This window comes from Callithrix jacchus, chromosome 17 (genome assembly GCF_049354715.1).
Source record: "Callithrix jacchus isolate 240 chromosome 17, calJac240_pri, whole genome shotgun sequence".
NCBI classification, from domain to species: domain Eukaryota; kingdom Metazoa; phylum Chordata; class Mammalia; order Primates; family Cebidae; genus Callithrix; species Callithrix jacchus.
In genome coordinates, this window is record NC_133518.1 from 9,668,045 (window position 1) to 9,956,402 (window position 288,358).

At 40.9% G+C, this 288,358-nt stretch overlaps 2 protein-coding genes, 1 long non-coding RNA gene and 1 pseudogene across 52 annotated transcripts; 3 read left to right on the top strand and 1 right to left on the bottom strand.

Annotated features, from left to right (window-relative positions):
* Positions 1-29,465: 29,465 nt before the first annotated feature.
* On the top strand, positions 29,466-33,018 carry LOC144579870 (uncharacterized). The gene is made up of 2 exons (XM_078353826.1): positions 29,466-29,612; positions 32,464-33,018. The coding sequence occupies exons 1-2, from the start codon at positions 29,501-29,503 to the stop codon at positions 32,694-32,696; spliced, it is 345 nt and encodes a 114-aa protein (XP_078209952.1). The 5' UTR covers positions 29,466-29,500; the 3' UTR covers positions 32,697-33,018.
* A 56-nt stretch (positions 33,019-33,074) lies between these two features.
* Positions 33,075-225,637, top strand: TBL1XR1 (TBL1X/Y related 1). 50 transcript variants are annotated; one of them, XM_078353784.1, is made up of 21 exons: positions 33,455-33,559; positions 39,068-39,185; positions 55,956-56,039; positions 60,358-60,414; positions 61,047-61,151; positions 66,211-66,234; positions 136,137-136,211; positions 176,733-176,835; positions 187,375-187,520; positions 190,140-190,362; positions 191,238-191,370; positions 191,688-191,829; positions 194,556-194,619; positions 194,708-194,805; positions 195,909-195,969; positions 208,242-208,363; positions 208,529-208,603; positions 212,430-212,557; positions 213,595-213,760; positions 219,896-219,997; positions 220,862-225,637. In XM_078353784.1, the coding sequence occupies exons 8-21, from the start codon at positions 176,778-176,780 to the stop codon at positions 220,886-220,888; spliced, it is 1,545 nt and encodes a 514-aa protein (XP_078209910.1). In that variant the 5' UTR covers positions 33,455-33,559; positions 39,068-39,185; positions 55,956-56,039; positions 60,358-60,414; positions 61,047-61,151; positions 66,211-66,234; positions 136,137-136,211; positions 176,733-176,777; the 3' UTR covers positions 220,889-225,637. The 50 variants fall into 50 exon arrangements, with proteins under 50 accessions (XP_035133988.1, XP_078209910.1, XP_078209911.1 ...); XM_078353785.1 differs by having other exon boundaries at positions 61,089-61,151; XM_078353813.1 differs by lacking the exon at positions 136,137-136,211.
* LOC118149022 (U6 spliceosomal RNA) lies at positions 106,834-106,934 on the top strand (annotated as a pseudogene).
* A 24,838-nt stretch (positions 225,638-250,475) lies between the features above and the next one.
* LOC144579871 (uncharacterized) lies at positions 250,476-254,453 on the bottom strand. The gene is made up of 2 exons (XR_013528380.1): positions 254,202-254,453; positions 250,476-251,858 (listed from the first exon to the last, which is right to left on the bottom strand). It is a non-coding gene; the product is annotated as an uncharacterized LOC144579871 (long non-coding RNA).
* Positions 254,454-288,358: the final 33,905 nt, after the last annotated feature.

Genomic DNA, 288,358 nt, shown 5'->3' on the forward strand with positions numbered 1-288,358 from the left:
CCCAGGCTGGAGTGCAATGGCACATTCTCGGCTCACCGCAACCTCCGCCTCCTGGGTTCAAGCGATTCTCCTGTCTCAGCCTCCCAAGTAGCTGGGATTACAGGCATGTTCCACCACATCTGGCTAATTTTTGTATTTTTAGTAGAGATGGGATTTCACCACGTTGGCCAGGATGCTCTCGATGTCTTGACCTCGTGATCCACCAGCCTTGGCCTCCCAAAGTGCTAGGATTACAGGCGTGAGCCACCGTGCCCAGTCAGGTGCTTTTTATAATACCTGCTTCTTACTGCCTTAGAACTATTTTGCTTGTTTTCTAATGGTGAGGACACCCTATTGAAGCATGAGGCAAACTACTAGGCTGGGAATGTGATGTGGTGACATTGGCTTTATGTTTCTGGAGTCTAGTTCTGTCTACTCCTCACACACCTGGGTATATTCTAGTCCTGTGGTTGCAATAGTGGTGAGATAACCAGTATTTGTTTAGGGCTTATTGCTTGTCAAGCCCCGTGCTAAATATTTTACATGCATTAACTCCTGTACTTTTAATTGTATTGATTAGGAAATGAAGCACTGAGAGATTAATTGACTTGACTAAATCTACTCAGCCGGTAAGAGGCAAGGCTGAGATTCAAATGTAGGGCATCTGACTCCAAAGCCACACCCTTAGCCATTCCCTGCACAGCCCTCTCTGTGAGATCACTGCCAGTCTGCTCACAGAGCTGGTCTCTGTATTCACATCTCATTCATAGAGCCTCTGGGTTTATGCACAATTAACAACCCTAAATAATGAATAAATGATACTGGTATTTCTCAGATCAATTGCAAGATACTTTGTTAATGACTTGTTTCAAATGATAAAGGATCGAGGTTTGTAAACGGTCAACTGAAAAATAAAATAGCAGAATCAAGGTTGACTGGGAAATAGTCATACTTTACTCGTTGGCCTTCTTATGTGGTAAAAAAAAAAAACAAGCAAAATATCTTAGTGGCTTAGAACAAAAGACTTTGTTTCTTTTTATTTTTTTGAGACAGAGAGTCTCACTCTGTCGCCAGGTGCCAGGCTGGAGTGCAATGCTGCAATCTTGGCTCACTGCACTTTCCACCTCCTGGGTTCAAGCAATTCTCCTGCCTCAGCCGCCTGAGTAGCTGGGACTACAGGCATGTGCTACCGTGCCCAGCTAATTTTTGTATTTTTTAGTAGGGACAGGGTTTCACCATGTTTGCCAGGATGGTCTCGATCCCTTGACCTCGTGATCCACCCGCCTCGGCCTCCCAAAGTGCTGGGACTACAGGCGTGAAGAGTTTATTTCTCACTTACACCAAGTCCTCTGAGCAAGTCAGCAGGTCAGCTTGTCCTCACAGTGTCTCGGTACACAGGTGCCGCTGTCCCAACACAAGAGCTCAGGAAAGAAGCTGCACGATCAGGTGGGGCTCTACTCCTCAGCCTTAAATGACATGTCAGTGATGCATCGTTTCCACTCAGAAGTTACTGGCCAGAATGAATCACAGATCACTAAGCATGGAATCTGAGACAGGCAGTCTTCCATGTGCCCTAGGAGGAGAGGAGAACCAGATGTGGGTAAGCCCTATGGCGGCTTCTGTAGAGAGAAAGCAGCCGGGTGTGGTGCTCATGCCTATAATCCCAGAACTCTGGGAGGCCAAGGCAGGTGAATCACAAGGCTAGGAGTTCAAGACCAGCCTGGCCAATATAGTGAAACCCCATCTCTACTAAAAATATAAAAATGGCCGGGCGTGGTGGCATACACCTGTAGTCCCAGCTACTTGGGAGGCTGAGGCAGGAGAACTGCTTGAACCTGGGAGGCGTAGGTTGCAGTGAGCCGAGATCAGGCCACTGCACTCCAGCCTGGGCAACAGACCAAGATTCTGTCTCAAAAAAAAAAAAGGCCAGGTGCGATGGCTCACGCCTATAATCCCAGCACTTTGGGAGGCTGAGGCAGGTGGATCACGAGGTCAAAAGATCGAGACCATCCTGGTCAACATGGTGAAACCCCGTCTCTACTAAAAATACAAAAATTAGCTGGGCATGGTGGCGCGTGCCTGTAGTCCCAGCTACTCAGGAGGCTGAGGCAGGAGAATCGCTTGAACCCAGGAGTTGGAGGTTGCGGTGAACCGAGATCGTGCCATTGCACTCCAGCCTGGGTGATAGAGCAAGATTCTGTCTCAGAAAAAGAATTATTCCTTCCCTTAGAGTGTTGGTAGGAAGGTAGATGGCCGTGCCTGTTTCTGAGAGCTGTTTGGCAATAGTTTTGTTTTCTTTTGTTTTTGTCGCCCTTCCCCGCAATAGTTCTTAAACATGCATATTCTCTTCAGCCCAGCGATTCACCTCTAGCTTTGCATCTTACGGAAGTTTGTATGTACACAAAAATGAATAGGCAGGAAATTCACTGGAGCATTATTCACAGTAGGAAAAAATGAAAACAATGTAAATCCTCAACAACAGTGGAGTGTGAAGTAAATTATAGTGCGTTTATGCCAGAGACTCACACAAAGCAGTAAAAAAGAATGAGAGGAATGTAATTAGAAACTTCAGGAAAAACAAAAACTCCGCAAGAAAAGGTATGGATGCTAATATTTTTAAATATGTCATGATTTTGAGCAATCGGTAGACTGCAACAGGGAGAATTCATTGTATTCATTCTTTGAATATTACCAGTGTTGTCGTATTGGAACAATAGAACAGGAAATACATCACATTGTTTATCTCTGCAATGAATAATATTTACATAGTCATGATCATTTAAGTGCTATTTACTTATTTATTTATTTTATTATTTTTTTTTTTTTAGACAGAGTCTCACTCTGTCGCCTGGTGCCAGGCTGGAGTGCAGTGGCACAATCTTGGCTCACTGCAACCTCCGCCTCCTGGGTTCAAGCAATTCTCCTGCCTCAGCCTCCTGAGTAGCTGGGACTACAGGCATGTGCCACCATGCCCAGCTAATTTTTGTATTTTTAGTAGAGACACGGTTTCACCATGTTGACCAGGATGATCTCGATCTCTTGACCTTGTGATCCACCTGCCTTGGCCTCCCAAAGTGCTGGGATTATAGACATGAGCCACCACACCCGGCCACTTGTGTTTTCTTGGTGTAAAAGAGTGATGTGGGCCGGGTGCGGTGGCTCATGCCTGTAATCCCAGCACTTTGGGAGGCAGAGGTGGGTGGATCTCTTGAGATCAGGTGTTCAAGATCATCCTGGTCAACATGGTGAAAACCTGTGTCTACTAAAAATATAAAATAGCCTGGCATGATGGCACACACGTGTAATACCAGCTACTCGGGAGGCTGAGGCAGGAGAATCTCTTGAACCCAGCAGGCAGAGGTTGCAGTGAGCTGAGATTGTGCCACCCACTGCACTCCAGCCTGGCCAACAGACTGAGACTCTATCTCAAAAAAAAAAAAAAAAAAAAAAGAGTGATGTCAAGAGCACTCTATGCTTTATTCCTGGGTCGAAGATATGTATAGTGCCTATAGTGCCTCTCTAATCATAGCAACCACGTAAGATTAAAGGCAGTAGTACAAAGGAAGAGTCAAGGAAGATGTTACCTAAAAATTGTGAATATAGATTGCTGGCAGTAGGAGGAAGAAGAGCAACGGCAAAACAACTCTATTTTTTAAAGCCCTTTAAGAAATTGGTTTTCTGGCTGGGTGCCGTGGCTCATGCCTGTAATCCTAGCACTTTGGGAGGCTGAGGGAGGTGGATTGCCTGAGCTCAGGAGTTCAAGACCAGCCTGAGCAACATGGTGAACCCCTATCTCTACTAAAACACAAAAAATTAACCAGGCATGGCAGCGTGCACCTGTAACTCCAGCTACTTGGGAGACTGAGACAGGAGGATCTCTTGAACCTGGGAGGCGGAGGTTACAGCGAGCCGAGATTGCGCCACTGCACTCTAGCCTGGGCAACAGAGCAAGGCTCCATCTCAAAAATGAAATAAAATGAAATGAAATAAAATTGGTTTTTCCTTTACTTTCACATGAAAGCACTTCTAGCTGAATAAAGGAAAACTGGAGTAAGCCCAGTCCTAAGACAAGAAAAAATCACTCATCTTTAGAAATATACATGCCTGAACTGGGTGCAGAGGCCCACACCTATAATCCCAGCACACTGGGAGGCCGAGGCATGTGGATCATGAGGTCAAGAGTTCGAGACCAGCCTGGCCAAGATGGTGAAACCCCATCTGTACTAAAAATACAAAAATTATCTAGGCGTGGTGACGTGGGAGGCTGAGGCAGAATTGAGGTTGCAGTGAGCTGAGATCACACCACTGCACTCCAGCCTAGGCAACAAGAGTGAAACTCCGTCTAAGAAAAAAAAAAAAAAAAGAAAGAAATATGGATGCCTGAAAGAATTTTTCCAGTTTCTAGAAATGGGAGGAATTTTTCCATTTCTCGTGGATGAGAGCAAGAGTGCAATGGCAGTGAACCCTAGAATCTGAGTCAGAGGGACAGCTCCAGAAAGGAGACAGACCAGATAAAGTTGACACTTTAGACCTGTGCTACCCTAATAATAGGATATTTGCCTAGAATAAGGCCAAAGTAATTTGCCTTAACAGAATGTTTTAAATGATTTCATATTCCATCAACAAAATGGAAAATTGGCCAGGCAAGATATAGTAGTAAAAGGGGCGTCAGGCAGGGCGTGGTGGCCCCCACCTGTAATCCCAGCACTTTGGGAGGCCATGATGGGCAGATTGCTGGAGCCCGGGGCTTTGAGAACAGCCTGGGCAACATGGTGAAATCCAATCTCTATAAAAAAGTGCAAAAATTGGCCGGGCGTGGTGGCTCACGCCTGTTATCCCAGCACTTTGGGAGGCCGAGGTGGGCAGATCACGAGGTCAAGAGATCAAGACCATCCTGATCAACATGGTGAAACCCCGTCTCTACTAAAAATACAGAAAATTAGCTGAGCATGGTGGCGCGTGCCTGTAATCCCAGCTACTCAGGAGGCTGAAGCAGGCGAATTGCCTGAACCCAGGAGGCGGAGGTTGCGGTGAGCCGAGATTGCACCATTGCACTCCAACCTGGGTAACAAGAGCGAAACTCCGTCTCAAAAAAAAAAAAAAGTGCAAAAATTGGCCAGGTGCGGTGGCTCACGCCTGTTATCCCAGCACTTTGGGAGGCCGAGGCAGGCGGATACGAGGTTAAGAGATCGAAACCATCCTGGGCAACATGGTGAAACCCCATCTCTACTAAAAATAAAAAAACTAGCTGGGCGTGTTGTTTCGCAACTATAGTCCCAGCTACTCCGGAGGCTAAGGCAGGAGAATTGCTTGAACCTGGGAGGCGGAGGTTGCGGTGAGCCAAGATCACGCCATTGCACTCCAGACTGGCGCCAGGCGACGGACCAAGACTCTGTCTCAAAAAAAAAGCAAAAACCTCCCAGAGTGGTGGTGTGAGTCTGTAGTTCCAGCTACTTGGGGCTGAGGTGGGAAGATCACCTGAACCCAAAAGGTCGAGGCTGCAGTGAGCCATGATTGCACCACTGCACTCCAGCCTGGGTGACAGAGTGAGACTTGCTCTCAGACAAAATGAAATAAAATAAATAAATAAATGGCCGTCAGGGCGTCTGTTGGAGGTTTCCTGGTGGTAAAAAGCAAAGCCTCTGATAAATTAGTAACTTCCTTTTCTGATAATTTTATCTTTTACAGAGTAGAAGAAACAACCGGGATAACTGCTACTTTGAATTTAATTCTCACGGGAAAAAGAGAAATTCGTTGTAAAATGGATATGGGGTCTGAGAAGAAAGTGTCCAGGTCACCTTAGATTTTGTGATAGCCAGTGATGTCAAATGTGCTTTTAGACAGCAGGAAATTCTATTTTAAGAAGCTGAAGGGGCCGGGAGTGGTGGCTCATTCCAGCACTTTGGGAGGCCGAGGCAGGCAGGTCACCTGAGGTCAGGAGTTCGAGACCAGCCTGGCCAACATGGTGAAACTCCATCTCTACTAAAAATACAAAAATTAGCCAGGTGTGGCCGGCACCTGTAATCCCAGCTACTCAGGAGGCTGGGGCAGGAGAATCTCTTGAACCCAGGAGATGGAGGTTGTGGTGAGCCGAGATTGTGCCACTGCACTCCAGCCAGGGCAACAGAGCAAGACTCTTGTCTCAGAAAGAAAGAAAAAAAAAAAGTTGAAGGGAAAAATAAGTCAGATGCAAAGGTCTAAAATTCTACAGGAAAGATTATTTTAAAAGCCTTAAAAAGTGACATTTTCTGGCTCACGCCTGTAATCCCAGAACTTTGGGAGGCTGTGGCGGGCCAGTATCACCTGAGGTCGGGGGTTCCAGACTAGCCTGACCAACATGGAGAATCCCCGTCTCTACTAAAAACACAAAAATTAGTTGGGCGTAGTGGTGCATGCCTGTGATCCCAGCTACTCAGAAGCCTGAGGCAGGAGAATTGCTTGAACCTTGGAGGTGGAGGTTGTGGTGAACTGAGATCACGCCATTGCACTCCAGCCTGGACAAGAAGAGCGAAACTCTGTCTCAAAAAAAAAAAAAAAAGAAAGAAAAACTGACATTTTCAACTCAACAAATATTTATTGATCACTACGACCAGGGGCTGTAATTCTCAGAGAATTTACAGTCTGTGGAGGGAGGAAAATGAATTAAGCTCCCAGGTACCCAGTCACCATTTATTGAACATCTACTGTGAAAAACAATGATTCATAATTTATATAATATTTATAATATTTACAAATACTCTGCAAGGAAGATCCTACCTTCAGTTAACAAACAAAGAGATTAAATGTTTAGACTGGTTAAGTAAATTGCTCAAAGACAACTTGTGAGGAAATCAGAGCCCCAGCCCCATTCCTCTTGCATTATTCAATCCCCTTGATCTCAGGGTCCTGGTAAGGCTCAAAGGGAACTTTGCTCTCTTCTGCTTCTCTCATGTATACTCAAGAGCACCAATAGTTTATTTGTATGTATTTATCCCTTAAAATGGGCAACTATTAACAGCTGACTGCAAAGGAATAAAATTGGTTTCATCCTTGAAATTGAGAATATCTGCTAAACTTTGTAGGAGAATCAATTAATTGAAAGGCTTACCCTTATCAATCCTTCTATATTTAAAATCTCCTGAACTGTCAGGAACTTTGGAAAATCATCACTTGAAATTCAACTGTTTAATGACAGCATGGGTAAAAAAATTGTACCTTACCATCATCCTAAGAGAAGTTACATATTTTTAAAAGTAGATCAACTCGGCCAGGCATGGTGGCTCAGGCCTGTAATCCCAGCACTTTGGGAGACTGAGGCAGGTGGATCACCTGAGGTCAGGAGTTCAAGACCAGCCTGGCCAATACGGTGAAACCCCGTCTCTACTAAAAATACAAGAATTAGCCGGGCGTGGTGGCATGTGCCTGTGGTCCCAGCTACTCGGTAGGCTGAGGCAGAAGAATCTCTTGAACCCGGGAGGTGGATGCTGCAGTGAGCTGAGATAGCGCCACTGCACTCCAGCCTGGAGACAGAGCAAGACTCCACCTCAAAAAAAAAAAAAAAAAATTAGCCAGGTGTGGCGGTAGGCACCTGTAATCCCAGCTACCTGGGATGCTGAGGCAGAAGAATTGCTTAAAGCCGGGAGGCAAAGGTTGCCGTGAGCCGAGATTGCACCATTGCACTCCAGCCTGGGAGACAAGACTGAGACTTTTTCTCAAAAAAAAAAAAAAAAAAAAAAAATCAACTCTTTAATATTGAAAATAACTTAGTTGTACGATGTATTTAGAAGCTTAAAATGCTTTTTTGTTTTTGTTTTGTTTTTGAGACAGGGTCTCCCTGTTGTCCAGGCTGGAGTACAGTGGGTCAATCCTCCCACATAAGTAGCTGGAACTACAGGCGCATGTCACCATGCCTAATTTTAAAAATTTTTTTGTAGCGACAGGGGTCTCCCTAAGTTACCCAAGCTGGTGTCAAACTCCTGGGCTCAAGCAGTCCTCCAGCTTTGGCCTCCCAAAATGCTGAAGTTACAGACATGAGTCACTGTGCCTGGCCTAGTAGTTTAATTAATTAATTTTTGAGACCGTGTTTCACTCTTAGTGCCAGGCTAGAGTGCACAATCTCAGCCCACTGCAACCTCTGCCTCCTGGGTTCAAACCATTCTCCTGCCTCAGCCTCCCAAGTAGTTGGGATTACAGGTGTGCGCCACCACACCCAGCTAATTTTGTATTTGTAGTAGAGATGAAGTTTCACCACGTTGGCCAGTCTGGCCTCAAATTCCTGACCTCAGGTGATCCATCCATCTTGGCCTCCCTAAATACTGGGATTACAGGTGTGAGCCATCGTGCCTGGCCTAGTACATTGTTTTTTTTGAGATAGAGTCTTGCTCTCTCACCCAGGCTGAAGTGCAGTGCTGCTATCTCGACTCACTGAAACCTCCATTTCCCAGGTTTGAGCAATCCTCCCTCCTCAGCCTCCAAAGTAGCTGGGATTTCAGGCATGCACCACCACACCCACCTAATTTTTCTATTTTTAGGGTTTCACCATTTTGGCCAGGCTGGTCTTGAACTGCAGGTGATCCACCTGCCTCAGCCTCCCAAGTGCTGGGATTATAGGCGTAAACTGCCACCGACAGCTTCTGTACATTCTTTTTTTTTTTTTTTTTTGAGACAAAGTTTCGCTCTTGTTGACTAGGCTGGAGTGCAATGGCACCATCTAGGCTCACTGAAACCTCTACCTCCCAGATTCAAGCAATTCTCCTGCCTCAGCCTCCTGAGTAGCTGAAATTGCAGGCATGCGCCACCACACCCAGCTAATTTTGTATTTTTAGTAGTGAAGGGGTTTCTCCATGTTGGTCAGGCTGGTCTTGAACTCCTGACCTCAGGTGATCTACCCGCCTTGGCCTCCCAAAGTGCTGGGATTACAGGCGTGAGCCATCGTGCCTGGCCCTTCTGTGCATTCTTGGAGGCACATATCTAAGACTACAGAGAGCAGAGCCATAGCATCTGTGTTTTGCTAAAGGGATTCAGATGGAGTGTAATAAAGTACTAGCTATGTTTGCACACTTACCCACAGAGCATTTACACAATCCTCTTGTCCCTCAAAGAATATAACCATATTTGTCTATCAAAAATCTGGCTTCGGCTGTGTGTGGTGGCTTACACCTGTAATCCCAGCACTTTAAGAGGCTGAGGTGGGCAAATCACCTGAGGTAAGGAGTTCGAGACCAGCCTGACCAACATGGAGAAATCCCGTCTCTACTAAAAATACAAAGTTAGCCAGGTGTGATGGCCTGTGCCTGTAATCCCAGCTACCTGAGAGGCTGAGGCAGGAAAATGGCTTTAACCCGGGAGGTGGAGGTGGCGGTGAGCCAAGATTGTGCCACTGCACTCCAGCTTGGGCAACAAGAGCAAAACTCCATGTCAAAAAAAAAAAAAAAACAATCTGGCCCTAAATAGACCCTTGGCCAATAATATTTTATGGTTCCGATGGGAAAAATATTTAATAATTTACGGCCGGGTGCAGTGGCTCATACCTGTAATCCAAGCACTTTGGGAGCCAGAGGCGGACAGATCACGAGGTCAAGCAATCGAGACCATCCCGGCCAACATGGTGAAACTCCGTCTCTACTAAAAATACAAAAAATTAGCTGGGCATGGTGGCGCGTGCCTGTAATCCCAGCTACTCAGGAGGCTGAGGCGGAAGAATTGCTTCAACCCAGGAGGTGGAGGGTGCGGTGAGCCGAGATTTCGCCACTGCACTCCAGCCTGGTGACACATCAAGAATCCCTCTCAAAAAAAATAAGGCCAGGTGTGGTGGCTCACGCCTGTAATCTCAGCATTTTGGGAGGCTGAGGTGGGCGGATCACCTGAGGTCAGGAGTTCAAGACCAGCCTGGCCAACATGGTGAACTCTTCACACCGTCGTATAATCCCCTTTGACCCTCATTACTGCCTGAACTAGAATCCCAGGGTGTAAAAAAGGGAAGGATCCTCTGAGGTGAAGCCCATAAGCCTCTTGCCTTCTGCATGACAGAACACGGGCTGCTTCGTGCTTTCTGCCCCACTTCATTCTTCTGATATCTGTTCATATTTTCCATCATGCACAACCTCCTGAGCAAGAAAATACGAGCAAGAAACCCTTGTTCACTGAAAATCTTGCTCTGCATAGCCCCAAACCCACACTAAGGAGTATAAGAGAAGACTATATGCTTTGAGAACTTAAAGCACTGTTGACACTCATTGTATGATTTGTACACTACACAAACCTTTTGTTTCATTAGTAAAAAATACTTCCTTGAGAGTAGGGGCTGTGTTTTTAAAATCATCTTTTAATATATATGGAAGGCAGTACAGTATCATGAATGCCCAGGAGTTTAATAAATTATTTGTTGGTGATGAGCAGGTCTATTCCCTGGCCTACCAGGAATATCCCATATAATCATCCCAGACAGATGAGAATCCATCCTTGCTTTTAAAGATCTCCAGGGAGTGAGAATCTAAACCTTCTTCCATAACTCATTTCAGTGTCTAATAAGCCTTAGTGTCTGCTGGAAGATTCTTCCCAAGAAGGGGGCATTTAGGAATAATACATAGTAAATGCTGAAGGCACTGGAGCCAGTCACTTGAGTTACTACTAGGAACTACCCTGGGAGGAGGGAGAAGTGTGGGAGCCTAGGTGGGTGCTCGTGGGGAAGGCAGCCAGATGAGGAAGAAAAAGGGCAAAGAGTAGGTTCCTTTCCTGCTCAGAGGAAGCTGCGTCATACACACTTGTTAGTAGAGCTGTCCAGGGTTAATGGGATTTGAGAGGGGTAGCAGTCAGGAAGCTGCAGAGTTGGGGAGAGCTCTTTTTTTTTTTTTTCTCTTGGTTCTATGAGAAAAAATGTTTAGAGGCCAGGAGTGGTGGCTCACGCCTGTAATCCAAGCACTTTGGAGGCCAAGACGGGTGGATCACCTGAGGTCGAGAGTTCAAGACCAGCCTGACCAACATGGTGAAGCCCCGTCTTTATAAAAAAAAGAAAAAAAAAGAGAAAAAGTGTTTAGAACGATCTCTCTCTCTCTCTTTTTTTTTTTTTTTTTTTTTGAGACCGAGCTTCGCTCTTGTTACTCAGGCTGGAGTGTAGTGGAGCAATCTCAGCTCACCACTACGTCCGCCTCCCAGGTTCAAGTAATTCTCCTGCCGCAGCCTCCCAAGTAGCTGGGACTACAGGCACGCACCACCATGCCCAGCTAATTTTTGTATTTTTAGTAGAGACGAGGTTTCACCATGTTAACCAAGATGGTCTTGATCTCTTGACCTCGTGATCAACCCACCTTGGCCTCCCAAAGTGCTGGGATTGAAGGTGTGAACCACCGCGCCCAGCCTTGGGGAGAGCTCTGTAATGGGGAAAGGCAAGTCTGCCATTGGCTCTCCAGCTTTTTATACCCCTCCCTGAAGCATTCTCCCTATGAGGATAAAATTGCTGTTACTATTACCCATGGTTATTCCCTGGACACCGGGGTTAGTTTCTGTTAATAGGAATTCACAGGCAGGGCACTGTGGCTCACACCTGCAATCTCAGCACTTTGGGCGGCTGAGGCAGGTGGATCACTTGAGATCAGGAGTTCAAGCTCAGCCTGGCCAACACAGTAAAACCTCGTCTCTACTAAAAATACAAAAAATTAGCCAGGCATGGTGGCAGGTGCCTGTAAACCCCTCTCCTCAGGAGGATGAGGCAGGAAAATCTCGTGAACCTGGGAGGCAAAGGTTGCAGTGAGCCGAGATCATACCATTGCACTCCGGCCTGGGCAAGAGCAAAAGTCTGTCTCAGGCCAGGTGAGGTGCCTCACATCTGTAATCCCAGCACTTTGGGGGGCCAAGGTGGGAGGATCACCTGAGGTCAGGAGTTCAAGACCAGCCTGGCCAACATGGAGAAACCCCATCTCTACTAAGAGTACAAAATTAGCCAGGTGTAGGGGCTCATTTGTAATCCCAGCTACTCGGGAGGCTGAGGCAGGAGAATTGCTTGACCCTGGGAGATGGAGGTTGTGGTGAGCCAAGATCATGCCATTGCACTCCAGCCTGGGCAACAAGAGCGAAACTCCATCTCAAAAAACAAACAAAACCTCTATCTCAGAAAAAAAAAAAAAAAAAAAAAAAGGGAATCTGCATACCCTAGATGTGTAAAAAGCAATCTGAATACTTCCTCTGCAAAGGTGCATGTGTAGGAGTGTACACACACGAGTATGTACATGTGCGTGAAGAAACTTGGCTGGTGTGTGCTATCACACCCAGGGAATTTTTGTTAGCTAGAGTGACAGGAGGTGAATGAGGGAAGTGTTAGTAGGAAACCTGCAACCTCTCTGACAAAGCAGACTCAGGCAAGGGATTGTGATTAGGGCTGAAAATCAGACCCCATGCTCAAACAGAGAACTGCAAATTCAGTGAAAGCCTAGAAGAGGAAGGGGGAAGGCAAGGTGCCCGGAGAGTAAGTGGGGAAGTACAGCCCTACAGAGAAAGTAGGGCTGTGCAGATACATGCACTGGAAGAGGTGACAAGGAATTCTGCCTCCAAGAAAATAGGTTGGCAGGATCCAGTTCACAAGCAGGCTTCAGCCCTCTAGGTAGGATATGGGTCTGACCACCCTCTGTCCACGTCCTTCCTGGACTGCAGGGAGACCAGCAGGAATGCTGGGATAAGGGGTTCAAGGCAGAAGGAGGGGAGGGAGGTGGCCCGGCCTCTCTGCTGGGGGCTTAGGATGAAATGTAACGGGATGGAGTAAGTACACTGGATAGATTTGAGGATATATTCAGATTGGGAGCAATCAAAACAAGTTTCAAATTCTGTTAAGCCCTGATAATTTGGAGGAAAAAACATGCCTGTAGCCGGGTGTGGTGGGGGGCACCTGTAGTCCCAGCTACTTGGGAGGCTGAGGCAGGAGAATTGCTTGAACCCAGGAGGTGGAAGTTGCAGTGAGCTGATTTCACGCCGCTGCACTCCAGCCTGGGCAACAGAGTGAGACTGTGTCTCAAAAAAAACAAACCAAAAAAAAAAAAAACGAATAAAAAAATTCTCAAAATTGTGTATCACAATAGAATTTTTTCTTGCAGCTTTATTGAAATAAAATTCTCATATCATAAAAAAAAAAAAAAAAAAAAAAAAAAAAAAACATGCCCGCTTGCAACAAGCTGGAAGCTTCGAGGTAGCTGAGAGCGGGGAGGATGGGGTACACCGAGAGCGGGGAGGATGGGGTACACCGAGAGCCGGGAGGATGGGGTACACCGAGAGCGGGGAGGATGGGGTACACAAGGCCAGCAGAAGGGACTGGGACTTCAAAGGCGACCAAGAAATCAGCCACTTAGGAGAACGAGGACACTTTGGGGGGAGAATGTCCTGGCTCATCAAGCCTTAGTGTATCTTTCTCAAGGTCCCTACAAACAGAGAAGGCATTTGCCTGGAGAACAGTGGGAAGCAGAGGATTTCAACAACCAGGATGAGAAGCCCTAGCGATGTGGAGAACTTGGAGAGAAAGTGTAGGCGGAGGGAGTGAGTCATAAACAGCATTTGTGAACCTTCTAAAGACTGTCGACCCCTTGGCCTAGAACAAAGGCTGCATACTGTTTCAACCCTTATTTCATATCAGCCCCCACAAGCCATTTTCTATAGCTCTGCAGGAGCCCGATGTTATTTTGCCCAAATTGTAAATGCTGTATTTTATGAATGCTGAATCACAGGACTATGGCTGAAGAAAAGCACCTCCATATAAAAGAAATGAACCCCAACCTGTACCCTACATTTTTATTTTTCTCCCTTGTGTGTGTATGCGTGTGTGTGTGTGTGTGTATTAGGATATAGTCCAGATATCAGCATTTTCTTTAAAACACAAGGCTTTTGTTTGTTTGTTTGACACGGAGTTTCACTCTGTCGCCCGGGCTGGAGTGCAGTGGCACAATCTCAGCTCACTGCAACCTCTGTCTCCCGGTTCAGGCAATTCTCCTGCCTCAGCCTCCGGAGTAGCTGGGATTACAGGCACCCGCTACCACACCCAGCTAATTTTTGTATTTTTAGCAGAGACGGGGTTTCACCATGTTGGTCAGGTTGGTCTCAAACTCCTGACCTCAGGTGATCCACCTGCCTCAGCCTCCCAAAGTGCTGGGATTACAGGCATGAGCCGCCATGCCCGACAAAACACAAGTTTTGAGAAGCCTTTTTTTTTTCTTTTTTTTTTTTGAGACAGAGTTTTGCTCTTGTTGCCCAGGCTGGAGTGCAGTGGCGCGATCTTGGCTCACCGCAACCTCCACATCCCAGGTTCAAGCAATTCTCCTGCCTCAGCCTCTCAAGTAGCTGGGATTATAGGAATGCGCCACCATGCCCTGCTAATTTTGTAATTTTAGTAGAAACGGGGTTTCACCATGTTGGTCAGGCTGGTCTTGAACTCCTGATCTCAGGTGATCTGCCTGCCTCAGCCTCGCAAAGTGCTGGGATTACAGGCATGAGCCACCATGCCTGGCCTTGTGGTCAAAAACTTCAATTCAAATCCAAAGCTTGCCAGAGCCCTAAACACTATTCCTACTTTTCTTGGCATTTTCAAATTTCTCTGGCATATTTCTGTGAAAAATAATAAAATACAATGTGTTAAACTTCTTGGTTATAGTGGGCCTTCTGTTAACATTTGCTTATGTGCCTCATTTAGATCGACTGAAGTTCATTTGAGGAGTTTATCAAATGCAAGTCCGACCCGTCTCTGCCAATACAGTACTGGACTTTCCCTAACACTTCACTAGGTCAAATATTTCCTCTCTAAATCCAGGATATGGGTATATATATTTTTGAGTCAAGACTATTCACTTTCAAAAACAATGTTGTGACCAGGTGCGGTGGCTCACACCTGTAATTCCAGCACTTTGGGAGGCCAAGACAGGAGGATTGCTTGAGCTTAGGAGTTTGAGACCAGCCTTGGCAACATGGAGAAACTCCGCCTCTACAAAAAAAAAAAAAAAAATTAGCCAGGCTGGGTGGCATGCACCTGTAGTCCCAGCTATTTGGGAGGCTGAGATGGGAGGATCACTGGAGCCTGAGGAGGCTGAGGCTGCAGTGAGCCATGATTGTGCTTCCACACTCCAGCCTGTGTTACACAGTGAGACTCTGTCTCATAAAGAAAAAAGACAAAAAAAGAAAGAAAAGAGCGGCGGGGTGTGGTGGCTCACACCTGTAATCCAAGCACTTTGGAGGCCAAGGCGGGCAGATCACCTGAGGTCGGGAGTTCAAGACCAGCCTGACCAACATGGTGAAACCCCGTCTTTAAAAAAAAAAGAAAGAAAAGAGCACAATGTTTTACCACATGTTCATATTCACCATGTTTACCCTTATTTCATGTTAGCCCCCATAAGTGATTTTCTGGGCAACTGAGTCTCGCTCTGTTCCGAGTCTGGAGTGCAGTAGCAATCTTGGCTCACTGCAATCTTTGCCTCCCGGCTCAAGTGATTCTTCTGACTCAGCCTCCTGAGTAGCTGGGACTACAGGTGCATGCCACCACGTCAGGCTAATTTTTTGTATTTTTAGTAGACGAGGTTTCACCGTGTTAGCCAGGATGGTCTCAACCACCTGATCTTGTGACCCACCACCCCTGGCCGGCATTGGAGGTTTCTAAAAGTTGTTTTGTGCAAATGTTTTGGAGAAAAGCCAGCAAATAGGTAGGCGAGTAGTCAGGAGGTTATTGGAGAGGACAGATGATGTTACTAGGCCTAATTTGTAAATATGCATATTTTAATCAATTCATAGGATTTAAAAAGATGTGATAGGGCATGGTGGCTCACACCTGCAATCCCAGCACTTTGGGAGGCTGAAGCAGGTGGATCATGACGTCAGGAGTTCAAGACCAGCCTGGCTAACATGGTGAAACCCTGTCTCTACTAAAAATGCAAAATTAGCTGGGCATGGTGGCACATGCCTGTAATTCCAGCTACTCAGAAGGTTGAGGCAGAATTGCTTGAACTGGAGAGGTGGAGATTGCAGTGCGCCAAGATCGTGCCACTGCACTCCAGCCTGGGCAACAGAATCTGTCTCAAAAAAAAAAAAAAAAAAAAAAAAAATCCCAGGAGGCTGAGGCAGGTGAATCAGGAGATCTGGAGTTCAAGACCAGACTGGCCAACATGGTGAAACCCCCGTCTCTACTAAAAAATACAAAAATTAGCTGGGCACGGTGGCTCGTGCCTGTAATCTCAGCTACTTGGGAGGCTGAGGTAGGAGAACTGCTTGAACTGGGACCTGGGAGGCAGAGATTGTAGTGAGCCAAGATCGCACCACTGCACTCCAGGCTGGGCTACAGAGTAAGACTCCATCTCAAAAAAAAAAAAAAAAAAAAAAGATCTCGGCCGGGCGCAGTGGCTCACGCCTGTAATCCCAGCACTTTGGGAGGCCAAGGCAGGCGGGTCACCTAAGGTCAGGAGTTCAAGACCAGCCTGACCAACATGGTGAAACCCTGTCTCTAAAAAAAAAAAAAAAAAAAACAAAACAAAAAACAGGATGAAATTCATGTCAAAGCTTCCAGGTATTTATTTACCTATACTATTTAAAGTAGAAAATTATTTATAATTCACAACCTCCACAGAACATATTCCTAAATTTATTGTGGGACAATTCCCTTACTACCGTTGAGTCACATGCCTTGTTCGACAGAGGAGCTCATATCAGGGATATCTCCCTGAGTTTCCCCAGGAAAGGGCTAGTGCATAAGCTCAGTGGGTGCTTCCCCAGGAGAGGCAGGCTCTAGGCAATTGCAAAACAGGTGAAATAATTTCCAAGCCCTCCCTGCCTGGCCAGTGGCCCACTTCAGGCCTCTAGGCCATGGGGACTAAAGCTTCCCCACTTACTGCTTCTCTCAGCCCCTCTCCTATCTTATTTTTTCTTCCTAAAGGTGATGTTTCTGTTGAAAACCCTTTTGTCCTTTGTTTTACAACAGTAACCTTCCCCTGTATTCCTTACAAGTAGCCTCTCTGACACATTAACTCACATTAAATGTACTGTAGAGTTCTTTTTTTTTTGAAACAGAGTTTCGCTCCTGTTGCCCAGGCTGGAGTGCAATGGCGTCATCTCGGCTCACTGCAACCTCCGCCTCCTGGGTTCAAGTGATTCTCCTGCCTCAGTCTCCCAAGTAGCTGGAATTACAGGCACCTGCCACCACGAACAGCTAATTTTTGTATTTTTAGTAGAGATGGGGTTTCACCATGTTGTTCAGGCTGGTCTTGAAATCCTGACCTAAGGCGATCCAGCCCCCTCTGCCTCCCAAAGTGCTGGGATCACAGGCATGAGGCACCAAGCCCAGCCTAAATGTATTGTAAAGTTCTAATAAGTATTTGGAAGTCATGGCTTTCTGTCAATTTTTAGGCAAAGAAGTGGTTTTTTTTTTTTTTTTTTTGCGACGGAGTTTCGCTCTTGTTACCCAGGCTGGAGTGCAATGGTGCGATCTCGGCTCACCGCAACCTCCGCCTCCTGGGTTCAGGCAATTCTCCTGCCTCAGCCTCCTGAGTAGCTGGGATTACAGGCACGCGCCACCATGCCCAGCTAATTTTTTGTATTTTTAGTAGAGACGGGGTTTCACCATGTTGACCAGGATGGTCTCGATCTCTTGACGTCGTGATCCACCCGCCTCGGCCTCCCAAAGTGCTGGGATTACAGGCTTGAGCCACCACGCCCGGCCCGACTAAGAAGTGTTTTATAAATTCCCTCCCCTTCTCTCACCTCCCTGCCTTAAAGCCATTTCTTTTTGTTCCCCTCCCTCCCCCAAGCCATTTCTTGTTGTTTTTTATAAATAGCTTTTGGACCCCTGAGGTCACTCATGCCTGTAATCCTAGCACTTTGGGAGGTTGAGGAGGATGGATCATGAGGTCAGGAGTTGGAGACCAGCCTGGCCAAAATGGTAAAAGCCTGCCTCTACTAAAAATACAAAAATTAGCCAAGTGTGGTGGCATGTGCCTTTAGTCCCAGCTACTTGGGAGGCTGAGGCAGGAGAATCGCTTGAACCCGGGAGGTGGAGGTTGCAGTGAGCCAAGGTTGCACCACTGCACTCCAGTCTGGGCAACAGAGCAAGACTTCTTCTCCAAAAGAAAAAGAGCTTTTATGCTTAGTAGCTCAAATTTAAGGTGGGAAAAGACTTTGGCCAGGCTGGTCTTGAACCTTGAACTCCTGACTGCCTGCCTTGACTTCCCAAAGTACCGGGATTGTGGACATGAGCCACCATGCCTGAACTGACATCTGTGTATTTTTAATGCAAAGCCAGGCTCTGTAAAGACGGCATTTTATCTGAGAAGCAACTTTACCAACAGGTAAAATTCTTCTTACTGAGGGCAAGCTCTTCCTGAAGACATTGAGATATTCCATTTTTGGCTTCTGAGAGAGGAAGGTTGCTACTCCATTTTCCCTGGAACAGTCATGCCGGGTTTCATTGCTCTGCAATATTGTCTTGGGCATCAGCTCCCAAATGGAATGTGGAATGAAACATAATTCTTGCAGAATAGCTCATGCATGCAGCTGTGCATGGCATAAAAATCCCCAGAGCAAACATTCAGGTCGCCAGCGTTCGTCCTAAAGTACCTCAGTGGAACATACCTCAAATTTCATGAAGCATCACCACAGTCAGAACTTTATGTCCCTTTCCTCATCTGACTGCCTCTCTCATTCCTTGGGAGGCCCTCCTTCCAGGGAGGGCAGGATCAAACTCAGGTAAAATGAGGAGGTTTATAGATTATTCCTTTAGGGCAGGAACCAGCAAGTCTAACCCACATACCAAATCCAGCTGAAGCCGGAGCTCTGATTAGTTTACACGTTTTTAAATGGTTGGGGGAGGGGGAAGAGGGAGACAACAGAGAACCTGACTGACAGAGCTTCACGTGGTTACCATCCGGCCCTTTAGTCAAAGTGTGCTGGCACCTCCTTCATTCAGATCCCTCATGCCTCCCTTTCCCAAGGAGTCCCAGCCAAGCCCTCAGGTCCTGCTTTATGCCACAATTAGAGTGAATCCTCCTATTCAAAGGCAAACCCATTGACCTGACAGCTTTTTCCCAGCTAGACAGAGGGGCCCCTGTTCTGCTTCTTCTCCTTTTCCCCTACTCTCCCCTGACTATTGGGCCAAGGAACACAGCTGCCCCTCCCCAGGCACCCAGGCAGTGGATAACCCAGTTATCAGGGCCTGGGGGAAGGGGTTCCTATCAGCCAGGGGCTCCTGGAGACGGATCCTGGGCAAGAGCGTTGGAGAGGTCTGCTTCTTGGGACCCTTTTGGGTTATGACACCTGTGGTCCTAAGAGAAGATTTATGAGAACGCTGGGATCTGCCTGGCACAGTGGCTTGTGCCTGTAATCCCAGCACTTTGGGAGGCCAAGGTGGGTGGATCACCTCAGGTTGGGAGTTCGAGGCCAGCCTGACTAACATGGAAAAACCCCGTCTCTACTAAAAATACAAAATTAGCTGGGTGTGGTGGTGCATGCCTGTAATCCCAGCTACTCTGGAGGCTGAGGCAGGAGAATCGCTTGAATCTGGGTGGCTGAGGTTGCAGTGAGCTGAGATCATACCACTGTACTCCAGCCTGGGCAGCAAGAGCGAAACTGCCTCTCAAGATAAACAAAACAAAAAAACCTCTGGGCTCAGCTTGGTGACCCATAATGCTCTCTGGATGCCAGCCCTTAAACAATTTTCTTTCTCCCTTGCCAGGCTTGGATCCATTTGTGGTATAGAGTGGTAGTTAAAAGCATGACCTCATCCACATAGATAAAAATCAACCTCTAAAATTTATTAGCTAAGGAAGGGACCTTGGTTGTTTAATCCGTGTGTGGTTGGGTTTCCTCACCTGTGGAGAGGAGATAATAATAGTCCCTACTTCCTGGCCGCGTTCAGTGGGTCACGCCTGTAATCCCAGCACTTTGGGAGGCTGAGGAAGGCAGATCAACTGAGGTCGGGAGTTTGAGACCAACCTGATCGACATGGCCGCCCCCACTAAAAATGCAAAATTAGCCAGGCGTGGTGGTGCATGCCTGTAATCCCAGCTATTCGGGAGGCTGAGGCAGGAGAATTGCTTGAACCCAGGAGGTGGAGGCTGTAGTGAGGCAAGATTGTGCCATTTTCCAGGCTGGGCAACAAAAGCGAAACTCAGTCTCAATAAAAAAACAAAAAAGTAATAGTCCCTACTTCAGGCTGTGATGAGAGGTTTAAATGAGTTAATCTGCATGAAATTGTTTTGAACACAGCCTGACACATAGTAAGTGTTTCTATCAGCCAGGGGCTTCCGCAAGGATACACTGAAGACAGTGCTAGCTGTCGCTACTGTTTGAGGTTCTGAGGTTAAGCTGTGTCCTGCCTGGTCTGGACCCAGCTCTCCAGGTCTTTAGGCTCATTCTATAGCTCAAGGGGAGGTCAGCTCTTACACTGAGTCAAGGCCACCCAATAGGGTAGACAAAAGTGAAACAGGTGGCATGTTATGAAAGGCTTCCACTTCCTTTACTCTGTGCCTTTTACTGCAGAAAATAATGACTAAAAACATCTTGCTTTTGTACAAAGGTTATGATCTGCTTTCACAAACACTGAATTTGACACACACAAGAGTCCCGGTACAGAGACGTCACATGGCTGGCAACTGCAAATATTGACTGAGTGGGGGAAATGAACCGGGAGGCTGCAAATGAGCTTTATGATCGGGTGCGGTGTACCCTCTGCTCTCTGCTCTGATTGGTTGCTAGGTCTGCAGAACTGGTCAGTAAGTATTTTGACTATCCACTCTGGAAATGCGTTGTTAATGTGGTCCCTACTTTATCAATAAGGAAAATGTGTTTCTTGGCCATTTAATGCCTAAGAACACACAGCAGTGGAGGTTGAGCTGTGTCTAGAACCCAGTTCTTCTGGCCCATAATCTATTCTTGTGGCTGTTACACCTATTGCTAACTCTGCATAAAATCAAGTTTGTTATGTTCAATTGCAAAAATGAACTCAAGACCGGCACGTCCTGTCTTCCTAGTCTGTTGCTCAATGAAGACTCACAAAATATTAGCAGGTTATGTATAAAGGGGAGGGTCTTTGTTTTGTGTTGCTGTAACAAAACACTGGAAACTGGATAATTTATAAAGAAAAGAGATTAATTTTGCTTGCAGTTTTGCAGGCTGGGAAATGCAAGGAGCATGGTGCCAGCATCTGCCATGGAGGGCTTTCCTGCTGCATGATAACGTGGAGAAAGGTGAAAGGGGAGTGGACACGGGGGAAGAAGTAAAACCCGAAGGCATCTTTCTTTATAAAAACCTGTTCTTGGCCAGGCGCAGTGGCTCACGCCTATAATCCCAGCACTTTGGGAGGCGGAGGCAGGTGGATCACCAGGTCAAGAGATCGAGACCATCCTGGTCAACTAGGTGAAACCCCGTCTCTACTAAAAATACAAAAATTAGCTGGGCATGGTGGTGCGTGCCTGTAATCCCAGCTACTCGGGAGGCTGAGGCAGGAGCATTGCCTGAACCCAGGAGTCGGAGGTTGCGGTGAGCCGAGATCATGCCATTGCACTCCAGCCTGGGTAACAAGAGCGAAACTCTGTCTCAAAAAAAAACAAAAAACAAAAAACAAAACCTGTTTTTGTGAGAACTAATCCATTCCCCCAAGAACTAAACCAGTCTGAAGAGAGCAAAAACTTACTCACTGCACAGAGAACAGCAGCCATTCATGAGGAATCCACCCGCAAGAGCCAAGCACCTCCTACCAGACACCGCCTCCCAATGCAGCCCATTGTGGATCAAATTTATAAACACGAGCTCTGGTGAGGACAAACCGTGTTCAGACCATAGCAAAGAGAAAGCTCTATGCCTCATGAGGAGTTCTCTGCGGTCTTTGCAGGGTCCCCCTTTCTTCAGAGAACAAGTGATTTACAAGATTATAGGAAGGACGTGAGTGAGCCCAAGTGCTCAGTGACTTTCCCTCTTTTTGGAGGAGACCCGCCTCAGGACACATAGTTTCTCTTGCCCTCTGCCCCTAGATAAGCAGTTTCCCTTGGAGGGAAGGGATGCCTATGGCTAGGTAGGATACGTTTGGTGAAAGAGAACTATGAGAAAGTCGGGCTAGGCATGGTGGCCCATACCTGTCATTCCAGCACTTTGAGGGGCTGAGGTGGGCAGATGGCTTGAGCATAGGAGTTCAAGACCAGCCTGGGCAACATGACAAGACCCCGTGTCTACAAAAAAATTAAAAATTAGCTGGGTGTGGTGGTGCACGCCTGTAGTCCCAGCTACTTGGGAGGCTGAGGTGGGAGAATGGCTGAGCCCAGAGGGCAGAGGTTGCAGTGACCCAAGATCATGGCACTGATCCCAAACAGCCGAGTGCGGTGGCTCACGCCTGTAATCCCAGCACTTTGAGGTGGGTGGATCACAAGATCAGGAGTTTGAGACCAGCCTGACCAACATGGTGAAACCCTGTCTCTACTAAAAATACAAAAATTAGCTGGATGTGGTGGCATGCACCTGTAATCCCAGCTACTCAGGAGGCTGAGGCAGGAGAATTGCTTGAACCTGGGAGGCAGAGGTTGCAGTGAGCCGAGACTGTGCCACTGCACTCTAGCCTGGGCATCAAGAGGGAAACTCAGTCTCAAAAAAATAAAATAAAATAAGATAAAAATAAATAGAAAACACCTAAGTGAGAACTGTAATTAATTTAAATTTGTAATTTTAAGTGAAAATATATGAGAATTTTATTAAATCTGTAAACATTTTTGTAATGTTCATGAAAACTTGATTTGTAATATTTTATAGTTTATCATATTTATGAGCATTACTTAAATACATGTGATTCTTTTTTTTCTTTTTTTGTGATGGCATTTTGCTCTTGTTGACCAGGCTGGAGTGCAATGGCGTGATCTCAGCTCACTGCAACCTCTGCCTCCTGGGTTCAAGTGATTCTCCTGCCTCAGCCTCCTCAGTAGCTAGGATTACAGGTATGTGCCACCATATCCGGCTAGTTTTGTATTTTTAGTAGAGGTGGATTTCACTCTGTTGGTCAGGCTGGTCTTGAACTTCTGACCTCAGATGATCCTTACCCAGCCTTGTGATTCTTTGTTGAGCAACTGAAGTATTTTAAAAAGACTGAATACATTAAATGAATTAATGTAGTTTAATAATTGAAGAAAATGTAATTAACCAAATTGTAAACATTCTCTTAAAAAAGAGAGTTGGATTTGTAGCCTGAATTTCAAAGCTCAAAGGAAAACTAGGTTTTCAAATTTGTAATAAATGAAATGGAATTACTATATGTTGTCTTCTTTGCCCAGAAAACCTGTCTTCAAGAATACACTATACCAGCCAGGCACAGTGGCTCACGCCTACAATCCCAGCACTTTGGGAGGCCAGGTAGGCAGATCACCTGAGGTCAGGAGTTCAAGACCAGCCTGGCCAACATGGTAAAACCCCATCTCTACTAAAAGGACAAAAATTAGCCGGGCGTGGTGGTGGGCGCCTATAATCCCAGATACTTAGGAGGCTGAGGCAGGAGAATAGCTTGAACATGGGAGGTGGAGGTTGCAGTGAGCCAGGATTGCGCCACTGCACTCCAGCCTGAGCAACCAGAAAGATACTCCATCTCGAGGAAAAAAAAAATACCTTATACCAGTTGGATGCAGGGGCTCATGCCTGTAAATCCCAGCACTTTGGGAGGCCAAGGTGGGTGGATCACCTGAGGTCAGGAGTTTGAGATCAGCCTAGCCAACATTATGAAACCATGTCTCTACCAAAAATACAAAAAAAATTAGCCAGGCATGGTGGTGTGTGCCTGTCGTCCCAGCTACTTAGGAGGCTGAGGCAGGAGAATCACTTGAATCTGGAAGGTCGAGGTTGCAGTGAGCCAAGATTGTGCACTCCAGCCTCAGTGACAAAAGTGAAATTCTGTCTCAAAAAAAAAAAAAAAAAGAATATCCTATCCTCAAATTGCCATGAGGCCGCAGGGGAGGTGATGATGAGAGGTAGGGAGTGAGACAAAGTCTTCTTTTTGTAATTAGTACATACACTAATAGTATCAAAGCATGCAACAGAGGAATCCAACTGATGGATTGTAACTATGTTGCAATCAATGTTCAATAAACATTTTTCTAGATCTAGCCTAAGACACGTGGGTCATATAAATGTGATTAAGATGTGGTTCTTCAGCCGGGCACAGTGGCTCAAGCCTGTAATCCCAGCACTTTGGGAGGCCGAGGTGGGTGGATCACGAGGTCAACAGATTGAGACCATCCTGGTCAACATGGTGAAACCCCGTCTCTACTAAAAATACAAAAATTAGCTGGGCATGGGGGCGCGTGCCTGTAATCCCAGCTACTCAGGAGGCTGAGGCGGGAGAATTGCCTGAACCCAGGAGGTGGAGGCTGTGGTGAGCCGAGATCGCACCATTGCACTCCAGCCTGGGTGACAAGAGGGAAACTCCGTCTCAAAAAAAAAAGATGTGGTTCTTTTCCTCAAGCAGTTTCTCCTTTTTTCCACTTTGCATTGCTCTGTTCACCTCATTCATTGAAGTACTTTAGAGCAAACATTTGAATTTTCCTGACTTGATCTACTTATTTTTATTTTATTTTATTTTTTATTTTTTTTAAAGACGAGGTTTCACCATGTTGGTCAGGCTGGTCTTGAACTCCTTACTGCAGGTGATCAGCCCACCTTGGCCTCCAAAGTGCTTGGATTAAAGGCGTGAGCCACCATGCCCGGCCAATCTACTTAGTTTTATTCATTGGAAAAGCGGATATTGCACTTGGCTTCGAGTTCAAATCCTTGTTTTGCCATTTGCTGCATGACCTTAGACAAACTGCATGGTCTTATTACTTCAGTTTCTTAATCAATCAAAGAGAGCTATTATTATTATTTTGAGATGGAGTCTCCCTCTGTTGCAGAGGCTGGAGAACAGTAGCACCATCTTGGCTCACTGCAACCTCCATCTCCTGGGTTCAAGCGATTCTCCTGCCTCAGCCTCCTGAGTATCTGGGATTATAGGCACACACCACCACACCAGGCTAATTTTCTTGTATTTTTAGTAGAGACAAAGTTTTACCAAGTTGGCCAGGCTGGTTTCGAACTCCTGACCTCAAGTGATCTGCCCACCTCAGCCTCCCAAAGTGCTGGGATTACAGGCCTGAGTCACCATGCCTGGCTGAGATAATAATATTCTTTTTTTTTTTGAGATGGAGTTTCGCTCTTGTTACCCAGGCTGGAGTACAATGGCATGATCTCAGCTCACCGCAACCTCCGCCTCCTGGGTTCGGGCAATTCTCCTGCCTCAGCCTCCTGAGTAGCTGGGATTACAGGCACGCGCCACCATGCCCAGCTAATTTTTTGTATTTTTAGTAGAGATGGGGTTTCACCATGTTTACCAAGATGGTCTTGATCTCTTGACCTTGTGATCCACCTGCCTCGGCCTCCCAAAGTGCTGGGATTATAGGCGTGAGCCACCGTACCCATTATGAACTACATGTTTGTGTTTCTCCAGAATTCATATATGGAAACACTAGCCCCAAATGGTACGGTATTAGGAGGTGGGGCCTTCAGAAGGTAATTAGGTCACAGGGCTGAGCCTACATGATGGGATTAGTGACCTTGTAAGAAGAGACAGCAGAGAGAGCTTGCTTCTTGTCTTTCTGTTTGACCTCACTTACACACAGCAAGAAGACGGTCATCAGCTCCCAGGAAGATGCCCTCACCATAACTTGATCATGCCGGCAGTTGGCTATCAGACCTCCCAGTTTCCAGAACTGTGAGAAATAAGTGTCGTTTAAGCCACTGAGTCTATGGTGTTTTCATTTTGGCACTCCAAATTGACTGAGGCAGTACCTTTAAAGGTTGTTGAGAAAATTAGAGACAATACATATTAATATACCTTGAAAAGGGTTGACAGCATGCTTAATAAATAGCAGTAATTAACATTACCTATGGTTTTCATCAGTGACCTCATGGTTAGAAAGTCACCTTAACCTGGCCGGACATGGTGGCTCATGCCTGTAATCCAAGCACTTTGGAGGCCAAGGCGGGCGGATCACCTGAGGTTGGGAGTTCACGACCAGTCTGACCAACATGATGAAACCCCGTCTTTATTTAAAAAAAAAAAAAAAAAGAAAGAAAAAAGAAAGTCACCTTAACCTGACCCATGATTTAATATGTTTAGGGTTTTTACTACATCAAGAGCAGAGGAGCAGGCCGGGCGTGGTGGCTCATGCCTGTAATCCCAGCATTTTGGGATTACCTCTTGATCACGAGGTCAAGAGATTGAGACCATCCTAGCCAAAATGGTGAAACCCTGTCTCTACTAAAAATAAAAAATTAGCTGGGCATGGTGGCGTGTGCCTGTGGTCCCAGCTAGTTGGGAGGCTGGGGCAGGAGAATTGCTTGAACCCGGGAGGCCGAGGTTGCAGTGAGCCAAGATCACACCAGTGCACTCCAGCCTGGCGCTTGGTGACCGAGCAAGACTCTGTCTCAAAAGGAAAAAAAAAAAAAAAGCACAGAGGAGCACTGGAAAGACAACATCCAAGGTAGGAGACAATTGAGGTGACAGAGAAGTCAATGGTTTTTTACCTATACTCACTCTCTAGGTGACTTCACCTGGAGCCATGATTTCAAATATCATTGCTTTACTAATGAGTCTCAAATGTACAGCTCCAGTTCCAGTAACAACTCCACATCAGATTTGTGTATCTAGTTGCCTATTCAACAGTATTATGAGGATGTATCATAGGCACACCAAATGCTAAAACAAAACTCTTGACAGTCCCCTCGCAGACTAGGTTCTCTCCCAGCTTTTCCCATCTCAGTAATTGGCAACTCCATTCTTCTACTCATTTGATTTAAAATCTTGGAATAATTTTTTTTCTTTTGAGACAGAGTTTCGCTCGTCACCCAGGCTGGAGTGCAATGGTGCAATCTCGGCTCATGGCGACCTCTGCCTCCCGGTTAAAGCGATTCTCCTGGGCCGGGCACGGTGGCTCATGCCTGTAATCCCAGCACTTTGGGAGGCCGAGGCAGGTGGATCACAAGGTCAAGAGATTGAGACCATCCTGGTCAACAAGGTGAAACTCTGTCTCTACTAAAAATATAAAAAATTAGCTGGGCATGGTGGTGCGCACCTGTAGTCCCAGCTACTCGGGAGGCTGAGGCAGGAGAATTGCTTGAACCCAGGAGGTGGAGGTTGCAGTGAGCCGAGATCGTGCCATTGCACTGCAGTCTGGGTAACAACAGCGAAACTCCGTCTCAAACAAACAAACAAACAAACAAACAAATAAAGCGATTCTCCTGCCTCAGTCTCCAGAATAGTTGGGATTACAAATGTGTGCCACAACATCTCGCTAATTTTTTAATATTATTAGTAAAGATGGGATTTCACCACGTTGGTCAGGCTGGTCTTGAATTCCTGACCTCAGGTGATCCACCCGCCTCAGCTTCCCAAAGTGCTGGGATATCAGCTGGCTTACACCTAAGCCTTTTAAAGTGTTGGGATTACTGGTATGAGCCACCACACTCAGCCTCAGTTGGTCCTTTAAAATGGGGGTGTGGTTCAAGTCACTTCTTTGCTCGAAGTCTTCTAATGGCTTTCCATGACATGAAAAGTTCCTTCCCCTCTGGTCCCTGTCCCCCTCTTCTGCCACTCCTTTGCTTACTTCAAGCCAATTAGCTGCCATCATTTTTTATTCCTAGAATATAGCACAACATGCTACATTGTTCTTTTGTAGGTAATATTCCTTCTGTCCAGAACATTCCTTTTTCTGATAGTGGCATACTCCCCCTGCCACTTTCTTTAGTTTTTTGCTCACATGTTACCTTAACTGAGCAGCCTTCTCTAAACTCCATATCTAAAATAACATAAACTGGCTAGGTGGTGGGTCATGCCTATAATCCTGGCACTTTGGGAGGTGAGGTGGGAGGGCTGGTGAGCCCAGGAGTTTAAGGTTACAATGAGCTATGATCATACCATTGCATTGGAGTCTGGGTGCCAGAATAAGACCCTACCTCTAAAACACAAGAAAATAAAATAACATATATACCCATTACCCCACTTTATTTCATTTAAGCTTGATTTTCTTCTTCTTTCTTTTTTTAAATATATATATATACTTTTTTTATTGTACCTTAGGTTCTGGGGTACATGTGCAGATCATGCAGGATAGTTGCATAGGTACACATATGGCAATGTGCTGCCTCCAACCCCCCATCACCTATACCTGGCATTTCTTGCCATGTTATCCTTGCCCACACTCCCCACTGCCCCCCCCCGCCATCCCTCCCCTGGCCTCCACAACAGACCCCAGTGTGTGATGCTCCCCAACCTGTGTCCACGTGTTCTCACTGTTCAACACCGGCCTGTGAGTGAGAACATGTGGTGTTTGATTTTCTGTTCTTGTGTCAGTTCGCTGAGAATGATGGTTTCCAGATTCTTTACATGTCCCTACCAAGGACATGAACTCATCATTTTTTATGGCTGCGTAGTATTCCATGGGGTATATGTGCCACATTTTCTTTGTCCGGTTTATCATTGATGGGCGTAAGCTTGGTTTTCTTTTACGTGCCTTTCTAGCAGCTAGTTGTGGTCATAAGACCAAGCACTGGCCAGTGGAATATTAGAGGAAATGATAAATGCAACTGCCAGGATGTGCCCTGAAAGGAAACGCATGGCCCTTGCCAATGGCTGGAATTTGGAAATAATGGCAGGAGCAAGAAAGACCAACTTAGACCACTGGATGGAAGATATATGCTCAGATAGAACAATCTGGGTCTTTGACATCTCACTCCAGAATGCCAGTCACATGGCAAACAAGATGCACTTTTATCTTGTTTAAGCCAATTTTTATTTTCATTTTTTTTTTTTTTATTATATATTTTTCAGACGGGGTTTCACCATGTTGGTCAGGCTGGTGGTCTTGAACTCCCGACCTCAGGTGATTCGCCCACCTTGGCCTCCAAAGTGCCTGGATTACAGGTGTGAGCCACCACGCCCAGCCGTTTAAGCTTTCTCTATTGCTTTGTTTGTTTTTTTACAGTGGTCAAACAGTAGCCTAATATAGACATAGTTTTTGAAAGTCTGTCTGTACTCCCAACTCTCATCCAATGTGGGACTGGAATGTAAGCCCCGTGAAGAGTAGGGGCTGTTTTTTGGTTCACTGAAACAGTGCCTGACACACTAAACATTCAGTAAACATTGAATGAATGAATAGCAAAACCATCAACACAGTACTAGGCCTGGAGTGCTCCCCTGAGGAAGAATGTGGCTGGTCAGTATAAGTAGGCGATTGGTACAGCAACATGCTGCGTGTGTGGCTGGTTTTCTGTTTTGACTGAATCACAATCGCAGAATATGACCTGCTATTTTCATTATCTGAGAGGCATAAACACTTGTAACATAGTTGTATATTTCTTTTGTAAGTTAAATGAAGACTCTCAGGTAAAGTTTATTGTGGTAATGAAATTGGGTCATAGAAGCATGGAAAACTGTGACGAGGTTCACACCCATGAGGAAAGGTCACAAGCAACACACTGTGCATTGAAGGAGAAAAGCAGCTTTTGTACTGAGATCTCGAGATGTGTAGCTGGCATGTGCCTCATCTCGGAAGAACCACAAAGAATCGCACAAGTCAGTCAAAATGAAACGGAAACATCTGAGGGTATCATCAAGACGCCTGGGGTAAAAGCCACTGAGTTCCAGGGTAAGTAAACACTGTAAAATGAGTTATAGCACTAGGAGAATATTTTTGGTATCAAATGTCTTTTTTATGCAATTAAGTTTGTTTTGAATACTTTATGTAGATGAACTAATATAAACAATTTAAAACATCATGATGATTTAAAAATATATACAGTAATGAGACCCTGTAGTCCTGGAATTAAACCAGTTTAACTTTAAAATAGTCCATGTCTTGAGTGAGGAAAGTTGCAAAGATGTAGGCTATCATGCCATACCACACTCCTCTGGGATAATATTACTGAACTATTTGTTTAGTCATTTTACAATACATAGATACATATGTAACTTCTGATAACAGTACTGGTATGAGGCTTCTCTTTATTGAGTAATTAGCTAGAAAGTCCAAGATAACTTTTTTTTTTGAGACCAAGTCTCACTCTGTTGCCCAGGCTGGAGTGCAGTGGAGCGATCTTGGCTTACTGCAACCTCTGCCTCCTGGGTTCGAGTGATTCTCCTGCCTCAGCCTCCCCGGTAGCTGGGACTACAGGTGCATGCTCCCATGCCTGGCTAATTTTTTCTATTTTTAGTAGAGACAGGGTTTCACCATGTTAGCAAGGATGGTCTCCTGACCTCATGATCTGCCTGCCTTGGCCTCCCAATGTGCTAGGATTACAGGTGTGAGCCACCACACCCATGGCCAAGAAATTCTTCATGCATTCCTTTGCTTTACAATTTCTTAGTAACAATCTTTCCTTTCTAGAAACATATTGACATTTAATTCAAAGTGTAATAGCACTTTTAGATTAGGACAAAGTACCGGAAATTAGTAAAATAGTTCTTTCTTTGTCCTTTCCTTGCCCAGTGAGTCTAATCATTGCTTGTATTTTGGTGCAGCCCTGATCTTTTATGCTGTATATGTTGGGACAGCTACAGGGTGAGACGACAATACATGTCACCTTTGAGTGATGCTTTATTTCTCTGATTATTTGATGTTGAAGCCACACTGTTGTTTCAGATAGTTTCCAGAATATAGAAATCAAAGCGATCAAAATATGATCTTACTTCAAACCCCCTTTGCTGGAGGAATCAAGGCCTTTCCACATTTGGGTGCCTCCCCCTACCTTTGTTTAAAAGTACTCCAGGTCTCTCTTCAATTAGTATGATCCAACAGTGGTGAGCAAAGCACACTTTATTGGAATGAATTTATGGTGCAAGTCCCCAACCTCAATGATCTTCAGGATATTCAAAGGCAGTAATTTACGCACAGAAACATCTTGTCAACTACAGGGATATAAACAAATGCATACATTTTTATTATCATTGTAATGAGGCTCAACTAACACTGAACAACTTTAGGAGGCAGATTGGTGTAGGGTGTAAGAACTTGAGGCTGGAAGGCCTGATCAGAGGGTGTCTCCCCCCTTGTGGAGTAAGGGATAGAGGTCATTTAGGGGAAAGAGAAAGGGTGGGGTGGACAGCTTTGAATATGACTCTTTAAAAACTGGTATGCTTGAGAAATCCTCATTCACTGAAAGTGTGTTTATGGTCACTGCAGTATGGAGAAGACCTGCTTGTGGTGGTACAATATGAAACTTCAAAAACAATCCAAGTAATCCAATAGATATGTTTCACTGGGTGGTTCAACTTAGAGACAGTGTGCTTATTGAAGACAGGATATGATTAGTGATATTCATGTCATTAATCAACAAAAAAAAACAAAAGGAAGCTACAATACTCATCAATTCTGAAATAAAGTCTTTTCAAAGGTGTTAGTTCTGAGGTAAACAAGCCTCAGCTTCAGAATCCAACTGAATTGCAAAACTTGCTTTGCGCTGTTTCCCGGTACACTCTGCACAGTGTTTTGGAAACCTGCAGTTATCTAAATTCCCATCGGGTGACATTGTTTAATCCAACATTCCCTCTTTCATACATGAAAATACCTCTAAGGACACACCACTGATACGCTTTGAACTCCCTTTCTGGTGGTTGGAAGGGAGTTTCCAATCCCACTCCCTTTCCTCTGATGGTTTTCCTGCTCCCTGCCCCACTGTGTCATTCAAGAAGGGCCTCTGGCAGCTCCGCCAAGCAAGGGCTCATGGGGAAAAGAGACATTGACCTTGGCTAAGTAAGCACCTGTCTAATCACTGAACTTATTAGGCCACCGGGAGTCCAGACTGGTGCAAGTTACTTCAATTAATACGTGTGTGTGTGTATACACAGAACTTTAGGCTTCTGATATTGACATGAAAAGATGGTTGCTTTAAAATGATCAGGACACCTATTTAAAATATTGTGATGAAAGTATAAAAACCGTACCCTTCACCTTTAAGAAAGCTGCAAACATTATTTTGCTTTGAAGGCAGTAATAACCGAAATAGCAAAAAGGTTTCAAGTCGTATCTTAACTAAAAGGGTGGCTGCTTCTCCAGTGCTGAGCTTATACAAAGCTGTAAGAAGCACCCCACCCCAGCTTTCTGAAAGTCTTAGAAAGATTACCACCCATTTGCCTCAAAACCTGTGAGGTGCTGCCCTTCTTTAAAAACGACCCTCCCTCAATCATACTGCCACATTGTCACTCATCTAAGTTATACCTTATAAACCGCCTTCCTGTGCTTCACACATGCAAAAAGTACACAGAGTGGATAAACTTCTACTGTGGATGCCGCCGTGGAGGTATATATTTAGTAAACATTTAGTTACATTATTTTATTTTGTGAAATAAGAACTGATCGACCAAACCTTTCAAACAGACCCACCAGATGATAAATACCACCATATGCTTGCTTCGCAGTACATTTGGGCATAAACACTTCAATTTCAGCTTTGTGTTTAGTATCAAAAACCTTTTCTTGTGTGCGTGTGTTTTCTCTCCAGATCCCGTGCTCTGGATCACATTTCGAAAGTCGCTTATTACAGATAAAGCACCTTTCCAGGTACGCTTCGGAAAACCATATGTATTTACGCACACAAAGGTATGCACAGAGATTTTCACAACAAACGTCCTTATGATGCCGCGCCGCGCTCCCGCACATGCTGCCGCGTGTGCGCCCAGCCCCCAGCGCTGCCGGGCCGCCCCCCGGACACGCGGGAGTCCGCGGCCTCCTTAGGAAACTTCGCCGGCGTTTCCACCCCGGCCCCGGCGCGGGCCTCCCCACCCCCACCCGCCCGGGGCCCAGCGGCCCACACCCGAGCACGCCCAGGCCGGCCCGCGGCGGTGGGGTGGGGTGGGGTGGGGGCGGGGCGGGCGGCCGGGTCCCGAGGCGCCTCCGAGCGCCCGCGGGGTTCGCCCGATTTTTAAAAGAATGCGCCGCACACGCCCAGCCCCCAGCGCCGCCGGAGCGGGCAGGGAGGGAGGAGAGCGTCGCCGCCGGAGCCCCCCCCGCCGCGCCGCCGCCTCCCCGCGTCCGCGGCGCCCCTCCCCCGCCGGCCCCTCCCCCGCGCGCCCGCCCGCTCGCCCGCCCGCCCGGCGCAGGCCGCTCGGGTTTGTTTTGCTGCGCGGCCGCCGCCGCCGCCGCCGCCGCCGCCGCGGGCCTCGCGAGCTCATTTGTGCCTGGCTGGTCCCCATTCCTCTCTCCCCAGTGTTGAGTGTCTGAGCCGTTGGCTGCTCCGAACCGTTTGGCTCTTTCCCTTAGTAACAGCTTTTACCTTCTGCCTCAATTCCTCTCCCCGCTCGCGCCCTTCCCCCGCGCGCCGCCTCCCCCCGCCGCCGGCCGCGTGCGCCCCCGCCCCTCCCCCCGCGGCGGGAGCACCTCCGCTCGCCACCTGGGGACCCGCGCCGCGCTCCCCGCCCCCGCCCGCCCGGCGCCCATCCCCCGCGCCCTCCGCTCGCTGGGGTTATAATTGCCTCTCACCCCCCGGAGGGGTTATTTTGGGGGTGGTTGGAGGCGGTGGCGGCGGCGGCGAGGAGGGGAATTTCCTTGTGCCTCCATTCCTGGGAGGGGGGAGCGGCGTTGGAGGCCACCGTTTCCAGGTAAGCGCTGGGGGCCGGACCCCGGAGTGGGGGAGGCCGCGGGCCTGGGCTGGGGGCGCGGGCCGGAGGCGGCCGGGGGCGCTGGGCCGCGGGGGGGATGGGCGCGAGTGGAACATGCATTTTTCAACTTGGCCCTTGGGGGAACTGGGCTTGCGTGGGGGAGGGGAAGGCAGGGAGGGCACTTGGGGCGCCCCCATCCCCCCGTTTTCCTCAGGTTTCTTTGAAATGCTCACGTGCTTGCCCACCCCTGCCCTTTCCTGGTCTCGGGGGATCCTCACCCTAATTATGTTGTCCCCGAAAATGTGCACCTCGGCCTTCTCCCCCGTTCCACCCTTCGTGCATCTACACCCCCTTTTTGTGCGTGTGTGTATGAGGGGGGAGGCTTTCAGGAAAGGATTTGCAGCAAATTGAATCAAGGAGCCATCATGAGGCCGACTCCTTTATAGCCTATTTTTAGCAGAGGAGAAGGAGCTTTTCGGTGCATGCTATTTTGTGAAACCTCGGGCAGCGATGGAAATGCCCCCTCCCCGGGCGCGTCCCCGGCCCGGGAGCGGCGACCCCGGCCGGCGTGCGAGGGGCTGCGGGCGGCTGTTGGGGCCGCGCGTCCGGGGCGGGGGCGCCGGCCGGGGGAGGGGCGCGCGGCCGCCGGGCCTTGCTCCGGGACGTGTTTATTTGTAACTTAGTGCTTTTTATCCTCTCAAGGAGGTATTTGGTGGAGGCTCTTTGAAGTTGGGTTCAGGAGTGTAGAATTAGCAAAGTTATTGCCAGCTTCCTGGTAAGTTTGGGTGGCACAGAGTCACGCTATTTTCTGACAGTGTAAAGGCCACGTTGTGAGGGTGGTTTCTCTGTAACTTCCTCTTTGCAACCGATTTAATTTTTTGAGCAGAAGCAGACTTTTATTTACGTGGAATATTAATCTTAAATGGCAGCTCGAGGGAAGCCATGCATGTGTTAACGTGTTCAGTATTTTTGGAAGTTCTTAAATTGCTGAAACAGGCATCACTTCGCAGTGGCAACCGGGATTAAATTTAGGCTGTGAAAACGGTGTGTTTCATATAAAATTTGGGTTGTGGCTTTTAAAAATGCTCTCTTTGTTAGGTTATCTAAGTGTCTCTAAGATAATTTGATGATTACAAATGAGAAATGTTGGGAGCTAGTTGAAAATTAGGGTGTTCTCAGCGTCTGTAGTTTACTTAAAATCTTGGCCTGTGCAGGCACCGGGGGTGAGGAGTTTTCGTACCTATGTGATTTACAGTTGACTTAGGAAAGTTTGCTATTCACTTTCTTGTTTCGCAAACAGGAACCTTATGCTGATCTAAACAAGCTTGTTAATAAAATGTGGTGGGTGAAAATGACAGGTTATTTTTAGTCTGAATTTTAAGACTGAATGGTTTTTCCATTCCGCACCTCATATAATTAAGTGATCTTCTACCCCCTCCTTTTTTCCTTAAAGGCTCCTTCGCCAGTTTGGGTAGTAATAAGGCCCTCGTGGTGTTTTCATCCACTTACCTGCAACAACTTTGAATAAACGATTCCGATTACACATTGAAGATAAAATGACTGTTTGGGTTTTCCGGTGTGATTCATTTTCATTTTTATTAAAATAAGACCTATGCTACATGGATGTATTTTAGTAATCCTGGCTTCCTGGGATTGTATGTTCTCACAGTTTTAATAAGTTTATAGTCGGGGGAAGTAGGGCAGCTTTGTCTCCCCAAAACATGGTGTATGTTGGGTGGTATCATGGGAATTGATGGCAAGCTTCCCAAATTGTTGCTGAGAGTTCTAGAAATAGTTAGCATTTACCTGTGGGGGAGGGGCTGCAGGAAGAAACTCTGCCTGAGAGCAGTTAGGCCTGATGTGTGATTGGGCTTCTTGCTCGTAAATCCAGGTTTTCTTGTTCGTTTGGAATATGATGTTCTTTTCACCCCTTTCCTGCACTGAGATGTATGTAATCACAATCATTAAAGTCGTAATAACTCCTATTTTTTTTTTTTTTTTGCCGTTTGAGTTGTTAGAATCAGACCTCAGGACAAAATACTAAACTGTATGGGGCATGAGAACACGCCTGGGAAAAGTTTTTCTTACTGTTAAGGAACTTAAAGTGACATGTTAATGGCATAAAAATGGTTGCAAAGCTTACCAAATCAGTTTATAAGATATATATATATTTTTAACATATACCAGCTGTGGTTACTAATGTGGGTGACATTGGTGATAAATGGAGTGGTCCCTTGCAGAGATATTTTTGCGTTAGTTGCTTCAAAGAAGTGTTAAGCATTTTAAAACGTATGTCCAGTAAAAATTGATACTGCGTTCTCAACACCTAATTAAAGGTTTCGCATGATTACCGTGACACCAGCTTCCCGTGTATTAGGAGCCTTTCAAGCCAACATGTAGAAAGGGCCGAAGATAATATAAACATAGGGACTACTGATAAAAGGAAATATGATTAGTAGACCTTTTGAACCTCAACCTGTTGATTAAATCCGTCAGTTCATATATGGCAGCGCAGTATGTATACAACCTTGTCAGATGAGCAGCTGACAAAGGAATCTTCCTTCTACAATTTGTAGCAAGTACTATTATAAAGAATTTCTGACTTGACACATTTTGATGAAGTTGGTTGAAATAATTTGTTGGGTTTGTTGAATTTTGGTGTCATTTATATAAAAAGAACAGAAGAATGTGAATGGTAGGAAGTCAGAGGAGAGATGGCAGAAACATTGGCACTCACTAGAACGTGTGTTTTTCTAGTACATGTGAATTGGACTCATTTCACAAATAGCATTTACAGTATAAGTCACTGAAATGCAAAAAAGGAAAGCAGTGAACATGAGACATTTATACTCTGTGCTCAGACATTCTGGTAGAAGAGAAGGGCCAGGACCCTAAAGCTGTGGAGTAAAGAATTGCTGAGTATCCTTCAGTTTAAGCACCCTCTCCTGCTCTGCCACCAACAGAAACTTAAAGAGAAAAGGCTCAGTGAGAGATCTGATCCTGGAAAGATTTGGCTATTTACCCCTGTGAGATTGGATTCTGTAAAGAGTACAGTTAATTGCCTTGTTACCAGAGAGCCAGAGAGGGAGGGACTAGGTGCTCATAGCTATGCTCTAGGAGGTGTGAGGTGCTTTCTCTGCCATTTATTCCCCAGGCTAATCCTGTGAGGTAGTGTTGGGCTCTTTTTGTAGATGAAACAGAGGTGCAAAAGAAGTTAATTCACTTGTTCAGGGCCACAAAATGATTAAATGAGCACTGGGATTCAAACCTGGGTCTGTCTTAGATGGCTGCATCTGTGGAATTTTCCCAGCTGTTTTGTTAGTCTTGATCTGTGTGGCTTTTCCAAAAACTTGTGTTTTTAATCAAGTTGATGAGGTACAGTTGAGCATCTCCACTAACTGGGTCAAGTGATTGAATGGGTAAAAGAAATTCACAGGACTCAGATCATTGTGCTGAACTCCCTAGCACCATTTACTAAGATGCGGTCTTGCCTGTAATCTCAGCACTCTGGGAGGCTGAGCTGGGCGGATCAGGAGGTCAAGATGTGGAGACCATCCTGGCCAACATAGTGAAACCCGGTCTCTACTAAAAAGACAAAAATTAGGTGGGCCCGGTGGTGTGCGCCCGTGGGCCCGGTGGTGTGCGCCCGTAGGCCCAGCTACTTGGGAGGCTGAGGCAGGAGAATCGCTTGAAGCTGGGAGGCGGAGGTTGCAGTCAGTTGAAACCTAGCCACCACTTCACTCCAGCCTCGGGACAGAGTGAGAATCCATCTGTCTCAAAAAAAAAAAAAAAAAAAAAAAAAAAAAACTATCTTCTTGGGAGCTGCTGTATTTCCTACTTTTAAGATTGGCAGTGGTGAAATAGCCTTTCTAAATACTGCCAATGGAAATTAAGTTCCATATTTAATAAGCAATAGCAAATAATAGTATGTCTAACTATCCTCCCAGTGCATGTTCTTAAAAACTTATGTAAGAAAAATCATTAATGTCCATTAAAGTCTTTGTGTTATAGTATAGTGGGTACAGTGAGTTCAGACTCAGGTGGTATCCCTTGCTAGTTATGATGTTGGGGTAGTAGTTCCTAGTGTTTTATTTTTATTTTTTTTAAATTTCGAGATGGGGTTTCACTCTTGCCCAGGCTGGAGTGCAGTGGCATGATTGCAGCTTACTGCAACCTCCGCCTTCCGACTGAAGCAGTTCTCCTGCCTCAGCCTCCCAGGTAGCTGGGATTACAGGCATGCACCACCATGTCTGACTAATTTTGTATTTTCAGTGGAGATGGGGTTTCTTTCTTTCTTTCTTTCTTTTTTTTTTTTTTTTTTTACAACCATACCAAGGAGGAGACATCTAATGAAGTTGATGATCTATATATAGTTGAGGGTTTCTGTATGTTGGTCAGGCTGGTTTCAAACTCCCTACCTCAGGTGATCCACCCGCCTTGGCTTCCCAAAGTGATGGGGTTACAGGCATGAGCCACTGTGCCCAGCCTATTTTTTAAAATTATATTTTAATTTTTTTGAGATGGAGTCTTGCTCACTTGCCCAGGCTGGAGTGGAGTGGCGGGATCTCATTGGAACCTCTGCCTCCTGGGTTCAAGCAGTTCTCCTGCCTCAGCCTCCTGAGTAGCTGGGATTGCAGGCACCCGCTACCACACCCAGCTAATTTACGTATTTTCAGTAGAGATGGAGTTTCACCATGTTGGCCAGGCTGGTTTTGAACTGTTGACTTCAGGTAATCTGGCTGCCTCGGCTTCCTGTTGGGATTACAGGCGTGAGCCACCAAGCTTGGCCTGCAGCGTGTTTTAGTTTCTTCCCCCGTGTAAGGGGGACAGTCAGCTTCATAGAGTGGAGGAGATTGAGTTAGTGTGTGAGGTCCTTAGAACAATGGTTGACATTCTAAGAACAATGGTTGACGTTCTAAGCATCATGTAAGTTGCCCCTGATTGGTTTGATTTTTGAAGTTCATTTCGTTGTATTATATTTAATTTGCTTGTAATTTATTTTAGTTGGGGCATAACGTCATAGAAAGCGTTTGGTAGCTCCATTTCCTGAGTTCCTGGGCAACCTGTTTGAAGTAAATTTAGCTTAGTTTTTTACTTTTAAAGTTGGGGTTTAAAGCTTACATACATTATGATTAGAATTTTAACAATACTGAGTTACGTGATTGGTAGAGGTACGGTGGAGGGTATTTTGCATGCCTTTGTTGCTGTTCTGTGAGCTGGGTTCTTAAACTTACGACGCGCACCATTTGAAACATTTTTTAACTCTTTAAATAAAAAGAGAACTCTTTCAAGGCTGGGTCCGGCAGAATTCAGGGTCTGCCTTTTAGGCTGTAGTGATTACTTTGGGTAGGTGGTTTTATTTTCTTTTTCTCTCTATCCCTGGCCTTTTATACCTGTGTGTTCTTTTCAGTATTATCAGCTGCTGTTAAGATAGTTAGTTGTCCTTGGAAGTTCTGTTCCTCTGTGAGCCTTATTTTCACTTCCCATTTTTTTTTTTTTCCGAGATAGAGTCTTACTCTGTTGCCCAAGGGGGAGTGAAGTGGAACGATCTCAGCTCACTGAAACCTCTGCCTCCCAGGTTCAAGCTATTCTCCTGCCTCAACCTCCCGAATAGCTGGGACTACAGGTGCGTGCCACCACACCTGGCTAATTTTTGCATTTTTAGTAGAGACAGGGTTTCATCTTGACTAGGCTGGTCTTGAACACCTCACCTCAGATAATCCACCTGCCTTGGCTTCCCAAAGTGATGGGATGACAGGCGTGAGCCACCCTGCTTGGCCCACTTCCCATTTTTAAATTTTTATTAATTTTATCTTTATTTTTGAGAGAGGGTCTCTGTTGCCCATGCTGTAGTGCAGTGGCTTGATGTCTGCTCACTGCAACCTCTGCCTCCCAGGTTCAGGCGATTCTCTGCCTCAGCCTCTGGCAAGTAGCTAGGATTACAGACGCCTGGCTAATTTTTTCATTTTTATTTTTGAGACTAAGTTTCACTCTTGTTCCCCAGGCTAGAGTGCAATGGTGCGATCTTGGCTCACCGCAACCTCCGCCTCCTGGGTTCAGGCAATTCTCCTGCCTCAGTCTCCCGAGTAGCTGGGACTACAGGCATGTGCCACTATGCCCAGCTAATTTTTGTATTTTTAGTAGAGACGGGGTTTCAGCTTGTTGACCAGGATGGTCTCGATCTCTTGATCTCGTGATCCACCCGCCTCAGCCTCCCAAAATGCTGGGATTACAGGTGTGAGCCACTGTGCCCGGCCTAATTTTTATTTACACACACACACACACACACACACACACACAATTATTTTTTCCAGTGGAGACAGGGCTTCACCATGTTGGTCAGGCCGGTCTTGAACTCCTGACCTCAGCTGATCCACGCGCCTTGGCCTCCCAAAGTGTTGGGATTACAGGCGTGAGCCACCGTGCCCGGCCCACTTCCCATTTTTAACCGTACTTTAGCAGTAGTGTTCACTTCCCTAATAGTCCGAGTTCTATATGTCGGGGCTGTACAGGTGCTCTGACAAGTACCTGTGGCAGTCTGAGTGCTGATGCCCTGAATTGAGCAGTGAGAAAATTGAGGTTCAGGTCGTAGGGGACAGAGCAGGAATTTAGGCCAAGTTTGTGTGAATTCTGGGCCAGTGTTGTTACCTAGCAGTCTGTCTTCTCAGTGAATGAATGAATGGTTGTAGGTCTGGGTTATTAAGTTTTTATTTGGTTGCCCTGAGCAACCTTTCTTATTCATTTTATCTTCTGTAACTACTGACAGTGTAATTTATTTAAAGTACTGGTTTCATCTTGTCAGTTCCCCTGCTGGAGAACCCATAATGGATTCTCTTTGCCAACTGGATTGAATTTATATGCTTCGGTCTGGCTTTTAAGAAGGTTCTATTCTACCTATTCAGCTTTATTTCCCACTCTTCCCCAACTGGGATTCTTGTCTGCCTCTCAGATACTGTGTTTTTTTTTTTTTTTTGCCATACTCACTACTTTGCTTTTGTGCATGCGGTTCTTCCCTTTGTCCTTTTTATAGCCTAGTTTCAGTCCTCCTCCTCTCCCGAGTCCTTTTCTGGCCATCCTGACTCAGGATATTCTGAGACCCCGTTGCGTTGAATGAAGATCACAAATCCCATAACTGTTTATTGTTTTGTTTTCCCAGCTGCAATGTTACATTTCTTTTTTTCCCTATTATTTATTTATTTTTAATATAAAGGTGGGGTTTCACCATGTTGGTCAGTCTGGTCATGAACTCCTGACCTCAGGTGATCTGCTGCCTTGTCCTCCAAAGTGTGCTTGGATTACAGGCGTGAGCCACTGCGCCCGGCCAATGTTACATTTCTTGAAGGGGTGGACCTTTTTCCTTCTAGCATTTGGCAGAGTTCTTAATACCATTTCCATGTTAAAATGAATTGTTTCTACAAGGGCCTGTGTTAAAATGGGAGCAGTGACAGCCCTGTGGCACTGTTGTCAATGTGGCAGAATCTTTTTGAGTTAAGATCTTCAAGATTTAGGTGCACCATAGTCACATTTAACTGTTCATTTGAATTTGAATGCTGCCAGAGTAGACACGGAAGAAAAGCTGGTCGATTCTTAGAGTCAGATGAAAATGGATAGTTTTGCCCTTTTAATTCTAGAATAGTAGTCACAGTACTGGGGGGAAACCTAGTCTAGTTAGGAATGGTGTCACACTAAGTTGATATTATCTGGTTATATATGTGTCAGGTATGATGATGCTTAAGATTTTGGACTTTATTTTCTTTTTTTTTTTCCCTTAATTTTTTTTTAATTGAGATGGGGTTTCACCATATTGGTCAGGCTGGTCTCGAACTCCTGACCTCCTGATCCACCTGCCTTGGCCTCCCAAAGTGCTGGGATTACAGGCGTGAGCCACCATGCTCTTCTTGGACTTGATTTTCTTAATCTGCTAGGTTTTCTGCTCATTATTTCCTCAGTAGTGTACCTGAGTTAAGATAGTGTTTTTAGCTCTCACTGTTTTACAGCATTGTGACCACACTGGAGTTTGATTTGAACCATTACGATTAATGTATTAACATTTAGCATAGGGTATATCTATTATACAATGTAAATGGGTTTAATCTACCAGAAGAATGTCATCTTAACCATCTCCCTCCAGTAAGTTTTTATGGTAAGACTGCTGTATTGGTTCTAGCCAGCCAGGGTAATTGACTATAAAGGCAACTAATATGGTGTTATATCCTTTTGAAATTTTTAATTTTTTTTTTCTTTTTTGAGATGGAGTCTCGCTCTGTCACCCAGGCTGGAGTACAGTGGCGCCATGTCGACTCATGGCAACCTCCGCCTCCTGGGTTCAAGTGATTCTCCTGCCTCAGCCTCTTTAGTAGCTGACATTACAGGTGCCTGTCACTACACCTGGCTAATTTTTGTATTTTTAGTAAAGGTGGGGTTTCTTTATGTTGGCCAGGCTGGTTTAGAACCTCTGACCTCTGGTGATCCACCCACCTTGGCCTCCCAAAGTGCTGTGATAACATTTGTGAGCCACTGCATCTGGCCAGTAATCCTTCCCACCTCCCCCCCCCGCCCCCGCCATGGTATTTCAGGAGTTTCTTATAGGAAATTGTACTCTGGACTCTCAAGGCTTTTTTTTTTTTTTTTTTTGAGATGGAGTTTTGCTCTTGTAGCCCAGGCTGGAGTGCAGTGGCACGATCTCAGCTCACTACAGCTTGCACTTACGGGGTTCATTTGATTCTCCTGCCTCAGCCTCCTGAGTAGCTGGGATTACAGGCATGTGCCACCATGCCCGGTAATTTTGTATTATTAGTAGAGACGGGGTTTCTCCATGTCGTTCAGGCTGGTCTTGAATTCCTGACCTCAGGTGATCCACCTGCCCCCTCAGCCTCCTAAAGTGTTGGAATTACAGGTGTGAGCCACTGTGCCCGCCCCCCCTTTTTTTAAATAGATGTTTAAAATTTTTTGGCGAGGCATGGTGGCTCACACCGGTAATCCAAGCACTTTGGAGGCCAAGGCGGGCGGATCACCTGAGGTCGGGAGTTCAAGACCAGCCTGACCAACATGGTGAAACCCCGTCTTTAAAAAAAAAAAAAAAAATTTAATTACCTTAAAATGGTGGATTTTTTTAAAAACCTTCTAACAAACTAGATATCAGTCTATTTGATATCTTCAGTATTTTGTCTGAGTTGAGATGTATAAATAAGTGCCTTTCCCCCCACTACCTGTTTCTCTTTTCATTGTGTCTTTTTAGCACGGTGAAGAGCAGGACATTTTAAAGAGACAATCAGTGACTCAGTTTTTGAGTGAATGCTTAACGTTTTTTGTTCTTAAGTTTGCATCTGCCTGAATGGGGTAGCATTTTAACCTGCGTCTAATGTTAACCAAACAAGTATTTTTTAAACCAATTCTTTGTAAAGCCATGGTTGCATGAGTAATCACTTAGTTTCTATAAATGTCTGTTAAGCTGATCACATGAACGGTTATCTGAAGTTTTTTTATTTGTTCAAATACTTGAATTGAGTATATGAGATATTTCAATTTCTTTATTAAGATTCTAGGATTCTTTTTTTTTTTTTAGACGGAGTCTCTCTCTGTTGCCCAGGTTGGAGTGCAGCAGCATGATCTAGGCTCACTGCAACCTCTGCCTCCCAGGTTCAAGCAATTTTCTGCCTCAGTCTTCCAAGTAGCTGAGAATACAGGCACCTGCCACCACGCCTGGCTAATTTCTGTATTTTTAGTAGAGATGGGGTTTCACCGTCCTGGCCAGGCTGAGTCTTGAACTCCTGACCTTGAGATCCACCTGCCTTGGCCTCCCAAAGTGCTGAGATTATAGGCACGAGCCACCGAGCCCAGTGGATTCTTTGTTTTTGTTTTGAGATGGAGTCTCACTCTGTTGCCCAGGCTGGAGTGCATTGGCGTGATCTTGGCTCACTACAACCTCTGCCACCCACGTTCAAGGGATTCTCCTTGCCTTCCGAGTAGCTGGGATTATAGGTATCTGCCACCATGCCTGGGTAATTTTTGTAGTTTTACTAGAGATGGGGTTTCACCATCTTGCCCAGGCTGGTCTTGAACTTCTGACCTTGTGATCCACCCACCCGGCCTCATAAAGTGCTGTGTGCAGGGGTGAGCCACTGCACCTGGTCTTTTTTAAATTTGGAGATGGAGTTTCACTCTGTCACCCAGGCTGGAGTGTAATAGTGTGATCTTGGCTCACTGCAACCTCTGCCTCCTGGTTCAAGCGATTCTCCCTGCCTCAGCCTCCCAAGCAGCTGGGATTACAGCTGCCTGCTACCACATCTGGCTAATTTTTGTACTTTTATTAGAGATTTTTGCCATGTTGTCCAGTAGTAGAGATGGGGTTTCACTGTGTTGCCAGGCTGGTCTTGAACTACAGACTTCAAGGGATCTGACTGCCTCAGCTTCCCAAAATGCTGGGATTATAGGCATGAGCCACGTCGCCTGGCCAGGATTCTGTCATTTAACTGTCACTTTTGAGAGGGATCTACATGGAAAATTTTCTTAGGAATATTTAAGTACTAAAAATCTACAGTCTTAATTAGAATAATAGTTTGGAAAGTATGTGACATGAGCATAAGAAAACACCCTGCCAGATGTGGTTAGTAATAACATGTTTTGGTGGTTACCTTCAGCTGTGAATAGAACACAATTTACAAGTTAGGGAGAGGTATTCTATTCTTTTTCTTAAATTTGAACAGACTAATTGGGAAGAGTATATACTAATCATGTTACATTTCTATTTAGTGGCTATCATATGTCATTAACTCACAATATAAGGCAATTGAGACATCTACTTTGGGTTTCTGAAATAAGGTAATGAGAATAGATAATGAATTTTTTTTAAATTTAATTTTCTTTTTTTTTTTTGAGACGGAGTTTCGCTTGTTACCCAGGCTGGAGTGCAATGGCGCGATCTTGGCTCACCGCCACCTCTGCCTCCTGGGTTCAAGCAATTCTCTTGCCTCAGCCTCCTGAGTAGCTGGGACTACAGGCACACGCCACCATGCCCAGCTAATTTTTGTATTTTTAGTAGGGACGGGATTTCACCATGTTGTCCAGGATGGTCTCGATCTCTTGACCTTGTGATCCACCTGCCTCGGCCTCCCAAAGTGCTGGGATTATAGGCGTGAGCCACCGCGCCCGGCCAAATTTTTTTTTTTTTTAATTAAGGCAGAGTGTCACCACGTTGGCCAGGCTGGCCTCGAACTCCTGGCCTCAAGTGATCCTCCTGCCTCGGCCTCCCAAAGTGCAGGGATTACAGGCGTGAGCCACTGAGCCTGGCTATGAATGAATTTATCTTTTTTTTCTTTATCTGCAATTATCTTTTTATGAGGTAGAACTTACCAAAAGTGTAAGGATTTTAGATACTATTTGTAGCTGTTAGCTATGTTCTTTGGCACTCATTTATATGAAAATGTAATATGATATATGCTTCACAATTTTCTCCTAGTAAAATGATGGGTTTTCTTTAAATTACCCTTCTCTGTCATCTTTAGTAAGTGATATGCATTTGTAAAATCATAGACTGGGGTTAGTAGTGCAGTCTGTTACTGTATTGTGTTCCTGTACAAAAAAACCCCAGATGTATCATTGGAATGCATCTTTGACTTCAGACTTCCTTGTGTCCTGCTAGCAGAGGTTACCAGTTTTGATACTGGTGAGAGATGTCTTTGTGTGGCATGTTCCTTTATTTATTTGTTTGAGGCAGGGCCTTGCTCTGTCACTCAGGCTGAAGTGCAGTGGTGTGATCCTGGCTCACTTCAGCCTCAACCTCCTGGGCTCAAGCCGTCTTCCCACCTCAGCCTCCTGAGTAGCTAGGACTACAGATGAGTTACATGCCCAGCCAATTTTTTAATTTTTAATTTTTTGTAGAGACAGGATCTCAATATGTTGCCCAGGCTGGTCTCAAACTCCTGGGCTAAAGCAGTACTCCCACCTCCCAAAATGTTGGGATTATTAGTGTGAGCTGCTATGCCCAGCCAATGATTCTTTTATATATTTGTTTAGATTTGGTGTTTGTGACTTTCTTGTTAATACTTAAAAGACCTTCTCAAAGATACATATAAGTGAAAATACAAAGGGTCAGAAAATACTGTATGGTTGGCTGCTGTTTTGTTTGTTTGTTTTGAGACAAGAGCCTCGCTTTGTCACCCAGGTTGGAGTGCAATGGCGTGATCTTGGCTCACTGCAACCTCCACCTCCTAGGTCTAAATGATACTCCTGCCTCAGCCTCCCAAGTAGTTAGGATTACAGGCTTGTGCCACATGCCTGCTAAGTTTTTTGTACTTTTAGTAGAAATGGGGTTTCACCATGTTGGCCAGGCTGGTCTTGAACTCCTGACCAGAAGTGATCTACACTCTTGGCCTTCCAGAGTGCTGGGATTACTGGCGTGAGCTACCTGCCCCTGACTGGTTGGCTGCTATTTTAACTTAAGGGGTGGAAGACTGGAGAGGAGGACACATACAATACAGTGTGTATGAGTATGTGTGTATTTATATGTGCTGCTTGTGTGTGCTTACAGTCACTCTACAAAGCTGGAGCAGAGACTGTTAACTGGCGTTGGGGTGGGCAGATTATGTAGTCAGATGTGGGAGAGACTTATTTTCACATGTACCCTTTTTGAACTGTTTGAATATGTTCGCATTACCGTTTTGAAAAATAATGATTGAAAAATTGAGGCATCTGGTTAAGCTTTTAAAATCTTTATTACTTTGAATTTGGATAGGATGGTCAAAAAATGGGGGAGACATTGTTATCTTCTCCCATGCTTTTCAGTCGGTTCTTAGAGCTGGAACTATATGTTTCTGTAAACACTTTCATTTTTCAGAGTTGGTAGCAGAATTAGAGTAGTTGTATGATTGACAGGTGTTGTTGCTGTTTCATGACTGGGTTATTAGACTGGTGTTGAACTGTTGATTGATTGATTTATTGACAGTCTTGCTCTGTCTTGTCCAGGCTGGGGTGCAGTGGCACGATATCGGCTCACTGCAGCTTCCGTCTCCCAGGTTCGAGTGATTTTCTTGTCTCAGCCTCCTGAGTACTGGAACTACAGAGTTGTACCACCACACATGGCTAATTTTTGTTTTTTTTTTTGAGACGGAGTTTCGCTCTTGTTACCCAGGCTGGAGTGCAATGGCGTGATCTCAGCTCACCGCAACCTCTGCCTCCTGGGTTCAATCAATTCTCCTGCCTCAGCCTCCCGAGTAGCTGGGACTACAGGTGTGCGCCACCATGCCCAGCTAATTTTGTGTATTTTTAGTAGAGACGGAGTTTCACCTTGTTGACCAGGATGGTCTCGATTTCTTGACCTCGTGATCCACCCGCCTCGGCCTCCCAAAGTGCTGGGATTATAGGCGTGAGCCACTGCGCCCGGCCTTGTTTTTTTTTTTTTTTTTTTTTTTTTTTAAAAGACAGGGTTTCACCATATTCGTCAGGCTGGTCTTGAACTCCCGACCTCAGGTGATCTGCCCGTGTTGGCCTCCAAAGTGCTTGGATTACAGGCGTGAGCCACCACGCCCGGCTAATTTTGTATTTTTAGTAGAGACAGGGTTTCACTATGTTGGCCAAGCTGGTCTCGAACTCCTGACCTAAGGTGATCCACTGGCCTCAGCCTCCCAAAATGCTGAGATTACAGGCGTGAGCCACTACGCCTGCCTATCCCGGCTTGATGCTTAGAAAATAAATTGGTGCAAATTTTAGGAGGTTTTGGTTGTCCAGAAGTACATCCATTTTGTATTATTTTAAAGGTATTGCTTTGCCAAGGGTCTGGACATTAGGTGAATATTGGGGTTCTTTTTTTTTGAGATGGAATTTTGCTCCTATTGTCCAGGCTGTAGTGCAGTGGTATAATCTCAGCTCACTGCAGCTTCCACCTCCCGGGTTCAAGCGATTCTCCTCCCTCAGCCTCCAGAGTAGCTGCGCCCAGCTAATTTTGTATTTTCAGAAGAGATAGGGTTTCTTCATGTTGGTCAAGCTGGTCTCAAACTCCTAACCTCAGGTGATCCACCTGCCTCAGCCTCCCAGAGTGCTGGGATTACAGGCATGAGCCACCGTGCCCGGCCCATAGTAGTTGATTTAATAATTATGATAGTCTTTGGCACAATGGGATTTGTGGAACTATGGCTTCTGATTCTGCACAGATCCTCTCATGACTTAATAACTTATATGTATGTGTTATTGATGCCAAGGTGACAGATCCATTGGATTTTAATGCTATTTTTGGTTACAGTTGGTGTCATTTGGTTTTCATTGGTTAGTTAACCGTAAAGGGGTTTGTCTTCTAGTTGTGCTCATTTTCAGCTTTAACTGGAGCAACCTCAAGAGAAAGGGAGCACCTGTTTTTGTGCACATAATTTGCTGCACTGTGACTTGACACTAGCCTCCCTTTGTGGGCAGTGGCCCTCTTCTTAGCAGTTAACAGGAGACTAGGTAGGAGAGCCTGTGTCTCATTTCTGGCAGTGAACTCTCAGGATGTTACTGTGATGAAGAGCTGGAGCCAGACATATTGGATGGTTTGAATCCTGTCCCTTGTACTTACTAATTATGTGACTTTGGAGACTTAAGTAGCCATCCTAGTTGGTGTCCACATCTGAAAAATGGTAATAAAGGATCTTTTTTTTTTTTGAGAGGGAGTCTCCCTCTAACCCAGGCTGGAGTGCAGTGGCACCATCTTGGCTCACTGCAACCTCTGCCTCCTGGGTTCAAGTGAGAGTAAAGCATAATTAATACTAATTTCTTTTTCTTTTTCTTGAGACAGTCTTGCTCTGTTGCTCAGGCTGGATGGAGTGTAGTGGCACGATCTCAGCTCACTGCAACTTCTGCCTCCCGGGTTCAAGCAATTCCCTGCCTTAGCCTCCCAAGTAGCTGTGATTACAGGTGTGAGCCACTGCGCTGTGCCAGTTAGTGCTTTTTTCATAAAGCATTTGTGAGGATTGAAATGGGAAGGCATTAAAGCAAGTAGCATAGGGCCTGGCAAATAGGAAATAATAAATGCCAGCTACTACTTGGTTGCCTTTGTTAGCTGCAGTGGCAACATCTGTACAGAGAGGCAACATACCCCTCCTGACAGCTTATTTTGTAAACCTGCCGTGGCTTACTGTGGCAACAGCAAAGATGAGTTGGTTAGACTTTTCAGTTGGGGAGGCTAGCACTGCATTTGGTGACTTCTGTTACTCTAGGATGAGAATGCATGCTGTGGAGCTTTGTTATGTGTCTGCTAAGTATTTTTTTTTTTTTTTTTTTGAGATTGAGTTTTGCTCTTGTTCCCCAGGCTGGAGGGCAGTGGCGCGATCTTACCTCAACCTCTGCCTCCCTGATTCAAGTGCTGGGATTACCAGTGTGAGCCACCACACCTGGCTAATTTTTGTATTTTTAGTAGAGATGGAGTTTCACCATATTGGCCAGGCTGGTCTCGAACTCCTGACCTCAGGTGATCTGCTCACCTCGGACTCCCAAAGTGCTGGGAGTACAGGCATGAGCCATCACGCCTGGCCTGTACTTTTTCTTTATTTTTTAATTCGGTTCCAATGCAAGATAATTTTCTTAAAAATAGTTTTTGGCAGGGTGTGGTGGCTCATGCCTGTAATCCCCAGCACTTTGGGAGGCTGAGGCGGGTGAGTCACCTGAGGTCAGGAGTTTGAGACCAGCCTGACCAACATGGTGAAACCCCGCCTCTACTAAAAATACAAAAAATCAGCAGGGTGTGGTGGCAGGCACCTGTAATCTCAACTACTCGTGAGGCCAAGGCACAAGAATGGCTTGAACCCAAGAGGCAGAGGTTGCTGTAAGCCAAGATAGTGCCCTGCACTCCAGCCTGGGCGAAAGAGCAAAACTCTGTCTCAAAAAAATTTTTTATTTTAGCTCTCTCGAGTGGAATCCCTACTTTTTCTTGAGGCAACACTGCTCCTGTTGTCGGTGGCTACTGCTCAGATCAGTCACCTCAAATAAACGTGTTAAATTTTACACAAACATTAACATGGATTCTCACTAAAAATCCATATGTCACAACGCAGGATATGTATACGTGCAGAAATAACTGAAAAATTTTGAGGAACTTGTTTTAATACACATGCATTTTCTATACTCTTTAATTTTCGTTTAAAAGCATGCTTTTAATGGACATTATTTCTTACTAATTTTATTAAGTTAATTTAGAAATACTCGTTCAAAGGAGTATAGAAATGTACTTTTCTACTTTTATGGATTTAGAATTAGTACTCAGAATGAGAAACATTGACATTCTAAATGACGGAGCATGGATTGGTGGCTAATGTCTTCAGGTAGTATTCTGAAACTGTATGAGGATTCTGAGGTTCTGGTGCCTCAGTTTTGTAGGCATACATAAGAAGTAAGACGCAGGTCGGGCTCAGTGGCTCATGCCTGTAATTCCAGCAATTTGGGAAGCCGAGGTGGGCAGATCACAAGATCAAGAGATCGAGACCATCCAGGCCAACATGGTGAAACCCTGTCTCTACTAAAATTGCAGTGGCTCACTGCAATATCTGCCTCCCCCGGCTCAAGCGATTCTCCTGTCTCAGCCTTCCAAGTAGCTGGGGTTACAGGTGCCCGCCACTGTGCCCAGCTAATTTTTGTAGTTTTAGTAGAGATGTGGTTTCACCATGTTGGCCAGGCTGGTCTTGAACTCCTGACCTCAGATGATCCGCCCATGTGGGCCTCCCAAAGTGCTGGGATTGTAGGTGTGAGCCACCACACCTGGCCTAGCTCTAGCTTTTAAGAACCCCGGATGCTTCTCATAAAGGACTGTAATTCCAAACAGAAGAATGACCATTATATAAAGTTTCTTACATCCCATATGAGAAGAAATTTATATAGTTGTTTTATATTGTTTTAAACAAAAATTTACATGCTGGCCAGGCATGGTGGCTCAAGCCTGTAATCCCAGCACTTTGGGAGGCCGAGGCGGGTGGATTACCAGGTCAAGAGATCGAGACCATCCTGGTCAACATGGTGAAACCCCGTCTCTACTAAAAATACAAAAAATTAGCTGGGCATGCTGGGCATGGTGGCGCGTGCCTGTAATCCCAGCTACTCAGGAGGCTGAGGCAGGAGAATCGCTTGAACCCAGGAGGCGAAGCTGGCGGTGAGCCGAGATTGCGCCATTGCATTCCAGCCTGGGTAACGAGAGAAACCACGTCTTAAAAAAAAAAAAAAAAAATTTACATGCCATAACATGCTGCCTGCATGAAGTTATACTATTTGACTGAAGATTAACTTTCTTTCTGTGACAATCTTAAATTAACATCCTGGCCTCTGATGACCACTAGTCATCTGTTTCTAGCCCAGGTCACCCATCTTGATCCTCGGCATCCGAGGTAGTGCCTGGCAATCTTCAGCCTCTCTCTTCTTAAGTTGAATCCCACGAGGCTCTGACTGAGGTATAGGTTTGCTAGTACAGTAGACCCTTGTTGCTTTTGTGAGTGATTCACGTATACAAAACTGTAAAGGAGGTACATCCAGTTTCACACATTAGTTGTCCTTTGGATTTACTGTGTTCCCGCTGTAAGAATGTTTCCTTTTTTGGACAGGGTCTTAACTCTGTTACCTGGGCTGGAGTGCATGGACACATGGTCGTGGCTTGCTGCATCCCCAACCTCCCTGGGCTCAGGTGATCCTTTCACCCCAGCCTCCTGAGTATCTGGGACTACAGGTACACGCCACGTTGCTGATTTTTGTGTTTTTTGGTAGAGATGGGGTCCCACTATGTTGCCCAAGCTGGTCTTGAACTCCTGGGCTCAAGTGATCCTCCTGCTTTTGGCTTCCCAAAGTGCTGGGATGACAGGCATGAGCCACCGGGACTGGCTGTGCTGTAAGAATTTTGAGGGTCTGCTTGATAACCTAGCATTTGGTCTTTGTTTTTTTGTCAGCTGCAGAATCCTTTTGGCTGGATAACAGTGTAGCACTTGCTAGGAGAAACAAGGAAAATACTCGAAACGTGGGTAAAAGATTCAGAGACCTCGGCCTGACCATAGCAGTTAAACCTGAATTGGGGTGTTGTTTGGACTTGCCCACTTCTTCTTGATATTTACGTACTCTGCAGTCTCTTTTCTCTTGGTCATGGTTTTTTTTCTCTTAACGTGAACCCTTTAACTACTGGCGTGTGATTCTTGCCTGGCTTTTTTTTCTGATTCGTGGTCTTGCATGCCCGTCCATACATCTACTGCTGCCCTTCTGTTTGACTGTGGTTTTTCCCAGAGGTCAAAGGATGTGTACACTCTATGCCCTTTGTCTCTTTAAACCAGTCATTGTTGCACAATGGATTCTGTGGCCCCGATTGGTTCTTTCTGACCTCCTCCTCTGCAGATCTGCTATCACAGTCGAGCATGGGGACGTCTTGTATTTTCCTGTCTTTTCTACTGTCGAATGTAGGCTGGCAGGGGCGTTCTCTTTTTTTTTTTTTAAAGACCGAGTCTTGCTCTGTCGCCCAGGCTGGAGTGTGCTGTCGTGATCTTGGCTCACTGTAACCTCCACCTCCCAGGTCCAGGCAGTTCTCCTGCCCAGGTCTCCCACGTAGCTGGGATTACAGGCCTGTGCCACCGTGCCTGGCTAATTTTTGTATTACTAGTAGAGATGGAGTTTCACCATGTTGGCCACGCTGGTCTCAAACTCTTGACCTCAGGTGATCCACCCGCCTCGGACTCTAGAGTGCTGGGATTACACCTGAGCCGGGTCAGATTTTCATTTAATGACAATGAGTTGGAACAAGACAGAGTTGGAAAATAGAAGAGGTTCAGGATTGGAAGAAGTAGGAGTAGGTGATGGTGGTATCGAGTTGTCAGAGTGAGCCTGGGGTAACATCCTCCACTTCTAGCTAACTGATGAAAATATCCAGGATAGTGGGTCTTTAAATATATCCAGGTGTGTAATCCCTGCACTTTGGGAGGCTGAGGTGGATGGATCACCTCAGGTCAGGAGTTCAAGACCAGCCTGAGCAACATAGTGAAACCTTGTCTGTACTAAAAATACAAAAAATTAGCTGGGCGTGGTAGGCGTCTGTAAACACAGCTACTCGGGAGGCTGAGGCAGGAGAATCACTTGAACCCAGAGGTGGAGGTTGCAGTGAGCTGAGATAGCATCATTGCACTCCAGCCAAGAGCAAGACTCCATCTCAAAAAAAAAAAACAAAAAACAAAAAACCCAGAAAATACCAGTGTGATCTGAGATCTTGGATATTTTAGAGACATTTAGTTGGGACAGGGTCTTGGTAGATTTGTGTTACCATTTAGAGCCTTCCAAAGTAGAAGATGACCCTTTGTCTTTGAGCTACTTTCTAGAAACCAGAATTTATTGTCAGAGAATATAGGATTTTCGGTTTTTTAAACTTTGAACTTAAAATGATTGTAGCAATATTGAGCGATATTCTAAAAAATACTTTAAAAGTTTTAAAAATTCATCAGCAGATTTTAAAAAAGCTCCAAGGATAGTAACATTTAAATGATTAACATTTTCATTTTCCTCTGAATGTTGTTCAGAGAGACCAAGTACTACTAAATGCGGAGGAACGAGTATATTTGACGGGCTTTTCCCTTTCTTACCTTTGTTTACTTGTCTGCAGATTAAAGTAGGTACTTTCAACTTTTGTATCTCTGGGCTCTGTTTCTTGTAGTGGGTATGTTTTCTTTCTCTCGCTCTCTCTTTTTTTTTTTTTTTTTGGTGACAGAGTAGTGCTCTGTCTCCAGGCTGGAGTGCAGTGGTGCTCACTCTGCCTCCTGGGTTCCCCTGCCTCAGCCTCCCAGGTAGCTGGGACTACAGCTGCTGGTAGTAGGTTGTGCCACCACCACACCTGGCTGATTTCTTGTATTTTATCAGAGATGGTGTTTCACCATGTTGGCCAGGATGGTCTCGAACTCCTGACCTCGTGATCCACCTGCCTCGGCCTCCCAAAGTGCTGGGATGACAGGCGGGAGCCTGTAGTGGGTATGTGTTCTAGTTTGTTGCATCTCTGTTTGGTTTGTTCCCTTTTTTGTGTGTCAGATATGCTGGTGAATCTGGCTACCTTGTTTTGCCTCATTGGCCTTCTTTGTGTTTTCTTCCAGATGACTCGTGTATTTTGTTAGTAGGTACATTGGCTGGTTGGCTCCTTTGTTCTGACAAATCAACATAGAAGTGACTTTTCACAAGCGAAAACTGGTAATGACAGGAACCATAACAGCATACTAATGGTCTTTTGGTAAATATGGTGAATGCATGTGGTAGAATTTAAAGGTCTTGGTTTGAAGCCCTCCCAAGAGTATTTGCAAGTTTGAGGTTAGGTTGTGGGAGGTGGTGGGAATCTTTGGATACATTTTACTTGCCTCTTTTGAGCTTTGGTTCCCATATTTGCAAAATGCCATGACTTATTTCTTAAGAATTTAATTAGAATAAAAGAGATACTATAAGCTAAAAGAATACTTGGTTGTGCTCCAGTGTGTGTCTGTATCTGGAATAGGCTCATGTAATTGGTAAATAGGGGAATTTATGTCTTTATAACAAGGAAACTGCTCTGGTTCATACCTGATTTTCCCCAGCCTGTTTATTTTTTGTGTCCGGTAACAATAGTCGAGCTCAAAGTATACTAAGAGCTGAAGGAAACAAGCCATGGTGATCACTTGTGAATTCTTCCTTCTGGCTTAGTTTGGACACGTTCCAGTCCTTGAAACAAGTGCAGCGATGAGATCTTGGCTCACTGCAATCTCTGCTTCCCGGGTTCAAGCAGTTCTCCTGCCTCAGCCTCCCGAGTAGCTGAGATTACAGGCATGTGCCACCACACCAGCTAATTTTGTATTTTTAGTAGAGATGGGTTTCTCCGTGTTGGTCAGCTGGTTTCTAACTCCCAACCTCAGGTGATCTGCCTGCCTCCTTGGCCTCCCAAAGTGCTGAGATTATCAGTGTGAGCCACCACGCCTGGCTGGATTACTCTTTAAAGCAATCTAACTTTTGTATTGTTGAATGCATTTTATGAGAAGAGAACTATAGGTTAGTTGACAAACTGAAGATTTATGTTAATGCAGGGCTCGGTGGCTCACGCCTATAATCCCAGCACTTTCGGAGGTCGAGGCGGGTGGATCACGAGCTCAAGAGATTGAGACCATCCTGGTCAACAAGGTGAAACCCCGTCTCTACTAAAAATACAAAAATTAGCTGGGCATGGTGGTGCACGCCTGTAGTCCCAGCTACTCGGGAGGCTGAGGCAGAAGAATTGCTTGAACCCAGAAGGCGGAGGTTGCGGTGAGCCAAGATCATGCCATTGCACTCCAGTCTGAGTAACAACAGCGAAACTCCGTCTCAAAAAAAAAAAAAAAAAAAAAAAAAAATTTGTTGTTTTTGCCGAAACTGGGTTTTGGTGAAACTGCCATTCTAATGTTCTTATTCCTTAAGCCTAAACTTAAATGGTTATATGTGCTTCCTTCAACTGAAAGTTGTATCTTTATTAGGAACTTATTATTAACCTTTTTTATTTGCATTTTTATCCAGATTGCTTTTGTTAATATTTTGGTTACAAAGTACCATAGGGATGGTCTTCCTTAACTTTTTCTTTTCTCATAAAAGTTTTACTTTTAGCGTGTGACTGAATAAAGTGAAGTTTTCCAGGAATGCATAATTGTTTTATAGAAAACACAGAAGAGGCCAGGCGTGGTGGCTCACACCTGTAATCCCAGCACTTTGGGAGGCTGAGACGGGTCGATAACCTGAGGTCAGGAGTTCGAGACCAGCCTGGCCAACATGGTGAAAACCCGTTTCTACTAAAAATACAAAAAATTAGCTGGGCTCCCTTGTAATCCCAGCTACTTGGGAGGCTGAGACAGGAGAATCGCTTAAACCCAGGAGGCAGAGGTTTCAGTGAGCTGAGATGGTGCCATTACACTCCAGCTTGGGCAACAAGAGTGAAACTGTGTCTCAAAAAAAAAATACACAGAAGACACATTTATACTTAATCTATCTAGTACTACGTTGGATGCCCAGTAAATGTCGTTTCCTTCTTTTCCTGTTCCTTAAGAAGTTTTGATCACACTCAGCATAAAGTTCAAACATCTTGGCCTGTGAGGGTCTCTCCTCCCCGACTTCTGCCCTGTGATCTGGCCACTGGCCACCTCACTAACCTTATCTTGTTTCACCTTGTTCACTGTGCCCAGCTGTTCAGCTCCACACCCACTGAACAAGCTTATTCCTGTTTCAGCGTCTTAATTGCTTTGTTCTTTGCCTCATACTCTGTCCTGAGATTGTTATCTAGCTGATTCTTTTATGCCATTCATTCTCAGTTCCATTGCCAACACCTCAGAGAGGTTACACTGAAATTACTGCCCACCCCCAGCAATTTTCAGCCATAAGACCCCTATTCTCCACATTGCAATTTTCTCTCTGATCTTTGATCTTTTTTTTAACTTCCTTCCAGAGTTTAAACTCCATGAGAACAGGGATGGGCGGCTCTGTCTTATGTGTCATTCTGTCTGCAGCTACCTAGAACAGGACCTGGCAGGTTCGTAATAAATATTTGAGTGGATTGTTGTCTTAGGTATGTTTTCATGATTAGCTGTTAGTCTTAAACTGGTTCATCCTTATAATTAGAATACTGGAAATAATTTATTAAAAGTTCAGCATTTAGGGGGGAGGGTCAGAAGAGGTTTTACTGAAGGTTTAAATTTGGAAGCTTGGGGACATATGTGAGTGCCATCTGCTTTTCTTGGAGGACTATTAAAGATGGCAGCTGAGTCAAATAATAGCAAGAACAGGTAAATAGGTAATTGATGGACGAATCTGAAAATGTGCTTTGTACTGATAATTATAAATGTTAGACTTTGAGAAGTTAATGTTTTCTTTTTGCTTAATTTTGAGATGGAGTTTCGTTCTTGTCGCTCAGGCTGGAGTACAGTGGCGCCATTTGTGCTCACTGCAACCTCCGCCATCTGGGTTCAAGCGATTCTCTTGCCTTAGCCTTCTAAATAGTTGGAATTATAGGCTTGCATCACCGTGCCCAGTTAATTTTTGTATTTTTAGTAGAGACAGGGTTTCACTATGTTGGTCAGGCTGGTCTCAAACTCCTGACCCAGTGATGCTCCCACCTTGGCCTCCCAAAGTGCTGGGATTACAGGTGTGAGCCACCTCTCCTGGCCATGTTTTGTTTTTCTTAAAGATACATATTTAATCAATCAGGGTATATACTCTAATTTATGTCTAAATCTAGGTTCAGGTTTAAGAGAATTTTGTAGTTTTTAATTATATTTACCTGTGATCGTGTTTTTTTTTTTTTTTTTGAGGTGGAGTCTCACTCTGTCGCCCAAGCTGGAGTGCAATGGTGTGATCTCGGCTCACAGCAACCTCCACCTGCTGGGTTCAAGTGGGTCTCCTGTCTCAGCCTCCCAAGTAGCTGGGATTACAGGCGCGTGCCACCACACCTAACTAATTTTTTGTATTTTTAGTAGAAATGGCATTTTACCATGTTGTTGAGGCTGGTCTCGAACTCCTGACCTTAGGTGATTTGCCCACCTCGGTCTCCCAAAGTGCTGGGATTACAGGTGTGAGCCACTGCACCCTGCAGGATTTTTTTTTTTTTTTTTGAGACAGAGTCTCGCTCTTGTTACCCAGACTGGAGTGCAATGGTGTGATCTCGGCTCACCGCAACCTCCGCCCCCTGGGTTCAGGCAATTCTCCTGCCTCAGCCTCCTGAGTAGCTGGGATTACAGGCACGCGCCACCATGCCCAGCTAATTTTTAGTAGAGACGGGGTTTCACTATGTTGACCAGGATGGTCTCGATCTGTTTACCTCGTGATCCACCCGCCTCGGCCTCCCAAAGTGCTGGGATTACAGGCTTGAGCCACCGTGCCCGGCCTTTTTTTTTTTTTTTTTTTTTTTTTTAAGACAGAGTCTTGCTCTGTTACCCAGGCTGGAGTGCAGTGCGAGGATATCGGTTCACTGCAACCTCTGTTCCACCTCCTGGATTCAAGCAGTTCTCTGCCTCAGCCTCTCGAGTAGCTGGGATTGCAGGCACCCAGCACCACACCCAGCGAGACAGGGTTTCATTTCACCATCTTGGTCAGGCTGGTCTTGAACTCTTCGACCTCAGGATCCAACTGCCTCGGCCTCCCAAAGTATTGGGATTGCAGGCATAAGCCACGGTGCCCGGCCCAGTATTATGTTTTAACCTTGGATGTGTAGTGTGTGAAGGGTGAGGTGGGGGTTTGGTAGGGAAGGGCCTTAGCTCTGGACGGGGAGAAGTTAAGCCGCTAGTGTCGTAGGTGTGAATGATGCCACATAATTCTGGGAGTGTTGGAAACTAGATTATGTTTCGGAATTCTGCAGAAAAGCAATTAGAGATTTGGGAGAGAATGGTATCGAAAAGAGCTGAGCATCCAGGTCTCCTTCCTGGCTTGCTGCTGCTCATCTTTTTCTGGGGAACAGGAGTATAAAGATTGGGAGTTTGTTGGGATGGGGAATTAATTTGCTATCTGAATAGCTAGTGGACAGAAGCTAAAGCACATGGGTGTGGAATGGGAAGTTGCTATTGAGAATGAGGAATCCTTTATTTTTCATCATGACCTTAACTAAGGGGTAAATAAGTTAGATGCTTATTTGAGAACAGTCACGTGAAAAATAGATTGCTATGGTATAAGTGGATCATGAAGTTGCTAGTGGATGTAATTTTTGAATTTTAGGTTAGTCACTTCTTAAATATATTTTCACAACATTACTAAAGATTTTACGTTAACATTAAAGTCATTAGAATCTCTGATAACATTGGCACATTAGTCTGGATTAAGTAATGTATAATTGATTATAATTAAAAATACTAACTATTTTGAAATAATTTTAGAGTTACAGAAAGTAACTATTTTGGAATAATTTTAGACTTACAGCAAAGATAGTACAAAGTTCCAGTGTACCCTCACCCTGTTTCCTCAGTGTTAGTCTTACCTAACCAGGTGTTATTTATCAAACCTAAGAAATAAACATTGATGCAGTACTACACTATGGGTTTTATTTTGTATTTCCCTGGTTTTTCCCGTGAATGTCTTCTTTTCTGTTCAGTGTTGAGTCCATGTTCTCACGGTGCATTTCGTTGTCTCCCTAGTCTCCTGACCTTGACGGTTCCTCCTCAGTCTTTCCTCTTTTTCATGACCTTGACAATTTGGAAGAGTACTGGTTTGTCTGATACTTGGAACGATTAGACTGAGGTTGTAGGTAGAATACTGTAGAGTTGATGCGCCTGTCTTACCACATCATGTCAAACAGGAGGTACTTACTGGTATATCCTAATTTTGGTGATGTTAATCTCATCTCTTGGTTAAGGTAACGTATGCCAAGTTCCTTCGCCCTGAAATGACTGTTTTTCACTTCTCAAACTGCTCATTAGAAGTGAGTCTACTAAAAATCTAGCCCTCATGCAAGGCAAAGGGACATTACGTTCCTCGTACCAGACGGAGAAGCATGGAAAAATTTGTGGACATGTTGGAAAATCATGGTAATTAAGAAATATGTTGAACACTGTGGTAATTAAGGAATATTTTGGGGAGATACTTTGAGGCTGTGGAGATAGCCTTTTTTTCCTTGAAAGTTTTGTCCAGTAATTTTAGCATTCATCCGTGGATCTTGTTTGGAGCAACACTTACTGTGGCTCTTCTCTTCTCACCTCCCCTCCTCCTCTCTCCTCTCCTCTCTTTTCTCTTCTCCTTGAGACGAGGGGTCTTGCCTTGTCACTCAGGCTGGAGTGCAGTGGTACGATCATGGCTCACTAACCTTCCAACTCCTGGGTTCATGTGATCCTCCTGCCTTGGCCTCCCAAAATGCTGGGATTAGAGGCATGAGCCGCTGCACCTGGCCAATTACTGTGGTTTTCTAAAGGTGTGGTTTTTCTTGTTCCCTCATTCCTCTCTACATGCATTAATTGGATTTATTTTTCTTTACAGGAGATTAGTTCCTTTTCTCCTGTTTATTATTCACTCATTTCATGACTTAACATCAGTGTGGACTTGTGGATATTTTTGTTGTTTGGGTTATAATTTCATGTTCTCACTACTTGCTTTGTTCCTCCAGTTGCTCTGCCTTTGGCTACTGGCACCTCTTCCAGGCTGACCTCCTGGGCCCTTTCAGCATGCTCTGTCCTTTGATGGTTAAGCAGTTTCTTACTTTCTGACATAACAGTTTGCTGCAGACTGAACCTTGTATTTTTCTTCCCTAGCCCTAGAGTTGGCCATTTCTCCAAAAAGCCCTGGATTTGTTTCATTGGAATCATAATAAACATTTACTCTAATTCAGGAAGTAATGTCTTCATATAGGTTTTATAAGGTGTCAATATTTGCTTGTATGTGATTGTATAATAGTTTTTTCTTAAGGCTTTTGGACCACAGTTCTTCACTCAGCAGACTTCAAAAAGGTGTTGTTACATGCTGGCATTGTTAGAACTAGGGCTTAAGGGACAGGTAAGACAGGATCATTGGCTGGGCATGGGGGCTCATGCCTGCAATTGCAGCACTTTGGGAGGCCAAGGTGGGTGGATCACTTGAGCTCATGAGTTTGAGACCAGGCTGGGCAACATGGCAAAACCCCATTTCTACAAAAAATGCAAAAATTAGCTGGGCATGGAACTACTTCGGGTGCAGAGGTGGGAAGATTGCTTCAGCTGCAGAAGTGGGAGACAGCAGTGAGCTGGGATCACAACACTACTCCAGCCCTGAGTGACACAGTGAGACTGTGTCTCAAAAAAAAAAAACAAAAACAGAAACTAAAAACGATTGATCTTAAGGACTTTAGAATGTAGATGTGAGAAAGATTTTTTTTCCCTGCCCCCATTTGATTTCAGTGAGTGCCTATTACATGCCAGGCCCTGTGCTGTATGTCAACAGGAAATAAGAACTCGGTAAGCATAGCACAGGCTTCATTGATAGATACGGGGTTGAGTGGAGGGGTGGGGGAAGAAGGTCATTCCAAGAAGAGGAATGTTAGCACCAGGGACAGTAATCTATGAATTAGGTGTAGAGGTAAGTATGTGTGTATGTGGGATGGTTGGTGTGGGAGTTGGAGGTAGTGGTGGCAGGATTCCAGGTCATGAGGCTTGTGGATAAGCCAAGCTTTGGAAAGTTGAGGGACCTAGTGAAGGAATTTGAGTGGGACTGCAGTGTAATCAGATAATCCTGGCAGTACCTTGGAGAATGCATTGGGATTCAGGAGGCTATTGTCTTGATAGAGGTGAGAAGTGAAAGTCTTAACTAGGGACAGTGGAACAGTGGTTCTCAGACTTGTGTGCATCAGAATCACTTGGAGGGCTGTTTAAAACAGACTGCTCAACCCTGCCCCCTAATTTCTGACTCAGCAGGTCTTAGGTTAGGACCTGAGAATGTGCATTTTTAGCAGTTTCCCAGGTGGTGCTGCTACTGCTGGTAGAAGGAGTATTTAGGAGCCACTGGGTGTGATAAAGGGAGTCAGCTGGGTGGAAGGATTTAAGGAAGCAGTCATTGTGGATCTCTTCAAGTGATTTTTTTTTGTTGGCAGTGCTCATGCACGTTTGGTCTTTGTCCCTGTTACATCCTTTAGAGCTGCTGACTTTTTGACCAGTGAAGAAAGCGTGAGGATTAGTTTTGGGAAGCATTTATACAGGTATGTGTGCAATTTGTCCTGTGTATTACCTTTGGAAAAGTTGTACTACTCTGTTACTGGAGATCTTTGTCATTTCTCTATTGAACTCCAATTATAACAGTAGTTTTATAGTGCCATTGCCCTAGTATACATGTAGTGCATAGTTTTCAAGATGTTCTAATGTGTAGCATTATTTTGAATAGTTTCTTATTCTGTGTATCTGCCATGATCATGCTTTTCTTTTCTTTCCTGTTTTTTTTGAGATGGATTTTTGCTGTTATTGCTCAGGCTGGAGTGCAGTGGTGTGATCTCAGCTCACCACAACCTCCGCCTCTCAGGTTCAAGTGATTCTCCTGCTTCAGCCTCCTGAGTAGCTGGGATTACAGGCATGGGAAACCATGCCCGACCAACTTTTGTATTTTTAGTAGGGATGGGGTTTCTTCATGTTGGTCAGGCTGGTCTTGAACTCTGAACCTGAGGTGATCCACCACCTCAGCCTCCCAAAGTGCTGGGATTACCCGCGTGAGCCACCGTGCCTGGCCGATCGTGCTTTTCTTAGCTTTGACTCTTTAGTGTCTCCTGGAACTCTTGAGATAGTAACTGAAATGTAAATTGATTGTTTTTATACCGTGAAACTTAACATAATGAAATAGTGCTTCCTAAAAAGCAGAAATGATGGTAAAATTCAAAGGTTTATCTACTTTTGTGGCTGCAAAGTGATTATATTAGGCTAATGATTACGAAAGGTGTAAATTCTAGATTTCAAGTCTAAAGAAATTGGTATCGGTGGAATTTGGTCTCCTGACATTGGAACATATTGAAGTGATAAATCTCCACTTTATTGATTAATGAACGACATTAAGAAAATAACATGTAATTACTATTCTACCTTAACAACTGAAATGGAGTTTTCATTTTTGTAAGTATGTAGTCAAGCTTTAGGGATTTAAGAATTTTAAATAATAAGAAAAGAAAAGCTAATCAGTTAGTTTAAGATGATTGACTGACTAGTGAGTAATTTGATTGGTAAGGCAAAGACAGGCAAACCAACATTTGTTCCCGCTCTTCAAATCTGTATTTTTCTATTACGGAAAACAATAAAATGGCTAAAGATTTCAATGAAGTGGATACTTTAAATAGTTGTAAAACAAATAATGCAGCTTTTAGGTTTAATAAGTAAATGTAATTCAGAAGTGACTGGCTTTTTATTTTAATACTTAATTTTTCTTGTCCTTTTTTTTTTTTTTTGAGATGGAGTTTTGCTCTTGTTACCTAGGCTGGAGTGCAGGGGTACAATCTTGGGTCACTGCAACCTCTGCCTCCCAGGTTCAAGTGATTCTTTTGCCTCAGCCTCCTGAGTAGCTGGGATTACAGGTGTGTGCCACCACACCTGGCTAAGTTTGTTGTTGTTTTTTTTTAGTAGAGGTGGGGTTTCTCTATGTTGGTCAGGCTGGTCTAGAAATCCCAACCTCAGGTGATCCACCCACCTTAGCCTCCTGAAGTGCTGGGATTACAGGCATGAGCCACTGTGCCTGGCTATTTTTTAAAGTATATTTTTATTGTAGCAGCAAATGTACACAACTTTGTAGAGAGAAAAAGTTCAGTATGTTCATGTCTGTCCTTTTTTTTTAAAATTGAGACAGAGTCACACAGCTGAGGCTGGAGTACAGTGGCACAGTCTCGGCTCGCTGCAATCTTTGCCTCCCAGATTCAAGCGATTCTCCTGCCCAGAATTACAGGTGTGGGCCACCGCGCCAGGCCTGGAAGCAGGCACTTCTAACATGGCAGCAGGCAAGAGAGTGTGAAGGAAGAGGAGGAAGAGTCCCATATAAAACCATCAGATTCATGAGAACAGCAGGGGGGAAGCTGCCCCCATGATCCTGTCACCTCCCACGAGGTCTCTCACTCAACACCTGGGGATTACTGTTCGAGATGAACTTTGGGTGGGAACACAAAGCCAAGCCATAACATGATATGATGTGGAACATCTTCTTACATGCATATTTACATATGTATGTCTTCTTTGAATAAGGTTTCTGTTAAATACCCTTAGTGTATTTTAAAAATAGGGTTGTATGTTTTCTTCCTTCCTTTCTTTTTTTTTTTTTTTTTTTTTGAGACGGAGTTTCGCTCTTGTTACCCAGGCTGGAGTGCAATGGCGTGATCTCGGCTCACTGCAACCTCTGCCTCCTGGGTTTAGGCAATTCTCCTGCCTCAGCCTCCTGAGTAGCTGGGATTACAGGCACGCGCCACCATGCCCAGCTAATTTTTTGTATTTTTAGTAGAGACGGGGTTTCACCATGTTGACCAGGATGGTCTCGATCTCTTGACCTGGTGATCCACCCGCCTCGGCCTCCCAAAGTGCTGGGATTTCAGGCTTGAGCCACCGCGCCCGGCCTGTACGTTTTCTTATTGGTGAGTTTTAAGAGTTCTTTATATTTTTTCTTTATTATATTTTATTTATCTCATTATTGTTGTTGTTATTTTTAGAGATGAGAGTTTCTCCATGTTGCCCGAGCTAGTCTGAAACTCCGAAGCTTAGGCAGTCCACCTACCTTGGCCTCCCAGAGTGCTGGGATTAAAGGTGTGAGCCACTGTGTCTTGCCTATGAGTCATTTTTTTTATATAGGGTCTGGCTCTGTTACCTAGGCTGGAGTACAGTTAGGTGATTTTGGCTCCCTGCACCCTCTGCCTTCCAGGCTCAAACAGTCCTCCCGCCTTAGCCTTCTGGTAGCTGGGTCTGCAGGGGCATACCACCATGCCGAGCTGATTTTTTGTAGAGATAGGTTTTCGCCATGTTACCCAGGCTGGTCTTGTATTCCTGGCCTCAAGTGATCCTCCTACTCGGCCTCCCAAAGTGGTGGGATTACAGGTGTGAGCCACTGAACCTGGCTGTATGATCCATTTTGAGTTACTTTTTGTGAAGAGTGTGAGGTCTGGGTCTGGATTGGATTTTGGCCTGTGGATGCTTACTTGTTCCAGCACTGTTTGTTGAATAGACTTTGCTCCATCGTGTTCCTTTTGTTACTTTGTCAGAGATCAGTTTTCTGTCTAGAGATGTATTCTGGGCTATTTTGTTCCCTTGATCTATTCTTTCTCTAATATGTTGTCTCGATAACTGTAACTTTTTGGGAAGTCTTAAGGTCAAGTAGGGCAAGTCCTTTCAGTTTGTTCTCTTCTTAAAAAAAAACTTGATATGAACTTAAGACTTAGTTTGTTGCTATCCACAAAATTTGCTGGGATTTTGATTGAGGCTGCGTTGAATTTGCAGATCAAGTTGGGAAGACAATACATATTGAACAGTATTGAGTCTTCACTGTCCAAGGAAATGGAATATTTCTCTCTTTGTTTAGTTCTTTATTTCATCAGACTTTGATAAGTTTTCTTCATATAGCTCTTATCCATGCTTTGTTAGATTTGTGCCTAAGTGTAATATAAATGGTTTGTGTTTTTCACTTCAAATTGGAAAGCGATTGACTTTTGTATGTTAACCTTGTATCCTGCAAGCTTACTGTAATTGCTTATTACTTCCTGGAGTTTTTTTTTTTTTTTATCAAAAAAAAAAAAAAAAAAAAAAAAACTGAGGCGGATGGATTGCCTGAGCTCAGGAGTTTGAGACCAGCCTGGGCAACATGGTGAAACTCTGTCTCTACTAAAATACAAAAAGTTAGCCAGACATGGCGGTGTGTACCTGTAATCCCAGCTACTTGGGAAGCTAAGACAGGAAAATCACTTGAAACCTGGGAGGCGGAGGTTCCAGTGAGCGGAGATCACACCACTGCACTCTGGCCTCAGCAACAAGAGCAAAACTCTGTCTTTAAAAAAATAGGCTGGGTGCAGTGGCTCATGCCTATAATCCCAGCACTTTGGGAGGCTGAGGCGGGTGGATCACAAGGTCAAGAGATCGAGACCATCCTGGTCAACAATAGGAAACCCCGTCTCTACTAAAAACACAAAAATTAGCTGGGCATGGTGCCTGTAGTCCCAGCTACTCGGGAGGCTGAGGCAGGAGAATTGCTTGAACCCAGGAGGTGGAGGTTGTGGTGAGCCAAGATCGTGCCATTGCACTCCAGCCTGGGTAACAACAGCGAAATTCCATCTCAAAAAAATATATATATATATATAAATAAATAAAATAATAATAATAATAATATAAGCTGGGCGTGGTGGCTCACGCCTGTAATGTCAGCACTTTGGGAGGCCGAGGTGGCCGGTTATGATGTCAGGAGATCGAGACCATCTAAAAATTCGCCAGACGTGCTGGTGCATGCCTGTAGTCCCAGCTACTTGGAAGGCTGGGGCAGGAGGATCGCTTGAACCCAGGTGGTGGAGGTTGCAATGAGCCGAGATCGCACCACTGCACTCCAGCCTGGCAACAGAGTGAAACTCTCTACCCCACCACAAAAAAAAAATCTTCAACAAACATGAAAATATATTTTACAATATTTTAAAGTAAGTATATATTTTTTCCTACAATGCTGTAGAGTATTTAAAATTTATAGGGATACCAGAGTCTTCTAGTTCATAATGTCTGTTTAGCCCAGCTCCAGAAGATGTGAAAAATGTCACTGAAATTTTGATAGGGATTTCATCGACTGCTGATCACTTTGGGGAGTATGAACATTTTAACAGTATTCTTTCAGTTCACGAACATGAGATATCTTTCCATTTATTTGTATCTTTTTCAATTTTTTTCTTCAAAAGTTAAAAGTAAAAATAGGGAGTGATGTGTAAATTAAGCCATTCAGGTTTTAACAATTTAGGGGCCATTTGAAGGTCCTTGGAGGAAAGAATACTTCGATAGCAAACATTGTGGTGGTTTTAAACCGAAACAGTTTTTATTTTTTTATTTTTTCCGAAACAGTTTTTAATGTCAAGTCAGCCCTAACCAAGCCACAATAATCTATTTTCCTCAGCCCTGGAACAAGAATTTTGAAATGTTATGTTGTTCTACGGTATGTTGCTGAGTGTATGCATGTGTAAGATTGCTGTTAAGGAGGGCATATAATCTGCTCGGCCTTCTTTATTGTTGATTTGTTGCTAAGAATTCTCTGGTTGAAGAAAATTATTTCCTTTTCAGGAATGTATTGGGGATATGTGTGAGGTGAGTAAAGATAAATATTTTTGTGCTTTGGCAAAAAGTGTTGGGTTTTTTACTGTTTAATTGTAATAACAAACAATGGATACATTTTGCATATTTCTGCAAGTATGTATAGAAAGTGATACACAGGAATTGAAGCTGGTAACTGCTTCAGAGAAGATTTGTTGACTAGGTGATATATTCACATTGTTCAAAACTCATAACTATTTTCTCCCCTACCCCTGACCACCAAGTTATTTTCCTGGAGCCAGCCACGGTCATTAGTTTTCTTTGTACCCTTACAGATACTTCATATACATAAAAGTAACGAAGTGTATACTTTACACCCTCTCTCGTATTGTTTTAAACACAAATAATAGGTACTAGTCACTTTGATGTATTTTGCTCTTTTTACCTTCTGTATTTCACATCTCACATCTATACAAAGAGCTTTCTTTCTTTTTTTCTTTTAAATGGCTACAAGGCATTTTACTGTATGGGTACTCCATAGTTTAACTGGTCTCTTCACTGATGGATATTCAGATTCACTCAGTCTGTTGAGTGAATAACCTTGGTACATGTATCATTCCCTGTGCATAAAAGGATATCTGTATGATAAATGATTGGAATTGCTAGGTCAAAGGATATGTGCATTGTAAGTAATGAGGGTAGTGACTGCCAGACTGACCTCACAGAGGCTGTAACCAGTTTCCATTCCTGCTCTCAGTGTGTCTCTGCCCACATTCTTGCCAACATAGTGTTACCAAATATTTTGCTCTTTGCTAATCTCCTAGTGAAGATATTACTTTAGTGTCTTTCTAATTTCTTTTTTTTGTTATTTTTTTCCCAATTTTTTTTTTTATTTTGAATAAGATTGAGCATATTTTTATATATATTTGAGTTATTTCTTAGCAGACTGTTTTGGGCTCTTCCATTTTTTAATTGTACTGTAATTTACGTAAGGTAGAGTACATACTTTGAGATGTATAACTCTATAAACTTTCTTTTAGTTGAGGTATAATTTACTTTTCAATAAAATGAGCAGATGTTAAGTGTACTGTTTTGATGAGTTTTAACTGCCTTGTCTGACCATGTAACCTATCCCACTCGAGATTTAGAACATTTCCATCACTCAGGAAATTTCCTCAGGCCCCATTTGAATTCAGTTTTCTATTCTCTCCATCTTAGGCAATAGATTTTCTCATTTCTGTTACCATAAATTAGTTGTGCCTATGATATTTTTAAGTTAAAACATGTTATGCACCCATGTAACTATGAACAAGATGGAGATATGGAACACGCCATGCCTTCCTGCAGGCGCCCTTGTCCTTTCTCCCGGTCAATGTCGTGCCCACCAAAGGTCGCCACCATGTTCACCTTAGTTCACCTAGAGACCAGTCCTGTAAATCTGTGCTTCATCATTTATTGTATCAAGCAGCAGTTTCTTTCTCATTGATACATATACATGAATGTAATACTGTTACTATCTATTTTACTCTTTGAACAGATGTGTATTTTTCAACATTGTGCTATTCTGAATTAAACTGCTGTGAATATTCTAAAGTATTTAACATCTTTTTGGTGTGTTAGAAGTGGAATTGATAATAGGATATAGATAGATGTTTCACTTTAGAAATTGCCATAATCATTCCTCAAAAGGGTTGTACCAGTCTGCACTTTCACTAGCAATGTTTGTGATTTCTAGTCGCTCTATATCTTTGCCAACAATTAGTATTTGATTTGTTCCTTTTTAGTTTCAGCTATTTGGATGGGAATGTGTGGTATCTCATTGCGGTTATAATTTGAATTTTCTATGACAAATGATGTTGAGAATCTTTGCATGTGCTTATTGTTGATACATGATTCTTAACTGAGTGATGGGTCTTAGAATAATTTTTTTTTTTTGAGACAGCCTCACTCTGTTGCCAGGCTGGAGTGCACCGGCATGATCTAGACTCACTGCAGCCTCTGCCTCCCAGGTTCAAGCAAATCCTGCTGCCTTGGCCTCCCCAGTAGCTGGGATTACAGGCACCCACCATTGTGCTCGGCTAATTTTTGTATTATTATTATTGTTTTTTTTTTTGTGAGATGAGGTTTTACCATGTTGGCCAGCCTGGTCTTGACCTCAGGTGATCCGCTTGCCTTGGCCTCCCAAAGTGCTGGGATTACAGGCGAGAGCCACTGTTTCCAACCTAAAATTGTCTATGATTCTGGTAGTATACTTTTTGAAAGGCCTTCTCCGTTTTGCAGTTACAATATTTTAATATAACGTGCCATCAAACATAGGAGGTTTTGTTATTTTGTGTACCTGCATAAAACAGGAAAAATCTTGATTAAGATACTAGGCTGAGTGCGGTGGCTCACGCCTCTAATCCCAGCATTTGGAAGGTGGGGGCGGGCAGATCACTTGAGGCTGGGAGTTCAAGACTAGCCTGGCCAACATGGTGAAATCCCATCTCTACTAGTAATACAAAAATTAGCCGGGTGTGGTGGCGCATGCCTGCAGTCCCAGCTGCTCGGGAGGCTGAGGCATGAGAATCGCTGGAACCCAGAAGGTGGAGGTTGCAGTGAACCGAGATCACACTAGTGCACTCCAGCCTGGGTGACAGGGTGAGACTCCATTTCAAAAACAAACTTAGAATATTTATCTTATGCTTTTAGACATACTTTTTTTGGCTTATATTCTACTCTTCTACCATCTATGAGAGGGAAAATATAAATGAAATAAATTGGTGAAAGTATCCTCCCACATTTTTCACTTTTAGAACTCCCCTGAATTACTTTGCCTTAAGAGTGTGTTTCTTCTTTGACTTCTGTATCGTGAAGAGTGTTGGGGGCGGAGGGTGTGCTTTCTTCAAAGAGTTCAGAAAAAAACTAAGAGCCATTGGTGCTGTGCTCTTGAGCCAATTTTGTGAATTGTAGAACCAGCCTGTATTTTTTACTGTAGTTTTAGGAATTTTGGTAGACTGTCCTGATTCTCTAGCTCCTGTACCTCTTCCCGTTATTAGTTAATTGGTGTTCAGAGGTTAAAAGATGAGCCCACTACTGATTGTTTCAGAGTTTTCCTCCGACGTTTCTAACCTCTGTTCTGCAAATGTTGATGCTGGTTGCATATTTACAAGCAATTCCAAATATGACGTGATACTTGGCCAACACTAATTTTAAGATGAATTCTGATTTCAGATTGTGTGTCTTACAGTTAGTACAGTGTGAAGGTCAGAGTAATGATCCGTTTGAAGAATAACTGCCCTTGCTTAAGGAAATCATAGTATTTGTCCTACTTAGTAACTGTAGTTTGTGTGTTTGAAGGTGTATAGGGGTGTATGTGTGTGACATTCATGTGTCACTTCATGAGTACTTTCTGAGAAGTTGTCATTGCTTGAACATTATAGAATGTGTTTCACAAACTCAGATGCTGTAGTCCACTACACACCTGTGCTATATAGAATAGTCTATTGCTCTGCAAATCTGTATACAGCATGTTACTGTTATGAATACTGTAGGCAATTGTAACACAATGGCAAGTAATTGTGTATCTAAACATAGAAGAGGTACAGTAAAAATATGGTATAATCGGGACTATTGAATATGTGGTCTGTTGACTGAACTGTTGTTATGTGGTGCATGTGTATGATGTGCACACATTCGTTACTCTGTTTGCGTGTGTATAAAACTTTGCTCAGAGAAGGAAAAAAACCCTACCAAGTATGTAGCTTAATTATTTACTGCCTTCTAAACATTCATGTGCTCATCAATGCTGCTTTGGGGAATCAGTCTGCTGCTGATGGTCATTTTATAATTACTGCCTTTTTTTTTTTTTTCTTGGACGTGGAGTCTTGCTCCCATCACACAGGCTGGAGTGCAGTGGCACAGTATTGGCTCACCAATCTCCACATCCTGGGTTCAAGCAATTCTCCTTTCTCAGCCTCCCGAGTAGCTAGGATTACAGGCATGCGCCACCAAGCCCAGCTAATTTTTGTGTTTTTAGTAGAGACAGGGTTTTACCATGTTGGCCAGGCTGGTCTTGAACTCTTGACCTCAGGTGATCCACCTGCCTCAGTCTCTCAAAGTGCTAGGATTCCAGGTGTGAGCCGTCACGCCTGGCCAATTATTGCCTTTTATGCAGGGTTTGACATTCTTAGTGCTGAGTTCAGAATCTTTTACTTGCATGTTATTCATTGAAAAATGGAATTAACCTAACTGGCAGAAGGTAAATAACAATGTGAGATGTGTGTGGGAAATAATCTGCTGACTGCTAGTCAGGGTTTTGGGGAAAAGAGAACCTAAGGGGCATGTAGACTAGCTAAAAGAAACACATGGAGAAGTAAGGAATCAAGGACTGGCACAGGGGTTGTCTAAGATAATAGGCAAAACAGTCAGAAAAACAGGAAAACAAATTAGACTATAACAAATGGAAATTTACAGTGTTCAGCATTTACCAGATTTCCAAAACAAATACAACAAACCTAGGTGTGTTTGTGTACATTAACTGGCTTTGCTTTAGCGCTTACATATATATTAATTAACTGGCTTTGTTTTAGCATTTATATATATATTAATTGCACTTTATGTTCTGGAGTACATGTGCAGAACATGCAGGATTGTTGCATAGGTACATACATGGCAGTGTGGTTTGCTGCTTCCATCCATCCTTTTATTTATTTTTATTTTTTTGAGACAGAGTCTCACTCTGTCGAATGCAGTGGTGCAATCTCAGCTCACTGCAACTTCCGCCTCCTGGTTTCAAGCTATTCTCCTGCCTCAGCCTCTGGAGTAGCTGGGATTACAGGCATGTGCTGCCACACCCAGCTAATTTTTGTATTTTTAGTAGAGACGGGGTTTCACCATGTTGGTCAGGCTGGTATTGAACTCCTGACCTCATGATCCACCCGCTTCAGCCTCCCAAAGTGCTGGGATTACAGGCGTGAGCCACCGTGCCCGGCTCTAGTCTTGCTATTAACTGCTACTTTATATTAAGTTAAATTAAACTATGATGAGGTTGAATGCATTAATGTGGTGATATCAGCGACCTTGATCTACTAATAAAGCTTTAAAAAGTTTTGAACAAATAGACATCCTAAATTTTACTGCAAAAAACAAAAGGTAGCATCCTAATGAAGAAGCAAAACTATTGTCTTGAAACTCAGGGGCCAGCATTGCTTCGCTTGGAAGCTGTGGCCATCATCTTTGGTAAGCCCTGTGCAGCAGGTGGCAGCAGGGACATGACTTGCTTAGAGAGGACTTTCTTTTTCTTGTAGAAGCTAGTACTTCATAAAACTTAGCACTGATTATAATCATTTACTTGGATGACTTTTTTGTCTGTTCCCACCTGATCGTTGCCGACTGACATATCTTTAGTGCTTGAAAGCGGTGCTATAAATTTAGCGCTTATTTGAAGAAAGAAGAGAGAATGGAGATAAAAACTCATGCTGCTGAAAATGTGATGAGAATTTTTCGTCTTGGTTTTTCAAGTAGTTACTTTGATCAAGCTTGTCATTTATATGTGTATAAATTATATATATTGACTTTTGTATAGTATTTCTTTTAAATAAATCATAGATTTCTCACAACATCATTGCATGTGCTTGATTTTAAAATAGAGGGCCCTTATTTTATAAAATATGTACTCCAGTTGTGCTATACATGGTAATTTACTTAACACTTTTAAGGTAATCTTTTTTTAGCGTTAGGGAATTGATATAATTTCAAGTAGCTACTTCATTCGTTATTGGAATTGAGCTATTTACTTTCCTCAGCAGCAGGAAAATCAGCCTCAGCCTTTTCAACCTATGGTAGAAACTGATTTCTTTTTTTTTTTTTCTTCCCCTGCATTGAGAAAATCCACCCGAGTGCCACATAAGTAAAAACCATCTTTGCCACTACAGGAATTAAAAATAAAAAAAATTCTTGTTCTTCTAACATTTTAGGAGAATTAAAACTTTAAATAGGTATCTCTGCATTGAGGCTTTTTGTGTGCTAATGATTTTAGAGATCGTGTTGTATTGTAGAGATCATGCTTAGTTTTTGCGGTGGGGAAGTATGTCCATTTAGTGGGCTTAGTAGTTTAATGTGCTCTCCCTAGGATGGATGTTTCTGGTCTTGATATTTATCTTTTGTAGAAGAATGATATCTCTTTAGTATTACTTGAGGTGTGGGGGAGGGTAGGTTGATTTCTTGGGTTTGTATAACCTCAGGGCTGTTAGTAGTTGTCCAATTTTCTTAAATCTAGTGGTGTTCAGCCAGAGTCCCTGAAGCACCACAGATGATTTTCTCACCATATCTATATGCAGGGCTGTCAGCGTCTTAGCTCCTCCTAGTTATTGCTTCTGAATTGTCTCCTGGGAGCAACACCATAGCAACGGGATTTTCAGGGTCTAATATATAATATGAAACCTAGGAATATACCATAGGGATGAATGGCTCCTCTGTCAGTTGTAGCCTTCTTTTAAATTCCTATCTATATAGGCTGGGCGCAGTGGCTCATGTCTGTAATCCCAGCACTTTGGGAGGCAGATCACGAGGTCAGGAGTTGAAGACCAGCCTGGCCAACTCGGTGAAACCCCGCCTCTACTAAAAATACAAAAATTAGCTGGGCATGATGGTGCGCCCCTGTAATCCCAGCCACTCGGGAGGCTGAGGCAGGAGAATGGCTTGAACCCAGGAGGCTGAGGTTGCAGTGAGTCGAGATCGTGCCACAGCACTCTAGCCTGGGTGACAGAGCAAGACTCTGTCTCAAAATAAATAAATAATAATCTCATATTTACAGTGGAATTTGCAGCAGATTATGTATTTAAGAAGTGTTATAAAAAGTGCTCAGTTCTTCGGTGTTAAATGCTTTTTATTTTTCTATCATATAGATTGTTTTGTTGTAAACTGCCATGGTGAGACCTTAAGATACATGAAATAGGTAGGTTGGAAAACTGTGAGCAAATCTAGTAGCCTCGCGGGTGGAGGGGAAACAAGTGAAATAAAATACTTGCAAGGATAGTATTTATGATCTTTAAACTTCTTTGAGCTATACTTTACATATAACATGCATTTGAAGTATATTTGAATAATATACAAATGTACATACCTGTGCAATTGAAGACAAATATATATTTTTTTCTTTAACATTTTTTCTTAACATCTCCAGATTCTTTTTTTTTTTTTTTTTTGGGAGACAGAGTCTCTCTGTAGCCCAGGCTGGAGTGCAGTGGCATGATCTCAGCTCACTGCAACCTCTGCCTCCCGGGTCCCAGTTCAAGCGGTTCTCCTGCCTCAGCCTCCTGAGTAGCTGGGATTACAGGCACACGCCATCATGCCCAGCTAATTTTTGTATTTTTAGTAGAGACGGGGTTTTACCATGTTGACCAGGCTGGTCTTGAACTCCTGACCTCTTGATCCTCCCGCATTGGCCTCCCAAAGTGCAGGGATTACAGGCGTGAACCACCGTGGTGGGCCAGATGTTTTAAACTGGAAAAGTTCTCTTGTTCCCAATTGCAGCCAGTCCCCTTTTCCACCCCCATCCCAGGAAACCACTGATTTGCTTTGTAACATAACGCTACAGATTAGTTTTGCTTTTTCAGAAATTTCATATGACATTTCATTCCATTTTGTGGTAGGGAAAATAAAGATCCCTTTAAGACATCCATACTCTTAATTCCTGGAACCTGTGGATATTTAGCCTTCCATGGCAAAAGGGATTTCACACATGTGGTTAAGTTAAGCGCCTTGATGCAGACAGTAATGGTAGGGTAACCCTCATTTAAACAAACAAGGTCACCTCTAACCAAGAGTGCTCTGAATTGAATAAATATACTACTTCCTTGTATTAAGTTCAGAATTTTATAGTACCATATACTGAATCATGCCAGCAAAGTCTAATCTAATCATACAGATCCTTAAAATCTGTGGTGAGAGGGAGGATAGGACCAATCACTGCTGAAGAATGGTCACAGAAACACATTTGGTGGCTTGGAAGATGGAGGAAGAGGCCCTGAGCCAATGGAATCCTGGCTCCTCTAGAGTCTAGAAAGGTCAAAAGAGATGAGGCTCTTTCAGGAGCCTCCAGAGAGGAATGTTTTCTTTTTTTGTTTCTTGATATAGGGTCTCACGCTGTCACTCAGGCTGGAGTACAGTGGCACAGTCACAGCTCACTCCAGCTTTGACCTTATGGTTCAAGCAGTTCTCTTGCCTTAGCCTCCCAAGTGTTGGGATTACAGGTGTGAGGCACTGTGCCTCGCCCAGAGGGGCACACTTACACTGTTTACACCTTCAGTTCAGGCGAGTGAGGCCTGTGTCAGTCTTATAACGTACAGAACTAAAAATTAATAAATTAAAAATCTTCTTTGAGCCTTTGTTTATTTTAGGAGTATGTTTCTCTAATTTCAATTATTTGGTGACTTTGTATGGGACTTTTCTTTAGGGCCAGAGAAAATATTCTGTGATTTAAATCTTTTAGATTTGTATCTGTTTTATACTCTGCCTGTGATCTCTTTTGTTAATGTTTTATTTGCACTTAAAGATTTTGTATTGTTTTCATTCTGTGGTTTCTGTAAATATGAGTCCAATTTGTCAAGTGTTGTTCTATCTTCTGTGTTGTTAATTTTTAATTTTATTATTTACAGAGATAAGGGTGTTAATCTCTTAACTTTTAAAAAGTTATGTCAGCTGGGCAAGGTGGCTTATGCCTGTAGTCCCAGTTTCTTGGGAGGCTGAGGCAGGAGGATCGCTTGAACTGGGGAGGCAGAGGTTGCGGTGAGCTGAAATCGAGCCACTGCCTTCCAGCCTGGGCGGTAGAGTAAAACTCTGTCTTAAAACAAAAAAACAAAAAACAAAAAAGATAAGAAATGCAACCTGAGATAAACATAAATTTCAGGCTAAACAATAAAATTCCAGGAATCTGCTTAGTGCGGTGGCTCATGCCTGTAATCCCAGCACTCTGGGAGGCTGAGGCGGGTGGATCACCTGAGATCAGGAGACCAGCCTGGCCAATATAGTGAAACCCCGTCTCTACTAAAAATCCAAAAAAATAGCTAGGTGTGGTGGTGGGCGCCTGTAATCCCAGCACCTGGCCAGAAACTTTGATTTTAAGAAACTCTGTCTCCTAAAAAAGAGTTCTGTCAATTTTCAGATCACAGATTGCCAATTAAGGTGTTAGGTACACACATTTAGAATTTTTATGTTATCTTGATGGATTAACCACTTTATCATTAAGAAATGTTCCTTAGTCCTTGTCCTAGAGTACCTTGTTTGATATTAATGTATTAATAACCAGAATACACTTTTCTTATGCCTAATTTTATTATGATATCTATATTTTTCCCTCTTTTATTTTTCATCTGTTTTCATAATTAACATAGGATTCTTTTATTTATTTATTTTTTTAAAGATGGGATTTCACTCTGATGGCCAGACTGGTCTTGAACTCCTGAACTCAGGTGATCCACCCACCTCAGCCTCCCGGAGTGCTAGGACTACAGGCGTGAGCCACTGCGCCTGGCCATAGGATTCTTTTAAACAGGATATAGTTGGATTTTTGTTTTTAAATCCAGGCTGATAATGGGATTTAGGTAATTTGCACTTAACATAATTATTAATGTGGTTGAATTTACACCGTATTATTTCTGTTTGTCTTATCTGTTCTCTTTTTTCGTTTTCTTTATTTAGTAGTTTTTAGCACTCCATAGTATTTCCACTGTTGGCTTATTGGCCATACCTCTTCGGTTATTTTCGTGTCTATACTGCAGCTCACTTACTGCATGCTTTCTACAGTCTGTGTTCACGTAAAATCATACCTTTTCACATATAGTGTTGGAATTTTTATAAAAGTATACATCTATTTCTCCCTTTTTTGTACCATTTTGCTGTACATTTTAGTCATGTATATGCTATAAACACTGGCTATTATTTGTGCTTTAATCAGATAATTACCATTTAGAGGAATTTTTGAAATGAAAAGCCTTTGCTAGGTGCATGCGTATTTGCTAGTTCTGGCACTCCACATGCCTTTGGGAAGATCGCACTTTTCCACTGCTGTTTCTTTCTGCTGAAGAACTTCAACACTTCTCTTCAGGTCTTTTGGTGAGGAATTCTGTCAACTATAGTTTGTCTGGTAGAGTCTTTGTTTTCCCCTTCGTTTTTGAAGGATATATTCACTGGGTATAGAATCATGTGTTATCTTTTTACTTGAGCACTTTATTTTTTTGAGACACAGTTTCACCCTGTCTCCCAGGCTAGCGTGCAGTGGTGCGATTTTGGCTCTCTGCAACCTTCGCCTCCTGGGTTCAAGTGATTCTTGTGCTTCAGCCTTCCCAGTATCTGGGATTACAGGTGTATGCCACCACACCCAGCTAATTTTTGTGTTTTTAGTAGAGATGGGGGTCTCACCATGTTGGCCAGGCTGGTCTCAAACTCCTGACCTTGTGGTCTGCCCACCTCTGCCTCCCAAAGTGCTGGGATTACAGGCGTGAGCCACCGCTCTCAGCCTCATTGTCCTTTTTATATGGATTTCAGATTTAAGATAGAAAATGTGTTACTTGTTAGGAACAGGAACTGTTATGCAGTCTTGCTAATTTTTTTTCCTCGGTGTGACTGAGAGTCTTTGAATTAAAGATTTATTTACTTGTTATTTTTCTTAATTGTTTTCATTTGCTGTGAGAAAGCTGGACTTACTCGTGTGTGGTAAAAATATACAAAACATAAATTTTACCATTTTAGCTTTTTCAGTGTACAGTTCAGTGGTATTCAGTACATTCACAGTATTGTGCAGTCTTCACCATTATCTATTTCTAGAATGTTTTTGTTATCTCAAACAGAAAAATGTATACCCTATGCCCTTTAAACAGTAACTCCTCATTCCCTTTCTCCTCAACCTCTGAGATCCTTGATTCCACTCTGTCTCTAAGATTTGCCTACTCTAGTTACCTCATATAAGTGGAATCTGAGTATTCATCATTTTTTGTCTGGCTCATTTTACTTAGCATATTTTCAGAGTTCATAGTATGTGGAGTATGCATCAGAATTTAACTTTTTCTTTTTCTTTTTTTTTTGAAGACAGAGTCTCTCTCAGCTGCCCAGGCTGGAGTGCACTGGTGTGATCTTGGCTCACCGCAACCACTGTCTCCCCGGTTCAAGTGATTCTCCTGTCTCAGCCTCCTGAGTAGCTGGGATTATAGGCACCTGACATTATGCCTGGCTAAGTTTTGTATTTCAGTAGAGACAGAGTTTCACCATGTTGGCCAGGCTGGTCTTGAACTCCTGACCTCAGGTGATCCGCCCTCCTTGGCCTCCCAGAGTGCCAGGATTACAGATGTGAGCCACCGGGCTGGACCAGAATTACACTTTTTGTGGCAGTATAATATTCCGTTGTATTGTTTATCTCTTCATTTGTTAATGAACACACTTGGGTTATTTTTACTTTTTGGCTGTTTTAAATAATGCTTTTGTGAACATTGGTGAAGAAACACCTCAATCCTTCCTTTAATTCTTTTGAGTATATGCTCGGGATTGTTGGATCAAATGGTAACTGTTTTCTCTTTTGAGAAACAGCCATATTGTTTTCCAGTGTGGCTGTAGATTTTACATTCCCTGAGCATGAGGGTTCCAGTTTGTCTGTATCCTCACCAACACTTGTTATTTTTGATTTTTAATGTTTTACTTCAGAATTTGAGTTGTGGTAAAATACACATACATTTTACTGTCTTGGCCACTTTTTAGTGGACAGTTCAGTTTGGTTGCATAGTTGGGCAGCCAATTTCCAGAATGCCTTTTCTTTCAAAAACTGCAGTTCTGCACCCGTTCAACAAACCCTCCTTGCTGCTGGGAACAGCCTTACCTTGTTTATGAACGTGACTATTCTAGATGCCTTATGAAAGTAATATCATGACGGTATGTGTCTTTGGGGGACTGGCTTTCAAAGGTTCATCTGTGTTGTAGCATGTGTCGGCATTTCCTTCATTTTTTCCTTTTTTTTCTTCCAGATGGAGTCTTACTCTGTCACCCAGGCTTAAGTGCAGTGGCACCATCTCGGCTCACTGCAACCTCTGCCTTCCTGGTTCAAGCAGTTCTCCTGCCTCAGCGTGCGCCACCACGCCCAGCTAACTTTTGTATTTTTAGTAGAGATGGAGCTTCACCATGTTGGTCAGGCAGGTCTCAAACTCCTGACCTCATGATCTGCACGCCTTGGCTTCCCAGTGTTCTGGGATTATGAACATGAGCCACCGTGCCCAGCCCTCTTTCCTTTTTTTTTTTTTTTAAAAGACAGGTCTAGCTCTGTTGCCCAGGCTGGGGGCACAAGCATAGCTCACTGCAGCCTCAGGCTCCTGGGCTTTGGCCTTCCTCCTGCTCAGCCACCCAGGTTGCTGGGACTACAGCTACCTGGCTAATTTTTATTTTATTTTTTTATAGAGATGGAGTCTTGCCATGTTGCCCAGGTTGGTCTCGAACTCTTGGCTTCCAGTGATCTCCTGTATCGGTCTCCCAAAGAATTGGAATTACAGGAGTGAACCACAGTGCCTGGCCGTTTTTAAGGCTGAATAATATTCTATTGTATGTATAGACTGCATATTGTTTATACATTCATCCATCGATGGACATTTGGGTTACATCCCCCTTAAAGCTATTGTGAATAATGGTGCTGTGAACATGGGTATACAAATATCGTTGAGACCCTGATTTCAGTTCTTTTGGGTGTATATTTAGAAGTGGTATTTGTAGATCATATGGTAACTTTAATTTTATTTTTTTGAGGGACCGTCATACTATTTTTCATAGTACTGCACCACTTTACGTTTTCACCAGCAGTGTACCAAGGTTCCAGTTTTCCGAATCACCACCAAAGCCTGTTTTCTATGCTTTTTGTTTTTTAAATCATAACCATCCTAGTGGATGGTTCCAAGTGGGCAGATCATGAAGTCAGGAGTTTGAGATCAGTCTGGCCAACATGGTGAGACCCCATCTCTACTAAAATACAAAAATTGTCCGGTCATGGTGGCGCATGCTCCTGTAGTCCCGGCTACCTGGGGGACTGAGGCAGGAGAATCTCTTGAACCTGCGAGGCAGAGGTTGCAGTGAGCCAAGATCGCACCGTTGTACTATAGCCTGGGCGACAGAGCGAGACTCAAAACAACAAAAACAAAAAAACCATCCTGATGGGTGTGGACTGATGCTTGATTATGGTTTTGATTTGTATTTTCCTAATGATTAGTGATACTGTGCACTTTTTCTTTCTTTTTTTTTTTTTGGGAGGGAGTTTGCTCTTGTTGCCCAGGCTGGAGTGCAATGGTGCGATCTTGGCTCACTGCAACCTCTGCCTTCCAGGTTCAAGTGAATCTCCTGTCTCAGCCTCCCAAGTAGCTGGGATTACAGGCATGCATCACCACGCCTGGTTAATTTTATATTTCTGGTAAAAACAGGGTTTCTCCATGTTGGTCAGGTTGGTCTTGAACTCCCGACCTCAAGTGATCTGCCTACCTCAGTCTCCCAAAGTGCTAGGATTTACAGGTGTGAGCCACCATGCCTGGCCCTCTTGGTGGTTTCTTTTTTTTTGCTTTGTTCTCTTGGTGGTTTTAACTTGTCTTTCCCTAATGTGTAATGATGTTGAGCATTTCTTCATGTGTTTGTGCTTATTGGTGATTTATATGTCTTTGGAAAGGTTTAAGATTGTAACGTGTTTTTTTTTTGTGCTAGTGACATTTCCTGCTTTCATTTATTTTTGCTCTTATTTGTAGTGTGCATTAGTTTTAATTATTCTTACGCGCCTCTAAATTATTTTTGAAACAAGGGTTGATAGAACACTACATAAGATGAATTCTTAGTGAAGAATTACTCTGTACTCTGTTAAATCTTGGTCTTGCCATTAATTAAATATGGGGCATGGGATAGGTCAGTTGACTTATTATTCCTTGAATCTGTAAAAGGTAATGATACATGTTTTGGTTATAAACCAGTCTTGAAGCAGTGTGGTTCTGTTGCTTAGTACCAGCTTAATAGAAGTGTGAGCCAGAATTGCAAAGATCTAAGCAGGCTTCTAGGAAAACTGTGTGAAAAATGGAAAAAGAGCAACGGGAGATAGAAGCAATAACAAGGTAATTAGGGACAATCACATCCTGAGATGGCTCTAAGAATGATGTTTACGGAGATCTATATAGAAAATAAAGGAAGAATTTACTGAAATACGTAGAAGCCAGGGCCAGCATTACTTGAGGAGTGAGGAAATAAAGATGACAAGCACTCTGCAAAAGCTGAGAAAAAGGGTGGGGCAGCTGGGCGAGGTGGCCCACGCCTGTAATCCCAGCACTTTGGGAGGCCGAGGCTGGTGGATCACGAGCCCAGGAGTTCGAGACCAGCCTGGTCAACATGGGGGAAACCCTTTCTCTACTAAAAATACAAAAATTAGCTGGGTGTGGTGGTGGGTACCTGTAATCACAGCTACTTGGGAGGCTGAGGCAGGAGAATTGCTTGAACCCAGGAGATGGAGGATACAGTGAGCTGATATTGTGCCATTGCACTCCAGGCTGGGTGACGAGTGATTCTGTCTCAAAAAATAAAAAAGTGGGGGTAGGGTGGGGCGGGGCTTAAATTAGTTAATTGTGTGGCTCTCTCTGGAAACATGGGATCTGGGAGTGAAAAGTAAAATGCAAAATCTAAAGTGAATGTAGCAACTTAAAAGCTTCTGTGGACTCAAAAAGAGGGGTGACAGCTGGGAGCATCTTTGGAAGAAGTTTTCAGCATAGCCAAGCCAACTCAGTAAACTTTTAATTTGCTATAATCATCTTTTATTTATCAAATTCATCCACACTGTTACCCTTTTGAGTCAACTTGGAACACATTGTATTTTAGTAGCAGTATTTAGGACAAAGGAGTACAGTTTCTAATGGAAAAATTCTTTTTGTCCTTGGGTGATGAAACTATTACTCTGAGATTTCATAGTGGCTGAGACAGAGTCTATACCTTAGGCCTTCTGGGGTACAGCTGGTTTCATGTTCAGCCTGTTTGCCATTTTACCGTGTAAACCAGTGGTCCCCAACGTTTTTGGCCCTAGGGACCAGTTTTGTGGAAGACCGTTTTTCCACGGACAGGGTGTGGGGCGGTGGTTTCATCAGGCATTAGTTAGATTCTCACAAGGAGCACACAGTCTCACAAGTGCGAAGTTCTCCTGTGAGAATCTAAAGCTGCAGCTGATGTGACAGGCGGTGGAGCTCAGGTGGTGATGCTGGCCCCACTGCCGTGGACGGCACCCACAGCTGGGGGCTGGGGACCTCGGGAGTAAACCATCACCAACTAACAAAATCAGATGCAACTGTTTTTAATGCTATTTAGTACTGTTTTTGATACACACTGGTGACGTTAAGCTATGCTGAGACACAAATACATGAAAATAGTTTCGTAAGTAGAGTTGGTTTCAATGTGAAAAGCGTGCGGCTTTGAAAGTCTAGATTTGGCTTTCTTCCTCGCTTTGCTTTTATATACCACTGTGCCCCTTCACAAGTGACTCAACTTTCTCTTCACCGCAACGGTGCTATCTGTAAAATAAAGGAATTGAGCAGGATGTTTAAAGTGTCTTCTGATTCTGTGATTCTATGGGTTTTTGTTTGTTTTATTGTTACTAGCTTTTCTGAGGTACCTCAGAAACAAGCATATTACATATAATTAGACTTTACTTGCAAGAAAGTGTTTTACGTTGTGAACAACTCACCTTCCAATGTAGTGAGATCCGATCTCAGATTCTCACATGTTGTTCCAGTTTGCGTCTTAATTTTTTTAACGAAGGTAAAGTAGAAAACTTTATGACTGTTTCTCTTTATTAATACCTCACTGTATTACCTTCCCAGCTTGCTTTAACTGGGAGTATGTCAGCGTCCTTAGATAATTACTTTCTGTTAGAGTCTTCTCTGCTGCGTGGCACCTAAACAGGCCTACATGGGACGTATTTTTCCGCACAGAAGGTAAATTTGGGAGTTGAGGGTAGTCAGGTAGAGCTTGTGAATACTGCCAAGAAATGGGAAGAAAAATCCTGCGACATTAAACTGTATGACATGGAGAAACAGTACCTGAATCTAGTACTGCAAAGAGACATGATTTTTTGTTTTGTTTCCTTAGGTAACTCAATCTGTAGTTGCTGAAACAGGAGGAAAGTATTGGACACTGGTCACTTTCCAGTTTTAGTGACCTACTAACTTCTGGTCTCTGGATTTCGGCATGCATGAAGGTGTCCCTCCTGCTCTGAGCATTTTACAGCAGCTGCCCATTCCTGTCATTTGGCTTATTTTGCTTAGTTTTAAGGAATTGAGAACTCTATGCTCTGCTAAAATATCAGCGTCTTTGACACCACACTGTTTGCTCCTCTGTTGTATTCTTGAATACCACCATTCTATATATCTCTTTAGGAACTCAAGGCCAGTTAGTTAATTAAAAAAAAAAATCTTCCTTACTACTGGGCTTTGCAGTTTCTGGGGAAGACAGGTAATTAGGGTGTATTTGGCTTTTGTTTGATGACATCTTGATTGTTCTGAAAACAACCCTTTTTGACGCTAAATTTTAGTTTGATACTCTTGTTTGGAATCAGATAAGAGAAAAAAACTGACTTCGTGGTTGAATTATTGAGTAAATAGTACGCTACATATGTCATGTTCTCAAAGTAGACAGTCTGGGATGTCAAAAATACATAAATACAGATTTATTTAAATTCACATTTCCTTAGTGATTAGAATAATTTTAGAGCAGAGGTCAGCACACTGTAAAAGCTTAAGGGTTAGATAGTAAATACCTGAGGCAGCTGCTGAAGTCTGCTCTTGTGAAGCAGTCATGGATAGTATATAAATGAATAGGCACAGCTGTGTTCCACTAAAATGTTATTTATGATACATTGAAGTTTGTATGATTTTCACAGCCCTGTTGTGCCCCCCCAACTATTTAAAAATGTAAAAATTATAATTAGCTTGTGGGCCGTATGAAAGCAGATGGGATTTGGCCCACGGGCTGTCATTTGTCAATTCCTGTTTCAGAGCAGTGGTGAATTTTGTTTCAGTTGCCTTGTATTGTTTAAGTCATTAATTGTGGAATTAGTATAATATAAAATTAGTAAAAAAAAAGCTTTGAAATCTAAGTAGACTGTTAGTAAGTTAGCCATTTTAAACCCCAGTTTTCTTACACATAAAATGAGAATAAGTATTATGAAATACGTTCTTCATTATAAACAACAGAACTTATGCTGGCGATGGTAGTCGGAGTAGGGAATATTAAATATGATGAAAGTCATTGGGGAGTCCTAGAGATACAGATTTAAGTCCAAGCTTCTGGGAACGTTGCCCAAAAGCATACTGCAGAACTAGATTTGAGAAAGCAGGGATACCGAGCGCTAAATACTAAGCACTCAGTTTGATTGCAGATGCTACTGCTTATGCCTCTGGTGGTGTTCCATTGACATGCACTCTGCATTGCCATCACTGGGAAATGGCTAGCATTGGCTGTTGCCATTATTAAAACGCAAATGTGTCTGCCACCTTGGGACTGAGCAAGAAATGGAAGCTTACTCTAAATCAAAGTAGAGGTTTGTTTTTGAGCTAAAAGAATATGCCATTTCTTTGGCCATAAGGGGAGCCGGGAATTTTAAATTCTAATTTCTACTTTAGATAGGAGATTTCAGAATGTGGAAATATCAACAAATTAAAAAATCTTTTCAAATTTTTGATAGACGTCCATAGCAGTAAATACCTGTCCCCTTTCAGCATAAATGCCTCCTTTTGTGCTTAAACTCCCAACACCCTTAACTAGCTGTCATCTAAAAAGTCTACAGTTTATCAAAGGTTTGTGTTCTAAATTGGTGTGTTGGTTATTTAGATCCTAAAACTTAATCTTCATTCAGAATAAAAAAAAGTTATAAATAATGGACTTGTTTCCATGGGAGCCAGAATAAGATTGTTGACAAAAGCTAAGTGTCTGTTTCACAGAGATAAGTTTCTTAACGGTGGAAAGATTCTGAGTGTTATCATCTTGCTACCAGGTAGCTCCGTGTCCCCTGTGAAATACGGTACTGGTTGGTGTGGAGGTGAGAGTTAATTATTGCTTATGGCAGATCATATTTTTCAAAAACAGTTGCTTCCTTTCTTTACTGGCTTCTACCTACAGGACCTCTTACCTGTGGAGAAGTACTTCCTTGTTCCTGTGGACATCAGGCTTGGCCATGGAACTTGCTCTGGTCACTGGAAGATGAGTAGGAGTGATTATTGGTCTTGTCTAAGCAGAAGCCTAGGAGCCATTGCATGAATGACTTTTGCTTATGTTCCTCTGCCCCTAGGAAATAGGTCCAGATAAAGGCTATTTCCCTTGCCAGATTCCAGAATGAAGATGCCTGTAGCCAACAACAAAAATGAGAAATATGTTTTGTGCTTTATGTTGAACCCAAGACCCTTTAAGAGTTAAACGTAATTTAATAATCATAAATACTTTCTTTCACTGTGCTGATATTTGCACTGTGGCTCAAAAGTGATGTTTTGGAAAACTTACTGGTTAGGAAAAATCGGTGTAGTTTGTTCAAACTGTATTCTGCACCACCATCACCACATATTTATAGTAAAGTTTTACTTGACAAAACCCCATCTCCACCAAAAATGCAAAAAATAAGCTGGGCATGGTGGTGCGTGCCTGTAGTCCCAGAACTTTGAGAGGCTGAGGCTGGAGAATTGCTTGAGCACAGGAGTTTGAGACTAGCCTGGGCAACATAGGGAGGCCTCATCTCTATTAAATAATAAAGAAAACAAAAAAACCCGAAACTATTAGCTGGGCATGATGGCATGTGCCGGTAGTCCCAGCTACTTAGGAGGCTGAGGTGGGGGGATCTCTTGAGCACAGAAAGTTGAGGCTGCGTTGAACCAAAATCATGCCATTGCTGTCTAGCCTGGGTGATAGAGTAAGACTACATCTCTTGGGAACAAAAAAGTCTTAAGAACGTTCTTGATGAAGCAGTCAAGAGTGTTAATCTAAAAAAATCATGATCCGAGTCCGAATCTTTTTACTGGTGCTTGTGATGAAATGGAAAATGTTCATAAAATGCTTATGAATGCAAAAGTAGGATGGTTTCAAAGGGAAAACACTTGGGTAATTTGAGCTATGGGCAGAACCCGCCTTTTTAAATTTTCACTTGAAACAGCGACTCACTGTGGTTATTCTGACATGGGCATTTGAGAGACATTTTCTCAAACAAAGTGAGCCTTTAAGGAAAACAACTGACAGTATTTCTTGCCAGTGATAAAATCTGAGATTTCACGTGGAAGTTCGGGTTTTGGAAAAGTATTAGATACTGTGAGGTTGACAGCTTCCTTTTATATAGGCTTTTCCTCACGATCCTTGGTATCAGTAGTAGTGAATATATATATATTTTGTGGGACGGAGTCTCGCTCCCAGGCTGGAGTGCAGTGGTGCAATGTTGGCTCACGACAACCTCCACCTCCTGGGTTCAGCCGATTCTCCTGCCTCAGCCTCCAGAGTAGCTGGGACTAGGGCAGGTGCGTGCCACCATGCCGGGCTAAGTTTTGTATTTTTAGTAGAGATGGGGTTTCACTATGTTGACTATGCTGGACTCAAACTCCTGACCTCGTGATCTGCCTGCCTTGGCCTCCCAAAGTGCTGGGATTACAGGCATGAGCCACCTGTGCCTGACCAGAGGTGAATATAATTTTTAAATTTTTGGTGCTGCATGATGATTATGTTTGGGATATTTGTCCAATTCAGTGGAACAGTATTTTCTAATTGACACATGCCCTTCAAAATCATGCATAGGTAAAAGATCTTTTCAACATTGTAAAACTGATAGATTTTAATGTAACAATATGAAAAGTTCATTGATAGGGTTAAAGATTTCACGTTGCAGTAAACTTTTAAGAAACTATCACTTGTTGAGTTTTTTCCTTTTTTAAATTTATTTTTATTTTTTGAGATGGAGTCTCGCTCTGTCACCAGGCTAGAGTGCGTTCCCGGCTCACTGCAACCTCTGCTTCCTGGGTTTAAGCGATTCTCCTGCCTCAGCCTCCTGAGCAGCTGGGACTACAGGCATGTACCACCATGTCCAGCTTATTTTTTGCATTTTTGGTGGAGATGGGGTTTTGTCAGGCTGGTCTCAAACTCTTGGCCTCAAGTGATCTACCCACTTTGGCCTCCGAAAGTGCTGGGATTACAGGTGTGAGTTGCTTTCCTGGCTCACAGCCTAACTTTTCTTAAGAGCTACTCCAGATAGGACAGTGTGGTTGAAGGAATCAGTTTCTGGATGGTACCAGCATGTAGTGCAGAGTCATCTGTAATCCAGGCTCATATTTGTTTTTCTCTCAATTAGCAAATAGAGGACCCCCTGTGTAGTTATAGGCCTGGTTTGAGGAAGAAATAGCATTGCATCAGGAATAGGTACACTGAGAATGTGAGCTCTCTGCTCATGCTTCACAACCAGCCTGATTACTGTCTTGTATATAACATTAATGCACGATGACGGGGTGTGTATTAGTCCATTCTCACATTGTCATAAAGACATACCTAAAACTGGGTAATTTAGAAAGAAAAGAGACTTAAGTGGCTCATGGTTCTGCAGACTTTACAGGCTTCTGTTTCAGGGGAGGCCTCAGGAAACTTAAACAATCATAGCAGAAAGTGAAGGGAAAGCAGGCAGGGTCTTGACATGGTCTTCAGGTGAGAGTGAGCGAAATGGGAAACAGACGAGATCTTGTGAGAACTCATTCACTGTGGGAAAGTCTGTCCCCACGATCTAGTCACCTCCCTCCAGGCCCCTCCTCCAACATTGAGGATTGCAGTGGGGACACAGCCAAACCATATTCAGGTTGCTTCTATCACTTTAACTTGGTGGATCAGATGATGATAATTCCTGATGTGCTGCTCAGCTTTCATAATCACCTGTGGCTAGATCTTTATTCTCTACCAGTGCTTCAAAAAGTACAATAACTTTTTTCAGAAGACAATCTTGGTTTAACAAAGGCCTGGCTTTACCCTAGGAGTCTCTGCTGTGATTGTTCTGGAGAGATTTGCCAGTGGCTTCTTACAGCCCTGACCTTTTGACACTTGAAGCGTGATTCCAGTTTTAGAGTCATTACGGTCAAGTGACAGAGCTAGTTGTACTGTACTTTAACCTGGATTGGCTGGAGAATTTTCTCTTCCTCTGGGCTCTACTTTATAAGATAATAGATCACTCAGTGAATAGAACAGAGCCGCACACACAGATTGGTATATGTTCTTCCCAATTTCCAAAAAGTCCCAGCAAGCTTTTTGCTTCTTTCTTAGTTGTAGGACATAAAGGTATATGTCTTTCACTTTGTCTTTTTTTTTTTTTTTGAGATTGTCTCACTTTGTCTCCCAGGTTGGAGTACACTGGCACAGCCACGGCTCATTGCAGCTTCGACGTCTGGGGCTCTAGCAGTCCTCCCCCTTAGCCTCCTGAGTAGCTGGGATTACAGACATGTGCCACCATGCCTAGCTAGTTTTTGTGTTTTATAGAGACATGGTTTTACCATGTTGCTCAGGCTGGTCCTGAACTCCTGGGGTGAAGCAGTTCTCCTGGTTAGGCCTCCAAAAATGCTGGGATTACAGGCGAGGGCCACTGCGCTAGACATTGTCTTTCACTTTGGAGCAGGTATCCTGACGTGCCACAAGTTACTTGCCCCCAGAACCTCATTTGTGGCCTCAGAATGCTGTGTTTACCCTGGGTACTTCTGTTCTTTGGCACACATGTCTTAGTAAGGCATCTAGAGTACTGCTTCCTCTTCCTCTCACTAGGCCCTTTTGGCCTGACGTTATCAGTGTAGCGAGTGGTGTGGTGAAATGATGAAGATCATATGAGGGCTGGGCATGGTGGCTCACACCTGTAATTCTAGCACTTTGGGAGGTGGAAGCTGGAGGACCATCTGAGGTCAGGAGTTTGAGACCAGCCTGGCGAATATGGTGAAACCCCATCTCTACAAAAATAGGAAAAAGTAGATGGGTGTGGTTGTGGACACCTGTATTTCTAGCTACTCGGGAGCCTGAGGCAGGAGAATCACTTGAACTTGGGAGGCGGAGGTTGTAGTGAAATGAGATCATGCCACTACTCCAGCCTGGGCAACAAGAGCAAAACTCTATCTCAAAAAAAAAAAAAAAAAAAAAAAAAAAAAAAAAAAAGCATACGAAGGCCAGAAAACTGACTTGACCTGAGGCAATATAGTGAATATGTACTGCTGTAGAAGCTAAATGAAAGCAAATTGCTTCTGAAATTCTGTTTGTAGAGATAGAGAAACCTTTGCCAGAATGATTGATAGCTGCATACCAGCTACTGAACTAAACAGATCACATTTGAATACCAGCTGTGCCTTGTAGTCATTAAGATTAAAACACAGCCATCCTCTAAAAATATTTGTTTTCTGTATTAGCCAGACAGTTCTATTAAGTAGGTATCTGCTAGGAATTGCAATCGTTGCGTCTTTCAGTTCTCTGACAATTCTTCCAGGAATGCAAATTATCTTTGTTTGGAGGTAGAGCTCCTGGGGGTCTCCATTAGATTTTTCCTGATTAAAAAAACTACCCTACAACTCCACCTGTCATGGAATCAATATGGGAATTTTGTCAGTTGGAAAACTAAGACTACCCTTTGCAACTATATGTTCAACACCTGGAGAAGATAATAAATTGGGAGGGTTGATCTACTCTCTGATAAATGGACTTTTGGCCAAGACTTTGTTATTTGACAACTGTAATCCCTCTGACAAATGTGTCACATTGGTGCCATCTAGGTCTTTAGAAATTTAAGAGTTAGGTTTTATAGTCCCAGAAAGGTCTGGGTGTTTTACACTTATCAAGTGCATTGTTATCTTAATAAGTGGCTGTTGATCTTTGTGGAAAGCCAACAGGGAAATCACAGTACTTGCGATATAATTATAGAGCTTTGTCTAAAGCGTACCTTGCCTTGCTGCCTTCATTCTGGAGTTTCTGTGAACTTTGAGAGGCTGTTATCTTGGTGGCTCTTGTCAGGTCTCTGTATTCCATACATACTTGTTTACCCAGATTAGGAGTCCACCAACTTTTTCTGTAGGGGGCCAGATACACAGTCACTGAAAAAAAAAAAAAAGCAATGCAATGCCGCCATTGTAGTGATGAAGCAGCCGTAGATAGTACGTAAATGAGCTCTTCTGTTCCATTAAAACTTTATTTACTAAGACACAGTGGGTCAGATTTGCCTCAGGTTGTAGTTTTCATACCTCTGATGTATAGACCACATAGGATTATCATGGAACGTCTTTGTGTTACGGTTTTAGGGACTTTCCAAGGTTCCTGCAGACAAATCAGCTTGATAACCACCAGGTTCCTCTTCTTAGGCTTGCCTGGTTCCACTTGAAGTTATAATAAACAGTCAACAAAATCAGACTGTGCATTTGAGTTTTGGCTGTAGAGCTTTAGAGCAGGGGTTGGCCAAGTGCAGTCTTCAGGCTGTATGTGGCCAACCTGTTTTTTTTGTGATCCACAAGTTAAAAATATTTTCCACGATTTAAAATAATTGAATAAAAAAGGTCAAAAGAATGATACTATTTTGTGACAAATTAAAATTACATGAAATTCAAATTTTCATATATAAAGTTTTATTGGAATATAGCCACATTGATTATGTATAGGTATGGCTGCTTTCACTTCACAACTGCACAGTTAAATAGTTGCATCTGAGACCTTTGGCCTTGGAAAAATTGCTGATTGGCCGTTTACAGAAAAATGTTTTCTAACTTTTGGTTTAGAGAATGGAGAACAATTTTTTAATGTTGTAACTGCCTCCTTCTTTGTCAGTGCCATGAGTCAAAAATTTATGCTGTGAATATGTCACTTTCTTTCTTTTTTTCTGGGACGAGTTTCGCTCTTGTTGCCCAGGCTGGAGTGCAGTGGCATGCTCTTGGCTCATTGCAACCTGCGCCTCCCAACTCATTGCAGTTCTGCCTCAGCCTGTTGAGTAGCTGGGATTATAGGCATGCACCACCGCGCCCAGGTAATTTTATATTTTTAGTAGAGACGGGGTTTCTCCAGGTTGGTCAGGCTGATCTTAAACTTCCAACCTCAGGTGATCTACCTGCCTTTGCCTCCCAGAGTGCTGGGATTACAGGTGGGAGCCACCACACCTGGCCTGAATATGTCACTTTTTAACTTCAATGCTGTTAGAAGCAGTCATCCCCACTCCACTGTCCTTGTATATCTGTGGCATGCCCTTCATAGTTTTCTACCAGAGTCTCACTTGGTCCCCAAAGCCTTGTTTTCATTAGTCACTTAATTGCAGATGACCACAGTTGATAATTTTGTTATAGCCTGAATGAACTATCAGAGAATCCATCTTATGTAATTAACTGTACCCTCACTGAATTGAAATCTAACCAATTGGATAACATTCTCAGATTCCCATTACCTTGATAGTTGTAATAATTTAATGAGATAAATAATATTATCCAGTATTTTGCTGAATTTTCACTGTGTGTAGGCGCTGAGCCAAGTGCTTTTCACACATAACAAAAAGCTTAATTGCAAAGGTTACGCGATAATTATTTTTAAATTTAGGAATAAATATCCCCTACCCCATCATCATCTCATGTACTGTAAAAAACTTACGGTCTTCACAAGTTTCAAAATCACATTAAAATAGTTGACTTAAATTAATATTTTTTAACCTGTAATTCTTCCTTTTTTTTGACTTGTTTATTTTCATTATTCACTGTAGTTATGTTCTTTAAAGTTACCTTAAACACCCAATTAGCAAATATTCAGCCATTGCTCCTAGGGGAAAATACAGGGTTAGGTTCCTGTAAGTCTCAGTCATAACATTTTTGTCAGCTGATCTATAGTAACTTGGTGTGTTTCTGTTTAAAGATACCTTGTTAATATATATTGTTGATTCTTAATCTCACATTTAGAGCCAACAGCACTAAAACTCATGAACAAAGCTATTTGCCACACAAATTTTTCTCCACAGCCATCTTTCACTTAGCAACACTAGGTAGCCCTAAGCATAGTGATAAAGTGTTATTTTAAATAGTGAAATGACCAACAAAAAGCACAAACATACAAAATGTGGCACTTAATAGACCACACAGAGGACGTGTGTTTATGATACTACGGCTGAAACAAGGCAGAATGCTGTCTTTTGTCTTCAGGTGGGTAAGCACGCAGTGGGCACCTCAGATATTTTCACCGTTTTGCGCATGTCCGCCTGTGACTGCGAAAGTGCTACAGTATGAATTTTGGTGCAAGCAGGCAGATTCACAAATGTGAAACCCATTGGTGAGGATTGACTGTATTTCTCTTGATGCCACTAATTTATCATTGGGAATTTATTATTTTTAAATTTTTATTTCAGTTGCCTTTTTTTTGTGGGGGGGCTTGCACTGTCGCCCAGGCTGGAGTGCAGTGGCATGATCTCAGCTCACTGCAGCCTACGCCTCCTGGGTTTGCTTGAAGCCATCAAGCAATTCTTCTGCCTCAGTCTCCTGAGTAGCTGGGATTACAGGCCTGCACCACATGCCTGGCTACTTTTTGTATTTTTAGTAGAGATGGAGTTTCACTATGTTGGTTAGGCTGGTCTCGAACTCCTAACCTCATGATTCTCCTGCCTTGGCCTCCCAAAGTGCTGGTATTACAGGTGTGAGCCACTGTGCCTAGCCTTCATTTGCTTCTAAAACTTATTAATTTTAATTATAAATAGACATAAAGGTTTCCTATATTAACTATTAAAAAATGTATAGTTCAGTTAACCAGTTATAGCCACATTGATTAATTTATGTATAGGTATGGCTGCTTTGATTTCACAACTACACAGTTGAGTAGTTGCAACCGAGACCTTTGGCCTTGGAAAAATTGCTGTCTGGCCCTTTATAGCAGATAGTTGGAAAAAATGTATAGTTCAGTACTGTTAATTAAACTTACATGGTTGGGCAACTGGGAGTAGGAGACAGGACCTGACTCCAGAGGTGGAGCTTGGACTCTGCACCATGGTGAAGACTAGCTGAAGCTGGGAAGAGGCAAAAGCACCTCTCCATAAGTGTCATGTCAGTTTATCATTGCCATGGCAACACTTGGACGTTTCTGCCCCTTTCCATGGCAACGACATAGAAATTGCCACACCACTTCTAGAAATTTCAGTAGAACCTGTTCCTTAATTTGCATGTTATTAAAAGTAGGTATAAATGTGACTGCAGAACTGCCCCTTAGCTGGTACTCTGGTCACACTGCTTATGGGGTAGCCCTGCTCTGCATGGAGCACTACCTCTGCTGCTGCTTCCATGAAAGTTGTAGCACCACCGCTTCGCCACTGTATGCTTTCCTAGGCGAAGCCAAGAACCCTCCTGTGCTAAGCCCCAGTTTTGCCCCTTGTCTACCTGGCATCATAATCAGTCTGCAGTATTATTCATCCTGCAAAACTGAAACTATGCCCATTAAGCAACTTCTTCTCATTCCTCTCCCCTCTGGCCGCTGGCAACCACTGTTCTTATTTTCTGTCTTTATTAATATGCAAGTGGACTTTTTATGAACTACCTTAATGCGTGTAGCATAATCCTCACAGCTCATCTGTGTTATAGCATGTGTCAGAATTTCCTTGCCTTTTAAGGCTAGTATTTCATTGTATATGTAGACCATGTTTTGTTTTCTGTGATGGACACTTTGGTTGCTTTTGACTTTTGGCTACTGTGAATAGTGCTGCTGTGAACATGGCTGTACAAATACCTCTTTTAGGATCCCCACTAAGTTTATCTTTTATATGCCATACATACACATTGTAAAAATGCGTGAACCAACCAAATGGAGCAGATGTACACTGTAAAGTGATATGTTGAAAGTTCTTAGTTTGAGCTCATTCTATTCACCAAATACAGCTGTTGTTAAGACTTTGATATGTAACCTTTCAAATGTGTTTTTATGCACTTTGAGGTGTAGTAAAAAAATGTGAAAAATATTTAATATGATTTATATGAGATTATATGCATGCTATTCTGTTGATAACCTAATATGTTGTGAACATTGTTTGTGTAAATACAGATATATTTTGTTCTTAATTTCTACGTGGTAGTCTGACTTACTATGTACCATAACTTTTCAGAAATCAAAATCAGTTTTTAAATTACTTAAAAGTAATGCATGCATACTGCAGAATCTCCGAATAGGATAGAATGGTATGAAGAAAACTAAGGTTATCTTTTTCCCCATCCCCAGGCTTTCTAAAGGCAGCCACTGTTAATAGTTGTTTATGTCTTGCTTGCTTTAGTTATTTTAAATGATAAGTTATACTAAAGACTATAGGAACTATGGGCCACATTTCATTTGAAAGCTTTGAGAAAATTAGTGCATTCATTCTTCCTTATATTTTCTTTTAACAATTAGAAAATATGTTATAAAAATAACAAGATATTTTACAAGTTAAGGATTAGAGCAGGGGTGCCCAGTGGTTTGACTTCCTGGGCCACAGTGGAAGAGAACAGTTGTCTTGGGCCACATGTAATACACACTAACCATAGCTGATGAGCTAGAAAAAAAAAAAAAAAAGACACCTCAGTGTTTTAAAAAAGTTTATGTGGGTTGGGCAAGCTTAGATTAGAGTTTGCAACTATGTAGTTTTGAACTTCCTTTTTTCCTATAGGATGATTTTTAAAATTGAAAAACACAGTTATTAATTGTTCCAACCATTCACTTATATTTATGAGGAAGGGAATGATACGGTCATTTAACTCTGCCTGTTAAAGGAGAATCTCCCACTGTCAGGGACAAGTATAGAATACTTTGTTTTGTCACTTGTTAACTTCCGGTTCACACTGAGCTGCCGCTGTGTCTTCAGTGTCGTATTGTGTTTACTTGGATTCCTTTTTTGCTTTGCGGCTATACCTTTTCAGTTTTTTCATATAAGTAAAATTTCAGTTCTCGAATGTCTGAACGTGTCTTTATTTTGACTTGGTGGCAAGTCGGACTTGACAGCAATGCTTTCAACTTTTTCACGTCATAAACTGGTAGAAAATGGTCGTATTTGTGTGCTGTAGCAAAGGCCTCTGGCTGCTCACCTGGTAACCCGTTGGTAGCACACATGTTGAGGAAGTTTGGGTTTAGGAATATAGTTTCAAGGTTTGTTACATATTGTTATGTTTTTTTGAGATGCAGCCTCTCTTGCCCAGGCTGGAGTGCAGTGGCGTGATCTCGGCTCACTGCAACCTCTGCCTCCCAGAGTTGGGAGTACAAGTGCACGCAAGCACACCTAGCTGATTTTTGTACTGTTTCTTTTAGTAGAGACAGGTTTCAATATGTGGGCCAGGCTGGTCTTGAACTTCTGACCTCAGGTGATCTGCCTGACTTGGCCTTCCAAAGTGCTAGGATTACAGGCATTAGCCATTGTACCCGGCCAATGCTTTAATAATTTTTAATAGCCATTGCTATTTTTTTTTTAATGTGGCCTATTTTTTAAAAAAAATTTTCAGTGTTTTTTTGAGTCCTTGTGAGGATATTAATCAGAATTAAAATATGTTTGTCTGTTCCCTGATTTCTGTATGTTCCCCTTGTACCTTTTATATCATTAGGTTTCAGCTTTTGGCAAATTTTTGGTGTATCTTGGTTAGTCTTGTTAGTTAAAGTATGTTTTTGTTGCAGTATGTGGAAATAGTGGAAATAGTTCTTTTCCTGTGAGGCTTCTCTCTTGAATAGTAGTTCTGGTGACAGGTTATGTGAAATGGGGTCAGGTGTGGACCAGCACTGTTCCTTCTAGGGGGTGTGGGTGAGGAGTCAGCAGGTACAGTTGGTACCCTGCTCGCTTGGGTTACTCTGGTATCTTCAGTAGTTGCAAGGAGCTGTGCTTTGGTATATTTCACTCAGACAGTGAGAGATCCCCTCCTCTTTCTCTCCTTGTTCTCCCTTTTATTTCTGTCTCAGCATTAGAAGTCTGGTGTTCCCTTCATCTTTCTGCTGTACTGCTCTCTCAGACCTGGCTACTCTCACAGAAAGCCTTACCTGGCAACGATGCCCACTTTTTTTTTTTTCTCCCTCCCAGACAGGGTCTTGCCCTGCCACCCAGGCTGGAGTGCAGTGATGTTATCATGGCTTCCTGCAGCCTCCACCTCCCAGGCTCAAGTGAGTCTCCAAGTAGCTGGGATCACAGGAGTATGCAACCATGCCAGCTGACCTTTTTTACTCTTTATAGATGCTGTATACCATGTTGCCCGGGCTGGCCTCACACTCGTGGGCTCAGTCGTCCCATCTCGGCTTCCCAAAGTGCCGGAATTAAGGCGTTTGCCACTGCACCTGGTCAGTGCCCTCTTTTTATGGAGATTTCTCCTCTTTTATGGCAGCAAGAGCTGCCACCATCAGCGACTCTGTTCGCAGGATCAGAGGCTGGGATAGTCTATCCAGAATGTGGGTAATGCAGTGCTCTGATGAAGCACCCATAATTGTTTCCTCTCCTTGTAATTGTGGTTAGTGTATAACTTGAAACTTCTCTAGTGTGGCCTTGAAAAGACTTTCGTGTCTTGTATGTAGGTTTTTTCTCTGTCAGTCTCTTCTACTTTCAACCTGTCCAAAAGTTCTTTAGAATTTATCATCATCCAGTGACATCTACTTGTTTTGCAACAGTGCTGTTTCATTTTGTCTTTGAGACAGGGTCTTGCTCTGTCATGCAGGCTGGAGTATAGTGGCACGCTTTGCTCATGGCTCACTGCAGGCCCAACTTCACAGGCTCAATTGATCCTTCCACCTCAGCCTCCCTAGTAGCCAGGACTAAGGGTACTACACGCTGTCATTAATGGTTAAGTTTTGTATTTTTTTTTGTAGAGACAAGGTTTTGCCATATTGCCCAGGCTGGTCTCGAACTCTTGGACTCAAGTGCTCTACCTGCCTCGGCCTCCCAAGGTGCTGGGATGACAGGCCTGAGCCAAGGACTCTGGCCTGTTACTTCATTTTAGTTTAAATCTTTTCCCTTTATTTTTCATGGGGCCTTGGGAAGGAGGAGCAATATATATATTTGTCTGCCTCAGACTATAATTCACTAATTTATGACTGTCAATGTCCCCAAACATGTCTCTTTTAAAAAAAAGTTTGATTTTATTTATTTTTAATTAATTAATGTATTTGCTTGGAGATGGAGTCTTGAGTTCTGTCACCCAGTGGAGTGCAGTGGAATGATCACAGCTCAGGCAGCCTCAACATCATGGGCTTAATCAATTGATGTTTCTGCCTCAGCCTCCCAAGTAACTGGACCACAGGCCCATGCCACCATGCCCTGCTAATTTCTGTGTTTTTTTTATAGAGATGAGGTTTTGTGATACTGTTCAGGCTGGTTTCAAATTCCTGGGCTCAAGCAATCGACCCGTCTTGACCTCCCAAAGTGCTGGGATTACAGGCATGAGCCACCATGCCATGCCCGGCCATGTCTTTCTCTTAATGTACATTACTTCTTTAGTATATAGTGCCTTGGAAGAATTAATCATTTTTCCCCCATAGCATTTTAATGTATGCCATAATGCTGACAGCTGTTTTCTGGGCTTATGGCCTGTTACAGAAGTAAACATGCATAGGTATAGTGCCTGCTGTCACCTGCTGAGTGCTCTTTTTGTGTATAAGGTTATACATGTGGGTGAGGTTATCATTTTAAGAGACAGTATATATTGGAGGATATTTATCCAGTCACTTATGAAAATGATCAGAAAACTGATAAAATGGAGTAATTGTCTTTAGTGAAGCATAGTACAGCAGGGAAGCATTTTTGAAGACGGTTTAGTAAAAGTCCTGGGGGAAGAGAGTGAAAGAACCAGCTAGTTCATTTCTCTTTGTCACAGAAGTGCACTATAGTTTCAGGGCGCACTTCACCAGCAGGGGAGAAGTATGTTACTTAATGCCCCAAGTACCTTTTCATGCAACATCTTTTAAACCCTGCTTATCTGTTTTTGATAATGTATGTAGGACACTATGATAGATTTTACTACTCAGATGTTTCTAAACATCAGGATTTTGATTAAAAATTGGGAAGATGGCCGAGCGTGGTGGCTCATCCCTGTAATTCCAGCAGTTTGGAGGCTGAGGTGGGTAGATAACTTCCGGTCAGGAGTTTGAGATCAGCCTGGCCAACATGGCGAAACCCTGTCTCTGTTAAAAATACAGAAATTAGCTAGGTGTAGTGGTGGTGCATGCCTGTAATCTCAGCTACTTGGGAGGCTGAGGCAAGAGAATCTCTTGAATCCGGGAGCCAGAGGTTGCATTGAGCTGAGATCTGCACCTTTGTACTCTAGCCTGGGTGACAAGAGCAAAACTTCGTCTCCCAGGGAGGAAAAATATATGTCTCCCTTGTACATTTGTGTATTTAAAACCGAATTAGTTTAATGAAACAATGTGATGCCCTTCATGTGATGCCCTCATATTGCATTCATTAAAAAAGATATGACAGACTGGGCGCGGTGGCTCACACCTATAATCCCAGCACTTTGGGAGGCTGAGGTGGGTGGATCACCTGAGGTCAGGAGTTTGAGACCAGCCTGACCAACATGAAGAAACTCCGTCTCTACTAAAAATACAAAGCCAGGCATGTGGCACGTGCCTGTAATCCCAGCTACTCGGGAGGCTGAGGCGGGAGAATCGCTTGAAGCTGGAGGTGGTGGTTGTGGTGAGCCGAGATCACACCATTGCACTCCAGCCTGGGCAACAGGAGCAAAACTCCATCTCAAAAAAAAAAAAAAAAAGGATATGACTCACTCACATTTTATGATACACAAATTGGTTTGTGACCTGCAGTTTGAAAACTCCTGATTTCAGATCTTGATCTGTTGGAATAAAGGGAAGATGGAGAGATTTGGATTCAAGTAGATCTTAGTTCTTTTAACTTAACAGTTTTAGGTAATTTCCTTTTTTTAAAGGAATAAAAAGCACTCTGGGGGTTAACCCCAGAAGGCTAGTTCCAGTCCTCTGAGATTCGTCTCCAGAGTGCTTTTTATTTACTTTTTTAAAGAAACAACCTTCCACTAGAATGTAAATGCCAGTAGAGCAGGAATCTTGTCTTTATTGGAAGGTGTCAGTGATTTCATTACAGTTGCTTATTTTTGTGACTGTAATCTAGAAATATTATCTTCTTAGCTTGATTGTGATCACTAGAAATATATACAAAGTGAGGCCGGGTGCGGTGGCTCACGCCTGTAATCCCATCACTTTGGGAGGCCGAGCTGGGTGGATTACCTGAGGTCAGGAGTTCGAGACCAGCTTTGCCAACATGGTGAAGCCCCATCTCTACTAATAATACAAAAATTATCCTGGTGTGGTGGTGCGCCTGTAATCCCAGCTACTTGGTAGGCTGAGGTGGGAGAATTGCTTGAACCTGGGAGGCAGAGGCTGCAGTGAGCTGAGATTGCGACACTGCACTCCTGCACGAGCGGCAGAGGGCGACTCTGTCTCAAAAACAAACAAAAATATATACACACACATACATACATACACACACACACACACAGTGTCTTACAGTGCCAGGAGTGATACAGATATTTAATAATAGAAAGCCTTTTATCATTTTTACTGTATACTGCTTACTGTATTAAGTAGGCTCTGAGATTCAGATTGTATTCTTACTTTTAGGGAGGCAAGATGTTATTGCTATAGAGACATATAGACAGAACTGCCATACAGGCTAAGGTGGATGTTAGTGTAGTATGTAAGAGGTATTGTAACCTAGAGGAGGAAGTCGGGGTAGGGAAATTACAGAGGTATTCCTTATTTAAAAATTTTAAGGAACAGTCTCTTAAATTACCATCAGCTAAATGGGGTAATTCTTTAAGGAAGCATAAGGGGGAAAGACAGGAATTATCTTAAAGCTGCAAAGCCAAGTGTTTCAGGAAATTGTAGTACTGTTTTGCCTATAACTGATTGTTTTCACTTTCTGGCTTCATGGATAATTGGCATGTGTTCTAGAATGTAGCAGATTCTTAAGGACTGAATTATCACATATTCCTCTTAGTAGCAGCAGCACTAGGCTTCCAAGTCTAGTATTCTGCCATCATCCCGTTTTCTCTTTCTCTCTGCTCCCAATAGACCAGCCTTTTCTCTGATTGATGGTTCCTGTTTATCGCTGTGTGACTTGTGCTGACCTCTTTCACACTCTTGGTTCCTTGACTCCAGGTTTTTGTTTGCAGGCAACAGAAAGTCTAGTTACCTGAAGCAAAAAAAAGGGAAAGATGGGGAAGTTCATTGAATTAACAAAAAACAGAAGAATAGAGTCTAGGTTGTAGACATCACAGTGGGCTGACTTGGCAGTGGTTAAGAATCAGTCTGAATTATTTTCCTGTATAATTTCTCTTTCTTTACATTCACATTTCTAGGAAACTGATTTGCTTAGCTAGAGTTATGTTTCAGCCCCTTGCCTGGGGAAGAAAAGGGCACTGTGATTGGAAACCCCAAGTCTGTGCAGAAGAAGCTATGTAGTTTCTCTAAAGCAAAAGTGGAAGACTAAAAAAACACATCGAATATATCGTGTTAACATGGAGTGTTACTTCTTTTTATTTTTCACTCTGTCACCCAGGCTGGAGTGCAGTGGACAATCTTGGCTTACTGCAACCCCTGTCTCCTAGGTCCAAGCAATCCTTCCGCCTCACCATTCCTAGTAGCTGAGATTACAGGCATGTGTCACCGAAGTCAGCTAATTTTTTTGTATTTTTAGTAGAGACGTGGTTTCACCATTTTGGCCAGGATGGCCTCGAACTCCTGACCTCAAATGATCGCCTGCCTTGGCCTCCCAAAATGCTGGAATTTACAGGTGTGAGCCACCGTGCCTGGCTATTGTTTATTTTTTTTATATTTTGAGACAGAGTTTCGCTCTTGTTTCCCAGGCTAGAGTGCAATTGTGTGATCTTGGCTCACTACAACCTCTGCCTTCTGGGTTCGAGTGATTCTCCTGTCTCAGCCTCTGAAGGAGCTGGCATTACAGGTGTGTTCCATCATGCCTGGCTAATTTTTTGTATTTTTAGTAGAGACAGGGTTTTGCCATGCTGGCCAGGCTGGTCTCAAACTCCTGACAGGTGAGATTCGCCTGCCTTTGTCTCTCAAAGTGCTGGGATTGCAAGTGTGAGCCACCATGCCTGGCGATTGATTTATTTTAAGTAGTGAAATTATATGCTTGTATTTATCTTGGAGAATTCACTCTGAAGGTAGTGTAAGTACTGAGGTGAGGGTGAAGGGCTGTGTGAGCAGATAGAGGCAGCAAGAACAGTAAGAAAGCTATTGGGTTGAAATCCATGTTTATAAGGCTGTCTGGGATCTGCTCCTGCCTACCCCTGATTTACTTTCCTACCATTTGTTCGTTGCTTGCCACTTTGTAGCCACACTTAACTTTTGTTGGAGTCAAACTTGTTCTTGCCTTAGAGCCTATCTGTGGTGCTCTCTGCTTAGAATTCTCTTAACCCCTGCTTGTCACTTTTTTGGATTCCTGTCATTTGTACCTTAGTTCATGTTCCCCATCTCCTTTCCTGGCCATGTTCTCTAATCCCATTTTGCCTCTATAGCTTTTCACTATTGTATCATTCAGTTTTATTTTTTTAACCACAGTTACTACAGTCTGTTACTCCCGCCCCCCAACAGTGGCAGTTAGGCAAGGTTTGATTGCGAAAGAAAGCTCACATGATCCAGAGTAACAGTGCTCATCAATCTGTGGTTCATTGCTGAAAAAGGATACCTAATGCAACTGCTTTCAACTTAGGTTGCATCACAAGCAGAGGCTGCCTCCTATCAATGAACCTGAAGAGGCTGAGTGTGAGTTCAATTGTCCCCTGCTTCTGTAGGGCCATATGGATAGCTTTCCTGGATTGGGATCACTGATGTGTGCAGAGAACGCCTTGGAACCAGGGATCCTTCAGTGGGATCTCAGTGGGGCTTATATTCCTGCTGGCCACATAGGCATATTTTTGCTGCATAACTACCATCAGTGGCAGAAACCTCTAGGGGCTCACCAAAACCAGGTACAAACCATCAATCTCACTTTAACAATGAACAACAACGACAAGCTGGTACCAGCAGGCCATAGCTCATGGGATTCATGATTTCAGAACAACACTATTAATCCGTATGTTTTGTGCTTTGACCAGGTATCAGTGCCATGGCATATACGCAGGACGATTCCAGCCTTCTGGGATTAACTCTGAGTGCCCCTTCCTTCCTTCCTTCCTCTCCCTCCCTCCCTCCCTCCCTCCCTCCCTCCCTCCTCCCCCCCTCCCCTCCTTCTTTCCCTCCCTCCCTCCTTCTCCTTCCTTCCCTCCCTCCTTCCTTCCCTCCCTCCCTCCCTCCTTCCCCTCTTTTCTTTTCTCCCCCCTCTCTCCCCCCCCTTTTCCTTCCTTCCTTTCTTTCTTTCCACTGTAATGTAAATGCCAGTTGAGCAAGAATCTTGTCTTTGTGGGGAGATGTGATGATTTTGTTGATGTGTTTAAGAGTTGACAAAGGATATTCAGTGCTAGGCGTGGTGGCTCATGCCTGTAATCCAGCTCTTTGGGAGACCAAGGGGGATGGATCACTTGAGAACAGGAATTCGAGACCAGCCTGGCTGACACGGTGAAACCCAGTCTCTACTCAAAATACAAACATTAGCCGGGCATGGTGGTGCATGCCTGTAATTCCAACTACTCAGGAGTCTGAGGTAGGATAATCGCTTGATTGCAGTGAGCCGAGATTGCATTACTACACTCCAGCTTGGGCAGTGGAGTGAGACTTTGTCTCAAAAAAAAAAAAAAAAAAAAAGATATTCAGAATAAATAAGTGTTTTTTCCATGTAAGATTTTTTTCTTCTCTCAACTTTTAGGTGTGGGAATAGGTGTCTTTCGAAGACCAGGCACTTTATGCAGTGTTGAGCTCAGGAGGCAGTGAGTGTTAAGGAATGGGTGTAAAAGTGAGTGTGATTGTTTCCATCTTGCTATTTCTTTATTTTTCCTGGACTTTCTCTTAAGGGTCTTTATGATTAGGCAAATACCTTTTGACTTTGTGTGTGTGTGTGTTGCTATGTGTCTGTGAACGAAGAGTTAGGCATTCAATATATTCTATTTGAAGTGTCTCCTGCAAAAATAATTCTAGTATTATATCGGGCAGGTTAGTAATAAATAGCTACCTTTTGTTTTGGACTGCCTTTTAGTCACCAATATTGTGCATTTTTGTGTATATATTATCTCTAATTTTTTTTTTTTTTTTTTTTAAACAGAGCCTTGTTCTGTCACCCAGGCTAGAGTGCAGTGGCCCGATCTTGGCTCACCACAAAGTTCGCTTCCCGGATTCAAGTGATTCTCTTGCCTCAGCCTCCTGAGTAGCTGGGATTACAGGCACACGCCACCACGCCCAGCTCATTTTGGTATTTTTAGTAGAACGGGGTTTCGCCATGTTGGCCAGGTTGGTCTCGAACTCCTGACCTCAGGTGATCTGCCTGCCTTAGCCTCCCTAAGTACTGGGATTACACGTGTGAGGACTGTCTCCGGCAGGATATGTGCATTTTAAAATTTCATTGGCAGGTTGTCTCCATGGAGGTTGTAGTTATTGATACTCCTCCCACCAGTGTGTATTATAACACTATGGAGTGTTGCAAAGCTTTTTATCTTTGCTAGACTGGTAGATAAAGAATGGTATCTTGTATGTATATATATTTTTTAAGAGAGATGCTTTATATTATGATATGCAAAATACATTAAAAGTTACTGAATATAGCGTGGTGAATTTCACAAATTGGACGAACCCGTGTAACCTCTGTACCAGTCATTGCTCTATCCTGGGCCTCTGGAAAGGTAACCATTATCCTGACTTACATTATCTGTTCATTATTCTTGTATTTCATATAAACATACAGTATGTGATCTTATTTATGACTTTTTCATTTCTCAGCATTATAAGAGATTTATTTTGCTGAGATTCATCCAGATAGTATCAGAAGTTCTCAGTGAGATCTATATTTGCATTTCTCTTGAAAGGAGGTTTAGCGCTTTCTAAATTTTTTTAAGCTTTAAAAGTTTTATTTTCTGTAAGCTGTTTACAACCTGTATTCTTGAGTGGGGAATCATTTTCCTCTAGATCTGCTTATATGTAAAGGAAGTGGACTGTCTAGGATATGAGTTTTAATTGTTTTCTGCATCTAGTCATGCCTTTTGATTTCGCATGTGATGGTTCTTGCTGTAAAGGATTTTTTAACAATTGTGGCCATTCACATTTTTTCTCAATTGCTTGTTTTCTCCAGTGGCCCTAATGTCTTTTGAGCATCCCATAGCTTTTGTTAAATTACACATCAATGTCCTCAAAGACTAAAGTGCAGAAACCACCTCTAAAAATGACAGTGCTGAAAATGAAATTTGAATCACATGTACGTTGAATTATAGAAGAAATAGCTGACTGGGAGAAGGTTGTGATATCTTCATATGCAGCTGGAGAAACCCAGTGAAGGTGTGTTTATGGACCTAAGTGAGGAAAGTGGTTGCAATGAAAGAGAGGCTGACCTCATAGGAGGTGACACTGGCAAAATTCACAATAAAGGAACTCTCTCCAAGATATCCATGCCGTTGTAAATGCAAAGGATAAAATGTTAGAAACTGGTACCAGCTTTAGAGTTGTGTGAAAATGCCCCAAGAAGGTTCCCTAAGCAATAGAAAAGATATGTGCTCTGTGTCGTAAGTGGCCCAGTAGGGTGGCTCATGCCTGTAATTCCAGCACTTTTGGGAGGCAGAGCTGGGCAGGTTGCTTGGGCTCAGGAGTTCTCAACCAGCCTGAGCAACGTAGCAAAATACCATCTCTACTAAAAATACAGAAATTAACCAGGTGTGGTGGCTTGTGTCTACCGTCTTAGGTACTTGTGGGGGCAGAGGTGAGAGGATCGCTTGAGCTTGGAAGATCCAGGCTCCTTTGAGTTGTGTTTGTGCCACTGCACCCCAGTCTGGGTGACAGAGCAAGACCCTGTCTCCAAAAAGAAGAAAAGATGTTTGTTCTTTGTCATAAGTTCTATGAGAAGAAAAGTTGCTCTTCAAAGATATGAGACCATTTCACATTGGTTCCAATGTTTTTAATTGCAGTGTTCTAAAAGAATGTTAGCGTCTGTGTGTGTGTGTGTGTGTGTGTGTGAATGAATATATATATATGTATGTATGAATGACTTTTTTTTTCTTTTTTTCCTGAGACAGAGTTTTGCTCTGTCCCAGGCTGAAGTGCAGTGGTGTGATCTTGCTTAACTGCAACCTCCGCCTCCTGGGTTCAGGTGATTTTCCTGTCTCAGCCTCCCAAGTAGCCAGGACTACAGGCATGTACCACCCTGCCCAGCTATTTTTTTTTTTTTTTTTTTTTTGAGATGGAGTCTCACTCTGTTGCCCAGGCTGAGTTGCAGTGGTGCGATCTCTGCTCACTGCAACCTTCGACTCGTCGGTTCAAGCAGTTCTCCTAACTCAGTCTCCTGGGTAGCTGGAGTTACAGGCGTGTGCCGCCACACCCAGCTAATTTTTGCATTTTTAGTAGAGACAGGTTTCACCACGCTGGCCAGGCTGGTCTCAAATTCCTGACCTCAAGTGATTTGCCTGCCTCAGCCTCCCAAAGTGCTGGGATTATAGGCGTGAGCCACAGCACCTGGCCCATTTTATATTTTTATTATACGTTGATAACTGATAGTAAATGTTTTTAATATCTAGACCAAAAATGTAAAAGTAATGCAACAATTCACAGTGATTAAGATCACTTTGTTCAGTTTCAAATCCTGTAATGAGAACTGCGTGTATATGTTAAAAACAAAAAAACCTCCCAAACTCCTTCGGGTGACTTGATTAGTGTCTCAGAGATTTCTTTGTTGTCTCTTCTGACCTTCAGGTCCCTCATAGGTTAAATACATCTGCATATTTGGTACGTTTTTCTTGGGAGTTTCTGGAGCTGCTGCAGATCTCAGTTCTTGGCTACATTGTCAGGTACTGATACCAATAGTCTAATGAACTGTGTTAAGAATAGTATACAAGATAGCAAGTTGCAGCAATGATTGGAATGAAAAATATTGTTTGAGCACCTGCTATATACCAGGTACTGGTTTTAGGTTTTGGAGATAAATAACATTAGGTGCCCTGTGTTTTTTTTTTTTCCTTCACAGTCTGTAAAGGGCAGACAGATGAAAGGGTAATAGTAGGAGTTATAAAGAATATCACAGAAGAATTTTAAATAAGAGTTACCGATAATTTAAAACACCTGAAGGATGTTGCAGAAGTCTGTGCTGTTTCTACGATGTTGGAGACATCGTAAAAAGAAGTGACTCAAAGCACTTGGTGGGAACAAGATGCACCAGTCAGGTGGCGGCATGTTGAGATATACACCACACACAAAGGTTTTTCTTAATGTAGATAATACATTATGGAAAATATACTTGGGCAGCAGGTTCCACACTGATTCTAATCTATGACAGACTACTTTTTTTTTTTGAGATGGAATCTTGTTCTGTTGCCCAGCAGGCTGGAGTGCAGTGGTGTGATCTCGGCTCACTGCAACCTCCGCCTTCCGCGTTCAAGCGATTCTCCTGCCTCAGCCTTCTGAGTAGCTGGGACTTTAGGCGTGCGCCACCACGCCAGCTAATTGTTGTATTTTTAGTAGAAATGGGGTTTTACCATATTAACCAGGCTGGTCCTGAACTCCTGACCTTGTGATCCGCCCACATCGGCCTCCCAAAGCCAAAGTGCTGGGATTACAGGCGTGAGCCACTGCATCCAGCCTGGACGATTACTCTTTAAAACAATGTAACTTTTGTATTGTTGAATGCATTTCATGAGAGGAGAACTGTAGGTTAGTTCACCAACTGAAGAGTTACATTGTTTTTGCTGAACTGCCATTCTAATGTTCTTATTCCTTAAGCCTAACCTTATATGGCTGTATATTATAATTGAATATCATGTACAGTGATTTGAAAAGGATTTGATTTGGACTTCATTTCTCTGTAACAGCTTGATTTGTGCCCCCCCCCCTTTTTTTTGCTGAAAAACGGGGGTGAAATCAAGGCTATATTGATTTTAATTATTTACTAAACACATACTTATTGGATATTTATGGAGAGCCAGTGTCAAGAATTCTGAGGAATATGAAAATGCCTTCAGTAGGCAACCATGGAACTTAGTTTAGTTGGTAAGAAAGTCTTCAATATGATTAGCTAAACAAGTCCTGCAAGTTGGCAGTCATCTTTTTATGGTGCAAATGATTACTTCGGTTCAATGAGTATGCAGTTGTTTCTAGCTGGAGGAATCAGAAGGCTCATGGATGCAGGACGTGAAGGGCGTCTTATGGGCATATTAGTAGAAGATGCACTAACTGGAGCAAACAACCCTGGGAAGGTCCTGATGATTTAAAGCTTCTTTGATGTATCTGCTGAATGATACTTGACAAATCATTTGATCGTTAATATTACCCCCTTTTTTTATTGTCTTGAAAAGAATATTATGTTAGATGATTCAGGATAGTATGGTAGTTCTCAAAGCATGGTCCTTGGCAGCATCAGCATCTCCTCCTAACTTGTTGAAAGTGCAGATTCTTGGCCAAATCCCATACCTAGCCCCCATACGTAGCCGTTGAGTCAGAAAGTGGGGTGGGACCCAGCAGCCTGTGTTTTAACAGGTCTTGTTTCGAGAGAGGCATTTCTACTTAACTACCTTTTAAACAATGCAGTAGCTAATGCTCACTTTGGCAGCACAGTATGTTAAAATTGGAGTGATAGGTTAGCATGACCCCTGCGCAAGGATGACACACAATTTTATGAAGTGTTTCATATTTTTTCTTACGCATGAATGCCTGTATCAAAATGTCTCATGTACTTCATAAATATATACACCTACTACGTAACCCCAAAAATTAAAAGCAAAATTAAAAGAAATGTGGCGTCTATCAGCTTTATTGGCTAATACTGATTAGTAGCCCATTCCATAATTTGATTAAAAGTCATTCCTTCTGCAGCTTACTATTTGAGGTATAAAATCTTTGTCAGTTTGGAGGGTAATTTTTTTTTTTTTTGAGATGGAGTCTTGCTCTGTCGCCTAGGCTGGAGTGCGGTGGTGTGATCTTGGCTCACTGCAACCTTTAAGCGATTCTTCTGCCTCAGCCTCCAGAGTAGCTGGGATTACAGGCACTCGCCGCCACACCCAACTAACTTTTTTGTATTTTTAGTAGAGATGGGGTTTCACCATGTTAGCCAGGAAGGTCTTGATCTCCTGACCTCATGATCTGTCCACCTCGGCCTTCCAAAGTGCTGGGATTATAGGTGTGAGCCACCGTGCATGACTGGAAGGTAATTTTTTACTTGAAAATTTGAAAACCTGGGAATTGAATTAGTGAGCTATTTTAATTGTCTTGTTAGTGAATCATGACAGTAACACACACAAACACACACACGCACACACACACACACGCACGAAGGAAACATGTCCTGATCTGTTTTTTCATTCCTGTGAAATAAAAGATACTTGTCAGTTTTATACTAAATGTTTTTAAAAATCCTGTTAATTCATTCTTTCTAATGAAGTGCAAATAACCGAGGAGCTGCTGGACTGTTTTCCAGAGGACTGCATCGTTTTGCATTTCTACCAGCAGTGAATGAGGTTTCAGTTTCTCCTCTCTCTCATATCCTTGTCAGCCCTTATTGCTACTCTTGTTGATTGCCATCCTAGTGGGTATGAAGTAGTATCTCATTATGATTTTGTTCTGCATTTCTCTGATCGCTGATGATGTTGAGCATATTTTCATATTCTTCTTGGCCATTTGTATATTACTCTTTGGAGTATCTGTTCCGATTTCAAAATTGGCTTTTTACTGAGTTGTATGTAGTATTTCTTCATATATTCTAGATGCAAATTATATGATTCAAATCTGTGATTCACAAAAATTTTGTTCTGTTCTGTGGGTTATCTCTTCACTTTCTTGATGGTGTCTTTTGAAATGAAAAAGTTTTTACATTTTTATGACCTCAGGTTTTTTTTGTTGTTGTTGCTTGTCTTTTGGTGGTGTATCTATAAACCATTGCCTAATCCAAGATTATAAGGATTTACCTGTATGTTTTCTTCTAAGTGTTTCAGAGTTTTAGCTCTTAGTTCTCTAACCCAGTTTGTGATAATTTTTTATGTGGTGTGAATTAAGGTTCCAAGTTTATTTCTTTTGCATTTAGGTGTTTAGTTTTTGAAGCACCATTTGTCAGCCTTAGTTACAGTGACAGATTTTTATGAATTTTTATCTAGACTTTCTAGATTTTACTAGCAGTTGAGATTTTGAGTTTTACTACTCCCATTGCATTGTCAGTTAAAAGAATAAATTTAAGTTTTGAAGAAAAAGGTGCTGTGAATAAAGTACTGTGTTTCATTTTAGGAGTCTTTAAGGACAAACTGGAATAGAATAGGTTTTTTGAAATTGATAGGTCACAAATTTGTAAAATAAAAATGAGAGACTGGGAGAAAGGCCTTCCAGTAGCTACACATTTTCATTTGAAGCAGAGTAGTTTATTTAGCCCCACAGCATGTAAGAAATAGAGTTAGATGTATTTGAATCACCGAGAAGAATGAATTTTCAGATAATTATTAATAGAACTATGTAATAACTTGGTAAAGTAGGGCCCATTATTGGAGGGGCTGAAGTGAGAATTAAAGTACAGAAATGATTTCCGCATTGAGAACAAAGGTTGTTTACAGAGTTCTGGGATTTCTAGTTACTCGGTCACGTGACGTGCTAGGGTTTCCATTTCCTTTCACATTTGTGAAGGTTTTCGGCTCGAGAGCTAACCTTCCTCAGACTTCGTCAAGTTATTGGAAGGAGAGTGAGGGAAAACAGGAGGTTATTGTCTTGAAGGATTAAATGGTAGAAATACTCCTGTTTTTGATTAGCTGATGTTATTATGCATTACCCTGAAAACTGGTCTCATCACTTGATCTAGTTTTTTTTGGCTTCTTTAGTTCTTTGTTCTCCAAGTAACACAGTGAACAGTGGGAATGAGAGACTGTAGCAACAGTGACTGTTGAGATGAGAACTAAACATTAAAATATCCATCTAACATCAAATTTGTGTGTGGTTGGGGTTTGTAGATTGTGGATTGAAGACAGATGCATGAATTGCAGGAAAATGTAAATTGTGATAGTATAAGTGGAATTTCATTGTCATCCTTTCATGAAAATAAAGGTAAATTTACTGATTCAGGGAATTATGTTCGTATTTTGTAAATGATCCACCTGAAGAGTATATTGTTCGTGTACTCAGCGGAAGAGTAGATTGTTCAGATGTACTCAGGAGAAAATGTACTAGTGCATATTTGTACTTTTGTGATGGATATGTTTGAATCACATGTTTCAAGGTTGTGGAAAATCTGATTATATAATCTGAGGCAAATGAATAAATTCAGTCACCTGGTTTTCAGACAGAAAAATTGGAGAATCTTTTAGCTATAAGGCTCTCTCAGACTTCAAAGTAAAATATTACTCAAAGTAGAATTGGAAGCATGAAAAAATTAGGTACCTTTTTTCTTTGAAGTGAGATTTTTGGAATAATCTTTTAAATAGGAAAACCTTTTTGAGCTTAGCCTGTTCCATGTTTTAAACATTTATCTTGTTTTCCCAGTTGTAGGGGTTTTCTCTGTCTTAAAGATTTGAGCATAGTCTGAACCTCCTTGGTTTGGAAAAAATTGGCTTCAAACAAAAGCTTGTTATCAGTGATACTGGTGTAAGTATGCCCAGTGAGTAATGTAAATCAATGAGTATGAAGATGTTCTGTAACTTTTTAAGGCTTGAATTTTAAATTTTTGTTAATGTATGTATTTTATGATTGAGAAGGTAAAAATACTGTTTAGTGTGATATGAGTTCTCCTTGAAGTTACCGTACATTAAAAAAATTATACTAATCAAGCTTTTCTTTTTCCTTTGGTCTGTTTTTGAATGGACCACTTATATTCCTGCTGTTCACAGGTTTATCTCCAGGATTCTTAGGGGAGTTAGTAAAAGACTTCGATTTTCCCTCCTCTCAATTAAAAGATACAAGACACATATGTGCAACACAAGACAATGTGCGGAATATATTGCTCATGATATTTGTTTTTCTGTGGCTCACTTCTTTTACCCATAATGTTTAATAGAACTGTTGTTCATTACTTGAATTTAGAGAGGGATTCATTGTGCTAAAAAGTATCTCCACATTCGACTATAATAAGCTACATTATTAAAACACCGTTGGAGTTGGAAGATAAAGATACCATTGATGCTAATTGTTTGGTATTTGTGGATGAGCCTGGAACGACTAATATTTAATCACGAGTCCTTTCTGCACTTACCCTTTCTGCAGTTACCTGATTGTCTGTGCTTTGATTTGCAGCAATGTATCCACTGTTTAAAGAACCTGTTGCTCTTTGCAACTGCCGTGTTTAGCCCTATCTGCTAGAAGCCACTGATCCAAGAACTCTGCTTTTTCTCACTCGACTTTAATAGCGTTATGAAAGCTAGCCCAGTAAAATTGAATTTCCAGTGATGTGGCTTCAGCGTTGGTGGACTTGTAGTATTTTAGGTCAGATATCTTTCTTCTTCAAGTATATAAGAGCTCAACTTAGTATATATAGAGTAAAATTTGACATCTGTGTTAGGGGCAAGACTCATGATACTGTTAAGGGATTTGGGTTATTACTTTGTAATTTTCAGGGTACATGCTCAACTTCTTGATGTTCTTCTCTTAGTTCTATTACATCACCTCTTCTACGACCCCAGCCAGGCATGACATTCTCACATGAATTCCTAGATGCTTTGACACAGGCTTACAGTGTTTATATCTGTCTTGAATTGTAGTTGTGTCTTACGTAACTTGTATTAGAGGAGGAGGGAATATTTTAATGGTTATATACTCTATAGTACCTAACAGAATGCATTCCATTTAGTAAAGACAGTCTTATGAAATAAGTAAATGGTCAGAAGCAGCATTTTGGTGAATTGATCAATATTGTACAAATGTACCTTAAGTATACTTTGAATTAATAGAATAAAACATAGCTTATTAATACTTTAGATTTCAGCACTTCACGCTTTCACCTTCATATCAGTTACTTGGAATGCTGGGATTTTTTGCAACCTGTTTAGCGGTAGGATTGGGATGAGGGTTGTTCTTGTGATTCTTTCAATCCCATTCTGTCTAGGACTTCTAGTTTTTACTAATTAATGGCTGTTGGAAGTTTCATAGATTTTTTTTTTTTTTTTTAACATCTTTAGCTAAGAACATTGTACATCACTTGTAGTATCTAAAAGTGTGTCAGATGTGAACGTTGCCTTAATGGAAACAGGCTTGCCTTCTCTAACCTTCACAAGGAACAGCCTCGATGGGATTGTGAAAGTTTCATTTCCCATGGGCCAGAAAGAGGCGGAGTTCACAGCCAGTGATGAAAGGTGGTACATAATCCTTTTAGACTACAAAATTTATGTTAATTACCAGATAAGACTCTTTCCCTCAGGGAGTTTAGTATTTAAAGAGAAAGTTAATGCATGTAATTTGTAATCTGCATGAATTTAGTCTGGCTAAAAAAATTTCACATTGCTTGGAAGGGAGGTAAATGTTTGAAAGAAAGATGTGTGAAGTCACATTGGGACTTATTTCTAGAGGAGATTGAGTATGGATAGGCTGTGGAAGGGAAGAAAAAGATTGACATGCAGCAAGATTTCTCAATGAAGGACTTTATTTTTAAACGTTTATTTAGAAAAATTTGAAAATAATTAAAGAATAATGAAATAAATTATTGTGTCCTGTCACTTAGCTTCAGCCGTTTTCTGCCTGCGTTGAATTCAGTTGTCATGTTTCTTGAGACTTATCTGGCATAGCTCCTCAGCCATTCTTTGTCTTTTATGACATTGATAGTTCCAAAGAACTTTCCCAGGTTTATGTTTGTTTCCTGAGGACAAGGTTTAGATTATGTTAACTGTGATTTTAAAGGAATGGAAAGGATGGAATTCTATGACAAGCCGTAGGTTATAATGTAAATAATTCTGGACCAAGAATCAGGAGTCCTGAGTTCAGCTCTTAGAAAGGAATTGCGGTTTGCAGTATTTAAAGAATGTAGACTTCGGAATAGTGACCCAGCTTTAAATCTCAGCTCTTTTGAGTAGCTGTTGTGAATAATTGTATAAACTTGAGCAAATGGATTAACATTTTAGGGCTATTTGTAAAATATGACCGGTAAATTCCTCCCTTCCCAAGTTGTTGGGAGTAAATGACAACATCAAGTACAAAGATGCTACACTATGTGACAGTGATTAAAATACCGTAAATTGAGCTGGTCCGAGGTAGTGAGTTACCTCAATTGATTAGTCAGGAACAGATCGAACTTATTCTACTCTGTTCCCCCCTTTTCACTATTGCACTTGATTAGTCTAAATACAGTAAATTTGGAAAAGAGGAAATTCAGTGAGTTAAAGCTGCCAAAAGGAAGTGTGAATGGAAAAGATTGCATGTGACCTTTGATTTTTAAGGATGGATTGACTTTGGATGAAATATCTAGGTGTGGAGAATCTTAAGTGTAAGGAGATGCGGCCAGATTAGTGTGGGAAGTAATGTTAGAATGAGGAAGGTAGAAGAATCTTGGGAGTCTGAAGGTCTGGGTTGTAGTCCAGCCTTTGCCATTAGCTAGTTGTATATTTGGGGTAAGTTATTTAACCTGCCTAGACCTTGTTTTCTAACACTGTAAAATGACTGGTTGTTACCAGCATTCTTCAGGGAAGAGAAACATCGTGGTAAGACGGAGTAGTAAGGGAAAGCTTTCGTCAGGAAGGAGATCATCAGGCTCTTGAAAGGTAGGCAGACTCTAGAGGGAAGAGGGAAAGCCGTTAGAACAAGAGTGCTGAATTAAACAAGGCACAACTGAAGTGAACCTGTTGTATCACGGGAAGGCGTGCACATTGCAAAGTAATGAGAAATGAAGGTTATCAATTCTGTGCTCCGGAAATAGGCTCTTTATAGTTGTGTATGCCGTTTAGAATTGATGCATTTGGAAAATGACCCTCTTATTTAAATAAAGGTTGGTGAGACACCTGCTGGAGTGTAACCAGTTTGACCTTATGCAGTATTCTGGGATGAGTGAGTCCCCAAGGGCTTTCTGTTAGTGAAAGGAGGGTATCACAATTGTCTTCTGGCTGAAATTTGAAGTAACTAATACCAAGGCTTAGGGAAGGAAAGGGCAACAGTTGCATTACAATAAAATGACTGTGTAGAAAAGGGGTGAGGTTGAACAATAGACCACTAATTCAGTACACAGGGCCAGTGATTCCTTGGACTGTTTCTTTGTGTCATGTGGTTGATTCTGGAGCTTCTGGAGACCTGGCCATACAAGCATGGCAGATGATCACGGAGGAACATTAAATGGTCACAGAAGTATGATGTAAAACGATCTGCAGAGCTGCTAATTGGTGCTATTGCCTAGATCTGGACGAGCAGTGTATCACAATGTAGTGAATGCTCATTGTTTATTCCACACATTTCACAATTTCTGTCATGGGGCAGTTAAGAAAAGGTGTATGAATAATCATTTTATGTAGGTTCTCTCCCTCAGGATTAAAACCTCCTTTCCCCTGACCGTTCATGTCTATTTACTTAATCCAAACAAGTCAAGGGAAGCCCTGATTATATAGGAATCCAGCCATTGATTGGAAAAATAAAGGAGATGGGACCATGCTTTTTGACAAGCTATTGAAAAGGTTCCAGGATCAAATTGGGTAGGATGTAAATATTCTTCACCTGTGGAATAGCTGTAGTTTCTTTTAAAACCTGATTATCAGCCAGGTTCTGTGTCTCACACCTGTAATCCTAGCACTTTGGGAGGCCGAGGTGGGTGGATCACCTGAGGTCAGGAGTTCGAGACCCAACCTGGCCAACATGGTGAAACCCTTTCTACTAAAAATACAAACATTAGCTGTGTGTGTAGCACTTGCCTGTAATCCCAGCTGCTTGGGAGGCTGAGGCAGGAGAATAGCTTGAACCTGGGAGGCAGAGGTTACAGTGAGCCGAGATCATGCCACAGCATTCCAGCCTGGGGTACAAGAGTGAAACTCTGTCTCAAAAAAAAAAAAAAAAAAAAAAAACCTGATTATTCAGATTTTTCTTAGTTTTTATGAGCTTATGCTTTCTGTAAGTTCCGTTTTCTCGAGATCTATGGAGTTGCTGTCTGCTTTGCAGGCCATGTTCCTGAATGGTTACAGTGCTAAATCGTAAGTATCTTGATTTTATAAAAGTTCAGTTTGTGAGAAATCGAGAAAATAAGACACTCGCCATATGTTCATTTAGTTTGTACTCCATTAAAATGTAAACTTGAAGGTGGTTTCTTGACTTCTGTTCTTAGCATCTGAAATTATGCATGATAAATAGTATACATTCAGTAGCTATTAAATGAATGACGAACTGTGATGTTTGACAGCGTTACGTGTAGTTAAGCCTGATGAAGAAGAGAATTCACAAATGAATTCTCTTTGAAGACTTCTGAATGTCTTTTTAGTTCCTTTCTCCTTCCTTCCACTATGGGCATCGTTTTGGTCAGTGAAAGGGTGAGTATGAGAAGCTGCATTTTTATTTTTCAGGAATCTGGTCATGCCTTTGGATAAAAATACCATGGTCACATTTTTAGCCTCAATGAGAAAAGGCCCTCATTAAGTCACGTGAGTCATTAGGCTCAATATTACTCCGTGACGAGGGTATGGAAGACTTCAGTTAATGTTTGTTCCCAGTGCCTGCCCTTAAATAGGCTCTTGAAGAGTGAATGAATGAGTATTCAGGAACACTTGAGAGATTTGGAAAGGATCAGGTGATACTGAAATAACAAACTCTGGCATCTGGACCTTCTATATTGCAGGGAATAGAACTAGTTTCTTAGAATGTGGGTAGTCATTGCTTAGCTTTGAACTAATGTGTCCTGAGTTTCTGGCTAAAAGAGTGGATTAAATGGTAAGTGAGGTAAAGAAAGTCACAGTTCATGTATTACCTATTAAAGATTTATAAAAGGCCATTGGCCCTAGATGCCTGGTTTCTAATTTCTAGACTCCTGGTTTCTGATTTCTTACCACCTTGCATGGTCTAAAACATAGCAGATTGAGGGGTCAGAATGTTCAGTGGTTGTTCGTTGACATTCACCTTTTTCCTTCCTATTAAACCCATTCTGCTCTTTAATACTGCTGCTTTGCCCTTGGAAATAAATAGCCAGTTTTATTTTATATTTCTCCCAATCAGTGGCATAGAAGTAGAGTTTATTAAAGATTTAAGAAAGATTTGTTGAATTCTTTCAAATTAGAAGATTAATCACTGTACCAGTGGAATTTGAAGTTAGACTGAATCAAACTATTAACATCTTTATTGTTGCACTAGGAAAGATGCATATTAATAGAATTTATAGAGCACATTATATTTCCCTGGGTAGCAAACAGTCTGGGAGACCTGAGAGCTTATGCTGCCTATAAGGAACTACCATGAATGGGAAACTGGTATTTTTTATGACTGTTTAAAATTATTTTGATGTCATATCTAAAAGGAAAATTTTAGACTATGCAGATATTCAGCAATCTGCATGACTTCCAATACCAAAATAAAGGTACTATTTTAAAATACTGTATAATTATGGAGCAGGCTTAATGGAAGCCTTATTAATTTACCCATTACTTGCTGTTGCTGAAAATACCCTTCTCAGGAATTCAGTATTGCTATTCTCGGCAGTACTTTCATTGCTCTGCAGCTACTATTTGGAAGATGGAACAGAAATAATAACACCAGACTGATGTTTGTTTAAACAATGGACATTTGATTAATCCAGTACCCACTATAGATAATGTTCAATGTTAGTTAAACTGGGCATCATTTCTTTCAAGCCATAATTGTAACCCACTCCTGCAAATTCTTTTTTCTCCCCTCTCTTTTATATTCAATATTTAATCTGGATTTGCTACCCCATTTTTGGAATGCCAAAATCACTGTGTTTAGAAGCAAGGTCATGTTTTTATAAAATAAACTGTGTAATGTTCATAAGCACACAAAATAAAGCATTCTACATGTCCAGATTGGGTGCATTGATAGTTTATTTCAGCAAATCTGTAGTTCTGGTAAAGGACAGTTCAGTGTTTCCCATCACATACAAAATCTAGGAAAAATAGCAACAGCTACCGTTTATTAAGTACTTCTTATTTCCCACGTATTACATGCTTGATATGCATTATCTTATTTAGTTGACCTAACTCCCCTTTGAGAGGAGATAACATTACAGTCTTGTTTTACTGAAGTTTAGAGAGGTAAAATAACCAGCCTGTTGTTTCTCAGTGAGTGGTAGAGTAGCAGTATTATTGCAGTCTATTCTAGTTCTGTGAGTAGTTTTCTCCATCTTATTTCCTAGAATTTGATAAGGAATGGATGAATCTGTGAAATGGAAGCCAGTGTAAATATTGCTGAATAAGTGAACCTACTAATATAATTGTAAAAAAAGGTAGACATTTTCTTTGACATTGTGTGTGTTAAAAGGTTTATAAGTGAAATGGCCTGGCATCCAATAATCTGATTCTTAGGAAGGGAGAAGCAGGAAATAAAAATAGGAATATAATTGCTTTCTGTTGGGTTCCATGTCATAATAGTCACCAGCAAACCTAGGTTTGAAAATGCATAGACAGCTTCATTATAGTGACATTTCAGGGGCATCTGTGTTCTTCAGATTTTATTCCTGCCACTGTTGGGATGCCACTAGAGCAGATTTGTCTTTCCAGCATCTTGGGGTCAAGACTGATAATGAAGAGAGGCCCTGCTTATTCTAAGCTGTCTAATTTCCTGAAGTTGTCTGCTCGGTTTTCCAGCATCTTTTTAGCTATTTATAGATCAGTGAAGGAACAATAACTGTAAACCTTTCTCAGTCAACTTCAGGCTACTGATGCTTCTTTCTCTTTTATGTACTCCTTTGCCTTCCCAGTTACTCTACTCGATCTGGAATAATCAACAGGATCAAAACACAACCTTGTACCTGAAAAGAACAAAACATAGGATGCACTTTAAAAGCAAAAGTTATATTTTTAAAATTTTGCATTTGCATTTGTTACAGAGTACCATTGTATTAAAATGAGCATAGAATGTTTTACTAAGATGTGGTGATTATGAAAATGTGTTCAGGTAATACAGCATTTCAGAATGAAGTGTGGTTGTTAGATAATTGTACATAGTTCTCGTTCTTTACCATTGGAACAAAATTTTACTTCCAGTATTCTGAATTTCACAAGTGGTTTGCTGTAGGCAAACAGTTATCTTAATTTTTCTTGAAATCTATTTTATGGAGGAGTGAAAAACCATGTATGCATCTGTTTTATCTATTTATTGTCATTGATTAGCTGTAGAGTAAGGTGTTCAAGGCCTTCATTTTAGCCACTATCCCTTATGTTCTCCAGTCATTGTTCTGGGCATTCAAGTTATAAAGTTGAATAAGGCATCTTTCAGGATATATACCTTCTAGTTGTTGGGTACAATGAGTTCTAAATTTCTCTTCAAAGAATCAGTATGTTCAGTTCATTGTCCTGCATTTTAAAGTTTAACTTCCAGGTAGTTTCAGTAAATAACCTTTTCTACCAGTTCTAACCAGTAGTTCACATCTGTTCCCCGGGTCACTTACTCTGTCCTCAGTCATCACAGTCACCTGCTCTGACCTAAGCCACCTTTAGTTACCTGTTCAGTAACTGTCTTTCCTGCCAAATTGCTCACCCTACCACTCTGGCTCATACTCCCTGCTCTCTTTAAAATAGCCAGTTGGGATTAGCTTACACTGTGCTGTTCAACCCTAGCCAATAGGAGTATGACACAGCTGTAGGGGCTACCTGCGTCAGGGGTAAGAATACCTTCCGTCTCCTGTTCAGGTGCATGCTCGCCATTGATGCATTAAATTGCTTTGCTGGGAAAATTTATATTCGAGTGCTATTTCTTTGTGGCCCCAATTTTTTCCGTATAACATAGTAAAGGGAGACAGGCATATAAGAAGAATATTCATAATGGTTAGTAAAGTAGGGTATGAGTAATCTAAAATTCAGCCAGGGGATATAGCATTTCCAAAGTCTGCTAAGGTATGAGGAGTTGGGAAACTAAAAACATACACATGTCAAGAAGTACTCTAGAGATAGAAAGCCATGGTGCTTAGTGCTTAATTAGAGGAAATGAGGGAGGAGGAGGGCTGTATCTCTAGTTTGGGTGACTGGTTGGGTAAAAATGGGGCCGTACACCAAGGTAGGAAATAAGAGAGGAGGAACAAGTTTGGGGTGGGAGATGAATCAAATTTATATGTAGAAAGTTTGAAATGTATCATGTGACATAGGTTTGGGGGAGAGAATGATGATGTTCAATTGGTTACAAGTAACTAAAGTACTATTTTAAACAAATTGTGAGACAGGAAGGTACTGTTTTTCAAAATTCCATTGTCCTTAGTGTGATGAATTCTATCAGGTTTATTGCCTTGGTTGAAAAACGGCTACTGCCACAGGAGTCATCATGTTTAAGCAGGAAGAAGTGCTGCATCTGCTCTTTATTTTCAGGAAAGCAAAAGCTTCCTCAGCCTCCTCATCCCCTCCCTAGCAGACCTCTCCTGAGGTCTTACCAGCCAGAATTGTTAAATATGGCTGCCTTTGCCTGCAAGAAAGGTTAGGAAAGCAAGTATTTATCTGGGCATATTGCTGTTTTGAAGAAAATTAGAATCGTTAGCAAGGAGGCTGAAGGCATCTGAAGAGTTGTTGTTTAAATGAGTAGTTAATTAAGCAGTGCCTCAGCAAAGAAACCCATTATTACCTCTTGCTTCAAAACTAAAAAAAAATCAAAAGCTGAATTTTTAGATAGCAAATGGTCAATTATAAATTTTGGGATGCATTAAAAACAATTTGGGCTTTAGACCTCAAAGTTGCAGGGGAAGAGAGGAATGAGGAGTATGGATAGTGTGATTGGAGATTTGTAAAGAATGGACCAAATTTTGTGGTTGAGGCAGACAAAGGAGGCAGAGGAAAGAGGTCTGACTCTTAGGCTTTTGCGTTGGGTAATGAATAGCAGTAAGCAGCACGATGTGACTATGGTAATGACTAGTGGTTTTGTGCCTTCCAAGACTTTCTGGTAAACTTCCAAAAGGATGAAGACAATGCATTTTAAAATTTCAGTCTCTCTTGTGAATACTGATTATGCAAATTAAGTAAATTTGGCCTAACTCATTGGATAAAGTCCTTGATTTTTATATGTATCATCAGTATTTTAACAGTTAAATCGACATAGCATTGCAAAAACTAGTTAGTTTTATGAAATAGGTAAAAAATATTTGGAAGCTGGGTCAGGTAGATGGTTTAAAAGTATACTGCTGGTTGATGGCCTTATACTATCCTCTGGTAGGGGCCCAAGAGCCTTACCGTATCGACTCCATCCTGCCTGGGTGCTGTGGCAGTAAGACAGTACGGATATAGACTGCCCACTCCTCAGTACAGTGACACATTAAAAATCCTCATCGTCATGATTTTTTTTCCCCCTAAGATACAGGATCTTACTCTGTTCCCCAAGCTGGAGTGTAGAGGTGTTAACTGTGGTTCACTGCAATTTCAAATGCCTGGGCTCAGGGGATCCTCCTGCCTCAGCCTCCCAAATCACTGGGATTACAGTTGTGAGCCACTGTGCCTTTAAATTTTTTATTTAGAATTTTTTATTACTACTTTTTAACCTTTTTAATTTAAAAAGAAGTCATAGCTAACACTATATTTTCATCATGTACAACACAATCTTTTGAAATCCATAATATTGGCTGGGTGTGGTGGCTCACTCCTTGGCATTTTAGGAGGCCAAGGGACGAGGATTTCTTGAACCCGGGAGTTCAAGACTACCCTGGACAACATTGTGAGGGCCCATCTCTAAAAAAAGTTAAAAATCAGCGAGGCTTGCTGGCACACACTTACAGTTTTAGCTGCTTGGGAGGCTGAGGCAAGATCTTTTGAGTTGGTGGGGGTCAAGGCTACAGTGAGCTATGATTATGGTGCTGTTCTCCAGCCTGGGCAACAAAGCAAGACTCTGCCTCAAAAAAAAAAAGTTTTATATATATACACATGTGTATATACACATATGTACACATACATACACATAAGTGTATATACACATTCATGTATACATACACGCATATATGCTGTTACTATTGAAACCTTTTCATGTACATACATACGTTTAAAAACGTATGTATGTACATGAAAAGGTTTAAAAAGTAGTAATACATATTTTTTAAAAAGTAGCGTATATTACTACTTTTTAAACCTTTGTGGGTGTATGTATACATACACATCCATGTATTTTTTCAGATGGAGTCTTGCTTTGTGGCAGGCTGGAATATCATATACATATACTATATATATATATGTGTGTGTGTATGTATGTATACATACACATGCCTGGCTTCTTCACTAAACCTGATGTTCATGTTGTCATATATGGCAGGATTTTATTCTTTAATGGCTGAATAGTATTCCATTTGTGTATATGTCCTATATTTTCTTTTTAATTAATTAATTAATTAATTTAAAGCAGGGCCTTAATCTGTCACCCAGGCTGGAGTACAGTGGCGTGATCTTGGGTCACTGCAGCCTCCACATACCGGGCTCAAGTGATCCTCCGCCTTAGCCTCCTGAGTAGCTGGGACTGGAGGCACGTGCTGTCATGCTTGGGTTTTTGTACAGATGTGTTTTCACTGTGTTGCCCAGGGTGGTCTCAAACTCCTGGGACTCAAGCCATTCACCTGCCTTGGCCTCTCACAGTGCTGGGATGCTGGCATGAGTGACTGCACCAGGCACCGTTTATCTGTTGTTGGACATTTAGATGAATTCCATATCTTGGCTATTGTGAATAGTGCAATGATACAGCAGTGCAGACATCGCTTCAACATCATAGTGATTTCACTCTCTTTGGATATTTACCTGGTAGTGAGATTGCTGGTGGTTATTTATGTTAATTTTTTTTAGAAACCTTCATACTGTTTTCAGTAATGGCTGTACTGGTTAATTCCCCACCAGCAGTGCCTAAGAATTCCATTTTCTCCATGTTCTCACCAGCACTTGTCGTCTTTTGTCTTGTTGATAATGTTTACACTGACATCATGAGTGTAGTGATATTTCACTGTGGTTTTGATTATGATGTCAGACATTCCTTCATATACGTGCTGATATTGCGTGTCTGTTAAGAAATGTCTGTTCAGGTCTTTTGACATTTATTTTTGTTTAAATGTTTTCATTATTTCTAGAGATGGGGTCTCCATGTGTTGCCCAGGCTAGTCTCAAACTCCTGGGCTCAAGCGATCCTCCAGCCTTCGTCCCCCAAAATGTTACGTTTACAGGCATGAGCCACCTTGCCTGGCCATTGTTGCCCATTTGAAATATTAGGTTATTTGATATTTTGTTATTGAATTGTCTGAGTTCTTTTTTTTTTTTGAGACGGAGTTTTGCTCTTGTTACCCAGGCTGGAGTGCAATGGCGCGATCTCAGCTCACTGCAACCTCCACCTCCTGGCTTCAGGCAATTCTCCTGCCTCAGCCTCCTGAGTAGCTGGGATTACAGGCATGCGCCACCATGCCCAGCTAATTTTTTGTATTTTTAGTAGAGACGGGGTTTTACCATGTTGACCAGGATGGTCTCAGTCTCTTGACCTCGTGATCCACCCGCCTCAGCCTCCCAAAGTGCTGGGATTACAGGCTTGAGCCACCGCGCCGGGCCCTGTCTGAGTTCTTTTGGATATTATTTATCAGATATATAATTTGCGAATACTTTCTCCTATTCTGTAGGTTATCTTTTTGCTCTGATAATTGCCTTCTTTGCTGTGCAGAAGTTTTTGGATTTATGTAAACACATTTGTCTATTTTTGCTCTTGTTGCTTGTGCTTTTTGAGGTCCTATCCAAAAAATTCATGCCCAGACGACTGTCATGAAGTGTTCCTTAGTAATTTCCTAGTTTTGAGTCAATTTTTTTTGGTTCAGTTTTTGTATTTGGTGAAAGACGAGGGTCTAATTTCGTTCTTCTACATGTGAATATTCAGTTTCCCCAAAACCATTTATTGAAGAGTCTCTTCTTTCCCCACTGTGTGTTCTTGGCACCTTTGTGAAAAATTAGTTGACTGTAAATACATAGATTTACTTTTGGGCTCTCTCTATTCTATTCCATTAGTGTTTTTTTTGAGACAACGTCTTGCTTTGTTGCCCAGGCTGGAGTGCGGTAGTCCGGTCTCAGCTCACAGCAACCTCCGCCTCCCAGGTTCAAGTGATTCTCCTGCTTCAACCTCCCGAGTAGCTGAGGCTGCAGGTGCATGCTACCATGCCACGCCTGGCTAATTTTTGTAGTTTTAGTAGAGACAGGGTTTCACCATGGTGGCCAGGCTGATCTTGAACTCCTGACCTCAGTAGATCTGCCCGCCTCAGCCTCTCAAAGTGCTGGGATTACAGACGTGAGTCACTGCACCTGTCGACTTGTATTTTTAAAGAGGGACAGTAATACCTACTGCATAAAATTGTCAGATTTAAATGATACTGAGTGTACCAGCAATGTAGAGTTTAATACTCGCTTTGTCACCTGTGGTAAGAACGTTTAACTGCTTTTGGGCTAAATCTCTATGCATAACACAAAGGGGATTGAATGGGACAGCTTTTCTTTAACTCTCCTGTGATCAAAACAAGTTAGGTCAGTTGCAGTGGCTCATGCCTGTAATCCAGCTGTTTGGGAGGCCTAGGTGGGTGGATCATCTGAGGTCAGGAGTTCAAGACTAGCCTGGCCAATGTGGCAAAAACCTCATCTCTGCTAAAAGTACAAAAAATTAGCTGGGTGTAGTGGCACATGCCTGCAATCCCAGCTACTTGGGAGGCTGAGGTGCGAGAATTGCTTGAACCCGGGAGACGGATGAATCAGTGAGCCAAGATCGTGCCACTGCACTCCAGTGTGAGTGAGACTCCCTCTCCAAAAAGAAAAAAAAAAAAAAAAAAAAAAGAAACTTTATTTTGATTTTGTATCTGTGTTGTTTTATTTCTCAGAAGTCAGGAGATAAGTTTCTTCTTTGGTTTCAGGGCCTAGTTCTTCTATTTTAAAAGGCTTCAAAGAGGATCTTAGCAGTCAATCCTGCCAACCCAGTCATTGATTGGTGCTGAGTCTTAAGAGGCTTAAGTTGTAGGCCTAGGACCACTGGCACCTAGAGGCAGAGTTGGGGTGAGGACCCAGGTGCGTTGTGAGTAAAAGGTTCCCTAAACCCTTCTCTTTCTGTGGATGAATGACCTTGGTTTAATGTTTAGCTCTGACTTATTTGAAACCGGAAGTGGAATGTCGGCACCAAATAGAGTAAGGTAAAGAGATCCCTGATGTCTGGTTTGGGAATAAATATTATTACATGGCAGGAAGATGTGGTACAAATCCTTAAAACCGAGCATGTCCTTGATGGATTGGGTGCTCTGGAAGATATTTATAAGATGATAGTGGTCCTGGTGCAGTGGCTCACGCCTGTAATCCCAGCACTTAGGGAGGCCTACATGGGTGGATCACTTGAGGTCGGGAGTTCAAGACCAGCCTGGCCAACATGGTGGAACCCGGGCTCAAGCGATCCTCCCACCTATTTGGTCTCTACTAAAAATACAAAAATTAGCCAAGAATGGTGGTGTGCTTCTGTAGTCCCAGCTGCATGGGAGGCTGAGGCAGGTGAATCACTTGCACCTAGGAGGTGGAGGTTGCAGTGAGCCAAGATAGCGCTACTGCGCTCCAGTCTGGGCAACAGAGCAAGGCTCTGTCTCCTAAAAAAAAAAAAAAAAAAAAAGGTAGTGGTTCTTCAATGGAGCTCGGGTGTTTCTAAACCAGGGTAGAAACACCTGGTTTTTTTGCACCGTCTGTGAATTCTTTGCCCTTTGCATTCCTACCTGAGCAGTGATGTGGTGATGGTAGTAGGGAGAGGTGCAGAGACAATAGCTCCTGGATTGCATGTCTTCCTGCTGTGTGTCTGGCGTGATACTGCCGTGCTAGCCTTTCCTGTCCTGTAGCTTTCTTAGTGAACACATGCCAGGTGTGGCCTGCTTATGTTTTATGAATTTGTCCAGTTGAGTCTGAGTTGTTAGAGCAGTTCTTTTCAACTGATTGATTTGCTTGACGTGAGATCAAGGGGGTGAAAATCATATACAACACATTTTTATCCTCTTTGTGTGAAAGATATTTTTCTTTTCTGGTCCCTCACTGGAAGGAAGTATTCCTTAGACAACTTCTGGCCTCTTTTCTCTCATGAAGTGGAGGTAAGATTTTGTCCTCACACTTTTCTGCTTCCCAAAATATGCCTCCCTGTTCTCTTAAGGTCTGAGCACTCCTTCCTCTCATCTCATTTATTACTTACTCATATCTAGAATTGTAGGTACAATAGTAGGCACGAGTCATAGGCATACTCTCATTTATTCCTGTGCATGTACAATAGAAGGCATTGAAAAATGCAGCCCAGTGTCTTTATAGTTCCAGCTTTATGCATTCACAAACATTTCTTCTTTGCCTCCTCCTTTTCTTCTGCTGAAGAATAGTGAAGACAGTAGGGGGAAAAGAAAGAAAACCACAAACTAAACCAAGACCAGGGGTTCTTAAGCATTTTAAGAAGTTATGGTTTGTGTTTTGTTATTTTTACCTAGTCAGATATTTTAAAGTAGTAATTGTGGATAGATAGTCCTGGATTTGTTGTAAGCATTTGCTGGATATTTACAAATTGAGTCTGTTGTCTAAACTGTAGAATGGCTTAAGTGATTGGACATTCTATTTCAGTGACATTTTTCTGTTTTTCTGTATCATGTGTCTTGGAAAAGTTTGAAGTTCTTTGATGTTAATTTTGTAAGAATGTGTGTATGAAAATATTTTGACTGAATAGACTCTGGGCAACAGTTCAGAATTTCATTGATTTGACATATCTTCTCTGTAGCATTTGATAGCTTTTATGATGGCCTCCATACTATTACGATGGTAAAATCTGTCCTTTATAATGCTTGATATGTCTCCTAGGAATTGTCACTTCACAATATATAGGAGACAGCAGGCATGAATAGATATTTCAGAGAAAAAATTAGAGTAATTACAACACAAATGACATATTTTGTGAATAAGGAAGTGTTCTAGATATGGCTTCCAGTAGTAAGCTGACAGCACCAAGATACAAGGCACATCTTCATACATCAGCGCCTGTACACAGAGCACAGAGCAGCGAGCACATGGTAGCTTCCTGAGTATCTTGCTCTCTCAACTGAAATACAAACCAACTCTGGCTCTGACCATCCTACTTTAATAATCAGCCCAGGGCTTCCTTCTTCCCTTTCTCTTACCCCAACTTCGGAGTCTCTTTACCCTGCTTGGACTTTTCTTTTTTTGTAGCATTTATTATTGTAATGTTACACTTATTAATCAAAATTCTGCTGAAATTTAAACTGTGAGAGGGCAGGGATCTTTGTTGTATTTCCTGATGTATTTTAGTAAGTTTTGTTCCCCGTGTTGGTGAACTAGTAGTAACTTGATGTAAATGGTTAACTTTTAATGTTAACAATCTCTAGTAGAAAGGTTAATTATAGTTTTTTTCTTCCTTCTACCTTTCTTTCTCCATCTCTTCTTTCCTCTTAGAGTTCTGTTGTCTAATGTAGGACAAATTTTGCAATCGTCCCAAAATAAAAAACCCGAACAACCTATTTAGTGTTAGGGATAAACACAGACTTTAAATTACATTTCCTCCCGTTCTGTTAAAGGAGAGTCTAGCTTCCTTCAGTTTGTATTTTCTTACTAATGCATTTCTAATGGAGAGAGTTCATTTAGTGTGTAGAATCTTTGTTGCTCATGGAATCTTTGGTTGTTTTCATATTCAACGGATACTCAAAAACCAGGAAAGGTATAAAATTGACAATTTTAAATGTAATTTTGTTTATAGATTTATTAACTTGTTTTTTAAATATTAATTACAAATAGACAATTTACTTGTTTTTTCCTGTATTTACCTGTGAATTTGATTATGCTTTAGAATTGTTAGAAAATGTGAAAAGAAAACATGTTTGACAATAACGTTTTCGTCTCTTACAGAAGTGATTTTTGGTATCCATATGTGCTTATCACATCAAAAAACTGAAATACAAGCACGTTTTCTGTTACTTTTTAAGATAGGCATAACGTTTCTCCTCAGTCACTACTTGGTGAACATTAGCTAGTATTGGCACAACTTACAGTTAGTGTTTTCTCTTCCTTCCATTTGCTCTGGCAAAGAGGACACATTTCTAGGGCCACCATCACTTATCCTAATGTTTTCATTGTCTGTTTCTTTGTAGTTTGCATTAAAAAAACAAAAACCTTTCTGGCCAGGCACAGTGGCTTATGCCTGTAATTCCAGCACTTTGGGAGGCCAAATTGGGCGAATCATGAGGTCAAGAGATCAAGACCGTCCTGGCAAACATGGTGAAACCCTGTCTCTGCTAAAGCTACAAAAATTAGCTGGGCGTGGTGGTGCACGGTTGTAGTCCTAGCTGCTCAGTGGGGCTGAGGCAGGAGAATCCCTCGAACACGGGAGGCGGAGATTGCAGTGAGCGAGGTGGCACCACTGTATTCCAGCCTGGTGACTTGGTCTCAAAAAACAAACCAACCGACCACCTTTCCGTTGGTATTTTTTAAACTCATGGAAATCGATAATTCAAACCATTTTTTTTTGCTTAAGGAATTGATTTTGTTTGTCTTTTAATACTGTACTATTCTTAACCCTTTTGGTCCCTTTGAAACTATACATGCAGTTATAATTAATTGATATTTATTACTGTTATTTCTTTGTGAAATCGCCCTTAGGCATTTAATAGGATTTTAAATCCTAGTCTTATTTTCTTTACAGTTAGCCAAACACTACGTGTTACCAAGCTATCTGATACTCTATATAGGTGAAGACACTGAGGACTTGCTCACGGTTTCATGGGTATGATTTAAAAGAGCTGAGTTTTTGAACAGAGAGAACAGAAAGCTCATATTCTTTCCATTCTACCCCCACTGTCTTTTTAAGTTTCTGAAGATGGCAGAGGAATATTGAAGTTTAACGCTCTTAATTGTCTTATTGAACTTCATTATTATATATAGTGCCATATAGGATACTATGTTTGCATTCCTTAGAAAATTTCCTTTTCATAGAATGGTTATATGTTTTTACTGGGCAGTGTTTGAATTGTAAGTGTTTTTGCTTGGTCTGTTAATTTATTTGATTTAAAACAGCTTTACCTCATTTATCCTAAAAGCTTCTTTGTTTTATCCTGGATCTGTAGAAATTTGGAGGCTATGAGAATTGCTTCAGGGTCAAGAAACTATGACCCATGGACCATATCTGGTGTATTACCTCTTTTTTATTTTTTTGAATAAAGTTTTATTGGAAAGAATAATGTATTATCTGTGGCTACTTTGCTCTATAATAGCAGGGTAATGACAGAGACCAAATGGCCTGCAAAGTAAAAAAAATATATATCTACTGGCCATGGTTTGCCAAGTCCAAGACCATTGCATGCCAGTGGCTGAGAAGAAAGATGGAGTAGTTGTGTTCAGATAATCTCAGTTGATGTTTTATTATTATAACTTGGGTGGTAGGCAGAGAGAGGAGTAATTTTCTGTATTGGTGTGTGTGTGTGTGTGTGTGTGTGTGTGTGTGTGTGTGTGTATGTGTATAAATAAAGGTGGTCTCCTTCAATGATCCCCAGATGGTGGCTCTATGTGTGTGTGAACCAGAAGTGGTTCCTGAATGGGTCAGCAGATAACACAGCTTGTGTTTGCTGGTTTAAATGTAGGATTTTAAGTTGGGTGAACAAGTTAAATTGAAAGCATTTTGGCAAACCAATATTGGAGGAGAACTTGGCATTCTCTAGAGTTAAGAATACTCCACTAAAAAACATACAACCTTGATTTCATAAAGGAATGTAATTCTGGCACTGGTTTTGATTGGAATGTGCTAGTTAAATGAACAATTTGTTATAATTTACTGAAGGGAAAGCATTTGCTGATATTGTCTAGATTATGCCAACTTTCAAAATGTGAAATCAGAGAACCAATTTTAAAGCCTTTTCTCATGTGAATCTGTAAGGAAATGCTTGTAGTAAGGGTGCACAAGAGTGACACTTTGAGTTCATCAGTAGTGGATAAATAGAAACATAGCATTTCAGAATTCTGAACCTAACGTCTAGTTTAATATAAGTATATATTTTTTCTTTGTGTCCAAAGCACTTCAGAATGACAGTTTTCAGCTTTTTTTTTTTTTTTTTTTTTAAAGAGGTCCATTGCATTCTGTTACAAAGTAAAAATTGAAAATCTTTAGTTGTGAAGTGTTTGAAGAATGCTTCACTGAGAGGGCGTTTATTGTCACTGTGAGGTTATGCTAGTCAGGATGACTACTACGTTTGGGCATACTCCGAATCTATTGTGTAATTTAAAAGTTTTCTAAATGCTAAGTTTCTTTTTAAGTAGTAATGCTGTTGTGTTAATTCACAAAAGACATAATGTAACTGGACTCTGTAGCCTTAGTGGCACACAGGACAGTAGAATCTGAATGGACAGTTTCTGTCCTGGGTACACAGTCGGGAGAAGTGGGAACTGAAATACAGGCCAAGCTGTTTCCCTGTTACGGGACTGTCTTCCCAGAGGAAGGAACTCTTTTTATGACTATTTATTTATATTATCGAGTACATATCACATGTTAGTCCTATGCTAGGGGCTGATTAGTGCTTTTTAAATGTAAGTTGTTCCACTCCCCTAACATATTTCACAGATGAAAAAGCCGAGGCACTGAGACGGTTAAGGTAACTAGCTGCTAAGAGTCAGAGCCAGGGAGTCCGGACCCACCTGTGTGGCTCCAGATTCCAGGTTCTTAGCCCCCGATACCGTGCGGCTTCTCTTTCGTAATTTATTCTGCTAGATCTAATTTGCACAAAGGAACTACTGCAGACTCTTGTGTTGCCGCTGATAGCACACTTAAGTGCTAAGTTAGAAACAATGGGGCACACGTAGATCAAACTTGAGATCATTTGCGTAAGTTCCACTGGAACTTCCTTGATGAATCACATATTCAGGTTTTGTTCGAACCTTGTCATTGATTTCTCCGATGGTTTTCCTTGACATTGAATAGGAAGAAAATACCTTTTTGTAACTTCTACCTGCTACTACTTAAAATTTTGTCACACATAGCTGAAGCTCATGTGGTCTTTATGTCTCTCTTTATCTATATGTAGAAACCAACCATGGTCCTTCTGCGTCTGCTTCTATGCATTTTTTCCTTTTTTGTTATTCTGTTTTGTAGTCTTTTTGGCTTCTTTCTGTTTATGGTGTCTTCATTATCATTGTCCTTTTCATTTTTGGGAGACAGATTGAGTTTATCTTTTGTCATCATTACTCTTAAAATTAGATTAATAAATAATTTAGTCTGATGTAGTATTAACATATTTCTCCCTCTCGTTCGGACACCACTCACTTTGCAATCTAATACTTGAAAGAAGTGACCCCTTGCCTTAGATTAATAATTAGAACCTAAATAGTAAAATTTCCCATCTTGTTCCCTCCCTTGCCAGCCCCATCCCCCCACCCAGTGGTTCTCAACCCCCATTGGAACCCCCTGGGGTGGGTAGGGGGGGAGGATTTTAAATGCAAATGATGTGGGTCCTACTCCTATAGCAATTACATCTGAGTGAAGGGCTCACTACATCATAGTTGGGCTCTAATCTGCGGTATTTTTGAAGGACAGAGTTAATCGCGACTAAGTCTTGGCAGAGCCGTTCTCATTTCTACTGGAAATGTGTTGTTCAACTGATTTTTGAATCAGATATTCAACCCTTAGGAAGAGTGAGAAATCTAATAAGATGTAGGAATGTCAGTTTTCTCTTCTAACTTAAGTGCAGTGTACCACCTGTGTGGTCTTAGGCAACAAAGCTTGATTTTTTTTAACCCCATTGTATTATTTCTTAGATCCTCGTTGCTGTTCCTACTGCCACTCCCACCACACTTGTTGCTCTTCCAAACTACTTTTTTTTTTTAAAAAGCAGCTATCAACTTACTGTAAAGAAGAAAACAGTGTCATCATATCTTTGGTATTTTAAAGGCACTGTAAGTTGCACCATTAATTTAATAACTTATTTTGGGGAGAAACAAAATTAGTTATATTTACTCATTAATACCGTACTCAAATACATAAAATCATCCATACATTTTTGTATTAGTTGTCTAGTATCAGTAAATTCGGAGTGTAAGCCTTTCCTTATGTTCAAAATGCCTATTGTAGAAGGTTTGTGAACTGGAAGCTTTGGATGCATGGGTTTTAGTGCCTAAATAATAAACCTGACTTATGTTACACTCAGAACTCTTCAAGCCACCCTCTAATTTTAAGAACACTGTGGGTCATTGTAAGAGTTTGTGCTATTGTCTTTAATTGCATTGCTTACCCTGTGACAGACAAATTTAGAAATACTTGACAGTTTTTGCGTTTTATTCTTAAACAATAGTTTATATTTTTGCATAACTTACTTGTAATTTTAACTTAAAATTCAATTACATGTGATGTTACCAACTCAACTAAGGTAGTAATCAGGCGATGAGACGCCAGTACATGTTTAAATTGCTTTCTCTTTATGTCAATATGTGGTCTTGAGAATAGCTTATTATTAGAAATTGGAGGCAGATAACTTATGAATCAGTTTTCCCCAAATCGCCCAAGTCACAATGGGAAACGAAAACATACACGGTAATTGCAAAGCTGTGCGTGGTCTGACAGTGCGTCTGATCTCAGGTCACTTAACCGAAATACCTCTGCTGCTTTTACTTACCTTACTTTGTGACTTTTAGACGTTATCTGTTGGTGTAATTCCATGGGAAACGAGGATGGGGTGAGGACAATGGAGGATATAATGCTTAGAGCTTTGATGTATGCATAGTATGTTATTGGAGATAACATGCTGATAGATTCCTTTTTGTAAAAGTATTAAGGTTGAGTTGAAACTCTGATTTACAAATATGTATGTATTTAATTGTTCCATTACAAGGTAATATTTTTTGTTTTAACTGTGCTTTCAATTATGCTAAACAATTTAATTTGAACTTTCCTGTGACTTCTTCTGGAAGTTCACTTATAAAAATCTTTCTAAGCAGGGTCAGTTCTGGTAGGATTCTTAAATTTCTCTCTGTCTGTCTGTCTGTCTGTCTTTCTCTCTCTCTCTTTTTGAGACAGAGTCTCGCTCTGTCATCCAGGCTGGAGTGCAGTGGTGTGATCTCAGCTCACCGCAGCCTCTAGCTCCTGGGTGCAAGTGATTTTCATGCCTCAGCCTCCCGAGTAGCTGGCGTTATAGGCGCGCGCCTTCCACCATCCCTGCCTGATTTTTATGTTTTCCTTAGAGATGAGGTTTCTCCATGTTTGCCAGGCTGGTCTTAAACTCCTGACCTCAAGTGATCCCCCCACCTTGGCCTCCCAAATTGCTGGGATTATATTTTTCTCTTAATTCCTGGGATGACTTTCCCAAATTCTGTATGTAAAAAAAAATTTTTTATAACTTTATTAGGGATACCAGATATACTTCCTTGAACTTGTTAACTGACCACTAAGTCCTAGATTAGAGTGTGTTGCTACCTTAAATAATAAGTAAGTTTGTATTGTATTTGTACCTTTTTTCTAGGAAAAGGGCCAATTATGTCTGTTAGCTTTTCAAAGTCATTTACAAATTAAATAAATGTATCTATTCATGTGTAGGTGGCAGATCTTAGAAGATGTCTGCTAAGTCAACAGTGCCTTCCTAGGCTGAAAACCTTATCTAAAACTAATATTTCATTTACTTTAGATAAAATGCTCTGAAATACATTTTTGGAAGCAAAGTTTTTTGTTTGGAGACAACACACAGTCTACAAACATTTATTTCATTACAAGAAGTAGAAAAAATAGTTTATGTAGTACACAAAGGAGGTGACAGTTTTTATACTAATAATGTGATTGATCTTGTACTTCTTGAGTTTTTTGTTAGTGATGGAAGATCAACCTTTATTGGTCACCTTCTGGAAGTGATACTACAACTGTTGGTATAACCAGATTCTCCCAGGCATTTTCAAAATAACAATCCACTGTTGAGTTTTTCCTTCCCAGTGTGATTTATTTGCACTGTAATTCAGTCTCTACTGCATTTTATTTTCAAGTATGTGTATATCCATTCCTCAGTATCTAGATATGATAACATTTTATCAACATATATATTTTAAGCATATATATTCAAGGCATTATTCTTAGTTCTGTCGAGCGGGAGGACAGCAAGATGATTAAATCAGTCCTCGGTCTCTGGAAGTTTGAGTGGAGAGGCGTGATAAAAGAATAGGGCACTATGCAGTTGTGGAAAGGGAGATGTGTTAAGTTGGGGTTTGTTTCTCTCTCTGGATAGGGGGTCGGGCAGTTAATGGAGGAAGCTGACTGGGCTGAACTTTGAAGAAAGGATAGGGAGACTTGAGAGCAGACCATAGTCAAAAGGACATTTCTGGTGAGGAATGAGGAATGTCCTGGCAGCCAAGGGGTGCAGACAGCAGAGTCACAGTGATCTGCTGTGGTTAGAGTAGAGAAGGTTGAGTAAGAACAGAAACGCAGATAGACAGGATACACACGTGACTGTGTTTTGGGCTTAAATTCCTTTAATGCAAATAATTTCAATATGCATTGTCAGACTATCTTAAATGCACCTAAAGTTTTGTAATTCCTTAGTAAAGTATGTCACTATATCTTTTAAAATTTAAATATTCATTTTGATTACATGATGTGTTTTATAAATGCACCACACAATGGCTAGGACATAGGTGGTAAATGAATTGACTAGGAAAACATCTAAGAAATCAAAAATATGGCCCTGCGTATGTTTCTAGAAATTTCTCGATTTTCCAGATTCAATTGTATGTACAATTGGTATACCATTTTCACATATTTATTCACCCTTCACATCCTAGAATCAAATCCTTTTTAAACATGTTGTCAATTGTTAAATCCCTATTGTGGTATTTCTCCTTAAGGACCTGTAGTGTTAATAGGAAAAGCTTACTGAATGAATGAAGACAAAGGTAGAGAAAAGGTAATTTGTGAACACTGAGATTAGATACATATGTGAGGGTGGTGAGAGACTCACTGACGACCGAAAAGTTAGAAAAAGAAGCAGGCAGAGGAAGAAAACGCAAATGATGTAATTTAGCTTTCTATAAAGGTAGATGAATGTGAGTTTGTGTGTTATATGTGTACCATACCTATTCATTTATGTTTGTTTCAAAGTAAACAACAATTCTGATGGTTAATACGGGGGTTAATGTATACCCTCATTTGGCTCTAGTATAAGAGAGTCATGTATAACATGTGGTACCTAACGTTGTTTGGAGGAAAAAGTGGAGGTTGCACACAGCACCAGTGATACATCCATTTGCTCTGTTTCCTGGAATTGTGATTATTTCAGCTTAGCACTGTAAGTTGACTTGTCTTAGTCCATTTTCTGTTGTTGTAACAGAATACCGTAGACTGGGTAATTTATAAAGAAAAGATACTTGTTTCCTACAGTTCCAGAGGCTGGAAAGTCCAGGCTTGAGAGGCCGCCTCTGAGAAGGGCCTTCTTACTGCTTTTATAACATGTTGGAGGGCTTCACATGGCAAGAAGGCAAGAGCGAATCAGCTCAGGTCCCTCTTGCTCTTCTTACAAAGTTTTCCTCTTATCGTGGGGACTACACCCTGATGACCTTTCCTAATACTAATTCCTCTGAAAGGCCCCACCTCCAAATGCCATCGACATTTGAATTTGGAGACTAAGTCTCCAACACATGAAATGTGAGGGACACAATTAAAACAGCATGTATTCACTTAGGTTACATAGATTTGTAAATTTTGCTATCCAGTTTTAACCAAATCTCACCAAAACAGTCTGTCTCAAGACTTAATCTTGCAAGAAGTTGCATCTGAAATCAAGATAGGATTAAGAAACAAGAAAATGGCAGAGCCAGTACTTAAACCATGAGAATGAACTCTTCACTTGCAATGATCTAATCATTTTATAAATGTCTGAAAACAATCAGTGATTATTAACAATGATGTTTGAAATGTAGATTACTCACTATTGGTATTGATGAGCTTTGCTCTACGATTAACTTGTACCTCAAGGTATTAGTTAATGATGTAAAACGATCATTATTAAGACACTGTGGATCTAGAATGTTATGAGCAAAAATAGTACTGTAAATAAATATTTATCTGTCTTTTGCTTACGTTGGGTGTGTTTTTTGTTTGAGACAGAGTCTCACTCTGATCACACAGACTGGAATGCAGTGGCACCATCTCAGCTCACTGCAACCTCTACCTCCTAGGCTCAAGTGACCTTCGTGCGCCAGCCTCCCAAGTAGCTGGGACCACAGGAGTGTGCCACCTTGCCTGGTTAATTTTTTTGTATTTTTGGCAGAGACAGCATTTCACCATGCTGCCCAGGCTGGTCTCGAACTCCTGAGCTCACGTGGCCCGCCTCGGCTTCCCAGAGTGCTGGAATTACAGGCATGAGTTACTGTGCCTGGCCACTTGTATGTGTTTTAAAATATGCATTATTTAGTAGTAGTATTTTATTTATTATTTATAAATAAATTGAATGCATGTATACCCAAAATTTTTCTGTGACAAAAGTGCTCTGTCGATTTTTGGATAACAAGCAGCCTTGTATAACTAACTTTAGCTCAAAAGTTGGCAGAAACTTTATAGCGATATAATTGATATTCCTAACATGACCTTGAGTAAACAGAGCCTAGTGGTATGTAGTCTTGGTGTCTAGAGAGCATTTCCTCAGTCTGTGCTAGAAAGGATCTACCAACTAGCTCCCAAGTGTCTCTAGGCAACATACCCTGGGGGCTCACGCCCATGTCATGTTCTTTGAAGCACAAGAGATCTGTGGAATCGTGTATGTGGCATAATCACATTTATTTAGTTATCTTTTTAGTGTTGACTTACTTCACCTAGTTGGTGCAGGAGCTAAACCTCCCATAGATCCACATAGTAAACTTTTTTCTGTGGCATCAGCTTGATTTAATCCTTTACAAAATTATACTCCATGGTGGAAACTGCATTGGTCAGTGTCCCAAGAGTCTCTTCTGTACAGTATGTGAAGTACACCTTTTATGTTTACACAAAGGGTTTGTGGAATATAATGTGCCCTGACTTAGTAATTCAGAAGACTGGATAAGCCCTATAAAATGTAAAGTCTAAAGAGATCAAAGTTAGTAAGTTTTGATTGAAATTCTTTCTAATCCAATGATTTATTTTCTCTTTATTAAATGGAATATAGAATACAAGTTTATGGGCCAGGCGCGGTGGCTCATGCCTGTAATCCCAGCCTTTGGGAGGCCAAGGTGGGTGGATCATGAGGTCAGGAGATCGAGACCATTCTGGTCAACATGGTGACACCCCGTCTCTACTAAAAGTACAAAAAATTAGCTGGGCATGGTGGCGCGTGCCTGTAATCCCAGCTACTCAGGAGGCTGAGGCAGGGGAATTGCCTGAACCCAGGAGGCGGAGGTTGCTGTGAGCCGAGATGGCGCCATTGCACTCCAGCCTGGGTAACAAGAGAAACTCCGTCTCAAAAAAAAAAAAAAAAAAGGCAAGTTTATGTCATTCTTTGAGGCCCGTTATTGTAGATTATGAACATACTAATTGGACCCTAATCCCGTAGTATTTACCCGAGTTGAGCTGAATGGTGGCGAGACCACTTGTGTGCAGATTAACCTCTTGGAGTCTCATGTGTTCCCTGTGTCATCCTCTTATGAGCATTCTCAAGGCTTGCCAGGTATTAAGCACTCAAGTTGCTGCTGTTGTATATGATAACAATTACTTGGGGGAAAAATAAATTCACTGGTGGGGACCTTAGAGAATTTTTCAAACCTGTAACATTTGGTATGGAAGATCTTTTAAACTGAATTTGTTTTAGGGCACATTGAATACTTTACTTTCCTTTTCCTCAGCATCAACAACAGCAACTTGTGATTGGCGGTGACCGGATATTCAGTTGCACACCCCTCATCAATGCACTGCCAATGGTAAGACTCTCCAACTCCCAGTGTCAGAGTGTTTCTTATTCTCTTGTTTTTAGAATCATTTGAGAATTTTCTCACAATTTGACAAAATACATGTGTTCCCAAGCTACGTAAGTGGTCTTTAAAAAAAAATACATGTAGTTTAAAGTACCTAAAATAACTTGAATTTTTTTTAAAATTGCTACTTTTGAAAATTTCTATTTTCTTTTCTTTCTTCTTCTTCTTCTTCCTTCTTCTTCTTCTTCTTCCTTCCTTCCTTCCTTCCTTCCTTCCTTCTTCCTTCTTCTTCTTTCTTTCTTCCTTCTTCCTTCTTCCTTCTTCCTTCTTCCTTCTCCTTCTCCTTCTCCTCCTTCTTCTTCTTCCTTTTCTTCTTTTTTTTTTTTTTTTTGAGATGGAATTTTGCTTTTACCACCTAGGCTGGAGTGCAATAGCATGATGTTGGCTCAGTTGCAACCTCCGCCTCCTGGGTTCAAGTGATTCTCCTGCCTCAGCCTCCCAAGTAGCTGGGATCACAGGCATGTGCCACCATGCCCTGCTAATTTTTTTGCATCTTTACTAGAGACAGGGTTTCACCATGTTGATCAGGCTGGTCTTGAACCCCTGACCTCAGGTGATCTGCCACCTCAGCTTCCCAAAGTGCTGGGATTAGAGGTGTGAGCCACCGTGCCCAGCCTAAGATTTCTGTTTTCTGTAGTTTTAAAAGCCTCTTAGCTAAGTCACCAGGATGAAAAGTATTGATATATCATGATGGTCCTGTGTTTTGTCAAATGAACTATATTTTGTGAATAGTATTGTTAAAAATGCAACAGTGGCATTTTGCTACTCTATTTTCGTTCATCATTTCACTAAAAGAGATTTGTTTCTGTGTATTGCATTTATCCTAATACTTATAGTTGTGTGCATTTAAATGGCTAGGATTCTACCTGTTGTAATTAATAATTTTAAGGACAGTTATTCTTATCTATTTAGAAAGATTTTAGAAAAGCCTTTCGCTGTAGAATATAAATGGCAATCGTGATATAGCAGAAAGACTACTGGACTCTGTAGGAGCTGGCATTTGCTTGATTTCCTGAATGTACTACGAATCTTTGACTTTTGGCAGGTACTCTTAAAAAATTTAGACAATGGAATTGGACTTAATTTTTAAGGATTATTCTAGCTGTATGCCAAGTGGTCCTATCACTGTTATCTAGAAGTCAGAGTGATTCTCCCTTTAAAAAAAAATAATTTCTTGCCAAAATAGTGTATTTTGGGGATCAGTAAATAGAAAGGAACTTTTTAAAAAAGAATTAAATGATATCTTACATTTATAAATATTTTCTGTAGTTCATTAGCAACAGTTTTAATTATTTTTAATAAATTATTTAAACTAAAATTGTTTTAAACATTAAATTAGAGAGGTATGGAAACTGAGGTTTATAGAATTTGCTGGGAAATGATAGATATATCAGTCTGAAAGAAAAACTATTAAAAGTTAACAAGAACCAGAATAAGTGGGTAAGATATTTGTGAAAATATTCCTAGGAAATAATTCCTCTTAGAGATGAATTTTTTTCAGTATGTTGATAGAATTTTCTCTGTCTAAACTCTTCTGAATTCCTATAGGGAAAAAAGAGATTGACCTCTTCCTCTCCCTGTTCTCCTTCCCTCTCTGCATCCTCATCACCCTTGTCCCTTTCGTCTCCTCCTCTCTCCTTTCTCTTTTCTCTCTCTCAGGGGTTGATAGGAGATGTTAAAGAAAATAAGATATCCACCCCCGAAGCCAAACTTTACCTAGCACAAAGGATGACATGGTTTTTGTTAATTATAAAGCACTTGCTGGGGTCTGTAGGTTGCTCTGGTGACCCATTAACCACAAAATCTGCTGTTTCCCAGGGAGCACTCAGGGAGTTTCTCATGAAAGAAACAGATCCATGGTAAATCAGCTTTGGTATTTGGAGTGTCTGCTCTTGGCTTTTTGTTCACATGAAGTTCACATTTGAAACCTGTTACCCTTCTTTGTTGTCAGAGCCTTAGTATTTGTGGCACGTCTCCCCTGGCAATCAGACCAGTTGGGTATCTGAGGTACAGGTGCCACGCGGCTACCTATCTCTTCTAAGTGCCTATTCTTAAGTGAACATTTTTATGTACTTCTCACACAGACTGTGTTTTTATAACTGCTCATAGACTACATTTTAAATTAGATCATCCCAGACATGTTTGTCAGTTTTGTTGAAAATCCCTGAAATCATGTTAATGTCATCATCACAGAAATTTACGTGTGCGTGTGTATATATATGTGTGTATGAGATGAAGGAGACCAAGATTGCAGCAAACTTGCTCATAGTCTAGCTAAGGACACTGAGCCATTTCTATATATTTGTACAGATGTGCTAGTAAATTTACAGGTATTGGTTAAAAATGGTGGGTTTCCCATGACCCTCAGAAATGTGATGGTATTCTGGGTTGAACCTGTGGTACATAGTATGCCATATTTTTTTTTCTCTGAAAATGCCAGAATGTTTACTGGGATTATATACAGTTACCTCTACTACCTCCCTACCTGCCCTCAACAGTGTTCTTTTTTCTCCTAAAATTTAAAAAATTGATATGCAGTAGTTGTACCTATTTTAGGGTACATGCGATATTTTCATATTGTGTAAATGTGACATGATCACGTTAGGGTAAGTGGGATATCTATCTCCTCAAACATTTTTCTTTCCCTTGCTGAACATTGTTCTTGCTAAAATAATACAAGGGATCAGTAACATTCTTTTTTGCCTTTGCTCTTCTTTTACCTAGACACAAGTAATTTTAAATCTAAATTGCACCTTATGGCCAGGCGCAGTGGTTCACGCCTGTAATCCCAGTACTTTGGGAGGCCGAGGAGGGCAGATCACCTGAGGTCAGGAGTTTGAGACCAGTCTGGCCAACATGGTGAAACCCTATCTCTATTAAAAATACAATAATTAGCCAGGTGTGGTGGCATGCACCTATAATCCCAGCTACTTGGGAGGCTGAGACAGGAGAATCACTTGAATCTAGGAGGCAGAGGTTGTAGTGAGCCGACATCACGCCATTGCACTCCAGCCCGGGCAGCAAAAGTGAAACTCCATCTCAAATAAATAAGAAACAAAATAAAACAAATCTAATTGCACCTTAAGTCATGATTTATAGCTGCTTCCCTGTATACAGTGTTTCATACTACTTTTTGTAATTATCGTGTATTGCATTATGAGGGCCCATTGGCCAGCAGGTGTATGTTGTTATTTTGACTTTTTATTTATTTATGTTTTGAGACGATCTTACCCTGTTCCCCAGGCTGAAGTGCAGTGGCTTGATCTGGGCTTACTGCAAAACCGAAACTGTTTACCCGTTAAACAGCACTCTGTGAGTTTACTAGATACCTCGTATAGGTAGCACCATACAGTATTTGTCTTTTTGAGATTGGCTGCTTTTATTTAACATAATGTCCTCATGGTTCATCTGTATTGTAGCTTGTGACATTATTTCCTTGTTTTTTTAAAGGCGGAATGAAATACCATTGTATGTACATATCATATTTTCTTCATGTTTTAATTTTTTTTTATTTCAAGGTCTTTTGGGATTAGGTGGTGTTTGGTTACACGAATAAGTCCATTAGTGGTGATTTCTGGGGTTTGGATGCACTCGTCACCAGAGTAGTGTACGCTGTACTCAGTGGGTAGTCTTTTTCTCTCTCTCTGTACCCACACTTTCGCCCGAGTCCTCAAAGTCCATTGTATATTCTTATGCCTTTGCATACTTCTCATAGCTTAGCTACCACTTATGAGCGAGAACATACAGTGTTATTGTTTTCCATTCCTGAGTTACTTCACTTAGAATAATGGTCTCGAATTCTATCCAGGTCGCTACAAATGCTGTTATTCCATTCGTTTTTATGACTGAGTAGTTTTCCATGGTTTGTATACATATAACCACGATTTCTTTATCCACTTGTTGACTGATGGACATTTGGGCTGGTTCCATGGTTTTGCTGTTGCAAATTGTGCTGCTATAAATGTGTGTGCAAGTATCTTTTTCATGTAATGACTTCTTTTCCTCTGGGTAGATACCCAGTAGTGGGATTACTGGATCAGATGGTAGTTTTAGTTCTTCCAGGAGTCTCTGTAGTGTTTTCCGTAGTGGTTGTACTAGTTTACATTTCCACCAGCAATATAAGTGGTCCCTTTTCACCGCATCCACGCCAACATCTATCATTTTTTCATTTGTTGATTATAGCCATTCTTGCCAGGAGTAGGGTGGCATCACGTAGTGGGTTTGATTTGCATTTCCTCGTGATTAGTGATATTCAGTATTTTCTCCTGTTTGTTGGTCATTTGTGTACCTGCTTTAGAGAATTGTCTGTTCATGTCCTCAGCCCACTGTTTTGGGGGATTATTTTTTTTTCTTGCTGATTTGAGGAGATTTTTCTCCTACTCTGTGGGTTGTCTATTTACTCTGCTGATTGTTTCTTCTGTGCAGAAGCTTTTTAGTTAATAATTAAGTTCCATCTTAATTTATCTTTGTTTTTGTTGCATTTGCTTTGAGGTTCTTGGTCATGAAGTCTTTGCCCAAGCTAGTGTCTAGAAGGGTTGTTCCAGTGTTATCTTCTAGAATTTTTATGGTTTCAAGTCTGTTTCACTCTTTGATCTATCTTGAGTTGATTTTGTGTAAGGTGAGAGATGGGGATCCAATTTCATTCTTCTGCATGTGGCTTGCTAGTTATCCGAGCACTATGTTTGAATAGGGTCCCTATCCTCGTTGTATGTTTTTGTTAGCTTTGTCAAAGATTAGTTGGCTGTATTTGGCTTAATTTCTGGGTTCTCTGTTCCATTGGTCTGTGTGCCTTTTTGTTTGAGATGGAATCTTGCTCTGTCACCCAGGCTGGAGTGCAGTGGCACAGTCTTGGCTCAGGACAACTTCTGCCTGCCGGGTTCAAGCAATTCTCCTGCCTCAGCCTGGGATTACAGGTGCCTGCCGCCACACTTGGCTAATTTTTGTATTTTTAGTAGACATGGGATTTCACCATGTTGACCAGGCTGGTCTCAGAACTCCTGACCTTGTGATCCACCTGTCTTGACCTACCAAAGTGCTGGGATTACAGGCGTGAGCCACCGCACCCAGCCTATGTGCCTGTTTTTATGCCAGTATTAGGCAGTTTTGGTGATTCTGGCCTTATGGTATAGTTTGAACTCAGGTTACGTGATGCCTCCAGATTGGTTCTTTTGGCTTAGTCTTGCTTTGGCTATGTGGGCTCTTCTTTGATTCCATAGGAACTTAGGATTGTTTTTTTGTACTTCTGTGAAGAATGATGGTAATATTTTGATGGCAATTGCATTAAATTTGTTGATTGCTTTTGGCAGTATGGTCATTTTCACAATATTGATTCTCTCCATGATTCTATCCGTTATATTGCAGATATTTCAAAATCTGATCCTGGGATGTGTTTCCATTTGTTTGTGTCATCTATGGATTTTTTCAGCAATGTTGGGTAGTTTTCCTTGTAGAGGTCTTTCACCCTCTTGGTTAGGAATTTTCCTAAGTATTTTATTTTTTGCACCTGTTACAACAGGTGTAGTAGGGGTTGAGTTTTTGATTTGATTGCTCGATTGCTGTTGCTGTATAGAAGAATTACTGATTTTATCCATTCATTTGTTGGTAGACATTTGGGTTGCTTCCACCTTTTGGCTGTTAGGGATAGTCTGGCTTTGAACATAGATGTTCTTTAGTTCCTCTCTTTTTAGAACTGGAATTCTTTCTGGGATCTCAGAAGAGGCATTGCTGGACCATATGGTAATTCCAGTTTTTATTTGTTTGTTTTTTCCTTGAAGAACTTCTGTACTCTTTCCAGAGCAGCTGCACCATTTCACATTCCTACCAGCAGTGAACAGGGTTCTACACACTGGACAACATTTGCTGTTTGTTTGCTGGTGGCCATTCTAATGGGTGTGAGGTGTTGACAATAATTTCTTAACACTACCGATTATCTACTTAGCTTTAACTTTTCTGAACTGCTCATAAATATGTTTTTACAGAATCAACCAAATTTGCACATTATGTTTGGTTACTGTGTACTTATGCTTGTACCTATTTTTTTCCCTTTTATTTGTCCTGTGAAGTTTTCTACGTTTTGTATTTTATTAATTGCATTCCTGTAGCATAATGTTCATCTTTTCCTTATATTTTCTGCACATTGGTGGCTTTATCTAAAGGCTTCATCTAATTAATTAAGATTAATCTTTTTTTTTTTTTTTTTTGAGACGGAGTTTCGCTCTTGCTACCCAGGCTGGAGTGCAATGGCGCGATCTCGGCTCACCGCAATCTCCGCCTCCTGGGTTCAGGCAATTCTCTTGCCTCAGCCTCCCGAGCAGCTGGGATTACAGGCATGCACCACCGTGCCCAGCTAATTTTTTGTAATTTTATTAGAGACGGGGTTTCACCATGTTGACCAAGATGGTCTCGATCTGTTGACCTCGTGATTCACCCGCCTCGGCCTCCCAAAGTGCTGGGATTACAGGCTTGAGCCACCGCGCCCGGCCAAGATTAATCTTAATTTAGGTTTTTTTTCCTTTATTATGGAAGGTTAGGGTGGCAGAATGTTTTTGACAGGTGATGCTAAGTATAGATGCAGTACCTCTAATTTGAAATGCTCTAGCATCTGAAATGTTTTGAACACTAATGTGACACTCAAAGGAAAGTGCTCATTGAGCGTTTTGGATTTCAGATTTTCAGATCGGGAATGCTAAATCATTCTGCAGATATTTCAAAATCTGAAACGCTTGTATCCCCGATCATTTTAGATGAGGGCCACTCACTATATGCTTGTATAAAAAAAGCACCTGATGTTTGTTTTTATTCCCGACAGGAGACAGTGATGGTCATTGCCTGGATTGCTTATTTCCATGAGGATATACAAAATGTTGATATTCCAATTATATCAAGCTTTTATTATCTGTAACATTTCTGTAAAGATAAACTTTTCCCCACGGATATTTGGTTATTCTGTGGCACAAAATGCATAGGAGAGGCATATGAAATGCATGATTCTTTCCTTCCTTTACCAATTTTTAAAGTACTGAGTTGTTTCTTAGAATCCTTTCTAGGATTCTTGAATACCTTTCTAGGTAACAAGTGACGATTTTCTTCACTAAAGTATTGTGTGTTTGTGGATTTAAGCATATGACAGGTTTTATTGCATGGTAGTTTGTATTCTTATTCGTGTCATTGCCTTGGCTAAACGAGCCTTTTCAGTTTGACTTCTGAGTCTTTTTTGATGTGATTCTAGTATTTTCTGTCTCTGGTAGCTTTCTTGCTTTCTGACAGAACAAGATGGTGGCCAGATCTCATCCTGTCCTTGTCCTTTCTTGGTCCTCAAATCATCTGTGTCTCTAAGAAGTCCTGATTTCTTTTAGTGTAAAAAATAGTATTAATATATTTATGTTATATAAAATATGCAATGTTTAATACGTAAACATAATAGAAAATATATTAAACATTAAAATAGAATATAAATGTCATTTCAAGCATAAATACATGTAAATATAGAAAATAAACAGTATAAAATTAGACATTTTTATATTTATAAATGTATATTTAGCCAGTATGAGTAGTGGCTGTGTTTTCATTTTTCTTTGCCCATGTCCCAGTGGGATTACAGCTAAATATTACCTTTTAAAGTAAGTCCTCATGTGTAATCCCTGCCCCACAGTGGGTCAACTTGTCCCTCCCCTCCCTTGTCTCCCCCTTCCTGCTCCCCTTCCCCTCTCCCTCTTTTCTTTGTCTGTCTTCTTTGCTTTTTCTTTCTTCTTTTCTCATTCAGTCACCCAGGTGGGAAGATAGTGGCATGATCACGGTTCAGTTGTGACCCTCTGGGCTCAATCGATTCACCTCAGCCTCCCAAAGTAGCTGGGACCACAGGACCACAGTTGTATGCCACTGGGTCTGGGGTTTTTATTTTTCCCCTGAGATGGAGTCTCTCTGTTGCCAGATTGGAGTGCCGTGTTGCAATCTCGGCTCACTGAAGTCTTCCACCTCCCAAGTAGCTGGGACAATAGGAGCATGCCACCACGCCCAGCTATTTTTGTATTTTTAGTAGAGACAGGGTTCCAACATGTTGGCCAGGATGGTGTCTTGATCTCCTGACCTCATGATCCACCCACCTCAGCCTCCCAAAGTGGTGTGAACCACCGTGCCTGGCCAACATTTTCTATTTTTTAATTTTTGCCAGGCTGGTCTTGAACTCCTGGGCTCAAGCAGTCCACCCGTCTCTGCCGAAGTGCTGTGATTACGGGCCTGAGCCACTGTGCTGGGCCTATTTGTTTCATTTTATTTTCAGTATTTAGGATATAAAATAATTTGTTTTATAATCACCGGGAAACATTTATGCCACTTCAAAGTGGTATAAATACATTCTTAACTTTCTTCCTTCTTTTGTAAGTAACCCAGTTTTAAAAAACAAACTATTTTTGGTTTATCTTGCTCAAATGTAAACAAATACATGTGTGTTTTTAAATATTCTGGAGATCACTTCATAGCAGCATGTAGAAATATTCTTTATTCATTTTTTATAGCCGCATTGTACTCCATTACACAGCTGCTTCAAGAGTGGAAGTTTTTAGGTAGGAGCATGAAACGTGCCTGTGAATTTGCCAAATTCCTTTCTGTAAAGCATTATACTTTACATTATGTTCCTTCCAGCAATATACTAGGCTCTCCTTGTTTCCCCACTAGCAGACAGCTTACACATTGTCTTTTTTGATACATGTATGTCTTCTAATCTGATAGCTGAGAAATAGTATCTCACTGTAGTTCTAATTTGCATCTTCTAATTTATTTTATAACTGTTGCTAGTTTATTTTAGAAATGTTTGCATATGTTTTTCTTCGAACTGTTCTACAGATAGATACTTATTTTCCAGAAAAGTCTACCAACTTTGTTGATCAATCCCTGGAGCCTTTCTGTTTCCTCTTGTTCTGATTCTGTAGTCATCCCACCACTTCTAAAAATTAATTTGGTTAACAACAGGATTCTTCCACGGAGAATGACGCTGAGCAGTTCTCTTAGGTTCAGTTTCTGAGGAAGCAGACCTTTTACTGGAACGGTAGATCTAGAAGGTTCATGTGGGGAACGGAGAAAGGGAACAAGAGGCGGATACCAAGTGCCTGAAAGACTGATTTTTTGTGCATTTGGACTCAAATCATGTGGCAGCCTTGGGGGACAGTGTAGACACGTCTCTTTTTCTACCCAAGGGGCAAGGAACCTGGGATAATTTGTCTACTTCCATTCCTTAGTCAGGGAGTTAGGCTTTGTGGAGGGCAGTGCATTAGCTCCTTAGCTTCTTCTCCCTGACCTGCTGTGTGGTTTGAAAAGGCCTCAGAGTCCTTTGCAGTCAAAAGCTACCTGGCTACTTGGGAAAGTTGAGTGGCCAGGGAATGTGGGCTGGGCCCTGTGGGCCTCTTCTGCATTGATGAATATTCTAGTCTACTGGCAGTTACATTTCTCAGTGTGATTAGTAGATCACCTCTTTCACTCATGCACTGCCCTGCTGTATTGTGTTAACATCTCTTCTCTCAGAACTTGATTATTCTAGAAAAACTGAAAGAATTAAGTTATGACTTGCCAGACTGAAGACAAGACCTCAAGGAGTTGTGACCCCACCAACAGGTTGCTGGGAACAAAGAGTGTGTGGTGCATATCTAGGAGTCAGTGATTATCACCTACTCCATAAATGGAGCATCTGCAGATTAATTTGTTTACTGTAGGAAAGTTCCTTGTTACTCTCATTTTTAATCTTTCACTGTCGTGATTATGAAGTGGTATTAAATGTGAAGAATGAACGACATTGTCACATGATATTGTGTGAACCTTTTTCATTTGGGTGAGAAGGTATGCCTCCTGAGAACTGATTGTCAAATCAACAGTAAGAGTTAGCTCGAGCAGTTGTTAGTCTTTAGACTTGAAGTGCCAAAAACCATTTTGATTAGTTTATGTTTTTTAATAAACAAAAAAGCAAATAAGTCAACCCTAAAATGGAAAGGTTAGTAGAGTTGACTCTTGAACAACACAGGTGTGGACTATGTGGGTTCACTTCTACTTGGATTTTTAAAAATAAAAGCAGGGCACACACAAATTGGAGTTAGATTTAACTGATTCCTTGTATGTTTGTCATTAGAGGCTGAAACAGCTGAGCCTGGAGGGAAGCCTTGAAAGACTGTGGCATCACTTGAAAGGCAGAGAAAACTTGGATTCTTACATGGATTTAATCTTTATACAGGTTGAGCATTGGTTATCCAAAATGCTGGGGACCAGAGTATTTCAGATTTCGTATTTACTTGGATTTGGGAGTATTTGCATATCTATAATGAGATGATCTTGGGGACTGGATCCAAGTCTAAACATGAAATTGATGTTTCATATACTGCTTGTATATATAGCCCGAGGACAATTTTATACAGTATTTTAAATAATTTTGTGCATGAACCAGAGTTTTGACTATGTCTTGTCACATGAGATCAAGTGTGGAATTTTCTGCTTGGGGTGTTATGTCAGTGCTCCAAAAATTGCGGATTTTGGAACAGTCTGGATTTTGGATTTTTGGATTGGGGTGTTCAACTTACATTAGCTGTAATGCAACTTATTATGGTGACTTACTATTTTTATTTTAAAACATTTTTCATGCCTCAAATAATTTTTCTGTCTGTTCTATAAATTCTCAGTATAGATACTATTCAGCCAGAAATAAAATACTAGCTCTTCTCTCATCTTGAGAAACAGTAGTGTGAGAGCAAGGACGTACACCCACAATAGATGTTTCACACGGTGATGCTAAAACACAGGGTGTCCTATCACGGAATATTAGCTGCCTTATTTTAGGTTTTCCTAGTTTTCTTTGGGTGTGCTGTATTAAATTTGGTCTTACTAGATTTTAACCATTTGAGCCGCTGTGCCTGGCCAGTTTATATGTTTTTTAGAGTTGGATAGCATGGTCATAAAACTGAAGGCCATTTCTTATTTCATTGGTGTTTTGAAGCCGTTTGAAGACTTTTTTTTCTCATTCTTTTTTCTTTTCATTCATCCATCCGTCCAGTGGATGATGTTGCATGATTAAAAAAAAAAAATTCTAGCTTGAGAGAGAAATTAACATGCTAAGGTTGGTGTGTAATGGACGGGAACTTCTAGATTTATACAGGTTCTGTTTGTTTGCTGCTTCAACTTCTGTCCTGTTTCTTAAGCCAGTTAATTTTAGTTAGGTCTTTTTATTTTAATTCATAGGAACAGAAATCCTTCATCATGCCTGTTTCCTCTCTTTTCCCGTGATTTATTAGTACCTGTAAGGAGGGTCTCTCAGTCCTTTAAATATTAGGCATTCATTTCCTGTCGGATGTTTAATGGGATCATTTTGAGTTTATTACAACTTGATGTTTTTTAAAAGGTGACTTAGAGCATAAGGGTTTGTGATTAAAGAAGAGATTACATAGAGGTACTTTAAACGTGAGAAGAGAAAGATGCAGAAACCATTTTGATTAGTTAAAATATATATCCTCATCACGAGGCTGAGAAGTCGGTTAAGGTGTCTAAGGGGTGGGAGAGGAAGAGAAGGTGAAAGGAGAGGCAGGAAACGCAGGCACACTAGGCATAATTTCTATTTTTTAAAAATCCGAGTCGAAGTGAACCCATATGGTCCACACCTGTGTTGTTCAAGGATCAACTATACTAACCTTCCATTTTAGGGTTGACTTTTATTTGCTTTTTCATGGATTAAAAAACATATAAACTGGCCGGACACAGTGGCTCATGCCTGTAATTCCAGCACTTTGGAAGGCTGAGGCAAGCGGATCATGAGGTCAGGAGTTTGAGACCAGCCAGACCAACATGGTGAAACCCCGTCTCTACTTTAAAAAAAAAAAAAAAATACAAAAATTAGCTGGGCGTGGTGGCGCAAGCCTATAATCCCAGCTACTCAGGAGGCTGAGGCAGGCGAATTGCCTGAACCCAGGAAGCAGAGGTCTCAGTGAGCCAAGATTGTGCCACTGCCCTCCAGTCTGGGTGACAGAGTGAGACTTAAAATATATATATATGATGATTCACTTCCATTTAATGAATGGTAAATATATTTCCCTTATGATTTTTAAAAATAACATTTTCTTTTCTCTAGCTTGTTTTATTGTAAGAACACAATATCTGATACCTACAACATGTAAAATGTGTGTGTTGTTTATGTTATAAGTAAGGCTTCTGGTCATAACTAGGTGTTAGTACTTAGGTTTACGGGAAGTCATTAAGTTATATGTGGAGTTTTGATTGTGTGGGTTGACACCCTAACTCCTGCTTTGTACAAGGGTCAACTGTATATGTTCCATGATAGAGAGTAGGTATCTCACTTAAATATTGCTATAACCATGTAAAATTGTTAACATCTGTTTTATTGGTGAGAAGACCATTATTTTTAAAAAAACATCGTGGGCTCCAGTTACAATAAAGAGATGGAAATTGATTTCAGAAAACAGACTTCCATTGCTCCGTCCCCATATCATGAACAGGGCAGACACTTTCATTGCCACCTGAACATACAGCTTATGTGGACAGACTACCCATATTGAGACACCCTGGCTCCTGTTTGTTTTTGGTTCCCCTCCCCACCATTTCACTTCTGTATTTAGACTTGCCCAGTGTGATAACCACTAGAAATACGTAGCTGTTGAATGCTTGAGTATATGACTTGTCAGAATCGTGATGTGCTGTAAATGTAAAAGTGTGTGCTGGATTTTGAAGACTTTTATGTTGGTTTACATAAAATAATATTAGAATAAATTCTGCCTGTTTCTTACCCTTTTCATGTGACTACTAGATAATTTAAAACCTACATGTGTGGACTTGGCTAGTGCTAATATCTGGGACACTGGAATGACTTTCTGAGGTTCCTAAAATTAGATCTTGGGACTGTGGTACAGAACTAAGTTCTGTTGAGTTCAGGCCTCACTTTACAAATGAAGAACTAATGTTTACAGAAATGATTCCATATCATATGTTTTATTTGTCACAGTTACAGAACCAAGACTTGACCTGGATCTCCTCATTTGCACTCCAGCATTCTATTAAACTTTGAGTAACACAGATTGTATAGAGGCGAATCATGGGAGTTTTCCGTGGACCTCAGTTGCTCATAGAATAATAGGAACGAAAGCATCTTGATGACAGGGCTCTAGATTTTTTTCATTACTTTTAAGAGATAAAGATATACATTGTTATTTTGGGAAAAGTTTCTTTTATTAAAATTCAGGATTTTATTGTCATCTATGTGTAATCTCTTGTTCAGGAAGATTATAGTTAATGTTTGCCATCCTTTTTCTGTACTTCCATTTGTCTTATAGTTTTTTCCCTTGTGTTTTAGTTACAAAGTTTGTAACATTTGGTTTTTTTTTTTATATGTTCTACTTCTGAGAACTTCTCTTTCCTGTCCTTTCAAGGGCATCTTTGAGAATTCTGACACCTGGATCATCTCAGGATTAATACCTGTTATTTTTTTCTTTGAGAATGATCAAATCTTCTTTCATCTGTACCCTTCCTAGATAGAGAATGTTGTTATTTTTAAATGAAAGGAGGCAGTTAACAGTGATAGGCCCAGACTCCCAAGTTCTGTGGCTCCTGTGAGCAGTGCTTTCGATGTCAGTTCAGTTTCCACAGCGCTTGCTCAGCTCAGCTCCTATGAGTCTGCTTCCTCACTGAGCCCTCGGGTGTTAGACTGGAAGCTGAGGTGATTTGTGTCTTCAGTTCTCAGACCTTTGCAGTGGGCTGCTTTGGTGTGTTCCACATGCGCGTCTTGGGATGAATTTGGGACTTGCATTGCTTCATAGGAGGAATTCTAGGATGCACTTCTCCAGCTCTCTCTCACGGATTTTTTCTTAAGCTCTTCAGTTCCCAGAGGCCCCATTTTTCTGGTTTAGCATAGCTTTTTTTGATTGAAAGAAACTGGCTCAGTCTAGCCAGTGAGGGTTGAGGCGAACACCAAAAATGTAGGCCAATGACAGTGTTGAACAAGTGTGCTCAGTAGAGAGAAATAATTCCACAAATGGAGTAGTCGATCCTGTGTAACAAATCCTCCCACGCATAGAAACTCCAATCTCTGGATAGCATATGAAAAAGAAACATTACGAGGATATTGGGGACGTTGTAGAACAAACCTGAAACAAGTAGAAGCCGGATTGGATTGGATTCTTAATGGAAGAGAATGGCATTGGAGTTTTCCGTTCCTGTTGGCAGAGAAATTAGAGAATTGTTCAGACCTACGGCTGCACTGCAGAGTGATGGAGTATAGCACGGGGGAAGGAGGAAATCCCAGAAAGAAAATACCAATAGAGATGGAGTACCAAATTCGGTTTAGAAACTCTGCTAAAATAGGTGATTGACCCTTAAACTGGAAACAGTTTGGGTGTCTGTAAGCCAAGAAAATGGATTATCAAGTTGCTGTGTGTGTGTGCGTGCGTGCAATGGAATACCACTAAGCACTAGGAGGGAACCAAGCCATTGATGTCAGCAGCAACTTGGATTAACTCTAAAATACTATGCCGACTGAATGTAGTCTTACGCAAAACAAGCCATCATGTGTTATTCTATATATAGATATAGGGTGTCTTTAAAACAGGCGGACCTCATCGATTGTGCATGTGGGGTGGGGCAGGCAAAACTGTGAAGGGGGAAAAAGAGATTGGCAGGTGGTAGGAATGAACGAGTGTGAGGACAGGAATTCAGTGGGAAAGTGCACGTGGGAGCTTTCTGAGGTGTTGGCAATATTCTGTATTCTTTAAGGGATTTAGGTTACTCAGGTCTATATGTTTGTCAAAACGTACTGAATGGTATAGCCAGTATACATCCAGTATAAGTTTCTTCTTTTCTCACTCTCTCTTTTTTTTTTTTTGAGATGGAGTCTCTCCCTGCAGCCCAGGCTGGAATGCAATGGCATGATCTCGGCTCCCTGCAACCTCCACCTCCTGGGTCAAATGATTTTTCCTCAGCCTCCCAAGTAGCTGGGATTACAGTCTTATGCTACCACGCCCGGCTAATTTTTGTATTTTTAGTAGAGACAGGGTTTCACCATGTTGGCCAGGCTGGTCTCGAGCTCCAGACCTCATGATCTGCCTGCCGTAGGCCTCCCAAGTGGTGGGGTTACAGGTGTGAGCCACCATGCCTGGCCAAGTTTTTTCTTTTTTTAAATAAATAAATAAATAACCATTAGGCAAGTTGCAGAATTTATAGGAGAAGTATACTGATGACTGCAAGTTCTTTGAATAGATGTATTAAAACAAAGGAAATGTTAATTTTAAAATCTAAGTGGTAGCTCTGTGGATTTTCTTTGCATTTTTTTCTACATGTTTGAAAATTTTTATAGTAAAATGTTATGAGAAAATAAAGACTTGTGGATGGGATTTCTTGAAGTCAGATTCCTGTTAATATGTAGTGGGTTTTTTTGGTGCCATTCATCAAAATTGATTTCTTCACATTTGAAAATAGTTTAAAGAGCTCATCAGTAACATTTTCCTGCCTGTGTATTAAGCTCTGAACTACTTAGGATGCAGAAAGATAAATGTAAATAAATAAAAGGGAGAAGACAAAATATACTTACTAATTTGATCATTTCAAAGTGATACAGCAAAGACAAGGTCATTTGTAATACATTTGGAGGGGATAGATACATAATTAAGAGTATGCTCAGATTCAGGTATGGTGAATGGGAGATGGAATTCCTGGAATTGCTAATTTCAAGCAAGTTTTCCAAAATGCTACTAGAGGAAATTATTAGTCATAATAATTTAAGTTACCAGTCTTTTAATTAACCAGTCATATGTGGAGTATGCTTAGGACACTTTTTCATTTATTTTTCAGAAAAGCAATGCTGTATGAGTTTTATGCCGGAATTATTAGCAAGGTTGGATTGATTAGAATTTATTTTAAAATGTAGTCTGTATCTTAGGAATTTGGTAGTGGTATATTAGGGAGTTGTTGGATTAAAAAGCACTGTGACAGGATTTTATGGTTCTTTCATAAAGTTTTGAGAGACAAGTATAGTCCTCTTAAAATACAGTGCTATAATACTCAGTGTTAGGTATAACTGTTATAAATACCAGTTTATTTTCTATCTTCTGTTAATTTGCTCTTAGGAAAGTTATTCTGATAGCCTCGATTTTTAAATGTATATATATATCAGATTAAATTGTGTGTGAGTGGGGATGAGAGAAAAGTAAAATATTAATATTAAAATATAATTTGTCCAGATTTTTAAACCATTAGTTTCATTTTCTCTCTGTTGGCATTTTTTTAAAGCAATTCAATTATTAAATTCATTTTAGAAATAGCATGCAATTACTTGATGTTTTATAACCCTTATGGGTTTGGTATTTTTCTAGCATCCAAAAATTCGGACTTTTTTTTGGTCTTTTGTCTTTTTATCACTTAAAATGGATTTCAATAGTTTTTGTTCTGTTTAAGTCACCATTTGTATATATTGTAATTTTCTCAGAGTAAAAGTGCTGTGTTTTGCCTACCTCTAGCCATTTGTTGTAAGAATTTTATATGACTGCTAACTAAATGAGGCATTCTGGTCTTGGAGAAAATTGTGTTGTATGCTGACTTTGGAGATGGTAGAATTACAAATGGTGTTTATGCCTTACAGATAGAAATTTAGTGGGGAACAATCAAGTGGGTTTCATGCTGTGTACCACCTAGTTATTTAAAAATCAAAGCCTCCCTAACTTCTAATTTGAGTATCAGTGTCTTCCTAGGGGAGAGTATATATTTTTTATATACTCCAATATTTAAACAAATAAATAACAAAACAGATATTAACAACTTTACATGGTTATAGCAGTATTTAAGTAAGATACCTGCTCACTATCATGGAACATACACAGTTTTACCCAAGCAAAACAATAGTTCAGTTAGTCTTAAATTTTTGCAGGAGCTGATTTACATCTATTATCAACTGAAGACAGCATCCTATAATTAGTAGATGTATTTTCATTATTAAATGCCTTTTTTTTGGAGTCAGGGTCTGGTTCGGTTCCCCAGGCCGGAGTGCAGTGATGTGACCGTGGCATACTGTAGCCTCAACCTCCTGGGCTCAAGCGATCCTCCCACTTCACCCTCTTGAGTTAGTTAGGACTATAGGCATATACCACCATGCTAGGCAAATTTTTAAAAATTTTTTGTAGAGATGAGGTCTTGCTATGTTGCCCAGGCTGGTGTAAAACTCCTGGGCTCACATGATCTTTCTGCCTCTGCCTCCCAGAGTGCTGGTATTAAAGGTGTGAACCACCACACCTCGCCTGTTTTTAAATAATCTTAATGTGTAAGCCTCTCTGAAAAAACGTTGGACAAGGTAAAGTAGATGGATAAAATTGCTGAAAACAGCTCATGATCAAAATAGAACCCTGAAGTGTTATCTGTATATCCATGTGATTTGTTATTTACCATCATAATACCAAAATGAAAAATTTAATGTAAATGAAAGTTTTGCCTCAAAGATTTCTGTCTCAAAGACACTTTGATATTACATCCATCTTAAGACTAACCAAGGAGACAGGTTTTGTTTCCATCCAGGTTGCTTTATTTTTGCGTCTATTTCTACCCACCAGAGAGAAATTTTATTAATGATTCTGAATGTGTCATTTAGGAGGTACTATGTATCGCCAAGGTGAAATGTTCAGATGACTAAGTAATGGACTTGCATGTATGCCAAGTTATTTGATAATCACTTTAGGTAATTTGCATTTAAGAAAAGCTTTAAAAAACGGGTGTTTTTCCATTGACAGTTTCATGTCTTTACATTATTTTAAAAGTAGAGTTTTAATAGATTCTTGATTGTAGAGATATGTTTATTGGTCCTCATGTCCTTGGAGCGTTAAGTCTGCCAGGTAAGAACCTTAGCATCAGCATAAGCAATGAAGTATAAAAGAATAAATAAATGTAAACTAGAACATCAGCTGATCTTTAAAAAAAAAGTTATTGTGTGTGACTGAAAAAAAATCTTTTTTTTTTTCTTTCAGTTAGCTTTATTTTCAGAAGGAGACGCCAGATTCTATTTTGAGAGAACCAGGAAAAAAAAAAAAAAACTGAAAAGGGAAAATGCTCATGAACACAGAAGGATTTCACAACTATACTTATTGTTTTATTGCATATTACATTTAAACAGTTATTTTCCTTGTCATTTTATTCTTTGTTCAGTTATTTAATCTGGGACAGTTACGGGCACTTTATCACTAGCCCAAAGGTGTACTGTTTTCTGGATGTCCTTGGGCAGTCTGGCTAAAAGTGAATAGGTCTTTTTTGCTCATCATTTGGGTTACTGTTTTCTAACTCAGCTTAGATCATAATGGTACTAAGGCTGATGTATCCTAAAAACCTTTCTAGCAGTTAAAAGTTAAAAAGCAATTGCTTTTTGCATTTTAAAATTTTGTTTATGTTCTTTTTATTGAGGACATAATTACATCCTTATGAAAATTATTTTCAACCCTGTTTCCTCCTGCTGTCCCCAGTGTTAACAGTGAAACCTTAATGTTAAAAAAATCTTAGATGTGATTGATTCTTTCTAAATTCACCTTTAGGATCACTCAGTGTTAAAGCTAGAGGAGCCCTTTCAGATTATCTAATTAATTAGCCTCATATTACAGATGAGGAAACTGAGGCCTTGGACTAGAACAGAGGTCTCCTGACTCAGTCCGGGGCTCTTTCTGTTACATCATGTTGCCTGATATTTGTCTTTATGGAACTCAGCAACATCACATATAGGACGAGCTTTTTTTTTTTTTTTTTTTTTAATGAACATATAATTTGCTACCCTCATTAATTACTAGTCGTCATTCTTGTCTAACTCTTATTTTTCTTTTCTACCCATATTTATTTTATTATATAGGCCAGTTACTTGTAACACTTTTTTATTTTGTTGCTACCTCTTCTTGAGGTTTGACATTTATTTATTTATTTGTTTGTTTAGATGGACTCTCACTCTGTTGCCAGGCTCAAGTGCAGTGGCGTTATCTTGGCTCACTGCCACCTCCGCCTCCTGGGTTCAAGCGATTCTCTTGCCTGAGCCTCCCAGGTAGCTGGGATTATTGGGGCCTGCCACCACGCCTGGCTAATGTTTGTGTGTGTTTTTTTTTTAATAGTGACGGGGTTTCACAATGTTAGCCAGAATGGTCTCAATCTCTTGACCTCCTGATCTACCTGCCTTGGCCTCCTGAAGTACTGGGATCACAGGGATGAGCCACCGAGCCCAGCCCCATTATTTTTAAGAGTGAAACTTTCAGGTGATTTCTTACCAATAATGACTGCCACTTTATCAGGCACTGTAGCAACAGTTGATTAAAATTTATAACAGGAATTCCTTGTGGAGTCTTACATTTAGATAAAAAAATTAATTACAAATAAGTAAAAGTGTCTTTACATTTTTTAAAAGTAGATTTTTAATAGATTCTTGATTGTAGAGATATGTTTATTGGTCCTCATATCCTTGGAGTGAATGAGATCTAAGCAGCTATAATACTAGATACAAAAACATTTTTTTTTTTTTTTTTGTGAAATGCCAAATTTCCAATAAATAATCAGCCAGCATTATGTAACTGCCATTGAAATAGCCTATCCTATGAATGCATGGATTTAAGCACATTTGTGTTTTAGGTTTATTGCATTGTTTTCTGTATCAGTGCGCAAATTGGCCTCAAGTTGGCTCCTGTATCCTTTTGACAAGTTCCTAGCAATTTTTTGTAACTTTCTTGTTTTTTGATTTGACAAGATATTGCAGGTTTATGTGGTTCTCAAGGGACATTTTTCCCCCCAGTTCTTTTAGTAAGTTCATAATTACAGGTTATAGGAGCAGGGTGTCATTTTTAATCCTGCATTAGTGAGGTTCTTCACAGAAGCAGAAAAACACCGTGTTTGTGAATTTAATGTGGGAATTGGCTCATGTGTTAGTGGAGGATGAGAAGACCAACCTAGGTTGTCTGCAAGCTAGAGAAACGCAGGGAAGTCTCAGTCCAAGTCTGAATGCTTCCTCACTAGGGAAGCCCATGTTATAACTTTCTTTTTTTTTTTTTTTTTTTTTTTTTGAGACGAAGGTTCGCTCTTGTTACCCAGGCTGGAGTGCAATGGCGTGATCTCGGCTCACCGCAACCTCCGCCTCCTGGGTAGCTGGGATTAAAGGCATGCACCACCATGCCCAGCTAATTTTTTGTATTTTTAGTTGAGATGGGGTTTCACCATGTTGTCCAGGATGGTCTCGATCTGTTGACCTCGTGATCCACCCGCCTCAGCCTCCCAAAGTGCTGGGATTACAGGCTTGAATCACCGCGCCCGGCCCTATAACTCTTAAGTCTGGGGACAAAGACCTAAGCACCTGGGGAGCTGCTGGTGCAAATCGTGGAGTCCAAAGACCCGAGAATATGGAGTTGTGATGTCCAAGGACAGGAGAAGACAGGTGTCCAAGCTTCATGAGGAGGAGGGTGGGAGCGAAAGAGAGGGAGAATTTGCCTTGCCTGTGTCTTAACTATCACAGCCCCTCACCTTCCTTTTTAAAAAGACATTTTATAAATGTTGCCTGCCAATTAATTTTGCATTTGTAAAAAAGCAGGAAAGTATACAGTTTATCAGCGTAATGAAAATCCGCACTTCTATATATTCATTCATTCATTCATTTTTTTTTTTTTTTTTAATTTGAGATGGAGTTTCGTTCTTGTTGCCCAGGCTGGAGTGCAATAGCATGATCTCAGCTCACTGCAACCTCTGCCTCCTGGGTTCAAATGATTCTCCTGCCTCTGCCTCCCAAGTAGCTGAGATTACAGGCACCTGCCACCTTGCCCTGCTAATTTTTTGTATTTCTAGTAGAGATGGAGTTTTACCATGTTGGCCAGGCTGGTCTTGAACTCCTGACTTAAGCTAATCTGCCTGCCTCAGCCTTCCAAAGTGCTGGGATTACAGGCATGAGCCACCATGCCCAGCCCTATATATTTATTTAAAAACAAACAAAAAAAACCTGTTGTTGGTCAGGCATGGTGACTCATATCGCCATGGGGCTCAGGGAAGTTAAAATGACTTGATGTAATGTCTTAATGTCAAAAGCCAGTAGCATTAAAAAGAAAATGTCAATGTTCTGACTTCTGTTCTAATAATCTTTTTACTGTTGTCTAGTTTTGAGAAGGTTAATAAAACTGCACTTAGGGGTACAGGTGGAAAGCAGCCAGACATGTTTAATGTTGCCATTTGAATAGGCATCATAAAGAGATAATATTTGAAAAAGAATAGAAGAATTTCAACAGGTGCATTTGAAACAGAGCTAAAAGCAGAAAAATGGAAATTTGTGGGACATGTTAGAATTTTACCAATATACTCACCTGAAGAGTAAAGTACATTTAAAGGTGGTATTGTATGGCTAGCATAGGTACTTTGGAACCATAGAATGGAGAACTTAGGAGACTCTTAGGCTATTGTAAGGTGATAGGTACTGTAGAAAGACGTGGCTGTAAGAGTTATACATTTTAGAGTATTACATCTAGAGGATTCCAGGTAAAAGCTGAGATAGGCGGCCGAGTCCAACTCCATACCAAAGTTTAAAGCCTGGTAAATGTTAATCGTAGTGATAGTAATAGGGATGGCAAGGGGAAAAACAAATTTGGGGGTATAAGACATGAATTTTCCCACTTGGTGCTGAGTCACGAGATTCTGACAGGACCTGTAAATAGAGTTGTGCATCAGTCAGTCAAAATGGGAAAGATTATAGGATGTGTTATAGAGGATTACTTAATAGGAAAGAGCAGTTTTCTAATTCCACAGACTGGATGGGATTCTTAAGTCAGAGAGTAAGGAGTGAAGAACAGAGAAAGGAAAAGTCAGTTGTGTGCATGTTTATGGCGGAAAGAAAATTCAGTGCAATAGATAGAAGAGGCAGAGTCAGGAAGGCTAAGTATTGAGATTTTAAAGACTGTTGTCATTTTCAGTATTTCAAATGCTGGGAATGACCAGGGGTTGGGTTCCAGGAATATGAAGATCTGTTGATCTTGGAGTTAATTATGTGAGTAGTAACAAAGTTATTTAGAACTGATAAAGTCAAAAGCAAAACTCATAACAACAAAAATCTTTGTTCTACTTTTACGTGTGCACGGTTTTTCTTTTCCGTGGAAGGGGTGGTGGTAGAGATGGGGTCTTGCTATGTTGCCCAGGCTGGTCTCAACTCCTGGCCTCAAATGATCCTCTGGCTTCATACAGTGCTGGGATTACAGGTGTGAGCCACCATACCCAGCCTATATACATAATTCTTTTATCTAAATGCATAAATGTGATTATACCTTCTGTCTGCTCCCCCCTCGTCAGTTTATTATGTTTAATAACCATAATCTTGGGTGAATTTAACATAATCTTATTTTGCTATTCCCCTTTTAGTGGACATTTACTTTATTTCCTTTGTTGGGACAAGCCACTAAAAAGCATTGCTTCTAAAATAAACCTCCTTAGGAACTTCTTTTATTTCTTTAGGGTGTAGGGTATAATTACTTGCATTACATTACTGTAACTGACAGTTTTTACAATATAAAGCAATTCTGGTGGTTTTAATTTTAATAGAGGATGCAAGATTTTTCTAAAAAAAAAAAAATGACATTTTTGTTTCAAGTATAATGCAAAGAAACCTTTTCCTCACGTTCCTTCCAAAAATAGGCATTATAGGTCTTTAAAATTTTAATCACTTTTAATAGGTGGGATTTTACTCCTTGTTACTTTTATACTTGTGATAACTGAATCTTCATATACTCAGATATAGCTGTTTTCTTGTATAGTTTTTGAGTTTCCACTCTTGGTTTAAAAGGTTTTTTAAAACCTTTAAACGGTCTCTAGATTGGAGATGTAGCTGCTAGCATTTTGATAAGATGTAATATATTTAAGTTTTTGAGTATATGTGTACCCATGCACACATACATATGCAATATACACATTTGTTTAAAATATTTAATTACTAACTGGATTTGAAATTTATTTTTATCTATGGTAAAATATGTGGGCCCACTTTTCCTGTCAGATAGTCGTTTGTGGCAGTGCAACTCTGTACAACAGTCTGCCCTTTTCCCACTGAACCTATTCCCTGCTCGGGCTATGTTATCCTTCCTTCACCATTGATGCGATAACTCTTTCTGGCTTATTTTCAGTAATTTACCTTTCTGTGTAATTCCATATCCAATTATAAAAACTACTGAAATCTTAATAGGAAATTGAATTAACATCATCAGTTTCAAGGAATTATTTTACTATGTCTTCTCAAGACATGGCATACCTTTTCCTTTGCTTGTATCTTTCACACAAATTTTGTACCTTCGTTAATTTTTTCTAAATATTTAATAGTTTTTGCTCTTATAAAGGGAATATTTTGTCCTTGTATTTATAGGTGCTTACTACTGGAGCAGAGAAAAGCTGTTGATTTTTGTTAACCACTAAATTAAATTTCTTTACAAAGGGCTAGTAGTTTTGCTAGTGTTATGTTAGTATACTTGGAGGATGTACTCGATTCTGTGGTAGAGACGATTCATTCTCTTTTATATTAGTTACTACTACTCACACTTACTATAAAATATTAGGGTGATTAGAAATGAAGACTTGAAGTGGACAAAATGTCAAGAAAGTTCTGTTAACTTTTACTTTAGATCTCACCTGAAATTGAAGGACTTTTGGTGAGAAGGAGTCCTTGAGGAAAGTGAAGAATTTTGAAAACCCGTGTTGGAAAATTAGATAAGGAAGTTAAAAATGTAATAAAATGGTTGCTAAAAAGCTCAGAGGCCCTAAGAAATTTTAGTACTATCCCGTCATGGTGTTTCATTATCAATTTTTAGAATAAGTTGGTGGTACCTAGTAACCTCTCAGGAGGATCGTGATGTGGATTTATGATCTTATAGGTTGAGAACTATGTTTAGGATGTTTTAATCTACTGTGGTATGTTTGTTATACTCTGGTTATCTAGCCTTGGCTGGTAGGAGACAACTGCAAGGGGCGCCCGTATCGTTTTGATGTTATACCCTTGGTCTTTGGTGGGTGTTTTCTTTTCTCCCTGCTTATTTGTTGGACAAGATGTTCTTTGCTTCTTGCTTCAGCACTGACATTGGCCATTTCTCCAAGGAGTTCTGGTTCCTTTTAGTTGTTTATATAAGAGACTACTATCTAGATATGAGGGGCTTATTACTATTGGATTTTCATTAATTGGTTCCAGGCATTTTTAGAACTAGGTAATGCATATTTTTTAGCAAGAGAAATAAATCACGATTTCCCGCTCATTCAGTTCAAATATATGATTTAGTAATTTTAAAGCATCATTTGTATTACTTAAGTTTTAAAATATTTTTTATGCGTTCAGTTCCATCACAGACAAATTTTAAAAGCAAAACAATCAAACTTATTTACCATTAAGAAAGATTGTTCTAGGATAATGTGATACATTCATCCTCTCGCTTTTGATACTCCCTAGCGTATTGCTGTATATCCTCCAGTTGGCTAGCTTGAGGAGTGCAGCTCTGTACCCTGAAGCAAACATGAAAAGGGGTTTCTTCTTCTGTATTTGAATGTATTTTTCCCTTCTGAAAATTTTGTTTTATGAATTTAACATAATTTCTTACCTGTTCTGTATTTATGAAAGATTACAAGTTAATATTAACAAAACTATTATTAAGACTACTGAAAGCAGGCTGAAATTTCTCTGTGGTTCTTTTCTGTGTTTAGATTGTATTCCCTAGAGATGCATGCAGTGAAAGTACTGTTGTAAGGTGCACTGGTTTTCTTTCTGTTCGTAGACAGTTTTACTGGTTTACAATAGTAAAAGGTTCCTTTTCATGGTGTATTTAGATAAGGTGGGTTGACTGCTCATGTATCTGCTCACTTGGGGAGACAGACTATTGAAGTAGGCCCCATATAGTGCATGATCATTCTTATGGCAGAAGAAAAGAGCAAGAGACCTGCCAGACACTTGCAGTGTATCTTAAATCTTGTGATTGGATATACTGTGTATCACATCTTCTGGAATATTCCATTGGCCACATGGTGTCACATAGCCAAAGTCCATGTTATTGGGATGGGGATGAATAACTCTCTTGCGAGAAAAACGAATGCTTAAATTTCGAACCAGTAATACATTCAACCTCCTACAGCAGTTAAATTGATTGTTCCCCTGTGTCAATGCCATCATAGTTACCATTGTTAGTGTTAGTTTTGTTTCTTGTTTTAAGGGGATTCTCTGATAACCAAGGTAGACAGATGACCGAAGGTAAGAGGCAAGGCTTTTGTTACCCTTGTCTATACTTGTCTTCTACGGCATGGAAGGGGCAAATGATGGAATCTCTGTCATCCCGGGCTTTCTTAGCTTAGTGTGATTATCATAGATTGATTTGTATCCCCCTTAATTCCTAAGCTGAAGTGCTGACCTCCAGTACCTCAGAATGTAATCCTATTTGGAAATAGGATCCTTACAGAGATACTCAAGTTACAACGGGATCATTTAGGTAGATCCTAATACAGTATGATTGGAATTCTTATCAAAAGAAAATAGAGAAAATTTGGGCACATAGAGAGGGAAAACAGAATGAAGACACAGGGAGAACATGGTAAAGTGACTAGAGTAATGGGCGAAGTGCCTAGAGTAATGCATCTACAAGCAAGCTCTGTGGTCTGAGTATGCCCCTCCAAAATTTACGGTGAAACCTGATCTCTGTTGTAGTGGGGGAGCTTTTTTGGAAGTGATTAAGACTTAAGGGCTTTGCCCTCAATGAATAGAACTGTGACCTTATAAAAGAGGTTGAAGGGAACCCGCTGGCTCCTTACGTAGTGTGAGGAGGACACAGCCAAACGGCACCGTTTATGAAGCAGAGAGCCCTCACCAGACACTGTGTCTGCTGGCACCTTGATCTCGGACTTCACAGCCTCCAGAACTTGAGAAAAAAACTGTCTAAGCTGTGTTTTTTTTTTTTGTTTTTTTTTCCCCCCCACTAGTCCCAATGAACTAAGACTACGGAAGCTATGAGAAAGGCCTGGAACAGACCCTTCCTTAGCACCGTCCGAGGGAACGTGGCCCTGTGAACACGTTGATTTTGGCTTTCTGACTTCCAGACTTTAAGACAATAAATTTCTGTTGTTCTAAGCCACTTAGTTTATGGTATACTGTACTGTCAAGCTAATTTGGAACTTGGCTAGAGCAGCCCCCCTTTAAGTAGAAGTCTGACAGTCAAGGCAAGAAGAAATTAGCTTGAGGTTAGCTTACTCTTTCACCTTTATTGCTTAATGAGTAGTCTAGCTTCTAAGGAGATGTACAGGATGGGTCTGTCTATTTAGATTGGGAATCGTACCTTCAAATCTGTTACCTTTTTCAGCCTGAAAAAGCGAAATATATTTGAGTTAGTTCTTTCTAAGCTGGAAATCTGCATTGACCCACACAACACTAAGTTTTGGAGTTGATTAGTAGGAAAGTTTCGAAAGGTAGAAGATATTACGAATTGTGTCCCCACAAAGATATGTTGAGATGCTGACTCCCAGCACCTGTGAATGTGACTTATGTGGAATGGAAATAAGATGTTTGTAAATCAAGTTAAGATGATGTGTTATTAGCATGGACCCTATTCCGGTGTGACTGGGGGTTTTTATAAAAAGCAGTTTGGACACAGACACCACATGAGGAGGAGACACACACACAAAGCATGTTGGCCACGTGAAGCTGGAGGCAGAGACTGGAGCTTTGCTGCCACAAGCCAAGGAAAGCCTGGTGCTGCAGAAGGTGGAAGATGGTTGAAATTATTCTCTTTTAGAGACGTTGGAGGCATCGCCCCTTCCAACATAGTTCACCTCGGGCTTCCAGCCATAGAACTACGAGACAGTGAGTTTCTGTTGTAATTTTAAGTGGCCCAGTTTGTAGTAGTTATTACAGTAGTTCTGGGGAACTGATGCAGAAGGATGTGGATTTTGAGAGTACTTTGTGGTCTTTGGGGCTGTTTCTCTTACATATTTCATTTTGTACAGATACCAGAATATCTTTAGTTGGATAAACCACAGACTCCTAAACTGTTGTGCACAGTATTCACCTTTTCACGTTTAAAAATACTAAGGTACTTAATATTACTCAGTTTGAGGAAGAAATGAGTTAGAACTATATTTATGTCTTTATTGTGATACCAGTCAGTTCCTTGGAAAGCAGAACGTTAAGCTATTCTTCGTTAACATTTTGTTGTTCAGTCTGTCACCTGTCTGGCTTTAAGGAATGAAATCTACTTGGTGGCGATGAGGGTTGGGAAGTAGCATAGAAAACGTGGAATGGAAGTTTGTTTGAAGAGGGCAGTGGGCTCAGTTGATGTTAGAATGTTGCGGGGGTCAGATTTGGGGCTCAGGAGAAGGTGGGGATGAGGAAGTGTCAAGGCAGAAAGTTTCTTGAGCCAAATAGTGCTAAAGTTTGAGGCGGTTGGTAAGGAAAGGGTTGATCCAGGGAAGGGGTTCATAGGAGAGCATGGGGGAGCTCTGCTTACTCCGTTTTGCCTCGGCTAGGCCTGCTCTTGGCGGAGGTTCATATGCAAGGATTCTGAAAACAAGGAGAGCTATATCATCTTATGCTGATAAAGCCATGGCAATTATTGCCATGGTCAGGAATAGCACTGTGAGTGTAGTAGTTCCTTGCCATTATTAAGCACCTGTGCCTCTCGGTTCTCTAGCTCATTCACTCCCTATGTCTTGTCTTTTCTTTCTTACGTGTCCTCAAGGTACAGTGGGATGGGTTTGGAAATCTGGCTATAAAGAATTTCAGATTTTTCGCTCAGCTAGGCCACCCGCGCCCCCCCCTTCCCCGCCCCGGTCCCCATTCTGTGTAGCAAACGGGTTGAGTATATAATGAATCAATTCTGCAGTACCAAAGACCTAAATTCTTTGTTGCTGTATATGTGGTAAAGAAACTACCCAATGCTTGGAGTCTTGAATGTGTTTTCTTGGGAGATAAATGCTGTAAGAGAGAGGCTAGGGTCAAGTTTTGGTTGGAAGGAAAGGGATGGCAACCCTTTGGCACCTTCTCAATACAAGTGATGAGTCTGGGCAAAACTTAAAAAATATGCTGAGCGAATCCCACCAGAAGGAAAGTCGGTGTGGCGGTAGCAGTGGGTCTTTACTGCAGCTTAAAACATGCCTCTGCATCTTTCACAGTAAAGTTTGGTAGCAGATGGGGCAACTTTGGCTATGCAGCCTACCCTTCACTGCATTCTTCTTTTATATTAATGAATTTCTACATTGTTACAGTGTTAAGGGCCTAGAACAGTGGCTGGTGTGTGGTGCAATACTCAGTAAAACTTCTGTTATGTGCATGTTAGAAAAGCTACATTTAAGTACACTAATCAAATCTTTTCAAATAGAAGTTCATTTATTGAAGTGTAGTCTCAGAAAATTTATAATTTTCATTGCTCTAATATGTTTTAGAGTCAATAGATGCCATGTGTTGTATCAAAACTAGAATTCTGGTATGCTGATGTTTATGGTTTTTAAGTACCTTTTTTGTTTATTAAACATAGACTTACTGAATAAGTAATATGTATTCAAATATGAACACAACAGAAACCAAACTCAAGATTTAGGTTGTGTTAAAATACGACCAATACTGTGGGCCAAGGAGCCTGTTTTCCAGAGAAACTCTTTGACAAAAATATTTGCCACCAGTATTGCCTTGAGGGAATCAATAGGTCTCAAACATTTTTGTCTTAGTGTCTTGTTACAATCTTAATTTATTGATGATCCCAAAGAACTTTTGTTTATGTGGGTTATAGCTATCAATAGCTAACTATATCAGATATTAAAAACTGAAATTTATATTACTTACTAATGATTTTTGAAATTATTTTGGAAGACTGACTCTCTGTTGTCCAGGTTGGAGTGCAGTGGTGCTATGTTGGCTCACTGCAACCTCTGCTTCCTGGGTTCAATCAATTCCCCTGCCTCAGCCTCCGAAGTAGCTGGGATTACAGGTGCGTGCCACCACAGCCGGCTAATTTTTGCATTTTTAGTTAGACATGGGGTTTTACCATGTTGGCCAGGCTGGGCTCGAATGCCTGACCTCAAGTTATCCACCCGCCTTGGCTTTATAGGCATGAACCACCACACCCAGCCGTAAGTCAGTTGTACTTCCTTCATTTGCAAGATTGCAAGGAAATGTCTGCCAGATCCCCAGTCTGAAAAACTGTATTGCTATTTTTTCTTCAACCTATGAACGTCGAAGTGGCTACTTCAGCTTGCAGTTTAAAATTGCAGTGTGGGTTTTTGAGTCAACCATCATTTTAGTATGCAACAGAAGCGCTTTATGTGCACTTAGCACCTGTTACATAGCATATTAAAAAGGTGTTTATTTGAACAGTAAGATTTTAATATTAATTTTCTGCTTCAAGGATATTCGGGGAACTCTGTTTATTTTGGAGTGCATAGTGGTGAAAAAATACAATAACTACTAGTAATACCATCAGTTCTTGATTCACTAAGGTGTGAGACGTTTTACCCACTATTGCTTTGTAACATGGTGCAAATGCCAATGTAGTGAAAAAGGCTAATGTCTTTGTAATACTATAAAAATAATTTTGGTCTCACAGATCCATTAAAAAGTCTTGGGAACTCCAGAGGTCTGCGGATCCCAATTACTATGCTAAATAAAAAGTTGATCAAATTTTATCATGAGCATAACAAAAAGCCGTATCTGATTTTAAGGTTTTAACACCCTGAACAGCCTTAACGGTGAAGTGCATTACTATGTGTCTTCTGAGAAGATACTGTTCTTCCTAGAAGTATCTTCTAAGAAGATACTATTTTATTAGGAAATAGTAATTAAGACTTAAGTTTGCAATTAGAGTCTGTAACTTGACTGGGTAGGTTACTTACAAAGGATGTACCCGGTAGGGCCATGGAGTGATACACTTCACTCCCCAGCCCATCTGCCACATGAGCTTTTTTTTTTGCTTGTTCTTTGAACAGTACATTTTATATGACAGTACTGCCAAGCGTTTTCTCTCATTCTGTGAAATTGACCTATGAGACTTTCATGGTGGATTTCTCCTAGTTTTCAGTAAAAGTTGGAAGCCTACTCCAGTTTATGTCGATTACCGATCTTTACTCCATTTCCCCCCTTTTTCTTTTGGGTTTACTAAGAGCTGGTTGTGCATGAGTGCACACATGTATGTGTCAGTCTGTTAGCTGAGTACTAAACTTAGTTTGCGTCCTTTTCACTTGATTTGAGCAAGCATTTATTATTGCCTTATGGGATGGGTGTTGATCTCTTTACAATTTTATTAAAACTATACTTTGATACTTGATGTATATCAATCACATATTTTTGCTGCCTGAACAGTCTTTTGGACATTTTTGCTCCTGCCCTTCCAAAGAATTTACTGAATCTAACCAAACCATGGACACATGTTTTGATTTACTTACTAGTATGAGTTTTACCTACTTAGGATTTTTTTCCCTCATAGGAACCAAGGAATAACCATATCGTCTTTCTAATATACTGTTTCATAAACATTACTATGGGTAGGATTTATTGCCCTGGCATCCTTGTCTCTTTATTCTTCCCATAATATTTGAGTTTCCATCTCTTCAGGTGATTAACTGTCCTTGTAAAGCTTTAGCATCTGTTCCAGTCTTTAAGATTCTCAGAACATGTCTGTTCCAAAGCTAGAATAAGAAGTTACTTTTTTTCGTCGAGAAACTTTCATTAGCTTTCTATTATAATACTGATTCCTATTCCGACAAATGCAGTTTTTTATGCTAGTGGGACGGACTAACTTCTTGATTGATTTTTGAGACGTTGTTTTGCTCAGCCGCCCAGGCTGGAGTGCAGTGGCGCGATCTCGGCTTACTGTAACCGGTGTCTCCTGGGGTCAAGCAATTCTCCCGTCTCAGCCTCCCAAGTAGCTGGAATACAGGCACCCACTATCATGCCTGGCAAATTTTTTTTGGTTTAGTAGAGATGGAGCTTCACCATGTTGGCCAGGGTGGTCTTGAACTCCTGACCTTAGGTGATCCTCCTGCCTCAGTCTCTCAAAGCTGGGATTACAGGAGTGAGCCACTGCACCCAGCTGATTTTTATTTTTCATACCTGACTTTCTGATTCTTTCCCAGACTGACATTGCTTTACCTTAAGTTCTGTGACTGATTACTGCTCAGTTGTTGAAAAAATGTACCAGAAATATGACGTATCTTCTGTTCTCTCAGTGTTTTTGTTTCTTGTCCATCTTTATTCCAATGTTGATGCACCTCGACTGTAATTTATTCAGTTATTCCACACATATTGTTTCCTAGAGTAATGTACTTTTATGTTTTAGAAGGATCTTAGTTAAATCTGTGGAAATAATAACTTTTATATGGTTATGAAGCTGAAGTCAATGTCTGCGGGCTGTAAGGCAGCTCGTCGGAGGTGTTTGGGTATGAAAAGAATAAGGTGGTAGCTAATGACACTTGGACTTAAATCGAAGTTGACTCATTGTATAACGGGTGCTAGGTTACTGCTCCCAAGTCTCCAGAGCTTTGCTGAGACTTTAAATTGCCTGAGATTATGAGTCAGTGCTCTGCATCATCAAATAAACAATAAACAGTCTGTTTTCTAAGAATGCATTTTGTGAAAACCATTCTTACCTGTGGACGATACAAAAATAGGTGACCAGTTGGATTTGACATACTGGCTGTAGTTTGCAGGTTCCTGGCTTACACCACAGTTGAAACAAATTTAATACTGGAAGTCTCAGTTAGTAGTGAATAACTGGTTTGATGTCCTGCTTTTGGTTTTCTTTTTTTTCTATTTTTGAGACGCAGTTTCTCTCAGCTCACTGCTTATTAATCCTAATGTTAACAGTGGTGGAGAGCTTTTGCCTTAAGGAAATGCATTGCTTTGTTTCTCTGCGACATGATATTACAGGCAGCCATGAAAAGATGTCCTTAAAATGTTTGCAAATCATAATTGTAGTTTTGAGGCAAAAAGGTATAAAAAAGTAATTATGCTGTTTTGCCATTCAGGCTGGAGTGCAGTGGTGTGATCTCAGCTCAATGCATCCTCCACTTCCCAGCTTCGAACGAAGACCTTAGCCTCCCAAGTAGATGGGATTACAGGCCCAAGCCACCATGCCTGGCTTTTTTTTTTTTTTTTTTTAATTCTTCTTAGAGATGTGGTTTCACCATGTTGACCAGGCTGGTCTCAAACTCCTGGCCTTAGGTGATCTGCCTACCTTGGCCTCCCAAAGTGCTGGGATTATAGGAATGAGCCATCGTGCCCAGCCGGTGTACTGTTTTTTTATGCCTTTATGTGTCAGTGTGTATAAATGTTGATAGGTCCTAAATAAACATCATGTGCAGTAGGTACTTAAATATTTCTTAATGAGATGAGCTTATTGTTTTCCTTTCCCTAATTCCTGGAGATGTCTGTCTGAGATCTGACCCTGTTTTTGGACTTCTGATATATTTTTTAGGTCTATAAAAATGTTTTCTTAAAAATTACTTTATGACCTAATACTCTTGGGTGGCTTGCAGGGTTCCTGTGTACAACCCTATAACTTAGACTGACTCAAGTCTAAGTCTACAAGTGGAGGAGACCGTCTGATTTAGTTTTCTCATTTTATAGATGAAGACCCAGAAGATCTGCATTGCCTGTCTAAAATCATGTAGGCCATCCGAGACATTATTTTTAATTTACATCTGAGCTCTAGATGCCAGTGGAAAAGAGAAGGAAAAGTTTATCACTTCTAAGTTATAATTATGCTTTATTAAGATTTCCCAACTTTGGAACTATGGTGACGTTTAATCTGTTAACAAACAAAACTACAACACACCACCCCCCAATCTCACAGCACAAAAATTGCCTGTAACTGAAAAAAGAAGAAAAAAATGAGCCTTTACGTAAGATGTACACATTGGCAAGCATACCCTTAAGAAACTTACCTGAAAGACACTTGTGTGCCAGAATTGGAGGGTAAAACCAATGCCAGCACATGCTGATTTCCCTTCACAAAATACCTTGTCTGCCTTTTTGTTGTGTTTTGTTGAACATGTTTTTGTTTCTAAGTGGGAAACCACTGTGTAGCCTTTTCACTGTGACATTATATTCAAATTAATGGAGATAATGTGTTGAAAAACTCGATATTTTTCCTTTTTAGTAACGTGAATAAAATAATATTGCGTGAGATTTGGTCTTTAAAAGTTTACTTAGCATTAATCCTAATGTTTACAGTGGTGGAGAGTTTTTGTCTTAAGGAAATGCATTGCTTTGTTTCTCTGCGACATGATATTACAGGCAGCCATGAAAAGATGTCCTTAAAATGTTTGCAAATCATAATTGTAGTTTTGAGGCAAAAATGTATAAAAAAGTAATTATGCTGTTTTGCCATTCATACTTTAAGAAATCAGATGATTTGATTTTGTTGGACTGGGTTTATTTTTGCTTTTTTTTTGTTTGATTAGTCGATTAGTTTTTTGTTTTGTTTTGTTTTTTTGAGACGGAGGTTCGCTCTTGTTACCCAGGCTGGAGTGCAATGGCGTGATCTCGGCTCACCACAACCTCCGCCTCCTGGGCTCAGGAATTCCCCTGCCTCAGCCTCCTGAGTAGCTGGGATTACAGGCACGCGCCACCATGCCCTGCCAGTTGATTAGTTTTAAAAGAAGCTGAACTATGCATTTCATTTAGAGCTTCGAGTTTCTTCTTGAGATTATCTGATCACATCTATATTCTCATGTTATGTTTATTTTACAGTTTACAACTATATTTGGTTAACATGGCTTCATTTGGTCTATAATAATGTACTTAATTTAGTCCCATTTTAAGGTATGTTGCTGAAGACTTTAAAACTATGCCTGAAAATGTGCCTTCCTTTAGGGTACCATATTTTGTACACAAAAGATGGTACCATTGGCAAGAGTTTAGTTCTTAATGAAGCAGAAAATTAAGCATAAAGCACTTGTTGGTGCCTCTTCCGAGCAGTGTTTTACTAAAGGGAACAGGGCATTGATAGCTGGAAGATTATAAATATGTGACATGTTAATCTCTTAACTGCAGAAAGGCAGGATAGGTTTCTAAATGTAGAGTCAGCTTTTCAAAAACACAAATCCTAGCAGTTGTGAACTTAATGTCAGTACATTTAAAGGTATCAGTTGAATGAATAAACAGTTTTAGGAATTTGTGATGGATATGTATATTTGCTAGGGCTACCATAAGAAAACACCACAGACAGTTGGTTTCTTCCAAGGTCTTCCCCGCTGGCCACCTTCTCTGCCTCCTCACATGAGCTTTCCTCTGTGTGTGTGTATCCCTGATGTGTCTTCCTCTTTTTGTAAGGGCACCAGTCATACTGGATTAGTGCCCACCTTAATGACCCGATTTAAATTTAATCAGCTTTTCAAAGGCCCAGTCTCCAAACACAGCTGAAAACTGAGGTGACCCTCTCCTCCTCCAGACACTTTTTCCCCCTTATTAGTTAGGATAGTTTGAAATTATAGTTAAAAGTTATGAATCTACCATACTGAAGAAACAGTATCGTTACAGTGTGTCTTGGTTTTAGCAAGACAGTTTGACAGAGCTGTGATTTGTTTCACAGCAGGTTGAGAACTCATACCTAACAAAATAACTTTAAGAGGTGATTCTGTGTGCATTTAGAAGCTTTTGGGTAGTGAATATTGTATTGGTCTATGTGTGACAGTATAGCTGGCTGACCATTTATATCATCAGTCACGTAAACCACACCGGTAGCATGTGCTGTACACCGAGCCTTGACAACATATGACATGACTTGGAATTAGCACCAGGACTTTCTAGTGCTAAGAATTCCCCCCACCCCCCCCAATTCTTTCGTTCTTTTTGACGGAGTTTCACTCTTGTTGCCCAGGTTGGAGTGCAGTGGCAGGAGTTTGGCTCACTCCAACCTCCGCCTCCTGATTTTAAGGAATTCTGCCTCGGCCTTCCGAGCAGTTGGGAATACAGGCGTGAGCCACCTTGCATGGCTTAATGTTTTGTATTTTTAGTAGAGACGGGGTTTCACCGTGTTAGCTAGGATAGTCTTGGTCTCCTGAACTTGTGATCATCCATTTGCCTCAGCCTCCCAAAGTGCTGAGATTACAGGTGTGAGCCGCCATACCCATCAGAATTTGAGTTCTTTTTCTGCAGTGATGAACACCGTCACATTGTAGGAGTTGAAAAATGTTGCTGAATGCATAAGTGTGTATGTATACATGCTGTTCTGTGTCGGTATCGTCACATCAAAATGAGGACCATGATACTGAAGAAGACATTAAACAATGTGCATGAAGCCTAGCCTGATGCAGATAATGTAGCAGGTACTCAGTAAACGGGAATATACTTCCCTTCATTTTCCTTAACGTTCAAATCAATGACAGTCAGACAGCAACACATAGATAGGACACAAAGGAACACAAATAGTAGGAACAAAGGTAACTCGATGTACTTCAGAAATTTTGAATTGAAAACTAAATTAGCTCCTTTAACACTGTGCCTTTTATAGAAGTTTGTAAACCACTCAGCTTTTAAATCCGTTGCCTACCTGGATCCTTAGCCTTAGGTTGTATGCTCTCATAATTTGTTCCTGTCGTTCTCTGCAGTGACCTTCAGGTCATAAGGTCTGGCCCTAGTCTACATTGCTTAGCTGTGTTTCAGTACCTCTAATAATAGCATTTAGCTCCATGGGAAGTGCTCAGCTACAGTTTTGATTCAGTGGATGCAATAAACTATCAGAATAATGGTGCTAAAGTGCATTTTTTTCTCATCACCTTTGCTAATTGTATGACTGTTGTATTTTTTCCTTTTCACTTCTCACCTAACAAAGTCATCCGGTCAGTTTTGTTTGTTTCATTACCCCAAAGTAATACAACTAACTGGAAATTTGATCTTCCCGTATGGGAAGAACAGAACCAGAGGTGCCGCCCTCTGTGAGCTGTAAATGGTAACATGATAACTCTTCTGGACCATATCTGCAGGGATGTCTTCCCTTTGCCATCTGTAAAGTGTGACTCCCCAGAGGGCTATGCTTTCTAGGCACCCAGTTCTCTAAGCACATCTTTCAGTTTCTCGTCTGGAAACAATTTGTAGTCTAGAAAAATCTGCGACTTTTTGTCCTCTCTTTATTTCTGCAATTATAGTCTGTCACTAACATTAATCATTTTCTTGTTTTAAAACCTGAGTGGACCCAGTTTGTCAGCACTCATTAAGAATCAAAATAGACATTCATCTGTACTCTCTGATCCGGTAGGTTACTTGTAGGGCCTTTCCCTGATCTTGAGGAATATTCATAAATGTGCACCAACCAAAAAGAGATGGTAGGAAAACACATTCAAGCACAAATATTTTAATGGAAAATGAAAATTTAGAAGCCAGGCACAGGGGCTCACACCTATAATCCCATTACTTTGAGATGCTGAGGCAGGATGCTCACCTGAGCCCCCGGGAGGTTGAGACTGGCCTAGGCAACATCTTTACAAGTAATTTTTTAAAAAGATTAGCTGGGCACAGTGGCAGAGGCAGCAGGTTCACCACCTCCGCCCTGGGTTCAAGGCTGTGGTGAGCCGTGACAATGCCACTGCATTTGAGCTTGGCCAGAGAGTAGACTGTCTCAAACTTTGAATCATCTGAATGTTGAACAAAACAAGAATTTATATATTTATTACGGGATAATAAGTTGAAACTGTACATTTGGACTAAATTAGGTTTGTAAGATAAAGTAATTTCGATTATACATTTTTGGATCATGCAAAGGGTTTCCACATCTCTTAAAAAATATGCTGTAGATAGGAGATTTAAGAAGATAATCTTATTTCTTTTTTTGTGTCCATAACTCTTTCACTATTTTTTTCAGTCATTTAAAATTTGAAATAATCGAATCAAGGATCACAGTTGGGCCCTAGCTTCAAGAATGGAATCAGAAAAGAATATGCTGTCTTGATTGAGGGTGATATTTAAAGTAGTAACGAATGTGTAGAAGAACTAGGAGAGGATTAAATATTTGGAGCAGTGGTTGTCCAGTCAGTGTATGCTGAACCCGGCTTTGTGATGCTGAAAATGCTGTACGTACTCAGTTCACTGAATGAGTCATAGCTGGATTGCCTCAGTAGTCCTGTGTTTTTTTAAATAACGTTATGCAGTAAAATGATGTTTCATGGTGAACATTCACAATATTAAGAGAACTTTATAGCCACTAATTGGCTAAATAGTAAGACCAATTTTTTATTTGCTTTTGGCTACTTTAATATAGCTGTGGTTTGAATTAAGTAGTTGATTGCCTGTAAGTGATTGGAATTTTAAATAAAAGCTTTTCTGAGTATCTAAGAAATTTCTGAGAGGATGAATGTTACAAAGATCTAATTCTGGGGAGGATCTCAGTTACTATTTAAGAATGAGTAAATATGATCAGGTAGAATATACAATTAATGCTTCGTGAATTTAGGAAGTGTTAGTTTATTTTGAATATCCTGTTTATTTAATAACCCATAAGTTCTTTGAGGGAAGGACTTCATTTATACATAATATACTCTTCATCAGGCCTGGTGTCTGGGTGGTAGAGTGTAAAGCTTGGAAGATTGGATGAGTGTCAGTGCTGTCTTGTGGCCTAGTTTAAAGACAGTTGTTCTAAAAGATACCATAATGGATGAAATACAGTGCTAAGTCTTCTTGTGTGCTCTTTGGGATCTGATTCCTAGTATCTAGTATCTAGTGCTCATGCGGGACAGGTGAAGACTGCGTCACATCTAGAGCATTCATTTGGCTATATAAATAAACTACAGTGGACACGTCCTGCAAAGCCTTACTTAATTACACTGATGAAGTAGTAGCCTTTTCTCTAATTTCACTCTTTGGCATATAGGCTTTTAAGTTGTTTTAGAAGTAGGCCTTTTAAGGTCTTCTTCCTTTAAAAAACTTTTTAATTGCTGGAAACTGATGTAGTACCAGGATAAATTAAATAATCAGTTCATAGCAGTTTGGACAGATAACTTTTCTGCTTTTTCAGTATTTTTTATTATGACCTGAAAATATTCCAGCAATATATATTTACTGAAGGAATTTTTATATGCAAGAATTTATATCATTTTGATTTTTTTTTTTTTTTTGCCCTGGAATGCAGTAGATGATGCTGAAATATCACTGATTACTAGTTTCAGCTGGGACATTGATGGCCTTTCCTAATCAGAACTAGCATTATGAAAACCTTACAGGTTATATACCTTTATCCAAGTTTTGGACTGAATAATATTGTGGGGAAGAGAATACTTACTCTATTTTCTTTGTCTCACTTGGATTCCACCTAGCCCATCTCATTTTGGAAAATCCTAAAAATAAAATAGTTGCTAATTTTTCCCCCTGACAAACATATCCCCATGATTGGTCAAATTATGATTTAGTTTCTTATAATTTCATCATGGATGGGGTTGGATGGTTTTTTTTTTTTTTTTTTTTTTTTTAAAGTCGCTGAATTCAGCACCGCTTCAGAACTGGCTGAGTGCCTACTATGTGTGCCGAGCACAGTACCACACATTACTGGTAGTTAGGCCAGAGCTGAGCAGGCTGTCCTCCAGAGCATTTGCCATCTAGTGTACTATAGCACATCTAGACCAGTGCCCTGGGCCAGTACCGTCAAAAGAGTATTTGGCTTATCATTAAGCATGGAATAAACATTCAGGCTACATAAAATTAATTGTACTCTTCAAATTAACTTTGAGGGGGGAGGATACCTTTTTCTTTACATGAAGATATTATAGTTGTCACTCTTCCTGTGTGGTTTCCCATCTCAGTAATGGGCAGTACCAACTGTTCAGTTGTCCAGAGAGGAACCTTGCATTCTTTCTTAAATATTTTTGGAATCCTGGTGTTCCTCTCTGACAATACTTAGTCTTTTCCTGGGTTACTGCAGTATCTTGCCTAATTTGGCTCCCTAACTCCCCCTGCTCCAATCTAGTTTCCTTATAGTCTGTATTTCTGCCTGTTTTTTCTGAAACTGTTTAATGGATTTGTTTTCTCTTAGTGCTGCTTTGAAGGTCCTCCTGAATATGGTTTCTGCCTCCGTTTCAAGCTTTACTCCTCTCTGCCCTTATCCAGCCCTTCCACACCTGTTGCAGCTCACTGGGATGCTTCTGTTGACTCCTCCCTCCTCCAGCACACCCTTGTTCTCACACCCCTCCTTGAGTCTGAATAGGACACTTTGAGTGTATTCCTAGACTGCTAACTTTAGTTAGGGCTTCTTCCTCGTGTGTCCACTGGGAAATTGCCCTTGCCTCCCTATTTGTCTTTCTCCGTTTATGAGATACAAGCTTAATGGGCGGTGCTTAGTCACCACTTTCTCCACAATTTAGGGCAGTAGCAGTTTTGTCACATAGTAGCCTACTCAAATGCTTGTTAATTTGTGATTTTAGAAGAGAAATCTGTTAACTCCATCATAAATCCATGATGTGTCGCAGGACAGCCAGCATACTTCCACATGTTAGATACTTCTTTATACTGAATAGATGTGAATATATCATTTTTAAAGAGGAATCAGCAAATGACACTCTGTGGACCAAATCTAGCTCACTCTCCTTTTATAAAGATCACAAGCAGAGAAAGGTCTTCACATAACTGCTTAGGGAAAAAAAAAATCAAAAGAAGAATAATACTTTATGATACAATGGTATTATGAAATCCAAATTTCAGTGTGCATAAGTTGAGTTTGATTGGAACACAGCCATATTCATTTGTTTACATATTGTGTGGTGTTGCTTTTGCACCGTAAGGCACAGTTGAGTAGTTGTAACAGGCTGTATAGCTGGTAAAGCCTGAAATAGTCATTGTGTGGCTCTTTATATAAAAGTTTCCTGACCTCTCCTTTAAATCGTTTCTGTGATATGAGAACAAATAAGTATAATGAGATACACTTAAGTCCTGTCTCAGTGGAAAAGAAAACCACTTTGTATTCAAGGTTTAAGTATGTTCAGTATCATTTGAGTTTTGGGAACTGTAGTCTATCCTATCTCATACATACCTAGAGCTTTTTGAGACTTTTAACATTACAGATTAGATGTTGAGAAAATAGAGACTTCATATCCTGTCGAGTTTCGTAGACAAAACTGGAGTGGATAACTACTCCACCCAACAGTCTTTTCCCAAACAACTAGTATTCTTTTTTAACTAAGTCAGTCTTCTCGCAAATAACTAACATTTTTTATTTTTAAAATTTACTTCTTTTCACAATTAAGGATTAAAAAGGAGCAACTTTTAATGCTGTTTGATAAAATCATTAAAACATTATGCTAAAGCCTTCTTAAAAATTTGGTTTTATTTTTGCCAGTATGTTACTTTGAAGAAAAATAGCACAAGCCATGTTTTGGTTGTATTGTCATTTTGCTAACTATTGGAAGCAACTTTATTTGTTCAGGGTTTATTATTAGGCAATGTGGAACCTTCATTTTACGTCATTTAATAAAATCAAATGGTTTTTTACATCATTGTTTACATCTTGTTGAAAATAATTAACTTTGTTTTATTTTTAGGGTTATATCCTGTGTTGTGACCTCATGGTTTAAGTGGGAATAAAGATGAGTATAAGCAGTGATGAGGTCAACTTCTTGGTATATAGATACTTGCAAGAGTCAGGTGAGTACTTTTATAAAGTAAATAGGCCTCAAATTATTTTAATATTCTCAAAATAATCTTTTATGCATTTGAAATTTGTATCAGTCCAAACCGTTGAACTTTGTATGTTTCTTTAATGTCTGGACTGCCATTTTAAAGCTGTTTTACTGCATGGTTTAACTCTCTGACTCTTTCAAATATGTTGAAAACAAGGCAATTATTTGTAACCGTTTGGCTTTCACTGTTCAAAGACCATTTTTATAATTTGTTCTGAGGTGAGATTATTGCATATGTTTAATAGGAACATATAAACTTTCAGCCACCTTTATTTTGACAATGTATATCCAGAATCCTCGATTAAATGTTGTTGGTTCTAATTGTAGTTAGCATTTCAGAAATTAAATTAACAGTGTTTTTCTAGAATGCCTTCAGAATTATCTGAATTGATTAAGTGTATCCTTGATCTGAATTCTTATTATTGTATTGGGAGTAATTAGAAATAGAAATCACTGAAAGCCATTTGCAACTAATACTAAATCAATGAGTGATCTTCCAAGGTTTATTGGTAGATAAAACAGAGGGAATACTGTAAGGGAAAATGTGGATGGATGAAGCAAAAATTTAAAAGTAGAAGAGGGAAAGTAATTGGGTATGGGTGGAGGTGTAGGGTGATGAGAAAGACTCATTGCAATTTAAGTGCAGGTTGCCATTAAAAATTAAAGCAGTTGGTGGTTTCAGATGTCATGGTCTAGAGATTGAATTTTAGAAATTATATGTTGAAGATACTGTAATGTTCTAGTAGTAAGGAGAGGTACCCCATAAAAAAGATAATTTTGGTAGTCATGTGTGAGGGTGTATGGAAGGATAGAATAGTCTAAGCCTGTAGAATATTGAGCCCTCAGTTATGGTTTTGAGACTTGAATCATTCTTCTTGTATGGCATATTTAGCTGTCCTTTTCTACACAGAGAATACAAACATGGCTTTCGATTTGAGAGCCCTTGGCTCGCCGAGATGTTCCCAGCTGCTCTTTAGCGCTGAGCATTTTTGGGGGTAGCGGTTTTCTATTCCCAAGCACCATCTGAGGTGTAACAGCTGTGAAAGTGATGTCCAGAGGACAGGGAGGGAGGGAAAGAGATTAGTAACTAAGCCAACAGAGAATAACTTTAATGAAGCTTTAAAATTAATAGCTCTTGTTTTGTTTTCTTTGTTTAAACCCGTAGACTGGTAATGAAGGCACATTTAAAAGATGACTTTCAAAGAATGTTTTGAATAAGATAAAATGATTAATAAAGTGAAAAAGTAGTGACTAGTGGTTGTTACATATGTAACTCGTGAACAAGTTTAACGGTTTCAAATACGTGTGTTTGAAAGTGGTTCTGCAGTACTTTGAACCAAAAGGGAAGAAGTGTGTTGGGTAAAAGCAAACTCTGCTTTCTGCTTCTTAACTTGCTCACCTTTTAAGCCGGAGCTTTGAGACTTCTGGACACCAGAGCAAAAAAAGGCTTCAAAGGATCGGTAGATGGGAAATACATTGTAAAGGCTTGTTGGTGTATGGTAAAGACCACTCTTGAGGTTGAACCATAACATCACTGTTTCTGGAAGTTAGAAACAGTTGAATAGCTTGGCAGCACCTTGTAGCCCAGTGGTGTTAATGAGAGCACTCCTATGTTTCTTTTTCTAAACAGAAGTCCGCAAATTGATACTTTGTTTAGGTAAGAAAACAGTGAAAAGGAGCAGTAAAGCAATATTCCATTAATTTCTGAACAAGTAGATTAAATATTATCAAAAGTCTTCTTAAACTTGCTTTTGTTCTTACGGAAAAAACCCTTCTGAATCCCATGTTTTAAGTCGAAATAAAAATAAAGCAAGAATTTAAAAAATTTTGCGTGGTAAACTGATCTATCAAGTTCTCCATAATTGTTTGCTGTGTTCTTAGATGTGCTTCGTGTATTCTTTAGAAAGTTTTAGACTTTACAGTGGTAGTGGCTGCTGAATCACATCTAAAAATGTGAATACCAATTCCTCGGTAAAAATCGTAACTTCCCATTTACATTATGAATTATAGGGAAATGAGAATCAGCTGATGACATTTTGACTTAGGGCGGTTTTCACAGGACTGCAACTTGCCATAAGTTTAAGCACTGCTTATGTAAGAGTTCTGAAATTTGGTATTCTATCTGCATCAGAGTCATACTCACTGGGGCCTGGGAACCTGCATTTTACAAATGCCCCAGGTGATTCTTTTGGCTTAATAAAGTTTGAAAGCCACTGGTCTATATTAGTTGTAGGACAGCTAGTGTCAAGAAAGTTGATTGATAGCAGGTATGTAGCATATTTACAATATCTTGAAGGAAAAATTATGCTGAATATTCAAGATAAAGTAGAAAGGATGGAATGTACACCTGCTGAGCTTTGGGCCATGAGAACCTATCCTAAAGAGGGGCTGCCACTAAATGTATGTATTTGTGTTTGTGGGTGAGGTGGAATAATGAGGCAGCAGAAATAAATGAGGCGTTTTTATGTCATAAAGGATGCCACGAGGTATTTATTTGAAATTATATCCAGAAATATGATGTGGAAGAGAGTTTGAGAATGTTGTAGTTCTGTGCACTCAGGACAGAGCTCAGACAGAACCCAGAATCTCACCTGTAATGAATACCCGCAGTGGCTTTAGACCTGGACACTTGCCACTTACTCCAAAAGCTTTTTCTTGGTTCTGATCTCCGATTATACTTAAATATGGCCAGTTTTGCAATTGATCCTAATTCCGAATCACCTAGTACAGTAATTTCTTCTCTGGGTTGTTTTGGTGATTCATCATATTTATCCCCACAGCCTGCACATGATACTTCTTGAGAATTAGTCATTCAATATCTAAGAAATCTGATATCAATTACTTAAGGTTATAACTTTTTCTTGAAAGATCTAAAGTAATACTGAAAAAACTGAAATCTGTATACTGCTGCTTTCCCCGTAATAGAGCACTGAATTGGATTAGGAGATTTGCAGAAAAGGAACATCATGGCAAAGAAATGATTTGTGCAGAGACATTCAAGGGACTGGTTTGTGAAGACTTCCAAAAAGGAAAAATAAAACTTGCTCCTGGCCTGTCTCATTATCTAAAGACAGTCAAGTCCAAAAACACCTTATGAAAGTTTTTGTGTTTTGATAAGTATGTGGTTTAGTAACACTGTTTTTCAGTAATGACTTTTAACGTTTGTTCTCTGCATATTGTTCAATGTTGACTGGACTGTAGTCTCTATCTCCAGTGGGGAAAACACTTAAATTGTTTTAGTTGTAAATATTTTTTACTGTTGTCAACACTAGAAGATACTGTACTGTCTGTTAAGTTTCCCTCCTCCTCCAAAATTACATAAATTCTCAAATTCATTTCTGTCACCTGTAAAATCTGTTGCTTGTGGAGAAGGGATTATTACATTGTGATATTCAGCCTCAAATATTTGATGGACATCTCTGTTTTAAATAACCATCCCTCGGACTCACCAAAACGCAATAAAAATATATTTATTGTAGGGTTTTTATTAACCGTTGTAACTTTTTGTTTTTCTCAAATTTATCTCTTAAAAAGTTCACCCTACACAAATTTCTCTGGTCCTCACCATTCTTGCCTTTTTATGAAGTAGACTTCCATATTCAACAAATATTTCTTAGGGAATAAAATAATTTTTTTCTCTTTTGAGATGACATGAAAATTGAGTGTATTTGACATGTACTGTAAGTAACGACGAACTTGATTCAGTATGCTCCCTTTAATCAGTGTTTGCCCCAAGGGCATTAATCTGATTGCCCTAAGAACTCATCTAGCAACCATATGCAGATAAATACTTAGTGGTACATGCTAAGTTGCATATAGTTGAACCTGATATAGTGTTAATTTTAGAGGCACTAAGCTGGTTTGGACCTTTTTAATCCCCTCGTCCTGCTCCTTTTGCGTCACCGTAGACTCCTGTCGTTATTTGCAGTTTTGGCTCCTCCCCCCATGAAGAAATAGTTTCTGACAATTCTTTTTGAACTTTCTGACACCTGTTTCTCATGGTTTTCTAAAGAAGCTGTCTTTTTATCTTGCTTCAGTTGTATATTTGCTTTAGGGAAAGAATTCTTGATACTAGATACACCTATTGCATGTTTAAGAGCTCGGTAACGCCTCCATTTATAATGTACTTGACTGTTGGAAGCTATGAAACATTGTTTGCATCTTATAATTGAAAGACTAACTGGGAATTGCAAAAGCAAAATGTCCGTATTACTAAAATGAGTAATTTTCTATATAGTGATTCTGAATATTATTTTTTAAAAATTCATTTAAAAAATGTTGCATACTGTCTCCATTGATAAGAAAGGTGATGTATAAGGAAGAAATATAAAATCGGTATTAGCATTCTCTAGAGGGACAGAACTAGTAGGAGAGATATATATATACATGAAAAGGAGTTTATTAGGGAGAATTGACCCAGGACATCACATGGTACAGTCCTGCAGTAGGTCATCTGCAAGTTGAGGAGCAGGGAAGCCAGTGGTGGATCAGTGCAAGTCCCAGAACCTCAGTGCAGCCTTCAGTCTGTGGCCAAAGGCCGGAGACCCCCTGGCAAACCGCTGGTGTTAGGTCCAAAAGTCCAAAACCTGAAGAACTTGGAATCTGATGTTCGAGGGCAGGAAGCATCCAGCACGAGAGATAGATGGAGGCTGGAAGACACAGCAAGTCTAGTCTTTGTGTGTTCTTCTGCCTGCTTTATTCTAGCCACGATGTCAGCTGATTAGATAGTGCCCCCCCCCCCCCCCAGATTGAGGGTGGGTCTGCTTCCCCCAGTTCACTGATTCAAATGTTAATCTCCTTTGGCAACACCCTCACAATTCTATCCTGGAACAACACTTTCCGTCCTCCAATCAAGTTGACACTCTGTATTAACCAGGATGATGTATAAGAAGGCTGACACATGTAGGCTTGAAGAGTTTGGTTTGTGAAAGATCTAATTATCTGTCCCGCACTCCATCTCCCTCCATTTTTTTCCCCCTAACTTTTTCAAAGGGATTTTCTATCTCTTTAAATACAGGCCTTGTAACCATATCATGTTTTTTTTGAGATGGTGATTAATACTTCAAATGTTACATTGGTTTATAAGATCACAAGTCAGAACCATAGACTGTTACTTTTTAGTTTAGAAAATGTGATCACAGTAATCACAAAGTAACCTTTATGTATAACATTAACACGACCTGTACTCCATGTAACCTATAGCTCATTCATTGGTTGTCTTCTTTCATTGTAGCAGTTTCACATTAGCCCTGTAATGGCTAATGAAATATTACAGTGCAGTTTCTTTGTTGACTCAGATGAAGGTAACTGGGCTGGTTAACCATTCCTTCCTACATACCTATGCCCAGTGCCATTTCTAAACAAATATTAACCAGTGGATTTGATGGAGTCAGGTTAAAGTGGTTATCAGTAATGTGCTTCTTCCATGAAGAACTGGAGCGAAGAGAGCTCAGCATCTGGTATATCCACCTTCAGTCTTCCTTTTATCAGTAGATAGTCAGCTACAGAAGTGCAAGTAGGTATATAATCAAATAAACAAATCAAATGAATAACCTCGATTTTACACACATGGTTGTATCCATGACTGATGCACAATAAACAGCAAGCAGTTGTCATAAATGCTGATAATTATAATTCTCTTATTTCCAAGTAAGTTTTTCTTCTCTTTTTGTAAGCTGAATTGCCGGTTTTTGCTGACACAGGAAATTACTATTACACGTTCCTGCTCACACACTTATCAAAGGACAATGGTCCTTTAATAGTTGCCAAACAGAGAATTTGTTCGGTCTTAATTAGCATTTGTTTTGTTTTGTTTTTTAGGACTAGCCAGCATAGGGAGAGTATAACATGTAAATTGATTTTGGCATTGTTACTTTGTGTATTTTTGGAAAGCAGTTTGGCAATGATGAAACCTTCTTTAAAATGCTTATATCCCCTTCAGCTTTTGAAGGGAATCCATCATAAGGAGGAAAAAAAAATTATACATGGCAAAAGCCTATATACATTAGACATTTGAGGGTAAGATTCTTTTAAATAGTGATCATTGGAAAAGTCCAAATGTCTGGCTATGGCATGAGTAATTTACTGACTGAATATTATGATGCTGTTAAAATATTCAGAAAAATATTATTTATACCAAATGTTCATAGTTACATGCATTTTTAAGGGCAAAATTAGGGCAGGATATTGTATGGCTAGTGTGTAAGTACTGGATCTAGCTCTTCAACAGCTAAGATCCCCTGTGTCATTTTTTCCCCCCATCCTATTTACCTTTTCCAAAATCTGCATCTGTAGGGCAAAGTTGGAGACAAGGAAGCATTTGATGGAACGTGAGTATAATTTGTGGGGCGTTTCTGACTCGAAGCTTAACTAGGACCATGGATCAGTCAGGTTATCATTTCAGACTAGGGCGGTATGTTGTGCTCATATTTCAGCTTTGCTTTTTTCATCAGTTTGTCTCATTTTGTCATCCTGTACCATAACCATGGTGTTCAGGGTCCATTTTCTTACTCTTGTATTGCCTCTTTGCAAAGTAGAGTTGTCAGGCTCTGTACAACTGGCTCCCCCTTTGGGAACACAGTCCCTAACATCCTTTCTGAAAGCACTTCCTGAAACAAGCAACATATAGAAAATGGTTGTTTTTGATCTCATGCGTGACACCCCACTCCCTGCCAGCTGCCATTGCTTGCTTGTCTTTGTCACTGAATGACTATATACTTCATGGTTTTCAGCCTTATTTCTTTCTGGAGTCTCTCTTCTCCCTAAATCTCAATACTCTAGTCAATGTTTAGAGTACTTGATTGCCGAGGTGCTATCAGATTTGCTCTTACCCTTGGAAAGAAGGGATGCTATTTTAGGTGGTCATGCTGAATTTTAACGTTTAATAGATTTAGGTGGTCTCTCTTGCTTCCTATTATATAAATCAAAAGCTCTCCCTAGAAAAAGTCTTCTTTGTATATATATTTACAGATAAATGGAAATAGCTTCTGGCACAAAACTAGTTCAAATTTTAGATTTTTCTAAGGAAGACCTAAGTCATACGCTTTTTCTGGAGTCACAGATTTTTTTATGATGTGCCAAGATACATTATAGTATTATTACATTCTAATTTTAAAAATGTTTATGGGGTACCTGTTAACTCAGGTAATGTGCTGGTTTCCCAGAATTAAAGGATTGCTAGACATAAACACTTTGTCAGGATCTCAGTCTAGTAGTCACACACAGGCAAATCACCATAGACATGGAGGTGATAACCAGTGTGCGAAGTACCACACATGCAGAAGCGTTAGGATCACATAGCAGAGACTGATTAGCCCTGGGAGGTGAAAGAGGACTTCACCTCCATTCAGATAGGAGAAAGAGCAAAGGAACACATAAGGCTCGGAGGCATGATATATAATGTAGCATATTCAAGATGTTAGATGTAATTTGCCGCCACTTGAATTTATTGTGTAATGGGAATCAGACGGGGTGTGTAGTATTGAGGAGATGAGGCTGGAGAAACCCAGCTGGATTACAGAAACAACTGTGTGCCATAATTAGGTGTTTGACCTTTATTATGAAGGCCAAGGGAATCACTGAAAATGCTCAAGTACGAAGTGATACGATCAGTTTGTTGTTTTACACATAGTAGTCTAGCTGTAGCTTGGCATATGTACTGAACTGAGGAGGAGGGGAGAGAAACGTATAGCAAAGGGTAGGGGGACTGAACTCAGATCTGGCAGAAAAGGTAAGGTGATGAGCATCTACAGATGGTAGAGTAGTAGGATTTGGAGTAGGATGGTAGGATTTGGTAAATTGTCAAATGCTAGGAGCAGAGAGAGAAGAGGGAGTTTGTATGACCATGACTTTCAGGTGTAATGAAATGAGATCAGAAGTTTCTCAGGAAAAGGAGTTTAGGGAGGGGAAGAAGGAAATTAATTTGGAATATAATAATTTTAAACTGCTATGTAATGCCAAGACTAGAAATAAAGAAAATATTCTAGTTGAATTCAGTGTTTGTTTAAGCAGAGCATTTAAGTGTGGAACTTCTCTAGGGTAAACATTAATGAGAAGTGCCAAAACAATGCTAATGACTACTTCAGGGTTGTTACCTTGCTATCTGAGAGCATCCTAAGTACATCTGCAGTACCTTGAGAGGCACGGAAGCACCTGTGATAGCTTTTCTCCTGGTCTGACAGAGCAAATTCAGGATATATGCAACATTGGTACAGTTCCACCTGTAACTCTTAGGGTAGTCTTGGACATATTACTACTTTAAACTTATACTCTATAAGCTAGTTAAATATGGTCTAAATTTAACAATTTTGACTATTTAAGTTGCAGTCATGAATAAAGTGTATAGAAATCATGTATTTCAAACAAATTTATAAGCCTTATGTAAGTCAAAGCACTTTTAAAACCTTGGCACTAAATACAGCAATAAGTTTAGTGTCTCATGCACTGTGTAACCACTTTCCAAGACCCTGAGTTGAAAACAAAGCAGTGATGTATTCTTTTACACTCTGTCAGGAAACAGGAGCTCACTGTCTACCTTAGCTTTTTCCTTGACCATATTTTAACTGTTCAAGAGGAGTAGTAGTCTCTGAATGAATTGAATATGTACTTTCTCATTTATTAGTTGTGATTTTCCATTAGATTATAAAATAAAAATTATGTGCACAACGTCTACCATATGGTATAGGCTCTCCATAAATGATGTCTTCTATCTTGAAGTTTTCTTAAATCTCTAAGCTTATTGGCTGTTTGGCTGTTTTTACTATGTTTGATTTACTGTGAATTTATTTATGGAGGGAGGGGATGTAATTGAAAACAGGCATCTCCAACCTCACTGCTTAAGGATTTTACTGCTGTTTCTCACCATCCTCCCTAGTCCTTATTCTCATCTTTATACCTTGTGATCTGGAATCTACTCATATTCAGGTAGTTGTGGGTTTCTTGATAAGCACAATTTAGAATGGTGCTTCCCTTTGCTCCTCCGTTGGTATCTTTCTTAGCTATCTCTGTGAGCTCAGATTAAGATGAAAACTATAAATGCATGTAATTATAATCTTACCTATGGGCAAAAGCAGGAGACTAAAATCATTTTTTCACTTCCCTTTCCTCCTGTGGGTTACATGTTGTGAACATAATGGGTTAGGTGTTCCAAAAAGAGGAGGCTGGGGTTACAAGGAAGATCAACCTAGGTGGACTTTGACTATCAAATAACTACATTTTCCTAGCCACATGCTGTTTGTGAGCCCACAGTATTTTATAATGGACTGTTTCTAAGTACCACAGGGGTATATGAGTGAAAGCAACAAAATGCAAAAAAGACATGTGCTAAAAAACTAGGGTAGACAGGCTAGCCAACAGAGATACTGCATAGATTAGATCAGTTTAACCAACACCCAAAATAAGCCCGTATTTATTTAATTTAGTATAAATGTAGATTATTGTGTGTTACATGTAGAATTTAATTGAATTGTTTAAAGTACATTATAGAAATTACTACTTACTGCTAAATGATTAATATTTCAGTAAAGAAAACCACCTTTGGTTTATCAACTTATTAGAATTTTACCTTTGAATTTTGACTAGCTATTCATAAAAAGCAAGGCCAGCATAAAGAGATTTTTATTATGCAAGTGCTTTGGTTTTAAGTATTTCAAGTTAAAAGTAAATAATTGCGAGTGGGAACCTGTAAACCAGATACTCATTTGCTAGCTCTGGATTTCATATAGATGAGTTATTACTCACTGGCAAAGGACTGGTATTGTTTAAAGCACTTAATTCGTACATAAAATGGGATTTAAGCGTTGTAATTATTTAATATTTAAATTTATATTTGTTTGCCTTTTATTTCCTAAGTAGTTTCAAAGAGCTGCAAAATACTGAATTTATCAGATGTTTGACAGTTTATATGTAGAAATTTAAATACCTCAGATTTTACCTGAGTACTAGATTGCTTTAAAGACCTTACTGAATTGTAACGACATAGTAGATAACAGTTACATGAAGTAAATTCTGAAAATCATTCAGAATGAGTGCCTATTTAAAGCATATTAAGTGCAATGAAAGAAAATTTGAAATAAAGTTCCTTAGTTCTGGATGTAAAAAATTTAAAATATACTATAGAAATATTAAATATTACTGAATCTATCTTGACCACATTTATCTTAAACAGTTGAATCACATGATTTCCAAAGGCTTGTTTTTTTTTCCTTTTAAGTTTGATGCTTTTTGTTAAGAAAAGTTGTATACCATGACTACATTTTAGAAAACTTGAAGTTATATAATCCAAGTATTTACTAGAAATTTAAAAGTATACATTAAGTAACAGAGAAGTAAAATATGTAACACACACACACACACACACACACACACTCTAGACCTTAGCGTACTTGTCTGGGATTTTAAATGGGTAGAGTGGGATGTAGAAAGACTATAGTGATCTTTTTGTGTGTGTTATTTAGCATGTTGCCACTAGGAAAATAAATTCTCATACTTTTCCTTTTGCTTTTAGGGTTTTCTCATTCAGCATTTACCTTTGGTATAGAAAGCCATATCAGTCAGTCCAATATAAATGGTGCACTTGTCCCACCTGCTGCATTGATTTCCATCATCCAGAAAGGTCTACAGTATGTAGAAGCAGAAGTTAGCATTAATGAGGTAAGGAAGACTTATTTCAAATCCTCATTTTACTCCTAAATATGTCTCTACGTCTGTTGTCTTGCTTGCTTCTTCAGCATTCTGACTTTAACTTCACTGGGTTAACAAAAATGCAGACAGTTCATTGCTAATGTAGATTGCACAGGTGTTAGGGTCATTATCTGTAGTTTATTTGCCTTAATCTGATTTTATAAGTAAACACTAAGAAATTTTTTATTTTTATTTTTATGTTTTTGAAATGGAATCTCCCTCTGTCACCCAGGCTGGAGTGCAGTGAAGTGGAGTCTCAGCTCACTGCAACCTCCACCTCCCAGGATCAAGCAATTCTTGTGCCTTAGCCTCTCGAGTAGCTGGGATTACAGGCATGTGCCACCGCATCCGGCTAATTTTTGTATTTTTAGTAAAGATGGGGTTTTTACCATGTCGGCCAGGCTTGTCTTGAACTCCTGACCTCAGGTGATCTGCCCGCCTCCGCCTCCCAAAGTGTTGGGAATACAGGCGTTAGCCACTGCGACTGGCCAGAAATAATTTTTATTAACACAACAGCATCGTGCTGTGGAATGCTGAGATCGTAATTACTGGACTGAAAATGGTAAACTCTCCATGTTATTTGAATATACCCTTATTTAAAGCAATTTATAATTGAAGCCAACTCTGGATGGTACTGCTTATCTAAGGACTACATGTAAATAGTTTGGCTCAGGTGTCAGCATACTGTGACCCATTAGCCAAACCCTGCTCTTGGCTTTTGTAAATAAAGCTTGATTGGAACATAACCACACTCATTTACATATTGTCTATGGCTACTTATGGCAGAATAGTAGTTGCAAAAGAGACGTTTTGGCCTGCAAAGCCTAAATTAATACTTAATGTCTAGTCTTTTACAGAAGAAGATTGTAAGCCCCTGATTTGTCTGTTTTAAAGTGTGTGTGGGGTGGGGTGGTGGGTCCTCGCTTTGTTACCCAGGCTGGAGTGCAGTGGCATGATCTTAGGTCACTGCAGCCTCCGCCTCTTGGGTTCAATTCTCCTGCCTCAGCCTCCTGAGCAGCTGGGATTACAGGCACCCGCCACCACGCCTGGCTAATTTTTGTAGAAACGGGGTTTCCCCATGTTGACCAGGCTGATCTTGACTCCTAACCTCAGGTAATCTGCCCACCTCGGCCTCCCAAAGTACTGGGATTACAAGTGTGAGCCACCATGCCCAGCCTTGTTTAAAATTTTTATGTGAAGAGAGAAGCTTTCCCCCTTTTACTTCAGAGACGAACATGTTCCCCTTTTGCAAGTATTCTTTTTTTTTTTTTTTTCCTTTGGAGACAGAGTCTCACTCTGTCCCCAGGCTGGAGTGCAGTGGCGCAATCTTGACTCACTGCAACCTCCATCTCCCAGGTTCAAGCGATTCTCCTGCCTCAGCCTCCCAAGTAGCTGGAATTACAGGCATGCACCACCAAGCCCAGCTAATTTTTGTATTTTTAGTAGAGATGGGGTTTCACCATGTTGGCCAGGCTGGTCTCAAACTCTTGACCTCATGATCCACCCGCCTCGGTCTCCCCAAGTGCCGGGATTACAGGCATGAGCCACTGTGCCTGGCTAGAATTTTTTAAACTGAAATATCTATGATTTCTGTATCAATGATTATTACTAGAATTAGGAATTATACTAAAATTTATTTTACTTTGTTTCTGCAGCTCTTTGAGTGAAAATCCACTAACACAAAACTAAATTTTGCCTTAAAATTTGTGTAAATTTGACATAGCTTTTATTCCACAGTATCTGTGTTGGTTTTAATACCTTTTAAAAATTATTTATATATTAAAATACTTTATCCTGTTCCTCAAATACTACATTACAGAGGACAGTTCAGAAGGATGTGCTGTGTTTTTGCAGCTCACAGAACCCTGCAAACCACTGTAGATTGTCACTGGTACATGTTTACGGTTTAACTGAACCGGACTTCACATGCGCATGTTCCTAGCTCATTTGTACTGTTTCCGTTTCCAACTTGCTCTGTGTTTGTGTCTCTTCTTGTGCTTACTTGGAGAACTCCTTATTAGGAACTTCCTAATATCAATAGGTGGAGCTTTGGAAATTCCAACAACTCCCTAGTATTAAGGAGCACTGTAGCCCAGGAAGTCTGTTTCTGCTTTAATATCCTAATCAAATCACAGGAAACTTTGTAGCCCACAACGTTTTTAGTTTTATAAGAGAGGTATTTACTATAATGATGTGCCGCCAGGCCTCTGATCATTACATCAGCTATCCCGTGTTGTTGTTGCTTTCACTAACAGAATTTTGGAATCTAAGTAATACACCTTTTTATCAGCTGGGCTACATCTTATCCCTTTCATTTTCAGCAGTGGCTTCTTTTATATTTCAGTTCTGTCCGTACAGCATTTAATGACAGTATGAACTAAATGAAAAGGAAAATCTAAGCAGCCATTTGCAGCTGGCTTCTTGCAGTTTCTTTCTTCCCCCCAGACTGCTGCTTATATGAGTTCAGAAAGTTCTTACAAATGTTTTTCTTGGAATGAAGATTTTCATTTCATTTCTGATTTTGTATAAATACGAATAACTTTAAACACTGCCTTTGCCTTTTCTTCTCTCACACTCTTCCACATCCAGGATGGTACCTTGTTTGATGGCCGACCAATAGAGTCTCTGTCCCTGATAGATGCCGTGATGCCTGATGTAGTACAAACGAGACAACAAGCTTACAGAGATAAGCTCGCACAGCAACAGGCGGCAGCTGCTGCAGCTGCTGCCGCTGCGGCCAACCAGCAAGGATCTGCAAAAAATGGAGAAAACACAGCGAACGGGGAGGAGAACGGAGCACACACTATAGCAAGTGAGCCAGACAAGAATGTGTTTGTTTATTTTTTAAACTTTTGTTTTAGGTTCAGGGGTGCACGTGCAGGTTTGTCGCATGGGAGAACTGGTGTCACAGGGTTTGTTGTACAGATGATTTCATCACCAGGTACTAAGCCTAGTGTCCAATAGTTATTTTTTCTGATTCTCTTCTTCCTCCCTCCTCCACCCTCAGGAAGGTCCCAGGAGACAAGAATTTTTAAAAATTTATTTTCAGAGGAAATATTTTGCTTTACCAGAATGTCCCATCTTCTAGGCTGAAGTAATTTCATCAGTTGTTTGCACCAGCTTGTTTCCCTACCTTGTACCACACAGTTCAGATTTTTTATTCCTAAAGCTCCAGAAAGCTAGATTTACTTTTATTTTCTTTTAAAAATATTTAGAAACCCTTTTCCCATTTTTAAGTGAATTTTTGCATCTACATCTGATTCCTAAATAAAATTTGTAAAACTAGTTATCAACAAATATCATTAGAGTTCTGATATTGAGATAAAAGGCAACTCATGTTATATAAATGATATCAGCAACCCCTACTGGCAGAAACTCAGAATCGTACTGCTACACGTTATATTTAATTCAATCCATTTTACTGTTTTATCCAAGTTGAGGTCTAATCATTTAACGTCTTATTCCCATGCCACCCCTCTTAAAAAAAAAAAAACAACTATGGTCAATACTTAAAGATAGGAATTTATTTTCCATGTGACAAAGACTGTGCAGTCATGTTCAGCTTAACTTGATGTAATTAAAAATGTTACACTGTGTAATAAAGGAAGGTATTTGCTAGTTAAGAATTCACCCCACCCCAAGTTGTAATACTGCTCTGGAAATGCTCACTTGTTTCTCATGATGCAGATAATCATACTGATATGATGGAAGTGGATGGGGATGTTGAAATCCCTCCTAATAAAGCAGTTGTGTTGCGGGGCCACGAATCTGAAGTTTTCATCTGTGCCTGGAACCCTGTTAGTGATCTCCTAGCATCAGGGTATGTTTCTCAAAGTGATACTAAAATGCCTTTTAAAAGTATCTTACTGAACATTTTATAAACATATGCAATATTCAGGTTTTTGTTGTTCCTTCTTTGTGGCCATTTTGTTTCTGTAAATTTTGTATTCCTTCATGAATTAATTGTACAATTTTTAATTAAACTTACTACTTTGAGACTGCAGAATGGCAATAATACCGGAAATGAAAATCCATGGTAGTCTAGTTTTATTTGCCTTATTAAGATGTATATATGTTGCTTTGATTCTGATACTTGAGAATTTCATGAGGATTTAAAATACACTGCATACTTTATAGGTCTGGAGACTCAACAGCAAGAATATGGAATCTTAGTGAAAACAGCACCAGTGGCTCCACACAGTTAGTACTTAGACACTGTATACGAGAAGGAGGGCAGGACGTTCCAAGCAACAAGGATGTGACATCTCTAGATTGGAATGTGAGTACCACTCTACTGTCCATGATGGATATAGGCACTAGTATACCTACCCTCAGAGCCTTAGATTAATGGCAGCGTTTGTCTATGTGTTCAGAATTTGGGGTTTTATTAACTAGTAACAACAAACCAGGAGTCGTCCCTTGCCAGCCCTCTTCCCCTGCCAGCCCCCTTCCCCCAGTGTGGTGTCAAAGATGCAGACTTAAAGTAGTCAGACCAGGCTTCAGTTTCCAGCCCTTCAGTGTATCCCACAGCATATCCTTGGTAAAATTGTCACTTTTTATTCTGTCCTTCATTCTCCTTAAATGAAAAAGGAAGTGTGAAGTGGTATCTCAAAAAATTGAGATAATAGGTGAAAATCCTTGCCATAGTAACAGACATACTAAATCCATAATAACTGAGTCCTTACTTGGGGGATAAAAGGATTCTATATAGCAGAAAACACGTTCTGCGAACTGATAGAACTTTACTACCAATTGCCTTTTAGGGACCATTAGTCTAAATAACTTCTAAATTTTATTTCCACTCTAGGAATCTTATAATTCTGATTCTGTCTATGATTCAGCATCTTTCAGGACACCCTGACTACTCTGACTTAAAAAGCTTTGACTTCATCGTTGATAAATTCTCATCATTTTAGTTTTAAATACATCTCTAACCTCACCCCACTACCCCTCCCCTCCCCCAAACCTCTTAGACCGTTGCAGCATTGCAAAGAATGTTGGAATAGTTGTTTTTTTCCTTAGCAAATGAATGTTCTTTTCTCTTCTGCTAACAACCTGTTGTGCGATTTCTAAAGTATCTTCCAATTCTTTTTTTTTTTTTTTTTGAGATGGAGTTTCGCTCTTGTTACCCAGGCTGGAGTGCAATGGTGCGCTCTTGGCTCACCACAACCTCCGCCTCCTGGGTTCAAGCAATTCTCCTGCCTCAGCCTCCCGAGTAGCGGGGATTACAGGCACGCACCACCATGCCCAGCTAATTTTTTTTTTTTTTTTTTTTTTACTAGAGACGGGGTTTCACCATGTTGACCAGGATGGTCTCAATCTCTTGACCTCGTGATCCACCCGCCTCAGCCTCCCAAAGTGCTGGGATTATAGGCATGAGCCAGCGTGCCCGGCGGATCTTCCTATTCTTATCCCAAGGAATGAGATCTCTCTTTAAAATGCTTATTCCCCCTAAAGTTCTCAGCTTCTGTGAAGTTTTTTCGGAAATCATAGCTAGGTATTTTTAGCATTGTCTTTCAAAATTGCCAGCAGCGTATTTACTCTTCCCCTCGGTATGACAATTCTAAAAGTTCCAAAGGAGTTTAGCACATTGTAGTATTATTTACTTGCAGGATCAAGACAGAATATAATATCTGAGTTCAGACTCCTTATTGCTTTCTATGCTACCTTGCCCACTGGCCATGTTAATTTAATGAAATTTACAGTTTACACTGAAAGGATCGTTAAAGAATATTGGTTTGTTGAGTTTGGTCGTTCTGAACTGCATTTAATAGTTTTGAAAAGTGTGGACTTTTCAAAAATGTGTTATTCATGGTGAACTTGGAAAACATTATCCTTGATTAATGATTATTTTCCATGCTAAAGTAAGAGCCTGTGTGATTTCTCATCGTGAAAGTATTCTTTTCCTAGTTGAGCAATTCATGAACTAAAACATTTAGGGACTGGTAGTTTAGAGGAAACTTGACCTTGTGTACAGTCTGGAAACAAGCTTTGCTGTTGACTTCACCGTGGCTCCCCTGCTTCAGATGGAGCCCTAACACATCATGGCTGAGCTGAGCCTGCAGTTCCCACAACCAGCATTTGTTTTTGTTTGTCACTTACCCGTACTGCTAAATGGCTTGAGAGATGTGAAATAGGTGATCTTGTTCTGCGTGCCCTTACCAAAAACCATGAAGATTAGTATGTCAAGTAAGGTAGGATTTCTTTCTGTATCTCCGGTAGTGTTTACTCATTCTAGCAATAGTCTGTTGACTTTAACCCATAACTCGTGCGTTTTCATAGAGTAGGCTAGATCTGTCCTTTTATTACGCCATTCATCGAGGCAAGGTGCACAGCAAGGGAATGTAAGTTGAGAGAAGATTGTCTGGACGTTTTCTCCTGGTGAAGTCGGCAGTTGTACTTACTTCATTAACTACGACGTTAGCCTGTGCCCTTTTCTGGCTCTTTTCCTTGTGTCGTTCTTCTTATTGGCAAATATTTCATAGTGGGAAGGGATTAATAATATAAAGGAACATTCAAGTGTTTAAGAATCTGATGATTTGAAACAATGGTATTGTTGGGATCATGCACACACACTTTTAGACAGTAAAGGATTTAGAGGAATGGCCATATAAAACCTCATCATATTTAAACACTTTCAAAGGTTTTTTTTTTTTTTGCTTCTAATAAATCATTGTAAGATTATGGGTTTGATGTTCTTCCCAATCCACCAGCCTTCATTCTTAGCTGTGTGAGTCTGTGAGAGTACTTCCGGCCTGCATGAGGCAGGGTGATGGAGGTCCTGCTCCAGAGCAATTACTGTCAGTTGTTGCTGAGCTTTGGATAGAAGGCTCCCTTACAACACTGGTGTCCCAGCAGTCTGGTGGCACTCACAAATAGCCAAAACTGGTAAGTTTTGAATCAGAGAATGTCAAGGCCTTCTGCACCTGGTATTTAAACGTGACATAACAACAATTAAATGCCCTATCTGGATTATATAATTAAGGAGATGTTTTTCTCTGACAGAGTGAAGGTACACTTCTAGCAACTGGTTCCTATGATGGTTTTGCCAGAATATGGACTAAAGATGGTAAATAAAGCATTTTCCTTTTTACTTTGTTGTTGATCTAAAGTTAGAAAATGTAAAGTAATGTTAATGTTTTTCTTTTGCATTTTAGGTAACCTTGCTAGCACCTTAGGGCAGCACAAAGGCCCTATATTTGCATTAAAATGGAATAAGAAAGGAAATTTTATTCTAAGTGCTGGAGTAGACAAGGTAAAAGCACATTAAGTTCTGTAAAGGCTAATACATTACATGGTTTAACTGAAAGCAGTATTTTATCTCAGTTTCCAGTCACATAAACATTCCTATTTGGGCAATTCAAATATGCATTTATGATAGAAATGCTTTCTTAGGTCTATCAATCGGCTCATTCTTGAATCTAATTATCAACATGTCTTTTATCCGTGTGACCACTTTTAATTTTAGCTGGAATTTGAGCCATAACCAAGGTCATTCATCCTGCACGTCCCTTCTACAGTTTCTAGTTAGTCTCACCAGTGAACATGGTTCTGGAGTGATTCCTTGGGAAATTCTAGAGCCGCTCTGTTAGCCGAACTCCTGGTACTTAATCGAAGCTAATGCAAAATGCAGAATCTGTCTAGTTTTCTGCATCTAACTCGGCTGGTGAATATGGATGAGTTGGAAATATGACCTTCTTCCTCCTAAAAAGAGGTTTAAGATTATCTTAATCCAAGAAAGGACATGCTGCTAATTGAGTGTGGTGTCAGACAGGGAAGTGGAGAGAGACTGGTTTATATTTAACTGCTTTATATTCAGAGAGCAATAAAAGAAGTGACGAAAGGGGAAGAAAACTGAAGTAGGCTGGGAAGGAGAGAGCCCTGTTAATAGTCACTGCCACTGTACAGTACATTAGGTTCTTGCTTTGTTGCCAGAATTCAAGTTGCCTTTTTGTGTAGATGGGAGCTTTCAGAATCTTTCCGTATTGAGAACTGATTATTGTTAACCAAGAACTTACTCTCTTACTAAACATCTCTAAGAATCTTAACATTAAAGGCATTATTGCAATGGAGTTTTTATAGCAAAATCTAATGTATTGCCTGGCACTTTGTAGACTACCAATAATTGTTATTTGAAGTAAGTTGATTGATGCAAAATAATCGGGGAAAAATGAAACTGCTTAATAGTCATCTTCTCCAAAGTGTGGAGTATATAGCCTTGTGCTGCTGTTTGGGATAAAGTTTAAAATTAAATCCACCTTGACATTTTATATTGCTTTAATACAGTTAGGCATGTGATTTGTGCATCTATGATAAACTTCTTTCCATGAGTTCATTTTCCTTTTCCTTTAATCTCAGACTACAATTATTTGGGATGCACATACTGGTGAAGCCAAGCAACAGTTTCCTTTTCATTCAGGTAAATTTCTTATAATTTATATGAAAGCTGGAGCTTGCTTCTGTTTTTCTAATTAAATTTTTAACAGCACATAATGCTTTGTAAACGTTGAAATATCAAATAACAGTCTCGTTACTAGTCCTTTCGAGAGTTGATGTTCCATGACATTCAGACTCTAAATTGTCAGAGGATCATCAAACATTTTCTGTGAAATGCACCCCAAAGAAAGCATTTGCAGCCTGGTGCCATTAGGTGTAGCATTATTTAATGGACAGAACATAGGTTTTTGAATCAGAAGATCTAGGTTTGAATGTCAGTTCCACTCCACTTAACAAGCATTAATACTGAGCAACTCATTTAACCTTTCTGAGCCTCGTTTTCACTGTCTGTAAATGAGGGAATAATAGTAATACTACCTATCTGTTATGAGGATAAGACTAAATGGTATACATGAAAATACTGCGTAAACTTCTATGAGTTTAGGTATTGTTGTCATTTTCTCATTTTGGATCGATGTACCTGAGTATCCCTGTCTACATGAAGGAAAAAATAGGAACGTTGGTGGCTTAGATGGATTTCTCTTTTAAGAAATATTCAATCTGGCACTTTTACCTGATTAATCTTACCTCCAAAATGGTGCTCTGTCCTGCGTGATATACAGCCATGCGCCCAGACATTCAGCTCAAGTAGAGAGAGAGCCATATTTTTGTACCTGCACTCCATTTCAGCCTAGATAGAATCTTTGCACTGGTTTTCGGTGAGTTTCCCGACTGCAGTAAGTAAATGATGTTAAACTCGAACAAGATACCCATTGGTTTTAGTACTACCTGATTTAGCTGTTTCTTTGATTTTGTTGTGCTGGAAAACATTTTTATTTGGAGATTGACTAAAATAACCCTGGTTATTCTCAAATCTTTGATGACATCCTTTTACAACCAGCCAATGGCATAGCATCAGCTTTAAAACTGAATCTTGCAACTTCAGATATTTTGGTTGTTTTCGTTCTCTGTTTGCCTAAACAAGCAAAATAAGGTGCAAAATGATTTTCCTGTAGCATCTGAATAACATAAGTTTGCAAGCTGTTAAACAGTTCAGCTTGATTAAAGCTTACCGCTCCAATAAGCATTTACACATCCATTTTTGTTCACCTGGTATACTTCCTTTTCACCTTTACTTCTAGTTCTCAGAATTCTCTCAGGCTTCTGGCTGTTAATCATAAAAATTTCTCATGCGTCCTAAAAGTAATGTAACGTTGAAGAAGGAAGTATGTATATGGTACTATTGCTAGACACCATATGATTGGTACAAACTTGAGGCTGGAAATGGTGCTGTTTCTGTCCCATTTAGTCCTGACTACAACCTGACGTGGTAGATAGTATCAAAGTATTTTTACGAATAAATAGAGTCCGGTTTACCCACTGTATTCTTTCTTACCATACTTTTGTTTTTCAAAACCATTTTATTGAGGTACAGTTGACATAAAATGAACTGTATGTATTTTACTTGAACAATTTGATATATTTTGACATATGTATACTCCACTGAAAGTATTACCGCACTCAGAATAATGAATGTGTCTGTTACCTTCAGACATTTCTTCTTGTCCCTTTGTGATATCTTTCTCCCATCCCCACATACTCACTAATATTCCATCCCCAAAGATTAGATTATGTGAATGGAATCGTACGGTACATATCCTTTGTTTTGGTCTGTCTTCATTCATTCTTGATAATATTTAATCCCTCCATATTGTAACACATGTCAGTGGTACATTCCTTTTTATTGCTGGAAGTATTGGGTTATGTGGATATACATACCACAGTTTGTTTATTCAATGGTTGAAGTAAAGCTCTGTTGTTTCCAGTTTGGGGCTATTGCAAATAAAACTGCCATGAACCTTCATGTACCAGTCTTTAAGTGAACATGTATTTTCTTCTGTTTTAGTAACTAGAAGTAGAATGGCTGTATTACATGATAGGTGTATATCTAACTTGTGAAGACACCGCTAAATTGTTTTCCAAAGTGGTTTACATTCTCACTAGCACTAGATATATCAGTTCCTCTTTGTTTTCACCAGCCCTTTGCATGTGATCATTCTTTTTCATTGTAGCCATTCTAACAGGTGTGCATTGGTATCTCACTGCTTTTAGTTTACATTTTCTAATGACTCGTGATATTGAGCATCTTTTAATGTGCTCATTTGCCATCTATATATCCTTTTTGGTGAAGTATCTGTTCAAATCTTTGTACTTTTTGTCTAATTGTATTTTCTATTGTGTTTTGTGAATTTTTAATTTTCTGGATTCAAGTTCAGATATCAAGATACATACTTTATCAGATAGATACTTTGCAGATATCTTCTCCTAGTCCATGGTGAGTTTCTGTATTTCATCAGTGTCCCTTGAATACTAGAAGTTGATAACTTTGATTGATTTGATCATTTATTAGTTTGTTCTTTTATGTATCATGCTTTCAGTTTAATCTGACTTGCTCGTTTTTCTCTTTTCTTGAGATGGAAGCTGAGGTCACTGATTTCAGAGCTCTATGTCTTCATTTCTTTCTTTTTTTTTTTTTTCCCCTGAGACAGAGTCTCACTCTGTTGCCCAGGCTGGAGTGCAGTGGTGTGATTTTGGCTCACTGCAACCTCCACCTCCCAGGTTAAAGAGATTCTCATGCCTCAGCCTCCTGAGTAGCTGGGACTACAGGCATGCACCACCATGCTTGGCTAATTTTTTGTATTTTTAATAGAGACAGGGTTTAGCCATGGTGGCCAGGCTGGTCTTAACCTCCTGTCCTCAAGTGACTCACTTTTCTCCGCCTCCCAAACTGCTGAGATTACAGGCGTGAGCCATCCCGCCCAGCCCTGAAGCCTCTATTTCTCCTATAAGTATTTAGTGCTGTAAAATTTGACATCTAACTAGTATTTAATGACATGCCAATATTTCGTATGTGTTTTCATTCCGATAGTAAATTTTATAACTTAATTTTGATTTCTTCTTTGGCCCATGTATTATTTAGAAGGGTAGGTTCCTGAGAATTTGAGGCTCTTCCAGAGATCTTTCTAATACTGATTTCTAATTTAATTGTATTGTTGCTATAAATGTCATTTAGGTTAAGTGATTAGACAGTCTTCAAATTGTTTATAGCCTTACTGATTTCCTGTCTTCTCATTCCATCAATTATTGAGACGAATATGGAAATCTTCAATAATTTGAAGGACAGTAATTTGTATTTCCTTTGAAGCTCCCTCAGTTTTTGCTTCATGTATCTTGAAACAGTGTTTCAAATGCATTATCATTTTAAAATGTTTTGTTATTATGCTGAATTGACTGTTTATCATTGTATTAATGACTTTCTTTTTCCCTGTATTCTGAGCTTTGAAATCTAGATTGTTTAACATTAATGTAGCCATTTCAGCTGTCTCTTGATTAGTGCTGCAATGGTATATGTTTTTATATAATTTTATTTTCAGTCTGTTGATGTTTTTGTATTTGAAGTATATTTTACATAGGCAGCATATAGTTGAGTCTTGCTTGCTCATTCATTTTCACAATGTCTGCCTTTTAATTATCGTATTTAGGCCATTTATACTTAAATTTATTGTATTTCTGTTTATCTCTTCTGTTCTTCCTTTTTTTGTATTTCTGCCTCCATTTGGATTAATTGGATGTTTTTTATCATTACGTTTTTTTTCCTCTTTGATGGGTTCTTACCTGTAATTCTTTATTTTTAGTGGTGGTTTTGGATTTATAGTGCACACCTTTAACTTGTCACCATCTACCTTGAGGTAACATTTTAAATGGGCTAAATAATAATCTTATTTTCTGCCCCTCTCCCCTCCCTTACTTTTTTACGTAAGATCCTGATTATAGGTATTAATTAGTCTGCTCAAAATTGTACCACAACTCATTGATGCTCTGTCCCCACACCCTCTTTTTTCAGTCTTTGTTCTCTGTGCTTTTGGATAGTTTCTATGCTGCCTCCAAGATCATAAATCATTTCTTCCACAGCATCGAATCTGTGCTTTATCCTTTCCAGTGCATTTTTCATCTCACATGTTGTTTTTGTCTCTAGAAGTTTAACGTCTTCTGTGTCTCTGCTTAGCTTTTTGAACATATAATATGGTTGATCTTTGAACAGTGTAGGCGCACCAACCCCCATGCAGTTGGAAATCTGCATATAGCTGCTGACTCCCCAAAATCTTGTCAATTAATAGCCAGCTGTTGGTTAGAAGCCTTGCTGATAAACAGTTGAGTAAGATATATTTTGTATGTTACGTATGTTACATATTGTGTTCTTACAGTAGGGTAAGCTGGAGGAAAACATTATTTAAGAAAACAAGAGAAAATATATTTACTATTCATTAAGTGGAAGTGGGTCATCATATAGGTCTTCATCTTGGTTATCTTCACCGTTGAGTAGGCTGAGGAAGAGGAGAAAAGGAGGGGTTAGTTCTCGTGTCCCAGAATGGCAGAGGCAAAAGGGCATCTGTGTGTAAGTGTTAAGGGCTGTGTTGTTCAAGGGTCATCTATGTACAGCTGTGAGTGCTTCGGTGTCTTTGCTAATTCTAACATATAGATCAGTTTCAGTGCTGTGGCTTCTGTCTTCATTTTGATCATAATTTCCTGTGTTTTTGCATCCCTGCTTACCTTTCTTTTTTTTTTTAATTTTCATCTTTAATTTTTGTGGGCACATTTTGTGTGTGTGTGTGTGTGTGTGTGTGTGTGTGTGTGTGTGTGTATTTTTTTTTTTTCTCATGGGCTGTATAAGATGTTTTTATACAGGCATACATAGTGTGTAATAATCACATCATGGAGAATGGGTTATTCATCCCCTCAAGCATTTAACCTTTCTTTGCATCACAAACAATCCAGTTACACTCTTTTGGTTATTCAAAAATATACCATAAAGTTCTTATTGACTATAGTCACCCTGTTGTACTATCAAATAGTAGATCTTATTCATTCTTTTTAAACTATTTTTTGGGTAGTCATTAACCTGCCTGCCTTTCCAAGTCTGTAGTAACTATCTTTCTACTCTTCAGGTCCATGAGTTCCATTGTTTTGATTTTTAGATCCTGCACAGTGCATACTTTCTTACTTTTGATTGGAAGGCAGACACTCTGAGTTTTACCTTATTCGTTGCTGGATATTTTTGTATTCATAGAAGTGTTTGTGAAATTTGTCCTGGGATGCAGTTAAGTTACTTGGCAATGGTTTTGATCCCTTCAGGTTTTGCTTAGAAGATTTGTTAAGTAGCGCTGAACTAGTGCTCAGTGTAGTGTTAATTATTTCCCCACCACTGAGGTAAGAACTTTCTGTATACTCTAACCCAGGGGTCCCCAACCCCGGGGCCATGGACAGGTAGAACCTGGCCACACGGCAGGAGGTGAGTGGCAGGTCAGGGAGCGAAGCATCATCTGTGTTTATAGCTGCTTCCCCCGACTCTGATTACCACCAGAGCTCTGCCTCCTGTCAGATCAGTGGAGGCATTAGATTCTCATAGCATGGCAAACCCTATTATGAACCATGCATTCGAGGGATCTAGGTCGTCTGTTTCTTAGGAGAATCTAATGCCTGATGATCTGTCACTGTCTCCCATCACCCCCAGATGGGACCATCTAGTAGCAGGAAACCAAGTTCAGGGCTCTCACTGAGTCTACATTATGGTGAGTTATATAATTGTTTCATTATATATTACAATGTAATAATAGAAATAAAGTGCACAATAAATGTAACTTGTATTAACCCAAAATCATCCCCCATTCTCATCCCTCCCCCGACTCAGTCTATGGAAAGTTTGTCTTCCATGAAACCAGTCCCTGGTGCCAAAATGGTTGGGGTCCAGTGCTCTAAGCAGTGATCCCGAGTGGTGACTGTTGGCACTATTCCCAGTTTATAATAGCAGGCACTGTTTCCCCTTATCCTTTTGAGGGGTTCTTTCTTCACGCACTTGTGCTGATTCACGCTCAGACAAATGCATGAGCAGGACCCACTGCAGAGCTTCAGGTTTCTCTGTGTGTCAGTCTCCTTTCAGTACTCTGTCCTGTGATTTATAGCTGCCTTAGTCTCCTCAGACGCTTCAACTCAGACTTTCCATTGATCTTTACCTAGAAAGATTGCTCTTCCCTGTGCCAAGATCTAGACACTTCCAGGTTGTAAGATGCGTAATTACAGTGGCACATTGTGGGTTTCCTTTTTCTCTGGGGCCATGGTCCACCATTTTCTGATGTCCAGTGTCATTTGCACTGTTATTTTATATATTTTGCAGGCTTTCTGATTGTTTGGGCAGGAGGAAAATCTAGCCCATTCTGTCCCATGTTGGCCAGAAATGGAAGTATACAATGCTTTTCAGATTATCATGTTAATTAGTACAATATCTTTTCTTCCATATACACTCCAGCATAAAACGGATTATTAACAATTTATGGTGGATGAATTATAATGAAATACCACTTCACACCTATTAGGTTAGCTATAATAATTTAAAGATGAAAAGTAAGTTTTAATGAGGATGTGGAAAAAATAGGGGCCCTTGTACATTACTGGTGGGCATGTGAAATACTGCAGCTGCTCTGGAAAACAGTGTGACAGTTCCTCAGAAAGCTGCATATAGAATTTCCATATGACACAGCAATCCCCCTCATAGTTGTATATCCAAAAGAATTGAAAGCAGGGACTTGAACACATGCTTATATGCTGATGTTCTAATAGCAGTATTCATAGTAGCTAAACCAGTGTCCATGAATAGATATTGGATAAATGAAATGTATGTACATATGGTGGGATGTTACCCAGCCATGAAAAGGTGTGAAGTTCTGATAAATGGTACACCACCAGTCAACCTTGAACCTGTTGTTATAAGTGAAGTAAGCCAGACATAAAAGGACAAATAATATCATTTCACTTATGACATATTTAGAATAGGAAAAGTCAGAGATGCAAAAGTAGATGAGAGGTTACCAGGAGCTGGTGGGCAGGTGGGAATGGGAAATTATTGCTTAATAGCCAGAGACTCTGTTTAGGGGTGATGAAAACATTTTGGAAATTGTAGCGATGGTTGTACAGCATTGTGAATATAATTAATATCACTCAGTGGTACACTTAAAAATGGTTATAATGGCAAATTTTATATATTTGTCTACAGATTTTTAAAATTAATAGCATACTAAAATCCATCAAATTGTATACCTCAAATAAGTGAATTGGTATGTGAATTATATCTCAATAAAGCTTTTTTTTTTAAGTCAGTGAGTAATAAATATATCCTTCTTCTCTTCCCTCATAGGTTTATTCCTTCTCTTTAAAATCATGGGGGCTACATGGGTTAATGAAAATAAATCAGAGGCCGGGCGCAGTGGCTCATGCCTGTAATCCCAGCACTTTGGGAGGCCGAGGCGGGTGGATCATGAGGTCAAGAGATCGAGACCATCCTGGTCAGCATGGTGAAACCCCGTCTCTACTAAAAATACAAAAAATTAGCCGGGCATGGTGGCACGTGCCTGTAATCCCAGCTACTCAGGAGGCTGAGGCAGGAGAATTGCCTGACCCCAGGAGGCGGAGGTTGCAGTGAGCCGAGATCACGCCATTGCACTCCAGCCTGGGTAACAACAGCAAGACTCAGGCTCAAAAAAAAAATAAAGAAATCAGAATGTAGGGGGCAGACAAAAGTCAAAAGTTTTAACTTTAGCTTGAGGATTTTAAAAAATTGTAGAACTGGGAAAATTAAGTTTTCTTGGACTCTTATGTGTCAAATGAGACCAATGTTAGTGAACACACCTCTCACATATCAGGCACATAAATTTTTTTTAATGTCAGAGATTTCTTTCTAAAGAACTCGTATTAGCAAGACTCATTTTAGAAATAAATATAAAATAAAGAGGCATGTGTTCTTTGATTACATCAATCTGTAACCCCTGCATTTTATGAGACAGGTATATCACAGAAGCATTAATCACACAACTTACGTCACAACGTTTTCTACATCCCAGCAGTTTTGATTTGGTTATGTAGTTTGGGTTTGTTTTTCTTTTTATGAACGTAATAGTGTATTTGTTTTAATTCTGCTTTTTGGGGTTTTTTAGTCCCCTCTCTAATATTTTGCAGACTTTCCAGTATGAAATCAACACCTCTGGGACATCCTGACAGATACTTGACCTTCTTAATAATATTTTATTGTATCTTTAACTAGATTGTAAAACATTTTATTGTATCTTTAACTAGATGAACTAGATTTTTAGAGCCTCCCCTTCCCATGTTTTGCACTTGTTAGCAATAGATTATTTAGCAAAGAAACATTTTATTAAAACTTTTATAATTGTATTTTAAGTAATAATATTTAATGTTAAGATGAAAGTGCATAGTAGTTAACCGAATTAGGTTCCATGAAGGAAAACAGAGTCTAAATGAAACACTCCAAGAAAAGGAGTTTAATACAAAAACAAAATAATAATAGCAGAGGTGTTGGGAAGAGTGAAAAACTAAGGAATATGAGGTACCCAGAAACTGATGGAAATCTAAGACTCTAGAGGAGAATGCAGGACCCAGTTGTCCAGCGGGGACTGGGATGTAGAGGATAGTCTGCCGAACAGTGCTCGACACCCAGCCTGAAATCATGGCAGGCATGACTGTCATCTTACTACTCCTGACTGTGGACTACTCACTTTGAACTCATGACAGTGTCTTACATTGTATGAATCTACCTGGAAACCACTAGGCACAGGAATCTGGGAAATAACTTAAAACAGCCCTCTTGGGGTTGCACATCTTTGCAGGCAGAGTACAGTAAGGAGTGAATGAGAGTTGACCCCCACGTGAACTGGATAGTCATCCACAGTGCTTTCAGAAATGGTGATACACACTAAAAGAGGCAGATAAAGTTGGCCTGTATTTTTGTTTACTAGTTGATTTAGGTTCAGTTCTCCCAAAAGGCAGGCCCCGTGCCAAACGTTTGAGTGAAATGACTTATTGAAACACCCTCTTAGGAGAAACAAGTGAAGAAATACAGGAAGCAGGATGGGGGAAAGAGGAGAAGCCAAGGAATGAAGCGATTTCTGGTGAAGAAAGGCCCAGTCGCAACCTGGTGCAGAGGGGAGCTGGTACCTGAGTTTTTCTTATGTTGAACCAAGGGTGCTAGGTTTTTAGATCTCCCCTCCCTCCCTCCTTCTGAAGAAAGTACACAAAACCAGCTTGGATACACGTCATCTAGGGAGGATGTGGCAACAGGGCAGGTCAGTTCTGTGAAGTTTGCCCCTGGCAGCCCTTAGCAGTGAAGCACTCTGCTGGGTATTGGACACAGTACAAGAAAAAAGGATTACAGGGTGGAAGACAAACACCAGCCAAAGCAGTGCTTCATGACTGGAGTGAAAATACAGCCTACAGCTTACTCAGCTTGACAGCTCTAAAGTGTGGGTTTTGACTATGTTTACTTTGGTGGGACTGCTCATAATCTGAAATTTCGTATAAAAGGTGAATTTATGTTAATTTTATATGGCACTGTATTTGTCATAAGGTTGATTGAGGGAGGGTTGAATATTTTAAATATAGTTCTTCTAAGTTTCATACACCCTCCATAGTAAGTTCCCATGAAATACTTTCTTTCCAGTCTATTTCTTTCCTTTATGAGCTGACTCAATCCAAGTGGTGTCCCGATACCTAGGTTTTCATTATAGAAATAGACCCAAAACTAATTCTTTTAATGTCTGGTTATATTAATACAATTAGCTTTTTTTGTTCTTTACTACTTAGTACTTTAGATTTTGGGCTTACCTGATATTTAGTCAGGTAATGAAATCAGTTTCACTCTTAGCTGTTTTTTATCTTTTAGAAAATGTCTCAGTACAGTTCTGTTTAAAATTTCCTTTCTGAGTCCTAAATGCTTCAAGTCTTCTTCTCCCATTCTTTTTCCTTCTCCTATTCATAGTTAACAAGTTCTTGCATGACATAGTTTAACTGCTGAAGCACCCGTGTTTCATTTTAAACATAGCTAGTTACTGTTATACTTGGATATACACAGTGAGGGAGTTTATGGCTTTGTTTTTCCTTCCCACAGACAATATCTCTGATTTCCTTTATTAAATGCTTTGTATTTCTTTTTCATTCTTTTTTTTTTTGAGATGGAGTTTCGCTCTTGTTACCCAGGCTGGAGTACAATGGCGTGATCTCAGCTTACCGCAACCTCCGCCTCCTGGGTTCAGGCAATTCTCCTGCCTCAGCTTCCTGAGTAGCTGGGATTTCAGGCACGCGCCACCATGCCCAGCTAATTTTTTTGTGTTTTCAGTAGAGACGGGGTTTCACAATGTTGACCAGAATGGTCTCGATCTCTTGACCTCGTGATCCACCCACCTCGGCCTCCCAAAGTGCTGGGATTACAGGCTTGAGCCACCGCGCCTGGCAAATGCTTTGTATTTCTAATAAATAGTATATACGTAGCTCAACTGTTTTTGTTTTTTGAGACAGTCTTACTTTGCTGCCCAGACTGGAGTGCAGTGGTGCAGTCACAGGTCACTGCAGCCTGGACTTCACCAGCTCAAACAGTCCTCCTGCCTCAGCTTCCCAAGTAGATGAGACTATAGGCATGGACCACTACACGTGGCTAATTTTTTATTTTTATTTTTAGAGATGAGATCCCACTGTCTTGCCTGAGCTGGTTTCAAACACCTGATGTCAAGCAGTTCTCCTGCCTTGACTTTCCAAAGTACTTAACACCTGGCCCACAGCTTAACTTTAACCCTCCTGTTTTTCTCCTTTAAGTTTTTTCTTTAAATTAGGGTTGACAGACTTTCCCTAAAGGACTTGCAAGTATTGTAGACATTGTGGGCCATAAGATCTCTGTTGCCACTAGTCAGTTCTGCCCTTGTAGTGAAAAAGCAGCCGCAGATAATATGCAACTGGTTTCAGTAAAACTCTTATTTATGGACACTAAGCTTTTAAATCTCATTTCACATTTGTATGACTTCCTTTGATCCCCTACTCCCTTTTGCAATATAAAAGCCATTCTTGGCTCATGCCATAGTTTGTCAACTCCTGCTTTAAATCCAGTGTCCTTGGTACGCTTCTGTTGCTTAACCCGGCTACTCATTTAACGCGGTTATTCACTATCATTACCGTGATCTGCGTTGCTAGTTGCGGAGATCCTTTGCACCTTTCATCAGTGGAAAATGAAGGGAAAGGATGTTTAATACATTTCAGAGCTAGAATCAGACTAAGTATTAAATGCCAGCCTGCTTTGGGGCTTCTGAGGCTTTAAATTCATTGGTTTTAAGAGGCATTTGATTTCAAGAGGTGTTTGACCAGAACAGATTTTGAGAGGTGTTTGACAGAAATTGCTTAGAAGAAAATTATTTGCCAATCATATGCCGTATTCCATTTGTTAGTTGAGTAGATGCTAATGGGAATGAAGCTAATTCAGTGTAACATTTATCTAATTTACAAAGTACTTTCCACACACATTACCTTGCCTGATCTTCACTGTGTGTACTAAGCTTAAAGATAGTGTAAGTTTAGTATCCCTTATCTAAGTGTTTGGGACCAGGAGTGTTTTGCATTTTTGATTTTTTTTTTTCCCTGATCTTGGAATATTTGCATATACATAAAGCAATATCTTGGGTATGGGACCCAAGTCTGAGCATGAAATTAATTTATATTTTCCATACACCTATGCCATAGCTGGATGGTTTCATTATGGAGTATTTTCACTAGTTTTATGCATGAAATAAAGTTTGCATTAAGCATTTAATGTAGGGAAGTTTCCACTTGTGGCATCATGTTAGCATTCAAAAAGTTGCAGGTTTTGGAGCATTGTGGATTTTGGATTTTCATATTGGGGTGGTCAACTTGTGTGTTATCCCCACTCTTTAGATAAGGATATATCATGAGAAGTTAAGTGACTTGCTCGTGTCCACTAATTAGGCAGTGACAGAACCGAAGCTTCTTGTCCATTGAACACTCATGGAATTTAGAAATGAAAAGCATGATATCATCACATTTAATTTTATGAAAGATAACCTTAGACCCAGGGCTAGTAATTTTACAACTCAGCTCTCCCAGTTACTAGGCCAGTGTATTTTCTCTTAGGGTCTGCCTCACATGGAAATAATTAAACTAAAATTTGTTAATATTTGTTATATATAAATATCTTTATTTTGAATTTTTTCTTAATACCTTAAGAAGTCAAAAATAAAATGTTTAAATGCCTGTTAGCATATTTTATTAGTGAACAGTAGTGCAAAGCTACAACTCCAGGAATTTAGTCCATGTGGAATGAATGTCAGCCTAACCTTTGTTCCTTTGCAGCACCAGCACTGGATGTTGACTGGCAGAGCAACAACACCTTTGCTTCTTGTAGTACAGATATGTGCATTCACGTCTGTAAATTAGGACAAGACAGACCTATTAAAACATTCCAAGGACATACGGTAAGAAACCATTGTTTTCCACATTGAAGTGGTCATGATTAACAAACAATGTTTTAGAATAGTTTTAAAGTATGTTTTAGAATAGTTTTAAAGTATGTATGTCTAATACTCAAATAGCTACCCAGTCTATACAATGAAAATGTGAATATTTACTGTTGTTTTTAGAATGAAGTAAATGCTATCAAATGGGACCCAACTGGCAATCTCCTGGCCTCCTGTTCTGATGACATGACTTTAAAGGTAATTTGCTTAGTGGAGAGAATTGGGATGGGGGTGTCACATGGTGTGGTTGTTCTGGCTATTTTAAGACCGTGACTGTTTCTCTTACTTTGAGTGTTTAGGCCTGGATGAAAACTCCAACGTTTTAAATGGCTAACCGTTACTTTTAAAATTTTATGCTTTCTTTTCTGAAATACATAAAAATATTTGAATATAGCAAATAAATTATATTAAAATGATGGCTTAGGGGGACCAGGCTCAGTGGGACTTAGGATACCCTATTAAGTTAGGGTTCTCCAGAGAAACAGAACCAATAGGAAGATGGATGGATGGATGGATGGATGATTGATTGATTTGCTATGAGAAATTGACTCACATGAATATAGAGTCTATAAGCTGGAGACCCATGAAAGCTGGAGGTATAGTTCCAGTCCAAGGCCAGAGAAGAAGTGCCCATGGTTTAGGTCCAGACCAGGAGCAGAAGACCAATATACCAACCCAGCCGTCAGGCTGAGGCAGAAAATTCCCACTTCCTCGGCGTTTTTGTTCTGTCTGGAGCCTCACTGGACTGAGTGATGCTGTCCTACATTGGTGAGGGCAGGCTGCTTTTCTCAGTCAGCTGAGTTAAATGCTCATCTCAACTGGAAACACCTCAGACACAGCTGGAAATAATGTCTAACCAAATATCTGTACCCTGTGACTCAGTCAGACAGATAAAATTAGCCATCACCAATACTGAGAAAGGTCATGCTATAAATTGTGTTCACCATTAGAAAGTCATATGTTGATACAATTAAAGTTTATTTGCATATAGAAATATTTGACTGATAAGGGCTCAAGATCTTTGTAGCATTCATGGATTTGGTTGAAATTCTTTGCGATGTTTTAATTTGATTTTGCTGTGGTATGAATGTATATCACCATTGCTGGGAAACTGATATACAGCAGAGAATCTCTCAGTGAGTGAGCCTCATTGACTTACCAACATCCACATCTCAACATGGATCTGTGTTTTTCTTGTATGATTCAAAGCAAAACCTGCTGTCTTGCACCTAAGCACATCAGAGTCCACAGATGGGGAAAAAAGCATTTTGAGGTAAAAAAAAAAAAAAAAAAAACCTCATACTTATTTCCAAAATAAGTGAAGCTCTGAGCCCTCTTCTGCAACAGCTAACTCTACTGAAAACAGTTTTATCCTTCACTTTGCAGTACCAAGGACTGCGGATGTGATGGCCCTTACAGATAGGAAAATCATGAGGGAAAACTGCTTTTCCTGTTACTTTGAACAGTGGGAACCTTGTGAGGTTTTTTTCCCCTTAAGCTGTGTTTTTAGTTAGACAGTTCTTAAGTCTGGGATCCCTTACAAAATTACTAGTAAATATACTTTTCTCAATGCTTTCATCTTCGGCTTTTCCTCACATGCACATGCATTAATGCTTATAAGATGAAAAACTTCTGGAACAGTGTGTGACATGTATGAGGAAATGACAAGTGACAGAGGGTAGTGTCCAGAGGGCCTTGTGCCACATACTGAGTTGAAGCTGGAGAGAGGTTAAAACTAAAAATTGTTAGAGAGCTTTTCTTCATCCTAAGCATATTTAAATGTCATATAGGATTTTAAAGCAAAACCTGAAATGGATGGATAATATGTAACAGGCCATTTTCTGAGAAAAGGGAATGCAAGATGGAATGAGAAGGTAACGTTGAGCTTGAACAGTGTCTTTGAGTCGTGCAAGTGGAGGTGATAGGTGGGACTGATGCTTAGAGAACTGTAAGCTCGAGATTAAAAACTGGGAATTCTCAGCAGATAGGTGGTCATTGAAAGCCTTGGGCATAGCCAAGCCTGGTGGCTCACACCTGTAATTTCAGCACTTTGAGAGGCCCAGACAGGCAATTCACTTGAGGTCAGGGGTTTGAGACCATGCTGGTCAACATGGTGAAACCCCATCTCTACTAAAAATACAAAATTTAGCCAGGTGTGGTGGCAGGCGCCTGTAATCCCAGCTACTCAGGAGGCTGAAGCAAGAGAATCGCTTGAACCTGGGAGACAGAGGTTGCAGTGAGATGAGATCGTGCCACTGCACGCCAGCCAGGGTGACGGAGTAAGACTTAATCTCAAAAAAATAAAATTTGGGGGACCGGGTGCGGTGTCTCATGCCTGTAATCCCAGCACTTTGGGAGGCCAAGGAGGGTGGATCATGAGGTCAAGAGTTTGAGACCATCCTGGCAAACATGGTGAAACCCTGCCTTTATTAAAAATACAAAAATTAGCTGGTCGTGGTGGCGCATGCCTCTAGTCCCAGCTACTCAGGAGTCTGAAGCAAGAGAATCGCTTGAACCTGGGAGACAGAGGTTGCAGTGAGATGAGATCGTGCCACTGCACGCCAGCCAGGGTGACGGAGTAAGACTTAATCTCAAAAAAATAAAATTTGGGGGACCGGGTGCGGTGTCTCATGCCTGTAATCCCAGCACTTTGGGAGGCCAAGGAGGGTGGATCATGAGGTCAAGAGTTTGAGACCATCCTGGCAAACATGGTGAAACCCTGCCTTTATTAAAAATACAAAAATTAGCTGGTCGTGGTGGCGCATGCCTCTAGTCCCAGCTACTCAGGAGTCTGAGGCAGGAAAATCACTTGAACTTGGGGAGGTGGAGTTTGCACTGAGCCAAGATCGCGCCATTGCAGTCCAGCCTGGGTGACAGAGCGAGACTCTGTCTCAAAAAATAACAAATTCAGGCAGGGGCAGAACTGTATAGGTAGTACAGAGTAAGAAAAGAAAAGAGGGGACCTAAAGAAGTAAGTCTTAAGAAACTCAAGCAATCACCAAATCAAGGAGATGACTTTCCAAAGGAAACTGAAAAGGAATGAGCAAAGTGGAAAAAGAAAGCATGTAGAGAACAGCATTGCAAGAGAGGTATGAGATGAGAGTGGCCAACAGCATAACATGCTGTGAATTAGAAAAGTCTCATGAAATCAGTTCCGAAAACATGTCATTTACATTTATTTCACTTGGGGTTGTAAATGGATAGGTCACCAAAAACACTGTGATGCTTCATTATCTTTTAATGGTCATGTCACGGAAATGAAAGTCGAGCTGATGTTTTTATTGCTTGGCCCTTGGGTTTGGGGTGTTGTATGTGTTTGTGGTAAGGAGGTACTGCAGGACCTACGATGTCTTTACTGAGTGATTTTTTTCCAGAAATACTCTTGGTGTTGATTTCTGTTAATTTTTGCTAAAAAAAAAAAAAAAACAAAAAAAACACACTTTTTTTTTTTCTTTCTCCTGCCTTTTATCCTAGTAATATACACTTTAAATCTATGTCCGGAGGCATGTTTTCATCTCAGGAAAGGCTTGTTCTCTACTTTGACTACTTTTTCCTACCCACCCCGCCCCGTACTTTTCATTTGAACTGTATTTCGTATGTTACTTTCCACAGTTCTTTTGCGAGTTGTTATTTCAGTTCTCCATTGCAAGATTTTCCTGATTCTAAAATTCTAAGAGCAGTTGATGATGTAGATCTTTTACTTTTAAGGGACAGTGTAAAAATGGTGCCTTTAGCACTTTAGGGTCATTACCCTATCAAAATTAATCTTAACTATAGTTAATTCAGTCTTCAAATTGGTAATAGTGAATATTTTTAACAGACTTAAAGCTAACTTGTTTTTTACAGAGATGTAAATATTCAATAATCCTCCTGTACTTCCGTTTCTTGTCAATATTCTCTACTGTTATTCTGGTTATATCACTCATTTTCAGCTGTCAGTTATAGTATTTTAAATGTCAGGATAATATTTTAAGTGTACTCATTTATGGGAAAATAATCGGATACATTTTTCTTTTTTGTTTAGATATGGAGTATGAAACAAGACAATTGTGTCCATGATTTGCAAGCACATAATAAAGAAATTTATACTATCAAATGGAGTCCAACAGGACCAGGGACTAATAATCCAAATGCCAACCTTATGTTAGCAAGGTGATATTTCTGTTTTAATCTTCCTTTTATGAGTCTTCTACAAATAAAAATTCTGATAAATATGACAGAAATTTAGGGAAAATTTCACGAAGTGGGTTTTTTTTTTTTTCTTTTTTTAAATTTCAATTGTTTTTGGTGTACAGGTGGCTTTTGGCTACAAGAATAAGTTCTTTAGTGGTGATTTCTGAGATTTTCATGCAGCGATTTTGCAAACAGTGTAGTGTACCCAATATGTAGCCCTTTATTCCTCACCTCCCTCTCAACCGTCCCCGACCATCACCTTGAGACAACAGAGTTCATTATATCATTCTTAAACCTTTGTGTCCTCATAGCTTAGCTCCCACTTAGAAGTCAGAACATACTTGGTTTTTCATTCCTGAGTTACTTCACGTAGAATGATGGCCCTCAGCTCTATCCAGGTCACTGCAGAAGACATTATTCCATTCCTTTTTGTGGAATATGTATATGTACACCACATTTTCTGTATCCGCTGGTTTGCTGGTGGCATTTAGGTTGCTTCCTTAAGGGTAATCTTTACACACAGGGTGTTGTTATTATTTCAAGTCATAGTGATATATTGAAATGATCAAATGCTGGTTACAGTGCAGGCAGCTGAGGCATAGCAAAATTAAGTGTCTTCAGTATGTTTAAAAAAAAATTAAAAAAATGGAAAAATGTGTTCACTTCAGTGTTGAAAACTATGTGAAGGAAGGATTATTTAAAGAGAAAAGGAATACAGTAAATCAATAACTACAGTAAAACATAAAACATTTATGTTTTCCAATCCTGGACTTGGGAGATTCCTTTATGTTTTCCTCTTGTTTAGCTTTCTCTTTCTAAATTTTATTTATTTATTATTTTCTTGTCACTGACTTGAAAGCTCACAGAATATTTTTCCTAACAGACCAATCGGTCTGCTTCTCATTAAGAATTTTCACTATTAGATGTGGCTGAATATGGGAGGTTGGGTGGGAGCAAGGTTGGGGGAGTATTTTGTTACTTAGAAATTAACTTTCTTTCTTTCTTTCCCTTTTCAGTGCATCCTTCGATTCTACTGTTAGGTTATGGGATGTAGACCGAGGGATATGCATTCATACCTTGACAAAACACCAAGAGCCTGTGTACAGTGTAGCTTTCAGTCCTGATGGCAGGTATCTGGCAAGTGGTTCTTTTGACAAATGTGTACACATCTGGAACACACAGGTATGTCTCCATTATTTAAACCATCAAGTACTCTCAAAATTAGAAGCATTTGCCTATATGCTCTCCTCCTCCCCACCCCACATTTGGTTGTCATTGCTCTTGTGGCATGAATTTAATTCTTGGTTTTAAAATAAGATACAAACCAACTGAAGTTATATATGGAGACCAGAATTTTGAAATGGATTTAGATTGCTTGTTTTATTACTATTTATTATTTTATTCTTTGGTTTTTTTTTTTTTTTTCAAGTTTTTAACTTCAAGATCTCAAATGCGAATGTTTAAGATGTATTTATTTAGATAAATGACACATTTTATTTTCCAAAATAATTGTCTCTGAAGGGGATATATATGAGCAGTAGAAACTGTCAAGGGATCAGATTTTATGGCTGAATGGAAGGATTTATGAGAAGGAAAGTTAAAACGACGCTACTTTTCAGTTAGTATGTGTAGTGTTTCAGAGATTCTTTCTTAGAAATGGAGAAGACAGCCTGTTGCTTTCAGTTTTTAAAATCTCAGTGTTTTAGGTTTTTAAAATTTTTTTATTTATTTTTATTTTTAAAGATAGGGTTTCACCTTGATGGCCAGGCTGATCTTGAACTCCTGACCACAGGTGATCCACCCACCTCGCCCCCCAAAGTGCTAGGATTATAGGCGTGAGCTACCACTCTCGGCCAGTGTTTAATGCTCCATGAACTACACTTTTTAATAGTCACTGGGCTCAACCCTCCCTTCAGTCATCACATCTTCGTTGGTTGTAGTGCACACATACTAAGTTGTCATGGGATATTTCGCTTTGTGTAGGTGACTGCCACTGTAGTTCCTTTCACAAATTAATTTTCATAACTTGCTTTCAAGATTTTTTTATTACGTACATTCATACAGTTCAGAGAAAAACCTTGTATACAACAATCCACTGAGAAAGTTTGTTCCCATTTCTGGCTTCGTCTCCTGCTGGTAACAACTTTTATTGGTTTTTATTTCTTCCTAATTCTATTTTTTTACCCCTGCCCTCTCAACCCAGCTTTTCCCGACTCCAGGAAGAGAAGGCAGCTAACTTCTTTTTATGAATAAAAGCGTTGTGTTTCTTTCATTTTATACTACCACTGGCAATATAACATAATATATTACCTCACGGTTCATTCTATTGGGGAAAGTGGAATTTCAGCACAGTTTTAAATTTGCATTTTTCTCACGAGTGACATTGGGAATCTTTAATATATTTAAGAGTACATGTTAGTTTCCTGTGAACTGTTTGATCATGTTTTTTCCATTCTTTCCAACTGGGTTAACCATTGTCTGGATTTCTAGCAGCTCTTTATAGAGTTTGTAATGTGAGTTAAACATTTTTGCTAGTTGAGCAAATGATTATTAAACCTGAATCTTACGTTATATTTTAATAAAAAAGATGAATGTTTTTATTTTTCTTTAAGTGGAGACGGGGTCTTTCTATGTTCCCTGAGCCTTGAACTCCTGGGCTCAAGGGATCCTCCCACCTCAGCCTCCCAAAGTGCTGGGATTACAGGCGTGAGCCCCCATGCTGAGCCTTCTAATAAAACATTAGGCTGCACAAGGTGGCTTATGCCTGTAATCCCAACACTTTGCAAGGCCGAGGCGGGCAGTTCACTTGAGGTCAGGAGTTCAAGACCAGGCTGGTCAACATGGTGATACCCCATCTCCTAAAAACACAAAAATTACCCAGGCATGATGATGCACGTCTGCAGTTCCAGCTGAGAGAGAATCACTTGAACCTAGAGGCGGAGATTGCAGTGAGCCAAGATGGCACCACTGCACTCCAGCCTGGGTGACAAAGTGAGACCCTGTCTCAAGAAAAATAAATAAAATTTAGTAAAAATGTTCTCCTTTAATTTCTCATCATTACTTCCTTACCTCTGCTCCCATATTTTCTCTCTTGATGAATATATGCCTGGATATATTCTGTAATATGATATAGATGATTTAAAAACTCTTTTCTAAATTTTAGTTTAACTTTGTGTTTGTGGGAAGACAGCTAATCATGCACCCAGCCAAACTTAAACTGAACAACAGTTACAGAGTTGGTGAAAGTGAATCTAAATCTAAATAATACAATTTCCATGTATATTCAAGTTAGTCTTCATTCATTTTCACTTCTAATTATACATTTCACACAGAAAATAATATAACACTCATATACCTACTGCTCAGATTTAAATGATAAGAACATGTTGCCACACTGTTGTGAATCTCTTCCTTCCTATTTTTACCTGATAAAATGTTATAGATACAGCTAAAGTGTTTATCTCCATTTTCCTCTTCCTTCCCAGAGGCCATAGTAATCCTCAAGAGAGTGCCTGTCATTCCCATGATAAATGATATATACTACTATTTTCTGTGGTAAAATTGTAATAAATCGTATGCTGTTGTGTATCTTCCGTTGTATGTCTTTTCAAGCCTGTACTTTCCACCACTTTGATTTTTGAAATATCACATTAATACTTTTATCTCTAGAATGATTTATTTAGACGATTTCAGATCATTATGTGAATATATTAATTTTAAAATTCATTTTCCTTTTGGGGGACTTAAAAATATGTAACATTACTGGCACATCCTTACGTTTCCTTGTGCGCATGAATGAAACTTTCTCTAATGCTTTAGTATACATACATACATAGATACATACATACATGTATATGTATCTGTAAGTGAAAATCATGGCCCATAGGGCATTTTTATGTGTTTGTGCCTAGCTGCTCTTCAACGTGCATACACCCATTTACCCTTCTAATCACAGTATTTGGGATTTCCCATTTTCCTTTATCCTTAGATTATCAGACTGGTGAACATTTTTCCAATTACATGGATATGAAACATTATTTTCTGTTATTTTGCATTTTCTTGGTTATCAATGAGTTCAAATGTGTTTTCAAACAGTTACCACACAGTTGGAGTTTAGCGTTTTAGTTCACCACCACCACCACCACCTTTCAGTTATTTTGGTTTCTATACTAATTAGTGTTCATGATGCATTCTGGGTACCAACTCTTCCTGGTCATATGGATTGCAGTGCTCTCCCAGTACCTTCTTTTTTCATTTTCTTCGAGCAGAGTGTTTATCATATAGAAGTTTTGTGGGGTTTGTTTTGTTTTGTTTTGTTTTGAGATAGTGTCTCACTCTGTCATGTAGGCTGGAATGCAGTGGCAGATCACAGCTCACTGCAGCCTTGACCTTCCTGGCCCAGGTGATCACTCCCACCTCAGCTTTCCCAGTAGCTGAGATCATAGGTACACACCACCACGGCCAGCTAATTTTTGTATTGATGGGGTTTAACCATGTTGCCCAGTCTGGCCACCTGCCTCGGTCTTGCAAAGTGCTGGGATCACAGGCATGAGGCACCATGCCCAGCTGATATGGAAGTTTTTAATGTTAATGTTTAGATATATTTATCTTTCTCTTTTTTAAATTAATTGATTATTTTTAGAGATGAGGTCCTGCTGTGTTGCCCAGGCTGGACTCAAATTCCTGAGCTGAAGAGATCCTTTCACGTCAGCATCCTATTATTAGCTGGGTCTGCAGGCACATGCCACTGTGCCCGGCTAGAACTATCTTTTTTGATAGACACACATATATATATATATATATTTATTTATTTTTTTAAGACATTTTTCCTTACAGATGTCACTGAGGTCTGATATTTTTTCATGAAGTATTTTATTCCTTTACATTTATATTTTTAGCCCCATTAGAACTGATTTTTATATATGGTGTGAGGTACAGATTTAATTTTGTCTTTCCATTTGGGTAGTCAGTTGTCTTAGCACCATTCATTGTCCCCTTTCTGTTTTCATAATGCCACTTATTTCATATATCAAGTTCATGTATGTGCGGTTTGTTATACTTCCTCTTTTATTCTGTTGGTATGTTTGCCTTATCTGAATCAATAGCATAGTTCTAATAATTCTAACTTTATAAATCCCTCTTGTTACTGTTCTTCAGCATTGTTTTTCTGTTCTTGCCACTTCAGTCATCGATATTTCCAAAACAGAGCATAAAATTTTGTTTATGAGTACCTTGAATTTATAGGTGAAATTAGGGAAAATTGTTAAGTTTTATCACCCATAAATACACTATGTCTCCATTTATTTGTCTTTTATCACTTCAGTAAAGTTTTATAATTTTCCCAGTGTGTTCAGAGGTGTCTTAAAAGTTCCTGAGAATGACATCTTTTTAAAAATATATTCCTTTTACCTACTGGTTGTCACTTGTGTTTAGAACATGTTCAGTGAACTCAGTCCATTGTGACAACATCAGTTTTAATGAAATTTGGGTATAGAACTGTAGAGTGCTCATGGAAGATAACTACAGGACATGTAAGGGCATGTGACTAACTGTCTATATTACTTCGTTGTCACTACCGTGTACCAAAAGCCTTTTTCAAGCTTTGAAAATAGTAAAATAGTGGATTTTCAGTGCCGGAGAAAGCCGTTATCCTTTTGTGGTATATACGTTTAGGTGTTCTGCTTTCCCCTTGCTTGTACAATGAGTTTCCTAAGCATTTGGTGAGTAAAGTAGAAGTCTCGCGCCAGCAAACGTACAAATTGGAGGTAGACGCTGATGATCCAGGCCATTGGCCTTTTTAAATGTCATAGCTCTGCCTTGTTGACTATACTGTTTTGGTTCGTTATAGCCCAGTTCAAGATTGGTAAGTGCTTTTAAAAGAACGTTCTTTTGTTTTTTTAACCCCCAAGTTGGCTGTAGATTGAATGTCTGTAGGTTGACGATAGATTTTTTATACCTAATATTTTGTTGGTGCTACTTTTTCTCTCCTTGTTAACCATAGATACTCAAAGCCTACTATACTTGAACTTAATCTCATAAATTATGAGACATTTTAAGTTGGGAGAAATTTTAAATAAACAAAACAGTTGAGCCTTCCCAGCCTGATAATCAGTAGCAATGCATCCGTGATTTGTGCCACGTTACCAGGCTAAATTTGAAGAGGAAAGCTAGGTCAACGTTCTTCCAGCCTAGTGGTCAACTTGGATAGGCTGAATGGGAGGTATTTTCAAGGTATATGGTTTGCCGCCCTGTTGTTTTTAAATAGATCTACCTCTAGCTTGACTTAAGGTTACCATAAAGCTACAGGGGTCACTTTTCTGATTTGCCAGGGCAGAACACCAGAAGCACATTTTTCAGTTTTCACAACAGGACCTCTGATCTTTTGTCCTGTGAACTGACTGGTTTCGTAGGATAATACATTTTTGGACTGAGTTTTAATTCTTCAGTGACAGCTGAACAGTGAAATTGTTAGTATTCCTGGCCGTGTTTTTTGTTTACACTTATAACACCTTTCAAGAATAGTGTACGTATCTATCTGGGCACTGTGGCGCATGCTTATAATCCCAACATTTTGGGAAGCCAGAGTGAGTGGATTGCTTGAGGCCAAGAGTTCAAGACCAGCCTGAGCAACATGGTGAGGGCTTGTCTCTACAAATAATTTTTTAAAATTAGCTAGGCATGGTGGCATGCACCTGTAATCCTAGCTACTCAGGAGGCAGAGGCAGGGAAGGATCACTCTAGGCCAGGAGTTAGAAGATGCAGTGAGCTATGATTGCATAACCGCATCCAGCCTGGGTGACAGAACAAGACCCTGGCTCAAACACAGGGTACATACATTATTATGGATCTCCTAACTTAGGGCTGCTCAGTGAATATGGAGTGAATAGCAGACTTTTACTGGAATTAGCTTTACTAGTTAGTTAATTTCCTCTCTTAAGCTGTTTTGTCAAAGAAATTCTGAGTTAATTTTTTTCTCTACATGTTAGCTAGACCCATGCATCATTTAGCAACAGCAAAAACTTATTTCATGTGATGCACTGAATGTTTACTTCTAGCTATTGTTGGCTATGTCAGAGAGACCAGATACCTTGTTATCATCACTGGAGAAACTGAATGTGTGTGTGTGAGTAATCTTTTGAGAACAGGCTGGTGTTATCTTTTCATAAAAAAAAATAAGGAGTTTCAGAACTTATTTTTATATTTGAAGCTAAGTCTCTCCTCTCATTGCTAGAAATAAGGCTGTGTAATATTTTTATCTCAGTATTTGGATTTATAATATGTATATGACTTTTAAGATTTTGTTTTTCATTCTTTTAGACAGGTGCTCTAGTTCACAGCTATAGGGGAACAGGTGGAATTTTTGAAGTTTGCTGGAATGCAGCAGGAGACAAAGTTGGAGCCAGTGCATCAGATGGTTCAGTAAGTACAGTAAAGTGTTTCCAAAGAGGGGTTGGGCGTGTGTTCACAGTAGCATGCAGCTTATTGTTAGCGATATACGAAAGTGGGTTTTTGTTCTTTTTTCCAAATAAATTTTAAGGTATGATATGAGTTTTTTTTTTACCCTGAGGCTATAAATGTTTCATGTGCATTGCATTCAAATATTACAAACATAATTCACGCTTTCCTTACCAAAAGACTGCCTTATAATCTAGAAATGGACAGTTATTTTTAATCTGAGCCTTCATTTATGAAATTAGGTATACCAGAGTAGCACTCAGAGGATTATTGGAATTTTTAATGGGTATTTCTACTTTCTCCTCTTCACAGAAGAGTTTGTTGGCCCAGGGAAGGTGGGATTAGGGGCAGTTGGTTCCTCTGTTGAGGAATGTGTGATACTGAAAGGTTTTCAGGATGAGGTTGGCCAGCTCTTTACAGCAATGCAAATATGGCTTCCAAAGCTGTAGAAGCAATGGAAGGTGGGAAAGGGTAGCTGTTTACTGACGCTGTAGCTGAATATAATCTGTGATATCTTTCGTTAGAGTCCACTGGATAGGGAATGGTCTGTTTTGAGCATTTTCCCTCTCCTTTTTGATCAGCAGAGAGTAATTCCTAAAAATCCTAGCCCTGGTTTTCTCCCCATAGTTTGAGCTCATGGTTGTTCTCTTGATCTTCTTAAGTGATCTGATTTCTGTCAGTTTAGTGCCCATTTCCATGATTATTATGCTTTACCAGTTTTATAAACTTGGAACTAAGAAACATTTCAAATTGTACTATAGAAAAGTTAAACAAAAAATGTACAATGAAATTCTGAATACACTGGTTGACTATTTTAATTTCTTACAGGTTTGTGTATTAGACCTTCGGAAATAGCGCTACTAGTTGGAAGCCATGGACCGACTATGAATGTGTACATAGCCAAAATGACTGTCCCTGACCCATGTACTGCTATAGTCCCACTTGAACCATGGCCAGTCCACTACAGCCAAATCTAAAAGAAATATATACATACAGTGTATATAAACAAAATTGCACCCTGAAGATGACAGGTTTGTCACAGCTTGTGAATTTTGTTCACCAAGTGCTGGAATCTAATCTGCTGTGCCCCTAAAATAGCATTTAGAAGTTTTGGATATGAAAAACAGAAGAGAGAAAAATATACATTATAAAAGCAGAACATACATGTACCAGTTTTGGATACTAAATGACAGCCTTGTTTCTCCCCTTTGAATCAGCAGACACCATGGAGTATATTCTTTTTTCCCTTCAGTAGCGAGCAGTTTGTATGTACAGAGAAAATGGACTTACAGAAACTTGCAGCAGTAGTGTGTTCTTGCTTTAACATTTTGTTTTTGGTTTAGATTATGGATGCATGAAGTAAGGGAGTGAATCAGTTTCTTGTTTATATTTTTTTCACCTTTTGAACAACAAAAAAATTCTTTAAATATTTTAATGCATTCTTTTGAAGAGGTAGATGTTTGGTACACTTTATGGCTCCCAGAGCATATATTCAGTTGGTGCATGTTGTGGAAGGGGAATCGGAAATTAATGAAAACAAATGACTTTGGTCATGTCGATCTGGAAGACACATCAGTAAAAGGGTATTATGCTCTGTTGGTTCTGTTTTTTTTTTTTTGTTTTGTTTTGCTTTTCTTTTTCTTTTTTTTAATTTTTGTTTTCTTTGTTTTTTGGTGATGTGGCTTAAATGCAATAGTTTCTTTTTTGGGACATATTTCTGCCAATTAATGACTAGAAGGGCACAAAGTTTTTTTTTAATTACCATAGAGAAGATACATTAAAAAAAAAAAAATCTTCTGATGTTTTGTAGCCATAACTAAATTATGGTAAAAATGTGCACTATTGTGAAAAGGAGCAAAGTAGTTTTGGGTTTTTGTTGTTTGTTTGTTTTGCTTTGTTTTTTAAGAGATTAAAATGTTTCTGGATGAGGATTAGCTTCTCAAAGTGTCCATCATTCTGTGTAGAAGCTTAAATATGTAATGTAAGCAAACTCCAGTATTAAAAATCTCTCAAGTTGTTTTCTTTATACAAAGCAAGATAACGGCATATAACACTGCCATTACATGGCAAAATGTTTGCTACCTTAGTTTAAAGAAAATCTCTAAAACAAAAGACTTGCTTCAAGGTGTTTTTAAATAGCAGTGATTCAGAATTTTTTTTTTATGAGAAGTATAATTGCACTAACCTTCCTGCTGCTCTGATTCTGCATTTGTGGTACTTGTGACTACGTTTTTTCAAATATAGATAGATTTAAGCTGCTAATTTTTTTTCCAGTAATCACTACTATATCATGTCTTTTACTCTGTTTATAATATCAAGTATTTTCTTAAAGATATAGATATTAAACCTCTTGTGCTCATGCAAGTAAGAGTAACATATACAGACAAATGACTGCATGAGGCTGTGTTTATATGTGTGACTAATAAGGCTTGTCATGATTAACATAATCCGAGTATGTCATTTCTGAAGAGAATAGTCATTAAATTTATATCTCAAAGATTTTAATTAAGGAATTGCTTATTGTTGAGCTTAGCAAATTAATAACACTATTTCTGTCACTAATTATTTTGAGGCCTTTTAGTACTAAAAGTTTTGACCTGTGTTCTAAGTTGCAGTAGAAACTGATTTAACCCAAGTAATGCAGCTTTGGTTTTCAGCATTCATTGCTTTGCTATTTTTACAAAACAGCATTGATTGAAGCAAGTCTTGGTTTTAACTAAGGTAGGGTAGCATTTGCTATTGGTAAAGAGAATAAATACACTTAATTTCACAATACATTGTTATCTGTACCCCAGCTGTTGTTAGTGGGGACTATGATACTGTAATAATATTTTTAAAAATTTACATCCAGAGAGGCAGTCATTCACGATGGTTTTGTGCCAGCTCTTTTTAGGGTTTTGGATCATATTAGAGACATTTAGAGCTTATTACCGTTTGACTTATGTAGGAAACCTAATATGCTGAGTATCTGGCACTTGAATTCCTGCTTTTATTGCTGGAGGTCCACACCTGTGGTTGACCTCTGTTATTGTTTAAAAAAATAAATAAAAATAAAAAAAATCTGTGCAATAATTTTAAAATGTGCTCCCAGGAATAGACACAAATGTTTTGAGTATCTTTTAAGCTGCATTTTCCTTTAGCGATGCATTTGTCAATTGCACTGAATTTAAATCTGAAAGTCAGAGGTGATTATTGATAGTACTTTTGTATTTTGATATGGACAATTTATTCATTTGCATACAGTTATTGACTTTTTCCCAGCTGATTAAAAGATAGTCAAGAAATTCTGCAATATAGCTGCCAAAATAGACAGCTACATTTTTATGATATTGTCATCTTTTCTGTTTGGTTTTTTTTTCTTTCTGTAGCTATTTTACTTAAGCATAACAGCCACAATAAGACGTATAAAGATTATAAATACAGAGCTTTATTATCCTGACGTCTTGGGTCTTTTAAGTATACACTTTTCTGAAAGGTGTCCATTTTGTAGGCTTGGGTTCTTCATGAGCATACGATTGTTTCTTTTTGCTGCTGTTCTCAACATCACCATTGCCTGCTGATGTGCCACGATGCTGCTCCAATAGACAGAAATAAGATTGTCTCTAATTTGAGCAGTAACATGATTGCAAGAGACCAAGTTTCACAGTTTGTAAAGTTCTGTATTTGGGATTCTTGCTCATTTTTCCGCCTGTGTTTTTCTGAGAACTTATTCCTGATGATCAATTGAATCCAGTAGTTTTCTATGCTCTCTGTTGTTATATAAGCTACTGTAAGAAACTCATAAGGAAAAATAGAAGGGAAAACTTGAATGAACACTCATTGATTGAAATGGAATAAAGAAAGAGCAGCTGCCACTTTTAAACAACATAAAGGAACATCTTTTTCGCCTCCATGTAGGAAATCCCGTGAGTTCTTACATTTGTTCCAATCCCTGTTTTCTGCCATTGACCAGGTAACATGATGGACTTTCAAATGACTTTTAGAAGTGGTAACTCTTAATTTCCTAATAGATAATAGAGTGTATTGAATTCTGTTTCATTATTCTCTAGGTAAGTATGTTTTAGGATTAAATACCTTTTACAGATACTGAAAGTGCCTCCTTTTGTGGTGTAAAAAAACAAATTATGGTGCAAAAAGTAATCACTAGATTGAATTACATGAAGGTTTTTTGCTTTTTGACATATGAAGATGTCAAGAGAAAGGCCAAAGATTTGTACTTTTTCACTTATAAAGCACTCCTGTTTTCCTTACGCTTCTTTCTGTCAAATTAGATTTAATGAGAGAGTACTATTTTTAAGGAGCTATCTGTTTATGTAGAATGATTTTGTTAAGAGTAATGTAAACTATTATTGAGTAGAGGCCTAAAGAGGACTGTGCATTTTTGCTAAAGGAATCACAAATGATCATACTTAAGTGAGCAAAAATGACGAGTTTTACTAGATAAGTAGAGAAATAAATCTCAAATGCAGTGCTACAATTTTCATTATCTGAAGCACATTTTACATTTCTACAGAACCTGTGATGATTCTCACATGCTAAGGATGGTACTTGCATATGGTGAATTACTGTTGACAGTTTCCGCAGAAATCCTATTTCAGTGGACCAACATTGTGGCATGGCAGCAAATGCCAACATTTTGTGGAATAGCAGCAAATCTACAAGAGACCCTGGTTGGTTTTTTGTTTTCTTTGTTTTTTCCCCCTTCTCCTGAATCAGCAGGGATGGAAGGAGGGTAGGGAGGTTATGAATTACTCCTTCCAGTAGTAGCTCTGAAGTGTCACATTTAATATCAGTTTTTTAAAACATGATTCTAGTTAAATGTAGAAGAGAGAAAAAAGAGGAAGTGTTCACTTTTTTAATACACTGATTTAGAAATTTGATGTCTTATATCAGTAGTTCTGAGGTATTGATAGCTTTCTTTATTTCTGCCTTTACGTTGACAGTGTTGAAGCAGGGTGAATAACTAGGGCATATTTTTTTTTTTCTAGTAAGCTGTTTCATGATGTTTTCTTTGGAATTTCTGGATAAGTTCAGGAAAACATTCTGCATGTTGTATCTAGTCTGATGTACTTATCCATCTCATTGCAAACAAAAACACGCAGGCTGCATCTTGTAGCTCTGTAACCCTTGAATACAGAAGTAAATTTTCCTCTTTCCTGACTTTGACATTGTAGCTATACTGTTTCCATTTTTACTTTTACAAATCCTTTGGGTCTAATTCTGTGAGCCTACCTATAGCACTGGATTAAAATGTCTGCATCATTTCTTTAGTTACCCAGTTAACTTTAAAACTGTTGTAAAAGTGTAAACCAGCCCATGACAGTTTTTTTGTACATGTTGAAGAACTTCATTGTTCAGTTTTCATGCTTATTGTATAAGGAAGACTGATAGAGATGTTCTGTGCTGTCCTGGACCATGTTAACTACACTTACGATGTATTTTGGTTCCACATCACAATGATTTGTCCCCAGTGACCCTTTTATCCTTTCTAGGCACATTTTTTTGTTGTTGTTGTTGCAGTTTCCCTTTGCATTGTATTGCTTTGACAACTGTAATTTGAATCAGATCTGAAAGAGGTCCAGAATAAAATATATTTTGATATTATGTTGGCTGTGTACATATATAAAACCTTTGATATCTCTGCAGATTGTATAGACCATTTACTAGTCAAGTAAAGAGAGAGGGATGGTGTTTCTTGTTTACATTTTACTTGCTTTTACTTCTCCAGTATTCTGTTTGTAGAATAAATCTTTCTGCTCCGAGTTAGCCTTCAGAACCTGTAACATGTTCATTCTCTCCCACACTGGTGTTAACTGATTATAACTGCCATCGGAACCCAAGCCACTGTTTTTCATAAACAGACTGCTTCCCAAAATATATACTTTAAAGTAAGCCCATAATAAAATGACAAATTTTGCTATTTTTATTACTTCTTGCAGGAGATAAGATTTTTTTAAATGAAAGGGTTATTTACTATTTTTATTAAAGAATAATAGAGCATCTAATCAGCTAAGGGATTGTAATTTTTAATTCTTTTGAAAAATCAATATTGTATTTAAAAGACATTATTTCACATGAACTAAAAGAGACCTTAGATGCATTTGTTTGCTTAGCCACGTGTTTGAGCACAAAACGATATGTAGATGTGTTGAAGGAGGGCGGGAAGCTCAGCTTCCTCAAGGGCCTCTCTTTGCTTCACAATAAGCCAGTTACAGTTTAGTCTTTTCTCTCTTAGCTACTTGTTACTACAGACTTTCTAATCTAAGAAAAATGACTTAGACACCTTTTAGTTTTAATTAATACCAACTCCTTTAGAGTTAGAGACTTTTGTAAAAGAATCATTGAGCATATTTTTTCTTTTGTTTTTTAAGAACTTACACTCTCCAGGTCTTCTATTTCTTTCTCTATTTCCTTAAGTACATCAAGCATAGTTTTACGTTTTATTACACATCAGCCACAGCAGTTGCTAGAACTGCCATCCTTCCATTTTCAAGGGGTTGACTTTTACTGCATGGCATAGATTGCTAACAGGACCCCACATTGTACACTATTCCAAAAAGTGTTGGACTCCTAAGGATTTAGAATCCCTGTAAGCCTGAGGGAAAGCTAAAATTTATTTGAATTTGAAGGGATTCTTTTTAATTTCAAAGTTCTTATGCTTTACAGTGGGTTAGATTTATTACCTAGTATAATCCATATCAGATCAGATCAAAGTTTACTGTTTACCAATATATTCATTTGGAAAACACAGTGGAGGAAAAGACACTATAGATGGTAGTTATATGGTGCTTTTCTCTGCTGTACCAAAGTGCTCTGTCACCAGTGAAATGTTAACCCTGTGCTACTTTTTCTGCATGCTGCTTAAATGTCGTCGCAATGCTTAATTGTCCTAACTTGTAATATTTTTGTATTAAATTTTTTTAGGAGTTCCTTGTAATTTCTTTACAATTTAAAATATATTAAACACAAAGTGTTTAGTAAAGTACAGAAGACAATTACTAATGTTTCTTGGTTGTTGGGTTTGTATGATCAATTGGGCAGACACTTTATATTTTAAGAACTAAGACCTCTGCATTACCCACAGGGAGAAAAAAATGAAAGAACTAAGACCAATGGGGTGGAACCTATACCAAAAAAGATACCACAATCCTATTTTTTTTTTTAAACTTGCTACCATACTAATCTAATGTCAGAATGAGCTGCCTTAAGAGATGCTGTGCTACCAGAAAGTTCTAAAGCATAGTTTGGGTGGGCACTGGCTACCGTGGAGAAAGTAAGCACTGCCGGAGCACCTCAGATCGACTCTTGCATTAAAAAATCTAGTCATGTTGAACTTCACAGTCAGAAATCAGACATTTAAAAACAGGATCAGCTTCCAGCATCTCCCGCATTCAACACGGGGGATTCTGAAAAATCTACACGTTGTCAAGACAAGACCTTTTCCCTAAGCTTGTATTGGTTTAATGTATGTACACTTACTTGACCATGTCAATTATCTGATTTTCCAACTTAGATACCTGAGGAACAGTGCTCCCCCATAGAGAGGGAGAAATAGCTAAAGCTCCTAGCAGAATGAAGAGCTGCCATTTGTGGTGGCCTAGAGTCACCAAATAATTCAGGTTTAATGTGACATAAAAATTCGCTATGTAATACAGATCTTAATATTTCCACCTGAAGTGGTAGAAATATTTGAGCGTCTGGGAATAAACTTTGAAGTTGGACAGATTTGGTATTGAAGTAAATGAAGTCTTAGAGTAAATCAAGAGTCAATTAGTGGTAAATTTTACTTAAACGGTATTGGTTAACTTGGAATGTGCATCTTTAAACAAGTAAACTGCCTTGTCCTACCCCGACCTGTTGGCTAATACGGTGGCACAAGGTAAGTGTGCCTCTGTTCCTATGCTTGGTTTTGTGTGATAGGTAATGTGGTGGGGGACAGTGGTCACTGGCATATATTTATTGTAGAGCACATGCTGGTAAAAAGTTTGAATATAAGGTATAAATAATAGATGCTCATTGTCAAGCTCCCAACCAAGTCTTTAGTGGTATCCACTGTTAACTTGATATATGTTCTTCTAAACATTTTCAATACGTACTTTTAAAGAAAACAGAAATACACATGAGATCATAATCATTGAATTCAGAAACTCACTTCTTCACAGAGATTAGGGGCCACTGTCCCATCCACTTAAGTACTTACCTATACTGTAGATGTAGAATATCCTGTAGGATTCGAGGGCATGAATTCTGCTTACCTGGGATGAATCTAGACTGCTTGGCCTAAGGAATTGCCATCTCGGTTCCTTGTTTGTAAAATGGGGATAATAGTTACTCATCTCACAGATGGATTATGTGGATTAAAATGTTAATATAAATAAAGCTTTTGGAGTATGGTGCCTGATTATATAAAGCACTCTAAACATTACCAATCATTTTTATTTTTAATGATCAGATTTTATTGTACACCAAGATTTAGCCTCCTATAATGTAAATTTCCTTTTTCACCATTTACTATTACAATGGAGCAATAAAACATTTGTATCTACAGGATAAATACAGCAGTCAATTCTGATGTACACCCCTGTTTAATACACACTTCAAAGAGTCTCTCAAACTCTTCTCCCAGCCACTTCCTGGCACTAAGAATGTATTATTTCAAAAGGAGCCATTTAGGAATTTGTAGAAGGGAGATTTTTTCTGAAAAGTGCTTTGTATATTTACTCAGGGTAGTATAGGAAAGAGTAATCTAGACATGTAAGTAACAATCTGGGTTAGGGAATCAGCAGAAAACTAAATTTTTAAGCCTATGTTCTTCAGTGTTTAAGTACAATGATGAAGATTTGTCAATTGGATGAAAATATTTCTACTGCAGAGCCCAGTGTACAGGTTAAATCCAATTGTAAACTTCATGGAACTTCCACACTTACTAGCGTATACTAACATTGCTGGAAGCCAGCTTCCTGGTCTGTTTGCTGATTTAGCAAACATTTGGGTTTTTGTTTTTTTTTGTAGGGCTTTTTAAATGTTAAGGCAACTTTCACCTATTTTGCCTTTCAGAGTCCTGGGTCCTCTTTTTTTTAATTCAGCAAATATTTGTTGAGTAATGTTTTCTGAAAAGTGTGTCTCGCACTGGATATATAGTAGTGAGCAAGAAGAAAAAGAGGCTCTGTTCTTGTGAAATGTAACTGCCAGGGAAGAGAGTTTACTAAATCACTTTTTCTAAACCAGAAACTGCCAAACACTGCCAGTTTCAAATGGTTCCACCTAATCCCAGGTACTGTGTTTGCAAATGGCCAGGAGTACCTAACACCTTGAGTTTTGATCCTTAAACTAAGCACACTTCGCTCTCTATGTCCCAGGAACAGCTTCTTTGTGATACACATTACACTTGTAATTACATGTTTTTTTTTTTTTTTTTCCTGAGACATGGTCTTGCTCTGTCACTCAGGTTGGAGTGCAGTGGCATGATCCCAGCTCACCACAACCTCTGCCTCCTGGGTTCAAGCAATTCTCCTTCCTCTGCCTCCCACGTAGCTGGGATTACAGGCATCTGCCACCACACCTGTCTAATTTTTTGTATCTTTAGTAGAGATGGGGTTTCACCATGTTGGCCAGGCTGGTCTCAAACTCCTGACCTTGAGATCCACCCACCTCGGCCTCCCAAAGTACTGGGACTACAGGTGTGAGCCACCACGCCCAGCCGTAATTACATGTTTTATGCCTGTCTTCTAATGGTCACTATTTTAAGAAGTGGGTATGTACATCTTCAATTACCACTTTTTAAGCAGTGTACACCGATTTTTCAATCATGAAAGGTCAAGAAATGTGGCACTTCATGCTTCCACTTAGAGGTTCATTGTGATTTTTCCTTTGTATTTGTTTTTATTGAGACAATTTTGCTCTTGTTGCCTAGGCTGGAGTGCAATGGCGTGATCTCGGCTCACCACAACCTCCGCCTCCTGGGTTCAAGTGATTCTCCTGCCTCAGCCTCCCAAATAGCTGGGATTACAGGCATGTGTCACCAGGCCTGGCTAATTTGGGATTTTTAGTAGAGACGGTTTTCTCCATGTTGGTCAGGCTGGTCTTGAACTCCCGGCCTCAGTTTATCTGCCCGCCTCGTCCTCCCAAAGTGCTGGGATTATGGGAATGAGCCACTGCACCCGGCCAATTTTTTACTTTTTAAAGGCAATTGGCATATATTTTTCTATTACTGTTGTTAAAGTCAGGAACTCAGATGTTGAAATGTTAATGCCAGCCACTGTCCCTCTCCTCGAACCCTCATCCCTGTGTGGTTTCCAAAGAAACTATATTAATCAGAGTACCTCTTCGTTAACTAGCTGCAAGAGCTACTCCCATCGTCTAGCTCAACTCCAGAGAGAAGCCGGTTTGGAGTTTGATTTCAGGCTTTACCACTCAAAAGGGTGGCCCATTTAGCTTTATCTGGAAACTCTAGAAACCATCTCAGGTTTCACCCAGGGTCCTAATCAGAAGCCTCGTTGACAAGATCTCCCAGTGAACTGTATGCACGAGAAAGATTGTGAAAAACTAGTTTAGGGTCTAAGTCAAAATAGAGTTGCTAGCAGGAGTGAAGTAGAGGAAGAAGGCTCCAAAGGGAACACAGCTGCCTGATTAAGACATGGGGTGGAAAAATAGAGTAATAAATTGCTTTAAAAGTTCTCATAAAAGATAGTAATTTGCCCACATTAATAATATCACTGTCAACATCTAAGGCTCTGACCAACGGATTAAATTAGCCGGATGATCTGGGGCGGGACACCCTCTCTCTGTGTCCTTGTCAGTAAATTGGAGATTCTTAATTACCTGCGTCGTGTTGTGAAGAATAAATGAGACTGCATATACTTATTGGCTCCGTCCAGCACATAGGAATGTGCAGTGTAACCATTTCATTCCGGGTGGTGGAGGAGGACGTGTTAGGAGCAGAACGTCCCCGTTCCCTCATGCGGAGATTTACATCGTTCACATTGTGCTCTGTAGCCACGCTCAGTATATATTGCAGTACATTCAGCGCTGACTGAGATCACGGCTACGTGATTCCCGACTTCTTCATTTGGAACATTCTTTGGTTGAATGGATTTCATTTTCAAATAGGGCTAGTGAGCTCTGCCTTCCTTGGATCCCTGCGTATTTGAGACTTCTTGTGTTGCCTTACACAAAATGAATCCTTGATACAACTCTGTTATTCTTGAGTCATATTTTCTTCCCTTTATAACTCAGCTGATTAGTACTAATAAGTCAAGGCCTCCCAACAGGAGAAACGGTGGTATTCCACCCAAGACCTACTGAAGCAGAAGGTAGGCGGAGAGCCGAAATCCGCACTTCTGTGCAGACGTTCCCGCCGCGTGCTGCTCCACTGTCTTCCGCCAGCCGCTGCTGCTGTGCACATGTTGCAGCCCAGCAGAGCTTTTTCCTCCGCATAATTGTTTTATACCTAGATTGCCACGGGTTCTTTGCCCTTGAAATTCAGGATATGCCTAGGCATTGATCACTTCTGAAGCTGTCATAAAATACAGTAAAGGCTTTTTACACATTTTTTTAAAGATTCCTGAGAGCTTGCTTGTAGTTCTGAGTATGTCTGTCTGTCTTTTGTTACTGTTTTGTGAGACAGTCTCACTCTGTACCCAGGCTGGCGTGCAATGGCGTGATCTCTGCCCACTGTAACTTCTCCTTCCTGGGTTCAAGCGATTCTCCTCCTCAGCCTCCCAAGTAGCGGGTACAGGCACACACCACCACACCCAGCTAATCTTTGTGTTTTAGTAGAGACGGGGTTTTACCATGTTGGCTAGGCCGGTCTCAGACTCCTGACATCAAGCAATCTGCCTTGGCTTCCCTGGGATTACAGATGTGAGCCGAGTATGTCTTTGGGTAATATTTTGTTGCCCTACTGCAGGCTTAGCTGAAGTCAGTAACTATAAATACACAATGGCACCAATTTGCACCATTGTGATTTTTTTCTCCACTAGTCCTTACTAGATCTGGGGAAGTGGATGTCTTAAATGGTGACCAAGACTAGCAGGAATCCTAGTTATGGAGCATTTAACAGTCAACATTTTGCAAGTACTCATAAGTACTTTGCGGGGGGCAGGGGTGTAATATCTCGTCAGTGAGACTATTCCCGAACGGATATAAGTAACGCTTGTAAGTTCAAGGGTCTGTTATCTGGAAGGATTTCCATGCCTGAAAGGAACCAGTATGCCTGGCATGTAGACTTCCTGTGTAAGACGGGAAGCTCTGCTGCACTGAGAGGGCCTATCAGAAGGGTTATAATGTTAAGGATGCTTGAAGTTGAGATTGTTTTGGTCTTGGGTTGGTTTGCAGCGTGCTGTGAGATAGACGCTCGGCAGCAGAGGACCGGGGTGGTCTTCCAGGAATTGTGAACATAGCGGAGGAAACTTTGTCTCCTCTTCACATTCAATCACATTCTTTGAAGTACATGAATCTCCTGTAAGGTTTCTTCTCCCTTTTATTCATGCAGTTGCCTCTTCCCGGAGTACCTTCTCCCCTCCTCATTCACCTCTGAATCAAGTGAGTGCCACAGACCAGTATCCTACTCCGACCACTGCGGTCTCTGCCTCCAGTCTGAGTGAGGTGCCCATTTCCCTCTCAGCTCTGTTCATAGAATGGCTTCTTGTGCTAGCTACTCTTTATTAGTGTTCCTGAGGGGCAAAGACTCATACTTACCTCTGGATCCCCAGAGCCTAGCACAGTGCCTGGAAAATTGTAGATGTTTGATTCATTAATATGAGGTGTTGACAAGAGGTGGGGAGGTTACTATCAAGGGGATGGATGATAAAATATCATATAATTAGGCATTCCTGCAAAGTAAATTCCAAAAATGAGAAGGTGGCATACTGTAGTGAAAAAAAGCACTTTTTTCTTAGGGGTGTTAGCTTGAACAAGCTACTTTACAGCTGAACACCAATTTCTTATTAGGAAGTATTTGTGTAAGATGTCTTGCTTTTGAGATGGTTTTAAGGAGTAGCAATTGTGTAAATCTAGCACAGTGACTAAATAAATCAGCTTTTCATACATGGCATGATGATTATTACTGTTTTGACTTTTATAAACGTGCCAGAAAAAACATTTGAAAGGATGATTTGTTGAAAACAATTTGTTGTAATTAGATTACAAAGCAGTACTGCTATGGATAGGAACGTAGACGCGGTTTATTGAACAGACCGTTGTTTACAATTTTAAATTATTATGATGGGTCATCTTCAAATACACAATGGTTTTTGCATGCAACCTAGCTGAGTAATAGTGTGTGTGTGTGTGTGTGTGTGTGTGTGTGTGATCAGTTCCCTTGTGTTACTTTATCTCCAGTTTTTTTCTCTTACCCTTAACATCTATTGTTTTTTTTTGTATTGTCAAGAATTAGAAAATGCTCTTTTAAAAGCAACTCTGTGCCTAACATCCATTTTGTAATCTATTATTTATAGAAAAACATCAGAAACGCCATCAATATTAAGAACCAAGGTTTTAAAGGCACAGCATTTTGGATTTTCTTTTGGCTTCTGTTTCCATGATCTCACTAGGCTTCAATTCTGAAACATCGGTCAAGGTCAAAATAGCATTCCACTTTTCTGTTTGTGTTTGAACATTATTTTTCTGGCATAGACCTTTAGTTCTACTTAATTCTTATTCCTTGTGGTAGTAAAATACATGTTTGTTACGGAAAATTTCAAAGTAAAACAAATTGGGGTGTATGTGTCCACACACGTGTAAGTAAAGAGAAAATCACAGGTGTAAATTTTATCCAGCTTTGCAGGATTCTTAGGTGCTACTAAATCTAGGCAAATAAGCCTTTTCTGTGAGAAATGTGGAGCAGGTAGCAGAAGTGAGAAAGACTGTGAGATTGTCACTGAGGTTTTAGAGTTGTTATCCTACCATAACCCAGCTGATACCGATTGATACACTGTCTCCCAAAGCTGACCCACCAGGACATTCTCCTCTCCGTATAATGTCCTACACAACGATGTCACGTTCCAGACACTTCACTGTGCACTTACAAACAAACCAATAAGTTGTGCTTTAACATAAAAGCGATGGTACTATACATGTGTTTGTGTGACTTGATTTGATTTCATTTAATATATTAAAGCATTCTTCCATGTCTTTATTCGAAAAGCTTTATCGAGCTCTGACATAAAGTACATATTTAAATTGTGCAGTTTTGTGTGTTGTGAGATGTATATGCCTGTGAAACAGTCACACTTAAGAAAATGAACATACCTGTCACCTTCACATGATGAGGAGTGATAGACATTGGAGACTTGGAAGGGTGGAGGTGGGTGAGGGGAGACATTACTCAGTGGGTAAGACGTTGGAGACTTGGAAGGGTGGAGGTGGGTGAGGGGAGACATTACTCAGTGGGTATAATGTTTGGGTGATGCTCACACTGAAATACGAAACTTTCTCACCGCAAAATATATTCACACATCAAAACAGCATTCTACCCCGTCAACTTATACCAATAAACGTATCTGTCATCTTTAAAAGTCTCCTGTTGCCTTTTGCGAATTCATTCCTCTGCCTCGGCCCTACCTGTCCTGCCTCAGTCACCATTCTCAGAAAGCCACTGATTTGTTTTCTGTCACTATAGGTGGGCTTATGTTTTCCAGAATATTTTGAAATGGAATCATAGTTTACTCTTCTGGGAGGAACAGTCTGGCTTCTTTCCATGTGATTACTTGGAGGTTTGTCCATGTTTCATCAATTATTCATTCCTTTTGGAAATGAACACTTTTTGCTAAATATTCTATTGTATGGCTGTACCATAAATCATTTAACCAATAATCTGTGGGTCAGCATTTCAATTGTTTCTGCTTTTGGGCCCTTACTGATAATGTCGCTGTTAAGGTTCATGTACAAGTCTTATTTGTGTACAGGAGATGCTTGCTTTCATTTTTCCTGGGTAAATACCTAGAAGGAAATACTATGTGTATGTTTGTTTTCTGAAGAAACTTGTCAAATCGTTTGTTTGTTTGGAGATAGTCTTTTTCTTGCCAAGGCTGAATGCAAAGGCACAGCCACGCCTCACTGCAGCTTCTGCCTTTTCAGCTCAAGCGATCCTCTCACCTCAGCCTCCTGAGTAGCTGAGACTGCAGGCACAAGCCACCACATCCAGCTAATTATTTATTTTTTTGTAGAGATGAGGTCTTGCTCTGTAGCCCACACTTGTCTAGAACTCCTAGACTCAAGCAAGCCTTCTGCCTCTGCCTCCTAAAGTGTTGGTATTATAGGCATGAGCCACTGCGCCTAGCCTTGCCAAATCGTTTTCTAAAGTTGTTGTACTATATACTATTTTACATTTTCAACTAGTAATATATGACTGCTCTTGCTCGTCTGTGTCCTCACCAACTTGGTATGATTAGTCTTGAAAAAAACATAAATCTAAGTTTCTTCAAATCTAAATTTATTAAATTCAAATAAATCTAAAATTATTCAGAGTTGCAAAGATAGTAGAGTAAGTTCCCCTATGTTCTTTACCCAGCATCCCCCAGTAGTAATGCTTTTGGTATACTGGCCAAAGCTAAGACATTAACATTGGTGCAATACTTTTAGCAAAGCTAGAATTCATTCAGATTTTTTCCCAGCTTCTTACCAAATGTCCAGCCCAGAGTACCACAGTGCCTGGGGTCATTACGTTTTCTTTGTCTCTTCCAATTTGTGACGCTTTCTTACATCTCTTCTGTTTTTTATATCCTTGTCATTTTAAGAAGTCTGGTCAAGTATTTTGTAGAATGTCCCCTAAGTTGGGTTTGCCTGATGTTTTCTCGTGTTCAGACAGGTGTTTTGGGTTTGGGAGAAGACTCAGGCTTTAAATGTTCCACTCATGACATCATTACGGGGGCACATGATGACATGACTTGTTACTGGTGACTGATCGTTTGGCAAGTGTAGTGTCTGCATGATTTCTCTACTATAAAGCTGCTGTTTTTCTTTTTTCGTACTCTGTTCATTAGCAGTGACTTTTGAATTCCAGCCCCCATTCACGGAGAGAGAAATTGAGCTCCACCTCTTGAGGGGAAGAGTACCAAACAATCTCAGGATGTCTGTGAAAACCACCACAGTAATTAATACATATTTTCCGAGGATACTTTGAGTCAATGCAGATAACTTGTTTCTCTTTCAAGTATGACCCTCTAATTTTCACATTCATAAGTGAATGTTACCAGCATCAATTATTATTGTGGAGTTTTAATCATCATTTTTAGACACAGGGTTTTGCTCAGTTACCCAGGTTGTGGTGCAGGAGTGCAGTTGTAGCTCACGGTAGCCTCCAACTCCTGGACTTAAACAATCCTCCAGGCTTGGCCTCCTCTGTAGCTCGGAGTACTGGCACGCACCACCCGTCTCCCTGTGCTGCCTACACTATGCTGGTCTCCAGTTCCTGGACTCAAGTGATCCTTCTACCTTGGCCTCTGAAAATGCTGGGATTACAGGGGTCAGTGTCTCTGCCTGGCTGTTATGTTTATTATTTGGCTTTCTTCTGTAAGGAATATTTATCCCCTCATTCATTTTTTTCAGGCATTTATATCAATGCCAAGTTTGGGAATTCCCAAGGTCACCCTCACTTCTGACACCAACTGCAAACTCTAGGGCCTCCAAGATTACCCTCCAGTTCAACATTTTTCTAGAAGGATGTACAGAACTCGGCAAAGCCATATACTCATGGTTATGGTTTATCACAACAGAAAGGTACAGATTAAAATCACCTAAGGAAGGAGGCACAAAGGGCAAAGGCCGAGAGACACTAAGTGCAGAGTTTCCAGTTTTCTTCTCCCAGTGGAGTTGTATGGACACTGCTCACCCTCCCAGCAGTAGTGTGGTAACACGCATGGTGCTGCCAAATAGGGAAGCTCTTCCAAGCCTTGGCGTACACAGATCAGAGATTGAGAGAGGCTAGAAATTGATACCCAATGGCTTAAGGTGGCCCACTACAATTCACCTTGTTAACATAGATTATTTGCCAGGTCTCAACCCGCCCCCACCACCAGGTAAACAAAGACACTCTTATCAGGCAAGATATTCAAAGGCTAAGAGGGTACCTCCCAGGAGCTGGAGGCAAAGCTAATTTCACCAATGTCCTTTAGACAAGGCTAATTTTCCACTGAACTCTCAGGGTTGAGTCATGGGTATTTATGTTGTTCTAGAGGTTAGAATCCAGTCCTCAAAGTCGGGATACTTACTTTGTGGTTCACACTATAATTTCTATAACCACTGGAAATTATTTCAGGTTGACTCCCATGTCGTTTCGTCACGGTCCTTTATAAAAAATCACATTGTTACTTGCTGGCATTTCAAAATCCTCCAGGCTTAGCTAGTATTTTCCAACCCTCGGTCATAGAACCAGTCATTTCTTTAAAGACCTTGGATATTTTTATTGGAGAATGGTATTTAGAAACCAAGATCTGGGCTCTAGGTGTGTTCATTGCTCCTGAGGTATCATTGCTTCTAGGTCCCTTCATATATGTTTGTATACTTCACCCATGTATATTCATGTATCTCTATTTCATAAATAAGCATTCATGCTAATATTGCAAACTCAAATCCCATGCCGCAGGGTTCATTCTAGCCTTCCTCCCTGGCTTACCTGTCACTTCTTTCTTGTAACCCTGCTCTCATTATCTACAATTTGTTATTTGTTGAACTATAGTATACATTTAATATAGCGTCAGAACTACTAACCTATGCTTGTGTCAAAAACATATTTACTCCAACAGGGTACAGTGTTTTGCATACAATTCCAATATTCTGTATTAGGCCATTATTGCATTGCTATAAAAAAATACCGGAGACTGTGTAATTTATAAAGAAAGAGTTTTTTTTGGCTCAGGATTCTGCAGGTTGTATAGGAAGCATGGTGCTCTGGTATCTGCTTAGCTTCTGAGAAAACCTCAAGGAGCTTTTACGGCAGAAAGTGAAGTGGAAGCAGGCACTTCACACTGCGAAAGGAGGAAGGCAGGGTTGGGGGAGGGATCCCACACTTTTATACAACTAGATCTCATGTGAACTGAGAAAGAGAGCTCATTTATCACCAAATTGATAGTGCCAAGCCATTTCTGAGGGATCTGCCCCATGATCCAAACACTTCCCACTAGGCCCTACCTCCAACATTGGGGATTACATTTCAATGTGAGATTTGGGCAGGGACAAATAGCCAAACTATTTCATTCTGCCCCCAGCCCCCTTAAGTTTCATGTCTTTCTCACATCACAAAATACAATCATCTCTTCCCAATTGTCCCCTAAAGTCTTAACTCATTTCAACATTAACTCCAAAGACCAAAGTTTCATCTGAAGATGAGTTCCTTCCACCTATGAGCCTGTAATAGCTTATTTACTCCCAAGATACAAAAGGGGTATAGGCATTGGGTAAACATTCTCATTCCAAAAGAGAGAAATTGGCCAAAAGAAATGTATTACAGTCTTTATGCAAGTTCAAAACCCATCAAAGCTGTCACTAAATCTTAAAGCTCCAAAATAGTGTCCTTTGACTCCAAATCCCACATCCAGGGCACACTGTTGCAAGAAGTGAGCTCCCAAGGCCTTGGGAAGCTCAGTGCCTGTGGCCTTACAGGGTTCAACCCTACAGCTGCTGTCACAGTTTGAGTTCCTGAGGCTTTTCCAGGCACAGAATCAAGCTGCCAGTGGATCCACCATTCCAGGGGCTGGAGGATGGTGGCCCCTTTCCCACAGCTCCCCTAGGCAGTACTCCAGTGGGCACTTGATATGGAGACTCCAACCCTACACTTCCTCCCCACACTACTCTAGTGGAGGTTCTCTGTGAGGGCTCCAACCCTGCAGCAGTCTTTTGCTTGGACATCCATGCTTTCCAATACATTTTTGAAATTTAGCAGGAAGGTGCCAAGCCTCCCTCCCTCCTGCAATCTGTGTGCCTACAGGCTTAACACTATGTAAAAACTGCTAAGGTTTATGGCTTTCACCCTCTTAAGTGGTGGCCTGAGCTGCATCTGGACCTCTTTGAGTGCTGGCAGGAGGAGCTGGAGTGGCCAGGATGTGGAAGCAGTGTTCTGAGGCTCCACAGGGCATTGGAGGTCCTGGGCCTGGCCAACAAAACCATTCAGTCCTCCTAGCCCTCAGGGCCTATGACGAGAGGGGCTGCTTGAGAGATCTTTTCTCCATTGAGGTCTCTTTCAGGATTCTTCTCCATTGTCTTGGAAATCAGCACTTGGCTCCCTTTTATTTATGCAGATATCACTAGCAAGTGGTTGCTCCATAGCCTGCTTGAATTCCTCTTCTGAAAAAGATTTTTCTTTCTCTGCCACTTGGCTAGGCTGCAAATTTTTCAAACTCTTATGCTCTGCTTCTCATTTAAATATAGACTCCCACTTTTTATCATGTATTTGCTCCCACATATGAGTGTAGGCTGTTAGAAGAAGCCAGGCCACACTTGAATATTTTGCTGCTAAAAAATTTCTTCTGCCAGATACCTTAAATTGTCACTTTGAAGTTCCAACTTCCACAGATCCCTAGAGCAGGGACACAACACAGCCAAGTTCTTTGCTAGGGAATAACATGTGTGACCTTTGCCCCAGCTCCCAATTATTCCTGATTTCCATGTGAGAACTTGTCAGTCAGCTTTACTGACCACATCACTGTCAGCATTTTGGTCACAATCATTTAGCCAATCTCTAAGAAGTCCCAAACTTTGCCTCATCTTCCTGTCATTTGAACCTTCCAAACGCTAACAACCTTTGCCTGTTACCCAGTTCCAAACCAGTATTTTCTTAAGTTACTTAGATTAGTCCCTCTTTATCTCACCCTTTCAGAGACGTTATATCACATAATTGTAACATAATTGAGTTCATTCTTCAATCTGAATTTCATCCTGACATTTTAGTCGAATTACTTCCTAATTTGCATGTAGTAAAATTTACTCTTTGTGGTATACAATTTGATGGGTTTTGACAAATGTAGAATCATCTACAGATCAACCACCAAAATACCATAGAGAAATATTTCCATCACTGTAAAGATTCCTGTGGGTAGTCACTTTGTATTCATCCCCATTCTTTCAACCCTCAAACAATCATTGATCCATTTTCCACATAGTTTGCCTTTTCTTTTTTTTTTTTTCTTGAGATGGAATCTCGCTCTGTCACCCAATCTGGAGTACACTGGAGTGATCTATCCTCACTGCAACCTCTGCCTCCTGGGTTCAAGTGATTCTTCTGACTCAGCCTCCCAAGTAGCTGGGATTACAGGTGTGTACCACCATGCCTGGCTAATTTTATATTTTTAGTAGAGATGGGGTTTCGCCATGTTGGCCAGGCTAATCTCCAACTCCTGACCTCAGGTGATCCACTCACCTTGGCCTCCCAGAGTGCTGAGATTACAGATGTGAGCCACCAGGCCTGGTCAGTTTTGCCTTTTGTAGGTTGTCATATAAATGAAATAATGTATAGCTTTTTAAATCTGGCTTCTTTCCATTTCTGAAATGGATTCATGATTCATTCATTTTGTTAGATGAATCAATATTTGTTTTTACTGCTAATTACTTCTCCACTGTATGGGTATATCACAATTTGTTTATCCATTGACTTGTTGAACACTTTGGTAGTTTCCAGTGTTTGGCAGTTATGGATAAAGTGGTTATAAACATTTATGTACACGTTTTTGTGCAGCCAGAAATTTTCAGTTTACTTAGGTAAATGCATAGAATTGGGATTGAGAGGGAGGTTGTATAGTATATATAAGTTTAACTTTATAGGAAATAGCTAAACTGGCAAAGTAGCTGTACCATTTTTTTATTATCACTGCAATTTAATGAGAGTCTCTGTTGCTCCACATCCTTGATAACATTTGTAATTGTCGTTTTTAAAAACTCCATTCTAATAGGTGTGTAGTGGTATCTCAATGTGGTTTTAATTTGTATTTCTATAATGATTAATAATGTTGACTGAGTTTTCATGTGTTTACTTCTCAGCCATATATCTTCTATGGTGCAGTGTCTGACCAGAACATTAGCACATTTTTATTTTCTTATTTAAAAAAAGATGTTAAAATATTTTATTGCACCTTAGGTTCTGGGGTGCATGTGAAGAACATGCAGGATTGTTGCATAGGTACATACATGACAATGTGGTTTGCTACCTCCATCCCCATCACCTATATCTGGCATTTCTCCCCATGTTATCCCTCCCGAGCTCCCTATACCCTGCTATCCCTCTGCCCAGTCCCCCCCAACAGACCTCAGTGTGTGATGCTCCCCTCCTTGTGTCCATGTGTTCTCATTGTTCAATACCCACCTATGAGTGAGAACATGTGATGTTTGATTTTCTGTTCTTCTGTCAGTTTGCTGAGAATGATGGTTTCTAGGTTCATCCATGTCCCCACAAAGAATAGGAACTCATTGGTTTTTATGGCTGCATAGTATTCCATGGTGTATATATGCCACATTTTCCCTGTCCAGTCTATCATCTATTGGCATTTGGGTTGGTTCCAGGTCTTTGCTCTTGTAAACAGTGCCGCTATGAACATACGTGTGCATGTGTCTTTATAATAGAATCATTTATAATCCTTTGGATATATACCCAGTAATGGGATTGCTGAGTCAAACAGAATTTCTATTTCTAGGTCCTTGAAGAATCGCCACACTGTCTTCCACACTGGTTGAACTAATTTACACTCCCACCAACAGTGTAAAAGTGTTCCTATTTCTTCACATCCTCTCCAGCATCTGTTGCCTCCCATTTTGAAATGATTGCCATTCTAATTGGCATGAAATGGTATGTCAATGTGGTTTTGATTTGCATTTCTCTAATGACCAGTGATGATGAGCATTTTTTCATGTTTCTTGGCCTCATATATGTCTTATTTTGAAAAGTGTCTGTTCATATCCTTTGCCCACTTTTGAATGGGGTTGTTTTTTTCTTGTAAATCTGCTTTAGTTCTTTGTTGATTCTGGATATTAGCCCTTTGTCAGATAGGTGGATTGCGAAAATTTTTTCCCACTCTGTTAGTTGCTGGTTCACTCTAATAATTGTTTCTTTTGTTGTGCAGAAACTCTGCAGTTTAATTAGATTCTATTTGTCTATTTTGGCTTTTGTTGCCAATGCTTTTGGTGTTTTAGTCATGAAGTCCTTGCCTATGTCTATGTCCTGAATGGTTTTGCCTAGATTTTCTACGGTTTTTATGGTGTTAGGACTTATGTTTAAGTCTTTAATCCATTGGGAGTTAATTTTAGTGTAAGGTGCCAGGAAGGGGTCCAGTTTCTGCTTTCTGCACATGGCTAGCCAGTTTTCCCAACACCATTTATTAAACAGGGAATCATTTTCCCATTGCCTGTGTTTGTGAGGTCTGTCAAAGATCAGATGTTTGTAGACGTATGGTGTTGCCTCCGAGGCCTCTGTTCGGTTCCATTGGTCTATATCTCTGTTTTGGTACCAGTACCATGCTGTTTTGATTACTGTAGCCTTGTAGTATAGTTTGAAGTCTGGCAGTGTGATGCCTCCAGCTTTGTTCTTTTTTCTCAGGCTTGTCTTGGCTATGCGGTCTCTATTCTGGTTCCACATGAAGTTTAAAGTGGTATTTTCCAGTTCTGTGAAGAAGGTCATTGGTAGCTTGACGGGGATAGCATTGAATCGATAAATTACTTTGGGCAGTATGGCCATTTTCACAATATTGATTCTTCCTAACCATGAGCATGGAATGTTTCTCCATCTGTTTGTGTACTCTCTTATTTCCTTGAGCAGTGGTTTGTAGTTCTCCTTGAAGAGGTCCTTTACATCCTTTGTTAGTTGTATTCCTAGCTGTTTTATTCTGTTTGTAGCATTTGTGAATGGCAGTTCATTCTTGATTTGGCTCTGTTTAAGTCTGTTATTGGTGTATAGGAATGCTTGTGATTTCTGCACATTGATTTTGTATCCTGAGACTTTGCTGAAGTTGCTTATCAGTTTCAGGAGATTTTGGGCTGAGATGATAGAGTCTTCTAAATATACAATTATGTCGTCTGCAAATAGAGACAATTTGACTTCCTCCTTTCCTAATTGAATACCCTTTATTTCTTCCAATACTATATTGAAAAGGAGTGGTGAGAGACGGCATTTTTGTCTAGTGCCAGATTTCAAAGGGAATGCTTCCAGTTTTTACCCATTCAGTATAATATTGGCTGTGGGTTTGACATAAATAGCTTTTATTATTCTGAGATACGTTCTGTTGATACCGAGTTTATTGAGAGTTTTTAGCATAAAGGGCTGTTGAATTTTGTCAAAGTCCTTCTCTGCATCAGTTGAGATAATCGTGTGGTTTTTGTCTTTGCTTCTGTTTATGTGGTGAATTATGTTTATAGACTTGCGTATGTTGAAACAGCCTTGCATCCCTGGGATGGAGCCTACTTGATCTTGATGGATAAGCTTTTCGATGTGCTGTTGCAATTGGTTTGCAAGTATTTGATTGAAGATTTTTGCATCTATGTTCATCATGGATATTGGCCTGAAGTTTTCTTTTCTTGTTGAGTCTCTGCTGGGTTTTTGTATCAGGATGATGTTGGTCTCATAAAATGATTCGGGGAGGATTCCTTCTTTTTGGATTGTTTGGAATAGTTTGAGAAGGAATGGTACCAGTTCCTCTGTATGTCTGGTAGATTTTGGCTGTTAACCCATCTGGACCTGGGCTTTTTTTGGTTGTAGGCTATTAATTGCTGCCTCAACTTCAGCCCTTGTTATTGGTCTATGCAGGGTTTTGATTTCTTCCTGGTTTAGGCTTGGGAGGGTGCAAGTGTCCAGGAATTTGTCCATTGTCTTCCAGGTTTACTGGTTTTTATGTGCATGGAGTTGTTTGTAGTAATCTCTGATTGTGGTTTGTATTTCTTTGGAATTGATGGTGATATCCTTTATCATTTTTTATTGCATCTATTTGATTCTTCTCTCTTTTCTTTTTTTATTAATCTGGCTAGTGGTCTATTTTGTTGATCTTTTCAAAAAACCAGCTCCTGGATTTATTAATTTTTTGAAGGGCTTTTTGTGTCTCTATCTCCTTCAGTTCTGCTCTGGTCATAGTTATTGTCTTCTGCTAGCTTTTGAGGTTTTTTGATCTTGCTCCTCTAGCTCTTTCAATTTTGATGATAGGGCGTCAGTTTTAGATCTTTCCTTGATTCTTATGTGGGCATTTATTGGTATAATTTTCCTCTAGACAATGCTTTAAATGTGTCCCAGATTCTGGTACGTTGTGTCATCATTCTCATTGGTTTCAAAAAACATCTTTATTTCTGCCTTCACTTCATTGTTTATCCAGTCAGCATTCAAGAGTCAGTTGTGCAGTTTCCATGAAGTTGTGCGGTTCTAAGTTAGTTTCTCAATCCTGAGTTCTAATTTGATTGCACTGTGGTCTGAGAGACTGTTTCTTATGATTTCCATTCTTTTGTATTTGTTGAGGAGTGATTTACTTCCAATTATGTGGTCAGTTTTAGAGTAGGTGTGATGTGGTGCTGAGAAGAATGTATATTCTTTGGATTTGGGGTGGAGAGTTCTGTAAATGTCTATTAGGTTTGCTTCGTCCAGGTCTGAGTTCAAGTTCTGGATATCCTTGCTAATTTTCTGTCTTGCTGATCTGTCTAATATTAATGGTGGAGTGTTAAAATCTCCCACTATTATTGTGTTGGAGTCTAAATCTCTTTGTAGGTTATTAAGAACTTGCTTTATGTATCTGGGTGCTCCTGTGTTGGGTGCAAATATATTTAGGATTGCTTGCTATTCTTGTTGCATCGATCCTTTTACCATTATGTAATGCCTTTCTGTGATATATATTTTATGGTGTTTTGTAAAAAAAATATTTTATTTAGAGACAAGGTCTTGCTCTGTCACCCAGGCTGGAGTGCAGAGGGTGGTCACAGCTCACTGCAATCTCGAAGGCAACACTTGCACACAGTGATCCTCCTGCTTCAGCCTCCTGAGTATCTCGGACTGCAAGTGCATGATACCACACCTAGCTAATTTTGTAAATTTTTGTAGAATTGTCTTAGTATATTGCCCAGGCTGGTCTTGAACTCCTAATCTCAAGCAATATTTCTGCTGTGGCATCCCAAAGTGCTGGGGTTACAGGTGTGAGCCACCATGCTCAGCCTTAATAGTGTCTCAAAGAGCAGACATGCTTAATTTTGATTAAGTCCCATTGATCATTTTTAAAGGAATCAACATTTGGCATCATATGTAAAATATTTTGCCTAACCAACGTTCACAAATGTTTTCTTTTATGTTACTTATGGATTTCAGCTTTACTATTAGGTCTGGGATTCATTTTGAGTTAATTTTTGCGTATGTTGCAAGATATGACTCAACGTTCATTTCTTTGCACATGGATGTCCAATTCTTCCAGCACCATTTGTTGAAAAGACTATTCTTTCTTCACTGAATTGCCTTTGCACTTACTTTATCAGATTTACACTTAAATAATTTATATTTTTTGGCATAGGCAATACTGTTGTTTTAAAATTACAGTTTCCATTTCTATGTGAAAAACAGGCACATAGAAATACAATTTATTTTTGTATATTGACCTATTCTGCAGCCTTGCTAAATGTACCTGCTTGTTCTGATAGCTCTTTTGGGGTTTTTTTTGAAAGTTTCTTTACAGATAATAATGTAATCTGTTGATAGACATGGTTTTATTTATTTCTGTAACCTGCATGCCATTTAAAAATACTTTTTTTCATCTTATTGCACTGAATGGGACTTCTAGTATGGTATTGAATGAGGACAGTCAGAGGTGAGTTCTTTAAATTTGTTTCTGATCCTGGAGGATGAGCATTCATTCTTGCACCATAAAGTATGACGTTACCTGTAAGTTTTCACTAGATGCCTTTTGTGAAGTCAAGGAAATATTGTTTCTAGTTTGCTGAATATTTTATTGTGATAAATGTTGAATTGTAAATGCTTTTCTTACAGGCATCGAGGTAATCATATGGTCTTTCTTCTTTAGTCTGTGGATGTAGTGAAGTATATTGACCAAGTTTTGAAAGCTGAACCAAGCTTATATTCCTGGGATAAATCCCCCTTGGCCACGATGTACTACCATTTTTATATGTTTCTGGATTCATTTGCTCATGTTTTGTTCCAGGTTCATGGGGGAGAAGTTTTATTTGTTGACTTTGTAATGTCTTTGGTAACAGGATAAGGCGGGCTCCGTAAACTGACTTCCTGTTTTACCCTACGGAGGTTTGTGCGTACGGTAACAGGTATTAGTTCCTGCTTAACTACTTGGGAGAAATCATCAAGGAAGGCATCTCAGTGTAGATTTTGTTCTGTTGGAATGTTTTTAAGCATGAATCTGTTTCTGTAGGAGATCTAGATTATCCATGTTTTCTACTCTTCTTTTATAGTTTGTGCCTTCGAAGGAATTTGTCAGTTTGCTTGAGTTTTTGAATTTATGAGCTAAGATTATTTGTACTATTGAAGACATTATTTTTTTAATAAGTTTTGGGTTTAATAGCTACTTTTTCAATACAAAATTGGTATGATGTCCTTCCAATATTGGTAATTCATGTCATTTCTTTAATGACATGAATTTAATTTTTTCAGACTGCTAGACGTTTATTTATCTATTTTATTACATTTTTCAAAGAACCAACTTTTGGGTTGATTTTCTCTATTGTTTCCTATTTTAAATTTAACTAAGTCTCTGCTCTTAACTATTTTATTTCTTCTGCTTGCTTTAGGTTACATTTGTATTTTTTTCTAGTTTCCTAAGGTGCAAGCTTCAGTCTTTCATTGGAGGCTCTTTTTTTGTTTTTTGTTTTGTTTTAATGCTTTTCTCTTTTCTTTTTTTTTCTTTTCTTTCTTGTTTGACAGACTCTCCCTCTGTCACCCAGGCTGGGGTGCAGAGGTGTGATCTCAGCTCATTGCCGCTTCCACCTCCTGGGTTCAAGAAATTCTCATGCCTCAGCCTCCCAAGTATTCAAGTGGTTCTCCTGTCTCAGCTTCCCGGGTAACTGGGACTACAGGCACGCACTACTATACCCATCTAATTTTTGTATTTTTAGTAGAGATGGGGTTATATCCCACAGATATTGACAAGTTGTGTTTTTCCTTCCATTCAGTTTAAACATATTTTATGGCCGGGTGTAGTGGCTCACACCTGTAATCCCAGCACTTTGGGAGGCTGAGGTGGGCGGCTCACCTGAGGTCGGGAGTTCAAGGCTAGCCTGACCAACATGGAAAAACCCCATCTCTATAAAAATAAATAAACATATTTTATAATTTTCTTTGTGACTTACTCTTTGCTCAGTGCCTTTTTGTAATTTTTAAAAACATTTTTATATATTTTTAATTTTTAAAATTTTGTTTAAATAAATAGAGACAGCATGGTACTGGTATAAAAATAGGCATATAGACCAGTGTAACAGAATAGAGAACCAGAAATAAACCCAAATACTTAATAGCCAACTGATCTTTGACAAAGCAAGTGAAAACATAAAGTGAGGAAAGGACACGTTTTTCAACAAATGGTGCTGGGATGATTGGCAAGTCACATATAGGAGAGAGAAACTGGATCCTCATCTCTCACCTTATACAAAAATCAACTCAAGATGGATTAAGGACTTAAATTCAAGACCTGAAGTTTTAAAAATTCTAGGAGATAACATTGGAAAACTCCTTCTAGACACTGGCTTAGGCAAGAATTTCCTTAGCAAAGACCCAAAAGCAAATGCAATGAAAATGAAGATAAATAGCTGGGACCTCATTAAACTAAAGAGCTTTTGCATGGAAAAAGGAACAGTCAGCAGAGTAAACAACCCACAGACTGGGAGAAAAACTTCACAATCTATACACCTGACGGAGGATGAATATCCAGAATCTACAGTGAACTCAAACAAATTAGTAAGAAACAAACGATCCCATCAACAAGTGGGCTAAGGACATGAACAGACAGTTCTCAAAAGAAGATATGCAAATGGCCACCAAACATGAAAACTGCCCACCATCACTCGTGATCAGGGAAACGCAAATCTAAACCGCAGTCAATGCCGCCTGACTCCTGCAGGAATGGCCATAATCAAACAATCGAAAAACAGTAGATGTTGGCGCAAATGCAGCAGTCAGGGAACACTTCTACACTGCCGGTAGGAATGTAAACTAGTACAGCCACTATGGAAAACGGGGCGGAGGTTCCCTAAAGCACTAACAGTAGAACTACCATTTCATGTAGCAGTCCCACTGCTGGGTAGCCACCCAGAGGAAAATCAGTCATTATATGAAATGGATACTCGTGCACACATTTTTATAGCAGCACAATTCGCAATTGCAAAATCATGGAACCAGCCCAAATGCCCATCAATCAACGAGTGGATAAACTGTGATATATATAAATCATGTAAATGTACACATGTATATATACATATGTGTGTATATATATGTGTGTATATATATGTGTGTATATGTATATGTGTATATATGTATACACATGTATGTATATGTATATGTATATCATATACATACACATATGTATACATGCATGTATACACATATACATGCATAAATATACATATACGATGGAATGCTACTCCATCATAAAAAGGAATAATGTGTTGTTTGCCTTCCAGATATTTGATTGTTTTCCAAATTGTTCAGTTTTTAATCTCTCACTTAACTTTGTTAGGTTTAGAGAACATTCTTAGTATGGATTCAGTTCTTTTGACTTTATTGAGGTTTGTTTTATCACCCAGAATATAGTGTACTTTGGTGAATATTCCACATATTCTTGTAAGAAAGTGTATTCTCGTGTTGTTGGAATGTTGTGTGTCAGGTCAAGTGGCCGACATCCTAGCTGATTTTCTCTCTACCTATCCTATTGATTAATCTGAGAAGAAGTGTTGATGTGTTTGAGTCAAAATCTGGATTTGTCTATTTCCCTTCAGTTCTATCATTTTTTGTCTCATGAAGGCCTTTTGTTCAGCCCATGCATATTTAGGATTCAGAGATCCTATGCATCAAGTAAGTTTTTTATGCCTTTATATCCTTCAGACTCATTTCAAAATCTCTGCGTGATTAAAAACCATTAGTATATGAGAAAGCGATAGAGATTACATACATGAAAAGCTGAGACTGAAACTCAGGTGTTCTCCCTACAAATGTTGCAGTGTTTCTGCAATAGCTCATGTATTCACTTTCTACGACTGCTGTAACAAATCACAACAAACTTACTGGCTTAAAATAACCCAAATGTATACTGTCCTATGGTTCAGAAACCCAAATGAGTCACAGCAGGCTAAAATCGAGACCGGACTTACTTATGCTTGCTAAATATGTCAAAGCTAACTAATTGACGAAGTATAATTTAAGCTTGGTCTTTTATTAATTCTGGATTAAAAGTCAGCACGGGTCCATTTCTTTCTCCAGTCCCTGCGGGAGAGTGTTGATTTCCTTGCCCTTTCCACTAGTAGAGGCTGGCCACATTCCTTGGCTCATGACCCCAGCCTCTATCTTCATAGTTGACAAAGTTGAGTCGAGTCCTTCTCACACTGCCATCTCTCTGGTTCTCCCTCTGTCTACTACCTCTGTCTTAACTTTTAAAGGACCCTTTATTTACATTAGGCCTGCCTGGATCATCCAAGAAATCTGCCTATTTCAAGGTCAGTTGACAAGGAACCTTAGTACTTCCCTTTGCCATGTAGTATACTGTGGAGTCTAAAGGAACTCCACCTTGGATGCTAGTCCTCCATCTTGGCTTCTGATTAACCCCAGTTCTAGGAAGGCCTCTAAGGTTTCCAGTGTACCTGTACCTTTAAAAGGAGGTCCTTACTGTAAATCAGACCCTTAGATCAAGCAACCTTGATGTTATTTTATTTCAGTTCTCCTACACGTTCCTTCTTATTCCCTGTGGTATATAAGTCTGGGGGATAATGGCATGGAGATCCACCATCTTATCTCACCACTGCCAGAGACACAAATATCGTTCTTTTCACAAGTCCCTATTAAATGTTTCTTTCTAAGAAACTAGATTTGTCAGCCTCTTTCTTCAGCCTATCAGCTTCCTTGGGCATTGGGGCAGGTCTGCCTATGCCTGCCCACCACAAAACATACCATCATCACCGAGGATGAGGGTGTGGACATATTTGGGCAGAGAGGTCATAAATCTGCCTAAGACACCCCACTGTATCTCTTTTTAAAATAGCTGTTTAAGGAAGATGAAATATTGGGCGGGCATGGTGGCTCACGCCTGTAATACCAGCACTTTGAGAGGCCAAGGCGGGTGGATCACCGGAGGTCAGGAGTATGAGATCAGCCTGACCAACATGGTGAAACCCCGTCTCTACTAAAACTACAAAATTAGCCGGGCATGGTGGCACATGCCTGTAATCCCAGCCACGCGGGAGGCTGAGCCGGGCATGGTGGCTGTCCGACCTACCCTCTGCGGGAAGACTGAGCTCGTTCGGAAAAAACCGGACCGCAGGCTAGAGGAAATTCCTTAAGTTCAGGCTTTATTGAGAGGAAAGAGCCTCCGGGCAGGCCAGCCGGGACGAAAAGGAAAAATGGCCGCGCCGCTCAGAGGGGCAGGGTTGTTTTATAGGGGGCTGAAGGGCTGGGGGGTGGGGAAGCCAAAAGCCGAGGTGGTGGGCAACTGTTGGTCAGTTTGAACTGCTGGGCGGGAAGCTGGGCGGCGGGAGGGCTAGGGCCGGTATGTAAAGTGAGAGATAAGGGAGCCTCTTTGTGGGGGAGGGAAAGAGAGAGAGATTTTGCGGTAGGGGCAGAGTTTTCCAAACATTCCCGACTCCTTAAAGAAAAGAAAAAGAGGGGGTCAGGGGCGTCGGTTGTCTCTCTGGCTACTTCCTGCTGACAAGGGTCGACGGGGGGTTCTGAAGAGGTTTCTTTTCCTAAGGAGCCTGGAGGTTTGGGGAGAGGTCTGTTTCTTGCACTCGTTCAGGGTGGGGTTGGAGCAGCATCTGGTGGATGGTGACTCCAGTCAGTTCTTGAAAGAGCCGCTGTAGGAACTGGAGAAAGCAAGGAGCAATAAGTAAGATTAGGCAAACGGCTATTAGGGGCCCAAGCAATGGTGACAAGAGGGTATACATAGAGGAAGACCACCACGCTGTGGCTTCAGCCGAGAACTTCTGACTCTACAGGTTAGTTTTGAGTTTCTGGAGGCTCTCGATTCGGGTTTCTACTAGGCCGGATTCACTGATGTAGTAACAGCACTCTTCTTGTAGGAAGATACAGGTCCCTCCTCGTTCAGCAGTGAGCAGGTCTAGGGCTATTCGGTTCTGCAAGGCAACTTGGGCAACTGAGGTGATCTGTCGTTGGAGTGATGCTAAAGACTCAGTAGAGTCATCAATAGCTGCTTGGAATTGCGAGGTCAGTCGGGCTATAGCCAGGTGAGAGTGGACTAGTGCCCCTCCTCCTAATCCTGAGTAAAGTAGGGGAGGTAGCTGTCTAGAGGAGTAGTCTCTGGCGGTGGGGGAGTTGAAAGCAGGAAGGGGCAACCATACAGCAGCTCAAATGGGCTAAGCTGTGATGGGCCCCGGGGGCTTGCTCTTACTCTGGTGAGGGCGATAGGAAGTCAGGTTACCCAGGATTGGCGGAGCTCAAGCATGAGCTTGGTCAGATGCTCCTTTATTAGGCCATTGGCCCGTTCTACCTTACCAGAGGACTGGGGATGGTAGGCGGCATGTAGCTTCTACTGAATTCCTAGAGAGGTAGAAACGGCATTAGTGACTTTGGAGATAAAGGCTAGGCCGTTGTCTGACTGTATGGTAGCTGGGAGTCCAAAGCGTGGGATGATGTCTTGAATGAGATGAGTGGCTACTGTCCCGGCAGACTCAGAGGCTGTGGGGTAAGCTTCAATCCAGCCTGAAAAAGTGTCAACAATGGTTAGCAGATGCCGGTACTGTTTGTGCTTTGGCATATGGGTGAAATCAATTTGCCAGTCTTGGCCAGGTAGGAACCCGCGTAGCTGATGAAGCTGGCGCCGGGGATGACAGGAACCCTGGGAATTAGTTTTCACGCAGACAGTACATGAGGACTGATCTTCCTATATGGTACTGAGGAAGCTGTGGGGGTGAAAAAGTGGGTTGAGGAACTGGTATAAGGCTTTAGGCCCAATGTGGAGTGAATTATGGATGTCTTGGATTATCTGGTACCTTTGCTTTTCAGGGAGGATGAGGAGGTTATGCTTGAAGGCCCAGTCATCCTTGAACTGTACCCCGGGGGTAGACTGGAGGGTCTGGAGTTCTGAGGCAGAGTATTGAGGGCTAGGAGAAAAAGGCTGTGTGGGCTGGCGGTGGGGAAGGTTATGACGGCCTTCAGCTTTGAAAGGATGTCTCACCCCAGAAGGGGAACTGGGCAGGTGGGGATTACTAAAAAGGAGTGGGTGAAGGGAGTGGAGTTATATGAGCACATGAGTGGTGGGGTTTGATAGGGGATACTCGGGGTCCCATCGATTCCCATGACTAAGACCTGGGAAGGGGTGAGATGGCCAGAATAAGAAGGAAGTGCGGAGTAGGTAGCCCCCATGTCTTGTGACCCTAGGCTCGGCGAGGGTAACCGGAGTCGGAAAGCCAGGGCCCCGCTAGTCATCTAGCAGCCCTAGTAGACTGGGGAACGGAGCTCCCTCGGAGGTCGGCTCCTGGCAAGCAGGCTCCTCCCTACTGAGGGTGACCGCCGGCTGCGTAACGCCAGTGTGTCTGTTTTGAGGAACCGGCACCCTGGGGAAGCTGGGGCAGTCTGACTTCCAGTGTCCCGGGAGCCGACAGATAGGGCAAGGCTTAGTTGGTGGCCGTGGTTGTGGACAGGCTCGGGACCAGTGTCCTTCCTTTCCACATTTGAAACATGCCCCTGGAGGGGCATGGGTTTCGGCCTTGGGCTTCTGGTTCCCTGCTGGCCTTAGAGCCGCCACTAGGGCTTGGGTCTGGAGGGCAGCCTTCTGCTTCATGCGAGTTTGGCGGGCAGCCTCAGCCGCATCTTCCATGGCATTGAATACTTTAAAGGCCATTTTTACCAGGTTTTGGATGGGAGTCTCTGGCCCCTCTTCTGCTTTCTTTAGTTTCTTTCTTATGTCGGGTGCTGACTGGGAGATAAAATGGGAGGCTAATACAGTGGCCCCATTTTGGGAGGCTGGATCTAGTCGAGTGTACCGGACTAGGGCTTCTTATGTTTGAGTGAGGTATTGGAATTCTTTAATATAGGTGGACGGGTTGGCTGAGAAGGATCCTAAACGTTTCTCAATTTGGGACAGGTCTTGGAGTGAGAAAGGAACATGGACCCTGATTAAACCTTCTGCGCCTGCTACTTCTCGGAGTGGGGCCAGGATAGCTGGCTGGTGGGAGCGGGTGTGGGCCGCCACCGGAGAGGCAAGAGGAAGTGCAGCCTCTGAGGGAGGGGGCTCGGAGGGAGTAGAGGGAGAGCGAGGCATGGCCTCTGAGGTAGGAGGTGCAGAGGGAGTGGGGGAAGGGCGTGCCGTTGATGGCGAGTGGTTGCTGAGATTGGCAGGAGAGGACAGATGTTCAGGCAGATCCTCCGGTGAGGAGTAGGGAGGGGGAGAGGTAGTGGAGGAAGATTTACGGGGGGTTCGAGATAAGAGGATTTGGTAGGTGGAGCAGGAAGAACATAGGTTGGGGTGGGTACGGAGGTCCCAAAAAGCCTGGACGTAAGGAATTTCATTGTCCTTGCCCGTGCGGCGACAAAAATCGTCGAGATCTCGGAGGGTGTTGAAATCAAAAGTGCCAGTCGGGGGCCAATGTGACTGGTTACTGAGTTTGTATTGGGGCCAAGCCACCTGGGACAGGAAAATAAGCTTTTTCTTTCTGAGGGTTTGGGAATATCCCAATTTGGTAAAATTTCGCAGCAAGCACCCGAGGGGGGTGCTCAGAGGTATTTTGGACTCCGAATTTCCCATGGCAGGCGCAGCTAAAGACTCTCCAGTGCGGATGGGCAGATGCAACGAAAAGGCGTCCCCGTTCGTTGCAAATTCCCCGGAGTACAATTAAGTACGGAAAGGGAAGCGGTCAGAGGGGCGTCCCCCGTCTGGCGGCTGTCCCTCGGAAGGCTCCTGGAGCCGGAATGGAAGACTACCTTGGCTCGGCCGAGACTAGGCAAGGAGTCCGTGCGGAACGCCGGAGAGGGAGCAACTGCACCGTGCCGTAGGAAGAGGAGACGGGAAGCGGGGGAAGGCAAAGCAAGAAAAACTTGGCTTACCTTAATCGGAATGTGGAGGTGGCAGGGCCAGTGTTGGGTAGGTCGGGGAGGGGGGCCGTGGCCGGGCCAACAGCCTCAGCTCCCGTCCCGGGTTTCGGCACCATTTGTCCGACCTACCCTCTGCGGGAAGACTGAGCTCGTTCGGAAAAAACCGGACCGCAGGCTAGAGGAAATTCCTTAAGTTCAGGCTTTATTGAGAGGAAAGAGCCTCCGGGCAGGCCAGCCGGGACGAAAAGGAAAAATGGCCGCGCCGCTCAGAGGGGCAGGGTTGTTTTATAGGGGGCTGAAGGGCTGGGGGGTGGGGAAGCCAAAAGCCGAGGTGGTGGGCAACTGTTGGTCAGTTTGAACTGCTGGGCGGGAAGCTGGGCGGCGGGAGGGCTAGGGCCGGTATGTAAAGTGAGAGATAAGGGAGCCTCTTTGTGGGGGAGGGAAAGAGAGAGAGATTTTGCGGTAGGGGCAGAGTTTTCCAAACAGTGGCACATGCCTGTAATCCCAGCCACCCGGGAGGCTGAGCCGGGCATGGTGGCACATGCCTGTAATCCCAGCCACGCGGGAGGCTGAGCTGGGCATGGTGGCACATGCCTGTAATCCCAGCCACCCGGGAGGCTGAGCCGGGCATGGTGGCACATGCCTGTAATCCCAGCCACCCGGGAGGCTGAGCTGGGCATGGTGGCACATGTCTGTAATCTCAGTTACTTGGGAGACTGAGGCAGGAGAATTGCTTGAACCTGGAGGCGGAGGTTGCAGTGAGCCAAGATCGTGCCACTGCACTCCAGCCTGGACAACAAGAGCAAAACTCCATATCAAATAATAATAATAAAGATGAAATGTTGAAGAATACAGGGTTAGAAGTCACTCTCGCTACAACTAGTAAGCAACTATTGTTATGGCTGAATCATATTAAGTGATAATAAGCTGTGGCCACTTCTTTACATTCTGGCAAGTAGCTAGCAATGTTTTCATTGTCTTAGGAAAGGCATGTGGCAGGGCAGAGAGCAGAAATATTCTCTAAATCTTTCTGAGTTTTGCTACTCAAATGCTCAAGTCTTCAGGAGGACTTCGTGGATTTTTTTTGACATGGTAAGTATGTGACAAAGTAACATGAGGGTAGAAAGATTTTCTTCAGACATTTGGTCTGCTGGCAAGGGCTGGGGAATACTTGGGAAGAGAGACTAAAAGAGGTTGTGGGTTCGAGATCAGAGAAGACTCTTTCCTGCTTCCAGGCAATGCCACTGTGAGGAATGACAGTAAATCGTGTCTAGGCAGATGGGACTTTACAGCTAAGCAAAGGATTTCATGTCTCAAGAACAGCTTAGAAGTAGCAGAGACTCTCCAGTCCTAAAAAAAAAAAAAAGGCCATACATTCAGGAAAGATGCGCTAATTGGTTGCACCAGTAAAAGATTATCTGGAAAAAACAGCCCTAGAGCTCTGGTACCACCCAAGGGAGGACGGCAATGGAAACTTCATAAAGTACTAAAGCGTTTGTAAAATCTGACCTAGGATAGACTGAAGGGTAGCTCGAAGTCTGAAATTAAGTTTTATTAAGAAATCAAAGAAAATTCTATTCCTTTAACACTTTAATTTGTTGAATGGGACTCATACCTGGTACTTTGTACTTAATTTACCTGAAAGTAATTCTTTCTGCTGAGTTCACAAATGACCTTGTTCAACAGTGTTGATGAAGAGTAAGAATAATAGTTGCCCATGAATATTCCTCTTAGCAATCCTATGACAAATGAAACTGACTTAAAAATCTTCAACTGGCCGGGCGCGGTGGCTCTAGCCTGTAATTCCAGCACTTTGGGAGGCCGAGGCGGGTGGATCACGAGGTCAAGAGATCGAGACCATCCTGGTCAACATGGTGAAACTAAAAATACAAAAAATTAGCTGGGCATGGTGGTGCGTGTCTGTAATCCCAGCTACTCAGGAGGCTGAGGCAGGAGAATTGCCTGAACCCAGGAGGCAGAGGTTGCGGTGAGCCGAGATCGCGCCATTGCACTCCAGCCTGGGTAACAAGAGTGAAACTCCATCTCAAAAAAAAAAAAAAAAAAAAATCTTCAACTGCAGAATATAAGTCCAGATGTAAATTATTTGGTAATCAGTTGGTGTTGACACATTTTAGGTGGAGTAAACAGTTATCAGGAAGATCCAGGGAGATTTAATCTAAACCTGCTTAAAAATCTCCCCCTAAAGTCTAATATTGTGACTGGATAACCTTTTTTTTTTTTTTTCAAATGCTTTACTTTCCCTTAAAATAAATTCTCTAAAATTGCGTTTTGACAGGTAATGACAGCATTTTAAACAAATAGCCTGAAATGGTGTTTGCTTCATTTTCAATACTGTGTTCCAAAATGAAATTAGAGTTCTTCGGAGTAAAGATTATTTCTCGAATATCAAATTTAACTGAGGGAAAGTAGAAAACACCCTGGTAAGTCTCAGCTGAATGATTCAGGATTCCTTGCATCATCACTCTGTGCTAAGGAAGGAAGTTGATGAAGGTGCTGTCTGTAGGCAAATACTTTAAATGAAGCCTTTGGATGCCACACCCATGACAAACCCAGGTGCTCTGTAACCTATGATGGGCCACCTCTGCATAAACCCATTGCAACCTGAAAATACCGTAAGTCAAAAATGCGTTTGCTAGATCTACCAAACATCATAGCCTAGCCTACCTTAAATCTGCCCAGAACACTTACATTAGCCTACAGATGGGCAAGAATCATCTGGCTGCACAGCAGTACACTATAGAGTATCTGCTGCTCACCCTCCTGATCACATGGCTGACCAGGGTCTGTGGCTCCCTGCCACTGTCCAGCATTGAGACAGTACCCTACTACAGATCGCTAGTCCGGGAAAAGAGCAAAATTCGAAGTACGACTGAATGTCGACCACTTTAGCACCATCGTAAAGTTGAAAAATTGCACCTGTATTAAACTGACAATCATAAAAGCAGCTATTATGAGACAACCAACTCCTCCCTAGCTGGGACCATTTTTCCCCCTCATATTTTCAGAACCTACCATGTTGTTTCACACACTATACATTTAGTACAGGTTTTGAATGAATAACTTCCTGAATAAATGATGAATGAATGAATTACAGTAGTTTTGTATCACTTATATATAAAACAGTACTTGGCAGATGGATTGGTACTAAGTCTTTTTAGGTTCAGTGAAGGAAAGAACAGATAAATAAATAAACTAAACATGGCAACTCATGTGAGTCAGCAAGGTTGGGTGTTTGTTATCTTTACGAGGCTACAATTGCTGTACGCTCAAAGCAGCCGTACGCACCTGCACCAGTTGGGGCTAGGATGGGGCATCTCTTGATCTATTTATTAGGCAGTGGTCTCTGAAGGAATGAAGCAGAAAGGAAGGAGCATTTAGATTTGAGTCAAGGTAGCTTTGTGCATTTCACCTAACTTCTCAGAAACTACCCTTATTTGTGACGTGAGAACAACAATACCGACTTCATAGGGTTTCGTTGGGGATGAATCCACATTTATACATGGGTATGCCACAGTCTGCAAAAGTTGAATATTGTTATTTGTTAGAGAAAGACAAAAGTTTCGGGATTATGATTGTGTGTATCTTTTTAGAAAAAAAATGTATGAAACTATCTAATGGTTTTATTCTTGAAACTGATATTTAATTAATTTGAATCAGTTGATTGATTTACTGGGTTGTATTTCCCAGGGGTTACTGTTATGTGAATTCAGTGGAATTGTGTGTTCCCATAAATCCACATGATGTCATTGTCAGTCTTGCTTTATTACTCTGTCTCTTACTCAAAGTCACTTAGCCAACTTTCTAAAGACTTTGATGATAGAAGAAAAGATGAATCATGGTTATCATCGAGATAGGTTAACCTAATTGCTTTTGGGACTTCAAGCCATTTTCCATTAGTAGCTTCTCTGGGCATTTACTAAGACAATGAGAACAGTAAATTATAAAATAATCACAATGCACTAAGGATAAAATTAAAAATAGATTTTACATAGATATTTGAGATATGAACTTAGATGAAACATGAAGATTGTTAGTTTAAAGACCTAGAAGAGTTCACACTAAAAATTTTGAAGTATTCTGATGAGAAAGCTAAGATGATAAGTTATATTCTAATAATCTTCAACCATCTTGGCAGAAGAATTTTAGAAATGAGAGGGAAGATAATAGATAATATTTAAACCCAATTGCAGCATTTCTCTTTTTTTTTTTTTCGTGGATGGAAAGACTGACCCAAGAGAGGTAAGTGATCTATCCAAAGTTTAACAGCAGAAAGTAAATAAATGAAGAACATGGTGGGGCTCTGCTCCCTATTCCCAAAGAACTTTCTCCCTGTCTCATTTCCCCTCAAGCCCAGTAAAGTCTGCTGTGGATCTGGAGGGAGGAGTCCTCATCTTCCTCCATTGTTCCTAGCAGAAGCTATTTAAGACTGAACTTTCTTTTCTACCTTTTACTTCTTTAGCAAACTCTTTAAATTCTGTAAGGGGTTTAAGACTTTTTGCTTTTCTCCCCTGAAGCAATGAATATGCGCACCCGAGGACCCATTTAGAGGATGAATGGTGGGAAAACAATGGGAGTTAGAGAAGAATCTGGGGAAGCCTCTAAATGTTCCCAGGTAAGACTCAGCCACAACTATATGCCATTCACTACTGAGTGTAGGGACCTAGACCTAAGTAAATGAGCAATTAAAACACACCCTTGCTTATTCTAATCCTAGAATGTATCACATGATATTATAATTATTCTGTTAGTTTTACTCTAGCATTTATTTTTGGTTTGCTCATGCCAGTTATTACTTTCTCCAAGATCCTTTAAATGTTTCCACCCCAGACTTAACTATTTGGACAAAGCATGTATCCAAATTGAAGTATTAAAAATAACAGAGCTGAGGCCAGGTGCGGTGACTCATGCCTGTAATCCTAGCCCTGTGGGAGGCTGAGGCAGGTGGATCATTGGAGGTCAGGAGTTCGAGACCAACCTGGTCAACACAGGGAAACACGTCTCTATGAAAAATAGAAAAATTAGCTGGACGTGGTTTTGGGCATCTGTAATCCCAGATACTCAGGAGGCTGAGGCAGGAGAAGTGCTTGAACCTGGAAGGTGGAGGTTGCAGTGAGCCAAGATCGCGCCATTGCACTCCAGCCTGGGTGACAGGGCGAGACTCCATCTCAAAAAAATTTTAAAAAAATGAAGCTGAAGGAAGCAAACCAAAACTCTGTTTCTTCTTTTGTCTCCTAAGAATATGCATAGGTTGATTTACCTTTTCCATGAAAGAACGCCCTCATTACAAACCCTGATACGGAATAATATTAGCTTGTATTAAGGGGAAAATGGTATTTTTTCCACACTTTCTTTTTTCCTGGCATTATTACTTTACCATTTTCCAGAGGATGAAGTAAGCAGCTGTCAATACTCACATGCACTTAGAAGTATGTTTCATTCCTTTTTAAATTACACATTTTGTTGTGTTTAGTTACCAAGTTCAACATTGCAGCATATAAAGTTCTTGGGTTTTTTTCTTTAATAGAAAATATCGTCATCACTTAACATACTTCATTTGTCTGTTCGTTCATGCAGTCTTGCTCTGGCAGCTGTTGGAGGCAGATCACTTCCTTGTATCGTGTTTATGTGCATATCAATGAAACGCTACAACTTTCCTATTCTAATCAACACTTGGCTGCTACTTCAGCTGATTATGGCCCTGGATAATTGCCACAGTGAATCCCGTATTTAGTGGAAACAAAATATATTGATGACAAACATGTTTCTTATCAAAAGTCAAAAAGATGGATCCGAATTCAGATCGTGCAGGAAAAACAAGTATGTAAATCATTATACAGACAAGATGCAAATTTACCGAGCCTGGGAAAAATGATGAGGACAGCTTCAAATCTCAAGGAAGAGGTGGCGTCAGGCCTCATTATTATAAAAGCTTGGCTAGTAAATAGATTTTTCAGGACATGCTTGTGTGGAGGTGAATATTAAATCACGAGCCCCCGGGAGGTGGCAGAGCGTGTGAGCGCCCGATGAATGTGGAGGAGCAGCTAATGGGCTGGAATCACTGAGGTCATGATTGTCATTCCTCATTGTGCTTCCATGCCAGTTATGCCTAATCAGATGATTAAGCCGGTAATTTAAGGCCATAGGTTTTCTCTTTATCTAGTCTATGTGGCTTTACAGTTTAAAAAAATGATTTTGTTTTGACATTATGCACCTGATCTATTGTGTGTTCTATGCATATGGATATCTTAGCCCAAAACAGTTCTCCAGGACTACACTCAGACAGAAAGACAGCACATAGACGAACTCCTAACTTTCTTGGAAATCCTACTTGAAAAGTGACTTCTGTGATAGGTTAAATTGTCTCTCTGCAAAGTATCCATGTCTCAACTCTTAAAACCCACGGATGTTAATTTGCAGATTCGATAAAGTTAAATGTGTTGAGATGAGAAGATTGTCCTCCATTACCTGGGTGGGCCCAAAATTCCATCACATATATTCCCTTGTAAAAGGGAGATGAGGGAGATGTGACCACAGAAGAGAATGAAGGGATGTGGCCACAAGCCAAGGATTGCAGCAGCTATCAGAAGCTGGAAGAGACGAGAAACGGATTCTACCCAGGGGGCTCCAGAGCAGGGGTCCCCAACCCCAGGGCCGCACAGCAGGAGGTGAGCAGCTGGCCAGGGAGCAAAGCTTCACCTGTATTGACAGCTGCTCCCCGTTGCTCACATTAAGGCCTGAGCTCCACCTCCCGTCCTATGACCGGAGGTATTAGATTCTCAGAGGAGGCGAACCTTATTGTGAACTGTGCATGGGAGGGATCTAGGTTGCAAGCTCCTCATGAGAATCTAATGCCTGATGATCTGTCACTTTCTCCCATCACCAGATGGGATCATCTAGTTGCCAGAAAACAAACTCAGGGCTCCTACTGATTCTAGATTATAGTGAGTTGTATAATTATTTCATTATATATTACAATGTATTAATAAAGTGCACAATAAATGTAACGTGCTTGAATAATCCTGAAAACATCTCCCTACATCCAGTCTGTGGAAAAACTGTCTTCCACGAAGCTGGCCCCTGGTGCCAAAAAGGTTGGGAGCTCTGCTCTAGAGGATGCACCGCCATGTTGGCGTCTTGATCTCAGCTCAGTGAAAGTGATTTTGGACTTCTTGCGTTCAGAACCATGAGAGAATATATTTCTGTTGTTTTAAGCCATCAATTTTGTGTTCATTTGTTACAGCAGCAGTGGAAAACTAATACAGCTTTTGGCCAGGAAGGTGGCTCACTCCTTAATTCCAGAACTTTGGGAGTCCAAGGCAATGGATCATCAAGGTCAGGAGTTCGAAACCAGCCTGGCGAACATGGTGAAACCCCATCTCTACTAAAAACAAAGATTAGCCGAGCATGGTAGTGTGCACCTGTAGTCCCAGCTACTCAGGAGGCTGAGGCAGGAGAATTGCTTGAACCCAGGAGGCAGAGGTTGCAGTGAGTCGAGATTGCACCACTGCACCCTAGCCTGGGTGACAGAATGAGACTCAGTCACACACACACACACACACACACACACACACACACACACACACACAAAAATTAAAAAAAGAAAACGAAAGAAAGAAGAGAGAAAAAGAGAAAACGAATATAGCTTCCTTCAGGCAGCCTCTGCTGACTTCTCAATTTGAGTTGGGTGCCTTTCCTACAAAATTTTTTTTAAGAGATGGAATCTCACTCTCGCTCTGTCTCCCAGGCTGGAGTGGAATCATAGCTCACTGCAGCCTTGAACTCCTGGGTTCAAGGGATCCTCCCTCCACAGCCACCTGAGTCGCTGGGACTGCAGGCATGTGCCACCATGCCCAGCTAATTTCTTAAAATTTTTTTTTTTTGTTGGGAGACCAAGGCAGGCAGATCATGTGTTGAAGATATCGACACCATCCTGTCCAGCATAGTGCCCATCTCTACTAAAATACAAAAGTTAGCTGGGCATGGTGGTGTGCACCTGTCGTCCCAGCTACTCTGGAGGCTGAGGCAGGAGAATTGCTTGAACCTGGGGGTGGAATTGCAGTGAGCCGAGATCACAGCACTGCACTCCAGCTGGGGCCTGGCCACAGAGCAAGACTGTCTCAAAAAAGAAATTTTATTTTTTAGAGACAAGGCACACAATGTTACCCAGCCTGCTGTCAAATTCCTGGCCTCCAGCGATCCTTCCAGTCCTTCCAGCCCTGCTCCAGGCTACGGGGATTGGAAGAGTGAGCCACTGCACCTGGTCGTTTCCTACATGTTTGGTAGCACCCACTAATAACGGCACCACATGATACCTTCTTGTTTCAAGGCCTTTTTCCCCTGCGGTCACTCCTGAAAACGTAGGGAGGGAGCCTCCCCTTGCAAGAATAGGCTTCGGCATTGTGTTTGGCACATGGTACGTACTTATTAAATAACTGAGTAATTTAAATATGTTGACTAGAACTTTCAATATTTAAAAGTTGGCATCTCTGTTTTCTAGAAGGGGTGTGCGTGCGCCTCTCATTTATTAAAAGTAGTGGCCAGGCCAGGCGCGGTGGCTCACGCCTGTAATCCCAGCACTTTGGGAGGCCGAGGCGGGTGGATCACGAGGTTGAGAGATCGAGACCAGCCTGGTCAACATGGTGAAACCCCATCTCTACTAAAAACACACAAAAAATTAGCTGGGCACGGTGGTGCGTGCCTGTAATCCCAGCTACTCAGGAGGCTGGGGTAGGAGAATTGCCTGAACCCAGGAGGCGGAGGTTGCGGTGAGCTGAGATCGCGCCATTGCACTCCAGCCTGGGTAACAAGAGCGAAACTCCATCTCAAAAAAAAAAAAAAGTAGTGGCCAAAACCTCAGTTACTTTTGCACCATCTTAATATTTCAAGGCCAAAATTCCAAAGTTTCCCAAACAAATTGCTACTTAGAAAAAAAGCAAGCAAAACCTTCCGTTGGAAATTAGCCTGTTTTTATTGGAGAACTGACATTTAGGAAATAATTTTAAATTAAAATATTCTGAGGCTGGGTGCGGCAGCTCGTGCCTGTAATCCCAGCACTTTGGGAGGCCGAGGTGGGTGGATCACTTGAGGTCAGGAGTTCAATATCAGGCTGGCCAACATGGTGAATCCCCATCTCTACTAAAAATACAAAAATTAGCCAGGTGTGGTGGTGCGTGCCTGTAATTCCAACTACTAAGGAGGCTGAGGCAGGAGAATCACTTGAACCTGGGAAATGGAGGTTGTGGTGAGCCGAGATCACACCACTGCACTCCAGCCTGGGCGACAAGAGTGAAACTCCATCTCAAAAAAAAAAAAATAATAATCTGAAGGTGTAAAGAAGTAAACCTCTAAGTTTGAGTAGTAAAACTGTACTAGGATGATTTAAAGTCTCTTATTTTTGTTGTTGTTGTTGAGATGGGGTCTCACTCTGTCACCCAGGCTGGATTGCAGTGCTGCCATCACAGGTCCCCAGCCTCAACCTCCCCAGGCTCAGGTGATCCTCTCACCTCAGCCTACTGAGTAGCTGGGACTACAGATGCACACCACCATGCCTGATTAATTTTTTGTATTTTTAGTAGAGATAGGGTTTTGCGATCTTGCCCAGGATGGTCTCAAACTCCTGGCCTCAAGTGTTATACCAGCCTCAGCCTCCCAAAGGACTAGGATTACAGGAATGAGCCACCATGTCTACTCTAAAATCTGTTTTTGGCCAGGCGTGGTGGCTCACGCCTGTAATCCCAGCACTTTAGGAAGCTGAGGCGGGCGGATCGTGAGGTCAAAAGATTAAGACCATCCTGGCCAACTTGGTAAAACCCCTTCTCTACTAAAAATACAAAAATTAGCTGGGTGTGGTGGTGGGCGCCTGTAATCCCACCTACTCAGGAGGCTGAGGCAAGAGAATCGCTTGAACCCGGGAGGTGGAGGTTGCAGTGAGCAGAGATCATACCCCTGCACCCATCCTGGTGACAGAGCAAAACTCCATTTAAAAACAATTAAAAAACATAGAGTCTGTTATCTTCTGTTTGGTTTTTGAATTGGTCTATCTCATTCTGCCTTTCTTGTCTCATCACTAAAAGGGTAAAATTCCACCTCGATAGAGGTGCAATCACTCTAAAGCTCAGTCCTGTCTGCTTTCCCATCTCCCACTACTCACCGCCATGGAAACTTCTCTGCTGCTCACCAGAAGTAATGACTGTCCCAGGCCACAAGGTGGTGTTTGATTTTGTTCTGTTTTGCTGCTCAGTCTTCTCACCTGCCACGTTTTCTACCTTGAAGGCTATTTTGTCTCATTTCTGCTTACCCATACTCCTCATCCTTCAAGGACCTGATCAAATGCCACTCCAATGTTGAATAATTTATCAGAAACCCGACAGCACTGAATACTACTGCATATTTTGATGTTGCTAAATGGTGGGAACCTTCATGTGTGAATTCCCTATTCTCATTTGGCATGGAGACGAAGGTTAAAAGTTTGTGCTATCTATCATGTTGCTTAAAATAAACGTTCAGTAAATACTGTATGATAAATTAATAACGCACAGCAAGCAGTTGAAGAGTCTAAGATTATTTGCTGAGTGCTTAATAGCTAAACAAAGCATGTCCTACAGTAGCATTGCTTGACTCAAATGTTGAATAACTGGTCTCATAGGATGCAGCATCTACATTCTGACTAGATGAAATTTCCTTTGCATTGAAGCTTTTTAAAATTAATATAAGCCGAGTCTGACATTGAGTTTACTTAATAAGATGATTTTATGGCCAAGTGCAGTGGCTGACCCTTGTAATCCCAGCACCTTAGCAAGCTGATATTTTGAGCCCAAGAGTTCTAAGACAGCCTGGGCAATGTGGTGAGAATCCCTCTCTACTAAGATTACACAATTTAGCTGGGTGTGGTGGCACGTGCCTGCAGTTTCAGCAACTCAGGAGGCTGAGGTGGGATAATCACCTGAGCCTTAGAAGTGAAGGCTGCAGTGATTACACTGCCCCACGCTAGCCTGGGTGACAGAGGCTCAAAAAAAAAAAATCTTTTTTTTTTTTTTTTTTTTTTTTTTTACCAAAATGACCATATATATATAAGACAACATGTAACTCAGACTTTGTGAAATGTTCCAACATAGTTTTTATCTTTGTCTGGTTGGGACCATAGTGTCCAAACTGCACCATGTGGTGCAACTCTGAATTCCCTAAAGGAAATGGAAATTCTCATTGTTAATTATTGTGGGAAGAAGTAAATTCTGGGATAGTAAGAAGTGGGGACTCGCAAGGGAAGGGCTTCCTTACTGTGGGAGTGAAGTGGACCCAAATTTCTAGGCCCGAAGAAGCCTGGAGTGGTTTTAAGGATGGGACTAATATACGTATATGTATTTTTTACTTTACGCTATTACAGATACAATTGGCAGAGTTCACAGCTTTCTTACAGGATTTAGTCAGCTTTCCTAACTCCTTCTGAGAGACCAGGACCCAAATAGCTCCCTGGCATTTCCTCTTTTCCTCCCATTACTGTTATAGCAGCAATTTAGTAGCCATGGGACATGGGCAAAGTTGCTATGTACAATTAACAACGACTTTCCAGCTACAAGAGAAGCTGTTACTTCTGCACTTTGTTTTCTGCCATCTTCCCATAGGTTGGTATATTGGTGTGATGTTCACCTAGCTCCACCATGAAGGACAGTGCAGAGACATAAGATACAAAGAACGTGGGGCTCCTGAATGAACGCCTGGAAGAGTTACCCCACCTGCTTAGGCCTGCTAAGCTGTTACATGAAACAGGAATAGTCTAAAGTCTTTTTTTTTCTTTTAGATGGAGTCTGGCTCTGTCATCCAGGCTGGAGTGCAATGGCGCAGTCTCAGCTCACTGCAACTTCTGCCTTCCAGGTTCAAGCGATTCTCCTGCCTCAGCCTCCCAAGTAGCTGGGATTCTCCTGCCTCAGCCTCCCAAGTAGCTGGCACCTGTCATCATACCTGGCTAATTTTTGTATTTTTAGTAGAGATGGAGTTTCACCATGTAGGTCAGGCTGGTTTTGAACTCCTAACCTCAGGTGATCTGTCCCCTTCTCGGCTTCCCAAAGTGCTGGGATTATAGGCATAAGACACTGTGCCAGAACATTTTTTTTTTTTTTGAGACAGAGTCTTGCTCTATTGCCCATGCTGGAGTTCAGTGGCATGATCTCGGCTCACTGCAGCCTCTGCCTCCTGGGTTTAAGTGATTCTCGGGCTCAGCCTCCCCAGTAGCTAGGATTACTGGTGGTGTTACCATACCTGGGTAATTTTTACATTTTTGGTAGAGACGAGGTTTCACCATGTTGGCCATGCTGGTCTCAAACTTGTCTTCAAGTGATCTGCCCACAGCAGTGAATCTTTTTGAAGTCATATATTTTTGGTGTTTTTGTTTTAGCAATGTCATTTTATTCCAGCTAATACAGACACTGGTACCTAACATTATGAAAACTTTATCTATGTGGCATTGCTCTAGATATTGACAATTAAATAGTAAATATTGCAGATATTGGAAAGCTGATGAAGTTTGCAAAGTCAAGGCAATATTTGGTAAAATTGTCATCTGCAATTACTTGGACAGAAGGTCACGTGTCTAATTGTTAGCCCTGGAGAAAGCAGTCAAAAAGCCAGAATATTTGTATGTTGGTGGCTCTTTGCTGCTTTTCACGGGGATTTATAACAAAGAAATGATCCCAGGCAAAAACTGACCAATTTGCGAGAATAGCTGGAAGAAAAGGAAACCATGTGGTTGGAAAAATCAACCGCTCTGAATCCTGCAAAGATGGGAGATAAGTTAATTCTAAGAGTGTTCTTCAGTGGCCTCCCATCAACAGATTCTCAATCAAACCAGGGAGTTAGATTCAGCAACAAAGGCCAGATTGAGCCTGTTGCGTCAGATAGCCTAAAGGGAATTGCCTCTGAAGTGGGAAGAGAGTGATGGTTAAACTCTGAAGCGAGAAAATAAGGCGAGTTTAAGAAATATGATCAGTAAAGATACTATGGGTGGTTATGGACACATTAAACCGGACCCAAATCCAATAGACTAGAAACTTGCCATGTATTTGGGTAAATTTTATTGCCAAGCAAACCACAGATCTGTTATTGTTCAACCTAATACAATCCTCAAGCCTGTAAACCTGCATTAGTAGGAAGCAACATGAAAGGAGCTGGGTATCCCTAAAGGAAGGCAAAAGGAAGAAATGTTTCCAGACTCAGATGAGGGCACGGAGAACAAGGGGCAAGGCAGAATCATTCCAAGGTAAAGCCACAGACTCGGAGGACAGTGGACAAGGAACTTCCTCCCAGAACTCAGAAACAAATACTAACCCCAAGGGAAGAACTCCATAGGTGGGGCAAGGTCCTTTGCCATGACTGACTGGCAAAACTCCATCACTCATGACCAGTGGCTGATGTGTATTTTGTTTCTTCTTTTTGAGAAAGAATTTTTACTGTGTGTATCCAGTCTCATCCACCATTGTTTATGGAAGACATGGGTACAGGGATGGGTGGAGTCAGGGGAAGGATCAGATGAGTTGCTAACTTGTTCACTTTGAGACACATCCAGATTTGGTGCAGATGGCTGCGTATTGCCCAGATATTTTGGATTTTAACTTGGGTGCAGTAGCTGGATTGGACCCTGGGCTATCTCATTTAGGGGAGAGGTTCAGTGTGTTCTGTGTGAGGGAGAGAAAGGGTATGCACAGTACAGCTATTTGGGTGATTAGAGTGTGTTAGGAAACTGCTTATTCTCCAGCTTTCTTTCCAGCTGGATGTGGACTTAATGACAAATTTTGGCAAATAAGAAGTGAGCCAGGCCAGATTCAATGGCTTATGCCTGTAATACCTGCACTTTGGGAGGCTGAGGTGGGTGGATTGCTTGAGCTCAGGAGTTCAATACCAGCCTGGGCAACATGGAGAAACTCTGTATCTACAAAAAATACAAAGATTAGCTGGGCATGGTGGTGCATGCCTGTAATCCTAGCTACTTGAGAGGCTGAGGTGGGAGGGTTGCTTGAACCCAGGAGTTGGAGGTTGCAGTGAGCCAAGATTGTGCCAGTACTCTGCATCCTGGGCAACAAAGTGAGACTGTCTCAAAAAAAGAAGAAAAATAAAGAAAAGGAAAAAGAAATTAGCTAGACTGATATGTGTATTATGTACACCATTGAGGTATTTCCAACTTAAAAGACAAAATATCTGTCCTTGGAGTTTGGCTGTAACATGGATGTCATGACAATTTAGCTTTAACAACATAGGTGAGGACAATACCCTTGGGGACGGTGAAGCAATGGGAAAGAAGCTATGCCCCTGACCTGTCTAAGTTCCTCCTCATACTGGACATACTCTGTGAGATAAAAACCTCCTATCTTATTTAAGTCACTGTATTTTGGGGAGTCTTTGTTATAGCCTGATCTTTATCCCAGCTAAATATACCTCTTATTGGCTTCCTGTATTGCACAAGGCTAGTTTTTTTACTGTGCTATTTAGATGTCTCAATTGATTAAGACATGGACCATTTTCTTGTAATGTTACCTGAGTGCAACTGCCACAGATATAGAAAATTGGTGACCATTATTGGACGTGACTCTGGGAGTGTTGGAGTAAAAGAGAATGTTGAAGCGGTCAAGTCCCTATAACCTCCCTTGCCATGATTCTTATGCCTGAACCTTGTATTTAAAAAAAAAAAAAAAAAAAAAGAGGCCGGAAGTGGTGGCTCACGCCTGTAATCCCAGCACTTTGGGAGGCCGAGGTGGGTGGATCACGAGGTCAAGAAATAGAGACCATCCTGGCCAACATGGTGAAACCCCGTCTCTACTAAAAATACAAAAATTAGCTGGGCATGGTGTCGCGTGCCTGTAATCCCAGCTACTCAGGAGGCTGAGGCAGGAGAATTGCCTGAACCCAGGAGGCGGAGGTTGCGGTGAGCCGAGAGCATACCACTGCACTGGTAACAAGAGCCTGGGTAACAAGAGCGAGACTCCATCTCAATATATATACTACTATATATATATAGTAGTAAGAAGATGTCACCTAAATCCTGCTTATGCTGGCTCTCTCTTTGGCTAAAGTCCTCTCACAAATATCTATACCGTCCTTATTTGCAAGGAGATGTCCCGATAATGAAATCAAAGGTAAGTAAGTGGGATCTGTCAAAACACTTCCTGTTGAGGTGGAAGAAATCCGAGTTATCCAAGTTACCTGCCGGATATCCCTATGGGCCTGCAGCAGTTTCAGTGGTTGACTCCTCAGAAGAAACACTACAACTCAGCGGAGAGCATAAGGCAGAAAAAGACGAGGCGAGTTTCAGAGCAGGGGTGCAAGTTTATTTAAAAAGGCTTTCTATCAGTAAAGAAAGGAAAATTCGCTTGGAAGAGACCCACGCCTGCGCCCGAACGTCCAAGGGAGAGGTGAAGAGAGTAAAAAAGAGTAAGCCCGACCCTAACCTTTACCAGCTCGCTGCTTTCCCCCGCTTCTTCCCCTGGGTGCGCTTCCCGCATGCGTAGGCTTTCCTTACCTTGGAAGTGAGCATGTGCAGTGTGCTTTCCTTACCTTGGAACTGAGCATGTGCAGTGTGCTTCCCTTACCTTGGAAGTGAGCATGTGCAGTGTGCTTTCCTTACCTTGGAACTGAGCATGTGCAGTGTGCTTTCCTTGCCTTGGAACTGAGCATGTGCAGTGTGCTTCCCTTACCTTGGAACTGAGCATGTGCAGTGTGCTTTCCTTACCTTGGAAGTGAGCATGTGCAGTGTGCTTTCCTTACCTTGGAAGTGAGCATGTGCAGTGTGCTTTCCTTACCTTGGAAGTGAGCATGTGCAGTGTGCTTTCCTTACCTTGGAACTGAGCATGTGCAGTGTGCTGAGGCAGTTATACACATGCGCATTGGAGACTGTTTTCTTTTTCCGGTGGTGGGTGCGCCAAAACGTCATACTCCACCATTTTGTCTCTTAACAAGTATGCCCAAGAGACTGCTTCCCCTTGGGGCCTGCATTCAGTTAACACTTTTTTTTTTTTTTTGAGAGGGAGTCTCTCACCCTATTGCCCGGGCTGGAGTGCAGTGTTGCGTTCTCCACTCACTGCAACCTTCACCTTCCAGGTTCAAGCAATCATCCTGCCTCAGCCTCCCAAGTAGCTGGGATTAAAGGTGCACGTGGCCACGCCTAATTTTTTGTATTTTAGTAGAGACGGGGTTTCACTGTTACCCAAGGTGGTCTTGAACTCCTGAGCTCAGGCAATCTGCCTGCCTCGGCCTCCCAAAGTGCTGGGATTACAGGCGTGAGCCACCTTGCGTGGCTTTAGTGAACACTTATAATATTAACAGGTGTGGATGATCAGGAGATTGCCTCTCCCTGGTTTCTGAATTACCATTTTTAGAGACACAAAGAGACAATTGCAGACCATCACCAGATATTGCTAGCCAGATGGGGAGAGCCCTCACTTGCCCCACTTAGGCCTGTCTGACTACCTGTAACATTCCCAGTTTCACTTCTCTTCCACTGAGTGCCTCTAGCACTTTATTCTTACCTTTGTTCTTAAGTAACTTCCTTTGCAAAAATTGTAACAATGAGAATATTATGACAGTGAAAAAGATCTAATCTAACCAACCTCCATCTTGCCTTCAGCCTCCAAACTGCATTTATTCATTCCTGGGCTTGGGCCATGCTAACTTTGGGAGACATTTACAGTTTAAATGATAACAGCACTTCCCCAAAACTAAACTGCTTTTGTAAAGCTAATAAAGGACTACCAGGTTGGGAGCATGAGTGAAGCCTGAATTCTGCTAATACATCAATGTTATAAGATTTGCACCTTTCTGAATTGCTCCTGCAAATAACCTCACTATTGTAGAATCTAAGATTGGCCTTTTGAGATGTCTTTTTGGGTTTTTGCGTTTCTGATAACCAATGGCTCTACCCAGTCCTGCCAACTGGTCCTGTGTTCCCACCCAGCAGAGGACTCATATCCCTGTGAGTGCATTCCCCAACCAATCAGCATCACCCATTCCATGGTTGGCTAAACTACCCTTGAAAATCTTAGCCAGGGCTCAGTGGCTCACACCTGTAATCCTATAGCACTTTGGGAAGCTGAAGCAGGTGGGTCACTGGAGCCCAGGAGTCTGAGACCAGCCTGGACAATATGGTGAAACCCTGTCTCTTCAAAAATACTAAAAATTAGCAGGGTGTGGTGGCTGTAATCCCAGCTACTTGGGAGGCTAAAGTGGGAGGATCACCTGAGCCCAGGGAAGTTGAGGAGGCTGCAGTGAGCCATGATTGTGCCACTTTACTTCAGCCAGGGTGCTCTCACTCCAGAGTCAGAGACCCTGTCTCAGAAAACAAAACAAAAACAAAAACAAAAACATTGAAGAAGAAAAAGAAAAACCCTAGCCTCTGAATTTTCAGGGGAGGCTTATTTGAGTAATGGTAAAACTCCAGTCTCGCATTCAGCCAGCTCTGTGTGAATTAAACCCTTTCTCTGTTGAAATTCCCCCGTTTTGATTAATTGGCCCTATCTGGGCAATGGGCAAAATGAACCCACTGGGCAGTTACATTAATTTTTCTCCATTTGCCAGATCTCCTTCAGTGAGTGATGACAGTGACCAGGAATGAATTCTAGACTCACCTCATACCACCATTTATATATATATATATATATATATATATATATATATATATATATATATATATTTATTTATATATATATAAATATATATATAAATACATAAATATATATATAAATAAAAAAATAAATAATTTTATTTATTTATATAAAATATATATATATATATTTTATTGCACTTTAGATTCTGGGGTACATGGAAGAACATGCAGGATTGTTGCATAGGTACATACATGGCAATGTGGTTTGCTGCCTCCATCCCCGTCACCTATATCTGGCATTACTCCCCATGTTATCCCTCCCCAACTCCCTACCCCCCATTGTCCCTTCCTTAGTCCCCCCCACAGACCTCATGTGTGATGTTCTCCTCCCTGTGTCCATGTGTTCTCATTGTTCAACACCCACCTATGAGTGAGAACATGCGGTGTTTGATTTTTTGTTCTTGTGTCAGTTTGCTGAGAATGATGGTTTCCAGATTCATCCATGTCCCTACAAAGGACATGAACTCATCGTGTTTTATGGCTACATAGTATTCCATGGTGGATATGTGCCACATTTTCCCTGTCCCATCTATCATTGATTGGCATTTGGGTTGGTTCCAAGTGTTTGCTATTGTAGACAGTGCTACAGTGAACATATGTGTGCATATGTCTTTATAATAGAATGATTTATAATCCTTTGGATATATACCCAGTAATGGGATTGCTGGGTCAAATGGAATTTCTATTTCTAGGTCCTGAGGAACCGCCACACTGTCTTCCACAATGGTTGAACTAATTTACACTCCCACCAACAATGTGAAAGTGTTCCTATTTCTCTACATCCTCTCCAGCATCTGTTGTCTCCAGATTTTTAATGATCTCATGCCATACTAACTGGTGTGAGATGGTATCTCAACGTAGTTTTGATTTGCATTTCTCTAACGACCAGTGATGATGAGCATTTTTTCATATGTTTGTTGGCCGCATATACGTCTTTTTTTTGAGACAAAGTCTCACTCTGTTGCCAGGGGCCAGGCTGAGGTGCAGTGGCACGATCTCGGCTCACTGCAATCTCCACCTCCTGGGTTTAAGCAATTTTTCTGTCTCAGCCTCCCGAGTATATGGGACTACAGGCACACACCACTATGCCCAGCTAATTTTTGTATTTTTAGTAGAGATGGAGTTCACCATATTGGCCAGGATGGTCTCGATCTCTTGACCTCGTGATCCACCCACCATATCCTTTGCCCACTTTTGAATGGGTTTGTTTTTTTTCTTGTAAATCTGTTTTAGTTCTTTGTAGATTCCGGATATAAGTCCTTTGTCAGATGGGTAGATTGCAATTTTTTTTTTCCCATTCTCTTGGTTGCCAGTTCACTCTAATGATTGTTCCTTTTGCTGTACAGAAGCTCTGGAGTTTAATTAGATCCCATTTGTCTATTTTGGCTTTTGGTGCCAGTGCTTTTTTTTAGTCGTGAAGTTCTTGCCTATGCCTGTGTCCTGAATGGTTTTGCCTAGGTTTTCTTCTAGGGTTTTTATGATGTTAGGGTTTATGTTCAAGTCTTTAATCCATTGGGAGTTAATTTTAGTGTAAGGTGTCAGGAAGGGGTCTGGTTTCTGCTTTCTGCACATGGCTAGCCAGTTTTTCCAACATCATTTATTAAACAGGAAATCCTTTCTCCATTGCTTGTTTCATACAACCTTTTTATAGGTGAGTACCCTTTAATCTTCACCCTGATTGTGAAAAAAATATCATTGTGTCAAAACCTTTCTGTGTTTCTAATTGTTCTAATTTTCTGACTACCTCTTTGAAAGAAGACTCCAGTTACCAGATTTCAAAAGAATGACTTCAAATTTAAGGTATTCCTGTTAGCTTGGATTTTTTTCTTGCCAAGATTTTTAGAACAGGGTTATTTTTTTTTAATGTGACCAGACCTCTTGTTGGTGCTTACACGTATTTAACTCCTGTCCTCCTGATGGCAACTCCTTGCCTATTCCTGCTTTTGTTTTATCACTCGTTTAGTGACAAGTATGTGTAGTGGTCCCAACTCCTCATGTGTTCAAAAGAACATTCTCTTCTTACTTTACTTTTTCCTTTCTAAATATATACATAATCTGTGTATTTGGTATTATGCTACCTATCTTTGGATGACATAATGTAATTTTTAATGCTCACATACAAATGAGCATTATCCAGTAATAAAAAGTGGTAGATGTACTTGCATCAAAGCTGTGATAATTAGACAATCTTTAAATTAATTAATGAGCCAAAGGCAGCTAAACATTAGCATTTAGAAAGATCTCTACTGCATTAGCTACTAATGAGTTCATTGAGATCCATCATGCAACCCATTTTGGAAGGCATAGGCTGTATTTAATAATATTCAAACAGATCTAATATTAAAATTATGAACACAAGGCATTGTTGAGTGTGAAATTACCATATAATTGTAATTGTTAAACATATTTCTTGTTGGTACTCTTGTAGGTAATCTGTGTACAGTGGGCCATTTACTGATTAATAAGGAATTCTAAGGTGTCCTGATTTAGGCTGATCATTCAGGTACAAATTCAAAATTCATTTGTCTCAGCTGCTTTAGAGGTTCTTCTGCCCTCAGGCAAGAAGGGTGCTCATTTTGACTTCTGTTCCCTCTGTTCTATGAGGTTTTTTTTTTTTAGGAAGTTTTAGAAACATATTAACAGTTTCTATTATACATTAAACTTTAAGTGAAACATGATACAGAGATGCCCTTCAGCCCCACCCATGCTTTCTTTCACTCACTAGCCAAACCTCAAAATTAAACACTATCGTGACTTCTGACGAAATTGACTGCTAAGGAAATTGAAGAGTCTTACCTGTTTTTGTACTTTATAATAATAGACGGTATTTTTTTTTGTCTAGGTTCTTTTGCTTACTGTTATTTTTGTGAGATTTACTCATATTATGGCATGTCATAGATCATTCATTTCTTACTGTTGTATAATATTTCATTGGGTGAGTAGCCTACAATTTATTCATCTATTTTACTAGTAAAGGACATTTGATTAGTTTCCAATTTGTGAACTGATCACAAATTAGTTTTGAATTGTGCTGCTGGATTGTGAACTGTTTTGAATTGTGCTACTCTGCACATTCTAGTATGTTTTGTTTTTTTATTTCTAATTGTGACAGGAAATCATTAAGTGTCAAAAAGTTTCTAATTGTATTTCTAATTGTTCTGATTTTCTGACTACCCCTTTGAAAGAAGACTCCAATGATCAGGTTTCAGAAGAATGATTCAATTTTTTTTTTATTTTCTATTTTGAGACTGAGTCTCCCTCAGCCGCCCAGGCTGGAGTGCAGTGGCGCCATCTCAGCTCACAAAGAACCACTGCCAATTCCTCCTGACCCTGGGCAATCACCATTCTACTGCCTATCTCCGTGAATTTGACTACTCTAGGTACAGTATATAAGTAGAACCATACAATACTTATATTATGTGTGTGTGATTGCTTTGTTTCATTTAGCATAATGTCTCAAGGTTCATCCATGTAACATATGTCAGAATTTTCTTCCTTTTTTTATGGCAGAATAATATCCCATTGTATGCATATGTCACATTCTAGTTTGTGTTTTCGATGAATGTATGAACACGTTTCTGATAGGACTATACTTAGTTGGGTCACAGCATATACAAAGTTTTGACTTTACTAGATTTTGCTGAACAGCTTCTTTTACCAATTTACGCTCTTACCAGACATGTATGAGCTAGCTACGTTTTAATTTAGTGAAGTTGTTCTTTCTTCTAGCTATGTACCCTACAATGGCTAGATGCCATTTATAAATGTGTATTGAGTACATTTTCATTGTTAATACTCATGTTATTAATTAAGGTGACATCAAAATCTGCAGTACAGACAGTTTCTTTCTAATCCCCTAAACCTTTCAATGTAAGTGTTTCCAGTAAGGCGGGCTCCTCGCCTCTGAGAACTGATTCAGGAATTCAGAATTCAACATGTGGTTTCCAGTATTACCGTGGGCACTGACACCCAGAGAGGAGAGTGTGGAGAAAGCAATGCCAGTGTTTTAACCATCTCAGCCAGGAAGTGACACATATCCTTTCTACTCACATTCCTTTAGCACGAACGGGTCACGTGGCCCCACCATGAGGGGTTGGGCAAAAGGTATTCCCTGGTTGGTCGGCTGCTCCATTAACAGCTCTACACAGGCCTGGCGCGGTGGCTCAAGCCTGTAATCCCAGCACTTTGGGAGGCCGAGGTGGGTGGATCACGAGGTCAAAAGATCGGGACCATCTTGGTCAACCTGATGAAACCCCGTCTCTACTAAAAATACAAAAAAATAGCTGGGCATGGTGGCGCGTGCCTGTAATCCCAGCTACTCAGGAGGCTGAGGCAGGAGAATTGCCTGAACCCAGGAGGCGGAGGTTGCGGTGAGCCGAGATCGCGCCATTGCACTCCAGCCTGGGTAACAAGAGCTAAACTCCGTCTCAAAAAAACAAAACAAAACAAAACAAAACAGCTCTACACTATGGTCAAGTCCAACAGAGGATAAAGGTAAAACATTTAAAGAGAAACAAACAACGCACTATGGAAAAGGAGCATCAATACTTGGCTCCTTACTGTGTTTGCCACACATGCTTTGACATTTTTTTTGTACCAGTCCCTCAGAACTGTGTTCTTCTCAGAATCCCTAGCTTAACCAAGTGATCAGTTGAAGGAACTTAGTAGACTCGGCTGGAATCAGTGTACCTTGGACAAACATATTGGGCTGTTGAGATGTAGCTCACAGGACAAATGTTTTATAAGATGCTGTAAACAGCAGGCCCTTGTCTTTATGGTAACATCTTATATAATCCTTTTACTTTAGATAAATTTCTTATAACCATAAATGATAGCCAAAAATAAGCAAGGAGAGAGAGTGGGATTTGCAGGAAACTTGAGATTCGAGGCCGCACAAGGGCACATCTGCAGGTTATTTGTCCTCTGTGATCACATGTATCTTGGCAGATCCTTGAGAAGCACATGGTATTCACTATTTGAAAGTCCCGATCTGAATTTGGACCTCCTGGAAGAAGCTCCAGGTCACCTGGGTCTCAGTCATGTTCAACATCTATGTAACAAGCATGAGAGAGGCGTGCAAATCACATAAATGCGAGGCAACAAATAGGATAAAGGTGGAGGGCTCAGTATTAATCACTGTTCTTTGATCATAATAATTTTATTTCATAAGAAAAAAAGGAATGTAGTTTATTATTCAAGGCATTAGCCTCTGTAAGGAAAGCAGTGAAAGCTCTAGCCAAGGCAACCAAGAAGAAGACGCCTGGCCGCCTTGTTTGGTGTGCCTTCCAGGCTCCCGTCTCCATTCACAGCCAGAGTGACCTATGTACATTACTTGTTGGCATGGCTTTTTAAAATCTGCTTTTAAAATGTGTCCATGTTTCTCAGTTACGTTAGGAGCTTGTCTTCAACTGAATAAGATTGAGGCTTTACAAATGAAATGGGGCTGGGTGCGGTGGCTCACACCCGTAATCCCAGCACTTTGGGAGGCTGAGGTTGGGTGGATCACCTGAGGTCAGGAGTTCGAGACCAGCCTGACCAACATGGAGAAACCCTGTCTTTATTAAAAATGCAAAATTAGCCGGGCATGGTGGCACATGCCTTTAATCCCAGCTACTCAGGAGGCTGAGACAGGAGAATTGTTTGAACCCGGAAAGTGGAGGTTGCCATGAGCCGAGATCACACCATTACACTCCAGCCTGGGCAACAAGAGTGAAACTCTATATCAAAACAAACAAACAAACACAAAGTAATGGGGCCGAGGTTGCCATATGACACTTAAGGCTGTACTTATAGGGATGGCATTTGATAGGGGCGGGATGGAGAACTCTGAAAATAGTTAACAGCTACATGTATTGAATCCTCACTATGTGCAGTTAGTACATGGTACACATTGTATCTGCACTATTCCCTTTCATCCTCACAAGGAAGAAGAGACTGGGGTTCAGAGAGGTAACCTGCTCATGGTCACTCAGCTAGTAAGGAAAGGAACCACAGATCAACCAGCTCTGTCTGATTCCTAATCACAGGCTCCACAGCTGAGAGTGAAAAGGTCTTTCTAGAGAAACGTGCTAGAGAAACTTGAGAGTAGACAGTGGAGCCTGGATCATCCTGTGTCCCGACCTTGACTGTAATTAAATCAGCAGCCCCTTTACCCACGAGGACTCACTGCCATTAATATCCATCATGGTGCCCTTTCCTGGTGGTACTTAGAGCTATTTGTAAGATAAACACAAGCTAAAAAGCAATCCCAGTCTTCTGGCGGTTTAATGTATAAATATTCTTTTCGTTGTCAACTGTTGTCTACACGCCACAGTATGTGAGAGACCAGTGAGCCAAGATTTCCCCATCCTTCACAATTACAACGTTAATGGCCAATTAAGAGTATTTACTTCAAGTTTTCTTTCATCACCCCACTGGAAGAATAAGAGCATATATTCTAGGATGCTAGCATTAACCCATGTGTAAATCAGGGTGCCGGGCGTGGTGACTATCTTGCAAGTGTTGGATGGAGGTGATATTCAGGGAGCTACTCCAGCATCATATTTATTTTAAAAGTGTGCAGGGCAGTCAGGTTTCAGGACTCATTAGAAGTATTGGGTTATTACCATAAATACCAGTAAAACATACAACTGCTCCTGGGGACTGGTGGGTTTTATAAAAAGGTCCTTTATGTTGTATACTATCTGTCAGGTTGCCTCAATGTGATAATTTATGTATCGGTGAGAGAGGCAAATTATTCCGGTAGTAAAAGGGAGTTTAATCTATGACACTGTTAGAAGGCGGTGATAGAAATATCAAACTGTAACCATATTAAAAATTGCTTTTTTTTTTTTTTGGTATGCGTTTTATCGCTTCTGAAAGTCTTGGCCAGTATTTGGCCTCTGCCAAACAATTTTACCAATTTGAGGAATAGTTACCTTCTCCAATTACTTTTCGTATGTTTTAAATGTCACCCCCAAATAACCTATTTGGTGAAATCCATGTGAAATTTAAATCAATTAGGATTACTTTGCCAGCGGTATTAAAGTAGGTTAATTGTAAATCCAAATAGACTCTCTCCATCCTTAGAAAAACTGATAAAGAATATATAATAGAGTGTTTGCTTTCCTCTAATGATGATTCAGGGAGTTAGGCTTCCATTATGCAGCCCCACCATCTATTCAGCTGCAGTATCCAATACTGTAAGAACATTTGAAAAAACTTTATTTATTTAGAGATGGAGTTTCACTCTTGTTGCCCAGGCTGGAGTGCAATGGCGCGATCTCAGCTCACTGCAACCTCTACCTCCCAGGTACAGGCAATTCTCATGCCCCAGCCTCCTGACTAACTGGGATTACAGGTGTGCACCACGTGCCCAGCTAATTTTGTAATTTTAGTCGAGATGGGGTTTCAACATGTTGGCCAGGTTTGTCTCGAACTCCTGAGATCAGGTGATCCACTGCCTCAGCCTCCCAAAGTGCTGGGATTACAGGTGTGAGGCACTGCGCCTGGCAACTTTCTCATTTTTTTTTTTTTTTTTTTGAGATGCAGTTTCCTTCTTGTTGCCCAGGTTGGAGTGCAATGGCACGATCTTGGCTCACCACAACCTCCGCCTCCTGAGTTCAAGCAATTCTCCTGCCTCAGCCTCCTGAATAGCTGGATTACAGGCACGCACCACCATGCCCGGCTAATTTTATATTTTTAGTAGAGACAGAGTTTCTCCATGTTGGTCAGGCTGGTCTCGAACTCCCAACCTCAGGTGATCTGCTGCCTTGGCCTCCCAAAGTGCTGGGATTACAGGTGCCTGGCCTAACTTCCTCATTTTTAAAAGACAACAGTGGTGATATTCCTAGGACTTTTGTTAGGTTGAAATGCAGATAAAAAGCAAATGTGCTTTAAAGTTCAAATACACACACACATCTACAGTCATGTGTGGCATAATGACGTTTCAGTCAACAATGAAGCACATGTCTGGTGGTGGCCCCAAAATATATAACAGAGCTGAAAAACTCCTATCACCTAATGACATCATGGCTGTGACAACGTCACGGTATAATGCATTACTCACATATCTGTGCCCATGGCCTGGTGCAATGACTCATACATATAATCCCAGCACTTTGGGAGGCCAAAGCTGGAGGATCACTTGACCTCAGGAGTTTGAGACCAGCCTGGGCAACATAGTGAGACCTTGTTTCTATTAATATAAGGATGTAAATATTTTTTAAAAAACTGCATTGCCAGTCGTATAAAAGCGTAGCACATACAATTATGTATAGTACGTAACACTTGATAATGATGCTATACAATGTATTTATAACATCTTATACTTTTAATTGTTATTTTAGAGTATACTCTTCTACTTATAAAACAATAGTTAACTGTAAAACAGCCTCAGGCGGTTCCTTCCGGAAGTATTCCAGAAGGCATTCTGCTCACATTTTTTGGTGGAAATAATTCTTGGGTGGCAAAAATTCTATTCTGTGTACAACAGGGATTGAATTTTAGCAGGCTGCTAGGTGTTTCTATCCCATTAGATAAACGGAATAATCCAAATGTGGCCTAGAGAAAAGCCTTTGGAAACAGCAGACTTGGATTCAGGTTTCGCCCCTTCCAAACTGATGTCGGGTAATTCTGATACCCTGACTCAGCCTCCTTGTTTTTATTTGTTTTGTTTTAGCTCCATGAGTGCTATTAACCCTGAAGACTTTCCAATGGGACAAAACGTGGAGGTGGAAGACAGTGATATTGGTGATTCTGACCCTACACAGTGTGGCACATGCTGAGTTTCACTCTGCACAAGGGTTCAAAGACCTAAGAGGGAATGGTGGGGCATAAAGAGAGACGCAAACACAAACATAGAGAAAGCTGGGCCAGGCGGTCCAGGCGAGTGAGGATGACAGTCTCTCTGGCCCCGACCTGTCTCAGTGTACTTTATTTGTTGACAAAGCACATAGCAGAGGGAGGGTGCAGTTACTTAGAACAGCCTGTGGTTATTATTTTCATACTTCAGTTAACACACTTCAGCTAAAAACTATCTTGCAGCAAGGTTAGCGAAAGCTGATTATCTGTCTCTAAGCCCGTCTGTTCTACCCCAAGACATACACATCCTCCTGTTATGGTTTTACTTCTCCGAAGTTCAAGCAAAGTTCACCACAGCCTTGCTGCTGTTCCCGCAGAGGGGGTGGGCTACTCCAGCTCCCCACAACATAGGCCTTAGTCAATATGTGTGTTTGTGTCTTTGTTTTAAACAAAGGCATTTAAACAGTAAAAAGACAATTTTAAAGTTTTTAGATAAAAAACCTTAGAGAATAAGGATATAAAGAAAAAACATTTTTGTGGAGCTATGCAGTATGTTTGTGTTTTAAGCTAAATGTCATGATAAAAGAGTCAAAAAGTGAAAAAAATAAAAACTTTATAAAGTAAAATGTTATAGTATGCTATAATTATTACTAAAGAACGAAAACTATCTTTAAAAGTAAATTTAGTGTAGCCTAGGTGTAGAGTATTTACAAAGTCTACAGTCTAGTGCTGTGATGTCCCAGGGCTTCCCATTCTTTCACCCCTCACTGACTCAACCAAAGTGACTTCTAGTCCTGCAAACCCTATTTACGGTGAGTTCTTGATACAGGCGTACCACATTTTATTTATTTATTTATTTATTTATTTGAGATGGAGTTTCGCTCTTGCTGCCCAGGCTAGAGTACAATGGGGTGATCTAGGCTCACTGCAATCTCCGCCTCCCGGGTTCAAGTGATTTTCCTACCTCAGCCTCCCGAGTAGCTGGGATTACAGGCATCTGCCACCATGCCTGGCAAATTTTGTATTTTTAGTAGAGATGGGGTATCACCATGCTGGCCAGGCTGGTCTCGAACTCCTGACCTCTGGCGATCCACCTGCCTTGGCTTCCCAAAGTGCTGGGATTATAGGAATGAGCCACCGTGCCTGGCCCACATTTTCTCTTTTATATCGTATTTTTACTGTGCCTTTTCCAGGTTTAGATATGTTTAGATAAGCACACACTTAGCATTGTGTTACAACTGCTTATAGTGTTCAGTATGGTAACATGTTGTACAGGTCTGCACAGGAGCAGTCGGTATACCACACAGCCCAGCTGTGTAGAAGGCTGTACCATCTCGGTTTGTGTAAGCACACCCTGATGTCCACATGATGGTGAAATTGCCTGACACTGCATTCCTTAGAACACGTCTCCACTGTTAAGCAACAGATAACTCTGTGCGTGTGTTCGTATATATACACCTGTGTGATACATTGCATCATTGATCTCAACTCTCATTCCTCCCTGCAGCCTTGCCTTTTTTTAAGTTTTTTTATTTTTGAGACATAGTCTTACTCTGTCCCCAGGCTGGAGTGCAGTGGTGCGATCTCGGTTCACTGCAGCCTCTACCTCCCGGGTTCAAGCGATTCTCTGGCCTCAGCCTCCTGAGTAGCTGGAACTACAGTTGTGCGTCACCACTCCCAGCTAATTTTCTGTATTTTTAGTAAAGATGAGGTTTCACTGTGTTAGCCAGGATGGTCTTGATCTCCTGAGCTTGTGATCCATGCCTTGCCTTTTGCTGTGCTGCTTTGTGGTATAGTTTCCTGCCCTTTGAATCTAGGCTGACCTTGGAACTTGTTTTAGCCAACAGGATGAAGGAACTGTTATTGTGCCAGTTCTGAGCCTAGGCCTTAAGAAAATTTGTGGGTCGGCCAAGCTTAGTGGCTCATGCCTGTAATCCCAGCACTTTGGGAGGCTGAAGCGAGAGGATCACTTGAGGTCGGAAGTTCGAGATCAGTCGGACCAACATAGTGAAACCCCATCTCCACTAAAAATACAAAAATTAGCCAGTGTGGTGGTGCGCACCTGTAGTCCCAGCTACTCGGGGGGCTGAGGCCGGAGAATTGCTTGAGCCTGGGAGGCAGAGCTTGTGGTGAGTCGAGATTGAGCCACCACACTCCAGCCTGGGCGACAGTGAGACTCCAGCTAAAAAAAAAAGAAAAGAAATTGTTTCTTTCATCTTTTGAAGTCTCTTCATCCATGGGTTTATTCAGTCCAGGATATCTGTCTTTGGTACACTGCGTTGTTGGAGAAAAAAATGGAAAAATGCAAGAAGTATTCATAAGCCCTGTTGTTGCTATCACAAGGGGTCATGGGAGGCCCTGGGGATTCTGCTAGTTGACTGCTCTTCTGGACAAATGGTATCCAGCCCGCCCAGTGTCTAATGTGTCAAGAATCTCCATTGTCACTGGTGCCATAGCTTGGACAAACTCCCTTTGTACTGGCCACCACTACCCTTGCCACAGAGGGGCTGCCAGCACTGTTGTGGGAAGGGGAAACAACCGGGGGGCTTCTGGGAGTGATGCCCACCCCACTCTGCCTCTCGGGGCCATGTTATTTCCATTATCTGCTTATCATTCCTCAAGCCTGTCTGAGAATTTTCCACCTCCTATAGTCTCCGGTTTGCTACTCAAGGCTCCTTATGCATATTTTTTTAGTAGTCTCATCTATGTGGTTTTCCCAGCATCTGGGCTGTTTAGAGTTATCCATGCTGCTTTACTTCATACTGTAAATAAAGCATTGCTATTAATAACATGTAAAATGAATAAAAATTTATACAGATATTTAATATCTGCTCAACGAATAAGGATTATGAACAAATATTTACAAATAGAAAAATACAAATCTTTCCTGTCCCTTACAGAATAAAATGCAATTCCTGGCCCTTCCTCTCTAGTTCGGCTTTCTAAGTAGCCTCTCTGCTTTGAGGAGCTTAGGTGAAAGAGGTGAGTTGATAAACCTGCCAAAAGAGGAAATTTGAAAACAACAAAAGTCACAGGCTTCCAGCCAGAGATGAGCTAGTGGCTAAAAATGTTTGACTAAAATATTCATTTTGTAGAAAGAAAGTTAAGTACCAGTTCTAATAAAGGCCCAGTGAAATAAACTTCGGAGGTGAGACTTACCAAATGGACCATAAACAGATTGGGAAATATAACTTTGAAAAACTCTACAAAATGGTGGTTGTGCTTAGTGGTTTTAAGAAAAAGCCACAGCTGGGCGCTGTGGCTCACGCCTGTAATTGCAGCACTTTGGGAGGCCGAGATGGGCGGATTACGAGGTCAAGAGATCGAGACCATCCTGGCCAACATGGTGAAACCTCGTCTTTACTAAAAATACAAAAATTGGCCAGGCGTGGTGGCGCGTGCCTGTGGTCCCAACTACTCGGGAGGCTGAGGCGGAAGAATCGCTTGAACTCAGGAGGTGGAGGTTGCAGTGAGCCAAGATTGCACCATTGCACTCCAGGCTGTTGACAGAGCAAGACTCCCTCTCAAAAAAAAAAAAAAAAAAAAAGAAGTAGCCACTTGCTCCCCTTGTGGCACTAGTAATACATTTTCTTTGTATTAAAGAAGAAAATACAAATAAGTGGGAGATTAAGGGCCTGGACTCCGAAGCCAGACAAGCTGTGCCAAATCCTTTCCCTGCCATGTAACAATGTGACCTTGGGTAAGTATTTTTAACCTCTCTAAACCTTAGGTTGCTCATTTGAAAAGACAGAAAATAATTGTAGCTCTCTCAGGAGGTTTCTGTGACTATTGAATGAGGTCATGCTTGCAAAGTGCTTAACATTCATAGCAAACAATTAGTGTCACTTATTATTTTTGTTAACCATAATCCCACACTACTCAGAAGTCACTGCTGTTAACATTTTGATGTACAGGAGGGGTCCACATTATTTGAATATTTATTACCTAAGTCACAGCAGTTACAAACTTGTTAGAATATAGCAGCATAAAAGCGTTAACTCATTCATTGACTGATTATAAAATGTCTGCTCCTAGTCGTCCCTTCCGGCTTAATCCACCATCATCTGATGTTTCAGTGCAAACACAAGGCAAATTAAAATATGAGATGTGAAACTGCAAATCTTACACAAAATGCAGGATTTCATGCAAGCAATGCTGGGAGTCTTATCATTAAGAAATGAGAACCCGGCAGAGTTTGACAAGTTAGCAAGTGAAGAACAGAAAATCAGCTGTGCTGGTGGCATGAGAGGCCCTTTGAAAGAGAATGATTTTAATATGAAAGGATAAAGAGAGGCTCTTGGGAAAATTGATGAAACTCAAATATTTCTGCAAAAGAGACTCTTTACTCTGGCTTTTGGGGCAGGAGCTAATTTTGCCAGATGCTTCTTTTTTTCTTTTTAAATTTATTGTTTTTGAGATGGAGTTTCACTCTTGTTGCCCAGGCTATAATGCAATGGCACTATCTGAGCTCACTGCAACCTCTGCCTCCCAGGTTCAAGCAATTCTCCTGCCTCAGCCTCCCAAGTAGCTGGGATTACAGGCATGCACCACCACACCTGAGTAATTTTTTGTATTTTTAGTAGAGATGGGGTGTCTCCGTGGTGGTCAGGCTGGTCTGGAGCTCCTGTCCTCAGGTAATCTGCCCACGCTGGCCTCCCAAAGTGCTGATATTACAGGCATGAGCCACTGCGCCCAGCGCCAGATGCTTTTCTTAGACTCCGCTTCTTTCCCGCAGTCGCATCTTGCATCTTTGATGGTCATGGCCATCAAAAGTAAAAAAAAAATGACCATCAAAGTCTAACTGGCTGGACATGGTGGCTCATGCCTGTAATCCCAGCAATTTGGGAGGCCGAAGTGGGAAGATCACTTGAGCTTAGGAGTTCGGGACCAGCCTGGGCAACATGGCGAAACCTCATCTCTACAAGAAACACAAAAATTAGCCAGGTGTGGTGGCACACGCCTGTAGTTACAGCTATTTGGGAGGGTGATTGGGAGGATTGCTTGAACTTTTGAGGGTGAGGCTTGGGGAGCCATGTTTGTGCCAGTGCACTTCAGCCTGGGTGACAAAGTGCGACCCTGTTTACAAAACAAGTGTAACGATTAGGGTGGAGTCTTCAACATAAACAAATCCTTTAAATACTGCGTTTTAGAAATTGAGGTCTACACTGATGCCCTTTTGTCCTTCCCAACAGGGGTCTTATATAACAAAGAGGACTGATGAGTCTGCAGAAACATAGCACCCTTACAGAAACATCAGATCTCTTGGCCTTTTGTCCTTCCCAACAGGGGTCTTATATAACAAAGAGGACGGTTGAGTCTGCAGAAACGTAACACCCTTACAGAAAGATCAGATCTCTTGGCCTTTCTGCAGATTTTACATGGTTTTTGGTAGAAGGCCCTTCATTTCTGGTAGTAGATCCTATTGAGAAGCTGATGACAGTTAATTACCCTCCTTCCAGAAAAATGAACATTTGTACCCAGTATGAACATTTTCGTACAGTTTGAAGGCAAGTCCAGTGAAATCCATTTATAGGTCACAGGTTGATAATCCATGTTTTAATTATTACTTTTTTTTTTTTTTTTTGAGACAGAGTTTTTCGCTCTTGTTACCCAGGCTGGAGTGCAATGGCGAGATCTCGGCTCGCTGCAACTTCCGTCTCCTGGATTCAAGCAATTCTCCTGCCTCAGCCTCCTGAGTAGCTGAGACTACAGGCATGCACCACCATGCCCAGCTAATTTTTGTATTTTTAGTAGAGACTGGGTTTCACCATGTTGACCAGGATGGTCTCAATCTCTTGACCTCATGATCCACCTGTCTCAGCCTCCCGATGTGCTGGGATTATCGGTGTGAGCCACCGCGCCCGGCTTTAATTATTACATTTTAATATCAAAATATTTATGTATGGCAGGCACATCTGACATCAATAACTGAAGTATACCCTGAGAATGACCCTGTATGGCAGATGCATCTCACAGCAATAACTTAAGCAGCTGAGAATCACCCTATGGTCAAAGAAGAATGCATGTTTGGCGTTCTGAGCCAAGGAATCTGGGAGTGGCCAACCCAGAGATTCATCCCTTATCTGTAAGGAACATCTGAACCTGTGGTCCATCCATGGAATACAGGCCGTACAGGGCATTGAGGCCCTTTGTTTTGGGTTAAATGAAGGTTGACAGGTGGAGGTTGCTGGGGGTGGGTACTAAATGAAAATGCTACATAAACTGCATTTTTTAAAAAATAAGCAATCGCAGTTCTCCTGTCCAGCCCATGGCCCTGTGTGTAAGTCCCCCACAAACTCTGTGCCTTGTTGGCTCCAGGTCTCCTCTTTGACCTCTGGAACATGGTGCCATCCTTACTGAAACTGGTAGGGGCCAGCATGACCATTATGCATTGATAAACCCAGAATTCAGTGAGCTTTCATGCAATAAATACATATTGAATATTTTCCCTTTGCTTATATGTGTAGGGGATAAAGAAGAAATACTGGACATAGCTCCTGCGTTTCAGCTAAACTAAGAGAGCATCCAGAGGATGCAGATAGGATATGGTGAAATAGAGAGCCACCGTTAGTCCACGTAGGCAGAGTTACTCAAAAATGTCATCTGCAAGAGGTATTAGGAACCAGCCTGTAACGTAGGGAGGTAAGAGAGAGACCCCAGGAAACCTTTCTGTGCTTCTCAAGGTTAGGATATGGGAATAGTGTGCAGATAAGAAACACAGAGAAGAAGAAAGGAGCGTGAGTTAAAGCCCTCTTACATATTCTCATTTGGGGCTATACTGATGTTGGTTTATGAATTGAACTTATTAAGCAGCTCATTCTAGGCACCTGTATGGTGACTATCCTGTTACGAGCACTTAACCAGGTTAAGTGCTTGTTAAGTACACCTAAGTAAGTTCTTAACTGTAATGAAAATGAAAACTGAGAATGAGTGAATCTACACAATGAAAAAAGTGGTTAGTTATTAAACAACACATCCATACCTGTATACATATCCACAGGATTTAAAAATGACTCACAGGGATGCTTCCTGGTTAGTGCTGGTGTTCTTCAGGAATTTCTCCTCACTAGAATACCATGTAAGCCATCAACTGGGTGGAGCTTTCTGCAGAAGTTCTTGAAGGTACGACTCTCCTTACGACAAACTTACTATGAAAAGCACCTACTGTAAATGGAATTATCCTTTGCCCTTCTGTGGCTGGTGAGGTCTGATTAGGCTGTTGTAGGTTTTAGCAGGAAATGGATTGACACCTAAAAGAACCTTCCATGTGGCTTCCTTTCTTTTACTATTGACTACTTACTTTTTCTACCTTGTTTTCACTGTAATAGCAAGAATTAAAAGGATTCAGCTTGCTGCCTTGCCAAAATTTTGCAGTTTAGCTATGTAATCTTCAGTACAAATGAATTCCACCTGCTGATTAATACAGACACACCTGGCTTGGCTGAAATAAAAGACTGAGAGGAACTGAGAGACAAGACAAACATACAATTAGAAGCCAATACAGATGAGTGCATGAGCAAATGCTCAACCATATCATAAGTTAATGTGAGCAGAGTCATGCTGTAGAGAGATATGAGTGCTGTTAGAGATCTGGGTGACAGTCACCTGAGATTGAAGCATAGGCTGGATGGGCCCTCAGAAGGAGAATATGTGAAGCCAGAGGGTGAACATCATTCAAAGTAGCAGAATTATGTATTTCCTACAAAGGCAGTGTGACGCAGAG

What these genes read in the sequence shown, in the direction of transcription:
- LOC144579870 (XM_078353826.1), top strand. Translation starts at nt 29,501, where the DNA reads ATGTGCCTCATCTCGGAAGAACCACAAAGAATCGCACAAGTCAGTCAA. An exon ending in AAAAGCCACTGAGTTCCAGG is followed by an intron (nt 29,613 to 32,463) that starts GTAAGTAAACAC and finishes TTTTCTCTCCAG; the next exon opens with ATCCCGTGCTCTGGATCACA.
- TBL1XR1 (XM_078353784.1), top strand. Translation starts at nt 176,778, where the DNA reads ATGAGTATAAGCAGTGATGAGGTCAACTTCTTGGTATATAGATACTTG. An exon ending in TGACATCTCTAGATTGGAAT is followed by an intron (nt 191,830 to 194,555) that starts GTGAGTACCACT and finishes TTTCTCTGACAG; the next exon opens with AGTGAAGGTACACTTCTAGC. An exon ending in TAAGTGCTGGAGTAGACAAG is followed by an intron (nt 194,806 to 195,908) that starts GTAAAAGCACAT and finishes CTTTAATCTCAG; the next exon opens with ACTACAATTATTTGGGATGC.